Source organism: Lutjanus erythropterus, chromosome 22, assembly GCF_056507025.1.
Source record: "Lutjanus erythropterus isolate fLutEry1 chromosome 22, fLutEry1.hap2, whole genome shotgun sequence".
In the NCBI taxonomy this organism is placed as follows: Eukaryota; Metazoa; Chordata; class Actinopteri; order Lutjaniformes; family Lutjanidae; genus Lutjanus; species Lutjanus erythropterus.
In genome coordinates, this window is record NC_139338.1 from 2,817,061 (window position 1) to 3,082,267 (window position 265,207).

Here is a 265,207-nt window from a genome sequence, read left to right on the forward strand (position 1 = left end):
GCATCCATGTGGAAGTTCTCCATCTGCTCCAATTACTCACCATAAGCTTTTGGAACTGCTTGGAAAAGAATCATCTATACTCTGAAAACTTCACAATGTGTGCAGACTCGCTGCTGAAACTACAGTCACAGCTCTCAGGGGGACTTGTTGTCCTTTAGGAAGGAAAAAATACTCCATTAGCACAAAGACTCGCTGCTGATCCAGGTGTTAGGTGCAGGTATATGTCAGTACCTCCTTCCTGCTTGGCCACATATCCATTATCATGTGTTAATGTGCTGTAAAGTCACCTTTGTAAAGTTTCTTTTTAAAAGCACCTGCAGACGCTGGTTTCTGCTGCACTTAAAGACTGATTTTCCATTTCTCTAACATTAAAACTCCCACACCTTTCCAGCTGGCAGGAATAAAAAGTGAATGAGAGGCATTAATATAAGGTAGTGGTATTAATAATAAGATAGTGAATTAAGCTAAAAGATGAAGTATGAGTTATGGAAAGTATTGAAAGTCAAGGGCAGGAACACCACCAGGCTAAGTTTCAATTCCAACAATTTTTCTCCCACATGAAACAGGCAGTCAGGAATCAGAGTCAAATACTTTATTGATCCCCGGGGGTAAGTTGTTGATGTTACAGAAGCTCCCATTCAAGAATACAAAATATATATAAGCATGGAGAATTATGAGAATAGAAAATAAGAAGTATGAAAAGAACATATACATCCTGCTACACTATATAAAAGAGTCACTATACAATAACAATAATGCAATAATATATACAATAAGAAATGTGTAAAGGTCCCTATGCCTTGTCAACAATATGTAACAGCAATATATAAATCTCAAACTGCAATATATGAAAAATAAACAATGAATAGACATATGAGAAAGTGTGCATCATCATATATACAATCAATCATATATACATCATACGTACATGTGTACAATCATATATAACTGTGTAATAACAATGCTGTGCGTGTTGCACAGTTATTACACAAGTTATTGTAAATTAAATGAATTAATTGCAATTTTCTAAAATATCTCTTTAGTTTCCAATTTAAACTCTATAGCTACTTAGATACATTGCCCATTCAGGGTAAAAAGGGTTCATGTTTTGCAGAAAAAGGTTTTAAAAATCCAAAAAAAGAAAAAAAAAAAAAAAGAAATGAAGGTTATTCACATGTTTTGAAACAAATCTAATATTAGAGTATACACAGAGTTCATTAACATTTATAAGCAAATGACTTTTTGCTGTTTTTATACGACCATCTTCCTTGTGCTGCTTTACAATATCCAGTTGGCAACAGAAGCTTACAAACAGGAAAAAAGTTGCAAGCATTTTGAGCAGTGACCATGCAAACCCATTCATACACTGGTGAACTGATCAATAATACACCTTTAAGAGTAAAATAAAGAGTAATCAATATTCCCTCATGTTTATATTAGTGATTAGTTATAGAATATAGGCCTCAAAACATTAGTAGATTTTTGAGTGATTATCTCTGTTTTATATCTCATCTGGACAGTGTCTCCTCCAGGGCACAGACACTCAGTGACTGATTATCAAAGTAGTGAAAATGTAATTCACTGTTTCTCAACAAGAAGATATGAAATCACTCTTAATCTATTTTCCATAAGAAAATCCCCCTAAAATATAAGAAATTTGAAAAATAGAATTTACCTCACATATTACATTACATACAAATTATGAGCATATTTTTGAATATTGGCATGAAGTCACATGACCTGAGTATTTGACCCATCCCCCTTCAGTGTTTCACCCACTCAGTGCTCCCCCTCCCACAGCCTGTCAAATGACTGAATCCCCCAGGATACAGAAATCATTTAAGGGCTAAATTCATTTGGTTATTATTAGGACTGTCAATACCACTGCTGGTACAATACACATGTCTGATACTGACTCCAATCCCACAACCTGTATATCTGCTGATATCAATCTAATACCTTCCTTTCCCCTCTAAGCTGTTACTAACACATTTGTATGGATGCATTTTGCTTAACCTGCCATCTAAAAAATATCATGCTCAAACTGTGAAACAAATATTCTACTCCCATCAAGGAAGAAACACACAGCCCACAACATGACTCATTTATGCAACACTGCTGCTTCTTTTTATTGAAACATTTTCACATAAACTTCTTTTGCCAGCATTTTTAATTGGTCAGCACCATTCAAACATTCAAAATAAACTTTAAATGAATGCATAAATGTCACTCGGCTGTTCTGCTTCTTTCTTCCTTGAGCTTAAAATAACTCAGAGAGCTGACATGATGACAGGTCTCACTGACGTTCTAGCTACTGTTCATGTGACACATGCTGCTCATCTGTGCTGGATCACTGCATCTCTGGTTATTACAAAGATCATCTGTACATGGGATTAGAAAAGAGCAGAGGAGCAGAATCACTTGTTGACAAGTGTGGAGATACATGTGTGCACAGCCAGGCTGCTGCTTGCTCAAGAACTGACATATGGCGTCACCTGTGTGTCCCCAGTATAAGCCTTGGAAGAAGAAACGTGCTGTAGTTTAGTTGTGTCCCGTCCCATGGATTTCAAGCAACACTGGAAAGACGACCTAAATGCAGACAAACACACAGAGCAAGGCAGGTAGGATGAAAACAAATTTACTTGAAGCAAATTTACTGATGAACAGTTTAACAGGCTGGCAACATGAAGGCAGTTCACATAGTCAAACAAATCCAGAGGGCACGGCTGGTGAGCAGGTCAGGAACATGTTGGGGATGATAAGGAAAACCAAGAAAAGATCAAGTGGGAAAACCAAGGTATAAGCTTGATCGACAATCTGGCCGCAACATTAAAGTCACCTGTCTAATATTGTATTGTGTAGATTCTTATTCCAAATAAACAGCTCTGACCCATCAAGGCATGGACTCCACAGATCTCTGAAGGTGTGCTGTGGTATCTGGCACCAAGAGTCCTGTAAGTTGCGAGGTGGGACCTCCATGGACTGGATTTTCAGCACATTCCACAGATGCTCGATCAGATTGATATCTGGAGAATTTGGAGGCTAAGTCACCACCTTTTCAGTTCCAGGTCACTTTCCGTCCATTGCTCCATGATCCAGCTCTGACACTCATGTGCTAACTGCCTTTGCATTAACTCTATAACCAGTTTGTACTACAGTAGCTCTTCTATGGGATCAGACCAGACGGGCTAGCCTTTGTTCCCCATGTGCATCAATGAGCACTGGGCACCCATGACTCTTCACCAGTTCACTGGTGTCCTTCCTTGGACTGCTTTTGGATGGTTCTAACCACTGCAAACCAGGAACACCCAATAAGTGCATGAATGCAACCTGCTGTTTTGGAGATGCTCTCAGTCAGTCAACTAGCCATCACATTTCTTCCCTTTGTGAAAGGGCAGTGGTGGCCTAAAGGTGGAGAAACCATCTTGGGACCAGAAGGTCACCGATTAGCTGGACAAATCTGGATGGGAAAAGGGACAACACACCACTGAGGTGCCCTTGAGCAAGACCCCTAACCAAAACTGCTCCAGTGGAGCTGCTCAGCAGCTGTAAATTAGACTGTGGTTGTACTGGGCAGTTTCCAGGCGTGAATGTGTAACTGTGAATGTGATCAGGGTGTTCCTGCAAAAGAGAGCATCACTCTAAATGAACTGTCCCTGAATAAATAAAGGTTAAAAAAAAAAGTCAATCCTTACAGTGCCCAGTTTTCCTGCTTCCAACACATTAACTTGAATGCTAATTCAGCCTGCTGCCTAATATATCCCAAACCTTGATAGGTACCATTGTTACGTGATGATCAGTGCTATTCACTTTACTAGCCAGTGGTTTTAATGTTGTGGCTGATCAGTGTTAACCTGACACACCAGATGCTTTGTTACACAGAACCATCTTTTAAGCTGTGTGTAGAAACTGTTTGGAAAAGTGCAGGCGCTTTCAAGAAAACCCCTGGCAGGTGATTGGATGAACCATCTGTAATATCTAACACAGGCTAACTTCAACCAATCAGACCAGCTTACTGAACCGAAGCTGGCTGGAGGAAGAGCAAAAACATCTTTTCTATTGATAAAAGCTTTCTGTGCCGTTCTTTGCTCTTCTTTCAATGAAGAAATACTCTCCAGTTCTGATAGAACTGATGTTATCACAGCATTTACACTAACATCTTCATGAGGTGCCATTGTTTGTTCAACACAAATTGTTTGCATAGACACTTTGTGATATTAGCGCAACTAAAACCACGCCCACAGCTGGGACCTGAACGCATAACTTGGAGCCTGGCAAGATGGATTCTTGCATGATCTTGTGATCTTGTCATGCCAGCTGCCTTGCAAGGTAAGATCAGTGTATTTACTGCAGAAACGCTGAGGGAAAGTGAAACCAGGTGAACAGTTGAGGACGTCTGGTAAATTAATGGATAGATGATGTAGCACTGAGGCAAACTTGGTGATAACACCAGTAAGGGCACCTTGAGTTGAATTATTTTTTTCAAGATCAAAAATGGATTTTTATGCTCATGTTACAGAGTTTTCATACCAAATTATTATTGACAGGTTCAGGTCTAAAACTCTTCACAGCACTGAAGGTAAGTTATATAAATATAGAGGGGTTTTAAGTCTAAAGGACTTTTTCAGGTTCTGATGGACTAACCCAGTCCAACTCAAGCTGTAAATGAAGGACTTATCAATCTGAGCATAAAGTATCATAAAAAAACAAGCAGGGTCAACAGAGACAGACACATACTGCAGAGTGTGAGGCCTGAGTCCCAGCAGCTGTGTACGCCGTCTCACTGAGGGTAGCAGGGTGAGGTCACAATGCTTCACTGAGATCTGCACAATTACAGGCAGCTGTGGGGGCATCTTCTAATGAGGCAGCCTTTCCTCTCAGGCACATCATCAGACAGCCTAAGTGGGGGCCAGATTAGAGACACAGGAGAGGGAAGCAGACCGAGGAGCTGCCCTCATACAACTACAGAGGAAAAAATAGACATGATTATGTGTGGTCGAGGACTTTGTTTGACCTTTGTAACCACTGACAGCCTGTCCATTAATGAAGAGAGCAATAATAACCCAAAAGATTAGTTTCCAGTTTATGGACCGTGTCTGTCTCACTCTGAAGAGAGCAGAGTCACTGTAAAGGTGCTGCTGTACTTTTATTGCACTTGTCCAGATGTCCTCCTCCCCAGTGTCTTGCTCTTACCAGGGGATTCCACAGTGTTCCAAGGATACATCAGATGTGTCCAAGGGTGCATTCCCCTGGAGACTGGGGGGACACCCTTGGACATATCCCATGACTCCTGGGAACTTTAACAGCTTCATTTAGGTTTCCTCACTAAAATCCCACTGCAGAGCGTCCTCTAACTGTCCAGCAATGAAAGGAAGAATGGAGACACTAAAGGCTGAAAAAATAACTGAAAACTGCAGTGTTTTGGTGTTTAAGAAGTCTACAAATCCTGATATCTTTGCATGCTGAACTGCCAACTATGTCAAATATGCCACGCTCTACTTCACCACACCACAGGCTAGGAATTGTACCTACTGTGGTAGTGGGCCAACCACACATTGCATTAAATTAAAAACGCTTGCAGTGACTGGCTGCAAACGAAACCATACATAGTTTTTCTACATCTGGGTACAAAACAGATCAAATACAGATACTTGGTACTGGGTTGTTTCTGTCAATATCTTAAAGGTATCTCAAGAAACACACCCCCACCAACACAACATTGCTTTAACATATGGATGATTTCAGTCTGAATGCCTCTAATCTTCCAAATGGTAGGTCAGAAAACAAGAGAAAATAATTGCTTAGTGTTTTTGCTCTTGTAGTTTAGCTTCGCATAGCCAGACCTCTCTCCACAGCACTTACCACAGCATAGTCAGCACAGCACACCATAGTCCCCCAACACTATATAAGCCACACGAACTGGCACATGAATAACACTGCTTACCCCCACCCTCACCCTCCATTACGGTAAGTAATGGAGCGACTCTCAGCGACTCTCAGTCTGAATCAGCCCAACAGTCCACTTCAGCTCACCTCAGTTCCAACAACCCGACACAGAAGAAAAAATTACCATCCTGTCACTGTCCTCAGGCTCTGGTGGCTCACACATGTCTGGACATCTCCAATAAAGCTGCTAGACGTCTATGTTTCAGGTTGTTCTCAGAAGGAGACCAGAGAAAACTGCTATTTTTTTAATGATTTTAAGCTGTAATGACATCTTTATGACAAGTCTAAAATGTACCACTTTAGTTCAAATCAAGGACAATTCATGACACACTTCATAATGGTTTCATGACAGCCAACTTCAAAAATACACATAACATTATAATTGCACACATTAACCCATAAAGCTAAGTATTTTTTATTTATGTTTGATAATTAGGCCTGTTGTTGCATGAAAAATGACATAACTGGCAAATTGACACTTAATGACAACAGGCATACACAAAGACTCCTTCATGTTCATAACAGTTGCAATGTCATGGTTCTGATTGTGTCATGTCAGACATATGCACACCCCTTCAAATTGTGTTACCAGTATTAGTTAGGGTATGAAATTTTGACACAGCAGCAGTGTGTATAGTATAGTATAGTATAGTATAGTAGTATTAAGTATTAGCAGTTTAAAAAGATGGAAAGTGTGGTTTAGTTTGGAGTACACCGCTAACTGTATCTCTTTCTTTCATACCAGTCTGTAGAAGGATGGAAGGAAGGAAGGAAGGAAGGTTATTCCTGTACAAGCTGTGGGCACCAAGGAAAAGAATAGCTGGGCAACTTAATAAAATAAGAACATTTTGCATTAAAGCCAATTACTTCAGAATATGAAATATCTACTCAGTATATTAAGGTGTTTAGGGACATTGTATAGCCTAAAATATGGGCCAATTATTGCTCGTAGCTCCAAACTCTACATATTTTTTCAGCTGCTGAGGCTGCGATGGAAGTGCTGTGCACACAAGAACACAAATCGAGCCCTGGGGCATCTCTCTGTCCCCTGAAACCCACTGTCAAGGAGCCCTGTCTAGACCTGTGATTCAGTGGTCCTTCAGTGTGAAGATCTTCCCTTACAGGCAAAGACATTTACTCTAACATAGAATCTCTCTGTCCTGTATACCGTCATCTCTCTGTTCTTTGCTTTACCCTGCACTTTCTGTTATTAATGCATCTCTAACACACACCTTTCTTAGTCCGTCTCATGTGCCAACTCGTTCGCCTCCTCCCTCCACCCCTCCTGCATCAGCTATTCCATCCACAGTACTTGGGTTGCTGCTCTGGCCCTCAGGCATTGCTTCTCCTGCATGATTTATTGTCCTCCTCGGCTGCTCTCAATGCTCAGGTCCTCGTTCCTCCACTTCTTTCCCCTCCCAGCTCTCCTGACGAGGGGAATGAGTACACTTCCACTGCTGGGACATCATTGTACTGTTTGCTGAAATGGTAAAGCAGCCCGCTGTTTACTCCACTGACATGAAGGATACAAACAATATCCCATATGAGCTTTAGTGTTTGTTTTGTAATTAACTTGTCATTTCAACTCAGATTTCTTTGTTTTTACTTGCTGGTAAAATAACTTCTAATGATGAAACATTCACAGCAGAGACAACCTAATACTTCCCATAAATTTAGAGAATCCCAGAGCAACACTGAGACTTTATATCTAAAGTTAGACTTTGAGACTGCACGAAAGCAAGAGAAAATAGCATAATGTGCCCAGGGAAGGAAGACAAATTAATTAGAGAAGCACCAACCCAGCTCAATAGCTTGGCTTGCCAGCATGTTTTAATCACTAACAGTATAATTAGGAAGGGGCACAGTGAGGCATGTGAGGGTTCTCCAGTAATAAGGGATGAGAGCAACTCCAAATTTCAATTACAGAAAACACTCTGAAGATACGCCCTTGGATAAGGTCTTTGATGCTTCAGAGAAGCATATACTGTTCCTCCAACAGTGGCTGATAAAAAGGGTTCTCTTTACAATATCATTTTTCCCAGATGATGGATCAATAATACATAGCCATGCACGGTTGCCCTGTGCCTGACAGGGTTGTTACATGACATCAACTGTCCAGTATCAGTATCAGCAATAACAACACTTGCTGAGATCTGGGAATGCAACTTTGCTGAAGAGCTGTCCAGAGAGGCCCAAACCACAAGCAGTTAGATAATCAGGTTGGACAAAAACAGGCTGGTCAAACATATCTGGAAGACAAAAAACAATCCATCCATTACAGTTTACAGGCCCATGTCCTGACTCAGCTTGGATCTACTGTACTTGTGCAGTTTTCCTAATGTGAAGAAAATCTTGTGAGCTTGATGGTTGAAGACGTTTCAGGAGACCTTGAGGTGTTCAGCATTTATTGAAGCCAATTCCAAAGATGTCCTCTTGTCAAGGAGTATTTAACCTCGGTGTTGTAAACTATGGTTTTCCAATGTTGCATGCAACATCTTCTACTCCAAGTCTGTGTCAGACTGTTTGGTCTAAGATCAGGTAAAAACATATTCTCCTACAGCCTTGCCCTCTGGAAGATGTAGACAGCATTATCAGGGCAGCTGCTCTGGCTGGCCAAGAGATGAAGAGGAGGCAGAGATAGCTAAAATATGCTTTAAGGGCTTGTAACTGACCCCAAAAGTGACCTGGTCATATTACCTTTAGGCTAAAGGAGGATAATTCCTTAACACCTGGAAAATGGGGGGTTATTGTCAATGTTTGTAGTGTACTCATCTTACTTATGACAGAAATGCACTCATGAACATTGGAAAAGAAAGCACAGACATTGGATTAAGTGCAGTGGACCTTGAGACAATCGCTGCCTACAGCAACTTCCAACCAACCAGCAAGACCAGCTGGACCAAATGCCAGCATGAGTGCCCCAGGAACAGCGGGAAGAGCTAAGCTAACCCAGCTTGGACCCAAAGCTATTCGACTACCCAGCCTACTTCTGACTGATGTTCGTTCACAGGGAAAATAAAATGCATGAAATAAGACTCAGGGTAACTCAGCAACAGGAAATCAGACACTGGTGTGTCCGGGCTCCATCACAGCATCCCAGATCAAGTCACTGTGTCTTCAACACAGATAGAACACAAGACTTTGGTAAGAAGAGAAGAGACAGGCTCTATGTTCACATCAATAATGACTGGTGCACAAATACAGTCAGTGGATGAAAAATGTTCACCAGATGTTGAGTTTTTATTGTTGAGTTATCAACCACATCATCTGCCAGAGAATCCATCAGTGTGTTTCTTGCTGCTGTTTACATTCCTCAAGTTCAAAAAATGAACTACAGGAAGTGAATGAGGTCTTCAGGCACATGAAAAAACAACCACATGGTATTTTTATTTTAACTGGTGATCTTCAAACAGATTAACAGATTCCACCAGCATGTCCACATCCCAACCAAGGGGACAAATACACTGGACCATGTCTACACAAGTAGTACAGGTGGCTACAGAGCCCTTCCTCATCCCCATTTTGATCTATCACACCACATTTCCGTGCTTTTCCTGTCCTCTTACTCGTAGCTGATTAAAAGGGTAAAACAATCAGACAAAATAGTTGAATTGTGGACAGATGAAGTTGGAGCATCTCTACAGGACTGTTTTGAGTATACAGAGAGAACTCAGTTATGAAGTTTGTGGATGACACCACCATCATTTGCCAGATTTAAAGCAACAATGAGACTGCACAGAGAACAAGCTTCTGCTCAACATCAGCTAAACCAAGGAGCTGAGTGTTCATGCACACACACTCCTGTCTACATCAGTGGAGCTGAAGTGGTTTTAGGTTCCTGGGAATCAACATTGCACATCATGGAAATCACACATATCCACCAAGAGAGCTCAGAAACAGCTGTTCAAGATGCTTAAGAAGGCCAAGTGTTTATTCATAGTTCAAGTTCAAGTTAAAAGGGGAACTATTATGCTTTTCCTTTTTGTCACAATGTCGGATACTCGTGTTAAACGATTCCAAAGCGTCAAATATTGTAGTGTACTGTTTTGGAGGCTCTGCACGCTGTGTTTTACTGTCTTATTGTCTACTGTCTAATGGTGTAGTAACATTGATGTTAATGTGTGCCAGACTTACTTATATGGTCATACCCCGGCATGTGCTCTAGGCCTGCCCACTCTGCTTTTGAAGTTATATCGCTGCTCTGAGGGGTGTACTACAAAGCGAGATTAATGGGTTAGCGAGCTATGTTGAGTCTAAACCCAGGATTTTCAGTGTCACGAAGGTGGCTCTCTTTTAACCCGGTAACTATGGTAACTTATACTAAACTCATAACCTGGTCGCGAGCAGGTTATGTTCAGAGTTTCAAATTAAATCGTCTGTAAAACGTGCTGTTCTTTAACTAATTATTGTCCTTAGCTTTTAAACTGAGGGAGGACGTTAACATTGAAAAATTACTGAGCTGTATGTTTGTAATATCACAGAACTAATCCATATTAATGTAAAACGTAACAGCAGCACAAACTGTCTGCATCGCGCTGTCATGATGGTAACCTCAGTTTGGCGATGCAGAGTCATTTTTCCTGTTTGCTCCAGATCATATTAACACTTTAAATTGACATCATATATAATCCACACAGTAAAATAATGATGAAACAACTACAGACACTTTGAATACTTTTTACTGTTATCTGTTTTGTTTTGGTGATTTTGCAGCTCAGATTACTGATCAGAAAATTCATCATCATTTATCACAGCCAATCTTAAATCAATTACACTCATTTTACGTTGAGTTGGTCAAAAACTTCAGTGATGTCCACGTCTCTGTCATCATAGGACAGTGTCAGACAGACTTCATCATGTTTAAATCTGCTGTATGGAGTTTTATTGTTTAATGTGCAGTTTTCATGTTAGAATAAACGGCAGCATTAAGACCACATTTAGTCCATCAGTCATTTTCTGATGGCATTCTTCTTCGCCCCTTTTATATGAGTGCGCACAGAGTCTGAAGACGAAAGCCTGGATTAACAAAGTGAGTTGATAACCACCATCATGATACCCGTTATCTCTGATTGCAGTTTTAGGCTTTGTCGATCCAGATCATGCAGAGAAAGCCTGGCTGTGTTGAGCTTCCTTCGTAGCACAGCCCCCTGCTGTCTACAACAATTTCACAGTGTTAGCACGTTGAGCAATGGCTCCCAGAAAATGATTGTTCGGGTGTGAGGGAAAGTTAACTTTGTTTAGCTCTCCTAAAGAGGCGAGCACCAGGCAGAAGTGGATAGAGTTGCTTTTTCCCGGCCAGCAAAGGAAAAATACCTCCGTGTTTGTCTGTCTATGGTACGTCACAGGGGACTGTTTTGTCAACACGGGCCAATACGAAGGTGAATTAGCTGGTAGCCGAGCTCGGCAGCGCTCGGCAGCCCTTCGGAAGTCCTTGGGAATGTGACCAATCACAGCAGAGTGGGCTCGGCGGGAGGCGTACATGGAGGAGGGTCGGGGGGTTGAGTAAATTACACAGACCGTTTTCACGGGATGCAGAAAATAGATGGAAGAGATGCAGCGAGAGGCACAGCGTCCTGACGATCTACAAAGCTTTCTGTGCGGGCGATCATGTGTAGCTGCTCTATAGGAGCCCAAAATCAAATACAAAGGCCCGAAAATAAGTATAATAGGTCCCCTTTAAGATTGTTCAAGTTCATATTAATTTCTACAGAGGCACAATAATCATCACAAACTGGCATGGAGTGTGTATGGCAAATTACAACACCCACCCCAGCCATAGCCTGTTCACGCTGCAGCAGTCTGGAAAGTGATACAGAAGTATCCACTGCAACACCATGAGATTTCAGCAGCTTCTTTCCTCCTCAACACTGTGTTGTAGAATGATAAATAAATGTACACTGTTATCAGAATATAGACTCCACGTCTTCATATATTGTTGTCATCCATCTTGTCAATACATTTTAGCCATATTTAATTCATGGGTGTAGTAGAGGGTAAGTAAAGTCAGCTATTTGAAATGAGGCTGAGAGTTTACTCACCTATTGTCAAATCAACTGTGTTGAAATTTTCCAGTATAATGTTTTGTTGGTCAATGTAAAAATGTGTCTATTGTCAGGTAAAAGTCATTTAAAGCTCTTATGTCTAATGTTAGTTGCAGTTGCAGCCATTAAAAAACATACACCAGGATTCCACTATTTAATGGCAGTTTGGCCAGTAGTTGTCCAGATATCTTGTCATGAACCAAAGTGTTGGATTGACAAAAAAATTGCCTGAGAAACTACTGACCAAGATCACCAACCTGAGACTAAGAGGACTGCAGCCCTGATCAGTGTTAAGTAGGCTGATCCTGAGAAACTCAGTGAAACCAAAGAGGGGGAAATCACCACAAATTTCCCCGGCCGAACTTCAGCACGATGCAGCAAAGACAGCTTGGAAATATTTGGCATGAGAAGTCCTCTGTTGGCATTGTGCTGCATTCAACAAAGCAGTCTGGCAGAATGCAGGATTAATAACAATCCGGGGAAGTGGGTGGCGGGTCACAAAGGATTTCAGCGCTCAGCACTTACTATAAATGTTCTCCTTTTGTCTTAGGGAGACTAATCTCTTCATGGCACCGTTTGTTCTTTCTCTTGCCAGCATTCAACCTAGTCACTCTGATAACAGGACAGAGCTTTAGCCACAGGCTTGAACCAACATGTTCAGCTCGCTGGTTCATGACAGTACAATACCCACATTCACTGTAAAAACATACACAATATGAAATAAACAAGCCTCCAGGTCATTAGGTTAGAAAGTCATTAGTCACACCTTTATCAGTCTATTAGTAACAGAAGTGTTTACTCTCCTTTTCTGTACACGACTATAGAAAATATAGTAATAATAAGAGTGAGGGAGAGAGCCATAAAACAGATCATTGTATTTGTTTTTAATTGCGCACTTGTACCTCACAGAGGGCTTGAATTATTAATTTTCTTTCCCAAAGAACAATGTGGTCAAAATTAAATGCTTCTAGTCTAGAGTGTAATGCTGTCCAATTGTACTTTCCCCATATTCATGCTTAGGAGTTACATAATAATTGCAGAGGCTATGCCCAGCATAGCTGCATTGTAATTTTGTGTTGCTTATGTCTTTAATCTTGTACTGAAGTAGTAGTCCTCTGCATCAGAGTGTATGCAAAGGCCAGGGATTTATAAAAACTGAATGAGATGTGGCTGATGAGTCTCCCTGTGTTTCCAGTGGACTCCTGGTTAAACTCACCTGCAGCTTACTCTCTTTTTCTTCAGCTGACTTCCATCCTGCATTGTCTTCTTTTAATTTACATTTTCCATCACCTCTACAAGCACATACCCTGACATGTCCATGCACTACTTGCACTGCTAATTTCCACATACTGTTGTTTATTTTAGTGGGAAAAAAAATCATGTTTATGAGGTATAGTTTTCTGTGGACTCATGTCATGTCACTCTCAGAGCCACTTTATGACAAATGGGGGTTCATCCAGGACAGAGGATGAGTTTTGAAGTTTGGATGACATAGTGTTAATATGAGCTTTCACACATATTTACTGCTCAGACTATCAGCACAGTTAACTCTCACTTTTCCTCTGATGGTCTGAATAACTTGTTGAAGCACAGTTCTGCTACTGTGCTGTGCTGCTCTGTTTGTGTTCTGTCAGGGTCTCTTTGCACCACAACATTATCACATCTGATTTTTTTTTTTTCACTGCATGAGAAAAAAAGCAGTCATGACATTTAATGGTAGATCTGATACTGAAATCAGATCATCACTACATTACACTGTATCTTGTTTTTGGGATGTGTAAGCGCTTTAGTACATGCATTCTGTATGATGGTGTCACCTGGCTTAGAACGTTACTACTTCATTATCATAAACACCTGAAAGTGAGGGGACAAAAAGTCTCGTTGTCCCCCCATTCCAGCGACAGTGGTCCAAGATTCTAACTATGGTGATATCAAGCCTTAGAGGTTATGAGGCCCAGTTTGGCTGATGGAACATAAAGGAAACAACAAGAGCATCCAAATTCATGATAACACATTTTCTAAACATTTAGCCATTATCTTGATCATCAAGGTGAAATTTTGACATGACAAGCCTCCTTCATGTTTGTCATCTGTGGGAGATTTGACACCAAGGCCTTCAAACACCATGCATGTAGTTTATTTGAGTCGTAATGTCCACTAAACAGCACATCCTGGGCTTTCTGGTGATGTAACACAAAGACATTTTTGGCTGTAAGGGTGAGTGATGCAGTTTATAAAGATATACTGTTCTAGTGTTCATAAGGATGTTGTGTTTTATTAATGAGAGTCTTAATTATATTATATTATTTTAAAACTATATGTTAATTTTAAGTGTTTCAAAATACTCATTTTATTTCATCCATGTCCTTTGTGGGGGACAGCAGGACTTGTTTCTTCTCAGTCCCATTTTCCATACTTCAGGAAACAGTGAGGCAGAAGAGATTTTGATCTGTGTGGCCACATGATCAGACAATTTCTGATGTCAAGTTGCACAAAGAGGTGCATCATCCCGCATTTCTTTAATCTGGACACTACAAAGAGCTGGATCCAGTACAGGTCAGACCACCAGGCCTCTGGGAGAGCTGCAAACAAGAAGTGTATTTCATTTGCCATTTGACAAATGGTGCAGGAGAGAAGGACACAGTGAGAATGGTTGTGAAATGTCTAAAGTGCTACATGTGTCTCAGAGACCAAGAACTGCTTCCCAATTTAACTTTCATGACATCTATAGTCACGATTTACCCAATAACCAGCTTTCATTGAATTAAAGTAATTTTTCTTTAAAAATGTCAAAATGACAAATGATACAATTTATTTTAGATTAATTTCCAGTATTCTTGCAATGAGAAAGAATCAAATAGAAATGCAGTGCAACTGACAATTTGTCATTACCAAATCAATGTCTTGCAATGTGCTTTTTGTGGAAAACAAGGGACATGTTATAAAATGAATAACATATTTGAGAAAAAAAGTCTTTGAAATATGTTTCTAACATCCCAATTACATAAATTCTTTTTGCTTGGTATGCTAATAGTATGAACATAAACAAGCTAAGAGCTGTTAGTGTTTGTTTGGCAGTGAGGTAGTCATTGTAATGACTTAGCGCCGCCCAAGACTAAGCCAGACTATTCTCCAGCACTGAGCACTGTGGAAAGAGGTCTGGCAATGCAAGACTAGTTTGGGTAGAAAAGAAGGCTCCTGAGGGATTGTAACTCAGTATGCTCTCTAGGAAGCAGCCCTTGGTTTGCTGTATCTGCACTTAAACTACAGTCAATATTTTATTGCATTTAACTCTTTGACTGAGTGTTTTTTTTTTTTCTCTGAATTTTCTAAAGTTGTTTTGGGACATTAAGAAAAGTGTGTTCTGGAGGACCTGAAGACTTTTGGCCCATCAGAAGGTTTTTTTTCCCAACAAAAATACCTGAGCCACACCTTGTATATTTGTCATCAGTGCAATATTTCGCCAGTGTTAACTGTAACTATGACTTGTTTGTTTTTTTTTGTCTGAGGGTGAGATGAGATTTATATTTATCTCTTAAGTTAATGTAGTTATGTGATGGAAATATTTCTGACTAATTGTTTATTCTCCCATGCTGCTGTGCAGCATCACTGGCCTTAGTGCAGTATTTTTCTAACAGTCTAGCATGAACACTTGTGGGCCAGCGTAACTCAGCAGAGGTTCAGAGATCTAATAATGAGGGAACACAGAATTGATCCTTCGCTAATCCCTGCCCTCCTTAGTTACTGTTGCCACACCTGTCAAGCTTTTCATTCTCACCCTATTCAATATGCAGTTTACAGTGATAACAGTGACATATTCAACATCCAAACTGGGAGTCATTTCTGAAGCACTCAGTCTTTGATTCCACAGATAAATAAACCAAAGCAGCTCCTCATTTCTAGCTGACTACATGAACTTTATCACCTAAAATGATGACTAGCTTGCTAATGTAAGCTAATGCTAATGTTTGAGCTCCTTGAGTGAGAGGAGAAGTCCGTCTCCAGCAGACTTTTAATCTTTCCATCTGACACATGTTAAAACAAGAACCCAGTGAGTGTCTTAAATATGTGAAGTTACTTAACAGTTGTGCACAAGATATAGCATTAATGCTAAAATATTAAAGCTAAAGTTAGCTTACATCTTAGCAAACATTGGTTGGATTGGTTGAAATACAGTCTTGAAGTCAGGACAAGGAAGCAGAGGCATTAGATTGGTGCAGTGGACCTTGAGACAGTCATCCAGCTACACCAACCAGACCATGATCACCCAGAAAGAGAGCTGGGATAAGAGCTAAGCTAACCAAGGTTAGATCTGAGAGCGAGCCAGAGAGAAAGTTTGGCTGGAAGTGACAAATGTGGCCTGACCCAACCCAAACCCGTTGGGTCCCGTCAGGTTCAGGCACAGATCTCAAGCTCTAATGCAAACTGTTTCAACATATAGAGACATGGAAAGCCTGAGAGGCCTGTGGCGCATTAGTAACGGTTGCCACTGTATGATTTGACAGTTGCTGTTTGCAGGAAAGGCTTAGCAAAAGTTTAATTCCAGCCAGCACACTGACCAGTGGAGCTGCTGAGTGGAATAAGATCTGTGGAGCATTGTGACAACCGCAACTCAACATTTGTTGTTGTTAGGAAGCTGGTCATCCACTCATACCTCTCACATACATACATTCCTGGTGTACATCAGAAACACAGGACAAAAATAAACCCAGAGACACATTTATTAATTGGCTGTATCACTGAGAGCAAACCACCAAGCTTATTTCTATTTATGTTCTCAGTCTGAATCATGTATAAAGAAAAATATGGATATTACATTTGCAGCAGATATACATTTTCTCTTCAAGAGCTGTATGTGATTTACGGTGATAATGGCTGGTTTCTGAAGGCATGGGAAAATGCAGGCATAAATAAAAGAAACAATATGCCCACAAGGGGTGAGAGGCCTGAACACAAATAAAATGTAGCTCGTGGAACAATGTGCATTTGTTAAATTGGCTCAGATGACTTATAATGAGAAATATCATAATAATTCACCCGAATAAAAACACACTGCAAAAGTGGCATTTAAATGAGACAGTGAGTGGCAGCAGCTGAGTAATTAACCACTTTAACATCCCCTGTGACAATCAATGAACCTTTCAGGGTCTCCATCACTCAGTATTTGCATGTAATGCAGTGTTTGGCATATTGAGAAGAGATAGGAGGGATAATGATGCCTAAAGCTGCCTCAGGGCAAGGGTGGAAAGAGTACTGGAATATTTTACTAAAGCAAAAATATTGTTGCATTTAAGAAATTTCACTTCAGTAAAACTACTTCTGGTACACATGAACAGCATTGTGAAACTACAACTCTGTAATAAAACACAGGTAATTATACACTGGAAGGGCACCAGAGGGCATTTTTTCATGTTTGTCCACTAGAAGGATATCTTAGAGGGCACTTTGACATTTTGTTCACCAAAAGGGCAGCTGAGAGGGCACTTTTTCATGTTTTGCCTACTAGAAGAGCACCTCAGAGGGCACTTCATGACATTTTGTCCACTAGAAGGGCAGCTTAGAGAGCACTTGATCATGTTTTATCGACCATAGAAGCATCCCAGAGGGAAGTTGTGTAGTGTTTTTTTTCTAAAACACATGTAGGAGAATGGGCTGGGGACACTTAAACAGAATAAATAAACACCTTCAGCTAAAAAATAAAGTGTATTAATTGAACAGAGAATTAAATTAATATGTAATTTCTGCCTCTGGAGGTCTCTCACATGAAAACAATGCAAAATATTTTGTTTGATGATGTTGTGAAGTAGCGTGGGAACATAGAAGTTGTTGTCTTCATTGTTTAACATGACAAGGTATTTTATTAGAGTTTTATTTACATTCTATTTAGTTCACCAGCGTCCTTCCTCACAAAGAGGAGGCAAAGTAAGAGGAAGCTGTTAAAGCAATAGAACTGTATTTGACAAAAGATTATAAACACAAGGTCTGTTTAACAGCGGGAAAAGATTAAATCTTACTTTTATTGTGTACCAGCAGAGATCTTAAGTGTTGAATGATTTGTGGTGAGTGCACAAAGCATGACATCTTTCTAGTGAAGAGGACGGCAGAGATAGGGAGGTTAAAACAGGTTAAAAAAGAAAAAAGTAGATGATGAAAATCCCCTCTGAACTTGGGACCAATACGGGCAGAATCTTGCAATACCAGATAATCAGAGATCTCACAACCCACAGACTGTCTAAATCCAAGGTAGCTGCTTGAATGGTGGAGTAGAGAAGCTAAAAAACTTCCACCCCCTTACATTTTTCAAGGACAAGCCTTACTGGAAACAATACGCTCTCTCTCTATTCTCCTCTGTTGTACAAACGTTTAGAGACAAACTTAAATCTTTTAGAACTCCACGGGGACGACCAAACTTACCACAACTTACTCAACACTTACCACAAACTGTTCAGCATCTTCAGATCTCTGCTGGTCAGCCTAAAGGCAGCACCTACCTGACAGGAAGTCCAGAGTAGTCAATGACATCATCATGACATCACATGTGACAGCTATGGAGAACATCACATTAGTGAAACAGCAGGGACACTGGATAAGAGACTAAATCAACACCAGATCAGACAAGAACAATGTATTCCCAGAATCCAAAAAGGTCAAGATCGCTGAGCAGGAATCAGTCTTTGAACAGAGGCAGTAGTTGCAATCTCCTCACATAAATGACTATGTTTTAATAAGACCAACATGTCCTAAAAACCTACAAAAAACATAATAGGTCAATTGCCTATGAATCCCAGCTAGTACCAGCAACACAAGGACCTTACGTATGTGGCGTAACTCAAATGATGTTTACCACATGGTTAACATAGTGAAATGGCAGCAGTTGGATTAGGTTTAGGCATTTACAACTTTAAATATCTCAAAGTTGACTTTTGGTCTCACATAGGACACAAACCGTGGTCTCCTGAGTGAAAGCCCTGTGTATGTTTTGACCCCTCCATCCACCCCACCTCCTCACTGCACAAACTGTTTATACTGACTCTCAGTTATACTTACTGCGGCCTCTAGAGGTTTTGCCTGAAAATAAATGTAAATTTGGGTCATAAAAAGTTACTAAGCTGATAAGCTGCTTGTACAGGCAACCTGTAGGCGTTTTTTTTTTCTGGTGAGGATGGACTGTGTGTGACCTAAGTTCATGTCCTGTTAAAAACTCAACAATCTCTATTATGACAAAGCAAACTGCATTTGCTGGCAGAAGCCACAGAATGAATCTGAAATCTCCAGACAACCCAAATAAGTGCCCCTGGTGATAACAGTTGTCACACTGCTTTTTCCAGGGTCAAGAATGAACCTTCAAGTTCAATCCAATTCACTGAACACCTCTGACAGAATCTCACAAGAACTCAACAGTACAAGCTTCAGACTGTTTATTCATGGGATGTGTTTGATGTAATATTATTGTGTGGAGTTCTTGCATTTTGTCCATCCCCTATATATGTCTTTGTTAACTGGGTCACACAAACATAATATCCTATAATGTTATTTTGAGTCTGTAAGTGTCTTCCGACTGTGTGGCTTCTTTTTATAGCTGCTTCCACACACTCAGCAAAGAGTAACTGCAAATTGGATTTCTCTTTCGGGGGAAGTCACAAACTTACTTTGATGTTGCCTCATTGAGTTACCCTGCATGAGTGCAATCTAGCAACCCAGTGAGGAAGGGAAGAAAGTATACACCAAAGGTGTGTGGCAAGACATCAAAAGCCTCATTTCAGCCATACAGGAGAAATTTTTCCAGGTGACTGTCTCTTAGGTCACACTGAAATGTCTACTCAGTGGATGCAGATTGGGGAGTTTTGGTTATAAAATCATTTCAGAGAGCGGGATGCTTTGGAAGCAGAAATAATCTTATTGGCATGGTGACTTTGGGGTTTGCACTATAACCGCACAGCCAGATGATTCTGGTCATGAATCAGAGTGCTGCTCCTTTCAGGAAAGATTCACCAGGTCCCTTTTCCAATTATATGATTTAATCAACAAGAATTTGGATCAAGATCTCTGTATGTTAGTTAAATGCACTAGTTGTTAGTCTGTGGGGTTCTGTCTCTTTAGTCTTTCCTAATGGCTCTCTCAACACACCTTGTCTCATATCCCTTGAGACTTTAATTTTGTTTCACCTCATTCACACATTTAAATTCCATTGTCATTGTCAACATGCTAATATGCTGACATGCTAACATGATATTTAGAAGGTATAATGTTTATTATCTTAGTTTAGCATGTTAGCATGCTAATATTCGCTAAATAGCCCTAAAAACAAAGTACAGCTGAGGCTAATGGTAATGTCATTTGTTCCAAAGGCAGTCAGTCATAACTGGGGAATTGGACAGTAACATTTTTACCTCATGATGGCACTAGATGAAAAGTAAAGATCAGAATCTTGAGATTCATTATCATTTGATAATTTTTGGACAATGAATGTCTGTACCAGATTTTGTGCCAATCTATTATGTTGACTCATGTCATAGAGTGGTAACTCTCCGGTGTGCTCCATGTGACCTAACTTCCAAAAAATATGCACTGTAGTCTACAATGAGAGACAAATAACTGTTTGACCCCCTTTGAGTTGTGCCATGGGTTACACATGTGATGTTCATCAATTTAAAAGATCATTTTACAACTCAAAAAGTGTTTTTTTTGCCATCCCAACTGCCATGTTGTGAGTATGGCAAAAAATGACACAAATAATTATGGCCACAGAGAGGGTAAGGTTTCAAGTCTAGTACTGTTCTATTAGGAAAGAGGTGTCAGTTTCAATTGCATAGCTGATGTATCCATAATGACACAATACTTAATAAGGAGACTTTATTAGAGAAATCAACATGACAAATATTGAGAGTTGAGGCAGAGCAGAAGGTGGAAGAGTAGAATAAACACCTTTTCACTTTGCACAATCACTGAGTGAGACTGTGATTAAAGCCAGTTTCTTAGTGATAGCAGAAAGAAGTTGGCTGACGATTTACCAAGGGAGACTTTTGCTTAAAGCTTAATGCTTGTGATGTGTAGTGTTCCCACAAAAACCAGAAGTAAAGTGGCCATTTGGATAAGCTAGCCACAGATTTACAACAGCAGCTTAATGAAAAGGAAAAAAGGCTTTTCTTTTTTTTTTTTTGTAAAACAACAGATGCAGACCCAAAACCACAACAAAATCTTCATAGATTAGGATAAAAGAAGTCTTTACTCAAGAGTCAAATGGCAGGCAGTCAGGAAACCAGATAAGAAAACAAAGAAAGGCAAATGTAACAAGGCGGTCTGAGGTACAGGCAGAAGATCATGCAGGCGGCAACAAGCAAGCAGATGAAGCGGTTGGATCGCTTAGTGAGGGACACATAAGATGATCTGACAGCACCAGATGGAAATGTGCTGGTATACAGTATATAAATGAATAAACTTTTACTACCTGTAGGAGGTTCCAAATCAAAATGGTTAGGAACCAGTGGCTTACTGGCAACCTCACGGCAACAGTAAGACTCCAGGGAGACACTGCTCCTGGCCAAGAAATAGCCCAGAACATAACACTACACAAAAACGCAAACTGTTGGTATTGATTCAAGTGACATGACTTGGACTTGAGTCAGACCTGGGAAAAAAAAAAGAACAACAAAGAGGAGTTCATTAAGCCATTTAAAAAGTGTGAGTTCACACATTTACCTTAATTTCCTGAATCAACTAACATTAACACTATTCATTCTCAGCAAGTCAGCAGTTTATTACCCAGATCCACTTTGTTTAAACCAATCTGACAGCATCCAATCAAGATGCAGGCGAGAACCATACAGAAAAAAAACACTTACAAGTTACTGAGCTCCACTTGGAAGAAATTACACCAAAAATCATTTTGTGTGATTGAAAGATTGTGTGTGTATTGTTGATTGTCTCCACTTCCCTTTTATCCAAACATCATGCTTCCCTTTCTAGTATCTACAAGTGTATTTCTGTCATACAAGTATAAGGAAAAAAAGACAAAAAATAAGAGATTAAAAGAGTATGCCTGAAGGAGTTACCAGCCACAGCGGCTACATGCACCAACATTGCCATGGTCTAAGAGTGGTACCAACCAACCAAGCACCTCACATGATTTTAACGTTGTGTTTTGGGATAAATCAGGTCAGCCCTTTTATATAGCTCAAAAACAGATGCTGAAATTTGAGCTGTGTTTAGCCCGTTCTATTTGGTTCAAATGTAGCCCAAAAATAGATGTTGAAATGCGATTGTCTTTTCAATGATGGCTTTTCACCTTTCACAGACTCAGACATATTTTTTATCTTTCACTTTCAACCAAAATCAAAATCCGAATCAACCAAGTCAAAACATTTCTCAGATGACTGGCAAAGCTGTCTTTTCAACCAGGTTTTGCTGGGTGGGAAACTTCTCATCTAACAAATGAGTTCATCAACAAAATGTCGACTGATTCCTTGAAGATACACTTTCTTTTGGCCAGAAAAAGTAGGCTGGAATTTCTCTCTCTCTCTCTCTCTCTCTGTCTCTCTAATTGTCTCTAAAATTGCCTCTGTCTATTGAGGCTTAATTCAGCCAGTCAGATTATTTGTGCCACCAGCTGCTGTCCCTCCCACACATGTTTGTAGGATGAAACCTTCAGCCTGAGTGCGGTGTGTTTATTTGCCTCTGCTCTCTGTGGTCCAACCTGCAAATATTAAGCACACAGCTCATAAAACACTGCCTCTATAGGGGACCTTCACATAATAAAACAATTTAGAGAAAGTAGTTTCATGGAGGTGACTGTTGCTGAGGTGTCGTGCACTGTGAGTATGGCGACCTTCAGTGTTTGTGCTGTAACTCCACTGCAGGGATGGGGAGGATGCCCTGCAGCATGATTAAGAATTCCCTGTCGGCCGCTGGCTGCTGCATTAGTATGGATGCTGAGTAGGTGAAAGTCCTCTCTTGATGCTGTGACCCTCGACTGCTGTCAGGTACACGAGACGCCTTCATCCAGACAGGCACTAACTGCAAACACTTAAGGACGATAACAGACGGGAAGCTCAAAAGTAATGAGACCGCAGAGTCCAAAAGTGCTTCCTCATTGTCTAGACACCTTCCAGGCCTCTGCGCCCACCCCTCACACACACTCTCTTTCAACCGCACTATCACTTCATCGGCGAGTTCATTTCCATTCTGAGCGCTCCGTGCTGGTGGGTCAAAGCCCTGATTGTGTGGAGAGCTGATGAAGGCAGAGACTCTTGCTTCCCAGTGCCTTTATTATGGAGGAGGAGGAGGAGGCTTCCCTCGGGCTCCCTCCTCTTACATCACAGCCTTCCTGGCTGCAGTGGCGAGCACATAAACGTATTCATAGCAGCCACAGCAACCCCTTGGATGGCGTGAAATGAGCCTGTGAGGGGATGATGCAGGTAAAGATCTGGTGGAGCTGGGGGATGATGGGAGTAGGCGAGCTTTGTTTTGCCCCAGCCAATTCCATTTGACCAGTGGCAAAATATGAGAAAAGTGTTTGCAAAAGCTTTCTTAAATCATGTTCAGTTTCCATCACAGGAGAGCAGAGGAGAATGAACATGAAAAATTTAAAGCAAATCAATACCCATTCAAAACTCCAAATGAGACTTATATACGTAACTAAGGTTCTATGAATTCTGAATGAGCACCAGAGACGGGTTTGTACTCTTAATTGCTTTGCAGAGATTTGGAGAAAACATGGGTCATAGCTGTGGTGGAATGTAACTCATGAGGTGAGCCGCAGCATTCCTACAGCCGTTATCTCACACCTCACCAACACAACCATCACACATCACAACAACAAATCACACAGATCAAACTCCCAATCCACTGTTTACATCATCTCCATCTGGCTGCACAAACAGACTTTAAAATGAAAGAGGGCCTGATTTGGCAGGAGATTTGTTCCCTCTGCCACAGCAAACTTAAATATAATACCCTGCTGAAAACACTGTCAACATATATAAATGTATTTTTATGTGTACATGGGTATGCAAGTATATGTTAGGATATATGAGAGTGGCATGAATGTCACTCATTTTTGAGAACTGGGAGTTTGAAACTCTTCAATTATGCTGGAAAATATATTTTAAAAGATCAAACTCTTGTCTATTATACTTTGTAACAGGCCAACCTCCTAGTGATTACATTTTTAACTAAATGTCAGATTTTCTATCTGGCAGAGTGAGCAGCCATTTAATTTTTTTTAAGTGTCTCAGAGTTCTCTTGCTAATCAAAACACATTTTTAAACCATACTCCTTATTTATCCTTGATTTAGAAGGGCTACAGAGTCGACATGTTATTGTTGAGACACATCTGATAACAATATTATTTAATAAATTTGCCTAAAAATAGAACGTTTAGCAGTGCTTGAGCAGTATTCCTGACTTTTTTTAAACCAGGAAGTGAGACAGGGGTTCTTAGGGTATAGCTAACCCTTTCTATGCCTGATTAAATAATGTTTTTGTAAAAATCTGACAGAGTTGGCAGAAAACTGGGACACAACTTTAAAGAGCCAACAGTTACATAAAAATTTATTTTAAACAACTGTCTGACATCTATAATAAGGAGGGCCTCAGAGCATTCAACGATTTGCAAAAATCATTTGATTGAAGGTTTTTAACACATTTTTAAATATTTGAAATTCTGAATTCTTGTCAATGACAAGGATGTTTTCTCACAGAGCAAGTTTAGAAATAAAAAAAAGCAAACCAAAATATTTAATTAATTTAATATATTTCACATATCCAAATCCTTAAAACACTAAAAAAGGAATTAAGAGTGTTGGTATGAATAATTTTTAAAGTTGTTTTGGTAAGACATGATTTGTCCTATCATCATCTTCCCCAATAGTAACTGTCCTCTCTATATTTATGAAAAACTGACAGAAAAATGTCAGCAAGCATTGATAAGATGGACCCAGCTATGCAGGAATAATCTCAATAATTATCTACATATCTGATTAGTATTTGAAGGGGTGTGCATAAGACCGACATGACACCATCATAACCATATTATGACACCTGTCACGAACATGAAGAAGTCAATGTTTATAACTGCTGTCATTAGGTGTCATTGGATCATTCTCATTTTTAATGCAAAGATGATATTGCTTGAGATGTCTGTTATGAAACTTGACATTATCAAATGTAAAGACACTATTTAGCTTTATGTGTAAAATATGATAATGATTGTGTCATGTCAATCTTATGCATATCTCTTCAAATAAAGTGTCTCTTTAACTGCTTCAAGTAACAGCTTAGCAGCTTCTGTGGTGGTGAAAATGACATTGGAGGGACAAATACATCACTTGCTACTGACTGGAACAAAGTAATGGTCCATCTCAACAACAAATCAGCTAACACAGACCTGTTACAAACTAAACGTTGTACCTGACTTTCATTCCCAAACCTCCACAGTTGTCAGGTCAGGCTGTTATTGGTCTGATATAGTATAGTGTGAATTTGGTAGTCATCTGTGCAGCTGTCCACATGTAAGTGCAAAACAACTACTGAAGGTCAATCTATCACCTCTTTACGAACGCAAACAAAACTTACACATGATAACTACGGTTGTCTGATTTTCACAATTTATTTCAGCATCTGTCCAGGAACTGCTGACCTTGTGTGACACAGTTTGAATGATGCAAAAGACACTTTGGCCGGAGCGTTCGACTGCAACACATCTGTATTAATATGATCAGAACTGTCCTGTCCAGATTTCATTCTGGACACAATCTAAATATGTGAAAAACAGATTTGGGCTTGCAGCCAGTCTTAACTAAACCTTAACTATAGAGTGGGCACATCAGGAAATGCTTTTAAGTATCATTTCACAACAGTCATATTGTTTTGGACCGATAATTGCCATATTTTATTGTTTAGATTCAATGACTTCAGAGATTGCCATACTTGGAGCGACCCAGTAGTTCACTTGGTAGTGTGTGTTCCATGTACAGAGGCTGACAGCTGGTTCACACTAGCAGTGGAGCAGTGAGTGACAGCACTATCGCTGAACTGTTGCAGGTCACACACACTGTGGTCTCGACACAGGCTGCTGAAAGTTCTGTCTTTCTACATAGAGTTTGCAGAAGAGTTTGATGAGAAGAAAATAGCTGGGTTTTTTTTTAACACAATCAGTGATTTCTCCCCCATTCAGGGAGGGATGAATGGATAGTGAGAAAAGACAAAGGAGAGAAAAAGAAAAAAAACACTTGCACCAGTTTTTTTATGTCTATGATGCTGCACAGATGTAGACCATGAAACTACAGTGAGAGGTGTCCTGTTGATGATATAATGTCCATATGACCGTCACCAGATCATTTTTAATGTGTATTTTTGCAGAGAACTGCACTCATGATGCAGAAAAAATCGGCAAGCGTTCAAATTTCTAGATGAAGCGTGGCGAGAGCAGCACCCGACACGCGTGGATTGTGATGTTCAAGTGGGATGTGTGGATGCTCAAACTGGTTAATATGGGCGCCAGAATGAAAACCAGCAGGTAACACCATGTACATGCCTATGACCTATCAAATAAAGGCCAAAAAGCCCCCAAAACATTCATAAAGGAAAAAAGAAATCTATTGCCATAAGGTCGAGATTAAAGACTACTACACATATGTGGTTGCTACATGTGTTGTTACAATGTACAGTGAAAGCCCTGTTACTGGTTCCATGTGGCAGCGCTGATGACCTCCCTAAACCAAAGAGAAACCTACGTCAGATCATGTGGGGAAACATTTTGAGAAGGGTTTGGGAAAATAGCATTTTGATGCTAAAACATGTGAACTTCGACATTTGAATGTCCAGATTTTATTGCGTAAGGGACACTACTGGGAAACTACAAAGTGACATAAAAGCCTCAAAATAAATAAATAAATGAGCAAAATAATGGACTGCCCTTTAACAAGTGCCATCACACAAAAAGCTACATGGCTCAACAGGAGCACAGGAAATCTCCTAATAGGCTCTTGTTGCCCCTCTGGAGTTCAATGAACAAACCCAACCTTTTACTCTTTGCTCTCATCCTGAAGCTGCTGCTGCTGCACGGACTGAAGATAACAGCTCTCATTTGGAGACGTGGACACCTGGGATGCTGGATCATCAGGGCTCAGGGATGCATACACTCTGTCTGATCACATCCTCCGTGGACCCTGTGAAGGTTGCAGACGTGACTGGATTCAGAAAGCTCCAGTTTGTGCTGAGACATTGTTTGTGTGCTTGTATGGCATCACTATGCGTGGACATTTCTGTCGGGGGAAAATATCAGCCATGGGTCAGGGATGGAGAATTGTTTTGCTTGCTTTTATGAGTTCATGTGAATGTCACTGAATGTTAGTGTTGTGGCATGAATGACAATCCATCTCCTCCTGCCCTCCGATGTTTTCTTCACTCCGGCCCACGCTGTTGACAAATGGAGATGATCAGAGAGAGTGCGCCAGATGATGCAAGGCGTCAGATATTCCAGTGTAGATGTGACACTGGAATAATGTGAAAGCTATCAGAGTAATGGTGAGTAATGAGGTGAGACGCATGCTTGACCCCTCTTCATCTGTCTCTATTTGTCTGGTCCACATCCAAAGCAAGATGTGAGCAGTGCATGAGTGTTACTGAAGTGTTCAGTTCACACTGACTACGACTGGCCATTTCTGTTGTCAGAATCAACTGTTATGTCTGCATCAGAGAGGATAGAGTGTCTTCTCCAGGATGCAGACAGTAGAAATGTACTCAGCAAGGCTCTATGAGGCTCCACGGACTTGAGTCACATGACTTGGACTCAGGTCAGCCTTGAGTCACAAATTTGACCTGACAAAATCAAGGAAAGAATTGCAACTCGACTTGGCCTCATGACTTCACTTCTGACTTCTGCCTTTTGACTTGAAATAATAGCTTTTTTTATATATCACCTTTTTTACAGAGAGTTTTACAGAGTATTTTGACAGGCGAACCAAGGCAGGGATTCAGAAAACAATATAAAAACAACAGCTAAATAGTAAGCCCAAACATGAACCAGATCAAATGAAGTCAAAAATAAATAATAAGAAAAAAAAAGATGCTAAACACCAGGGTGCATAATACAATAAATCATGCATATATGACAATATAAATAAAAACTATAAAATAAAGGAATAGCAATACAAATAAGGGAACAACTAAAAAATAAATGTAAAACAATAGAAGCAATAAAAAGTAATAAAGACCATAAAAAGACTACATCCAATAAAAGCAAGTCTGTAAAAGTGAGTTTTAAGAAGTGATTTAAAAGATGTTACTGCAAGTCTTATCTCTTCAGGCAGGTCCTTCCAAAGTTGAGGAGCCTTGATGGAAAAAGCACTGTCACCTTTAGATTTAAGCCTCGACTTTGGAAGAGCCAGGAGGGCCCCACCCGAGGATCTAAGGCTGAGGACTGGCTCATAAGGAGTCAGTATAATACTTGTTACCTTTCCCCAAGACCAAAGAAAATGAAAAAGTTATGTCATTTAAAAAGTGTGAATCCATAAATCAATGCATTTCACTTAATTTCCTGAATCAACTAACATTAACACTATTCATTCTCAGCAAGTCCACATGTTTGAACCAACCCAACAACATCCAATCAAGTTGCAGGAGGAGAATCATGAACAAATGTTACATTACTGCGCTCAAGCTGGAAACAATGATACCAGAAATACTTAGTTTTGTGTACAAAAATTTCAAGGTGGTCAACAAAAAATGAATTGCAGTATGCAAAATGTGTGGGTTGAAAATTACAGACAGAACCAAAAGACATCCAACTTTGCTGATGTTTGACATTTGAAGTTGCACAAAGAACAGTAAATCGAGGCCTGTTGTTAAAATGGCATTACATTCAGTGAAGAGTGCATTATTTCTTGTTAAGGACTTATAAGTTTGGGACTTGGAACTTGAATTGGGACTTGACTTAGGAGCTGTGGACATCACGGACACTCATTAGTTCTATTTACACCACTTTCTGGCGTCCACCTTGAGAACATGATCTACATGTGCAGTAGATCCGAGAGTCCAACAAGTCCACAGACAGGTCCATACAGTTACAGAGAATCCATTTATAGAAACTGTTGAGGAAGAGGGCAGGCACTTTCAAAAAAACACTTGGCAGGTAATTGGATAAACCATGGGCTAACATCAACCAATTAGATCAACTCACCAAACTGAAGCCGAAGCAAACTGGAAGAGGAGCGAAAACATCTTTTCCACTCTTAAAAGCCTTAAGTGTTGTCTTTTGCTCTTCTTTCAATGAAGAAATCCTCTCCAGTTCTGATATAACTGATGCTATCACAGTTTCTACGCTAACCTCTTCAGGATCCACCATTGTTTGTTTGAGATGAATCACTTGCATGGACGCTTTTCACTGTCAGCGCACCTAAAACCACACCCGTAGCTGCCAGTAGTCCCTCCTAGGATGCTAACTGGCTCACGCCACCTCTGTTGCAGACACAAACAGATAGCTTGGAGCCCGGCAAGATGGATCCTCATGATCTTGTGATCTCATGAATCCAGCTGCCTTGTGAGGCAATACACATACACCCTCTGTGACAAAATTTACTCCACATGGACTGTAGCAGACCCTTGTGCACTCTCGTGGACGCAGAAGGTTCAATACTGGCTTATATTCTTGACTTGCAAAACAATGGCTTGGCCCCACCTCTGACTGAAACTCAAAGTGACACTGAGAACTTTGATCATTATACAGAGCAGATACTTTTGATTTAAACAACAGCGATTATGCTTCACTAAGCTGATGAACAGATGGGAAAAAAAGGATTGGAATGTAATGAAACACCAGGTATCCTGTGGTGGTTTGATGCATTTGATAAAATGGAGGCATATCTGAGAGACTGGCAGACTCTGAAATTATGAGTTATGTAATCAAAAACAGAGAACATCTGCTCTACATTATTTGTTGTCACTTTAAGTGTTGATTGATTTATAAAATCTGGACTACATGATCTTATTTCAATCAGCATGAATTAGCATGAAGGAACTGTCCATTTATAGCAGTTGATTATACAGTTAGATTAGGTAGGAAAAGATCTGCTATCTGGGGAGGCAGCAGCAAGGATTCTGCTGGAGAGCTAATCCTCCCTTTACTCATCATGAAGGTACCATACCAACAGAGTATGGGTACGGTCACACATGGAAATGACAGAGGCAGCAGGCAGAACAACGGTGTATGTGCTATCACGATGGACAACCCTGACTGAATTTGTTCCCAGTTCAACCCTGCTTCAAATAGTTGTGATGTAAAGAGTATATGATTGAAAACACACAAAAACACACTGCACATATTTATACGCAGTAAGAACATTTCTTTTTAAAATTAAAATGAAATGTGTTTAAAAATGTTGTATAAATGAGAGCTTGAAACAAGAAAAAGTAAGGTAGGTCACAGGAGTAAAATGATGAAAAATTGTAAAACAAAAAAACAATAAAGAAGGAAAGAAAAGAAAAACTTGAACCAATTTTTTTTGCATTGAAAACAGGTTTGAATAATATAACTGCACTGGCTGCCTACAACAGCTCCTATTTTGATTTTCAGAGGGTAACAGTTCATGTAACCTCTTTTTATCCGGTCTTTCACAGGGGCTTAAATGAATCTCCCAGTCAGAACGGTCAGAAATGATCTGCTGTGTGTGTAAATCGCTAACAACCATCGCAGCACAGATAGGTGTATCTCCACATGGCTCATAGAATAATTGATGGAATGACAAACTTCTGTCCAAAAATAGGTGTCAGTCCACTGAAAATCATAATCTCCATGCTTCACCCTCTATTTTACATCCTGAGTTTTTTAGATGTATTATGTTAGTTTTTAATGTTTCTAATACGTCCTACATCCAGATGTAGCCCCTCCCATTTTTCACAGCTTTCACATCTGCTTTACTTGTCATGTCCTCCCTGATCCTCATTTGAACCAGCAGGTCTTCTTGCCCGCCACCTTGCAGGCCCTCCCAAGTCTCTTAATTCTGCTCAGAAGAGTGAGGATCGAGGAGTGAAGAGGGATCTCTCACCTCTTTTTGACCAACAAGAACCTAGTATTAGTTCAGTGCTGGTGCTAGGACCAGTTCACAGTTGGTTAAACTAGCAACCCCTTTTCCACAGGCTAAATCATTACGAAAAAACTGCACACAAGTCTAGTTTCCTAGGAGGACTAGCTTCAAGCACCTCACACTCCGACACAGTAGGTGGTGGTAATGCACCGAAATGCTGGCTGCCACTTGTGATAAAAAGGAATAAAAAGAAGCACAACTACTTTGTAACTACGTCTAACTACTACTGCTGCCTACTGAAAGAATGATTACGTCTGCCATCACCAACAGATTGATCATCATGGTCATGACTGACTACCATGATCTCATCCGGTGTTACGCTATATTTGGTAACCCATTAGATTATGTGACCTGCAAAAATGTACTCAGATCTGCTGTGATTGACTGATATATTAAAATGCTGTTTATGCATTAACACATCAGTATTAATGATGTATTAAATGTATTTAATATATCGGATTCTTCACTTAAGTGAAGAATCTGAGTACTAAAACTGCGGGTCACAGGATCTGGTTGGTAATCAAGTATGATGTAACACCAGCCTGCAGCCCCTCACATCTCCAAACCACATCGCAACGAACTTTCCCTGACAGATGTTACTCTTTCACCTGAAAAAACATTAAAACCTGATAAAGTGATGTTTTAACAGCTTTTAGCCCAGCTTAAAACCTCCACCACAGTGATGCTCATGATGAGCCCGTCCCCAGACCCTGAAGTAGTGGTTCTTACTCGTTTGACCCAGCAAAGAGTTGGTGCCACTCTGGAAGCGGTTTTAAGAGTTGGTTCATTGGTGGTTGAAACACAAAAGACGGGTTCAAAATTAGGCTCTGGCTCTAAACCAGCCCTGGAACCACCTTGGTTTGAAGGGATGTCTGGTATCTAACCAGACAATGCTGCATCTGATCAGATGGATCTGATATATCATAACACAAAGACAAATGCCAGGTGGAACTATACTGTATCACTCCAAAGTTCAAAATTTCGTTTCCTGATTCACTATCCAGTTGAAAATCCGTGTTCATCGCAGGTCTGTGATGCTCAGATTGTGATTAGGCTCCGTTCTGAAATTTGAGATGTAATATGGATTCAGTCAGAACTGATTTGCTCATCACTAAAAATGATCACAAACGACCTTCTTCATTTATTAGAAATTTTCTTTTCACGATCTGTTATTTCCCCCCTTTTGGTAAGTCTTTCTATGTGTGAGAAACATTTTTACATAATTTATTGTCATTTCATTCAATCACAGGTGGGTCTGATCGTTCCTGAGTGTCGGGTTTGATACAAGTTATATCACATCATTTCAGTTTTCCCTGAAACTGACAGCTGACCCAGCTGTGATCAGCTGCCACCATCATCACAAATGGACATTGCTTCACATGACACTTAAGAGGAAATTACCTTGCATGTTTCTTAAAACGTATTTCTTCATGTCCTCTGTCCTCACATGATTTGTTGCATGGATCCTTGGTGGGAGTGAAAAGACACAAGTGAGGGAAATGTAGATGTAATTTAAGAGACTTGGGATGAACCCATGAAAAGCCTCATCAGATTCTCATTTCTGGTTTGGTTTTCCAAACTGTGGGTGATCACTTTGGGGTCCAAGCTTTGCAGCATGTATTGTTCAGCCCTCCAGTTGCTCAAGTTTTTATCTTTTAGAATCCTGTCTTGTACTTGTACTGGTGCTTATTTAATTATGTAATATCTTGTTTCTTGATAAAGTACAGACCTGAGCAGGATGAATCAAGTTGTCAAGGTTATATTTATTTATTATAAAGCAAGATATCTACAATGACATTTTGACTTGTGGAAATTAGTTTTTTGATATCTAAAATTCAATTCAGACTAGCTATAAAAGGAACAATAGATATCTCAAATATAATTGTAACTCCAAGAAATAAATGTTCACTAGTTACAGTTGACCCTAACCCTAATCCGAATCCTAACCCTATGTTTTGCCCCTTTTTTCTGTGCTCCAATAACAGTTGAGCAAGCTTGTTACCTGATGGAAACTCAATTAACTTCCTCCTCTCCTGTTCCCTATAGAAGATAGATAAGCTAGATGCTATAAGTTTGGCTGTGTTGAAAAGAACACCACCCTATCTTATGCTGATCTAAAGCGCAAGTGGCAAACATGAGGTGCAATGGATTTAATTTATTCAACATGTTATTCCCAGTGTGATATTTTGCCCTGCCCCACCCTTTGCGCCACCAGCGCAAAGCAGGATACACCTATCAGATGTGCCCAAGTGCCCTCATTAATTCACAGGCAAATTTAGGCTGAACATGCAATAAACCAATCAGAAAGTCAGCTCTCATCACCTTTAAGAGGCAGGTGCACCAGCAGCGCAAGCGGAGGCAGCATGAGTGTGTATTTACCAGGAGGAAACAAAGAGAGAAGATTTTCAAAGTGAAGAGACAGATCTCCTGTTTTGAGGAGTGAAAACGCGAGAGCAAGCAATATATGGAGACAGCAGGACGTCTCCAAAACAGCTTCATATTGAAAAGTTTACATTAATGCCTGAAAAAAACAATACAATAAATGAACTGCAAATATCATGTAGATATGTAACTGAAGCACCTTGAAATTGTGTTGTATTTTAGAATTGATTATCATCATCATCATTATTATGCAGGTCTAGATGGTGCAGTAGAGAGGGGAGGCGAACAGATCCAGTCTAGCCGCGAAGGTTCCCGGTTCTGTTGGCCCACCTGAGCCAGGTGAAGGAGCAGATGCGCAGCTGTCCGTGCTCCTCCTCCTTCTCCTCTCCCACCTAATCCTCATCTCCTTCTCCCATCCTCACTCCTCAGAGAGAGTTTCTGAAGTTTGAAGTGCGCAAAATTACGCACAGATATATCCAACCAGCTCTGATAGATGCACACAGACCTTTTTCTCTCAGGTTGGGCCGGACTCATGCGGTCAAATATAGTGTCTTGTATATTTTATATGTTATAGATCATAATTCTTTAAACATTGTTTATCTGGATCATAACAAACATGCAGACACAAACACTACAGCTGCTCCAGCTGTCATGCTGACTCCTCTGATAAAAACGACCTGACAGCTGTGATCCCGTCCCATGTGCACTTTGCAGGTCTGTTAAGATTTATTAGGCTTTATAATTATATGTTTTTCCCTTATTAGTGAGCTTATCTTTAAAGACACATGTACACACAACTGTTTAACATTAATGAAAAGTGTTCTGTGATTGTGGAGACGTGTGTGCGCCTCAGTCAAGTGCAAGACTGCTTAAATATTTACACTTTATTGCTGATAGAAAATATGTTCAAATGATACTTAACTAATCCACCGGGTGTAAGATAGGGCCCCACATTTTGAAGATCATTAAAAGATGTTGATGGGGTACCTATGAAAGACTACAGTGTAGTTGCATCTTAATTTAGCTAAAGTTAACAAAATACCAGCTACATCAATTGTTACTAGTTTGATAGTGTTTTTCTAACACTTGCTATCAGATGTAACAAGCTAACTAACAGTGGATGTATTTAGATAAGTTGGCAAGTTAATGAGCATTTTGCTAACTTCAACAATCAGATGTTTTTATCAAAATGTTTTGCTACAATTAGCTAACACTATGTGTGGCTTTTACAGGCTTTTTGCAGTAACATCTTTTAACCATTTTCAAAATTTGCTTAGCCAAAACAGAAAAAGGAGAAATTGACTACTGGCAGCTGTAGGAAAGATTTTAGGTATGCAGCGTCTCGTCTCGGACAAATAATGGCGGTTCCTGAAGAGGTTAGCACAGATACTGTGATAGCATCAGTTCTATCAGACTGGAGAGTATTTCTTCATTGAAAGAAGAACAAAGAATGACACTGAAGGCATTTATCGACAGAAAAGCTCTGCTTCAGGCCAGCGCCAGCTTCTGTTCCATGAGTTGATCTGATTGGTTGAAGTTAGCACACGTTAGATGTGACAGACGATTCATCCAATCACCTGCCAACTGTTCTTCGAAAGCGCCCGCTCTTTTCCAAACAGTGTCTGTGGACGCTTCCCAGATGGTTTGGTGGAACAAACCATTACATGTGTCAGGTTACTGCTGGATACAAGCTTGATCAAATGTTATTGTAGCACAGAGCAAAATGGAGGCTGGACTCAAGAGGGGTCACCTGCATTTGAGATATGTGAAATGCAATTCTAGGCACCTGAAATTACATTATTACTAGTTACATTTTCAAGCTGACAAACTGATAATTAAATTTTGACTAGTCAGAATTTAATTTAAGTATCGAGAATTTTATTTATGTGTAAGAACAACTGTAGATATCTGCGATGAACATTGCCACCAGTAAGAATTAAATGGTTATCTCGAATTAGAATTGCTGCTGGTCAAAATTGCATTATGGATATGCTGGCTTGGAACTCAGACTTGTGAAAAAGCAATTGTTGATACATTTTCTATTATTGCCACTGATTAAATGTTAATGAGGCTTGCGATAGCACCACTGTGTGTGGCTTTAACACTGCATTAACAGTGATGCAGATGAAAGTGTGTGAGTGGGCCGTAGAGCCATTTCCATTATGTACCTCTTCCCAGCATCTTCAATGAAACCTTAATGCAGTTTGTGCTACCTGACTATCCGTCAACAGACAGCAGAGATGATAGCAGCGTTCTACTGTATATTTATAGCTCACCAAGGCAAGGTGACATTGGAAGATTGTTATTGCAGCAGCAGTGAGTCTGTTTCATTGGAGTAGATAATAATTCACCGTTCCCCTACAGGGACAGCATTTAAAACAAATCACTACCCCCAAATGTAATATCCCAAAATAAAGCACGCCTCCCCGCGCCGACTGTATATCATGTATCTGATTCCTGGGCCATGCATCAAATATAACATCAACCAAAGATCTGTTTGTGGTGGTGTGATTGAGATATCATCTCATATGAGGTTTTGAAGCCTTCTCTCTTCTGCTGCAGGTCTAGCAAATACAAAACAAGCACATACAGCAGCACGGATGTAGAAATTCACAGCTGACATGGAAACGCTGCAACGATTTTAAAAGGAACACATCAGTCAGTTGTCAGTTGCTTCATTATATGGTTCCTCTCAGGCATGAACACACAGTACTGATGGAACCTCTGGAGACACAGCTGAATACATAAATTCACATACAAGATATGGAATAAATAGTGAATGATGGGAAAACAGCAGCTGAGAATAAGGTAAACAAGAGGCACAGTTTTATAAAGATGTGTAATTTTTGCTGTTTCTGTCTGTCATTCTTTATAATTCAGAAAGCAGCAGCAGTTCCCCTGGAGGATCCATCCCACAATGAGTCCTAGTTTGTATTCCACAGAGGGAAATGTGCTGGTTACAGAGATATAAAGGGCCATAGGAGGCTTTATGAGTACCATGTCCACAGCAGGGGGCCATTACTCAAGCCATGTCAGTGCTGATCTCAGCTCAAACACTGCTGTCCGCTCTGAACCAGGAGCCAAATAAAGGAAATACAGTTTATCAAGTCTGCTAAAGAGCTGAGTGAAGGACTGAGGATGGGAATTCATCTTTTTACCATACACAGGAGATTAAAATGGGGACAGCTGCTGTACAGAGTAAAGGTCATATACATGTGAATGCACTTGAATGTGGGTACACTTTTTCTGGTTCAGTTTTTATACTAAAAATAGCGCATTCATGCAGGTTGTTTAAGTTGTATAACAAGGTTCAGGAACAAAGAGCATGCCTCATACATTTTCCTAAGCACACCTCATCAGTTTCTTTCCACTTTGACTCTGTTTATCCCCTCTTTTCCCTTCTCTTTTTCAAATACAGGAACCACAGGGGGCCCTAAACATAAGAGCTCTCAAAGAAACTGTACCCCCGCCCAGAGCCTCAACTCCTCTTATTCCCACCTGACACCATGATACGTGTCCGTCCATCCATGACCTTCATCCCTACATCCCTTCATTCCCTGTCCCCTTTCCTCCCTTCCCATTCATCACTCATCCTACATCCCTTTACCCTCATCTCTACATCCCTCAAACTTCAACCCATTCCCTAGAAATATGTTAACTATGTGCATCATAGTAGTATATAAAGCAACAGAATATGTAGAAAGATATAAAAATAAGATGACAGACTAACCACTGCAAGGACTCTGATCCCAGGTGTGAAAATGTATTGCATTAAAATGAAGCAATCAGTGACATATTTTAATCAGAAAAGGTTTGATGGTATTTAATATCTTCTCTATTGCAGCATATTGCCTTTTATATTTAAAATTCTAATTTTATTTTATTAGAATATTTCATTCCATTCAATTTCATTTCTTTATTATACAGGAAAAGAAAAAAGTAACATAATAAAATCAGCTACAATTAATCAGGCCTGACTCAGTTAAAACTGGTCTCCAGTAGGTTCCTGTTCTGCAGCACATGAAAGACAAAATCACATCACGAAACAGTGACAGGTAACAAAAATATAAAAACAAACAGCAACACAGACATGCAGAGAGGCGGGGACTTAAATGAAGTGTTAATTCAGTGGTTGCAAGTGTGTCCTCCCATCAGATAGTGTTAGAGGTTACTGTTCTAATATAATATGGGGTCTCATTCCAGAGTTTGGTCTATGTGTGAAAAAAATGATCTCTGACCATAGCTATTATAGTAGTACTGTGCTGGGAAAAGAGCTTGGGATACTGATCTAGTAATATAAATATTAGTAGCTTCAAATGCTCAGAAACATCCCAAAACCACTGAAATGATTTGATTTTAAAAGTTACTTGGGACATCACAAGCATACTATAATATAATAACAATAATTTATATCATTATCAGACTAATATAAACTGATCATATTTGTCATTATACTAATTTTAAAGCTAAAGTGATCAGATAAAATAGAAGTTGTTGCCTTGTGCTTTGGTATGACCCAGTATTTTTGGTATGCTCTGCAAAGGAAGAATACAAGAACTTGCAAATAAGGTCAAAGGTCAAAGGTCAAATCAGAGGTCAGAATTAATATGTACAAATAATAACTTCATATAATGCTATCAAACTGCCACATATCAAATGATCTGCCTCCACTATTTTGGCTCAACAACAAGAAAACTTTAAAGTCAGAAGAGAAGAGAAGAGAAGACAGAAGAGAAGTTAGTGCCTGTTTCCTTTGTAAGGCAGTACACTTCACCAGCCTAGTATTTTATATTTTATTTTATTCTACTTTATATTCAACCCATCCTTCCACCAAAAAGACAGAATAGGTCATTCACCAGTGGCCTCACGGTGGCTGTGGGTCCAGAAGGGGGATCCTTTGAGCTGGGTGCCACTTGAACATAAGTTGGGAGATCACCTCTGGCTGGGTCGCCCAGCCAAGGGTGTCTGATGATCAAAGACCCGAATCACCCTGTGAACCCAAGTTAATCAATGACGATGTGTCCAAGTAGCACCAGAAGGTGTATTCTAGAACTGAAAGAAATATCTCGGTAGCTCTTTTGCTGCTGCATGTTCCACTTTAACAGTCTCTGTGTCTCTATGTTGTTTGTCCTGGACTCTCTGTGAGGTTAGGCAAAGCACAGCACTATAACCACTACATCCTGTCTGCCTGGTACACAAACGGCTGAACTACCTTTAGCTCTGGATTTAGTCAAGTTCATAAACTATATGATTCACACATCTTATAGCCCGACCTGGCTGTTCACATTTCACCAAGCATTACATTTACTAGTGAGATCATAGTCTGTTTTTTAATGTTGTGTTAGAGTCTGGGGAACCATGAAACATTTTTCTTTGGTCGTGTCTCGAGGGGAACCCTGGATTTGCGAAACTCTCATGAGATTTATGTTTGTTGTCCCTTCATTGTGACGTCAAACAAACGTGAAAATGATCACTCTCACGAGATTTCCTAGGGTTTCCTTCAAGACTCGACCATCAGTCTCTCCCTCATCTGCTTCTGTCTCTTCCACACATCTGTGGTCTCTTCTGCCTGCATCGTCAGATACAGCTGTTATCTCATTGGTTGCGCTTTGAAAGGTCAGCAGCAAACAAGGTCAAAGTTCAAATAATTTGAACTCAGCAGCAGATCTGAGCAGTGCTGCTTAGTTGGGCCCCACCTCTCTCTCCATAGGAAAACAATGGGACAAAATGATTTTACCACAAATCGTGTGTTGGGTCACGTGCCTTTCTGTCATGTAACTTACATCAAAGTAATGTAACATAACATAATGCAATGTAACATAACACAACTTAACCAAAAACTTAATATAAGTCAATGTTGACTTTTGGTTTCACAAGGAACTCAAACCCCGGTTTCCTGGGTGTTTGGGCATTTTCTTGCTCTTCATACTATGTCACCTGAGGGCGTCCTTTGCTCCTGTCATAATTACTATGTACACTAGAGGTCACCATCTAACAATAAACATAAATATGGGTCATAATGAGATGCTTGTATAAGAGGTCACTTGACCTTGGAGCCTGTTTTTTGGTGAAGACTGGATACAAATACAGGTACTTTTCATCACCTAACTAAACGGTGTAAAACCTGGACGAGCCCCCCTCTAGTGAGGACATGCTGTGTATTCTATTCCCAGATTTAACGTCTGTAGTATTTTATGTCTCAAGCCTTGGATTCTTTTCTTTTTTTTACATGTATAATTTTCTTTTGTTTGAGCATTGTTGAAGGGAGGCTAAGACCAAGAATGTCATTGTCAGTGACTGCTTCATTTATTGTTGTGCATATATGACAAATACAAAACTTGAACTTGACAGGGAAGAAGAATGCAGGGAATATAGAAGATGACATCTCCGGTTCTGCTGCATCAATTCTGAAAAAATCCACTGTGAGACAGACAATGTCATAGGAGTACAAAGCTAAATTGCACTCTTTTGCCATGTGGTTGTTATGGTATTAGGAATTTTAAGTCTGAGCTTGTTGCATTAATCTTACATCATGCTGTCTGATCTGCAACTTTGGCCAAATATTCATTTCTGATGTGGGCAGACATCTAAAGTCAAACCCCTGCTCACAGTTCAGTTGTGGAATTTGACTTGATTTCTTCAGGCTTTGCTACAGCTCTACTTGAACAGATGGGTTAGTTTTAGGCCAGACCCTCCAGAAATTTGCAGTCCTCCAAAATATATGCAAATTTAACCAATCTCTAAATAATTCACAAGGACTTGCAATTTGTCCAGTCTTTGCACTTTTTTCACAGAAAATGATCAGATTGGTAGAATACTGGTAAACTTGCACAATCCACTGTCACATTCTCCACAAACTAATGCAATTCTGAGCAGCTTTACTCTTCAACCTCCTCAAAGCCTTGCCGACTGAACTTTTTTAAGATCTCTGACCACTTCTGGGACCTACTGTCCCCATTAGCTGTAAGATTGCTGTGATTAAACCCCAACATAAGTAACCACACTTTGATTCTAGGTCTCTAATTATCAGCCAGTCTCTAAATTTCTATACTTTTCAAAAACGTTAGAAGTAGTTGTATCTCAACTTTCAACCCATTTTAGTGATCTCTTTGAGCTTTTTCAATCTGTTTTCAGGGCCTGTTCCTCCACTGAACCTGCACTTGTGGTGGTGAAAGATCTGATCTGCTTAAGGATTCAGATTCCACTTCAGACCTTCTGTTACTGGATAGATGCACATTAAACACACTGCTTTGGTGTGAACAACTGGATGTCAAATCATTTCCTGCTCCTGAATTCTGATAAAACTGAGGTGCTGGTCACTGGCCCTGCTCGACACAGACGCCAGTTTGATCAAATAACAGTAACCCTCGACAACTGTGTGATCTCTGAACGTCTGACAGCCAAGACTCTCTGTGTTACGTTTGATCCTACCGTCTCTTTTGATCAGCACATTAAAGAAGTCACCAAGGCCGCCTTTTTCTTTTAACCAATGCAACACGGCTAAAATTAGGTCTTTTGTGTCCTTGGCTGATGCAGAGACACTAATTTTATGCCTGTCTCCTGGCTGTCGGTGCCTCAGTCCAGATGTTTGGATCTGGATCTTCATCCTCCAGATTCAGCCTCCTCTCATCCCTTGCTTCTTTGTGTGTATGTTGTCTCCTGTCTCTTACTTGTGTGAATGGCATCGCTGAGCTTTGTCTCCTGTAAGTCTGTGTAGTCTGTCCTCTCTCAGGTCTCTGTGGTCAGGAGGAGGTTGTGTGACTCAGGTCTTTTTGAAGGCGCTTGGAAGTTTCTTGAAATTGTCCAGATCCATATTTGTTCACTATCTATCAATAATCTTATCAGTAACACTTTACATTAACATGCTTATTATGTTTTAGTTAATAGGTAATAAGGCCCTCATAAGATGCATATTATGTTTTATATGTATATATGTGTGTTAATTATAGCATAATAAATGTGTTGATTGTGAGATAAGGCATTTATAAGCACTACCACTACTCTACCAGGTGAGCTATTGAGAGACTTTATGAATTTCATAAGGCTTTTATTAAACATTCTTAAGCAGTCTATGACCTGTTAACAAGATGCTTATAAATGTGGCCCAATTACCATTAACTAATGCTTTTTTCAAGCACTTTAATATGCAGTGCTACCATCTTATCTTACCAGAATCAGAGTATCTTATCTTTAGCACATTAGGTTTCATACAGACATTTTCCACAAAAGCCCAAATGCACAGCAACTATTTGTCTTACACAATCGTAATCAATTCTTGCTTTGATTTGCTGTCCCGGCAAGCCCACAGCATGTATTTGCCCCACCTTGCCAAAAATAATGACTGCCCTTGCCAGTGTTAGAAGAGAATAATTAAGCAGAGGTATGTATCGCACAGCAAATGCCAGAAATTGAATGAGGTAAAATGTGGTAACTAAATTTATCATGAGATGGGATGCGTCATGATCTGTCTGACTCAGACAATTATTGATAGACTGTTCAGCTTGTAGGTTTGCTTTGCAATAATTAATCAGAGCAGCACATTGCAATGTCAGAAAAAAGAAAATGAGTTTCTGAAGTTTGGAAACAGTAGACACAAACAGATCAATTGACCATGTGTGAAGATGAACTCAACATACAGCCAAATGACCAACAAGTCCATAAATTACACAACAGAATGCATTATGGTCATCGCCCTCAAGAATGACACATGGAAGCGTGTTTATGATCTGATGTCCATATGGGACATTAGTCAGCTGTTGATTTGGTCTGGGAAAAGGTCATGGTTTTAACTTTTTTCTTAGAAGCTGACAACAGTTGATTTGTATTTTTTTGTATTTTTTAGCTCTTTTAAGCCCTTGTAAAGGAACAAAAGTTTTTCTTCTAAACATTATACGTCAGAACATAGTTGTTGAAAACATGTGAAAAGACTGAGAACTATATAGTTCTGAATTGGAACAACTGCTCTTTTTTTATCTGATATTGAGGCCTATATACTTTAGTGTGATAAATTCAAAACACATTTATTGTTGCTTCATAGTATCTTTAAATATACTAAATGGTATCCCACAAGGGTCGATTCAGGGGCCTATTTCATTTAAAATTTCTATCAGTAATTTATGTTTTAATGTTAACTCAACATTTCAACCATAGAATGGAGCACTGGTATATATTTCTTTATAAGCCCATATTACACAAACTCCCTCCTTATTTACCTTCTCTTCTGACTAACAAAGCTGTAACACAGACAAACTACATGCATACTTGCACTGTTTATAGTGAAAATTCTTTTAAAGTTTTTGTACCTTTAGCTTAGTATAAACTACAGAGTCACCTTAAAAGTAGATTATTTCTTCCTTGCAAAGCAGCTGGATTGCAAAAACACAGGAGCATCCATCTTGTGAGGGTTCAAGATATCCATTTTTCTCTGGATCAAAAATGGTGTAGCCAATCAGCATCCAAGAAACGACTACTGACAGCTATGGGCATGGTCTTAGATGTGACGACAGAGAGAAGTGTCCATGGAAACAAGTCGTCTTAATCAAACAATGGTGGCTCCTGCAGATGTTAGTGTAGATACTGTGTTAGCATCAGTTATATCAGAACTGGAGAGTATTTCTTCATTGAAACAAGCGAAAAGAACAACACTGAAGGCTTTTCTTCGTTTCAGACATGATAGACATATGGTTCATCCAGTCACCTGCTAAGTGTGTTAAGTGCCTGCCCTTTTCCAAGCAGTTTTATAAGGGCGAGTTCCCAGATGGTTATGTGTAACAAACCATCTAGCGTGTCAGGTTAGATATAAATATGAAGTGAACAGCAGCCTCCAATGTTCAAGTCCAGTGTTTTGTTGATCCATCCATCCATCCATCCAACCATCCATCCATCCTCCCTTTATCATGCACTACCACTAACAACACTACCCTACATTAACTCTGAGTGATTGATTTTTTTCATGGTTACAAAATGGGCTGCTAACTCAGGGGTCTGTATTTAGATGTGTGTTTCCAGTGCCAGTCTGTGATTGGTTTGTAATGATTATCTACATCGTCTCAGGAGGGAGCAAATGAGCCCACCATGACAGTGATTGGCGGTACTTGTCTCGTGCTGCACTGCTCATCTCTCTGAACTCATTCTTAATTTAGCTGCACGATTTGTATGTGAAATGCTAATGTTAACTGAGATTCGTGTGAAATGCTTTGGAATTCTTTAAAAGGTCAGCAAAAAATCAGTGTGAGACCCCCCCAAACAAATATGAATTGCACATTAGTTTGTGTCTCCTGAGGTCTCATTAAGACTAATTGATTTATTGCAGAATAGTTTGCACACTGGCAACAGCAGTGTACCAATCTCAAATAGTATCTGTGCAGAAAGAACAAGAGCTTTTCATGCAGTATTTCTCACTCTCAGGCCAGTCAGTCTTTTATTAATACAGACACAGAGATCAGAGGACAGAGCAAAGCTAACATAACAGTGGGCCCGGGCAGAATTAGCCTCTGTTGTCCTGTGGGGATGCTAGGCTCACCCCCTGGATCGTAGCTCTCTCCGGCTGTGTGCAACTGAGCACACTCAGTGGGAGAGAAACCAGCGCCTGTTTACATCAGCGAAACCCTTCCCTCTCTTTGCTTCCCGCTCTACAGGGAGTTTTCATTTGGGCTGTTTGATTTAATATCATATGAGAAACAGAGGAGTGTGCATGTGTGTGTGAGCAGGAGCATGTTATACACTTGGTTGTAATTACTCCCCGAGGGAGCCCTTCTCCCCCAGAGATATTTGCCTCAGTAGAAAAACAGAGACAACCATGAATTTCATCTAAATTACACTCAATGCCAATAATCTTAACCATATTTAATGTACCAATATCTGTGTCTGATGTGAGTGTTTTAAATAAAGAAGTGGTGAAGTAAAGTGTGTGTTTGATCCTCAACCACAGCCCTGTTCCTCAAAAGTCTCTCTTCTGACACACTGTCTTCACTGTAGGTGGTAATATGTAAAGGCTAAATAGATGTCTGATTGTGTTGGTGCAATGCTGCAACCTTCCATTCAAATAACAGCAAAGATGGTGTCGTATCTAGAGTTGTCATGACAACAGCTCCGTCTTAGTTATTTTTGCATGTTTTCTGCCATTCATCATATCTGCCTGCTCTAACAACTCCTGTCATTTCCTCTCCATCCATCAGCTGTTATCCCAGGCTCTATCCACAATTCGCCACTAACCCAGATCTTTGTCTGTTGTCCATGACATCACCAGTATTTATAACTTAATACATTATCTGCCATTGTATTTCATGATATACATTAAATTAATATGCAATATACTTTGTCTTAATTCCATCAGTGTGTTTCAGCACTGATCATAAAGGCCAGTTCAGTGGGTGCTCAGCAGCTTGGGCACCCACAGGCAATTGTAAGCATCCCCAGAAAAGTCATACTGTAACCATAACAGTTTAATAGTCCACAGCACAGAATAGGCAGTAGGCCAGGGACCTTTGTTGCATTTCATTCCCCATATCTCTGGCTCCCATACCCTGTCATTTCGCTGCTGTCAGCTGTCCAATAGAATGCACAAAACATAAAAAAAAACTAGAGGAGATCTCTCAGAGTGCAGACCTTTACCAGGAAATAGTTGGTGAAGTACCTACTGCAATGACAAACAACTGACAGATGAAACCAACCATGTACAGTACAGTATAGTATAGTAAAATATAGTATTTTATAGTATAGGATAGCATAGCATAGCCTAACCTAGCCTAGCCTGGCATAGTATTATATAGTATGGAATTGTATAGCTTAGGCTAACCCAGCATAGTATCATATAGTATAATATTTCATAGTAAAGCTTATCATACTATAGTATAGTATTGTATAACCTAGCATAGCATAGCATAGCATAGCATAGCATATTATAGCCTTGTATAGTAAGTTAGATATATGCAAATTTTTTAATGAAGGGTCTAAGATTCATATAATAGTGTAATGGTATTGTAACCAAGCATTCACCTAACTCTATAAACTGAATAAGGAAACAATTAACAGTACAAGTCCAAACTCAAACTGGTTTCTTGAACATGACAATAAAATCACTGTACTCCAATGACCTCCACAGTTACCAGATCTCAATCCAATACAGCACCTTTAGGATGTGGTGGAACGGGAGATCCATATCATGGATGTGCAGCCGTCAAATCTGCAGCAACTGTGTGATGCTATCATGTCAATATGGACCAAAATCTCTGAGGAATGTTTCCAGCACCTTGGTGAATCTATGCCACGAAGAATTAAGGCAGTTATGATGGCAAAAGAGGGTCCAACCCTGTACTAGCAAGGTGTACCTAATGAAGCCACCGGTGAGTGTAGGTCAGAGCTGCATGTCCCAGTGGAAGTCGTGTCGGTTCAAGGTTCATGTTTTGGCATGCTGATTATATCACCCCCAGTGACTGAATTTAATTCAGACAAGTAACCACTATCATGTTCAGTTTCTCACATTTATAACAAACCCAATTTCATTAAAATCGTTTCCGTATTAAGTGAGTTACAGTTGATTTTATAGTAAAGTCTGCATCTCTCATTTGTTTACTAGTGAACCTTGAATGTTCCAATATGTGGGTCGCACAGACACATAGCAGAGATGACAGCAAACAAAAAAGAGCTTTATTTATCTTGTATGGTGCCTGCCTTTAGTGGATCATAATATATCATAGAATATAGAATTAATCTGCAGATGCTCCAATATAACATGAAACCAAACTTTTCTATGAATGATTGATGACTTGTGGTCCTGACTGGCTGGTTTACAGGAGTGAAAGGTCAGCAGCTGCTATAAAACAGAGCAACCAATAAAAATGTTTTTTCAAAAACTCAGAGAGTAGCTCATACACTCACTCACAGACACACCCACGACCTTATCGTTATAATTATGGTGATGATCATGTGATGATCATTAGCAGGGTTGGGTCAGAATACTTTGAAATGTAGTCAGTTACTTAATTCAAATTACTTTGCAATTTTTTGGCGATTACTCACTTGATTCTATGGATTACAAAAAAGGAGATGTGAGTAGTCATGGACTACTTTTGATGTAGTTAAAAATCAAACATATAATAAAATATTGCACCTTATGCTAAAAAATGGACCCTGCTAATTTTGAGTTCTATAAAGTCTCTTTTTTCTCTTTTAACATATCAAAACATTTACAATGAAAATAAAATGCATTGGTTGGAGCATTGGTTAACATGGAAAAGTATCATTTTAAAATGAACATATTTTAAAGATACCCAGGTAAAAACAGTAGTATGCTTTAGTGTATTTGAAACATAGTTTGAGAAAAGTTATTACAAGTATACCTTTTTGTGTAGTACTTATATACATATAAGTGTACTTAAATAGTGTAATACTTAATCTGAAATACTTATTTAAAGTGAGATTTCAATGTACTTTATTATAAGTGTATTGTATATTGTGCATTAGTGTTCTTTTAAAGGGTATACTAAATTGCAAGTAGTTATAGTGGTAAGTTTATTTTTGAAAAGTACAATTTCAAGTCATTTGTAATATAATATTAGTATGCTTTATTTAAGTGTACGTTAATTTCACTTAAGGAGTATATAAGTATGCTTGCAAAAATTGTGCTTCATTGAGTTCATTTAAAGCTGTACTTCAGTGTACTTTGAAAAAGTAGCATCAGCAAGATAAACTTGAATTTCATTAGACTCCATACACAGCTATATAATTTACTTACTTTTATTATTTAGTATACTTTAAATTGTTCCACTTTAGCATATAAAAGTTCACTAAATGTACTTAAAATTGTGCTTTTTTACAATTTTGCAACTAAATATACTTCGTATAAAATGAGCTGTTCCAAAATATCAAACTCAAACTTATAATAAACTTGTAATAGCACATTTTGTGGGGCTGATTAAAGTTTTATTTATTTATTTATTTATTTTATTTTTACCTGTTTGCGTAATCAGGGTTACATGTAATCCGTTACTCCCCAACCCTGTTAATGAATAAAAAAGACACACAAATCATGTGTCACATCAGTATTTCACTGTTAAAAAATGACAGTTCATAGTAGTGTTCATGTAAACCTTACCATACTATAAACTACCACAAACAGATGCTAATATGCCTCACAACATGAACAGGTTATCCCAAAGTCCTGTTGCATCTTGCCAAACAACTTCATCAGAGTCCAACATCAAGGCACTAACAGAACATTGAGTTTGGACTCTGCAGCTTCCATTGTAAATAGATGGAACTTGATGAATAGTTGTGCTGAAAAAGAGCAAGCCAACTCTGGATATGAATGTCTTCCATATCCAGCAGACTAGATGGCTTCTCAGTGTCATGCCAATAATTTCAGTGGTGATGGTCTTTCATCACGGGAGGGTCAGCGCTGTCTGCTGCTGTCACTGACAGTTTTAAGGTTGGTTGCTCTGCTGCTGTTCAGGCGTTTCCTGCAGACTTGTGCCTCAGTGACACTCTTCTGTCACGAGCTGCCACTCTGAGTTAAAGCCCCGTGACTGATGCAACGGCTTCCTCTCCCCTCACAACTCTCTGTGGCGTGGCGTTCTGTTAGCCCACTTAACAAACCCACACCTCTTTAGTAGGCTTGTCTTGCAGAATGGGTTCAAAGTCACTGCATGCTGAGTGCTGAGGAGTGATGGGACACGCTGAGGAGACTGAAGTGCACAATATCATCAGCAAATCTGTCCCTGTTGGCCCGAGTGGATCAGAAAGAGAGTCTGTGGAGAGAGCACTAAAAGCAGGACTCAGTCACTGCAGTGCTGCACGAATGTGGCGTGATATCACTATCAGTGTGAAAGGATGTGCAACTGCACCAGCCTCTGGGACCCCGGAGAGGGCAACTAAGGCTAAGTGACATCAAACACCTCTAGTCAAAAAGTCTGTTTCTACTCAAGAACAGTGTAATTAAATTACATAAAAAACAGACATGTTCCAGTACACAGATAGGTTCCACAGGCAGATTAAAAAAAACAAAACAAAACGTTAAAATCAAAGCAACAGAGGCTGAGGTATCTTGGCTGTCCACAATGCAACCTATACTCCCACCTAACTATTCCCTGAGTTTGAAATACAGGGGTTTTGTTTAAAATTAGTAGTCTCAAAACCCAAGCAGAGATAACCCTGATGACATCACTATGACATCACCAGGACTTGGAAAGTTCCTATAGAGCCACAAAAGTGCTTTGAAGCCAGTTTGACATTGTGGTAATTACAGCTCATGTGAAGCACAGCAGTCCAAAATATTTTTTTTCCCATATGCTTTCGTTGTGATAGCAGCAGATTACAATTGTTTTTGATTATTACAAGCCCCACAAAATGACTTGTTTCACTTTTGAAGTTTGATCCCTCTGGTTCAGTACATTTGAAATGTCCATAAGAGCTAAATTGAAGCATTTCCTAGGAAAGAGCAGAGTCCTGCATCTGACACTGTATCCTGTTCCACTTTATGCATCCATGGAAGAAACAATACAACTGTATTCATAGGTTGAGTAGGAATAACCATGATGAGCAGGGTTCAACTTAAATTACGGCCCAATGGTCACAAAAAGTCACATTGTGGCCACCAAATATTCTCTGTAAGTGGCCCTCTGTGGCTATCAAGTTTTACCAACACAAGCTTACACTTGCACAAACATACTGATTCCTTCACACCTTTAAGTTAAACATTGTGTGAACTGTGAACAGTACTCAGTACATGTTGGGCTACTGAAGTCTGGGTTTACTAAGCCTGCTCAAACTGCTAAGATGATCCTTACTGTGGTGCCAGTGTTTAAAAATATTAGTGCCTCTCCTTGACAAGTAATTTCATGACTTCAATTCAGCCTAGTCTCACTGCCAACTCACCCCCCTTGGCGACTCATACGGGCACGTAGAGGACTTCCTACTGCATCAGATACTAAGCCAAAGGATACGTTCTGCCTCTGGATCAGATGCTAAAAGGTGGTGACATTTCATTGGTATTTGGCAAATTGGGACGAGAACAAGTTGGTAAAATTGGTGGGGACCCCCAAAAAAGTGTCACAGAGGCAGTTTATTCAAACATAGCTAACAATGCGATATATGACTTCAGAACACTATTACAGGGACCACTACAGAAAATTGTCGGATGCCATTTACCATTGCACCATACATTTAGATCCTCACATCAGCACACACAGGATCTTTACCACTGTGAGATGGATGAAAAGGTCATCTCTGACATGTAGAATGCTTCAACATACCTGCTGTAGCAGAATGATGTATGTTGCACCTCTGTTTGGTGTAAGTGGGCGTGCACTGTCTTGTTTTCCTAAGTACTTGGCTCTTAGTAGCCAATCACTGTAGGCGGGCACTTTATAAAGGCAGGCAGTTGTCATCTCAGTGCCCTCTGACTGTCTGATGCTGAAGGCACAGCCTATTTTAAGCAGCTGTCGCAGGAATGTTAGCAGTGGCTGCATTGTTTGTTTTTGAAATTAGCCGTCAGATTTGCAGCTGTTACATTAGTCCTTTTGCCTTTTGTAGATTTCCCTGTTGTGGATCCTCCTTGTTTGGAAGTGAGCCAGGTTGTGTATTTTAGGGTTAATTTTGGAATTTCAACCTCAGCTCCTATAATAAGTCAATGTGCAATCAAAATAGTCCCCATATTACACCCAGAAGACATTTTTGTCCCATTGATTACCAGCAAAACTGTAGTTTTTGATCCATTTATGCCATTAGAGCATAAAAATGGGCTATTGGAATGTAGAAACTTTGAGTAATAGGAGGAATGAAAAATAAAATGGACATCATACACAGACTATAAATCAGGTGATATTCTGTGCTTCAATTTAATACTGCACAAAAAATAAAAATGCATCAGAATCAGTGTCGTTGCCAATCATTTATATATCCCAGACTGTGATAATGCCCTCCCAAAAACTCCACTTTGCATTTATTGTATTGAAAATATTTCAGTTTTTGTGTGTTTTACTTTAGAAAGAATGAGTTGTATCATCTCAAAACTGGCATTTAAAGGGTTACAATTCTGAAAGTGAATGAATATTTTGTAATTGTAATCAAAACTGACATTGGTTAAAATATTTAACAAAAAAGTGGAAAATAATATTAATAAATATTATTCTTATATTATGTATATTTTTGTTCTTGGGGGTAAATTTTGATTTACTTATTATGGTGCATACAAGCATGAAAGAAAGTGAATGTTTTGTGTGGTTCATTTTTATTTTGTTTAGTTGCATCATGTGCCTGCATTATTTCTTGTAATTAGTATATTGTTTATTTGCATTTGGTTACTTTTGTTGAATTCTAAGTTGCACATTCATTTCCATTTCTTTGACTTAGTATTTCCTTTTCTTCTGGTACTCATTTTGTTGCGACTACACAGTTCTGTTTTTTTCTTTTAAATATTTTTGGCAGTTCACATTTGGTTATTTGTGTTTAACTTGTAATAATGTGGCTTCCAACCACCCATAAGTAGTTCGATGTTGTTTTGAAGATGATCTTGTTCTCAGTTAGTAGATTGTTTTTGTTTAGAGTAACCCCGCTAATTGCTAATGAATGATGTCTTAATGAGTTTCACCAATTTCTGAATAAAATAAGAATAATCTTCTCTTTTTTAATAGAACCACATATCTTGTTTCCTAGTATAGTGAACCTCAAAGCCTTCTCTAGTATTGGTACTTTCACCCAAGGAATTTAATATAATTCCCAAGCTGGTGTTGTCAGGCTTTTTTTTTATAAGGTAACACGGCCATCTAATACCACCACCTGTTTGGCTCACTATGTTTTGATGTATACGGCCTTAATATCTAAGTTAATGAGATATTTCGCAGCTGTAGTGAAATTCAGAGCTGATAACCAAGGCCAGATCACAGGAGAGGTTAGCTCCAAACGTCCCATCTTCTTTGTCATGGAACATTTCAGACGTCTGGTTCTGACAGCTGGTTGGAATCAGAATCTCAGCTGTATTCCAGCAGCATCTCTCAGCCCATTGTCACAGCTCTGACTGCAGGCCCAGCATGTCATTAAAGCCTTCACTACACTCATTGTGTTCCCTGCTAATGGGCACTAATAGAATTAGCTTTCACCAATGCATCTCATTAGGTGCTGTGAGGCCCTGTTCTTTACAGATTACAGCGGCAGGGACTGAGTTACTACATGAACACTCTTAAGGCTTCTCACATCAACACCACTGAATTACATTCCTCTGTGTATATGACACAGGCCTGTTATAACTGAAGCAAGTATCGTATGTGACGACAACACTGATCTGCTGGTGGTGAGTGATAGATGAAACCCCTCTGATACGTCAAACGATGTATAACAAAGTAATGAAACAGTGTTTAACGTGTATTAGCCCCTTGTGATCCTGACCGTGGGGGGGCTGGTGGACTAATGAGGCTGAAGCCCTGTGAAGTCCTGCAGTAAATCAGCAGGAGCACCTCTGCCTTTAATGCTGACTCAGAGCCAGGCATTCCACTGACTACACTCCTTTGCCTCTGCCTCCTCCTCTATATCTTATACATCTTTTTACCAGCAGCATTGGTCAGTTCATCCACGCAACACTTTGGTCCAAAACAAGAAAGCACAATAACTACTGAAAACTGCCACAGATCTGGTTTGGACTCTAATGAATTTTACTCCAACTACAGTATTAGGACAAAGTAAGTACATTTACTCAAGTTTTCTACTTAAAGAGGGTATAATGTGTGTATATGGAGATACTCTTAGAAATAAAGGTGCTAACTAGAACCATCAACGTGAGCTTTTTGGATCCTTGTTTAACTTGGAACCCTTTCAGACAGTTCAACCTAGAGCCCAGTATAAAGGGTTATACGTAGAAGCATCTTTTTAAAAGGTCCATCCAGAACCACCTGAGAGAGGTTCCAATGGAGAACACTTCAATGGTGCAATTGCTTCACCCAGAGCCTCCTGTGGTGGTTCTCTTCAGATTCTTTTCACCTTCTGAGGGTGTTAACAACAGTCCACCCACAGATTTTCTATCATTAGTCTTTTTATAGTCCAAGAGTTTTTTAGAACCCACTCATGGTGTTCTGCCGAGAATCTGTTTTTATTCCAAGGGTTTTCTTTATTTAGGACCCAAACCGAGGGATTCTACTGAAAAACCCTTTATATTCCAAGGGTCTTATTTAGAACCCAACCAAGGGGTTCTGGTGATAATCATTTTATATTGTGGTACAAAGAACCCTTAAAATAAGAGTTCTTTGTATGAAGAGAATTCTTAGTAAGACCCTTAGTCTTATGAAAAAAAAAGGGGGGGGGGTTCTTCAGAAGCAAATCTTTCTGAGTAGAACCTCAGCCCTTGAGGAAGACCCATTTTATTTTTAAGAGTGTAGTGATTATGACTGAAGAAGTATAAATAGCAAAAAAGTCTGAATGGGGATGTTCAAACACAGGACCTTCTCACAGAAAATGAAGGTTTATGTCTTGAGTGAAATACAAGTTTTAAGTTACTCAGTTTCAATACATTAGTGACTTCCGTCACATCTCTTCCATACATGGCCTACGTAACAAACTTGTTCTAACCCAAACCACAACCTTTTTCCAAAATTTAACCAAGTAGTTTTCTAAAACCTAACCATCCAAGAAATCAGGATTTGTGTCCAGCATGAAAAAAGTAAACAATGACTTATTTAAAGTTTTAAGTTACTTAAAGACCCTCTCATGTGAAAATTGTTGTGTTTTTATCATTATTAACATATCTATGTGGTGTTTTTTATGTCTTACAAGAAATATCAAGAGAGAAATAAGCAGCTTAATAAACTTTTTTTTGAAACTGCAGTCTCAAAACAAACAGATTCAGTCAGGTTGGGTACCTGATTCACATGATCAGGTTGTTATCAGGCTTCTGCAGAGGCTTGATGATGAGCTGATCATTTGAATCAGGTGTGCTGGAGCAGGGAAACATCTAAAACATGCAGGGCAGGGGTCCCTGAGGACCAGGGTTGGGAAACACTGTTTGAAACATGGTTGGAGAAGGACTTTAAGTTTCATTATAGATATGACTTCTGTCACTTCGATCATGTGACATTTGTTACATAATTATTTTATAACATAAAACCACAATTTTGTCCTAACCCAATTAAGCAATTTAGCTTTCATAAACCTAACCAAACTGCTGCTGCAATGTCACATGACTTATGCCAAGTGAAATTACAGACTTTAGGTCCAGTTTGCCTGTTGCTGGTTTTCTCCAGCAGCTCTATATGCCATTTTGGGAATTAACAAAACTATTCTGTCGTTTAGGTATGAGGATACTTTTTTTGGTTCCCTCTCAAAGCTCCCACAGTGTAATTTTGGCCACAGCAGGAGGCTGTTTTTCCGAGAAAGAGTTTTAAAAAGCAAATGTGCACTACCTGCAAACAGAATACAGTGGAGCATGTAGCAGCTAAGGAGATTTTCATCAGTTCTAGACTACAGCTTCTTGTGCTACTTGGACATATCTTCAGTGATGACCCTGTTGTCACAGGGTATTTTAGGTCTTTGATCATCAGACATTCTGACCCTCGCAAACTAACTGGGGCTGGTCAGCCACAGATTAGTGTCCAAGTAGCACCCTGCTCTAAGGAACCCCCACCCCCCCCCTTCTGGATCCACAGCCACCATAAGGCCTTTCCAGCAACCTTCAAAAAGTTCTTGGTGACTCTTCTGCTCTGTGGTCTTTTTACTCTCAGGACCTGGAGAGTTCACTTTAATGAATAACCAGCAGAACCCCAGCACTGAACATTGACTGGCTCACAGCAGGCTCTCCAGCCATTGGTCCTGCACTCCAGTACTGAAACCAAATCTGCATTTTTAAGAAGAGCAGAACATTTCAGAGCAACGGATCAAAAAGTTTGAATATTGGACACAAAAAATGAATTGCTCCATAAAAGCTGCAGCTCTTTGCTGACAAGTTCACTATATAAAAGGTGGACAAAGAAATGACTTTGAACAAGTTCAACTTAAATTTTGAAGTACTTGTATTTTACTTGAATAATTCAATTTCATGCCACTTTCATTCCATAATATTTATCTGACTGTTAGTAAATATACTTTGCCCAGTCAAGTTATTAATACAAAATATAACACATTATGCTGTGTTATTATAGATTATAGATATATATTATAGCGTTACAATACATTCTACTGTTACCAGCTGCAACATTTAAATAATACTCAGACATTAATGCATCCATAGTCAAAATCCAATGATAATCCAACCATGTCAATGATAGATGCTGTTGGCTGTTACACCTTTTAATGGGCCAACCTCCTAGTGATTACATTTTTTATTAAATCTGATGGAGTGGACGTCTTACAGAGTTGAAAAAATGTAAAGATTTTTATTTCACAGCATAGTACGAGTGAGGCAAGGGGGCCATTTTATTTTTTTTTAAAGTGTCTCAGAGTTCTCTTCATGCTAATCAAAATACACATTTAACATGCAATTCTTATTTAGCTTTGATTTAGAAGGACTACATAGTTGACATGTTATGGTTGAGACACATCTGATGGCAATATTATTTAATGAATTTGTCTAAAAATAGAAAGTTGACCAGTGTTTGAGCAGTATTCCTGCCTTTTTTAAACCAGAAAGTGAGACAGGGGTCCTTAGGATATAGATAACCCTTTTTATGCCTGATTTAATCATGTTCTTGTAAGACTCTGAGGGAGTTGACGGAAATCTGAGACACAACTTTAAAGGGCCAACATTTTTCATTATAGATATAAGATTTTGAAGGCTATGAACACACTTTTAAACAGTTTGAAGTTGTGAATTCTTGTCTGGGACAAGGCTGTTTTCTGGCACAGAGCAAGTTTAGAAATAAAGCAAATAAAATTACAAATATTTTATGTATATTTAATTCCTTAAAATCTAAATCAATAAATAATAATTGTTTAAGTTTTTTTAGTAGTACATGATTTGTCTCAATTCTCAAGAATAGGTGAAATAACTATATATATATATTAGATTTGCATTTTCTGACACATGCTTGCTTGAAGCTGGTGTTAGCATTAGATTCCAAGAACAGGATAAAGAGAAGACAGACAGTCTACAACCAGACAGAGCAGCTCATAATGTGGCAGAACAGCCGTAAACTTTGTAGCTCTTCATGCTAATGTTAGCCAGCAGCAGACTGCTGTTCACAAAGGGACACTTATAATCTCACCTCCTGTTCTGGATGAAGAATAAACAACCTGTGTTGATGTGTCTCCTCAAACATTTTCTCATTCAGATTCGTTTAACTTCTGCATCTGTTTTTCTCATGGCAAAGTTTTACTGCAGCAAACTGTTGCACTGCATTTGTCTCCAGTTCACGTGAAATCGCGTCCTGCCAAATCCCGTGATATTCCATGATCTCGCAAGATCATGTTCACCCGATTCATAATCTTAATATAAAACTATAATAAGGCCTGGTTGTAACCTGGAGGACTTTGGAGAAAATTTACATAGTATTTAATGAATATTTAATAGTCAGTGTCTTATTATGAACATCTAATTAAATTTTTATAAGAAAAGTTGCAAAAATATGTCAATTACAGTTCTTAGAAAGACTGAAAAATGGAATAGGCCAAAATCGGTATCGGCAGGCAAATTGAAATTGGTGCATCTCTAATATGTATGTGTGTATACATATATATATATATATATCATATATAAACACCATCCCAACCTGCACACCCCAATTAGCTGTAGCTATGTTAGCAAACAAACTGTACCAGAAGACATTTAATGTAACTTGTGCTGGCTCAGCTCTGTTATATTCAAATGTCCCACTAAGCCATGACAGTGTGACAGTGAGCCAGCACAAGCAGCTAAATGGTATTCAGCTCTCATTTAATTCACTGGTTACCCCTGTGCTGTCCTGTTCTACTATCAAATGTTAACAAAGGCTGTTGACTCTTGTGGCTACAGTGTCTGTTCCACAACAAACTCTTGCCTCAAATCTTGCATTTCATCCATGTTTTCTATTTCCCTTTGTAAAGACACATCCATTTCAATCAAGTGCAAATTAGATCACTTATTTTGCAGTTGCTGTCCATGAAGCAATCAGCGGACACTCAAGGAAGCGTGGAAATGTGATTGGTTGTCACTTGCCATTCACTGAGTTCATGTTGGCCATAATTTTTCATCAAAGTGTGAAAACGAATATTGATTTACCACCAGAAAATGACAGTTAGTGCCATCTTTTTCTCAGGATGAACAGCATGATTAGCTTCTCATCCAAAACTAACCTTTGATGTGTCTTTCAAAGCTCCAATAGAATCATATTTCAATGTATCCAACGGGCTCATGACTTGGGCAGAGTGGAGCTGAGCAGGGTGAAGCAGGGCTGGATCTCTGTCTCCAGTCTTAGAGAGTCCTGAGCCCCTGCCAGCCAGCGGTGCAGCTCAGAGAGCGGCTCCCTGCTGGGGGCTTTGAAAGTGAGCACTGCAGCTTTAAAGTAGCCTGCCACCACTGATCCCACTGCTGCCACTTTGAGGTCGTCACCACACAGCCCAAAGACACTCTCACACTGTACAGCCCTCAAGAAATGTTGATTTCACCTGCTGAGAAGAGACTTAGATTTAACCTCATCACATTGGTGTAAAAGCGGAGCGATGTAGAAACATGATGTAATGCAAAGAGAACCAGAACACAGAATGTGGTTCAAATGTAACGGATTAAAGCTCAGTGTGGAGTGAAAAAAACCTGCTGGGTACACGCTCCAGCTCACAGGGATTTTGTTTGCATTCAGATTTTATTTTTTAAAAAATATAATGTGTTGTTTGAAAGTGGTGAACTAACCCTTCAAGGCACAGACAACATCAAGAAGGGACAAAGGGCAGGCAATGTTTGACTGTCAGGCTCATCTGAGTTGTTGTACACAGTATTTAAAACAGATTCTTTTAGCCAGAGACAGTTGGTGTGTTCTCAGAGGGTCTCACACTAATAAACTGGCATCCAACACTAAAATCTAAACTCAAAGTTTTTGTAGACTCAAAAATAAATTATGTATAAATATACTAAAAAGTTTACTTGGCTGCTATGCACCCTTCTGTGTGCAACATCCTTATTTCAAACACAGATACAGGGGTCTCTAAACAGTGCTGGAATATCATGAATTGGGTCTGACTGGAAAGCTGAGACTCTTGTGGATACCCTAGTGTGCAAAATATGGTGAGGAGAAAATGCAAATAGGTTAATTTAGCACATACACTGTGATTCACCAAGCCTGAAAATAATTTGTGGTGACTGCGACTGCGTCTGTGTTTAATGTGTTTGAACGTAAGGTGCTAATCGTCCCAGCGGTGCACACAGATGGCTGCTGTTATTGTGGCAAGGAGGAGACAATCTGATTTAAAGTTATTTCTCATGAGCTGTTTAAATGCATTTATTTTTATTTTCACTTTAACAATCCTTTATGTTTAAAGACACCATAATTAAACATAAAATTACTGCAGCCTATTTGCAGCCAAATTAACGAACATTCGCAGCTACTATACCTTATGGAAAATTAACACCAACTTTTATTGTGTCTTCCTATTTCCTTCTTCTCGCCAAAATCATATTATTATTTGGCGTTTTTTGGCAGGTTAGGCATCTCTACCCCCGGCACGCTGGTCAGGTCACCTCAGGTCCTTCTCCATTCCTTCTGCTCTGCTGTGGGACCGCTTGGACTGAGAGTCCTCACCACTGTCTGTACCTTGTCTTCAGTCCCTCTTGTCAAGACATTTATGACCACTGTAAGACCAGATACAGGCTGACCAGCTGCCTGGTGTGTGCAACAATGGCCCGCCTGAGTGCTCAGGTCACAGAGGACACAGCTCACAGCTCCTGCACAATGGATTTATTATTATTATTATTATTATTATTATTATTATTATTATTATAATTATTATTATATCTATTTATTGAAGATAGTTGAGTAAGTTTTATTATAAGTCATTTTCTCTTTAGTTCTTCACCCAATATCTTGTCATCCTCTCTTAATTTAATCTGCTGTTCTTGACTTTTTGTTGCTGTAGCTCAACAGTATGTTTATTTGCCTCCCTCACTCATGCCTCCATGGAATGGAATTTCATTGTGCGATTGCAGTCATTCTGGATTCTGTCCAAACTCCCCAGCCAACCAAACTTGCAATATGTTAGAATGCACATGCCCACTGTGTCTTAATGTGGTATTTTGGAGGGATTTTAGACCATTTTCATCAACTCTCCAGTGGTCAAACACCGTTTTTGCACCAGATCTGTGTAATAAATGGTATCAACCCAGAAACTGTTACAACAAGTTATGAGACATGATAGAGTATCATGAGAATGGCCATCATACACTTCAATCAAAGTGTTCACTCTAAACATTCAACAATCGAGTACGTGCCTAGAAAAACGCACTATTTTCATTACTGATTTATGACTAGTGGACGGCCCCACAAAGCAATTATATTTAGGGCGCCCAAATGACCCGCAGCACTCCTGATGGTATCAAATATACATGTACACAGACTGTAATGAATGCCCCCATCAGTCTGCAATTAATTAGATTAGATAATTAATGAGCTACCTTGTAGTCTGTTAAGAAACAGCATTGTGTGTGTGTGTGTGTGCTGAATTACCCAAACTCACCTTGCTGTTATGCAGTATTGTTGGAGGCTGTCAGGCTCTCAGCAGTGAATAATGGTGTGCAGTGGAGGACAGAAGGGCAAACAAAGGATCAAGCTCACTTCTGTCCCACTGCAGCTGCCAACAAAATCACTTGGATCACTTACTAGTAAATTGATGCTTAAGCTACAAGTGCTGTGTTTGGGTCAGGAGAGGCTCTTACTCACCACTGCGCTCTGTGTGATCAGGTTCGATGGTTTGTCTGGTCCACCCATAGACTTAATCACAGGCATATTCTTGCACTGTAAAAGATAACACAGGGATCAACAAATCTTTTCTCAATAATTTAACCTGAGTATATTTATTTATTCAAGTTAAAGCTACTACAAGTAACTGTCATATTTTCTTGATTTTTGGAGTCTTCTGCAGACAGAAGCAGTAGTGCTTCCAACACAATAAAATACAACCTCAAAAATAAAATCTAAATAAAACACTCCTCCTGCTTCTTTTTAACTGGTTAACATACTACTCCTTGCAGCAGCTTTAAAGCTGTGGTAGGCAACATTTTTTGGCATCGATGAACAATAATGCTATAGTAACCTTCCAGCATATTGTAAATTAAGTGGTCTGAGACAGAACTAGACTTTTACACGTCCTCTTGGCTCTTTTTTCAGCCTTTAGGAAATCTGGCCTGTGACAGTAGACTTAAACCAATCACAGGTCATGTAGAGACCAGGCGATCCTACTGGCTCATCTACTAGTACAGCTGTGCATGCACATTCCTTTGATGAAACCTTGAATCAATGGAGAAAACTCCTGCAGGGAAGGTCACTATAAAATGGAATTACCCGCAGGTGATGTCTGCTGGTCTGTGCTCACTAACTATAGGCTTGGTAAACTGTTGTCATATGAAGTGTGTGCTGCTCTTCTGGTTGGAGGAGCTTAGAACGGAGAAATCAAAATCTACCTCACGTCCTGGAGACAAGATTCAACAATCAACTGTTTTTAGTCTTCCTACCCACTGCGGCTTTAATTAAATTTAAAACGTCTAGTCTTTATTTTTGGAATATTTCAGAGTTTATAATCGCAAGCTTCTCTAACTTAGAGAACTTCTAAGTCTTTTGACTTGAAATGATGAATTGACTGAATGAGTTCAATCAACTCATTAAATTAAGTTTTTAAAGGAACATGATCAGCTTATTATCAGACTTCTCAGCACGCATTGTTCACTGCTCACTGTTCACAATAATTCCCTACCCCCTCACAGGGAGCACTTTCACATATTGTCTCTGTGCTTATGCTGGAACAAAGTGTCTCCAAGGGGAGCAGCTGCAGTTGGAAGCTCTTACTTACTCTTCAAGTTAACCCTTTAATGCAAATGGTCACTACAGTGGAGAGCTAATAAAAAGACATTTTCTAGTAAATGCATAAGTTTTGATGATATAGTTGTACATTAGCTACCACAGTGGATGCTACTGCGTCATTTCATACACTGCCACCCACTGGCCAGTCCTTGTAAGTGCAACAAAATTTTCTCAAATCCTAGATGGCCAACAGAGTGTCAGGAATGTCAAGCAGCTCAGGAATATCTTGCCAATCCTTCTATAGCAGGAGACCCTTGCAGGTAAAGAAATATTTTGACATGACGTAACAACTAATGACTCATATAGATGTAAAAATTTCCAAGTATTGATATTTTCTTGGGAGGAAATTACAATTTATCATTTGTCAACTAAATTAGACATCATGTGGGGCGCCCCTGTAGCTCAGTTGGTGGAGTGTGGACCCCATGTGCTGAGGCTATTGGTCCTCTGCAGCAGCTGGCAGTTCGACTCTCGCCTGCAGCCCATTTGCTGCATGTCATCCCCTTCTCTCTCTATCCCCTTTCCTATCATGTCTTCAGCTGTCATATGAATAAAGGCAAAAACCCCCCAAAATAATCTTTAAATTAGACATCATGCATCACTGGCCACATTTCAACCACAATTCATACTATTACTGCCACTTTGTTATTTTTGAATTAAATATTTCATCTACACTAAATTTTTCAGCTGCAAATCAGTTGATTTATTTTATTAGAATGTAATTAGTACTTTGTAACAAAAACAATACTTTTTGCATTATAAGTTACACTATGTAAGTGACAGTTAGTGTCTTTATATTTTGTAAAGCTCAAGTGCAGTGTGTGATGGACAGGCCTACAGGATAGTAGAGCAACTACCATCTGACTCAAGTGAGGATGATGCTAGTGGCTGTGACGATGAATGGCTATCAGAAAAAGGATTAGCAAAGTCAAGAGCAAGGTATTAAACTGTACTTGAATATGTTATAATATGTGAAAACACTAGTTTAACTGCATTACAGATATGTGTTATATATTATTTTATTTCATCATTTTATTCATTGGTTTATTAAATACATATTTATTTAGTTAAAAAACACAAATGCACGCTGTCCATCTGAGTGGACATGTGAAAAACAGCTTGAAAATTTTGTGTAAAAAAAAAAAAAGAGTTAAATTGTTCTTTTTCATGCCTAAAGTGGAATAAAAGCACTTCAGAAAAAAATCCTGACTCAAGTTGTTACTATTTATGCAAGAAAGGATTAAGAAAATATAAAAAATTGAATTTGCTTGCAATGTTCATCAGTGTGACAGAAGAGTTGTTTTCTCAAGTATAACTGAATGAATATCAAGTTTATTTGCCTAGAAAAGTTTTTGAATTATTACAAAATCACATAAAGTTGCCTTTTCAAATTCAGTCACCTTTTTACGTTAAAACAAATGTATTTGTGTTAAATGTTAAATTTGTACTGTTATACAGGTTGCTTTCTTCTACATCTGACAAAAAAGAATGGGAAGTTACTGTCTTTGCTCCAATGATTTATTTCTACAAACTGTCACCAATATCCACACTGAAGTGGGAAAAGGGGCCTTCAGGTATGCTACTCCTTCAGCTTGGAATCAGTTGCAAAATCATCTAAATCTTCTCACTGCAGTTTTAAAATGGTTGAAAGCAGGCATATCTGGCTGTAGAGGGTTTGAATATTCAAGAATGTTCTGATATCTTGCTTATAATTAGGGATTAAATTGTGCCAGATCCTGCCAGGATCCAAACACACATCCCTGATTGGGATTGGCGCCTATTTAATTGGATCTGGTACCTCTGTCACCATCAAAACCTTTAACAAAGGTAAGGTTTTCTGGTGATTATTGTAAATGGTAAATATGGATATTTGATAAACGGTGAAAATAAATGGTATAATATAAGTATGACTAAATTGGTGCTGTTGTTGTACTGGAGCACACATATGATGTGCAGATGCATCCAAACGCATGCATTGAAATTTGTTTCAGATAATTTCAACACTATTCCACCAACCACTGCAAATTTACACACATTTGTCAAATACAACCAACCACATGATCAGATGTTAGACTGACTTTATGAGTAGTTTCATCATGTTGAACTTGAGAATATTGCGCAGCAGTCAGAGAGTGCCCCCCATTGTGCGCAATCCACTGACAGAAGGGAAACAAGTGGAGTGAAGGGGCAGTCACTGAGATGCAAACCATAAACAGACGTTTCTCTGCACCTCCCTCTGCTGATTTTGAGTGCTTATTGTGGATGCTCTGATTAATGAACGTAAATAAGTGATTCTTTTATTGTGATGACAGTTTAGCTACGTTTTAACAGCCAGCACCAATAGGTGAAGTTGTCCAATGTGTTCCACTGCAATCCTGATTTACAAGTTAAGCACTGCTTATAATTCTATAATTTGTTCTTTGTTTAATTTTAGATTGTTTTATGTTGGCCTTATGTCTGCAACCATGTTGTCTGTGCTGTTGTCTTGGACAGGACTTTTATTCTCAATCAGTCTTTTACTCCTGATGGAGTGTCAGTGATTAGTTTACATTCTGCAAATAGAAGAGGCCACTCAGCAGAGTGCAGATATCTGCCAGATGACAGATGTCATCATGAGGTTCATTTTTTGGTCAAATAATCAGTATTGGTGCATAACAAACATGCTTATTCTACATAAACTATAAATACTACTCAAATGAGTTCTTATTTTCTTTGGTATTTTTGTCACATGCAGATATACAATTATATTTGCTGGGTAATATTTATGCTGATGTTGTCCAATGTCAAGTCTCTGTTTGATTGTGTGGTGACTTTGCCTGCCAGAGCGCTATCCATGGTTCTGATACCTTTGACCTCTTTACTTTCCCAATACAGCAGCCTAACTCATTTGACTGTAAAATGCAACACGTTGTTGGTAAGATTTATGCCTAATTGTCTGTGTGTGTGTGTGTGTGTGTTTGTGTTTGTGTGTGTGTGTGTGTGTGTGTGTCTGTATGCTTCATGAATAACCATCATGCACTACAGCCCATCATAATAACGTGCACAGGGAGCTGTTATAAGCACCATACACCACTTGTCAAAATCCACTTTTAATAGGCCCACTTTTAATATTTTAACATGCATGCACAGTACATATTCTTATAAATAAACATGCATTTAATAAACCTAGGGCCCTTTTCCACCAAATAAGCTGTGGTTCTTGGACCAGTTCTGTTCAAGGACATTGAAACCTTGGTGCTATCTAGTGCACCAGAACACATTTCCACCAGTTTTGAGTGGAATCGTTGTAATCAAGGATGTTATCAACAGAGGTCAAGGAAAACCTACTACTTTTTGGTTCCAGCTGTGAGCCAACTTTTCAGGTCCTGAACCAGTTCATTTTTGGTGGGAATGCACAGAACAGTTCAATATTAGAAGCTGTGTAACGGATGTCATGACTTTCTCCCTCCAAAAGCTAACATTAGCTGCTGAAGCTATGATGCCTGTGTGTTTCGTCCAAGAATGTAGTCACATAATCAACAGCTTGTTTGCTGTTTCCCAAAAGGAGCAGGAGTTGCTGGATAAAACACTTCAGGTACAATAACATTACAGTATAACTGCAATTTTGGTGTTGATGATGTATATTGTGCGAAAGGTGATCACTCAGGGTTTACTACAACTACAACAAACATACCACAAATTGTGACTTTCATGACATATACAACTGTCTTTTAAAATGACAAACATCATACATGTAATTTGTGACAAAATTCAAACAGGAACAAAAAGTATTTGTCTCTTGTGATAGACTACTGTTCATATTTTTTTCTCAGCAGAGTATGGTGTAAGTGTCTTCCCTCAAGGCATATTGGGTATGCACATGTAGTAAATCTGTTTAGTCTCTCCATAGACGTATTATACAAACCTAGACAGGCATTGCCACTCAGCCTTGCATTTTCTCCCATAAGCCACCATTATAAAAGAGATGTGTACAACTGTTGACAGGACTCCTCAAACTGCAAACAAGATAAGTTATGACTCATTCTATGATGAATTTTTGATCCATGGAGGTTTTATAGTTGTCCAACTTTCTTCAAGCTGAAAAAAGTTATTTAAATATCTGTGATATCATCACAGTGTAAAGCCAATGGGCTAATGGGACCTCACAGAGGGGGGAAAGGGAGGAAACACTACCGCACATATTCAATTACATTCCATTTCTGCCATATTCTGACAATAAATCCCCACAAATCTGACAAATTGGACCTTTAAAGGCCTAGCAAAGGGTCGCTTAATTGTCTGTATCTAAGTGCTTGTATTGCAATTATTTGAAATTATTTTGGCTGCAATTGCAGTTGTGATCTGATTAGTGGGAATGATCATTTTTGCATTACAATTTTCATTTTCACTGATATTTAAATAGTGATGATGTGATGATTTGTTGGGATCTGTACCAAACATCTTCCATTTGGAGACCAAGATTTTTGGGCCAGGGCATCTCTGCAGCACTACAGTACTTCATCATTAATTAAGGTTTTTTCTCACACATTTTTCCTTTTTCAAAAATTTCTATTTGGTTCTGGCTCTGCAATTTGGATATTACACTCAGCCATATTGCACTTTTGATAATAATGCAATTATTTGTGCAGCCCTATATATATGTGTATATACATGCATATATATGCATACACACACATATAGATACATATTCTACATGCTATGCGAAACATCTTGTTTATGTTTTTATTTTGTACTTTTATTCTTGTTTTTCTCTTTTTTTATTCTTGTTTTATTTTTATTCTTTTCATCTTGTTTTGATGCTAGTTCACAATATCACTGTATGTGTTTCAATTTATCTTATCTTATTTTACCTGAGTTTGGGAATACACGGACCCAAAGCCTACCTGTACCCCAAGAGCAGGCCAGTAGGTTAATGTCGCCCAGTTTCAGACTGCCGAGGTCCTCCGTGGTCCAGTCCAGACTCCAGTCCGTCCTGATCCACTCCTTCTTCCTCTCCATCCCCTCTGTGAAAGCAGCGCTGTGATTGGCCGCTGGCTGCTTGTCAGGAAGAAAGAGCTGCTGTGTTGAGGCCGAAAACTCAGACACCAGCAGGACCTGGACGACAGTGGAGTACCTCTGTGGAAGGGATATATACTGTACCGGACAGTCCACCGGGAGGTGTTTTTAACGAGCCGGGCTGACGCGGAGCACCGAGCGGCTCTCCGGGCGGCTGCTGTCGAGGCCGCCGCGGCTCTGTGTCTCCTCTTCGCCGCCTGACTGACTGACTGTGTGTCGCTGCTGCCCGCTGCTCACAGTAATCCAGAGCCTGCTGTTAATGAGCCTGACGCAGCCACAAACCTGCCTGACATTTAAGTGTTTATCAGAAACACAGCGGCCGAGCTGTGGCTGCTGGTGGCGGGGCTAACAGCTGAGGCTGCCGGTCCGGACCGGTTCAAGACTCCGCGGCGGAGCAGCGGCTCATTTTGCGCCAGAACTGTTGTGACTGCCCGATAGAGAGCTGATTATCTTTAAAGCAGCACGTTTGGCTTTATAACTGAGGATTTACTTGGTTTAAACACCCTAAAAGCAGCAGTTTGAAGCCTCCGCATCAGGTGAGTGAATCCGCAGTTCTTCATGTCTGACAGGCACGCGACCTTACCTCACCAGCCTCGTTCTGGCTGCCTCTAACCGCGATATTTTTGGCACCACTTGTGTGGGTTTCACTTGTTAACATAACCTTAAAAAGTCCTTGTGCTTACATTTCCATAAAGGCCTGTATATGTGTGAGGATAGGTAGTAACGCAGCACATTCCGGTTCTGTCTGTGTCACCCAAACGTACAGAAACCAGGGCAGAAACAGTCCTCTAATTCCCCCCCAAACAACACTAAATACTGGAGGAGGGGGGAGTAGGATTAACGGCACGGCTCTGAGTTTCCCAGCTGTCGCATTCCGTCTCCCCGTGTTGAAGAAATATTGTAAGACGGCGCTAAAATTTCTTTCTTGTAGTCTTTTATCAGTATGCTAATTCTGTCCCTCTGTAGTCTTGGCTCGCGAGTGTTGTTTGTGAGCACGCGGATGCATCAACAGCCATACGTAACACGAGCGCGAGCTGAACGGGCAACAGTTGCACTCAGTGGAACAGCGGGATGATAGGATACTACGAACATATGACATGAAGATAATACTATTAAGAAAACACATGTTTCATTTACTGCTCCTATAGCAAGTCATTAAGAGCAATTACATCATTTACATTAAACTATAAACAATAATACATTTAATTCATTAACTATAAAACTGTTGTTGTAAGTTATGCTTTATCTTTAACAGTTTTCTTTCTAACCACAATCTACTTTTTGCCTCAACAAAGCAGCTTCACCTGTAGCCAGTTTAGTTTATAGAGAATTCTCATTTTTTTTAATTATCGCCTATTTTTAAGAGTTGCGACAAATCATGTCATAGCCAAAAAGAAACAAATAACATAAATAAATAAAGTAAAAATATTACCAAAACACTAATTCTTTTTTTGTGACAATTTAATCTTAAAGGATTTATATATATGAAATGTATGTATTTTACGAATTACTTTGGTTTGCTTTAATTGTTTTAATTTATAAACTTGCTCTGTGCCAGAAAACAGTCCTGTTCTGGACAAGAATTAACAACTTCAGACAATTTAAAAATGTGTTAAAAGTTTTAAAAATCTAAAACTAACAATACCTACTGATAACATGGGTGTAGAAATATGCTATTATAATCATCATTGTTTTAAAAGTAATGAAAAGTTTGTGTCCTGGAGCTCTGTTAACAAAAACATGATTTAATCAGGCATAAAAAAGGTTAGCTATACCCTAAGGACCCCTGTCTCACTTCCTGGTTTAAAAACGCAGGAATACTTTTAAAGCACTGGCAAACTTTCTATTTTTTAAGAAATTCATGAAATAATATTTCCATCAGATGCGTCTCAACCATAACATGTCAACTCTGTAGTCCTTCTAAATCAAAGCTAAATAAGAATTATGGTTTAAAAATGTGTATTTTGATTTGCATTAGACACTTTAAGAAATAAAATGGCTGCTCACTCCAGCTATGCTGTGAAATGAAAATGTAACATTTTGTTGACTCTGTATGAGTTATAAAAATGTAATCACTAGAATGTTGGATTCTAGGATTAGTAGCTTTTTGTTTGGTCTTTTAAAATATATTTCCCAGCATAATTGAAGCCCCTCAATATGTTTTTGTTCCAATTCTCAAGATGATGATTCTTTTTTTCAGCTTTGTGACATAAAATATTTAAGTAAGAGCTGCAACGATTAATCGATCAATCCATTAGTTGTAAACTACTAAATTGATTGCCAAGTGTCATTTGATCAGCTCAAGTCAAAAACTGAGCTGATTTCAGCTTCTAAAATTTGAAAATTTTCTGGTTTCTTTCCTCTTCTCTGACAGTAAACAGAATGTCTTTGAGTTGTTGACAGAATAAGACATCTGAGGACGTCATCCTGGGCTTTGATCAACATTTTTCACCATTTTCAGACATTTTATAGACCAAACAACTAATCCATTAACCGAGAAAATAATTGATAGATTAATTGACAATGAGAATACTTGTTAGTTGTTGCCCTTTTTTATACAGTCCAGTGGGTTTTAAAGTAGATGATGTGACATAATAATGACAGGATATTTCTTAGATTATAAAAAAAAAATTCAAACATTTGGGGACATGTGGTTTTCACTGGACATCATCTGTTTGTCTTGATTGGCTTTCATTAAGTTATAATGGCTGCTTCCACCTGATGATGGATCCAGCTGAGGCACAAAAAACACTCGAGCATTACAAATGACACCACAGGGCAGCAACTAATGATGATTTCATTAGTGATTATTTATTCAATTAAGACTTTAATCTCAAAATAATATGCCTCTTTATAATCCCAGAATAGGGTTGCTGCCAGTGCTTATTGTTATTAGCCTATTGATTGTATTTGTTAATGAATTTATTAGAAAATTTGCTCTGTAAAATGTCAGCAAAAAGTGAAAATACCACCACAGATCCTCAGAGCCTTCAGGCAGGGGTGTCAAACTCAGTTTTGTTCATGGGCCACATAAAACCCAGTTTGATCTCAAGTGAGCGGTCAAACAAATGACAACACCTCCAAGTGTTTTTTCCTTACTTAAGCGCAAAGAAGTCCACTCTGAAAACACTCACAATTCATGAAGCATCCGTTTACGAAAGAGATGATGTACAGCCTGAGACGTCTTAAGAGAAATACACATGACTTAAATGTCTTCAGTGCCTCAATTTGTCAGTTTTTCCACATTCAGCCAGTTTACAGTCATTACATGTGCATTACAATATACATATCACAGTGGATCTGTACATTTGGAACTGAACAACAATGTAATATTTTCTTCTTTATGATACAAACAACGTATTACGATCTAGAAATATGTTTATTTTTATTATCATTCCTTCCAACTAAAGTGGAAGCTAATGCGGAAGAAATTGAAGTTATCTCTAGTTTACAAATACTTTTTCAGAGCCTTTATAGCAGGGTTCCACGAAAAATTTATTACGATTCAAGTCTGACACAGATTATTTTGTACTGAAGCTGCTGATTTTAGCATTGGTTTGCACAGTTCAATGTATTTAAATATGATCAATATAGGTATTCATTGTTTTTTCAGACTGTGTTGTGGTCTGGAATTAATGACTGCACTGCAAGTTGTTAGACTTTATAAAGTCATCCTCTCCTAGCCTACAGTGATGTCTGCAGATTGATCGTTTTGTTCGACCATTTAATATGTTTAGTTTACAACAATGTCAAATAGAAAATCAGCAAATGTGAAAAGATGAATTTGAGAACATTTTTTTCCTCCAAACAGACATGAACCTAGACACTGGGCTCCCTGCACACCCCAGAGGTAAACTGTCACATTCTGTCAGTCCCGTTTTTCATGACTTTGTCAATCAATTTGTTCCTCTTGACTTCATATCATGGGTTTCTGTTCCTGTTTTAATTAGTGTTTTTTTAAAAAAAATACCAGCGTGTTGGGGTCCTGGGGCCCACCAAACTGTCTCTGCAGTTTTAATAGATGGAACTATTTATTGATTGAGTTTGTGCAAGGGCCGTCAGTCATTTTGAAGGAGACACTTTTCCCCTCAATAAACTGTTTTTTTTTAATTCAGATGACATTAGTTACATAACTAACAATGTTTTGAGAAGAAATAACTTAATTTTTTGCTATGATGGTTGTTTCTGACAGTGGTTTATCCTTTGTGTCCCTGGGGACCCTAGTCAGTAGTCCTTGCACTGTCTTGTAAACATGTTGGTAGGATGAAGGTTACAATAGTTGACATAACAGATCAAAAAAACAAACAAACAAACAAAAACAAAACCAATAACAAACCACCACATTTAGAGATGCCTGATTTTCACTGGACAGCATTTGTTTGTCCTGATTGGCTTTCACTGCTCCCACCTGATGCTCCTGAGCTAGGGAATGACTGGACATCCAACTGAGGCACAAGACACACTCCAGCATTACAGACTACACCACAGGGCAGCAACTAATGATGATTTCATCAGTGTGTATTCATTTAATTAAGCCTTTAGTTTCAAAATGTCAAAGCTAATTAGACTTGTATATAATATATTGACAGCAAGATCCCAGAGTAGGGCTGCAACCAGTGAGTATTGGCACTATTGATATTATTTTGTCAATTAATTGTTTAATTTTAAAATGTCAGAAAATAATTAAAATATCATCACATTTTCTATGAGCCTAAGGTAATTTCTGATTGTTTTGTGTGACAATTTCAATTGAAAAGAGATTCAATTTACAACAAGTTAATGACAAGACACCAGCAAGTTGGTGAAGCTGGAACCTTAATGTTTTCCCTTGAAAAAGACTTGAATGATTAATTTTCTAACTTTGGGATTTATTGACTTATTGTTCTCCATCAGCCTATTTTACCCACATCAGTTTAACTACAATATATAAAATATAGAAAGCAGCAAATTATCATAATTTGTAAACGGTAAAATATTTGGTGTTTCTGACCAATATAATATTTTCCTGTATTTGAAGTAGGGCTGCAACTAACAATTATTTTCATTAGTCTCTCTTTCATCAATCATTTTCTCAGTTAATTGATTTATTGTTTGGTTAATTAAATGTCAGAAAATGGTGAAAAATGTTGATCACCAAGAAATTCACTTTGCTGTCAGTGAGGAGTAAAGAAACCAGAAAATATGCATTATTACTATTAATATTTTAGAAAGTGCAATGAGAGAATTTGGATATTTTATCTTAAAAATTACTCAAAACAATCATCATTAATAATCACTGATTATTAATATAGTTGTCAATTACTTTAATCATTGAATTGATAAATCGACTAATCACTGCAGCTCCACTTTAAAAAAATAAAAAACAACTATGAAATGTCAAGTTTTTAGGAACAAAGACATACAGCTTTGATCACATTATAAATCCATAGATGTGTCCATTTGATTCTGATCTGGACTATTTTTGAAGTGCTGCTGCAGGGTCAAATTTTTGTCCACTGTTTGGGTGAACCTAACCTGACACACAGACGGGTTGTTACACAGAATCACCTGGGAAGTTGTCGAAACCAGTTTTTGACCTTTTACTTAAGTAAGTTTTATCTTGGCTGTAAAAGTCTCTTATAATAAGCTTACTTGTTTTGGAAGCACCTCACCTCAGAGAATTAGGCTTTTAGTTTTAGACACTTAGATCTAATGAGTCAATAACCTTTAAACAATCGATATCTCCATCAGTCCCTGGACACATAGCGTATCAGTGTTACGTGTGTTTGTCTTCATTAATGAGCGTGTGGAGGACGACTCTTGGGGATGTATAGCGGAACAGCAAACAAGCCTGTTCTGTCCACTGCTTCATTGATTTCCCCGTTTGAGCCCAGGAGCATTTAACAGCCACATTTCAGGTGATGCACTCATCACAGTGTAATCACTGGAGATATTCTGGAAGTTAATGCCCCCCCCCCCCCCTGGGTGAACCTAACCTGACACCCCCCCCCCACAATTGGAGATCAGGCCACACTCTGGAACTGCTGCCTTATGAGCAATGAAGACAACACAACACTTTGACCTCTACAGACAGTCAGGTAAAACTCACCAGTCACATGCTGGACATGTAAGATGATCTGGCTTTTTGCTGCTCTGTTTCAGTCTCATCTCTTCACTAAACTGGGGAGAAAACCTTAAAAAAAAGACCTCATCAATAATAGTCATCCCAGACTGTGTATGTTGTCCTTCATGCTGTCTGCTGATCCAGTGCAACTACACTGACGAAAAGATGATAAACAAGTCATTTACTGGAGTTAATTGGAACCGTGTGATAGCAAGTCCCTCACTGGATTTATAGCACCTAATAGATTCCCATCAGGGCCCTCGAGTCATTTCATTTAAAACTAGAGGCACACTGAGTACCACCATGTCATGTTACTGCCTCTGCATTCTGATCATCCAAGCATTTAACTTTTGATTGGTCACTTTAAAGTGATTTTACACTAACTGGATAACACTGAATTTGGACATAACTTCAGTTTAATTTGCACTGATGCTATTCACATTAGCACTGTACATTTAGCATTATTTACAGTTTATCCACACTCAGATCAGTGCTATATGATGTGGAGACAGATTTGACCTCAACAGCTGATTCTCACTTTTTGGTTCGTCCAGTCTGATTTTAAGATGTTTTCTTATTTATTTATCCCACAGCAGGGAAAATAGCTTGGTTACAACAGCCAAATAGAAAGAAGCATCAATGAAAAAAACAATGAAATATAAACAAAAGGAAATATAAAAAATAGGATCAGTATAAACAGGGGAATTTTAAGACATAAAAAAATGTAACACATACAAAAATATTAAATAGGAAATATAGAAAATACACAATATCTATATTCAATATTAACAAGAAAGAGAGTCAGCAGGTTTAATTTACTATTTCACACAGGAAATATTGGTATTCACAGTTGAAATTATATTGCTCCTGAGGTGAATGCTGATATTGCACAGTTGAAATGAAATTGCATCTGAATGCAGTGTAGAATACACTATTTACTGACGTATTTTAGTTTAAGTGTTTGCAAAATTGTAGATCTGTCTTGAATTGGTGCTATGAAGCTTCAGTGAGAGTTACCCACAAATATTCAAAGCTTAAGCACTGTTGGAGCCATAATAATATTTTTTGTTTGTTTTGTTTAAATAATACTAGGGATGTGCGCGATTAGTTGACTATATGATGAAATGTTACCGACCTCGGTAGTCGGCTGCAGAAATACTAGTTGTTTAAACTGTTTATCAGTATTTCATTCATGCACAATTCCAGTTATCTGTTGCCTCTAAGATATTATGCAGCCGCCAGCCACTAGTTGGGGCTGCGGCCCCATCAGACAGCAGCCCCTCTCGCTGTACGCTGTAAGCGCGTATGCCCCTATGTTCCAGGCAATCTTGGGTTTTTATATCAGCAAAGTCAGACAGATGACAGCCCATAAAACCAGTGCGCTTTGGCAGTGTTTTAATCTAGAAAATGGAAATAATGTTGAATGTAGACTGTGTCAGAATAAACTGGTATATAACCAGTCGACTGAACAACATGTGATCACATTCAGAACAGACACAGACATTAACCTGCAAGCAGAGCAGCTGCTGCTGCTAGCACTGCTAACGTTAGCCACACTGTTTGTCAGGCTGGCAGCTAACGTCAGCTCCAGGTCAGTTACCCACAGACACTGTCATTCTCTTTGGTATGAAAAGTTGAAGCATTTAGTGAGTTGTTGTCATGTTTGTTACAATTCTAGACTGTGTTTAACGGCTGCAAATGGCTCTTAATACACACATTTTTTTTTTTTTGGATAGTGTTTAACATTAAAATTAATATATTCTGCTCAATTTTAATTGCTTTCTGAGTGTTTTGTTAGTGTTAGATTTAACAGGGAAATTAGTTGCCAGGAACATCCCTAAATAGTACACAGGTGGCTATATGTATACATACACAGTTTTTGTGTCTGAACACTGGGAGGAATATTTGGACTGGAAACGCAGGTAATATAGGTAAGCTCCAGGTGCACAGCAGGTGTGTGACAAGGTAAGCAGACAGTTTTTTGATCGTGGCAGTGTGGAAACGTGTTGAAACTGAAATTTACATTTATTTTGTTTAGGTAGATGTGACAGTTTATTGTGATATAGACCAGATGTTAGAATATATCTAAGGCTGGACTTCAATAACATTTTACATCATTGCTGCATTGAATATACTTTGTTTCCTCTTCCAAAACTTGCAAGTAATTAAAGAAAGAAATGACTAAGACTCAGTTTGGATTGTTGGAACTCTTATCCAGTGGTCCTGCTATTAGAATCACCCTTTGGTCTCTGGAGTGGTGGGTTAACTGTTTTGTTGGACTGCAACTGATTATTATGAACATGATCAATTTCTCTGCTGATAATTTTCTTGATAATCCTAAATTAGACTATAAAAACCTAAGGTGATGTCACCAAAAGTCTCATCATGTCTAACCAACAGCCTGAAACCAAAAGATGTTACATTTACAGTATAAAAGTAGAGGGCAACAAATGATCACATTTCCGAAGCTGGAAGCTGCAACCAGAGAATGGATGACATTTTTGCTGAACAATTAATGACTGACAATTAATTTTCTGTCCTTGATTAATTGACAAGGTAATCTCTACTGTTTTTCCCATGTGGTGTTTGGAAAAATCATTTAAAAATCTAAATTGGAGGTTTTAAACAAATTCTGTCATTTTTTCACTAAAGCACTGGTGAGTGTCTTTGTATTGTACAATATGAACACTACCTGCTTTCAATTACTTTTTTAATGAGTAATTCTTTCATTAGCTATAAAAATTAATTGTCAAGTAACAACTAAGAGACTTCAAATTATTCATAATCTAGCGATACAGTAAGCAAGACATGTTCAAAAACTGTCACTAATTAGTCACGTCATTTGTTAACATACTGACAAGGTTTTAATTTGGGGAAACAGCATGAATGTTCTGGCTCAAAGTTGTACATTTGACTTCCTGGAACACACAGCCTCCCTGTTTATTTCAAAGCCAGCAGTGAAGCTGAAATAAAGCCACAACCAGTAACACAATATGACAGCAGCAGTTCTGGGGGCCATTGGAAGTGCATCAAGCAGAGTGCAGTGAATTCAGGTACAATAAGGACCTGTGCTCACACTCACAGCACCGCTTGGATCATGATTGGAGGGAGCATCACAGAGACATGGCTCACTTATTATTGTCATAAATGATATCTGCACTCTCAATTCAGAGAACACGCTTTCACTGAGATGTTTCCTGTTCACCTATAGCTTTGAGTCTTTGATCCTGGGATTGTCTGTCCTATAGCTTCTATCACAGCATTAAAAAAGTATAAAATGTGTCGGAAATGTAAATTCTGTTCACCGTGTTTTTTCCTAGGGCACAAAACTGAGCAAAAAGAATTTATGAATCTAAGGTTCATTCTGAGATGCATTGAGTGCTATGTCATCATGAAGATATCAGATATTATTCATGGTTTTAATTGTCGGCCACAATGGTCCAGACTAAGTCAATAAAACTAGTTGATGTATGTCAGCTAATTAGTACAGTTTTTCTTCTAAACACATGCATTGCAGAAAATATTGGCTGAAAATGTGTGAAAAGACTGAGAGTTATGTAGCGTTCAGGATTTTTTTGGTGGACCTGAAACATGGCCCCATGAATGAATAACCCCAACGCCCCATCCCCCACCCTTCCTAATGGTCGGTTACAAACATACCTTCAGTGACTCTCTCAGTCCAAATCAGCCCAGCAGTTCACTTCAGCTCACTTCAGTTCCAACAACCTGACACAGAAGAAAAAAATACCATTCTGTCACCGTCCTCTGGCCTCGTGGCTCAAACATGTCTGGACATGTTTCTGTGGTGTGACAAACTGAGACCACACATTTATTGTTGCTTTACATGAACTCTGAATGGAAGTACAGAAATATGGTAGAATTCAATACCCTAGATAAACAAATGGAACAATATATAATTAATTTCTTCCCATGATACAGTGTGAAACTGCTGTATTGTTGCAACTGTAAAGCGTGGATGTTAGTCAGAAGAAAGCCAATAAAATGGTGAATGTGTGTGACTGTTGTGCAGATGTACAGAGGCAGCAGGGTGACTGTTCAGTGCCCTGAAGAGATGCTGCTGGAATAACCTCTGACATTCTCACTGAATGGAATAGACTGTTTTCTTTCCATCCTCACTGTGCAGTGGGCGCTCATGTAGGAGAAATTCAGAGGCTGGTTACACAGCTGCTCACCACCAACATTTGTCTGTTTCATGCAACAGCAAGTTGGGAGGCTGATCTTAGAGCTCTCTATGATAATGTGCACTTACGTGAGATACGTGAAGGTTTCCATATTTAAACAGTAATTTTAAATGAAAATATCCCTTCTTCCTGTTTTCTCCTTTATCTAAAGGTAATGTTTCCCTTCAGTTTCTGTGTGGTGTGTCAGTTCTGTCACTGAGTGAGAAATGTGCTGTATAAGCCTGCTCTCCTCCAGCTGTCACTAACCACTGCTGCTGCTAAATTACAGGATCATTTTCCTCTTTAAATGTGACACACCCATGAATGAGATGTACAGAGAAATGAGACCGCTCAAAATCAGACCAAACAAGAACCAGCCACGGTCATGTGGACCAACATATTGTAGGTCTTCATTTTACAAAACAATGCGGATGACTATTCTGCAGTTAGTGTGTCTTTTTTTTGTCACAACTCTTTTTGCAGAATATTTCTACCTCTAACTTTGCTTTCAAGCACACACATTCACATTAAAATACAAAATCTAGGAAATATCACGTAATATGCGCAGACAATATGGCAATAAAGCCAAGGCACTCTGTCTTCTGACGAAATAATATGTAAATTTATCCTTCAAGCAAAGGCAAGGCAAACATATATTGACTCAAATCTTCATATATGCCAGCTGTGGGTGTCATTGTAGTACTAAACCAATGGAGGGAATTACAATAACAGCATGAGTACCACATACATAACATGCCACAGAAATGAAGCATTACAGTAAATAACATTTAGTAGAAACAGTGGTGGACTCATGTCATGATGCATGTAGGGCATTTATCTTTCAAATAAAAAAAAAAGACCCAACAAATGCAAATAAACAACATAATGCAATGAAATAAATAGACTGTGCATGCTCCAAATTATATGAAACCAACTTAACATACTATAAATGTAACTGATGAATAATTGTACACAAAAACTAAAAATATACCTACAAAGTAAGCTTGCAGTAAAGCAACGTTTGTCGTAAGTGGTCTTACACCAAAAAAAATTTGATTTTCTGAGAATCAAAGGAAGAATTAATACATCTGACACTGGAGTCTATTGTGATATGAAATTGGCATGTGCAGTGGATGAATAGGCATATTCAATATTGCCTGGTAAAAGAATATTAAGCGGGTGTGGAAGTAACTAATTACAAATACTCAAGTTACTGTAATTAAGTAATTTTTGGGGTATGTATGACAATGTATTTTTACTTGTACTCAAGCATTCATTTCACCATGTAATCTACTTAGTTACTTTCAAAATCATAATTGAGTACTGAGTACAAATTGAATTAATATCCAAACTAAGGCTGGGCAATATGGCAAAAAATATTAGCATGATAATTTTCCCTGTATTGATCGATAACAATATTTATCACAATATATAATTTGATAATGCTGCCAGATTGAAAAGTATCCTTATAATGTCTGACACTTGAAGAAACCAAATGATTAATTAGCTGAACTTAGAATATAGCTTATTAACATAAAATCAGATAATATAATGTAAAGGACTATGCAAACATTTTGTCATAACACTAAACATGCAAACATGATTTGGCTCCATTTTTGGGAAGTGATACCTCTGGCTTTGTTTTTTAAACAACTAATTAAAACAATCTAAAATATATTCAGCTAATGTAAATAAAAGTAAAAGCTGTGACCTTGAATCCCATCCCATTCCTAGGGCAGCAAACATTTCAGTCTCAAATGTTTGTAGTGGTCCAACTCAAGACAAAAAGGTAAACAAATGGACCACAGTTAAGGCCCTGGGACATTCAAATACTCAGCTGTCCAATAAAATAAAAAAAATAAAAAGTAAATATGTACAGTGGACTGGATTTACATCTCAAGTGTCGGAGGTAGAAATTTGAATAAAAGCTAAAGTGCAAAATGTAAACATTCACACTCTTCTTTTTGATCGCTTCTCATATGGGATTATGGCAACAAAAAAGGACATTCTTGATTGCTGTTTTGGTACAGCCCTGCTAGCACTGCCCACAGCAGCAGAAGTACTAGACCGCTGAGCAACATTTGTTGTTGGACTTCTGCAGTTCTGGCCCAGATTTTTATGCTCTCGGTGTAGTCGCTGGGATGCCACCTTTTCAAATGATGGAAAAGGTTTGTCGATGACGTATTTTGTAGACCGTCTTTGCCTGTGCGTCGTCACCTTTAAAGTAGCCAAACCACTTCCAAATTATAGACTTTGAGTAACATTTTTTTTAATCCACAATTTTGTTGTTTCTGGGGATAACACAAGTTCTACTTCACCTTCACCAACGCTTTGCTCCTCACTTTTCCTCTCTTTTTGTTTTGTCCACACTGCTTTCAGTTTCTCTTTTCTTCGGCACAAACTTTGCAGTGAAGCTGTGTACTAGGACGCACATCCCCAACACTGCAGACTGACTCACTGCTGCCCATTAAGTTCTGCTGCATGACACACTGTTTGGATCTATCTAGGTAAAAATGGCTACAGTTTATTATCGTCATCAACATGCATTTTATTGCGATCCTGCTTCAAAGATCGTTTTATCACCCAGACCTATTCCAAAGCCAATAAGATGATCTGATCACAAGTCAGCCAGTAAAAAACAGGACATATGAATGAGAAACTGAACACTCCTGCAGCACAGGTTTGGAGTAAGGATGTTAATGATTATTCATTAATTGATTAATCAGCATTGAGACTTTAGCCAGTTAAAAATGTATCTGTGAACATTTCATTTAAAACAGAATCCTCTTTGATTTAATGTCTGCTATTGATGATATATTAAACATCAATGTTAAACTAAGACTCTGAGTAGTTTCTGAGATGATTACTTTGTACTTTTACTTAAGCATTTTAACACCTGTAGTTTTATTTGTAAAATAACAGTACTTGTACTTGAGTACAGATTTTCAGTACTCTTTCCACCACTGATATTAAGTATACTAATGTAACAGTAAAATGTTTAAGTATAAAGGCACTGAAAGCATTGTTTAATCATAGTCTACTAAACAATCATACCGAACCATCAATGTAGCATACATGATATTTAAATAAGCAAATGTTGAAGTTTTCACAGTAGCTTATAATTATTCGGGATAGTATGAGCACATAGACAGCCAAAGGATATTAGAGAAACAGCAGAAAGTCCACCTCATCATTCAGTCCTGGGGGATTAGTGGCTTTAAGTGTGAAAATCCAAAATGTTCCCTGTTGAAGGAGTATTTTTAGTCTCTCAGCACCTCTTATGTGGCTAAATGAAGTATGGCTTGAAGGGCAGCAGCTTTTAAAGACAAGAGGCTTCCGTGTCCCGCTTGGTTGTAATGAACAGCCATAGGATAATTTGGATATTTTTTGTGCAATTAACAGTTTTGTGCTCCCCAAGTCTGTCTCTGTCTGTCTTTCATTGTGAAATGCATGTTGAGGTGTTATCACTTTGACACTGTAGAGTTTCCACTGAGCTAAAGTGTTTGCTTTGCTGTCGATGCTGAGGGACAGCAAGCAGCTGTTAAGTTCAGCTTCCACAGCTTGCTTCAGCAGCATGGAAGATGTGATGGGAGTGGAGCCGGTGTTTGTTTTGAGTAAACTGGCCAAAATTCACTTGGCATTCTTGGCTCTATGCTTTGGGCTTTGGTGTTGTCAGACAGTGTCCCTCCCTAAAATCAGAGAGACAATTAAGAATGCACAGAAGAGTATAGATAATGCACCCATCTGATAAGAGTATCTGGCATCTTGGATCTCAGCAGTGCTCATCTTAGAGGTGAGACGAAGTACCAAGTAAGTCTCAAGTCTTTGCGCTCAAGTCCCAAGTCCTAAACTTTGAGTTTTGAGTCCTTAACAAGTCTCATCCTAATAGGCTCATCACCAAATGTAATTCCATTTTAACAACAGAACCTCAACTTACTGTTTTTTGTGTTACTTCAAATAGTAAACAAAGTTGGAAGTTGATGTGTTGACCACCTTGTAGTTTTTGTACATGAACAAAATGATCTTTGGTATCTGAAGTCCAAGTTGAGTTGCAAGTCTTTCAAGACTAAAATCATAAAATTTGTGACTCGACTCTATCCTTCTGGGTCATATCATTCAAATTTATACCTTAATTACCTTTCATAGTGTTTCTTTAATTTCTACGACCTTAGTCTTGATGTCTTGGACCTATTCACTGCTGATGCAGCTGACCTTGAACTTGTGGTCCATGAAGCATGCCGTGACCAGAAGGTTTTGTGTTGCTGGGTCATCAACCCAGGATTTTCACTGCAGTAGTTTGTATCATCTTCCTTTTCTGCAAGAACTGATGTCTTCAAGAGATGACAGACTGGTTTCATATAGGAAACACTCAGGGAAAGAGATCAGTACCTGGTGTATGCCAGGTTTACAGACTGACATTGCCAGGAGAGAACCAGATGACATGTTTTTCAGTCTGCAGAGAGAACATCAGATATGGCCCACCGCCGTGCCAAGACGCTCTCTATCATCTTTCGCCTTGAGCCCCACTTGGTTAGGCATTCTATGATGAGTGAGTGCTCTGGGAGGTTGTGCTCCTGTTGTGCTTCTTTCAGTGCCATCTTCTGCTCCCAGCTGAGGGAGAAATGTCCCACCATTTTTTTTTGCCAGCAGCACTGGCAATGGGGCTGTCATCTTTAACAGCATTTTCAGGAAAAATAAATCCTACCACTTATCATTCCATCCTATCTGCAAAATATAGCTATTTTGAAATAACTACAAAATTCAGAGACTTCATAATTAACTACAGTTATTACAAACTTTGCAATACAAATTAATGATTCAGGGACTACATGTGAGTTAACTACTGTAATTACAAAGTAATGATTCAGACAGACTGCCATAATGTGATGTTCAGCAGTAATAGATGCTAATACATTTAAGCACTGGATCCTCAGGCTATAAAGCCCCTAAATTTGGTGGTCAAAGTACATTTTGTAGTAACCTGACATGCCATATGGTTTCTTAAACAGAACCATCTGAGAAGGGTAACATTTTTGGTGGCCCAAACTTTAACTTCTACAGAAAAGGCACACAGCTGAACCCAGCCCTCATTAGTAGGGCTGAACTATTTTGATAAAAAATGTTTTCTGCAGATTAATTCCATAACTGACATGTTTTGATCCACTAAACATTTTATCCCTGTCTATTGGCTTTTGTTCGCCTCCACCTAGTTAAAACTCCACAGCCTGTGACAGCCTATATGTTAACCCTGGTTTCATCAGTAATAATCACACATTAGTGCATCCTGGTCGGAGTTTAGAAATGAAATCCTGGAGCAGTGATGAGCACCTGTCCTGTGTGGGTGCTGACAGCTTGGTCAGACACAGTTACCGGCAGTAGAGAAGGTTGTACCTGCATCTGGTAAATTAGTATTTAAACAGATTTCATCAGCGTTCGGCAGAGAGCAGAAACGACATGTAAAGAAAGTAAAGAAACAGGACACCTTTCTTGCTGCTCTGCTCTCCTTTCCCATCAGCCTGATCTGTTTCCATCACATATTTTAAGTTAGCTGGTGCTGAGACAAGAGTAAGCTTGCATGTCTTTGTGGCCTGTTTCCTGTTTTTCTCTGTGTGCAATAACACAGCTAGAAAATGGGATGATGATTCAACTGACAACATGCTGTTTGAATCAGGGGGCTCCTTCACAGCTCTAATTGGTATCATTACTTTTTACCTCAGAGCTGATCTCCAGCAGTGCCAGTCCTCCCTCTTGCACACCAAATGCCAAAACCCATGCGAGCATTGTGCCTCTTCCCTGTCATCTCACTCCTGTCACGTCTTTGTTACTTCAAAATCTTAATGTTTACTTGTAAACATGTAACAGTCTTCTGCCTGGGTAAGAATAATTAAAGTGTCATTTACTGACCAACATCACTTGTTAAATTGTGTGTATACAGTATATTGATCCATGGAGGGTTTTATATATGTAAAATTTTCCTTAAAGCCCTGGAATCTCTGAAGCTAGAAAACTTTTTTTTTCTGAATATGCACCAGATGAGCAAGTCTTATTGGACTGAACAGGCGTCATCTTTGCATCTGGTGTCCCGTTCTTAATAATACATCCATGGGGCAATTACATGGAGTCCTAGTCCTGGGATGTGTGCAGACATAAAAGTGACATTCTGTTGTTCACCACTACTGGTGCTAAATTTGTCAAAACTAAAGCTTATTTGGCTAAACCAGAGCTGATCACTGTCACAGTGCTTGTGATTCCACCAGCAGCACCTTGATGGATACTGCATCAGTCTACACACAGCAGATCCAGCAGAAGTCAGGAAACAGAAAAAGCACAAAGAATCCAGTCAATTTTCAAAATAAAAGACCCTTTGCAGACTCATTAAAAGACTCATAAAGACTATTTAACTATGTAGCCTACTTATCCATGGTAGAAGCACAAAAAGCAAGGAAAGAGGACCAAATCAGCAATATCTTGAGCAAGTCAGCATAATCAGGCAGGCATAACGCTCTGCTGTGGAAACACTTCTGAAACATTGCTGGTGGGACCTGCACTCATGTGGAGGATGGATGAAAACCATGGTGCAGAAGTGCTGTACCCAGTGGAATCAACCTGTAACATTCCAGTTATTGAGCATCATTGATGAACATCTTTTCTTGTAAAATGTCTGGTGTAATGGGTAACACTGGTGGTGGGAAAATTATCTCTAAGAAATGTTGCAGGTTTTTGTGTGATCTCTCCGCTAAATGTCAGTGACATTTCAGAAGACTAATGGAAATAAAAACAGTGAAATAGCCTTTGGCTGAAGTTGACTCCCAGGTGACTCATTGTTGTCTGCTGAATTTAACTGGTAATGACAGACATTTTAATTGCAATGAGTGGTGATGAATGTGATTAAAACAGTGTAGTTTGAATGCAAATGTATGAAGTGATGCCCGTTAGGCACTCAGACACATCTGGAGCAGAGAATTAGCAAGCCAAATGTTGGATAACAAACAAATTAGCTCATTTTGAAGTTGGACAGAAGGCTAACGGACGGCTGCTCTGTAGTCAGACAGAGCCTCTGTAAATATGGAGCCAGGTCATCTGCGGGGAAGCTTCAGTCCAGTTAACATGGCTAACCCTGAACATGGGCCAAGGTGCATGTCCAGTGGTGCTTCGCCTGGGCTTATTTTCTGACATGCTTGTTGGAGTTGCTTGACTGGGGGCAGGGTGTGAACCATGTTGACGGGCAGCTCAATTCTGTCTCTTTTTAAAAAAGATGCATATGAAATTAAGCATTGATTTTTTTTTTTTTGTGATTTCATAAGTGTATAAGTTCCGGTGCCTAGTCTTTACATTAGTGTTTATGAAACATTAAAAGTGCCTTGAAATTTTTCATCAATTTATGTAGACATGGTTACAGGGTTCTTTATGTGTGCCAGACACTGATCACTGGTGTACATGCACATGAATCACAGCTCAGCACAAATTGATAGTTTAAGTTGTTACAGAGCATGGTTTCATCCAAATGCAATATATATAGCTTTATAAATACACTAATAACATGAACAATATGAGGTTCAGACCTTTTTTCTTCTTTTTCAAGCTGGCAAAAGCCAGAGAGCAGCATTACACACTGCCAAAACAAGACTATACAACTGCAGCAGAGGCAGTGGAGGGTGACAGAACAGGGGATGTGAATGTGCCCCAAACACTGCAACACGATCAACACCGGAATGTACAAAGCATAGTAGTAGTCAAAGCATAGTATCATAAACTGACTCTACATGTAAAAATCATAATATGTGTATTTAGTTTACTATTTAAGGATATATCCTGAATTGGCATTGGACTTTCGCATTGAATACAATCATCCAAAATGTAGTGCAAGTTATTTAAACCTAACAAGACATATATCCCTGTCCATCAGCATTATGTACATTGCTCATTACCTGCTGATATTAAAGTCACAGGTTAAAATAAGTCTTTAAAAAAGAGTCCTGTCATTGGCCATGGTGTCGCAGCTTCTTCTATCTGTTTTCAAAGTCTCTGAGAAACGAGAACAACCTCCGAGCTGCAACCTACACACTGAGAATGACAAATTAGCACCCGGGACACTAATGGTACAAACTTAAACAAGCTAGTACTTGTTAGCTTTTCTTTTGCAGTGATGTAGTCATTTTAACACCAGTGCTCACCTCCTGAGGTGCAAATGTTCCACCAAAACAAGTCGCCCTTCAACACTATTTTGCAGCAGCACTGTTGTAAGGATTCGTAACTTAAAACTTTTTTGCAGAGATAGATTTCACTTTAAATTACATCTTTATCAGTTGACTGATACAGCAAATGAACAAAGAAAATTAATTATGTAGTATTTTAGAGTAGGGGGATATTGTGTTAATGCTGCTGTGTCACAATAACCATGTTGCAACCATGGTGAAGACTGAAAGACAGAAAGAACTGTCACAGAAACTGAAAAACTGAGATAATCTCATTGTACCAAAAGGGCAATGGATATAAAAATATTTCTATGACCTTAAACATTCCTACAGACGCCAATGATAGCATCGGTCAGAGTTTAAAACATATGGCGCAGCAGCAAACCTGCCTGGCTGTTGGAGTAAAGTTTCATCAAGAGGCCTTAGCCATCTCATCAGGACAACAAAGAAAAAAACTGTGTTGGTGCAAAACACTTACAGGATGACCTGATGAAGGCTGGGACAAATGACTCAGTGTCAACTCTAAGAAGAATGCTTCACAAGCAAGGACTTTATGGCCAGACTCCACGACACATGCCACATTGCCCAAGAAGCATAAGAAGGGCCGACTGGAATATTGGCAAATAGCCTATTCCATTATTTAGTGTGACATATTTCAGTGTTACAGGACTTAAAGAAAGGCCGGCATATTATAACATCAAACAAATGAGATGGACTCATCATACAGGGTGAATTGTGTGACAGTCACTTGCTTTTTTTCCCATCAGACTCAAGCAATAAAACCTGGTCTGTAATCCAGTTTGGATGCTAAATCCTCTCTATGGACACAGGTGATGTTTGCTACAGGATGAAATGTAAAAAAGAATAATTGGATTTTTTTTTCTGAGCTTTACAGACTCAAAATTCAATCAACCATGCATTTGCACACCTTTTGTGAAGGTTGATTAAATCCCACTATTTACCTGATACATTGCAAACTAACAAACTAATGGATTATCCAAACACTGTATGTCCACAGTACTTTGCTACATTGCATTGCAGTGAGTGTTGGAATACTTTTATGCTGGTATTTTTCCTTGATAGCTTCAGAGTACTAATGCAGTAATTAGCTCAGAGTCTGCCACTAAAATGTCACTACATCATAATATTTCTTCATCAGGACTGTTGATTTATTGAGTAAACAAAGAATGTTTCAGTGGCTTACTCCCTGATTGGAGATGTAATTGGTTCTTCATTATTTTCCATTGATTGACTTTGATTCATTCTAATTCTCTAAACATTCCAGTTTGAGCGTGCTGTGTTGCCACCGGGCTGCTTTTCATTTTCTCTGTGTAGTTGTAATCAGTAGATATTAGATAGAGGCCAGAGCATCGCTGTGGCACCAAGCAGGGACTGTGGAAATAGTCTAAACTCCAAAAATGAGTTCCTGCTCCTCAGACACAGTATCAGCTCCTTGAATCAGTGATAATGTTGGTCATTACCTTTGTGTACCTGGCAGAGATCATGGATGCAGATGCACTCCAGTGAGAAGTTATTATTCATATATCAAAGTCTGATGTAGCATGTGACTTTTGAAATATTTCCTTTCTGTCACCTACAGATCCTCTGCTTCGTTGGCATAAAGGTTTTCACTCCAGGGGCATGTGCTATTGATTTGTGCAGAGGAGGCGACATATTGACCCGGTGGGATGTCCAAAGAAAACCACTACACCTATCAGACACCCAGCTGTAGGCCTCCAGAGCTTTCTGCCTGTTTCTGATGGGCTTGTTCCACTATTTAAGTTTTCCATTCTGCTCCTGTACAACTGACACAGCAGCATGTTTTTACTTTCTGTTCAGCTCACAGTGTTGGTCAGTACAGATACAGTTTCCTGTTAAAGGACTAAAACCTTTTCAGTCCTGGCAGGGTGACATGCAGCTCTCTGAAAGGTGATTAACTGAAGACACAGGGCCACACAGCATCCCTGATTTTATGAGAATTATGCTTGGGCCAAATTTCAATACCTGATAGTGCATGTGGGTCAGAAAATAATAGAGAGTACAGAGAAAAAGAGAGAGAGAAAGGTGTTAGAGCGAGCGGTAGCTAGTTCTGGTCACAGTGGGTGGCTCTCCAGTGCACTCTGCTTCAAATATGTGCCAAGTCTATTTTTGATGGGTGCTGCGTCAATCTGCACAGAGCAGATCGAGTGGGCAGGAAGTCAGACACAGAAAAAGAGGAGAAAAGCCGCTCAATTTTCAAAATAAAAACCCTATGCAGAAACGCTGCTGGTGAGGCATCTTGCTGTGTGGTGGATGAATCACAACTGCAGTGCAGTGGAATGAGACAACCCAAAAGTGCTGGACAGTATATTCAGCCTTGGCTATATAGACCAAGATACAAATGCATAAAACTCTGCGTACATTCACAACTAGAACTTTGTGTCCACACAATAAATGGATGTGAAAACACCCTGAAATATCTGTTTGCATATCTTGTGTGTGCTCCACTACCTCAGGCCTTTCAGCGAGAAGAAAAGCAAAACTTTATGATTGCGTCATATTGGTGAAGTTCTCCAACAACAATGAAAATGTTGTCAACAGTTCAATGTTATTTATAGTGGCTGTTATCGTTGGGCATCATCAGTGGCTGACAGTTGTTGACCACTGGGCCCTCTCATAACATCATCAGGAGTTGTTGGCAAAGTTTTGTTTTTGATGTGGGAGACAAAATAAAAAGAAGCTGTTGCTGCTGTCAGTGGTCTGCATCCATACATGGTTTGTCATATGCAACACCCAGAGGGAGGAACAAAAGAGACAGTGTAAACTTTTAGAAATAAGGGTGCTAACTAGAACCAAAAAAGGGTTTTCAGCTTGTCCCCATAGGAGAACTCTTTTTGGTTCCTGGTAGAACCTTTTGTAGAGATTCTAACCCCCTGTGAGAGGTTCTAAAGGAAACCTTTCTATGGTACAATGGTTCCACAGCCTCTAGCCGCTGTATCCAGAACCTTTCCACCTTCTAAGAGTGCTAACAAGAATGCACCCAGGGGTCTGCTGAAAACCTTTTTATATTCCAAGGGTTTTATCTAGAATATACCCAGGGGGTTCTACTGACAACCCTTCTTATTCCAAGGGGTTCATCTAGAATCTACCCAGGTGGTTCTACCTAGAACCATTTTTTTATTCTAGGGTCTCATCTAACACCTTGGAACTCTATTGATAACCCATTTACATTCCAAGAGTTTCTATCTAGAAATCACCCAGGCGGGTCTATCAAGAACCCTTTTATATTATGGTACAAAGAACCCTTGACAAGAGTTTTTCAAGGATTTCAACAGTCCTTGAAGAACTTTCCTCTTAATGGAACCCGTAGTCTTACAAGTCAACCCTTAACAAATCCTTTCTTCAAGAAAGGGTTCTTCAGAACCAAATGGTTCTGGGTAGAACCTAAGCCCTCCAGGAGGAACACTTTTGGAGCCCTTATGTCTAAGAGTGTAGAGACTGTGTTGCTTCAGCCTGGAGAGCTAATGGTAAGTGATGACTGGATGAAATAAAGCAAAAACAGGGCTTTGTTCAGTCACGTCAGGTCAGGTTTGGGTCTTAGTTTTAAACCCACTCAGAGCTGTAAGGCAGGTGTTTAGGAACAGAGACTGAAGTCTGACTCAAGTACAAATCTCAGGGCTGCAGCTCTGATGGCCTTCTGTCTGCTAGAAGAGTTGTTTTTTCTGCATCCAGGATGAAGAAGCCTTTGCAGATAAAAAAAGAAATAATAACCCCTGTTTTCCAGAGGTTGTGTCGTGCTGTGAACACCACAAACAAAAACCACTCACCTCCACTGTACTGAGGTGTTGACAGAAGTCTCAGAGGCAGAGATCTTAAAAGTTAAAATACTAAATAAACCCACAGTGCTTGGCTGGGTATGATGAACAGCAGCCCTGCTGTAAATCTTGCACAGCTCATGATGGTTTATTTATTCTGGAGACTCTCAGAGGTGTTGATTCAGCTTGGCTGTTTTGAGGCTGAGGTAGGTACATTATGTTGTTGGACAATGATTGGATTGCTTATTATACTTTTATTTTGTCCATTCCCATTTACAAAGAGTGGGCGATGCAACAGTGGAAAAGGAAAATAACAGCAGAGTAATTATCATTAATATTTGAATTGGACAAAGGTTGTTTGGACTTTATATTTGTTTTTAATGTTTGTACAGAACCATGAAGCTCCAGTATATCTCTAGGGAACAGAGGAACCAACAGGAGGTATTTGCCTTAATAAAATAGTTTGTCTTTAGTGGGGGAGGCAGGGGAGAGGTTTTACAAACACACAGGAACCACCCATCTGTTTGCTTTTGTTGCTGTGGAACGTATAGCTTGATATTATCTGGCACAGGAGATCAGAGACACTAGTACAGCTTAGTTTTTTTTCCAGTTTCCCCATGAATCCAAAAACATTTTAGTTGACAAGGCTATTTGTTGTGCAAACATCATATAGTAAAAGCAGAGCAGAGGAATATTTCAGTGCCATTGCTCCAATGTAGGATCTTCTAACATGTGCCAAATGACTGAGGCTGCTCGGTTTGACTTAAACCGATTATCGGTTTTCAAAATAATTGGCAATTTATTTAATAATTGATTAATTGTTGCAGTTCTAGTTGGGTAGTAAATTCAGTACTGATACCCAATGGTACCTTCTCTGTCTGTTTCTCATAGTTAGAATCTGTGGCCCCGACCATGGCTCTGAAATATCCGCAGTCTAAAGAGGCCTTCATGTGACAAAAATTCTCTGCTTGTGTCTCTTCCAAACATCAGTGATCTCATCTGCCAGTGTCGTCACATACAGCTGTTATCTCATTGGTTGTGCTTTGAAAGGTCAGCAGCAAATGAGGTCAAAGGTCAAATAATTTGAACATTGAGCGCAGCAGACAGCGGCAGATCTGAGCGGTGCACCATGCCGAGGGTAGTGGTGCCACTTAGGCAGGCACCACTGCTCTCTCCATAGGAAAACAATGGGACAGCCAGCCAAAGCATTTTAACCACTGTTCATGTTTTGGGGCTTTAACTGTGCTGTGTGTTGATAAACCTATGGAGCTGTCTGTGGTGCTGAAGTAGCAGGTTGATTTGTATTTCCAAGTTTTTGTCTCATTCCCATCCTTCTGTCAGTCTCATAATCTATTCTGTAAAATTACAGAACCAGAAGAGTAATTTATGAGTCAGTTCACTCATCATTTGTGAACAAGAAGAGTATAATTCTTATAATTTATTTCTATGCTGAGGTGTAGAAGTATGTTGTCCATTAAACGACACGTCCCAGAAAGCATTTGTTCTTAATTTGTTTATTTTTTGTCATATCGTTGTATATCTGGCAGTATACTCTTGATAGTGTTAAGTAGCTGTTTCCAGCAGTGTCCAGTAGTCTAGAGTGGCTGTAGTTAGTAATGTTGCAGCAGCTCAGCAAAATGGCCAAGAAAAGAATTCTTGTTGCAGAGGGATGGTCATTTAATGAGAAATGCGAAAGCTTAATGGAGATTTGTACATTTATTTTTTTGCAAAAGGACTCTCCCACACTGTCTAACTTTGAATATGTCATTTATTTGCGATGTTTCGGTACTAGACCTTCATCAGGCAAAGGTTTAGTACTGAAACATTGCAAATAAATGATAAATTGCAGAAATCTTATGAAAGATTTAAATGATTACACAGACAATTCAGGTTTGATCTCCTGTGCCATTGCTAATTAGAAGCTGAATCCTGTGTTTAAGTGTCACCTTCCACTCTGACAGTCCTCAGCTTCCATGGGGAAGACACTGATGACACCATTTCTGTTTTTAGTGCCGTGCCCTACTTTTCTCCCCATGGCATGTGTTTTGAGGTGTGTTGGTGTGGGGGTTGGGTTGCAGTACAAGGACACCAAAATCATCAGTGAGTCACGCTCTGTGTGAGGTTATTAAAGTCATTTTCACAAAGTAACAAGCGAAGACTGGTTCAATGAAACTTTTCTGTAAAAGTAGGAACTCAACAAACCCACCAACAGTCTAAAAGTGCTTTCTCGTCCTCATGGTGTTATTTGGCTGTTGACAACAGCAAAGGACTTGCAGCCAGAGTGAGATGAAAAAAATCAGCATGAAGATGAATGTTTCAGTAGGATGTGTTGTGTTTTTTCCTCTGCTTGGCCTAAAGCTCGGAGTCGGACGTGATTAATTGCTTCATCTGGGCCACTAAAGGTCTGTGTCCCTCTCAACTAAACAGTAGTTCATCTTCCAGCTGGAGTGAAAATGTATCATGCTGCTTTATATGAAAAGAAGCTAAAATGCCAAGTGTGGCTAGAAGACGTCTGCCAGAGTGATAACCGACAACTCAACTCAGAGAATTGCCTGTCAGCACTGAGTGAGGTTTAACTGCTAACATTTAAGGTGGATGTGGAGGATACACAGAGTTCAGAGTGGACACAAACCATTTCTCTTTGAGTGCACTCGAAGAGAACAGATTGCGGGTCTCCATGGTGACAGAAGCTCCATATATCCCAAATTGAACCTTGAAAGGTGGAGGTGTGGTGGAGGAGTTATTTAGAGGGTAACTTGTTTATCCAAACTTATATTATTTTTTGTGGATTTGTCTATAATTTCTGTCAGACATGGCGACACTAAAGGTGTTTCTCACAATGTCAGGTGATTCATTTAAACATCTTTTGTGCAACATTTATGGGGATATATTGGCAGAATATGTAAAAAATTGAATATAATATTCATATGTTTTCACTGTATAATCACCAGATAAGAATTATATTTTTTGTTACCTTAGAATGAGCCTTTACATCTTTTAGACAGAGCAGGTCCTCTTCCATGGAGGCCAGTGTGTTGCACTGCCGTGTCTCTACAGTAATCCAGACAGGACAAACCAAAACCTGGCTCTGGAGTAGTTCCTGGTAGGACTAGACAAATGCTTTTATCATCTGATTTTGCCTATTTAATGGTCTGCCTTTTGAAGAAAGAGTGAGAGCCACTGCTCAGCAACAGACCCCAATTCAGCTGCACAGAACACACCCACTGAGCCGAAGAACGAGAGGCAGGAAAACAACCTGTGACTGGAATATTTTCTCATCGATGATGGAGAATTATAGATTTATTCTGACCAAACCAGAGCTGGTGATTGTTGGAACAGTGGAAAGACTAACAAAGGTGTTTTTGTTGAGTTTTATTTTGTTTCTCTGTTCAGTTTGAATGAAGTGTCATTTAAAATTAAGCTAACAAGGCAATTAACCTTAGTTCAATTAAAGAGAAAAATTTGAGAGGTTCAGACTGTATGGTTGTATTTTTCTGTTTAATAAGGAAAACAGATGTATGAATATTTCCTTCCTTGACAGTTTGTTGGGTTTGTGTCTTTACTGGACATAGTAGACATACATTGCCTACTTAAAGTTACAAATTCGCCACTCACAAACATCTTTTGAGGATTTTTTCCCCCAAGAACTAGATATTGTCTAATACTGTTGTCCATCTTGTGTATGATTTGGGGTGGAACTAACAATAATTTATGTCATTCAATTAATTCACTAATTGTTGAATCTTTAAAACATCAGAAGAAGGTAAAAAAAAATGGCTTTCCCAATTTCCCAGAACCTGATTTGTTTTTAATTTTTCATTTTTCTGTATGGCTTTTTATGCCTTTTTAATGATAAGACAGCTGAAGATATGACAGGTAACAGCGTGGGGGAATGACATGCAGCAAAGGGTCATAAGCAGGAGTTGAATCCACGGCCGCTGCAGAGGACACGCAGCCTCAGCACATGAGCCACCAGGCCACCCCCAGAGTCCGAGTTAACCTCTTCATGTCTTATTTTGTCTGACCAACAGTCCAAAGCTCAAACAGAGTGAGATTACTGTATCACTGTATATCAAACAGAAAGACAGTAACATCTCACATCAGAGAAGCTGGAACCAGCGAACTTCTACTTTTTTTTTTTACCTTAAAAATGAGTCAGACCCATTAATCGAGTATCAAAACAGTTGCAGATTAATTTTCTATCTACTGACCTGTGCTGTTGACTAATAGTTGCAGTTCTAGTATTGATGATGTAACTAGAAAGGTTTTAGTTCTCCAGCTGTCACTTAACATTGTCTTAACAGAAAATCAACTTTAGTTCTACCCTGGAATTTGTGACGCCTATATTAACTAGCCCCACTATACAGCTCCACTGAGGCTCTATTTGGGTCGATGTATTTTGAATTGGGTCTAATTATACTCGAGTTGGACTGTCCTTGAGTCCATGTTGAAAATTGACAGTTAAGCCCAAAATCAAAAATACATATTTATCCCCTGGCCTGTTGTGCTATTTATCTGTCTTGATTTTTTCGGTGTGGGTTGCAGAGTTTTGCAGATATCAGTCATAGAGATGTCTGCCTTCTCTCCATGGGGCTAAATGCCACTTGGTTTGTGTTGCTCAAAGCACAGCAAAAAATACTTTTGAAAAATTCAAAGTCAGTGTCTCTTTCCAAAAATCATGGCCTGGTTACACCAGATAATCCACAGACCTTGTTGTGAACAGTTGTCTGAACTACTTTCTTTCTGCAGTAGAATATACAAGAACTACTTTTGTTCTACTAGAAATAAAGTAGTTCATACATGAAACTGCTCACAAAATAAGTAGCCTGACCGGGTCCAAAGCTGTTGAAATTCTGTCAGAATATAAGGGGGGCAGTCAAATTTGCTAGAGCAAATGAAACATGAGCTTGAATTTGTCTGGTTCCCAGGCTAGTGGTGTAGCTGGTTTCCCAGATATCAATGACATTAAGGTGGTAGGCATCAATTTAATTGCTACCTATCATCATAATTTTAATTAACGGGGGGAGGGCCAAAACTATGGAAATAAGTACTAGCAATCCTGAATTATCTTTTAATTGTGCATGATTTTGTTGGAAGATATCACCGCCTGTGGTAAACCGTGGCATGGTGGGTTGAGCGGAAATCCGAGATTTGGCTTCCTCCTAAATGATCCCACTAATCATCATGACTCAAGGTGTCTTTTTGTACTGGGTTTAAGGTAATGTAAAATCTTATTACTGCATCAGAAAGGGTTCCCAGGTGGACCTCTTCAGCACAGTAAGCTGATTTACATGAGAAGCAGCCGGTGCCCAATGCGCTCTACACCTCGCTGCTGAGGATTTGTGTGAATTTTCACCTCTAAATGGCTTCATGCGCTTCTAAAGCCCCAATGACATACATACTGTAGAGCCTCCTTTGCATTGCAGTGCACATATCCCTCCCTACTATCACAGAATACTAATAAGTGTACAGCTAAGGTAACATAATGAAGTGGAAGGCGACTCCCCCTGCACAATCAATATATTTCTCTGCTCTCTGTGGGTAAGACAGGAGCCGTTTAGTCTACAGTACACTCTGTACTTCTGTCAGGATGATGTGGATCGTTTTGACCTGTGGCCATTCTTGATTATCATGTCGAGAGACTCTCCTTTATGCTGCCTACTTCTGTCCCACTGCTTGGCTGTAAACAGCAACTTGGTCATGCTTCCTAAACTATTAAGCCCTGAACACTGAAAGTTGTGTTCCCTCTCCTCTTCTCAGCTGTTTAAATGTCTGGATCAGGCCGATGGTAGAGTTGCGCATTTTGCCTCTGGTGTCACCACTTCACAGTAACAAATTCCAGCATTGACTATCATCTTCAATATGAAGCATCTTCATTAAGTGTCATATGAAAATAAGAGAAACAACAGGATCCCCTGGAATTTAGACACTGCTGGTGGTGGAATGAAGCCAGCAGGTTGTTAATGGAAACTTTCAGTTGATTCTCCCTGGATATCATGGAGGACATGGTGGTGGTGATTGAAAATGTGAATTAGTTTGGAACCTCTCAGTTAAATTTTGATTTCCAAGAGCCATCATCAACACACACAGGCCAAATGGAGACAATTATATAGACCTACAACCAATCAAAGCAACAAAACGTAGTGGTGCTTTGTTAGCGCCGGCCTGTTCGCAACCTTCCTCATATTACAGCTAAATGGTAGACTGAAATACGTTTCTGAAAAGATTTTAGGCAGGAAATAGGCAATGGAGTGACAGAATATTTATCCACATTTGATCAGTACTATATAGTGTGACAGTTTGATCTGAGTTTTTTGAGTCTGAGGTGTTGTGCTGTTGTTGCTGCTGACTGGATGCAACTGGATAGACTTCCAACCAATCAAAGCAGTGAAATATGTAACATGTGATGTCATGGAGACGTGAGGGTGAGTTTTACAGTTGTAGGTCTTGCAGACAGAATGACAGAGTTGCAATGCATGCAGAACGATTGGTCAGGTAGAATTGTCAGAATTGTAAATCTTGCAATTTTGACAGCACAAAAAAGTGGAAGGGACAAACAAAATTTTAATATCAGACATTGCGAAAAGATTTTAACTAAGGTTAATTTGAGGTTTAAGGTTAAACAATAGGGCTGCACAAGATGTGAAAATTTTCCAACTGATCAACCCAACAAACGTCAGCTGCTGATGTATTTGCGCAGGTGTGTGTCTGTGTCCACTGCCTCTTTGTGCCATTACTGGTCTCTTTGGAGGCCTACCATTAAAAAGGCAAATATCTTCATCCCAGCATTCATCCTGTCGTCTAACCCAATTAGGCAATCAGGGTTCAGGTTGAAATATTTAATTCTTAAGTTTAGGGAACAATTGAAACCACCATTGTTAGTAGGAGATGGTAAAAGAACAGTGGTCTCCCATAGTCTGGCGCTTTGTGAACCTATCCACCTCAAACTTGTCCTTGTGAGATTTACCTTTGCTCATAAAGAACAGGATTCATAACTCACATAGGTGTTACAGGCTGTTTGTCGGTTAAATGTACACAGAGATCAAATTAGGCCATCAAACAAACTAGGGTTGACACCTTGTGGTCAGCTGATCGATTGATCGGTTGTTATGCTCTCGTCAGTCCAAATTCTAATTAGTTGGACAGTCACTAATCTAAGTTTAATAAGGAAAGAACTGCTTCTTAATCCATTATTGTCTTGGCAGGGGGGACATATGGACAGATGTATTTTATTTTTGAGTGAAAGGCTGTTCAAAGGCCCCAAACTAATTGACACCATGTCAAAATACCAGCACAAATCTCTACATTGGCCCTCAGCCTCAGGAGACAGAAGAGTTGAGAGGATATAAAGTCTATTTTTGTTGAAAACGTCTGTGGATTTGACTCTGCCTGATTGCTTTCTTAACGAGCGCCTGCCAGTAACATTTTAAGCTCAATGATGGATAAATAACAGTTGTTTGTGACCTGACTTCAAACTGGAACACTGTAAGTTTTAACATGTTTTATGTTGTTTTAGTCCTTACTTGTTGAAATTGGCACCAGCATGTTGCTAATATGGCTACACAGGTTTCCCACCGAGGAAATTTCATGCTTGCAGACCATTAAATTAGCAAAATAAAATAACAAAACTCTTCTTTCACGTTTGTCCACTTGCCCAACTCTATTAGGCAGCTAAAAGTGCTTTCAGTAAAAATACCTACATGGTTATGCTTAAACAACAATTGAAAGCAACATTGCAAACAGGTTCTTGCGAGGTTTGAAGGCTACTTCCATCTTTGCTCCTGTGAAGGTCAAGATAATCTTTATAATCCCCAAGGGGCAATTTGTTGCAAAATCAGCTGAAGACAACCATCACACCAATCAACAGATAATAATTCACACACAAAAACTACAAACTGAAATGCAACTATATAATGCTACTGAAAAGACCAATAGCAGCAGGGACCAGTGAGTTTGTAAATCCATTTGTCCTGCATCTTTGCAGATTATATCTGCAACCAGATGGAAGCTACTTGAACTCACTGAACAAAGGGTGAACAAAGGATCAACAAGGATTGACTGGGCCTTCTTGGTGGCTCAGGCTTTGTACACATGGGAAGACAAGACAAGACAGGAATCATAAGGTACATCCGTGCTGGTTTGTTTGTCAGCTGAATGTACACATAGATCAAATTAGGCCACTGAACAAACAACAGATTCTCTCATTGTACTTGGGAGGACAGCCCCAGGTAATCCACACTCCAACACTCTCAACAGTTTTTATGGGGACTCTGTGCTGTAGTAAGTAGTCCCAGTGAAAACTGTACAACAAGTGCTGTGAACCCTGCAAAGAAGATTCCAATTACCTCCATGTTTTGCGGTGGGGACAGAAACCTCAGAGACAGATATCTGAAAACCTGGCCACAAAAAAAACAAACAAAACTATCTGCATGGAGTATAAGAGGAGAAAAATGTGCTTTGTAAAGAGTGAATGGACCATGTAACATGTTCAACCTTCACCTTCACAGGTTCATAAATGATGTATGAATGAAAGTGGCAGTAATAGCGGTCTGTGGGTTGTTGAAGTTATGGCAGTCTGAAGATTGTTGAAGCAGACAGCTGGTAGTTTGCATACCACACTCTAGTTTTATATTTGAACTGACCCAAAATTGGATTGAATTGTTCGTGTTAGATACCCTCGGCCTTTACAAGTCTTTCTTTGAAATGATTTTTATTTCATCTGCAGACTCTTATTTCATAACAGATCTGTCAGAGCCATTTATATGTCTGACCTCTCTAAATCTACCATTTTTGAGCATTTCCCAGCCCCACTGCAGTGCCTTTCCTCCCAGAGAACAATTCAATCAGACTCTCTCAGCATGTTTCCCCATTGCCTTTTTCAACCAATAAACTGCTGCTCCCGTAATCATCGCTCATCACTTTTAGTGTCAACACACAGCAATTTACTATTGAGCTGTGGATATAAAATTCCATTTTCTATTAACTTACTGTTGAGCCACGAGGGAAGGCTCACCATTGACATCTCTAGCAATGACTATAAATTTGAAGCCAGGCTATGGATATCACATTACTTTTTGTACGGGGCAAGATTAGAAAATATTGGATGTGATTCATAGCTCATCTCCCTCGCACGTTATAAATGGTTGTGAGTTTTAGGGAGGATTGGGGCTTTTATGGTACAAGTTAGGTTTGACCAAGGAATAAAATGAAGGAGTGATTTAGGCCCCATGTTGATGGCTTATTCAATTGTTAGAGTTTGTGGACTGTTTGTCTGGAAGACTTTGACTAGTGGCGGCTGCAGTGGCTGAGGGAGTTGCTCGGTTATTTTGAGGGATGGCTGGAGGAAGAATTCTATAGACTATTTCTGGTTGAAGACAGAAGCAAACAAGCCACCATTACTGCGCTGGCTTTCTCGCTTTTAAATCCATCTAACAGAAGATGCATTTTAATCCTGCTTGCAGATCTCTTAGTCAGTCCCTCCAGGAAGTTGCGATGTTGTAATCGCAACAACTAACGGAAATTTAACCGCTACCCATAAATTCTGTGAAAGCTTGCAATTTTGTCCAATTAAAGCAACTTTTGTGAATATTTGCATCATCATCATATCATCACCGCTTCCTGCAAGTTCCATCAGCAGTCCCCATACAATGATCCGACTCAATGTTCACATCGTTCAAAAGATTTTGTTTCATTGTGGAAAACCCCCTAAGTGCTCTTCTTCATTTACAAATAAAGCATATGTTAGAATTTATATAATCCTGACATTTTTTGTAAGATTACTTAGAAATCTCATAACAAAGTGCAGTTTTATTCTTCCTGTAATAAGCTGCCTTGTTTTTAATGATTTATACCAAAACAAAACCAGATATTTTGTTTTGCAATTTTCACCTGCTCCCACAATTTCATTTAAAAAAAATGCCTGAAAACGCCATAAAATGCATCGCAGTTTTTTAGAAAAGGTGCTGTGAAATCAGGAATTTTTCTCACCACAACAGTCACAAAAATACTGCAAAATCCTGGAGGAACGGCTCAGTGGCAGTTGGTGATATCTAATAACAATGTGAGAAATTATGTTGTGAGATATTTTTTTTTTCCCCTAAAGCCTGTGTCATTACCAATTTCATACTTAAAGGTACAAAAACTAATTGTGTAGATTCTGGGAAAAAATCAAGGTTAGGGTTCAAATAAGTGTCTTTCTGAAGGAAGTTCACATATGTAACATAACATATGTAAGTTACAGGCATATCTACGTTACATAACCTTTTAACTTATATTTTACTTTATTTACTTCCATAACATCTTAAAAAGTTGTTGGTCATACTTTAGTTTACAGCACACTAATAAGATGTAACAAGCTTTACTTCATATTAAATTATCAACAAACACTAGAAGTAATGTTCTTTATTAGACCCTTCACTAGTTCCTTATCAGGCTTTATTAGAGAAGCGTATTATATCTTGTTAGACCTTAATGTGTGCCTGCTTACCCTCTGATAAAGTCTGAACAGTGGTAAACTTTAGTTTACAGTACAGTTCTGTGGTAATTAGTCCCTAATTTCCCCCAATGAAGTTAAAAAAGGGTCTAATTAAGGTTATAAAACTGTCTAATAAAGAACATATTTCTGTTTTTTGTCTAATTTCATAGTATGACTTGTTCCGTTTATTAGTGTACTGTAAAATAAAGTGTAACAAGCAGTCAACATTGACTTGAAAGTCCTGGGTCTGTTAAGAGTCATCCATCCATCAAACCTTCTCTATACACTCTTTATCCTAGGTCACCTCACTTTAATGGTACATCAGAACTTAATTCTTGAAGGGCACCTCCAGAAATGATGCCGTATTTTGTCATATTTTGCAGTATTTTGCTGTATTTTGCGTTGGGGTGAGAACAGGCTGTATCTGCATTCCAACCTTTGGTGACATTTGGACCAATGCATTGCTGACGTAACACCAAAATACTGTCACAGCGTGGCTTTATGTCAGATTAGCATCTAATTTGGAATGGAAAATCTGCAGCAGTTATGTGATGCGCATAGTTAATTTTGTGTCATTTGGAGAGGGCACTGACCAAGTGGGAGTGAGAACAGGCTGGTTATAAAGCTGTGACAGCTGATGGTACCATGTCACATCTTAGCAATGAAACTGATCATTGATAACAGGGCAGAAATATGCCTCAGTCTGCTGCTGCTCTGCAGTCTGAGCTCTGCAACCCCCTTTTTGCTACATAATGCATCTCTGCATGACTGGATCTGCTTACTCGGTGGTCTGACACCTCACTTGAATATGGTAATAAATGTCTTCAGTGTAGCATTTGCAATGTAAATCACAGTTTCCAGTGGAGAGCTAATATCACACAGGGGTCACAGGCTAAGAAGCCTCTGAAATGAGTCATAGTCCGCCTATCAAAGCAGTGGTTGTCGTACTTGAGAGACTTGTTTAATCTGCTTTAGCCTCATTTAACCCCATCTCACTCTATGCGCTCTTCACATTGCCCAGACCGCAATAGAAAAAAACCTGGAGATTGAATAAGTGCCGGGAAGAGTGCTGGAAATACTTTTCCATTTTTGAAATCCGCTCCGTCTACTGCATTTTACTGGGTGACACTATGATAATTGGCATCCTGGCTTGTGAATGTGCCAGCCTCCACAGTGCCAGCCAGAGGTATTACGTTTCATCCCTGGGCAGTCTCTGGTGAAGATTAAAAATCGACTGAGGTCAACCGGGTAATTGGACAAATGTGGTTGTAACGGAAAGAGGATTTCGACTAATATCATATAATGAGACTTCTATACTCTCTGCCCTGCATCACGCTAGAAATTGACAAATTAGTTTAGGTCATCAAAGTCAGATTAGTATGTGACTGCCTGATTTATGCAACATTTATTAACGTGAATCTCTTTAAACTTGGTTGGCAGATTAAAAAAGGTTCAGCTGCTTCGTGCTTGCAGTTGTGGTTTTGTGAGTGGCTGATTTAAATTCTATATAAATTATTTAATGTACTTAGTTTTAGTTATTTCACTGGTCATGTTTAACCTTAACCAGTTTTGTGTAATCAGAGTCAAAGCACCAGTGGTTATGGGACTATATTATTTTTGCTCAATTTTATTTTTATTTACATATTTTTATTTGCACCCCTTTTAAAAAAATCTATTGTAAGCCATTAAGGAGTACTATAACCCTAACCTCATGACACAAACCTTTGGCTCATGTCTTGCTAAGCTCTATCAACAGATATTTGCATACGAATGCATAATATGCAGGCAGGAGCACAAAGTGTTTTCTGTATCTGAAATATTCTGGTTTCCATTTGTAGTCTGAGTAATATTGACTAGTCATGTTTGAATGTGCTTTGGTTGCACGCAGGTAAACAATTAGTGTGGAGAGCAAAACATGCTGAACACATCTGCTAAAATGCAATCTCAGAACCAATTTGCTTTAGTGTGACGATGATTTAACTTTTTATTTATTTATTTATTTTAATTCATCTGTATTCTTATGCAGAGATCTGTTTGTACTGATTAGCAAACCAGCTCATGTCATGTCTCACATCTCAAGTTGCTGATCAGACTGTCAATGGTGAGCTGGGCATGGAAAAGAAGTCTTGGTCTGGGTATCTACTGGCGACCTTGGTAGCCCATTGGCCATTGCCCCCAGAGGCTTAATTGTCATGAGACGATAGCCGGGTCTGAAACTGATATCCTGTCAACCCCTTGCTAATTCAAATATGTTCTGATCATGTGTTTTTTTTCATACTTGTAGAGCTGCATCTCCTGATGTAGGCCAGATTTTATGTCAGACTGGTCTCTGATTTTTCAACTGAGAGGCAGCAAATTGGTGTCAAAACACTGATTTGTATTTCTCTACTGGCGTACAGTGTCAATATGATACAGATGACACCAGATATATAGGTTTTCAAACCCTTGGTGTACTTCAGGTCTACGATACCCGATTTGGTGCAAGTCCACCAAAAGTTGGTATTTCTGTTCTTATTTCAGAACATCATTGTTAGAATTTGGCCTGTATTGGCATACCCAATTGGTGTCTCACAACATTTTAGCTAAGTCCAAATAAGAAAATATGGCTACTACTCACCAGAGGTGGGATTTTGCAAATCACAATTAAGTCTCAAGTCTTTACACTTAAGTCCCAAGTCAAGAAAAGAGAAATTCTGCATGAAGTCTCAAGTCCTAAAGTTTTGAGACCTAAGCAAGTCATAATGCTCTCTTCACCAACTGTAATAACATTTAACAACTTAACACTGGAAGTTGTTGCCTCTGCATCTGTAATTTTCCACCAGCAAGTTACACATATTGCAATTCATTTTTTGTTGACCATCTCATTGTTTTTATACGTGAACGAAATCATCTTTAATATTGTTTTTCCAACTAAAGCACAGTAATACACCGTTAGTTCTTCGTGGTTCTACAGCTTGATTGGATGACATCATCAAACAAAGTGAATCTGGGGATTAGTGTTGACTTGCTGAGAATAAACAGTGTTAATAATAGTTCCTTCGGGAAATGAAGGGAAATGCATTGATTCGTGGATTCACACCTTTTAAATAGACTTTTTTTGGTTGTGGGCTTGGGGTAAGGTATCCTATCCTATCAGATACTAATCTGACAAAAGGCCATACTATGACACAATTTTGGTATTACCTCATGAATGCATTGTTACAAATGTCACTAAAGCTGGTATGCAGATCCAGTGACCAGGCTCAGAAAGAGAACAAGATGCAGTGCAGAGGGTGTCACATTCTGCTCGATCATACAAACAAACTCATGTTAAAACACCTGTTTAAGCCCTGTTTAGGAATGCTCTTGGCCTCTCTATTTTGCTCTTTCAACCCACCTTTGATTCTGAGTTGCACTGGGTGTATGGACCCTTGTATACCTCCCTGCATATCTAGTTTTTAATGCTTTCAATTGTCTGTTTAAAGCCTAGAATGAATAATAATTAACAGTCCCACAGTCTACAATCTTGAGTGAATTATTCAAAATGTGTCCTTTGGCTCTGGAGTTTCAAATGCATTCTCCTTTGGCAACAGCAGACACCATGTGCTCGGCTGTAATCGTGTCCATACAGCGTGTGAAATGTCTGCTCCATCTCTAACCTACTTTTTCCCTCTCTTCTCTTTCTTCCAGTGCCATGAATCAGCCTGGACAACAGCTGCTACCCACATAGAGGTCACTTTACCTCTCTTTCCATTTGCTTCGGTCCAGAGGATGCTTGGAATGTGTCGCGGGCGCAGGAAGTTCCTGGCGGCCTCCCTCGCCCTGCTCTTCATCCCAGCACTCACCTGGCTATACCTGTCAGTCGGGAGCTTTCAAGGTAAGAATGGTTCTCTGATGTCCAGTGAAGACACATCAGGTCTCTTGTTTTGTTAACACACTATATAGATTATCTGTGTTTTTATGTGTTGGATCATTTTTACAACCCTGATATCACACAGATTGTGTGCCAGGTGTGTGCACGCTTGTATAGAAATTGGATCCTGACTGACCGGTGGGGTGATTGGTTTCTTGGCTTGAGACACCCCCCAAGTGATTGGTTCCTTTCACATAATGCCATCCATGTGGTCCAGGATGTCCCTTGGACAGATGTAAGAGTGAGCTGGCATTTACGTGAACCTGAAGTAATTGCTGTGTGGTTTCTTTATATCATCTCTTTGCTTCATTGTGTTTGCCTCCCTCACCTCTGAGCCCCTCAAAACTGACAATAAGCAGCCCAGACATCTGGGCTGGGAGGACATTTTGAGATTTTAGGAAGTGTAGTTTTAATTTGATGTTATATCACGATGTTATTTTCTATCACTGACAAAATTAACTTTGATTCAACTGAAAAAAATGAGGCAATGATTGAAAGAAACACAATTCTGGCACCTAAAAAATAAAAAATACTGAATTGTTAAAGTCAAGGTGAACCATTTTAGCAACATGTCCTAAAAAGTAAAGAACAGAAAAGGTTGATTGCCAATGACTCCCAAATGACATGTCCGCTGTAAAGGGCTGAACGATGAAGAAAAATAATGATACTGCAATTATTTTGACAGATTAGTGCAAATGCAATATGAGTCTCGATTCAAGTTGATGTTGACTTTTGGTTTCACATGGAACATGAACCTCAGTCTCCTGGGTGCAAGTCCTGTGTTTGTTTGCCTCATCCATCCACCTCCTGCCAATGCGGACTCCGGTCGTAATTACTATGGCAACTAGATATCGCTGTCTTAGCAATAAGCTGCGGCACAGTCAACGGCCATTTTTCTGGTGAGGTCAATGACAACTCTCAACTGCAAAGTCTCACTTTCAAACGCAGTAGAACACAATGTACAATAACACTAGAAATGACGCACAAACACATAAAATGAGACTTATTGCCAAGAGCATGCTTGAAGGCTTCCCTGTGCCCCAACCTCAAGACGATATTAAAATGCAGGCACTGATGGCATTGTTTAATTTGAAAATCTCTTGTTACGCATTTAAAACTTATAATCACATTTTCAGCACTATTCCGTCGTGTTATAGATATTATATTATATATTACAGATATCAGCTTTTTAGCATGTAAAAAACAAAACATTTATCTCTTTTTGGAGTAGGCCTACATCAGCGATTGTCAGGTAGCAAGTGATGGGCCACATTCAGCCTGCAGAATGGCCACTCATGAAAGTATTGCAATATTTATACATTTGTAGTATTATCCACTGGGCGTCTGTGGTGACATAAAAAAATGCTGCATTAAATTACTACTAATGCAAACAGACATTTCCTGCTACTGCAGCTTCACATTTAACTGTTGAAATATAAGCTGCCTTTTATTATGAAGTGGTCAAAGGAAATGCAATGTGTTTGTCAGTGACTGACCTTGATTGTTCATCACAAACCTGTCTGCAAAATAAGACAACCGTTGTTTTGGCTATGTGATGGGAGTGGATCAGTTTGAAATATTGCAGGGAGTTATGGAACAAGAGAGAGCAGCCACAGCGAGCTGTTACATGATAGGAACAAGAGTGAGCAGCTATAGTGAGTTGTTAATCTGCAAATACATCCACCTGGGTCACATGTAGGGCAGCGTGTCAGTACTCAATACCTTTACAGTATAGATTGACATTATTGTAAAACGTCTTTGAATATCCTGAAAAGCGCTATATAAGTATAATGAATATTTATTATTATTGTTATTATTATTATTATTACCCCATTACAGGGAGTACTGTCAAATGATACCTGCATTCAATCCTTTTGGTGACTAGAACTAGGAAAAAAAAGACTATTTCTATGATTTTGCTCACAGCCAATCACTGCAAGCAGTCTTTAAAAAGAAGAACCTTCAAAACAAAAGGTTTGAATGAAGCACTCCATTTGTATTAGTATTACCTAAAGGGTACTGGTGTTGGTACTGGTATGTTGGTAAATTCCTAAACAGTACCCAGCCCTAGTCACATGTATCTAAAAGGACCCTACTTGACATCAGGACATTGACTTCTGTCTTATATGTCCTTGTCTTTAACAAACTACTAATAGGATGTTGATACTAATAAGAATCTTTTCATATTTGTCCCTCAGCAATAATGTAATCAATTTAAGAAATGGCACATTGATCAAGGATAAATAAATAATTTATTTGTTGGAATTACATAATGTACAATGTATAAACAACAGGGTGATTGTTCGTCTTCACTGTTCACCATGCCTCTAAATACCAGACATTCAGAGCTGTCCCAGAAACAAATCTGCTGTGGACAAAGTCACCCTTCCCTCGTCTTTTTCTTCTGGAGGTGGTATATTAATGAATTACTGAGGCCTGTCCAAAGTTGATTACTTCCTCCAGACAATATAGTCCAGGAGTTCTTGGAGCAATTTTAATGACTTTGACTCGCAGGATTGAAATGCCGCAGTTGTGCCATTATTAATTATGATTAAATTGACAATTTTGACTCGGGGTCACAGTCGCTGGAGACTGTGTATGTGAATACGCTCCCATAATGCAATAGTCACCAAGGTCTGCAAAGTAATTATTAGATTTGGCAGTAAATTCCTGGCTGTGGGGAGTAGTTTCTGGGAGTGTGATAAGTTGTGAAAGGACCTGGCTGCAGGGAGCATCAGCTGTAGGTGAGGCCTGAATGTGTGAGACAGGAGCAATGTGCTTCCACTGGCTCTGACTCTGCCTTTCACACTCCTGTCTCTGTCCCCCTCTCTCTCTCTCTCTCTCTCTTTCCATGTCTGACCTCTTTTTGTTGCTCTGTCTCCATCCTGACTGTTGTTTTTGCCTCTTCCTCCTCTCCTCTCTCCTCTGTGTTTATCTGTCTGACAGTGAGAGAGAGAGATGGCGAGTCTCTGGGGTCTTAAGTGCTTTGTCTGGATGAGCTGCCACATAGAGCAAACCTGCAGAGACAATAAGGTCTTATCGATAGAAAAATGCACTACAGGGCTGAAATATGTGGGCACCCTTACGACATATTTTTGTGCACTTTGGTCTGGGGCTGTTTTTCATGGCAAGGGATGTGTATTGAATAGGGGTGGTATTCTCCTGGCACCTCATGATTCAATTCGATTCAGAGGGCTATGATGCAATTATAACATGATTGTCTATGCGTCTTGATGCACACCCTTTTAAGTCAGGGTGTGCCAGTCAGGTTGTGTCCATCTGCAGTTGCTCATGCTCAGCAGTCCTCACCAAAACTTAAGAAGTAGCCCAGCATAGAACATAAACATGATGCACGTTTAACATTTCACCATCCAATCAGCTGAGCCATAAGGAACATACAGCCTGCATTACAAAATTGTTACAGGTGATCATAATGTAGAGATGTGGGTTTTACATTTCCAGTTATTGACTTTTCTGCATTGATTTATAATCTTCCAAGAGAGAATTGTGATGCATCAAAGAATCAATCATGTCCTCCACCCCAGTGTCGAGACTGAACATTTATTTGCTCCTAGATTTGGGCAATATGTTAAAATTTTCTAACCAGCAACCATCAGCCCAAAAACTGCTGATTATTGGTATTTGTGCAGATGTGTGTGTTTTGCTACACATGCTATGTATGTTTTTAATTTCCTTGAAAATACTTTACAACCATAGACCTTCTGAATCCAAGTGCCTCTGTTATTGAACTAAGACAAGTTTAATTGCTGTGTTAATGCATTGTAAAACACATTTCATTCCAACTCCACAGAAAAACAAATGAAAAATCATTTTGGTTAGACTTTCCACTGTTTCAACAATCACCATCTTCATCTCAGTGGGTGTATACAGTGCCACTAAATGAGAGTCACTTACTGAGCAGCGGCTCGCACTCATACTTGTGAAGCAGACCATTAGATAAGCAAAATAAAATGGCAAAAATCATCCCAAAAAAAGCACCCCCCAAAAAACAAGTGGTGATGGAATAACACAAACAAAACATTTCCTCCTGCTGCAGCGTTGCATTAAAATCAGCTGACACAACATGAGTTTTTCAACAGGGATTACCCGCTTTCCCATGGCAACTACAAGGCCATGTCACAAATTTAAAATGAATAAATACATACATAAATAAATAAAGAATTAAACTTAGCACTACTGTGCTACTAAACAAGACAGTGGTTGTTTTCGCCATTTGTTGGTGGTGGATCTATTTGTAATGTTGCAGGGAGAAATGGAACAACAAGGAGCAGCCACAGTGAGCTGTTTCACCATAGACATACAATCTATATAATCACTTTTGCCTGGTGGCTTGGAGGGAGATGTTACACTTTTTGGTGGCCCTCTCATAAATGTTCACCCCCTGAGGCTGCCATCTAATAATGAGATATGAAATGTTATATACACATTAAAATAACAGCCTATATTTTTACACCCCTTGTTGGAAATATCGGACATCCCTATGCGTAATTGGCTTGAAATGTAAGTTTAATTGGGAGATTCTGCTCAAGGTTTTAGGTTGACAAAGCCGAGATGTTTCCTCTAAAGAGGCCTCAGCATTCTTTTTGTTGAACTACAAGTACACACAGTCCCCTCGTGGTTATACAGAGTGATGTTTCATTTCCCTCACAAAAATCTTTGGCTCAGTACAGACACCGCCTTGGAGAGAGCACATTACCCAGACACCAGCCAAAAGTTTCATTTTAGCATTACGCTTTTAATGTTAATTAGCAGTAATGGATATAATCTGCTGCTGTTGATGTACAGTATGTCATTTAAACCAGAGAAAGCCTCAGTAAATGAGAAGCCTGCCTTCGTTACTTAAATAATTTGTACATTGCTCTTTGCTAATAAAAAGGAGGGATGATTGAAGGTTCAATAAATTAGCATTGGAAACAAATGTTGGTATTTTAAATAAATCTTGGAACTGCAAACTGGATCCAAAATTAAACCATCTGTCAGAACCCAGTCCTATTTGTTGCTTCATGTATTGAAATCTGTCAAGCACCAAAAATCTGGCATCAAATGCTGGTTAGATTTGTAATTTGCTACTCTTTATTCAGGCAGAAATCTTGTACTGCTTGTGTTAAGGGAACATTTATATTTTAGAACTTTAACGTGGCTAAGTGAACAAAGGCTTTTGCAGGAAAACTGAGATAGGAAAAGTAAGGTTAAAGGCTAAAGGCTAAAGGCTAAGTGAAGCTGCCATCACTGCCCAAATCCAAGAGTCATACCAGCACTAGTATTAAAAGATTTCTGATGATACCCAGCTCTACAGTACTGTGGCCTCAGCCCTGAAGTTCCAATGAAGGGCAAATCTTAATGCTACACCATACAAAGATATTTTAGCCATTCAGTTTGGGGAAAGTCCTTTCTTACTCACTAATGCTCTTGTGTCTAAATGGGAGCAAATCCCTGCAGCAAGGTTCAAAAATCTAGTGGAAAGCCTGAAACTAGAAGAGTGGAGATTGTAAAAGCAGCATATTAGTGCTCATGGTTTTTGAATCACATGCTCAACTATCACATACTGTACATTTGTCATGTGTAATGTTCATTTGTCCACATAGTTGTGGCCATGTAATTTATTTAAATTCTGCAACAGAATTAAGAGTAGGGCTGCACAATGAATCAAAACGTTATTGAAATCATAATATGGCTTTCTGCAATTTTCAAATCGCAGGAGGTGCAATATTTGTTACAGCCAAAATGTGTCAAAAAACTTTTAAACTAATGAATATTGTGAGGCAGAGATGTCCTGTCCTACAAATCAGATCATCAAAATAAGAACAATGATGTAAAATCTGATATTGTAAATCATATTGCAATTGCAACATCAGTCAAAATAATCCCAATTAGATATTTTTTTTCAAATTTGTTCAGGCCTAATTAAGACTTTGCCCAGTTGGAGACTGCACAGTTAGCATCCTCCCTAGTGTGTAGATCTTAAGAACATTATTATGCAACTATTTAAGCAAGTATAATCTTCCACAAGAAGCACATAATACTTACACTCATATGCCAACAGCTATGCATCTTCTGCTAGCTGTAACAAGAAGCTAGCTCTGTGTTCTTGGCAGTCATGGCAGAAGTGAAGAGGCCAAAGAGGATGTTGATGGAGAAACCAAGAAAAGAATGTAAATCTTGAGAGAGTTAATCTCTGAGATTGTCCTCAAAATCTCAGACTGGCGTTCAGTCTCACAGTTAACAGGAAACAATGTAGATTGTTCATCCCTACCAAAATGATTCATGAAAGATTGTGATGTACACTGTAACTTTACTGGTGTCATCACTCTGTCACAGAGTCTTGTAGTTTTTCTGGATGCCAAAAGTCACCAAACCTCACTTCCATCTCAGGCTTGCATGCAAATAATAAATTCATCTGTCACCAAACTGTCAGGTCAATTTCATGCTTCAGGTAAGATGTGAAGGTCTGCAACCTGGCAAACTTATCTCTGCTAACTTGTAATAAACATCAAATTATGTTATGACTGAAAAACTATTACACATATTTTAATGTAGTAGTTTCGGTCTGAGGATACTTTCACTCCTGCTATGTTGAACTCAGTTAAATTAAACTATTGTGTTTACTGACTTGTTTCGTTGTCAGTAAAAAGGTTTGGATACACGTCAAATATTCATAGAGAGTTAATATAAAAAAAACCAAAAAACTAGATGTGAATCACAGTAAGAATGTTAAGTGCTGCTGAGGATGTGACTCTGAGCCAGAAAGGGCAAACATGAGGTCTCGGTGTTCAGGTCTAACTGAATATGAATATAGTATATATGAATATTTGTTTGGAAAACACAAAAAAACACTTAAGTGTTTAAAATATTCAGTAGTGAGGATTGGTTTTTAAGCCTCGGTGGGTACTGTGTGGAGTCAAATAGTGCAGAATAAAAGTGAGAAAACTGAATACACGACTCCACAAGCTGCAGAAAACTGAAAGTGACACAGAAATGTAGATGGCATTCCAAGATTTTTCAAGTAGACTTCATTATGCAGCCATCAAATGTTGGTGAGGAGTTCAGGGTGAATAGTTGGGTGTACACAGTGAGTGTCTAACTTCGATACCAGAGACTGGGGCTCTCATTCTCCTACCTACAGTCAATGTCTCATTCTTTTTCTTTTGTTTTGCTGAAACATTGACTATGTCAAAGGTGAGGGACCAGGTAGTTTTGTAATAGTAGCTTCCTAAACATAACCAAACATCAACCAAAGCTGAAGTATTGAAAACAGTAATTTCACTAAAACTCTTTACCTGAATGTAAAGAGTTCTACAATCTTTTTCTGGAGTTTTTGGACTGACAGTATTTGGGAGACTTCCATACTTTGGTCTCATGATGACAACTGAAGGATGACAGCTGAGAAAACACCATCCACTAAGGAGGTACGAGCTACAAAAAAATCTGTAAAGAGGACCTCAAATTAAGTTGTCTTGTAAAGGTCATAAGTGAGAAGTGTGCAAGTCCATGATTTATGTAGTCTGCTTGTCTTTTAGGCCATGTGATAACTGACAAAAGTTAAAAAACAAATATTCTGACCTGAACCAAGAGGTATTGCCCTGCAAGACAGCTGGATTTGTGAGACTGCTCAAAAATCCATCTTGCTGGGCATCAAGTTATCCACTTGTGTCTGTACCAAAAGTGGTGCAGTCAATCAGCATCCTAGGAGGGACGACTGGCAGCTCCAGGCGTGGTTTTAGGTGAGACAACAGAGAGAAGCGTCCGTAATCATCAATGAAATAAGCTTAGTTGCAGCCCTAGTGTCAGTACTGTGAAAAATTAGTTTTGAAAGCATTTTCAGTATTGATATTTATTGATATATAATATTTTCAACAACAATTCTGTGATGACATCGTCAGTGAAATGTAAACTGTTCAGTCTGCTGTCAGTTATAATGTACCCATCATCATTCAAATACATCTTGTCTCTCAACAAAAGTAGAAGTAGTGTGAACCAGTTAGTGACAGTGAACAGGTTAGATATTTTTATCATCTGGCATTTAAAAAAAGACATACACCACTATTAGAGTAGTGTTTATGAATGCAGGTTATTGACTTTGCCCCCCTCCTGCAGGCTGTTAGATCTCCAGAAAACATAATGTTTTCTAATGCTGTACGCTCAGACAAGTGACAAAATGTTTTTCATCTTCTCCCTCTTATTTCATAAATATATAAGCTATGTTGTGAAAGCCAATTTTGTTCAGCTCAGGGCTAAAAAACAATGTTAAGTCTTGATTCACTTTCTCATGAGACAAAGGTTATCCATGCTTCCATCTCATCATGTCTGGATTAGTGTTGGGCTTGACGCAGTTAGATGATTTTCTCCGTGGACCTCCCAGAACACTGCCAAACACTGCTGTTGCCAACTTTTTAATGGCTGTCCTTAGGTTGCAAAGAACAAATGCTTTGACACTGACTTTTGGCATGCCACTCAAATTTTAATACTGTGTGGTCTTTAGACACCGCCATGCCTCTTAATGACCACTCTGGGGCAGACAGTGTAACAAGGAATGCATTAGTGACTGAATAATCCAGTGAATGAATAAATGAGTATTAGCTTGAATTACTCTGGAGCATCTTAGAAAACAAATCACAGTTGGCCCCAGAAAACCAGATTAGTGAATCCCATATTTCATTCAAATTGGCAGTAATGGGCTCTGAAAAATGCTGGACTTATTTTAAATTTCTCAATAAAATTAAGCGACTCTTTGATTTTTCCCAAAGCCCAGTATGCAAATATTGTCTCTTCCCCATTAATTACATCGCCTGTTCATTACTTCATTACTTTGACCTTCCTGCCGAAATCCATTTAAGTTCCCTCCAAGCGGGCTCTCGTAAATGGACAACAGTCTTTCATATTCATAAGAAAAGAGATGGCCACTCCAGGGATTCCATTTATGGAAAGCAGTCCTCTGGTAGCTCAGAAGTGGAAATTAATGTTCCTTTGTCCTCAGCATGACTTGGTCCTTTACCCAGACCACACAGAGCTGCCTGGACTACAGAGAACTACATCCTGAAACAATCAGACAAATTCATGTCTGAGATGTTTGTATTGTTCCTGGAGCCACTTACTTGGCTCATTTACGCCGCAGTCTTCTCTGAAAGGCTCCGTGGGGGAAACTCACACCAACACAGAAGCTTTGCTGCCCTGGAGTAACCTTTATAACCCATGTCCACAAGACAAGGGTCCACATACACGCTGTAATTTCATGTAAGCCTCTGCAGCCCTGTCTCCTGGAAATTACCTTTACATAGGCTAACAACTAATTTGCAGCAGCAAATATGTTCTGAGGGAACTGCACTGCTGACCAGATTACATTTCCTGTTAACATAATGAGGAAATGTTGTTCATTAATGTACCACGCAAGCTGCAAAAATGTTGAAACTTAACATATCAGTAAAATGTTCAATGACAGCATATCTGTTTTTTGACAAATAGGCAATGTTGTAATTCACTATTCAGTCATACTTAGGAATGGGAATTGATAAGATTTTATAGATACCAATGCCATTATAAAGTTTTGCTAATCAGTCTGCTTCTTTATGGATTTCCTTTTTGATTTCTGACCAGTTTTAGTCGAGCTGGCTGTAGCAACAGTCTGTTATCATAAACGAATATTCATTTTCATTTAAGTTTTCTTAGTCAAAGAAAAATATGCTAAGTGTACCTGCATGGCACTAATTTTATTATGACAGGATATTTACCCACTGTAACAGACCGGCTGCCTGGTTGGGAAGCAGTGTCACTCGTGTACAGTGTGTCACATACTTGACATTCCTGGAATTTAAGCCTGTGTTGCATAGAAAGATGTTTTAGCATATTGCTGATGTTTCTATTAGAGATGGGACTGATCCCGTCCACTATCAATATCAGAGACTGACACTGACTTAAAGTGATAGTTCACCCAAAAATGAAATTTCAATCAATATCTACTCCCCCCTGTGCTGATGTGAGGATGAGCGAAGATCTCCAGTTCACAAAACACTCCTGGAGCTTCAGGGGGAAACAGACAAGAGTCCCAAAGAGTCCATACCAGCAGTTTGGAGACATTTTGTGTTTTTTTGTGCTCTTTTTTTTTTTTTTACATTTTAAAACTGGTCACCATTCACTTCAATTGTACTGGATTTGGCTGCAACACTGTTTAAAGAGTTGTTTTACAGACATTTTAACTAGCACTATTTCAATCTTTTTTCGTGAAATGAAATCACACTTTACTGTTTCTTCCTCTTTGGCATAACTTCCTATTGCTAGTTTGATGTCCATGTTTTGCAATATGCAATGGTAAGAAAAAATATGACAGCATGGATAAAAGGAAGGACAGAAGGGTGAAAGGAACTGATAAGCTTGGAGGCATATAATTCTGATAGATTGGACAATTTGGAACCAGCTCTCAACAGTCCTGGTTCTCGATTCCCACCCTGAGTTGCAGTGACCAGAACATGATCTAAAAAGTCAGCAATGACTTGAGATCAAGATTTCTTTATTTACATTTAAACAAAATCATGATCTTTCCCTAACCTTAACCAGAGTTCTTTTGTAGCCTAAACCCATGCAACACCACAGTCTTTCCCAAACCTTAACTGAAGCGCGTTTTTTTTTTTTTTTTTTTGCCTAAACCTGAGCAAAATCATGATCGTTCCCTAACCTTAACCAAAGTGTTTTTGTTGCAGGAATCACACAAACCCTGGACAGTCAACAAGACAGCAGCTGATTAATATACAAATGTGGTTTGTATGAGATTGGGTTGATGTCTGGATGTTTCATGGGTTGGACTTTTTGTCTGTGAACAGTTGCAGAATTGACATGTATATGATTTGGCAGCTGTTGGTGCCGATGTCACAGGGGAATGAGAAGCTCAGACTGTGTGGTGGGGTCTGTGTTGTCAGTCACAGCTGTTGGCAAAGACTCCAACATGAGCCTGGAATTAGTTTCTTGGTTATGATACGAACTGTTGAGTAAGAAGCAGCTAGTATAGATTAAATAAGAAAGACAGGATGATATGTTATTCCTTCATAGTGCCACATGAAGAATATTTGTTAAAGACAGTAACAACAGTATAGATTTCACATTACTTTAAGTTTTCTTGTTTCTATTTCAGTCACTTTTTAATTCCATCAGACCTTGTACTTGTCCCAGTTCTCCCATAATTTAATCACCATCTTTGAAGGTGTAGCACACTCCACAACACTGTAATTTGAGTCATACAGAACATGACAGTTTCAGGTCCCTGAGTCTGTTGATGCAGAGCTAAATCAAGTTACAGAGACGACATACAGCTCTCCGCCTGCCCATGATGATTCAGCTTTGCTTCCAATACAAACGTTAGCTGTAGATGATTTTTTTCAATGGTAGGAGACAGGTAGAGCAAAAAATGTTGATTATTACAAAACGTCTCTGCCACACACATTTGTTTCTTAAAAAACATGAGAGCTGCTGCACTTCAGCTGTAAAGCCCCGACCCTCAGTCTGAGTCAGACTGGGTTCAGGCAGGGTCTGGTTTACTGACACAGGTCCCATAAGACCAGGGGTTTTTGCAAGTCTGAGACCTTGGGCCTCTCCTCAGACAAAACTCGAGAAAACACTTTCTTAGTTTCACTCATTCCTGGATGTGGCTGGCATCATGATTTTCTTTTCCCATAGACATGACAATTGTGCCAAGATAGCTCTAACACTGCTGTTTTAAGAAGCTTCAGACAATACCAAATACACAAATGATGTCTGTCCAAAGGCATTTAGTCGTTTTTTACTGTGGGAAAAACTCTGAACTATCTCTGAAAGCAAATCACACACATTTAGACTAATTTGTGTGATCTACTTTTTATAAGTAATGCAATATCTAATCTTATATTTTTTCATTTTTATTTACTTAGCCTCCCCTGGAACTGTTCGGAGCTCCCCCAGGAAAACACCTCCTCCTACTCTGAAAACCTCTGCTCAAGGCACTTTTCCACCAAATTAGCTCTGCTCCTTGAACTGCTTCCAGTCAAGATCCTCGGAGCCTTGGTTCCATCTAGCAAACCAGCCTGTGTTTCCACTGGTTTTGAGTGGAACCATTGTAACTAGGAATGCTCATCAACAGAGTTTGATGCAGAGTGCATGTTGGTGGGAAAGGCCTATGAACAGATCTGAGCATAACTCAGTAACAGGGTACAGGGTACTGGGTATAAAAATCTCAAAATTAGCTCTTGAAGTATTCAAAAAAAAACAACTCTAAACTTTACAGCTGCACTTTGGACATAGTTATTGTGGTGCATTATGCTGCTGCCGGTGTTGGTGTCCTCCCTCTGTTAGGGTCTGTTTGGGTTGGTTGCATTTTAGATCAGGTCTAATTATCCTATCTATTTTAAAATTAATTTATGTGCATCAGATTTATGTAGGTTTGGGATCGGATCCAAAGTGTGGAGGACTTTCAAAGGCCTCACAAGAGTACATCAAACTTTGTGGCTTGCACACAGGTAAACTGGACTGAAAAGTTTTGGCCATCCATTAGCTATACCACTTATCCTTTAGAGGGTTGTTGGAGGGGTTTGGCAAGAGGCGGGGTTTAATCTGGACAGGACATCAGACTGACACATACAGGAAGAGAACAATTCATGTTCACATTCACTACTGGTGAGTTAGAGTCACCAATTAACCTGCATGTTTTTGAACCGTGGAACCAAAACCAGAGAACCTGAGGTATTCTGCAGCCACAGACTGGAAAATGTTTCAGAATAATTTAAAAATCCATGATTTGATTTCTTTCAATGTTTTTTTTCTTTTAATTTGCATTTTTTTTTAAGATTATTCAACATACATATCAAAAACAAATAAGAAAGGTTAAAGAAGGAAAAATAAATGAATAAATAAATAAAACAAAGACAAACATGAAAACAACAGCAACATCAGAAAATGAGAGATAATAATATAATAATAATAAATATAAGAATAAAATGTTAAAAAAAATAGCTAATTTACATATACATTATTTCATAGGATATAATTCAACAAAGCAATAGATTTAAGTTTAAGTCGGAGGATTCATTATATAACAACTGGGTACCACAGGTACACACAAATATACACACATGATACCCACATACCTGTTTGTACCTGCATGCACACATGAATGTTTGTGTACCCAAAATGGACATGTAGTTACAGACACACATTCATGTGAGTGATACAGATCAACAATAAAACACATCTATATCATCCATCTCATTTCTTTAGCCGTCATCTGGCTGAAAGTCACTTGGAACACCGTCTGTTTCATATCTCAGCCATTCTTTCTTCTAAGATATGCACCTGATCTCTAAGTCTCATGGTCATTGTTCCATTTTATATATCTCATTCACAAGATCTTTCCATTTGACTGTGGTTATGTTATCTTCTAACCAGTTCCTTGTAATTTCTTTAATCATTGCTACACTAATTATTAAAAACAAGTTAGAATCTTTCTTGTTGATCTCTTCTGGTATTTTTCCAAGTAAGAAATACCAAAGATATTTGACAGTTCTCTAATGGAATTTTCCTAGAACCCATTTATCGCTTTACATGACAAAAATATGTGACTGTTTTTTGCTGTCTGCTCACCACATTCTCTCCAACATCTCAAGGTTTAGTTTTCTTATACTTTCTTTTAATACTTTTAATCTATTTTGAAAGGCCAGAAGAGAGAATCACTGGCGTGTCGGTGCTTAAACCAATATTTTTGGATCGCTTGTCCTGCACTTTGTGAAAGAGCACCTGGAAAAAGTCCCAGAGAAAACGCTGTAATATGTAGGAATCCTAAACTACAAGTTAAATTCACCTTAGTTTATGAATAGCAGTATCACAATAGGCCTGTTTAATTGCACATCCTTCACAGTTGATGACTGCTGCCACAACCTGTGGACATCAGCAGATAGACGCTCATATACCTTTTGTCCTCCAGACTGGTCTTCAACAAGTGAAACACATGATCAGTTTCGTCCTAAATATGTTTTGGTTGTTTGGTCGAACACCCTAAAGTCTTAACTCTAACCTCGTTTTAAGTCCAGTGGGATGAATTTGATCCAGTTGTTCCCGGAGAAATAAAAAATTTAGACGGACAAGATAATCTCAGCAGGATATATAGAATCTGTGGAGAAAGAAGAGCAGTCTAGACTCACTATGCTTACTCAGGAGGTGACCAGCCGAACTGACTGAAAGCTCCCGCTCATAATTTATTTACATTCTTCTCATGAATATGTGGATGAGTTTATGCACAAAGCAAAACAAAACTTTGCCTTTTTCCCAATAATTGGGACATTTGTGCTTCTAGAAACTTTGTTATGTCACTGTGGGAAAGCTGCCAGTAAACTGTAAAGCAGATTTACACCACAATGATGCCCCAGATCACAGCAGGAGAGAATTCAGAACTGCAGAAGAGTCACAGAAAACTGTGCTTTCGAAAATTTGGTAGTGCATAACATGCTCAGTTACATCAGTCAAATAGTGCAGGTTATTTTTTTCTTCTTTCTCAAAATCTTTTACAGGTTATGATTTGACAACATCTTGTTAAACCTCACAGGTTCTCACTAAATTATATCCTCTATACTGCTCATTACTCTCCACAGTCGTGGAGAGTTTTGAGGTAATCTCTTTGTAATCAAACCAGAGCCTTCCCAAATGTGCTCTTCTAATTGGGTAAACCTGCCAGCTCTGTGGAGCATTTAATGCCAAACTCAGTGGCTTCTCCTAATTTTTGTCTTAGTGGTCTTGTCTTTTTACTACTATTGGTGCTATGTGCTCCCATCTTGTCTGTATCATGTACCTAACATGTGCATGAGGGTGTTCAGGTTGACCTGGGTATGTCAGCCATACTATCTCCTGGTGAACATTTATATAAAGATATATTTAATAGTCCATTCTTCCAGGCTTGATTTATTCCATTTCAATGCCAAATTCCCCTTCTTTCCTGCCTTGCCAAAATTTTAGAACCCTAACACAATGAAGTACGTGTACTTAAAAACACAGACAGTCTGGGTTTGGGCCTGTGCACAACATCATTTGAATATTTTGTCAGGTTTGACTGATATTATTTATTACCAGCTTAGATAAAAATTTACTTTGCACCAGTTTCTTTGTTGATCCATTTTAATTTAGACTAGTTGACTAGTCTAACAGTAAGAAAATACTGAGCAGTTAAAATTGAGCTCAGTTTATGAGGTGATGATGGTAAACGCTGTCCAAAAAAACACTCTGAGTCATTTGCAGCAGTTAATCACAGTCTATAGTTGCCAAATTGTATTTTAAATGCTGATGAAATCTGTGTCACTTTGCGCCGTGTAACATGAGCATTACACCATTAACAAAACAACAAAACATGACAACAGCTCACTAAATGCTTCACCTTTTCAGACTGAAAAAGATCACGGTTTCTGCGGGCAAACAACATTGTTTAACCGGAGCTGACGTTAGCTGCCAGACTGCTACACAGTGTGGCTTACATTAGCAGTGCTAGCAGCAGCAGCTGCTCTCCTTGCAGGTTAATGTCTGTGTCTGTGCTGAAGGTGGTCACATGTTTCTCTAGTCATGTGGTTATATACCAGTTTATTCTGACACAGCCTACATTATTATTTATTTCCATTTTCTAGTTTAAAACACTGCCACACTGTGCTGGTTTAAGCTGTCTTCTGTCCGACTTTGCTCATCAAAACATCTACGTTTCACTTGGGGCTTCGCAGCATACACTCTGGGCGAGAGAGGCTGCCATCTGATGGGGCCGCAGCCCCGACTAGTGGTTTGCAGCTGCACAACAGCTTAGAGGCAACAGTTGACTGGCATTGTACATGAATAAAGTATTGATAAATAGTGTAACTAACAAGGATTGCTAGTACCGACTAGTTAAATTATTTCCCACACTATTTCTGCTTTAGTAGAATTTCACCCTGAAAATACAGGCTAAAACAGGCTAGCCAAAATGCAGGGGTGGAAGTAACTAATTACAAATGATTGCTGTAATTAAGTAGTTTTTTGGGGTAGTTTTATGAGTAGATTTTCAAGTCTGTACTTTCACTTGTACATGAGTATTCATTTCACCATGTAATCTATTTAGTTACTTTCAAAATCGTGGTTGAGTACAGAGTACAATTCATATCCAAACCTTTCATCTGCATTTTTGTAGCCAGTCAGGTGATCTGATCACAAACAAGCCAATGAAAACAAAGACATGCAACTGAAAAACAAAACAAAATGCTGCTTCAGCACACATTTTGGAGTAAGGATGTTAATGATTAATCATTAATCGATTAATTACTATTAAGAATTTAAGCAATTAGAAATGTATTCACTGATATTTAATCAATAGTCATGGAAGTAACTGCACCTCATTTGATATTGTTTTGTCTAATGGAGACATTTGTTGAATAAAGTCTTATCTTATAAATTATTAACGATTAATCATTTGTTAGCGTTTCCAACTATTGGTTCAGGAAAAAGCACAAAATTTGTGACTGTGACATCAAGAGATAAAAGTAACTAATACTCTGAGTAGTTTTTGAGACAAATACTTTGTACTTTTACTGAAGTGTATTTCTAATGCCAGTCCTTTTATTTGTAACTGAGTAATATTTTAGTCCTATCAATGAATCTAAAGCAATTTACCTGCCTGTAAAGTCTTTTCATCTTAACAAACCTAAAAGAAAAAAAATACAGGCTGAGCATCCACACAATGCAGTGACAGGAGAGGAAAGTACAAACTGATTGATTGAATACATGATAGATTATGTCATGATAAATGAGTAATGTTGGAGTATTCAGACATGTAAGCAGCTGTCATACCATCCATCTACTCTTCCAACAACATTCAAGGTCACTGACCCAGACAGCTCAGTTTTTATTAGTATGCTGCTGGGAGTCCCTGCATGATAGCATCCGGATCATACCATCACTGTCAATGCCAGGATTAGGCAGCTGACACAGTCCATCTGTCCTGTACACACATGGTGTTGGGTACACACACACACCCTGCTGTGCATCAATAAGGCTGCCATAAGGCTTATCAACCCCCACATGGGGGGTATAGGTTAGTATTGCAAGGTACTCCAGTCTTGTCAATAAAAACATGCTGTGACAATTATCTTTATTAAAGATAAAGTCATTTAGTAATTTAGTCTGACCGCTCAAGAGACAACCAGGTTGAAAAGACACCTTCAAACTTTTAAAGAGAAAATAAAGGTGAATGTTAAAATTGTTATAGAAAACGTCTAAAAACCCAGATCCTTCTTCAATGTTGCTCCATTTGTAAGCTCAGTGCTTTGTAGACTATGATTTGATCACATAGTATTCCTACAGAAACCCGTGGAGGGAAATCCAAACATTATTCACCTGTTCTCCAGCACCAGCAGATTTTTATCTTCAAAGTGTTTTTGTGATCTCACAGATGCCCAGAAGGATAAAATGTTTGCTCAGGGCAAAACCAACGTTTCGATCAAATATTTCCACAGACTGAGTCTTCCACTGCCCTGGCCTGCCTGACTTAACGTTGGGTAAGTCTTGAGTCTGCTGTATGGCAGTGGGGGTCCTGGGCCTGGGATTTGAATTAAGACTAAAGGCATCAGTGTGCTTTGGGTAACATGTTTGTCAGATCACCAAAATGCATCTTGGACTCATCGCACAGATCTTTCTGCATCCGACAATTTTTGCAACTTCCGAAAATCACAGTTTGAGCTTACAGTGATTGTCAACTGACTTAAGAAACTGTCTCACAATCTCTTTTTTAGCACTATAAATTCCTTTCAGGTGCTCTGTTATTCTGAAGGGACTATTCAGATTTTGTGCTTGAAAACATGTTGGAAATTCCAGCTGAGCTGCTTTGGGAGGTTGCGCCAACCAGTTCAGTTCCGTCTTTATTGTCCTGCCTGAATTTTGGCTTGCCGTGGAACCAGACACTTTCTCTATACCAGCACTATCTACAGGTTGTTAGAAGCAAAAACGGTATCTCATTTTGTGAGCCTAGGCCTCTTTTTTTCATTTTTGTCTTAGTATCGTTTTAAAATTCTGGTATTGTCACAACTCTGCCTGGTATACATTGCTAGTGCACCTAGCCTAACTGTTGCAACTACTGATGTGACAACAGCATACCATCATGCTCACCAGTTATCAAACGTTCTCAGCTGCTTTCAGTCATTGTTTCTTTTGTTGTCAAGACAGTAAGAACCTGACAGGTCGTACAGCTGCATGTGTCCCTTAATGAATGTAATCAGCCGCTTACTTTGGTTGACCTTTCAACTGGATGTTGTGATGTCAAAAAGAGTGAAGCAAGTCCTGTGCAGCTGATTGGTTAGTTCTTGTCACATGACCTGCCGTGTGCTTGCTACATTAGAAAATGTTCTGTGCACCATGGATGCACCCATACAGATGAAACAGAGCAGTACCAGCAGTAGTCATGGGGGCAGTGTAGCAGTGTAGACAATAGTTCAAATGAGACACAACCACAGAACATGCAGAAGATGTTTTAAAAATCTTTAAGTATTGAAAATTACATTCATTGTCAATTAGTTAGATGTGGATGGTCTGTCTGTATGGACAATGCTGCCTCCATTTTGTCCCATTCTCCAGAGGTTCCTTATTACATCCTCCTCCAGTGTGGCCATATTTTCTGTTGGCAGAAACATTGGACTCTTCCTCTTTGTCTTTGGGGTAACCTTTGACTGAGTGGTGCCCTCTAATGGATGTATTGTTCGAAACAGGCCATTCAGCCATACACACTTCTGCCTGTTGTTGTTGTTGAACAATATGTACATTAGGTCCTTCAAGTTTCCTTCTTTGGAATTGGTATTTTTCCCTTTATTTTTCAGCATTTACAGTCTGTTTTTTGGATAAAACTCCTTTTTAAAACTCTTTTGTGATCGTGGACCTCGACATTCCTGACTTACCATGAAAAAAGTTAAAAACCTGTAACGATATTCATTTTTTAAAAATACTGATTCTCTTCTTTTCATCTCCTGTGTCCTTTTTGTCCTGAAGAATGTTTTAATTTCCCACTGGTAACCTCCTTTTGCTCCGGTCTAGCGTTAAGGTTAGGACATGCAAGGGTTGATAATGAATGGTATTTCTTAAAGCTATTTACTTCATCCACTTTAATCCAAGCAGTTAAGACAAAATGGCGGTGGTCTGTTGTTCTTGTGCTGAGGTGTTTCAAGCTGTCTGCCAGGTGAACAGATGCCATCACACATGATGGATGTGTTGTCACCGCCCAGCAGATATCTGCCTGAGAGCACAGGGGAGACGATGGAGCTTTACAGCTGATGACAATTAAATCTGACATACATGAATGCACCGGGAGCACGGCATCCAAACAGTCATGAATCACTCAGCCAGCGCCACAAGTGTCTGTGTTAGCTGGATAGAAGGTCAGCTGATCATCTGTTAGAGGACAGGAACATGAGTGCATTTAGTCACAGCCTCATGTACTGGTCCTGTACAAGTGTTTCTTCCTCCTCTACATTTATCTAACAGCTGCTGAAGCTAGATACTTTACTGAATCTATTAGGAGTACATTGTAGAGCAATAAGGAAATCTCAGAATGCCTGTTTCTTCCTCACCCAGGGAAAAAACAAGCAAGAAAAAACAAACCATCACTCCAGGTGCAGCTTCTCTTTTTCTGCTGTTTTGTGTCATCTGTATTCCTCTGGGTGACATAGGCATAGGAAGCAATATGTGTAAAGCTATGTAACATCTGAAGAAGGTATAATTGAGGACAGAATTGCATCCCGTCTGCATCATTGAATCCCAGTGATGACTTTTTAAATCTTTTACGTTGCATTAAAACCAGATGTTCTCAAGTAACTCCAAAATCCAGAGTTCAAATAATGACCAAGTCTCAATGAACATGGCCAGCACAAATGGGGGAAAAAAAACTAGCTTGAAACCATTGAGAAGCTTTGAGGAAATAGATTTAAATGGACAGTTCAGCTCAAAAACAAAAGTACGTTTATCCATCTAGATAGTTTTGGTGTGAGTTGCAGAATTTTGGGGATATCAGCCATTGAGGTGTCTGCAGTATAATGCCACTGCTTGTGGAGCTCAAAGCACCAAAAGCATACATTTGAAAACTCAGCAGCAATGTCTCTTTCCAGAAATCATTGCCTGGTTACTCAAGATAATCCAATTTCATTATTCACTATTTTCTACCAAACTACACCTGCCAAACGCATCACCGAGCAGAAGAACCTGTGCATCTACTCGTGGATGAGAGGCTCATGCTCGTTACAGCACAGGATGTAAAATTAAAGTGGTAGATTTGGCATCACTGAACAACAATTCCACAATAAGGTTTTAGCAAATTGTAAGTCAAGCAGTCTGAGAGAAAACCAGATTTCTGCACCTCCTTTTTGGCTCTGTTTTCTGGCTTTTGTAAGTCTGGCCTGTGATCGGAGACTTTGACCAATCATGTTCCATCTCAGAGACAGGGTGGTCCTACTGGCTGTTCAACCAGTGTATCTGCACATCCCTTCAGTAGAAAGCCTGAATCAATGGCGGAAACTCCTGCAGGAAAAGCCACTATTCCAGCATCGGCAAGTAAATGCTCAGCCCCGGAGTTTGTCAGCTCACCTGGTTACTTTTGACTTTACCTTCAGTTGCATTGGTTTGCATGTATTGCAGGGCTTTTGCCAAGTATTGTGCGGAAAGGACTCACAGAGCCAACAGACAGCTGCTAAGAGCTGGGGAGCTTTGGGGAGAGAGCCAAAGACCGAAGCCACTGGAGGAAGGATTACCATGGTGTTACTGATTTTGCCCTGATGCCGACTCCTTTACTGTCAGGAGCAGAGCTCAGAGTTTATGTTCCAAACTTTTGATAGCAGATTTATCTTTAATAAGTATTGTATTTATCTTCTTATCGGTGTGTACATGAAGTGCATGCATCTGCAGGTGCTGGTCTGACAGGAGGGGCTTAAGGATGGAAAGCGTCCTGGGGGGAATCTCTGTATTGCGATCGGTGTATTGATCTGTTCACAAGCACAACAAACCTCCAACAGTTCTCAGAATTTTTCGGCAAAATCTTCATGTGCGTCATATGGTAACCCCGTAATGACGATCACCATGTGGGGATCGAACTTGTTGGGGGAGCTTGAGTTGCTTGATTGTTGTTTATCTGCCAGCTGGTCCGGGTGTGATTTTAGTGCGCTGATTTCTAAGTCAATATTTTCTTGTATTTCTTTAACACACTTCTTGAGCTCTCCTTTCAAAGTCTTTTCCAGTGATCCATACAATCCGTCCACCTCGTTGTTCAGCTGTTTTTCAATATCGTCCATCTTCATTTGAATCACTTTCATCTCCTTCAGCAATACATTTGTTTCTTTATCTATCTCTATCTTTGTCCTGCGCTCAGTTGCATGTTTGAATGGATTACTCAGCACTTGAGACTTTTCTTTGAGAATATTTTCCACAGATGTTAAAATACATACAAATCTAGCACTTTTTTTTTTTTTTTTTTTTACAATAAAGTCTCAATAAATCACAAGTTTGTCAGAGACACGTCTACACCTGGCATCTGGTGACTATTACCAGCTTTTTACCTCACAATAATAATAATGTCCAAATCTCTAATAATGGAATGGTCAGAAGTGTTATGGAGGGCACTCCTATTTTTGGTCACCTTTTTTAAAGTGCCATGTGATGAATTGTGGGCTAATATTTTGTTGGCAATGTCCAAAACGTAATGTTTTACAGTATACAATGTATGCTGCGTACAGGTTGCAACAGAAAGAAAGGTAGGAGAAGAACAACATCAACAACTTTTTTGATATAAAATATAAAGGTCATTATCATTACCAATGATCACAGCACCGACTCCTTTTAAAAGGCTGGTAGTCTGAAGTCTGATAGCAGTTTAATTTATTAATTTTTCATTTTTTGTATTTATATTATGGCCTTGTGGGCCACATGAACCCTTTCAGTGGGCTGAATCTGGACCTCAGGCCACATTTTGCCCAGGTCTGATCTGGATAGGTAAATAGAACTACAGGTAAGAGGAAAAATATGTATTTTTGAACTGTCCGTTTAAATAAATGCCGGTCACTGTGAGTACAAATCCATCAAAAGATTTGAACGTGTCTGCACATGGAATAGATGAAGCACACACAATTTGCATTTTCCTACACCAAATTTTATTCATTTCTGAATTAAAAACATGTAAGCAGAGCACAGTCACTGTTCAAATAAATAAGCTTCTGCTGGCTTTCTCTTCCATGTAAATTACAGTGCATTGTACTCAGTTAATGTACTGTTATTTCTCCTCCACTGCTGGGAAAATTTGATTCGTGTGTCTTACCGAGGCTTTTGTTTGCATGTAGATGATGAGTTTCATGAGTAATACCTAGAAGCCAAATGAATTGGCTTGGCCGCATAAAGGACCAGGTGCATCTGCTGCCCTGAAAACGCCATATGCAATCTCTGAGCAGCACAAACAAACGGTCATTGAGTCCAGTTCAGTGGGATTAGGCCCAGCAAATCCACTCTGCAAATTAATTACAGCTTGGACGAAATGGAGTCCAGAAGGTGCTTTGGTTGTGCAGCAGAGGGCTTTGCATGGTTGAAAGAATCCATGTATAGATGGACAGCCTTCATATCCTATGGCCACAAGGGGCCGTAAATCTGAAGGGAAACAAAAGTGTGTCACTTCATTAAAACACTTGGTCAGAGAACAAAAAAAGCCAAGACCAATGAGGAGGTGTATTACATTATTTTAATTCATTTCATGTAGTATTTAGAGTTCTTATCACATAAAAACCCTGAGAAAAATTATGTTTATGTGTGCTGGAGTTTATTGGTCACTGATTCTTGAGCATTAAGATTTTTACTCTTCAATCATGCTGAAAAATATATTTAAACCTTTTTTAAACCTTGCAATGTGCCAACCTAGTGATTTTTTTTTTTTATTAAATGCAGATGTCAGTTTAACATTTCACGGCATAGTCATAATGAGCAGCCATTTTATTTTTTAAAGTGTTGCAGAGTTCTCTTAATGTTAATCAAAATTCACATTTTTAAACCATAATTCTTATTTAGCTAAATCTAAAGTTTACCAGTGCTTGAGTTTACCATGCCTGATTAAATTATGGTTTTGTAAAAAATAAATATTTCATTAAAAATCAGTTTTAATTCGAAGATGAAATTTAAACCAAAATAGTTAGACTATAGAGTGTTATGGTACTGGATATACTGGTGTTTCCCCTGGAGGCCTGTTCAGTACAGGCATGTTTATTTGACAGCCTGTGTCACAAGGGGACCAAGACCCTCCCAGTTGGGTTAAAGCAATTGGCTGTTGACAGACATGACAGATGGTATCATACTGGGAAGCCATCTATTTCCCAACACAGATCAATACATGTAATTTGAGCCATAAGTGACATACTGCCATGCTATAATATGCGGAGTTCTCCATGGCTGTCAGTTAGATTCTGATTATAGAACCCATTGTATTCTCTAATGATGTTCAGCCAAGGCCTCCCCCTTTGGGAGTTGAGGTTTCTAAGGTGTACTGCAGAGACGGAGCTTCATTTTCTCTCTGCAGATTCATCTCTCTGCCTCTCTGTAGGGTTCAGCTGCCTGTTCATATGTGAAGCAGCCGGAGAGGAGCAGAGGAAATTGCTCCTGACTTGGATTAGATACACGGACTGCGGGCTGCCCTGCTGTTAGTACTGACAGTATTGATTGAAAGATATCTGTGTACTCTTGAGATGCATCAACACTTTGATGTAACTCGTGAATGTAAACTCCCACATGCTCATTGAGATTCTCAGTGTGTTTCTCTCTTAAAGAGAAATACACTATAAACCACTTGCTTATGTCATTAAAAACAGCCAATTACTGGGAAGGAATTTTGGCGGCAGGACGATCTCAGTCTACTGGGGCTTGACTTCAGAACCAAAGAGTGGTGGTGCCTCTGGTGCTCCCATGTTCTAAAAAATGATGCAGAAGTACTCTCTTGGATGTCCTTAAAGTAGATAAAACATGATAAAATGCCTTCAAAGCTGCACTTCTAGTGGACAGAATGTGTCCAAGTCCCCTCTAAAATGCCCTTCTAGAGGAAAAATCATGACAAAATATCCTCTGGGGTGCCTTTCTAGTGGACAAAATATGACAAAATGCCCTCTAGGATGCCCTTCTAGTAGATAAAATGTGGTAAAGAGCCCTGCAAAGTGTCTTTTCAGTAGACAAAATGCAGTAAGGTGCTTTCTAAGGTGCCTTTCTAGTGGAAAAAAAACATAATAAAATGCCCTATGAGATGCCCTTCTAGTGGACAAAACATGACAAAATGCTCTCTGGGTATCCTTCTAGTGGACAAACTGTAGCGAAATGCTCTCTAAAGTGCCCTTCTAGATGTCAAAACATGATAAAATGCCCTCTATGATGCCCCTCTAGTGGACAAAGTGCAGTAAAAAGCCCTACAAAGTCTTTTCAGCAGACAAAATGCAGTAAAGTGCCCTCTAAGGTTCCCTTCTAGTGGACAAAATGCGGTAAAATATATAGTGTGTTTTATCATGTATGTATTTTTGTCATTTTACCTTTATTTAACCAGGCAAGTCATTAAGAACAAATTCATGTTTGCGGTGACAGACAAAATATGGTCAAATGCCCTCTAAAGTACCTCTAAGTTCCACAAAATGTGATGAATTTAGGCCGGCCTTTAAATATTTAAGTAGTACACTGTGTGTTAGTAGTTGTCAAACAATAAAACATTTTCACTGTGCTGGTGCCCCACCACTGCATATTTAACAGTGGTAAACTTCATCAGTGGTCAGTATCAAGTCTTGTCAATCATCATTAAAATCAGTTTCTCCCTGTCCTCCCCCCACAGTGAAGCCCCTCCCCTTGTCTCCATTGGAAGCCCAGTCATCAACACCGGTGGGCGGAGCCGGCGAGCGTCAGGCCTTAGAGCTGCGGGTGCGGGCGGTGGAGGAGGAGAACCGGGCACTGCGCCGGGAGCTCAGCCGGCCACCCAGGAGCCCGTCTGCACGCCTCCCCAACGGTGGTCACCGTGGCAACCAAAGCCGAACCCATTCAGAGGAGGGCACCGGCGACAATGAGGGCCAGAAAGCTGCTGCAGTGGGGAACAGCTCAGACTGTGTGCAGCAGCCAGCGGTGGATAAGTGTGAGGTGAGATGTGTTTAATCATAGTTTTTTAAGAAAAAGCCTGTTTACTTATAACTACAAAATGTTCCACCACTCAAAACTCCTCCTATTCACTAATGCAACTAGACCTTCAAGATGTTTTCCAGGAACTAGAGAACCATTAGCACATTGTGAGAACATATTATAAGCTGGCTTTAGCCTCCTCTGAGCCTCATCCTCAGCAGTGATGCTGATGGTTTGCTGTTGGGATGAGGCTCGCTGTCAGAAGGCTGGATAATGTGAGAGCTTTAACTCAGCCATGCTGTGATCCCCACACTGATGGAAGCTCACAGCACCGCAGCACAGCGCCTTTTAACTCAGTGGGAGAGTCTGGATGACTGGAAGAGCCTGTACTTATAGGTAGTTAGTTATGTTGGTTCAGATCCAGGATACTGGTCCAGAACTAGGAAATGTGTTCATGGATTTACATCATAGCACTTAAGTCCATATTTACATTAACATCATGTACAGACAGTTTTATAACATAGGCCTGGCTTTTAGACACATTAGTTTTAAATAGTATTTTCATGGGATATTCTGACAAAAAGAGAACTAAAGATGCTGTCTAATCCTCTAACCCTAACTCCAGGTTGTCAAAACAGATTTTAAACTAACTTCATCATAGTGCAGACTGTTGGGTAAAATGTGTCTCCAATTGGTGATTGGTGACACACATCAGCATCTGACTGTGAGTGTTTGGGTTGTTTGTCTCAAATTGTCCAAAAAATTGTCTTGGTTTTCTTTTTTTTACTGACATTCCAATATTCTACTTTGATAAATTACCTCAAAATTAATGTAAAATGTGATCAGTCAATCCATCACCAGCTGAGCTGAATCAGACTGTTGTTATCAGTGTAGTTACTAAATAACTGTTTAAAGAGTCTCTGTCATTAACTTTAGTTTTTTAGCAATTTGTGCTACAGTAGCTCCTCTGTGGGATTGAACTGGCTAGCTTTCACTCCCCACACTCATCAGTGAGCTTTGGACATCAATATCAATGCTAAAAATCATCGAGAACCCAGATATAAGCACTAAAAATAGATATGATTCCAGATATCAATGCTAAAAATTGTCAGGAACCCACAGAAACACACTAAAAATGATTAAGAAACCAGATGTTAAGGCTGAAGAATGCAAGAACCCAGATATCAATGCTAAAAACCATCAAGAACCCCAACCTCAAGAACCTCCTGGCTAAGAACCCAGATAATCACACTAAAATGGTTTAGAACCCAGATATAAGTGCTAAGAATAGATACGATTCCAGACATCAAGGCTAAAAATCAGCAAATACCCAGATATCAATGCTAAAGATGGTTAAGAAACCAGATGTCAGCACTAAAAATGTTGAAAAAGACAGATATTAATATTAAAAATGATTCACTGGTTGTCCTTCCTTGGAACATTTATGGTAAGTACTAACTATTGCATACCAGGAACACCCCACAAGACCTGCTGCGTTGGAGATGCTCTGATATAATTTGGCTCTTGTCAAAATCACTCCTCACGCTGTCCATTTTTTCTGCTTCTATAACATGTCAATTTGAAGAACTGGCTGTTCACTCGCTGCCTAATATATCCCACCTCTTGACAGGTTGCATTGTAAAGAGATGATCAATGTTATTCACTTCACCTGTCAGTGGTTTCAATTCTGTGGCTGATCAGTGTATATAGAAAGCTAGGAATAAAAGTATGACATGTGACACTTGTTTTGTAAGTGGGTTGGAAAATGAATGCAGCAGTCCAAACAGTGCGTAGTAGCCATAGACTGTTTGTAATCCTGTTCAATATACAATCAGCAATGGTTGAAGTGAGTTGTTTCCCCTCCTCCCCAGACACAGCAGAGACAGGCAGGCTGCAGGAGCTCTGCAGGAGCTCTGCAGGAGCTCTGCAGGAGCTCTGCAGGACCTCTGCAGGAGCTCTGCAGGAGCTCAGGATGTATATATTGACAATAACAAGCGAGGATGAATCCTCCTCTGTAAGTTGATCAGCTGTTTATAACTGTTAATTGTCTGTCAATATAAAGTTAGTCCTGTTATCCTGAAAGCCAAAGCTCACTGCTCTGAAAATACACAGTGGCTGCCCTTCTCACCACCTGCCAAACTCCACTAACATTTTGCTCAATTTAACAGTTATAAATGTCTGCACCTTCTACAAGATAATGATTTCTTACAAGTCATAAAGCAGTTATTTACCCATCTGGCAAAGATTCTGCATTAATTTCAACTGATTCATATGAAACAGGCAAACAATAGTTATTCAAGTCTGGAATGGGACTTTCTAAGAGGGACACCGCAGCCGCATCGTTCGTGTCATCTTTCCTTGATCTCTGATGACACATCGTGGTCACTTTATCATTAATTACAATATAAAGGTATTACAGATTTTTCCTTTAACTGAATTACAGATTAAAAAAGGAAATATCCAGTCAGGGCAGAACCTCACTTAACTGACAAGAAAAAGAGTCACCAGTGTCAGATAAGATAAGAGTAAAAGTTCTTTTTATTTTAACATGTTTGAATTCCCTGACAAATAGTAGCTTACAGCTGTTTTCTCTCTGATTTACATTCACCAGATATTTTAGAAAGAACTTTGTTGTCATTTAGTGAAAAAGGGTGGGATGGAGGCTCCTGACAGCATCCTGTATTATAGGAGATGAATAGGAAAGAGGAAAACAAGCGACCTGGTGAATTACTTTATATCAAACACTGACTAAAAATAATAAGTTGGAAAAGAAGACTTCCTAATATATTTCCATATTCCTGTAGCTCAGACTGAGATACTCCGAACATAACAGGAGCTTCAGAGCTGGTTTTCCTCCAACACACAGGCACACACCTTGTGCTTTCTCACTGGCAGGTGTGTGATTTGTGTGTAGCGCTCTGAGAAAAGATATGCCCTCAGATGGTTTCTTATCAGCACCTTCTACTTTCCTCCCACACCAGCCGTCACTCACACACAGTTCTTGGCTGCAGCCGTGCAGACGCTGCTCCGAAGAAAACCAACTGCGGGGAAGACTGAGCTACTTCAGGGTCTCTAGAGGAGGAATCAAGAGAGGGCCGTCTGACTGTAGCACCCCTCCAGCAGTGGTTGAACATGACCCCTTCTCATTTGGAGGGTTAGCCCGGCCCCCCTGGCCCCTGCAGGGAGATTACTGCGGAAGGTCTGAGAGGGGAGAAGAAAATGCACATGGAGTTTTGACATGTCAAGCTGGCATCGGGGAGAGACATTTGGAGCTAAAATTGGAGCTATAACCCAAGGCTTTGAGGGAGAAGTTCAGCTTAATGTTCACAGACTGTTAAAAATCAGATAAAGGAAAAGAGCTTCCTTTATCATCTCAACTAATAATCAGACATGCTGAAATCTTTTACTTGTAAGGGAGACAGACTTTTTTTTTTTACTAACTCCAAAAGACCATGCTACAACATGACACGTCAAAGAAATGAGTCATACTGACAAACAATTATGCAATTTCTCTAATGCAATTAATGCAATTACCAATCAAGGTAGAAATAGAAATGTCAAGTTGGAGGAACCAAAAAATCAAATTATAGCACTGAAGATTATAGGTTTGGGTACAGACATGGGGGACATAATGTGGTTGTCCAAAATAAGGGATGCCCAATTCTTTGGGGCAACTAAAATGACATGTTGGGCTAGTGAATCTAGTGATTCACTTGCTAGAACTGTAATCATGCATGAAAAGTTAAGCCCATCAAGGCCCAGTGCTGACAAAATTCTGTCAAACCCAAACCTGTCTCTCATTAGCATATTTTCTCCTGAACCCAGTTACAGCCTCCCTCTATGTACCAAGCAGTGGGAGTTTTCAGTGACAGGGACAATACATGAGGAGACTTTGATTTGGCAATGACAAAACTGAAAAAAAAAGTAATACTAGTACTACTAATAATAACAATAATAATAGTACAGCCCAAACTTGACACAAGGCCTTGAAATATATAAGAAATACGGCCCGACCCAACCCAAACCCGCTGGGACAATGCAGAAAAACATGCATTAAGGCCAAATGTGCAAGCAGTTTATTTCTAATCATTTTTCCTTTGATTGTTATATGCTGACCTCTAATGGGTTTAGTAAGTATGACAGGAGAAATAATAATAAGCAAGAAAGTCTGTGTTATGATTATTTTCTAAACATACCCAAATAGTTTTATTGCCTAGATCTACCTAAGTAGTTTTTATGGCTAAACCTAACCAAATTCTAACTGTTTTACAATGTAAACTATTTGTGTAATGTCACATGATGTTATGTGACATAGTTAAGTTCAGGTAGGTCTGTCACTACTGGTACTCTCCACTGGTACTATATGTTGTCTTCTGAGTCATTGGCAGTCTACCTATTCTGTCAATTATCATCAGTTTTTCGGAACTGATGATGAAAATAGCTCAGTAGTGAGCCATCTCACTTCCATTCACCTCTATGTAGACGTATGTAGTGCCGATCAGCTAAAAATGGCGGCAGGTAAAGACAAAGTTTAAGAGCTAATACACAAAGTAGCATTTCAGTTATCCTGGAAACAGGAGGTTAGTTGGGTGGCAAAATTTCAACTATATGTTGTGCAGTTTACTGAGAGTAAAACAATTAAAACATCATCACAAGACACATCAAACACACACTAAATGTGAAAACATTGTGCACTGTTTTGGTATGGATTTCCAGATTGAACATGTTTCTTCAAAGCAGTGCGTAACAATGTGCAACAGGCTTTGAGATACATTTTCTTTTACTTTAAACATCACTGGGTGCCAGAACAAGACCTGATAGTGTCTTCCCTACATGGCAGCTAAAAGGGTTGCCGATAATGCCTCTTTCAGGGCCTTAATGGTGCTTGCATGAAACATGAACACTGAAGCAATTCAGGTAATTGTAAAATTGAAGCATCGATGTAAAGACAGAGTTCACCTCCAGAGTTTTGCATGTTGTGTCCTGTCTGTCCTTTAACAGTCCTCAAGTACCAGAAATGTTGTTCATCATCACTTTGCTAGTGAAAAGAATTTTCTGTCCACATGTCTATATGTATTTACAAAGGTCCATATAGACCACCACTGTCTACAGCACTGCATTCACCTTTGTCTCTTCTCTTTCTCAAGAGCTACATTGTTACAACCTTTTTCAGTGCCTGTATGTTTATTGTCTGAAATTTTGACTCTTTTTCCATTTTGGGCTAACTTTTGACTCTGGCCAGCACATTCTCCTGGATGTACTGCTTAACATCCATGCCAATGTAAAGGACACATGGAAGTATATGAGACAGTTACATCGACTGAATGAGGCAGATCTATTTTTGTATGTAAAAGAGGCATAGATGAGCCTTAAGATGAGGGAACAACAGTGTCTAGATTCTCGTTGTTTGTCCGGCCTGAGTCTCATTTCGTCTGTTTTATTTTCATGACCAGACATCAGCCAGGAGCAGCCAAGCTGGGTGAGCATGGTTCTTGTCCCCACTCTCCTCCTGGGGTGTTTTTCGGCTGATCTGGCTGGGTGGTTGAAAGATGCTGTGTGCATTGTTGATCTTTCAAGGTCCACCGCTCTTTAATCCAAACTCCACGCTACCTTTTCCAATGCCTTTGAGTGTGTTTCTGTCAGGGGTAATACATGTTTCAGTAGTTATTAGTTACTATGTTGTTGTTCTATAACTGCTAATGAATAAAGCAGGGAATTTTTTGTGGAAGTAGATTTCTGACCCGCCTGCCCAACAAGGATCCTGTCTGAGGGGCCACAGTGTCAAACCACTGCTCTAATAAACCAGTTGCTCTGAACAATAAAGAGAGTGAACAGGAAAAGTACAAAGGTGTTGTACTAACTGTCCTTTGTAAAGGTTAACCTCTCCAGCTGACACATATAACAATGAAAGAATATCCTGAGGGGAGACTTGTTTCTGCAGTTTCTCATTTAATAAACAGTAAGATGAGCAGAAATGGATTGTGGACTATTGATATTTGGCATCATAATAAAGTACAGATCAGAATTCGCCCTATGATGTGAGTCATGATTTGTTATAAACTCTGTTCTCTTTGCTGAAAGTAAAACAGCACTTTGTGTTTTCTATCTCATTTTTATTCTTTTTTGTTATGTATGCTCAGCAAATTCAAATCAGTCAATATTTTCCTCCCCTGTGATGTGCAGAATGGATTTCTCTCTTTTTTTCCAATCTATTTTCTTTATAATCCTTCACTCTAATCCCTCTCTCCTCTTGATCTCCACAGACCATCCACGTGGCCATCGTGTGTGCAGGTTACAACGCCAGTCGAGACGTGGTGACACTGGTTAAATCTGTCCTGTTCCACAGGTACAACAATGATCCTTTTTTTACTTCTTACACCAACCTGGTCTCCTAGAAATTACACTTGTATACAACTCATTTACAACAGGATGCAGTGGTGTAGAATAACTCACTGCTCAAGTACTCAAGTACTTAACTTGTACTTTACTTGAGTATTTCCATTTTATGCTACTTCATGCTTCTACACTACAAAATTAAATATTGTACTTTTTACGCCATGTTTTTTGTCAGTTTTAGCTACTAATTAATTTTCAGATGAAGATTTTAAATTATTTTTCATGCAAAAACATTTAATGGCTCCAGGTTCACAAATGTAAGGTTTGGACCGCTGGTTGGACAAAACAAACATTGTCACTTTGGGTCACTGTTCTGACATTCCTAATTTTCAGAATTTTTACCAACCAATCATTCAGTTAGTTAATGGAGAAAATAATCAGCAGATTAATCTATCATTAAAATTATATTTAGTTGCAGTTTTATACAAAATAGTTCAAAATGAGCCCCATAAAGCTGCAACAAATAATCCATTAGTTGTCGAATATTGAATTCTATACTAAATTGTCAACTTTTATGATAATCAGATAATTGTTTTGAGTCAGTTTTTGCGGACAAGTTGTGGACAAAACAAAATGATTATGATTATAATGGTACATTTTTACACCTTTTACATATTACACATTTATTACACATTACACATTTTACATATATAAATCTTTACATAAATACATTTTCACCTAAAAAAGGAATTTGAGTGTTTGTATTAATAAGTGGTAAAGTTTTTGTTTTGTTTTGTTTTGTTTTGTGGTAGGACATGATTTGTCCCAGTTCTAGAGAAGTGGTAATTTACAAATGTGATATAAATACTTTTACTTAAACAAGTAACTGAATACTTCCTCCACCACTGACAATGATACATGTTGTAGGGAACATAAAATGTCAACTGGATTATGTGTTACTAAGTGGTTAAAAATACTGAATTTATCACATAATCCATTTCATTTGTTTTTCACCGAAATATCCAATTATATGTTGCTGGAGGTGGAGGGTGTATGAGGAAAATGTACAGAGCATAATATAACAGGCAGGGACCTTTGTTTTATTCCCATCACCTTCAGGGCCAAACTGGCATCTTTTAAATATTTTATAATCCATTTTCATAAGAAGATGTTTCATCATTGGATGGGTTTTATATAAAATTTTGCTTTTACCACCAGCTACATGCTTGGGATGCATCATGACTCTATCTTAACCTCAAACAAAGGTTAACCTTCACTTTGTCTCTGGGGGTTCATCGCAGTCATCCAGGTTGTTCTATAAATTATACAACAATGTTGACTGAGTATTGGCAGAACTTGTAATTTTGCAACAATCACATCAGTTAAATTAAAGATGCCTCTTTAATGGATGTTCTGAACCCTTTTCTGATGGAAGAGTGGCGTACCTGGCAGTATTGTCACCACTTTAACAAAAACACTTCTCATCAAAGGGGTGCCAGCAAGAGAAAACCTGTGATAAAACAGATTCAGGTTAGACCTGAATGATTTAAAAGACAAGCCAGCGCTCCCATAGGTTGATGTATGAGCACTTATCTGTTAAATAGCGTGAAACATCACTTGATGTTCGCTGTGTGCCATTAGTCTTATGTAAACATGAGTAATGAATGGTTTATTTTGTGCTGGAGGTAGGGGACACATTAGTAATCAGTCAGTGTGCATTCAGCATCACAGCTTCTAACAGCACTACTTCTTAATTAGCTCTGGAGTTGCAGGTGAATTAATCATAAGTGCGATGATAATTTCATTTTATATCACTAAGAAACTTTAGCAGCTTTAACTCCTGCTGGCAGACATGTCTTCAGACTGTCTCATTTAGTCTCTTTTTTATGACCAGAGAGACTCAAGCAGCACATTATCCAGCCAGAATTAAACAATTAGAGGAGACACGTAAGATTCCTGTCAGGTTAAAAATATTCTACCTGATAGCACCACAGGGGTTTTAGAAGAGAATCACTGAGTCTGTTGTTTTTATTTAGAAACATGCTAATTTTGCTCATGCTTGAAAAGTGTGAGTGGTTTCAAAGAAGAATCCAATCCAGTCAGGTCTTGATTATAAGTAAAGACAGGTGAAAAATTTGCATCAAAAATCCCGCCCCTTTTCCTCACAATTCTCAATCAGTCAAACAATTGATTGGTTGAAGAACAGGTAGAGTTTCAATTGACCAAGATTTTCTTTGGTTGGCTACAGCCCTACAAAAGCTGAGGTTATCCTCTCAGGTGTTATCATCTGATATTCCTCCTAAATGGACATGATCTCAGATGGTATATCCACATACCAGCTCAGAAATCATATGAAAAGATGTCAGTAGTCTCTGTCCTTAATCTATTGTAATGTAGCATCAGCAAATCCCTCACTGAGTAGGCCTGTGGAAGATTTAAAATACATAAATTAAAACAAATCAAACAAAGACAGAGGGAAATTAAATCCACATTATGAATCACAATGTACAGAGGAAACCTCTTAATGTGATCACAGTCATAGTGATTAAATGCTCATATGGATCATAAAGCTTGGAACAGAATCATTCCTATACAAACACTAATTTGCTAATAGGAATATAAGTAGTCCACTTACAATGTTCATTTTGGGTGATTTCATACATACTATCATATGGAACAGATTTTTATAGCTACAGTATTTTTTTTTACTTTACTCCTATACAAACATAGTCTAATTAAAGCTCATGACAAACTGCCAAGAAACAAGCCAACAAGATGCAACTTAGTGTTCCTCAGATTATCTTGTGTAGTCTACTCAAACAAGGAGAAACAGTCTGCTGGTGATGGAGACAGAAAAAGCACCTGTGGTTGAAGCCCTGCCACATAATGCCTTCTTTAACTGTCCCTGTATGAGGGGAAATTAGTAAAGATGTCTGTCAATTGGTCAATTAGATATTCAGTTAGACCTAATGTGATCAGTTTGACCACTATAAGATGTTTCCATTGTATAAGTAGAAACAATAAGTGGTGTCCCTGTGGCATGCAAACCCACAGGAAACCATTTTAAGGATTCAAGGACATTTATTTTCATTATACAACAAGATTACAGTTGTAGTTACTTCACATACACCCAGGAAATTATTCAACTGTGACTGTTTGAGCACAAAGCATCATCAGTGTAAAAATGGAGTCCTCCCCTGACTCTTGTGTGTTGCATCCTGTTAGCTCAGAGTATGATCTGTCCTTCAGGTGCATCCTGATCCAGGATGTCATAGAACAGGTCTCTGTGTGTGCACAACAGTCTCTGGTTTCCCGTCATTTGGCCTGCTTGAGTCCCATTTCTTCTATTTCATTTTCCTGCCTGAACATTATCCAGGAGCAGCCTTAGGTCCCAGGTGTAGCATGGCTCTTATCTGCTCACCTCCTCTCCTCGTGGGGTGGTCACCTGTGGTGGTGCATCCAGCTGATCTGACTGCATGTTTGAAAGATGTCGAATGCATTTGTTGATAATCCCAGGGTCCACTGCTCTTAAATTCAACCCTACATCTTCATTTAACAAATACCTAAAAGTGCATTTCTGTCATAGGTGATGTGTGTGTCAGCAATAAAGCAAAAATCATCTTCCTACATGCACAGCTGCTGCTGCTACTTGTATTGCAAGTAATAAATTGTATTGTAAAAGGCTGCCTTTCACAGCCATCAGCTTGATCAGCAGATCAACAAACATGAGGTTACAGAAAATAAGATAAATCACAGGTTATAAGAGTTCATGTTCAGGTGCCTCCTTGTAAAATAATGATATAAAAATCAGGTCCAACATAGTTCAGATAGAGTTGCCAGACTTTGTAGAACCGATCTGCTTTGGTATGTAGAACACTTGTAAGATATTCCAAAGGGAGCAGCTCAAATATAACTTTACACCAGCTGCTAACAGAAGGGCTCTTATCACCAGTCCACTGTGATAATAATATATTTTTTCCTAGAAGCAAAAGTAAGAATGTTATATAAGCTTCTGCTGGCTACAGTAGTTATATTTCTACTTGTGCAGCCTGAAGTCAAACACATTGGGTCAATTTCTAAATGTCTGTTAAATCTTTTTTCCATTTCACACAATATTTCAGACCAGTATTTCAGTAATTTATGACATGACCATAGGCAGTGGTCATTTGAGACACGGAGAGAAAGTGAGGTGTTCAAAGAATCCCTTCGTCAAGGGGGTATAGGTTTGATTACAAATACACAAATACCAGTCATTGACAGTTCCTTCTCTCATGCACCTCTAATCCTCTGTGTATTATTTGGAGACATACCACTCATTACATCATTCACAAACTAAGAGACACCTTCCCTGGTTGTTGAAACAGCATTATCTAAGCTGCAGAAATCGCAGGAGGATCATACTTTTAGTTATATAATTCCCTGTTGGTAAGAAAAAATGTTGTTTTTGGAGCTGGTATCTGATAAGCCAGGATCTCACATTCATGGCAAAAATTCAGGATTGTTAGTTGTGGGGGTAAATGAAGAAGTTAATTTGATCCTCCCCTCCAGATGGCAGGCTGATCACCATGCTTTTAAAGCACTGATCGTTATCAGAGATTAAAATATTGATATAATAAGCATTAATGTGCCCTGTGATGAACTGATGACTTGTCCAGGGTGAACCCCACCTCTCGCCCAATGCTAATTGCTAATAACCAAGGAAGTAGCTCTGTCCCTATGGACTTGGCCTGGGTTGCCAGTTCAAGTCCAGCAGTCACCACTGTCGAGGTGACCTCGAGCAAGGCACTGAACCCCAACAAATGCCTGGGGCACCTGTTTCTGGGCAGCATCCATCACTCTACCACCTCTCCCTCAAAACTGCATGTGTGAATACAAGCCTATTTGTAAAATAATTAGCAATGGAATGGGACAGATAAAGGATGCTCTTCTACTCTGCTAACCAGATTCTGGATGAATGAAAGTAGCTTTCAGAACTCAACCCTGAAAGTACAAACACAAGACAGGAAAGAAACTATACTTCAAACCACAGAAATTCAGTTAGAAGCTATAACACACAGACATTTTACCTATTTTCAGTGGCTTTACTCATGTTAAAAAGATCCTGCATGTACATGCTAATTGTAGTGTAAAAATGGACACTAACACCAATATCAAATGGGCCACCATTTGTTTTTATGTTCATTCATATGCAGATATTTGTGGTGTATTGAAGTCTTCAGATGCAGCCACAGACACTTAGATCATACTATTTTGCATCAGAATTGCTGCACTTACCACTTCCCAGTTAAGCCTTTTCTGTAATTCTGAAAATAAGTTTTTAAAAGATTAATGTGTTAAGTGGATGATAATGTTTGAGGAGATGCAGGACGGACACTAGACCTCAACATCACTTGTTCTCAGATTAGGCTCACAAAATAGTTCTCAAAGCATAAAGCAGTCTAAATAATGAAGTATGACGCCCACCTAAAGAATAAATCATAGAGCAGGGTTGAGTTTACAGATTTCCCCATTAATTCATTAGATGACAGCTGATGTTTTGGACAGAAATGGCCTTTTCCATTGAGGACAGGTCACCGGCAGCAGAGCTAATATGCTAACCCCTGCAGCCTCTGTTTAATCAGAGGGGATGTTTAAATGTTGACTCGTTGTTTTGCCGTTGAGTGACAAATATGTGAGAGGACAGACGCCTGAGAGGTCAGACTGTTGGACTGACATCCGATAGTGTAGGGCACTCTGCTGAATGACTGAAAGGATGGGACGTGGGACATTGATTGTCAAGCACCACCTGACCCTGCCATAAACTGACCTGCAGCTTTCATCAGGAAGTCTCTCCTGCTTTATTTCTTCCATATATTGTCAAGATTTTGTGATGAAATATTGAAGATGCTATAAATCCCATGAAACCAGATTTAATTGAATATGCCATCGTTACTGTACTGTACTGTCAGTTAATTTTCAGCAGCGGCATGTTGTTTATCCCTTGCTGTAAATCAAATATTTGCCAGCAGTTCATCTCTTGGCTCAGTGATGGAGAGCCCTGTAGAATGGCTCTCACCGTGCGACTGATGCTGTCCCAGCTGAAAGATGGCCTTTTTCTGCTGCATTCAGTCAGACAGTGGGGCTTCTCATCATTCTGATCTGTCCAGCAGCAGCTCCATATGTCCTGCCGGGATCATCTGAGACCAGAAAAACAACAGCATCAGTCATCTGCTTAAAAGCTTGAAATGACCTATGTGGATGTACTCTTGACAAGTGACCTCTTGTGGCTGTACCAGTGATAACTGTCCCCTTTCTGAGCTGAAGTGGAGTTAGTAGACCAAGAAACCTCTTTATGGGTGGATGGTTGGGCATACAAAGCATCTGACTTCAACACTGGGAACATGGTTCTTGTCTCCTCTCAACAGTGAGGAGACAAGAGGGTTTCTTTTAATCATGACCACAATCTTTCTCTAAACAAGACAAGAAGTAATAGCTGAAGAATCATTTGGATCATTTTTGTAAGAACTGACTGACAGCATTTTGCCATTAAATGTGATGAACTGTTTGGTTTGTCATCCTGCAGACAGGAGCACCATATCAGCCAATTCTTGTGGCTCTTTTTGGAAGCAAATGACAACCTGTTTTTTTAGCATGTGGACATAGGATGGATAATCCACAATTAGCCATGAGACTGGCACACTATTATTCAGAGGGGACCAGCTTCACCAAAAAATGACTCAATATGATTTTTTGTAACCTATTAGCAGTTATATGTTACATAAAAGTGTTATACTTCATCTGAAACCTGGGAAGCTGAACATTAATTTGAGATGCAGCTCAGCACTGTGTGCCAGGTTAATCTTGTCATAAATCCGTGCTAAACAGGGTTTCTTTAGGGACATATTTACATTTTAAAGGTTTAGAGTAGGGTTGGGCAATGTCTGCTATGTTGACATATGGCAATGTCCACAGTGAAACATTGCAATGGACAATGGCCTACGAAGCGCAAAGAAGAAAATTGCCTTGCACGATTTAAAGAAACACACTAATAGCAGTCTGCAGAAAATAAACACTGCTGAGACCAATGTAATGTATAGGGACATAGAGACATGGTACAATGACCAACAGCAATGCCATTTTAGTAACTCTCCCACATGTCAAAAACATACAGCAACTCTGAGGGGGGACACTGCCCCAAATACAGAGGACTTGTAAATCACAATGTTACGTTGGTAGAGGGCTCAGTGGCCAATAACTGTCCATCATTGCAGTGGATAATGGCATCATCTATTGGCCAACCCTAGTTGAGAGTGTTAAAGGGCTTTGAACATTATGATGGAAGTATATGATGCCCATTCCCATGCTATCATCTCAGAAGTTATCCCAGCAGTTTTGGGGTTGGATACCATTTATTACACAGATTTGGTGCATAATTTACCAATCTTTGACCATAAACATTAGCACACCAAGATCTTGAGGAATACCGCAGAAAAATTCATGCTGTGACTTTGGGATCAAAAACTATTTTCCATAAGGTTGGCAGGTGTCCATGTACAAATAAACTCTTTCTATCACATAACATACACTATACCAAGAGACTGAAGAAAAGAGGAACAATACATTAGAAAAATATAAAACAAATTAATAAAAAATAATATATAATCCAAAAGTTCTTTCTCCTGTTCTCTTACAGACTTCATCAAGTTACATTTAACCACATTATAGTCCATTAAATATATCTAGAACAGTTCATCATCAAGTTACCGCTACACCAACCATACCCCTACACTTTTAATTACTAGTTAACCCCACCCTAACCCTCCCCTGGGTCTCCCAAATTCCATTATACATTTATGATCATTTGTGGTATTTCATTTCCACACAATGCATAATAAACAGAAAAACAGAATAAATAAATAAATGGATTGCATTTATATTATATCATATTTCTCGCTGCAGCATTTTGGAGATTTCTGTAAGAATTCTATTTTTGGATGATTAGATGGCGAATACATATCTGTTTAAGGGATTGGTCAGCGACCCACTAATTGTCAATATACGTTGGACAGCCATCCATCCCCTGAATGCCCCAGGTCTCTAGTTTTATCAGAGCAATCACTATTGGTCAGTTTGGTCTCACTACAATGAAATAGTTACTATTGGGACCAACATCATTGCACATGAATACAGCTGGGCTCACTGAATCCACAAGAGCTTCAGCTTTCCAGTCAGATCCAATTCATGAAATTCCTGTACTGTTTATGGACCCCAGTATGCAGGAATATTCGAAAATTAATTATATGAAAATAACACATTTCTGCTGCATGGTTTTACCCAAAACTATAAAGTGGACATGTCTGTAAAGAGGAGACTCTTGGGTACCATAGAACCCATTTTCATTCAGTTGTCTTGAGTTAGAGGTCGAGAAACTCTCTTGAAAATGGCCCTGCCAGTTTTTCCTTCACCAAAATTCAGCCTAAATTTGGAGCATTATTTAGCCAACTTCCCGACAAGCTGGCATGGCATGATTGTTACCAATAAATTAGGGTGTTCCAGGTTTCATATGATATCATCTACCCTTAAAACTGAGCTTACTACAGCCCCTAAAAGATAGTAATGTGTGTCCCTGCAGGGTTAAACCAGATCTAGATGTTTTTTGTACTTTCTGTATGGAAGCCCATGAATGAAATTAATTGTTATGCAGTATGTTTAACAAAGCACAATACTTTGGACTGGACATTGCAACCTTTTGCCAACCATGGAGGAGGTTGGTTTTGGTTTTGAAGGAAAAAAGATGGAGCCATGCACCTCTGAAGTGGTTTGGTGCAGAAATGCAAAAGCATGTAATTAAAACCCTTAACTGTTGTGAAGCAGGGATGGATTACTGAATGGACCTAGTGGGCACAGGTCCAGGGGCCTCAGTATGACTGTAAACGATCCTAGTTAGAAAGTCAATTAAAGGACTACAAAGAGACTCAAATAGAAAAACAAGCACACACACACACACAGTGCCCAGTTAATGTTACATGTCTGAGACAAGTTGAACTTGAGGATCTGTCTTCAGGTCAGGATGTGACAGAGGTTGACATATTACATTATGTAACTACACAATCTCAATTGAGAGATTGTTATGAAACAACCAATACTGTGCCTTTGGGTACTGGAATAAGTATTAGGAGAGAAAACGTTGGATGGATGCATCCAAACTCTACACACTGTGGAAGTAACTTCCTCTTTCCATGAAGGTAAAGCTTAGGTTCAGGACAGACCTTCACTGCTCTCTGCAGATGTGAGCCCAATGAATCAGTATCTGTGTCTCCTCTGAACGTCTTTAGCGGAACAAGATATTAATATTGCATTATGAAGATTAGATGATGAGATTAGCGCGGGCACAGCTCTGATAATCAGGATGTACTTGACATATTTGCTTCCTTATCGGTATAATCCCAAGCATCCAGTCAAAGGCTTGTTGCTGTTTGTCCAGAGGATGTGAAGACCGTTTCTATTTGCTCTGCCGCTGCTGACAGCTTGTATGGAAGCAGAGTTCCGATACATTTTGACAGCTTCCAGCCCCTAGTACTTATTGAGCAAGTGCAGCTGACACATTCATTCCCAAAGTCATTCAGCGCAAGACACCCCAGGGTGCTCACATCCTCAGCTCAGTGTCACTATCTCTTGACCTGATTTGGAAGTCCTGAATACCTATTTTGCACACGCACACACACACCCCTCTTGTATGTGTGTGAGCTGATGTAAGATACAGATTATACAGGCTTCTCTGGATGAAACTTCGGTCATACTGTCTGATGAATCATCTTCTCTATGGTGTGTCTGCTTTACCATCCTCAGGGCTGACTGCATGCACACATCCACAAACTACAGGATGTCTTTGAACCTGACTAAACAATCTCTACTCAAGGTCCAATTACTTGTTTGATCTGGAACTATCAATCATATCTGACTTAAATTCACATTTACCAGGAGTGCTCAGTTGGTAGAGCGTTAGTCCCATGTACTGAGGCTGTTGGTCCACTGCAGTGGTCACTGGTTCAAATCCCACTTGTGACCCATTTGCTGCATGTCATTCCCCCTCTCTCTGCCCCCTTTCCTGTCATGTCTTCAGCTGTCCCTATCCAATTAAAGGCAAAAGCCCAAAAAATCTTAAAAAAATAAAAAATAAAAAGTGCTGATCAGTGTTGACTGATGTGGCATCAGTAAAAAATAGACTCAGCTCTTATTTGCAGCTGTGCCTGGTAGAATTCAGTTATTAGATAGTCTCATTTTCTGTTTGGGGCGGTTTTAAACATTCATTCATTGGATGCTGCTTTTGCTATTCACTTTCGCAGACTTTGTCCCTTGGTGACCACCGTAGCATCTGTCTGGATGGCATTGAGGAGCTAGCTTCTTAGCCAATGTTAACTTGCAAACACTCTAGTTTTTGGTGGATTTGCTTTCTTTTTAATGTTAACCCATTACCAATAAATGCCTTAAAAATCTTGTTTGGGAAAGACTTAAATATTAATTTATTGGATGCTTTAACCATGGTCTAAAATTCACTCCAGGTGTAAACTGCCTGTGGGTTTTCTTTCTTTCTCTAGTGCTTCTGTTTACCTGTTAATCTCCAGTGTTTCAGAGCATCCCTTAGCTACAGTATGTACTTAAAATTGACTAAACAATCTCTACTCAAGGTGCAATTACTCACTTGATTTAGAGCTTTCAATCACATCATACAATCTGAGCAGATGGAACTGTAGGATCCATAAAAAGTCTCAAATTGTCTTAATTTCTGGTTTGGAAGGTCTTATACATAAATTTATTGGATGCTGTAAACATGGCCTAAAAACCACTCCAATTACAAAATGCCAGCACATTTAATCTTTGACAAAATCACCAGGAGTTGAAATCAAATGCATCTGTTATCTTGTTGCAGTCTCTTTTTTTAGATATTTGTGTTCACAAACTTGATCCTCTGATGACCACCGTAGCGTCTGTCCAGATGGAGGAGCTTGCTAGTTCATCTGCAGGCATTTCAGTTTCTGTAGGTTGATTTTCTTTCTAATTTTAATCATTTCTCCAGTGCTTCTGTTTAGCCATTAATCTCTAGTATTTCAGAGCAAGTCTCATTCATGTCATTGCATCTATTAACTTGACCTGGTGATTAAATACTCGCCCAACTCCACCAATATTTGGACGAGAGATGAGCTGTAAAAAGTGGAGTAATCAGTTAAATGAGACAGGATGAAATTTACCCACGACAAATATGTTTTTTTTTTGTTTCAATTTAATATATGTATTTAGACAAATGTTCCTTGTCTCAACCAGGTTGCCTTACATATCATTTAGAAGTGACAATATATGCATTTACTCAGAAGGGTATACCTATACTTTCACATTTGATGTCCAGTTTTATTGCAAAATTGGCCTTAAATTGAATGAAAAAGTCTGATGTTTAACTTGCTGATACACAGACAGCCTGTTTGTTTGGTCCTAAAGTTCCTGTGAAAATATGAGTACATGATCAAGGGTGGATTTTTCATACCACAGTTGGAGAGGACATAAACAAAATGAACCTGGTTAATTCTTCTCATCGCTACAAAGTCTGTTGCAACTATACCGCCCTACCTTGTTCTCATTCGGTGTTGTCTGCCTGGTCTTTTGTTGCAGTTGCCAGGTTTCAGAGGGACAGAGACAGTGTAAGCATAGTAAAAGCTGTCAGTGCACGGTATGATGTGAGACAGACAGATCCTCTGTGCTGTTGCCAGAGAAATGCTGACTGAGATTACAGCATGCATAGGAATAAATTACAAATTAATAGATTTGTGTATATTTCTCATTTTCCCCTGGTGTTCTGAATAACTGACTAGATTCCTAGCTACTTAATTCATATATTAAATATTTTGGCAGTGAAAAGAGACCCATGGCTGTAGGTCAGTAGGCGACCAAACTACTGCAGGGCATTTGATGGGGGAAGTATGCAGTCTTTCAACACATGAAAACATGTTGTACTGATATTGGATATTGGGAGTAGGTCTGCACACTTGCATATGATAAATCCACTGATAAAAAAACGTTGTGTCTTAAGTCAAAGCAACAACAAAGGCAAGAAATGGGAATCGATTGAAATGGGTCCACATGGCCATCATACTTAAGAAAGGTTTTACAAGTAAAGGCTGGGCCTTACACAACAATTATTATCACTATGGTCAATAAGATGCCTGAGTTTTTAGAACTGATAGAAGATATTATAACCAGACCCCAACAACTAGAAGCTGAAGTTCTCAATTGTTAAATCTTGTCTGAACACAAGCAGTTATGTAATTTTCCCTGATAAAATTCAGACTGAAGTTTGCAAAATTATTATTTAGATCATGAGCTATCTGCTTAAACAAGAAGTAAACAAAACTATATATCTGACCAAGCATTTAATGCCAGCTGTTGGTGCATGACACTTGTTGATGCTCAGTGTTATGGACACACACATTGTTTTGTAATAAAAGCTCTAGTTGAAGTCAGTTTACTTGTCATGAAGAGTGCTGTGAAACAGGTGGTATTATGTCATCTGAGGCCATGGATCTGTATCATGATGTTGGACAGATGCGGTTGGTAGACATAAGGTGCAATAAAGTTGCATAAAGGGAAATTAAAATCCTGTGTTTGGAGCTTAACCCACATTTCAGACTACAAATCAGGATATGTCAGCTGTTGCTGCCCGGGTGTTCACCTTTTCACCAATTCTTTTTTTTTATTTTTTTTTTAATCACAGTACAGTTCTAAGTAACTGCTCTACTCTTGCAAATGAAAAGGCTGACGCTCTTCTATATTTTTGTTTTTGGAAAAAAAAATGTCTTGTACTCCCTGACTTCCCAACCCTGCTGTGGCTCTTTACTCCCACTGGTTCATTTTTTATATACCTATGTATGTGTATATATAAATATATATATATATATATATATATATATATATGTATGTATAGTGTTTGAAATGTGACCTTTCAAGTCTGGACTGGTGACACTGCTGTCAGTCTTCAAATGAGCCCACGTCCATATTAAATAAACAGTTGTGATTGGTCCGAAGACATCCTGGACAGGTGGAAATCTGTCTGAATAGAAGGGTGGGGGCATGTGTATCTGCCAGAGCAAATGAAACATGAGCTCGTAGATTCGTCTGGATCCCAGGCTAACTGGTTCCTACTTAAGATGTAAATGTTTAAAAAACACTACACACATATATATAGCTTCATTTAAAACACACACAAAAAAATCCCAAAACAAAAACAAAACTGATGTCCTTGAACAGCTGGCCAATGAAGTTTTTATCAAACATCATTCAAACAAAAGGAAATAGTGCTTTTGTAGGGGACTATTTTCAGCAGTGGAGGGAATGAGTCAAAATAAACTTGATGGTAATGAAGGAAACTGTCAGCCAGTGTAACAGTGCGGCTCACTGATGTGTTTTAATTGTTTTTGGACAACAAAGCAGCGCCGTGGCACCGAGGAAGAAGATACATCAGGCTGTGATTCACACGTAATAATTAGTGAGATGCATTCATTCTGGATTTGGGTCTGAAAGTAGGATAATAAATTATAGAACAACCAACCAACTCAGTCTCTTTCCTTGGGTCCTGTCTACACCGTTCTATCTAATATAGATGAAAAAGAAAAAAGTAAAATGCCAAAGTTTGTATTTTGACAAAACTTTAAGACATGATTCAAGTTTCAACCCTGTCTTAGCAAAAAATAATGAATAAAAAAAAAGCAGAAATCCTGATGTACCATATGTAAACATTTATAATTGGCTAGTCATTTAATATGCCATCTGTTAAATCACAGATATAGTTCATGTTCAATAATATTTAATGATGCAAAATGAAACACTGGATGGATAAAGCATAATTTTGATGATTTTATGGGAATTTCTGGTTTGATAGAGGTACTTCATTCGTTTAAATGTAATATAACACATGAGTTAACATCAGTGTGGTGTCACATTAGGCAAAAAGGACAATTTCTGTCTCTACTCCCTGTGCAGTTTGATGTTGTTTTCCCATTTAATCCAGACATTGTCCAACTATACTCTGCATACACTGCCTGGCCTGTGTAAAGTCTTCTCCTGCACATCCCATAGATTCTCAGTGGGGTTCAGGTCTGGACTCTGTGGTGGACAATCCATGTGTGAAAATGATGTCTCATGCTCCCTGAAACATTTGTTCACTATTTGGGCCCCATGAATTCTGACATTGTCATCTTGGAAGATGTCCGTGTCATCAGAGAAGAAAAAAATCCATTGATGTAAAAACCTGCTCATTCAGTATATTCAGGTAGTGAGCTGATCTCATAACGTTGCTGAACCTCGACCTGAGCAACTGAAACAACCCCACGCACTAGGCATGATGGGAGCATCTGCCCCTCTTCTTACCCTGATGCTTCCATCACTCTGGAACAGGATAAATCTGGACTCATCAGACCACATGACCTTTTTCCATTGTTTCACAGTCCAATCTTTATGCTCCCTCACAAACTGAAGCCTTTTTTTTCTGATCAGCTTCACTGATAAGTGGTTTTCTTAAGTCTACTCAGCTGTTTAGTCCCAATCCCTTGACTTCTCTTCACATTGTGTGTTTGGAAATGTTCTTACTTTGACTATTAAACATAGCTGTGAGTTCTACTGTTGATTTTTTATGATTTGATTTCACCAAACATTTTAGTGATCTCTGACCACCATCATTCAAGATTTTTTTCTGACCTCATTTCTTCCTGGAAGATGATGGTTCATCACTATCCTTCCAGGTTTTAATAATGTGTTGGACAGTTCTTAACCCAGTTTTAGTAGTTTCATCACCTTAGTTGTTTTCTTTGCTTGATGCAGGTCAATAATTTGACTCTTCTGAAACAGAGTAACATCTTTTCCACGACCTCAGGATATGTCTTCTAACATGGTTATTTAAGAAATGAGAAGCTGATCACTGCATCAGTTAGGCTTCAATAACTTGTTACCAGCTGAAACATATTAATCACTGGAGTCATTATCCAATGGAAAGATCTTACCTGTTTGCTTAGTTAAATCCATGTGGAGACTTTTTTATGGTCAGGCAGTGTATTTCTCTGTTTAAAAAAGGCAGATTGGCCACTTTAGCATAGTTGTTGTTAGGAGTGGAATTAACTAATTACAAATACTCAACTTACTGTAATTAAGTAGTTTTTTGGGGGTACTTTCATGAGTAGATTTTCAAGTCTGTACTTTTAAAACAAAAAACAAAACAAAAAAGTACTGCAGCACATGTTTGGAGTAAGGTTTTGAATCATTCATTAATCATTAATCATTAATTGATTAATCACAGTTAAAAATGTAACAAATTAAAATTGTATTCATGGATATTTAATCAATCTTCATGGTTGTAATTGCACCTCATTTTACATTGTTTTGTGTGGTGGAGCCACTGTTAAGTATATTTTTAACATCAGTACTTTTGCTTGTAATTGAGTAATATTTTAGCAATGTAACAGTACTTGTACTTGAGCACAGATTGTCAGTACTCTTTACACCACTGGTTGTAGTTAAGAACTCAGCATTTCTGTTTATAACAATATATAAATATATATTTTAGTGTCATGATGCACATTTTAGCCATAATTCTTGTCTTATTTCTTATTTTCTTCTTATTTTGTTTTCTTATTTTCTATATCATTTTCTATTTTTCTGTAGTGTATGTACAAGGCATGATGATTGATAAATCCGGCATTAGTTTGATTAATCAATATTTAATTGATCTACTATCATATAAATATGTTAAATATGTAGCTCTTTTTATGTTTCATAGGCTACACTCTTAGAAATAACGGTTCCAGGAGGGTTTTTCTCTCTTCTTGCTATATTTTCTCTGTATATTTTGTAGTAAATTGTTCATATTTTACACACCTGTTTTCTATTTTCTTATAACTGCTCTATTCTTTATATTTTTCTGTTCTTTAATGGTAGCATGGTTTGTGTTTGTGTGTTTGTGTGTCTGTGTGTGCGTCCACAGGCGGAACCCTCTACATTTCCATTTCATCACAGACTCCATCGCTCAGCAGATCCTGTCCTCTCTGTTCCATACCTGGATGGTTCCTGCCGTCAGGGTCGACTTCTATGACGCAGATGAGCTGAAGGTGAAGAACACAACTCCTCCTCACCTCACTAACTCCCAGCTTGCCCTAGAAATACTTCAAACTGCACTCACTATCCTGCTATATGGTGCTTAATGATGTGACTGCCCCCCTCTTTTATTCTATGGAAACGCTCTGAGCTCTGTGAAGCATCTTTAAGATGCTGTTTTATAAACAGTACGTTTTTAGAATTCACTTAAATTTCACAGCAAATGATCCGACCCTGCTCTGCTGTTTCAGTCGGAGGTGTCGTGGATCCCCAACAAACATTACTCTGGAATCTACGGCCTGATGAAGCTGGTGCTCACTAAGACGCTGCCACCCGACCTGCAGAGAGTCATCGTCCTGGACACAGACATCACGTTCGCCACAGACATCGCTGAACTCTGGGCTGTCTTCCACAAGTTTAAAGGTAACACAGTTCCCATTGTTAAACTCTGCAACTTCACTCTATGTACATGAATATTTTAGGCCATGACCTGTGTGGCTTTGTTATTATTTAAGGTGTAGTTGTATGATGTACTTTCCACAGTTAGTGTAATACCTGCAGCAGATGGTGGTCGACACCCCCAGTTTGGAGAGGCAGCAGGAGTAATGATGCAGGAAGCTATGCGATGTACTACTGTGAACAGGGTCAGCAGCAAACATATTTCAGACACCTAATAAATGGGTATCAGTCTAAATGTACTATAGAATAGAATAGAATAGAATATTTTCACCAAGCCAAAGATCACACTCTCCAAGCCAGCCAAACTCCATAGACAAAATCAGTAATTTTACCTTGCAGATCACAGGAGTTGCTGTTCCACTGTTGCCCTGATCTGTTAATTTGTTTGTGTCATTGTGTGACTTCAGTGTTTTAAAAGTTTTGTGAAGATTCACTAAAGTCACACAATAACAAAAACTAACAGAATGAGGCAGCTGCAGACCAGCAACTCTTGTGTCTGCTAGTTAAATACCAGATTTTTCCTGTGGAGTTTGGTTTGCTTGGAGAGAACAATATTTGGCTTATTTAACAGTGGTTCCCTGTCATAAAAGTCTGTCTGGCAGCAAGGTAAAGTGGGGAAAATACTCTAAATATAGCATAGACTTAAACTGATATAGATTTTCTACAGCAGTATATCGCTTAGCTTCCTACACCAGTAGTCCTGCTGCCTCTCCATACTGCAGACATGTTGACCTCCATCTACTGTAGATAATACACTGGCTATGAACCTCATATAAACCCGCTTCAAATAATCTGAACTATCCCTTTAAGCAAATTAGAATTTTTACTTGCCCATAAAACCTTAGGTTGAACTTGTGGAAAGCATCTGTAGATCTTTGCAGCAGACTTAACCCCACGTCATTTGTCATATTTTTGTATATTGTATTTTATAGACCAATGAAGGACTCTACTCATGGGAAATAAGAACAAGAGAATGTTAGTGTTATTCTGAGTTACAGCCCTGTAGGTTTGACAGATTTCCTCCATCATTGCCTGGTGACAGCAGCACAGACTCAGAGTGAAGGTCTGTCACAGCAGATTTCTGTCCAGAGGCGGGCCTGTCGATCTTTTCTAATCTTTTCTCTCCCCACACGTTCTCCAACAATGGCTGAGTCATCACTCATGTGGAGAAAATCACTACCATGACTCATCATGGGCGATTGTTCTCGTTGAATCAATACAAGGTTGAGATCAGCTGGGTAGAAGCTGTGTGTCACACAGGTGGTGTTCCTGTCAGGGGCCTGGAGGAGTACTTCTCCATCTTTTCATCAACTACACATGTGTGCTGCAAATAAAACTTTATAATACATCCTGCAGGTGATAATTGTTGCTGTCCAAGTTTGCATTAAATTGTAGTTTATCCTTAGATCAAGATTCAATTTTGAACATTGTTTTAAATAGCCCAAATGTTCCATGTTGATTAGTAAACTTAAAGAGAATAGTTTGACATTTTGGGTAATATGCTTACCAAAAATTAAAGCACTAACAGCTAGAAGGGCACTCACAGAGCACAGACCTCCACTGAGGCCAAATGCCCTGACTCACAATGTTAACAAAAATGAAAAATAATTAGAATTTCTCCGTGTTTCAGATTTAATGTGTTCTTTCTTGGCCTCTGCTGACAAACAGACAAACAAACAGCACTAAAAAAACATAACCTCCTTGCCAGAGGTACAAGGTAACAGCATTAAAGTACAATGTTTAAAATGTTTACTTCTTTAAAAATGAGAACACTGTTCTTGAACGGTGACCTCGGTGGGCTTTATGTGTGTGATAAAAGGCTGATTAGTTTCTTTTTTTAAATGAAATCAGTACCTTCTATGAATGTTAAAGCTTTATGATCATTCCACAGAGGAGATATGAAGTGCTAAAAAGTTTTTTGTGATCTTTTTTTTTTATTATTATTTATGTATTAGGAACCAGCAACACAAATTGCAACATACTCATCCATTGTTAATCACAACAGCACAATCTTACAGGACCATACATGCATTAAAAAACGCCCAATGTGTGCAGCACAGCAAACAAAACTGAGAAACAAATGAAAGGGAACAGACGGAAAAAGAGGGAAAGAGAAGAAAAACAGGGACAGAGACCACCCATTCCAGCTGAAACTCAAGCTACAATATTTTTTAGGGCATCTCTAGTGTTTCCTCATTTGCCCCCTGTACTCCAGCCATCGAAAGCCCTAGGTACATGATATCTAGATATGCTTAAAGCCACATGCAAAGGGAGAGGACGTGGGGAGGCTTCCAGCAGGTAGTTACCAACTTATTTTGCTGCTGTAAGCCCGGCTAATAACGCTTGCTTTTTGACCAGTGTCACGTCTGTCTTAGTTAGATCATTCGAAGTGATTGTAGTGAGCAAGTGAGGAACGTTAATTTCAAAGAAGAGAGAGAGATTAGAGGTATCCACTGGAGGGCATCCCCAGAACATTAGAAAATAAGAACATGAGGCCTTCACTGGCCACAAAGAGCAGGAAGGGTCACTAATCATTTTCATTGAGCAGAGCTTCCTCACGGTCAAATATGTTCTGTGAATAAACTTAGAATGTATTTGCTGGTGATCAGGGTTTCTGGAAGATAAGACCAGACTCTGTCCCAGTCAGAGGCTGGGTCCAAATCAGGAACAACAGTTCTCCACATATAATGCAATGCCAGGAGTCTATATGCTTGCTGTAACATAAATCAATAGAGTTTGGAAACCAGACCACTTATGCCTGAAGTGCTAAAAAGTTATGTGACATGTGCAATTGTTAATTGTTGAGTTGCAGCAATTAGTCAAATAATCTATTAGTTGCTAACTATTAGTTGAATTAATTGGAAATTAAGACAAATTGTTCAAACACTCTGATTTCAGCTTCTCAAATGTTAATATTTTCTGGTTTCTCTACTCCTCTCTGACAGTAAACTGAATGTCTTTGAGTTGTGGACAAAACAAATGTTTGAGGACGCCATCTTGGACTTTTAAAACGGTAACATTTTTCACCGCGTTCCGATATCACAATTGATTCATTGAGACAATAATATGATAATAATTATGAGTTGTTTAGCATTATGAGAAAGATGTGAAGGCCTCTCCAAAGCATTCGGTTGGGCAGTTCTTCTTCTAGGAGGGCACCTTGACACATTGATCAAGCTGCTGAGGAGGAGACACAAATGTGGCATAAGGTTCTAATAATGGCTGAATCTGTAATAATGGAATAATCACAAATGTTCTATACAGTACACACTGGCTTGTAGATGTCTATGAGCTGAGTAACACAGTAATGCACTTCTACTGTTGGTTACCTTTTTTTTTTACCGTGTTCCATGCATGATGAATACAGGTTGCAATGATTGCAGCACCAATAGAAGAACATTGATGTACAGCAATGGTTCCCAAACTTTTTGTGGCATGTCCCCTATTGGAAGCTGACAAATGTCCCTCATTTGGGAACCACCGCTGTACAGAATGGAGTGAATAAAGTTACATAAATGATACAGTTCATTATCATTACCAGTCAACACGACACTGATCCCATTCAGAATAAAGGCCCAATAACAGCTTACAGTTGGCAAAATGATATTGATTGTTTTTAATTCCAAGTTCTCATGAACTTGTGGGGCACATAGACCCATTCAGTGGGCCTGTTCTGCCCCCAGGCTGTATTTTGCCCAGCTCTAAAGGTTTCCAGTGAACAAGGTTGTTAGATGTGTCATTTCATGTTTTTTGTAGTCTCGACAGGATGAATGAACCTGATACAAAAGGGGATGACAGCACAGTCACTGGGACAGTCCCTCCTCAAAAGCTTTAATGGAGGCTGGTGTCAAAGTTTTTGTGTGAAAATCCTGACTACTTTCACACATCTGCACACCAGGCTGATACATATATATTACACAACTGTTACACAACTATTGACACTTTTCATGAACAGCCAGGTGCAACACTATGAATGCCTTCCAGGAGAGACTGTCTGAATATGTGCGATATGATGTCTCACTCCTCTTTATTACTGCTGGCTTTTCGTTAACAGCTACAAACACTTTTACCTTCCAACATGGTCAAACAGCAACACACTGTATGTGTGTTCGAGCATAAACGGATTCTGATTGAAAAAGGGGTTTAGACAATCAGACAAACCCTTCTTTTGAGCACAGTAAGATCTTAACGCTATGTGAGAGGACAGGCAGGAAGTGCAGAGATAGGACAAAAAGTCCTGTGAAGACATCCCTGGAAGGTGGGGAACAGAGGAGAACGTAAAGATCGAAAAGGCACGTAGGCAGGAAGAGGGAAGGAGGTGGTGGTGAGTCACTTCAAAGATTTATGGGTAGTGCTGTCCTATAGTGCAGTGCAGCTAGCAGGGGTTTGGATCAATCTTAATTAGCAGTTGACTCCAATGCAGCACCTCTGCCACCCGCTCCCTCTGCTGTCCAGTCTGGCTGAACTGTTTAGCCCCATTATGTTTAAAGCATTCCAACAGTCCTCTAAGACACACTCCATAAACGTTACTCTCAGACTTAAGTTTCTTTAAATTACCAGCTGATACGCACTCTTATAAAGATGATTAAGAGCTGATACAGCGCCATGATTCAGTCAGCAGCTCTTATTTTATCTGCTCATTAACTTTATTAATCTCATGCAAGCCACCAGCATAGGAAGCATAATAAGATTTTAATTTATTCAAAGAAATCATGTATCAATGATTTTACATGCAGTAACTACATACTACTCTACCCCAGGCAACCAAAATACAGTATATCCTGTGTGTAGGATTTAGTGGCATCTACTGGTGAGACTGCCGATTGCAGCTAGCTGATTACTGCTTGACTTGCTTTCACCTTCCAAGTGTGTAGGAAAACTACAGTTCCCACAAAGAGAAAAGGCTCTCTCTCGAGTCAGTGTTTGGTTTGTCCACTCTGGGTTACTGTAGAAACATTGAGGTGCAACATGGCAGACTCTGTGGAGGAGGAGAAGCATCCTCTGTAGATATAACAGACTCATTCTAAGGTAACCAAAACACAACAATTCTTATTTATAGGTGATTATACACTAATGAAAACATACTTATGAATATCATATTCCTGCCAGAAAATCCCCCTAAATTTGACACAATGGACCTTACTGATCACTAGGACTGTCTTTTATTCTGAAATTAAAGGTGGTATTTAAATAATGGCCTGGTCTCAAATAATAGGGCCAGCGCTACCATATAAATGTCAGTTCCTAATGAAATCCAGGTACTATAATCATTGTGATTGGCCGCAGCAACATGACATCAGGTTGCATTTCTCCAAAAGCTGATTGTCTTTGAGGTTTTCACTTCAGGGCTGCTGTGTTTTTTATTGCCACAAATGCTCTACCTCCACTCAAATGAATGGGAGGTCTGATTTGGTCTGAAAAGACTTTATAGAGACTGATATCTTAGTTAGATCTAGGTGTATTTTTGTTAAACCCTTTAAGTATAGCTGAAAAATATTAAAAAATAAATAAGCACACCCACCTAAAACTGCAGCAGAATTGGAACACATTGTCACAGTTGTATCTGCAGTGGATGCTGCCACCATTTATACTCAAAAATCTGGATGCAACATTTTTCATGAGTCGTAGTAAAAGATCCCAGAATTCAGAAGACACTCTGAAATGCGTCATTGACCTTGAAAAACACACTTATTAGGCACTAAATTGTGCCTATTTCACAAAGGGCTATAGAGGCTAAATTTTTTCCCAGGAAGGCAAAGCCATAGTACCTGTTGCCTTGTTTGATTGGATTGTTTAGGTTACGGCATGAGGAGTTATTGAGTAGTGTTAGACAAGGAAGGGTGAGCCAATCAGAGGCAGAGTTGGACAGGTCATGACTTTGCCCTCCTGGGCAAAAATGTGGTATCTGTGGATCAATGTGAAATAACCTCAGTTCAGTGCTCAAGATCAAACATCACATTTTAAAGTATGAGCAGACCAAGACATAGCTGTGTCATAATCCTGCTGTTTAATCAGCATCTCTCCATGCCCCACCTGTCAGGTGGATGGATTATCTTGGCAAATAAGAAGCACTCATTTATAAACAAAATTTTAGAGAAATAAACTTTTTGTATGCACTGAAGAAGTCTGAGATCTTTTACTTCAACTCAGGAAAAATTGGAGCAAAAAAAAAAAAAAAGTGTTGTGTTCATGTTTTTGATGAGTGCATTTTCACATCATTACAAAGCAACAGAATCCATGTGGCTTCACTGGAGTACTCTGAACTAAACATTTTTGTACCTTAGTTGGACCTCGTCTCTGCCATGTCAGTTCAGACACTTCACTATTACTGCCATCAGCTCCCTGCTACTGAGAAAGTATTTATAGCGCTGTAATGCAAACAGCAATACTGTGTGTTTTTTTGAGATGCATTGGGATTCCCTGTTAGTCAAATATTGGATTCTTCTCCAGTCTGCAGTCAGCAGCATGTCTTGATCTCTGCTGCTCAGGTAATAGTGCTGCTGTTGCAGCCTCCTGCTGGGAGCTTCTCTCGCTCCTCCTTGCTCAATTTGTCTTTCATGTACCAATGCTACTTCCTCGACTCTTCATCATCCTTTGTCTCCATCGTCCCACTCTCAAACTTTCTGTTTGGATTATATTCAAACTCTGTGAGCTTTTAAGCAGACTTTTTTTTTTCTGATCTTGAGTATATTTGGGGTTGGAAGTACCTATTTAAGCCTTGAGTTGCTGCTAAAATTCAGTGTGACCTAGGTTTTCTTCATGCATAACAGTGCTCATTTTATTCAGAACATATAGTAGGGATTTCCTCTTATGTATTGCAAGCCTGGTGGTCTACTGGAGCTAAGTTGACCCCCCACTGGTTCTAAGCATCAGGCAATTTTACTTTGAAGGGAGATATTTTTGAATATTTTCAATTCTCCAGTCAGCATTTAGCACTGACTTAATGCAGGGCCCTATGAAATATGTGTTATGGCCTTTTTTATTTCTCAGTTCCACAATTCTGACTATAATAAGTATGTTATCACAGAAACCGTAGGGCCATATCCAGTGCAATGATATTCTTTTAGCAACTGATTCTGGCCAATCAACTATTTTAATCCTTTTTGATCTTACTGCTGCTTTTGATACTGTGGATAATTTCATTAATTGAGTGCCTGAAAAGATCAGTTGGCTTCTTTGGTACTGTTGTACGTTGATTTTTATTCATATTGACAAAACAGGACTTTAAATGTTGTTGTCTTCTGCAGAATTTTTGTTTTATGGAGAACCTCAGGGGTCAATCCCAATATTTTTCTTCATTTCCGTGCTACCACTAGGACACATAATCTGTTAGCATTGGTCTCATTTTTTATGCAGATGACACACAGCTTTATTTCTCTTTCCACCCCAGCTATAGCAATGAATTAACCACCCTCAGTGTATCTGAAAACTGTTTCTCAAATAATTTCCTCCTGCCAAATACAGATAAATCCAAAGTCATTATTATGGGACCAGTCTCACAGTCACATCGCAGCACAGCTTCTCCACCAGTGTCACTTCTAGCTGCAGAATTCCTGCCATTATTTTTGATAGTAAGTAATGTTACAATAATGTTAAAAATAATGTTAAAACACTTGTCCAGTCTTACTTCATTCATTAACACAGAACCTCTGAGATCCTTTCTGTCTCCTGAAAACCTGGTAATTGTCATTCATGCTTTCATTACACCTGCTTCATTTCCCGCCCCTCGCTCTGTTCACTCCTTGCTGTGTATGTCTTTATCAGTTTAATGGTTTCATTCATTTTTATATCTTGGTGTATACTTTCCTCTTACTTGCGGTTTCTTTATCGGATTCTGTTTTTCTTCTGTTTTTTTGAAGGATTTTGTAAACGTTTTGAAAGGTGCTATAGAAATGAAATTTATTATTAGCATTTTTAGTGTTAATGCTGCCATCGGTCTCTCACTGGCCCGAGCTGGTATCAGGCTTCTGTCAAGAAAGACATGTGGCCACTGGCCCCTGTTAAAAGATACTTGCCACAGTTTTGCTAACACCTTTGCTGGAGGAAACTCTGTATAGAAGTCCCAGACGTCTCATTTCACTTGGTTTAATAACTTTATTGATGTAATTTCCATAAAGTAAATTGGCAGAACACAATATCTTGAGCAGAAAAGTTTATTCTTGACCTTGGAAATACATAAAAGTGAAGAAAAGGAAACAAAAACCACTAGCTTTTTCTGGAGCCTTGGATTTCTTGTTCACAGTCTTTATCATTGGGAAGTAGTTGAATGGTTTGTGGTAAGTGCTGACTGTGTGACTTGAAGACTCTGTTCAGATGCTCTGACAGTCCAGCAACATAAGGGAATCCCACTGGGATGATTCTGCTGGTCCCTGTTGATGTAGCAGTCTGTTGTGGCCTTAAGATGTGCTGGGATTCTCATTATCCCTCTGCAGTAAGAGTAGTAATTGTTACAATTCCACAGAGCTGAAAACAGAGCTGTAAAGGTCTGTTCAGACAGAAAGCGAAGCAAATTTTTGCATCACGTCATGCATGCAAATTTGACTGCTGGACCATTTGCACAATCTGTGTTGATTCACCCCAAACAGCAAAGGAGGCACCGACTGTGTGTGTGGACTGTGCCTGTGTGTGTGTTTGTGTTTAGCTCAGCCTCTGACTGGTCTCAGAACTAATTTCCCTCCAGTCACACTCCTTTTTCCTCTCGCCTTTGTACATTTATGAAGTAGATTCATAAAGAACACACAGTCAGACCTTTAATAACCTGCTTAGTCTGCGGTCACGACTGTGAGGAGAAGGTCCAATGAGCCAAAGCTGGCCTGCTTTGACTGCACTGATTGTTTCTGAGGCTGGAGATACAGACCTGGATGACATGCTAACATCTTATATTGTGTTTTTTTTGTTTTTTGTTTTTTTTGAGGACACGTGTGCGGACTAAAACTTTATGCACATACAACAAAATCAAACAGCCAATCTCTTCAGGGCAAAACAGAAGACCTTCAGAATCCTGTCTGACTGTTGTTCATTGTTGCTTTTTATATATACTCATATATATATTATTTTTTCACCTACTTGTATTTACATAATACATTTGTAGTTAAATGTCGATGGTCATCCTTTCAAGGTTTGTTGTCCTTGCTCTTGGCTCTATGTTTATTTCTGTGTTAGTAGTTCTACATTAAGAGCAGAAGAAGAAAACCTGAGGCAGATTCCTTGTATGTTTCCACATACGTGGCCAGTAAAGCTGATTATGATTCTGATGAGCTCTGAAACAACCGTGGACCTCAGGGGTATCAGCACATGCAGTTTTTTACATCCTGTCAAGGTTTTCCATGGATGCTTTTGAGCCAAAGGTGACAAAAGCTGGAGAACGTGCGCACACAGTTTGGTTGTACACATTTAGAGCGCCCTGCATGTAATAATAGATCACAAGCTTTATTATGATACAATATTATACAGATTCTTATGATATTTGCTGATACATCAAAGTCTACGCTACGATACACGATATTTTAACTCTACATGAATAATACTGGGTAGTTGATCCAGATTGATGTATCATTACACCCCTATCACGTCAGTGGAAAAAAAAAATCACAATTTCACTTTTTGCTTGTCAGCAGACAAAGAAACTGGAGAGAAAAAGGACAAAAGGGCCCAGAGAAATAAAATCATGAATTTCATATTCAGTGTATATCAAAGTATAAGAAAAAAAGCACTGAAATCTAACATAAAGATCTGTGTCCTATTTGTCCAGTGTAGTAATACAATTCAGTATTGACTTGGAGTCACTGGGTCACATGTCATGGAAGCTATGGTTGCTAAACTAATTATTTTCTTATCAAATATTTGTCAAAATGAACTGAAAATTAATTGCACATTAGTGATTAAATAGTTGTGTTACATGAGACCAACCTTGTATGATTCAACTTTAACTTCAATCTGAATTTTTACTAAAATTGGCAAGTCAGCATGAAGGTGTTGAAAATAACACTGGACTTTTTGGGTATTCAAGCATTAATTCATTGACGGTCTCTCAGTGAAGTGACACAAGTTTGTGCAGCACTTGTTGCTTCTGATCAGGTAGAGACAGGACGGACAGGAGGCGTCTCTACAGTAATGGTTCAGGGTTTATTACTGTAAGATCACTGTCTCACACTTTTAAATACATTTCATCAGTGGACAGAGCACATTCAGCAGGTTACAAGCACAGCAGTTTGAACAACTTTTGATCTTTTGATCAGGGAAAATATCCACGCTGACACGTTTTCTAAATGATCTGTCAGGTCCTGCTGCTCGAAGAGCGTCCACTGAGGTTCAGTGTCCAGTCCTATGCAGGCTGCGTTACCTTGATTTTGCACAAATTAGGAATGCATCATTTCCCTGTTGCCTCCACACACACAAGACATGTGCACGCTTGGTGTTAGAGCTAATTTAGTATATGTATAATATTTGACATATGCATTGTGGTCCCCTGCTGTTTATGCTTCTTGGTAGATGTCCACAGGATACTGAAGGCTTACTAAAAGGAAGTGAGGCGAGATGGGATTGAAATCCTGAGTGAGGACATCTACACTGATTCTCACACACCACAGCATCTACTGCAAAGCTTCTAGCTGTTTTCCAGTACTTTAGAAGGACAGTCATTCCTGTTTGCTGTTGGAAGCACTAATTTGTTTGTGTAAACTGGCACATGTGTCTGGACTCCCCCACTGTCTCCATGCTGGTCGGCATCTTGAGAAATGGGTAAGACAGGAAGCACTTGCTATGAGGACTCCAAAGCAGTTGCTGATAAAAGGCTCAATAGTTTTGGTGTGGAAAAAACCCTTTAAGCCTACGTTTTTTGTTATTTTCAGTAAAGGTGGCATCCAAAAATACAAAGGCAGCCTGTCTGTGAGTTAGACAGGCAGGGAAAACCTGACTACATGGGATGTTTGCAGGACGCAAAGGCATTTGTAGAAAGAGTTATCGTAGGAAACTGAACTTGGTAGGGTTCTTGAAGACGTTTCACCTCTCATCCAAGAACTAAACAGTACTGAAGAAGCCTCTTGGATGAGAGGTGAAATGTCCTCGAGAATCCTACATAGTCCAGTTGCCTACGACAACCTGCACTATGAATGCCATGACCTGGATGACCGAGAATCTTCACAGACATGATGCAGAGGCATCTTCACCTGCAGCAGAGATCAAAAAGTTCCCATCATGCTTTTCCACTCTGTTAATGCACTTGTGGGCGGTGTAGTCCACACTGTTAGAGATTTATCTTGTTGTCCACAAAGATGCTCAAGGACATGAGCAGCTGACAAAATTTAGATCACACAGACCTTTGTGGCTACACAGATGTTGAAAGTATAATTTTCCTGTTACCTTTTTGCCTCTTTCATTCTCTAACTAACTAATGTACATGAATTGAGCCTAATGGGGCATTCCAAGGTCCTCTTATCATAAATTATTTATTTCTCACAACCTTAGATAGTTGTGTCCCTGAACCGCCAGAGTTCTCTCAGTTATTACCACATCAAATACCCTCAGGTTGGTTCAGTCGTGGGTCATTGCCGCCCCACCAGCTGTTATTGACCATCAGAGTGAAGGAGTGTCTGGAATCTAAAAGCCAGCTGAAGTACTGTATCAGTGTGATAAGATGCTTATTCTTTACCAACACACACACTTATTATTTTGACAATATATTGTCCTTATCTATGTGTATACAATGAGAAAAAATGTCTTGAGAACAAACACTTAAACAGCACTTATTCATATCAGTCCATCAGTGCAACAACAGTCGTGCCATACTCACCACTCTACTGCTCTGAGATTACTGTTGTCAGTCACTAATAAATTACATTTGCTATTCCATTATATTTGGCTATTTTTTTGAGTGTGGTGGAGTTGTTGGCAGTAAAACTCAACCATTCCTGTAAGCGTTTAAAATTAAAAGTCTACCGGGAAGAGGAGTTTTCATATCAGAAAATAGGGAGGCTTGTTATTATAATAAAATATGCTTTTAGAGCTGGAAACACATTCGTTTCTAACACAAGTCTGTTTCCAATGAAGACCCGAATCTCTCTGCAGTAGATAAATGCCAATATTTAAGAATTTACAGTGTGTAAAATTGGGCTACATTGTACTTCTTGAAGTATTCGACTCTGATATTCATTTATTTTGTCACTTTGTTGTGACAAAAAAGCTCAGAAAAATAGGCCAGTAAGGTCTGGGCTTAGAGCCACAACACCCTAAAAACCTTAATAAAAAACCACTGTTATCACTTGTATATTTTCAGAGTTCAAAACCATCAAAAAGAAGAATCAGGCAAAGTCTGGAAAAATCACTGGAGGAGCAACAAAGTTCTGCCACACAAAGTTTATTGATCTCTCTAGGTAGAAAAATCAACAAGCTTGAGTCAAACCCAGGTTTAGACTAAAGAAAGAGGTGCAAAACACCTTGTTATATACTGTTTAGGAGGCTCTAAGAGCCTCCTCCCACTTTGAACATTTTGGCTCACGATCAAACATAATTGTGTATTAAATTTTACCTTATGGGATCATAATGTCATTCATTTTCTAGCAAATTGCTGCTTCCCTTAGGTTCGCATGCATTAATCTTATATTTTTTAAAAAATAGTTAAATGACAATACAGGTTAATGCATTACATGAAAAGAACAGCTGGTCTGGCTTTTACTGACTTTTAATCCGTGTGGTAAACACAAGGTGTGGGAAAGTACCTACATGGTCCTTTGCCTCATCATCCTTCTGGATGGGCATCATGATCTACCTTAGAATGGAATGTTGCCTTTGGATGGAGTGAGTCTGGTGCTTGAAAATTATATCACTACAGTGGATAGAGTGAACTTGATGATAGAAAATTATACCACTACAACTTTCAGATCGTTTTCTTGAGGTTTCCTGGATGTGTCGTGTCATCTTGACTAAGGATGATAACAGTTAATTGATGACGAGGAAATTTAATTGATCTTCTTGCATTGATTATTTTTATGACCGTGCTACACATATTTTTGGATGTACGTGTACATGTCTCTAATGTGTAAGCTGTGAGGTTTGTCCAAAACCCAACAGCTCTTCATTTACTGTCATAAATGACCAAAAAAAGCAGTAAATCCTCACATTTAAGAAGCTGATGCCAGCAAATATTTGAAAGTTTTGCTCGAAAAAGACTGAAAAGATTTATCCATTAAAATAGGTGGCAACTAATGTTCTTTTGATCGATTAATCAGCTAATCGAATCAGCTCTAATGTGATCAATGTTTGTTGCGGTTACATGTTTCAGACTGAATCAATTCCATTCACTGTTGAAAACCATTTGTTGGTGTTGAAAGTTTTGAAAAACAGTAAGTAAGACTTTGCTGTTCTCAAGGGCAAGATGATGATCCATGATCATAACTTAACTTTCAGCTAGTATGAGTTCAAGTTCATCATTCAGTTAAAAAAAAGACCCTTTTCTAACCACTACCCTCCTTAGTTACTGTTGCTAAGCCTGCCAAGCCTTCCATCCTCGCACTGCATTTATGCAGTTTACAGTGATAATGACAGATTTAACATTGACATTGGGAGTAATTGTCAAAACACGAGGTCTTTAAATCCTTAGACACATAAGCAAAAGCTATTCAGATTTCTAGCTGACAGCAGTGGATTTTGTTGACTAAAATAATGACTCATAAGTGTAGCTAGCTGATGTAAGCTAATGCTAACTCCTTGAGTTGGCTGAGAAGTCTCCCTGATGTTTTAATTTTTCCATCTGACATGTTTTAAAACAAAAACACTGTAAAAATGTTTATGATTTAACATTAATGCTAAAACTAGCTTACATGTCTCCAAACATTAGTCGGATGATGAAATACAGCAGGTATATCTACATGATAGATGACAGAAATTCACTCATTAACGTGGGAAAAGGAAGCGCAGGGACTTGATTAGTACAGTGGACCTTGAGACGGGTCACCCAGCCAGACCACGATCACCACAGGGAGAGAGCTGGGATAAGAGCTAAGCTAACCTGGCTTAGACCTGAGACAACGAGCCAGAGAGAGATGTATCGTTGTCTCCTCCTCAAACCTGCACATGGTTGGAGGTAAAGTTACTGCAGCTAGTAAGCTAGACACCACCGTCCAGACTCATGAAATGAACATCTCTCTTCTCAGAGCCTCCTGCAAACCTTCAACATGTAGAGAAATGAAAAGCTTGACAGCTCTAGTTACAGGTGCTAAGCTATGATTGGACAGTTGCTTTTTGGGGGTGGGGCTTAGTGAAGGGTCAACTGTTAGTTAAGACTGATTGAGGACCAAAAACACATTTGGTATAAGCAAAATTTTTATGTTTTTTATAATAATGATTAACTGATTATTTGATTGTTAATTTTACCTGTGATCTATTAAGGAAAGTCAATAAAATTTGCAACTCTAATCTTGACTTTGGCAAGTAGAAATATGGTTTGGACTAACAAACATGCTCACAGTAAAGTGTAGGATGTATCTTATGAACAATGTTTTTTGCAGTACTTTTAAACTTCTTGTTTTGTGTGTTGGTTTTCACTGCACATTTATCTGACATGCATGTATTGGTTGGCACCAGTCGTAGGATATTGAATGTGGTCCTGCAGAACATGTTTGTCCAATCTAGTATAATCGTTGGCAGAGTGGGGCCCATATTTCACAGCTGCTTTGGTCACATTGTCCATTAATTGCTATGTCTATTGTATGGATTATTTTTCCTGCATGCCTCGAAGCCTTTTCTTTCAGCCTCTCTCTGGTGTTTTACATATGACCCTGGCAGCACTCAGGAAGGTGAAACGTTGAATGTGTGCCACTTTTCCTCCCTAAACTCTTTTTGTATGTTCTTTCTGATGGGCTCCGCAGCCTCTGAAAGACGGAGACCTACGCCATTTATCCATCCATTGTCAGAAATCACTGGTGCCTGCCTGGAATTTATTAGAGTTAACCCTCCAATTCTAATCAGCACACATTCTGGGGTTAGGTGTGGAGCCCCGGGGAAATTAGAGCTTGACTCAGGACCTCATATTTCATTTTAGCCTCATTCCCACACTTTGCCCTCCAGGGAGTACAATCCTCGACCCTTGCCACTTTGACAAATTTGAAGCCTGTGAGGGTGTGTACCAAACAGAAGGGGGCAGGCAGGTTGAGGCCAGGTGTTTAATGGAGAGGTAGGGGGAGATTGAACAGTGTGTTGTATTGCATTTGAACTCATTCATTCTTAAACATCTCTCAGGGGTTGTGTGTAGAGGCCAGGCCCATTTCTCTTCACCAGGCATTTGCTACAGAACTATGTACAGACATGCAGTACATTACATATGTCTTGGATGTGTTCACTGTGCACTTTTCAATTACCTACCTTATAAAAGTTAGATATGTACTGCTTCCAAAATACTCTAAAAACTGTATGAGGGAAAGGAACAGGTACATGCTACCTTTAGTCTGTTCAGTCGAATCTGAACTCACAGAGATGATATACAACATTTGTAGACACAGTGTGACTTATGTTTTCTGAGGATAATTTTATCCTCTGTACATCCACAGATACATTAAAAACAGGATCTGCTAATATCTAATTCAGCATACGTTAATGATGTCCAATTTTTCATAATCTTCACAAATATTAACACAACTCAAGTTGTAGCCAGAAGCAGAAACTCAGTAACTCCAACATAGCAATGTTATACTTAATGTTACCATTCCCCAACTTATGGGAACTCTATAAGAAGAGGTCTGATCTGGGGTTACCATGAAGTTCTTGATGGTACTGGAGAGGTCATGGGTGAGAATGAAGAGCAGCTCAGTCTTTTCCAGGCTGAACTTCAGATGATGTGCAGACATCCACTGAGAGATGCCATTCAGAAACACAAAGGCCTTTTTCACCAACATGGAACCACTCCCATTCCCAGTCATGTTCCACTTAACGCAACTAATTTTGAACTTTTGTTAGCATTTTCAACAAAAAATAAATTGGTTCAGAACCAGAAACTAGCCAGTATTCCTTGGGAAACAATGTATGTGTATGTGTCATGAGGGAACATGTGCATGCCAGTACCTGTAGCAACTAACTGCCACAACTTGCATCATAATTTTTACTCCTTGTTGAAGTCATTACTAAAACTTTCTGAGGATAATGATGTCCAGTTTAGACACAAATATCGACAAAACAGGGCTCAAGTTGTAGCCAACAGCTTAGCAACGTTATAATTACTGTTACCATTCCCCAATTTATGGAAGCTTTTATTCCCCAAAGAGAAGTAAGACAAAGAATAATAATAGGAGTTACAAAATGCATAAATAATGTAATGTAATCAATTATCTTGCACTATCGTGTGCCATCATTGCATTCCTCAAACAGGCACTCACATCTACTCATTAATATATTCCCTCCTTTCCCTAAACTGTTCTTTCATCCATTAGTTATTTTAACCCAAACCATTATTCCTAACTGTGAAGAAGTAGTTTTGTTCTTATTCTTAACCATGTTTTAATAGCAGTGGCAGATGAGGAAATGATCACATTGATAATTTTGAAGGCACGGCTTCTACTGATGGGGATGTCAGATCCAAGAGTGCTAATATCGCTTGTTTTTAAAGGCAGTGAGAAACTGTGTACAGCGTTTTGATGTTTAGTTATGATGACTTATTGGTTGGAAATACTACTTGGTTATGTTGGTTTGTGCTGCCCAGTTAGCATTATGCTTTTCTTTCCCAGCATGCATGCTGCAAAATGTATCCCAAATATTCTCTCTTGATTGAGAACTTTTTTTTTAAAATCTGTATTTGAGGGGTAGTTTTGCTTGGTAAGACTCTGCTTTTTTCTGGTACGCTAAGTCACAAAGTCACACCTGGAACCTGCCCAGTACAACCAGTCTGTACAGGGCTGTACAGTCTTCTGTGTTGGCCACTGACCAGCTCCACTTGAGCAGTTGGGGGGGCCTCACTGTTCTTCAAATAAAGTAGGTCACACAGCTTTCTATTTGATCACATCTAAAAGCAGAAGTATTTTCCTGTCATAGCCTCTTTGCTGCATCCCACTGCATCTGCAGTCTTTCTCCAAGAATCCTGTCTTCAGTGCATGTTTTTAGTCTTGACTTGGTGAAACACACCTGCATCTCTACTTGCAGGCGTATTGCACATAGTAAATACAAAAGAAACATATTTAGGCATTAAGGGCTTTGTGCAAGGCAGCTGTAATTATTATACAACACTGAATTTTTTAAGCTGAAGCTTTTATCCAAAGTGATTCACAACAAGTGCATTCAACCACGTGGATACCTACAAATTGCAAGAATCACTTAAGTACATCAACTTCATCAAATATGCTGAACTGCTTGAAGTGCTACTTTTTAAATGAAAAAGCTATTTTTTTGTTGTTGTTGTTGTTTCTATTATGGGCCACGGTGCTGTGTGAACAGATTAGTTTTCAGTCTGTGATGATAAATGTGAAGATCTTCTGTATTTATATCATTGTGGAGCTTGTTCCCTTATTGTGGAGCCAGGACAGCAAACAGTCGGGATTTTGTTGTGGGCCCCTCCCCATGATGAGGGAATGACAAGCCAATTGACAGTAACAGAGTATAGTGGATGGGCTGGTGTGGATTGGCTGACCACGTCTAGGATGGCCTGAGCCATTTCTGGCACTGTAGACTAATATCAGTGTCTTGAATAGTAGTGGAGCAGCCACAGGTAGCCAGTGCAGGGTGCAGAAGTGTGGTTTAGTGTGGGGGAACGTGGGTAGGCTGAAGACCAGCTGGGTTGCTGCAATTCTGGATGAGCTGCAGAGGTCAGATGGCACCAGCCAGGAGCTGTAATCTTGTTGCAAGATGACAAAAGCCTGAATAAAAACTACAACAACCCCTGGGTGAGGAATAGATGTGTCTGCTTGATGTCATGGAGAATTAATACACAGGAGTGGGTTGTGACAGCGATGTTGACAGCTAGTTGTCCAGTGTTACACCCAGATTCCTTGCAGTCCAATTTGGGGACACTACAGAGTTCTCAATGGTAAGGGAGGGGGCAAGGACAGGACATGCCTTCATGACCTTCAGACGGCGTGCAGACATCCACGAAGAGCCGTCATTCAAACATACAGAGATTGATGCTGCCACCTGGGTTTAAGACCAGGTAAAAGACAGCATTATTGAGTGTCATCTGCAGAGCTGTGGTACGGAAAGACATGCAAGTGAATAACAGAGCCAAGTCACATATAAAGAGAGAAGAAGGGGACCCAGAACAGAACTGTGAGAGACTCCATACAGGTCTTTCTCACCAGCATGGAACCACTCCTGTTCTTAATCACATTCTGCTCCAAGAATCTAATTTTGAACAGTTCTAAATATTTCCACCAAAAATAAAATAGTTCAGAAACTGAAAAGTTGTTTCCCAGCTGGAACCAAAAAAATACCAGATTTTCTGTGGGAACCAAAGTGGGTTCACAGACTGAAAACTAATCTGTTCTATAAATTGTTGTGATATGTGCAACACCCTCTGTTGATTAAGTTCTTGATTACAGTGGTTCCACTTAAAACTGGGGGAAATGTGGGCTGGTTCACGAGATGGCACAAAGGTTCCCAGGGTCTTAAATGGAACCAATTGAAGAACCAGAGCTAATTTTCTAGAGGATCTGGTGGTTCAGTCTGTCCAACACTGCTGAAAGGTCCACCAGATGTTCTAGTAGTGTTCAGTTCCTTTCTGAGGCAAGGAGGGCAGTATCAGTTGAGTGGCCTGCCTTCGACCTGACTGGTGGAGGTCAAGAAGATTGTTCTGAGATTCTGAGATATGCAGAGTTGAGTGAGGACTGCACGCTTGAGTGTCTTAAAGAAGAGGAGAGACAAATCTGTAATTCTCTCCATCACAAGGGTTGAGTGTGGGTTTCTTTAAAAGAGGGTTCACTCCAGCTGCTTTTAGAGTGTTAGGAAAACAACCAGTTGTCAAAGAGGTATTGATTAATGATAGGCCAAGCACTGCTCTTTAACTTTCCCCAGCCAAAGTCCCAAACTGAGGTCAGCTGAGACAGCTGAGCTATCTCAGTGACAAATGAGCAGACTCCTTCCACTTGTAAAGACTGAGATGTGGTTGAAAGTTGCTTGCCTGCTTCAAGAGGGAATAAGAAGAGCCTGCACACAGCAAGATCAGTCCCTCACAATCACCTGCATGTGACTTCCACTTCATGAAGAAACAAGAAAAACAGTAAAAATCTACATTTATTTACTTGCATTGTCTAAATAAATTCTATGCATAGTAAACACTGCTGTCGATGCAGTGTGTCTGAGAGGTCCAAGTGCACAGAAGGCTTTTATTTCAGAAGGAAGGAAGTGTTTGAACCAGACGAGACTCATGAATAGGATGTCTCATGCATACACATGCAAGTCCCTCTGTGTTTTTGTCGCTCTCTTTACATTTACTTGGACACACTAATGCATACATTTAACTAACACGCACATGCTTGGTTTCATTTCCCACAAACACCCTGTTTCATATTCATACACCTTCACACAGTTTCACAGGCAGATCACACTCTGTCAGAACAAAGACATACATTACATACAACTTTTCCATTCCATTTTAATTCGCCGCATTCTGTTCATCAGTGTTATATAAATCACAGGCGAGGAGTGCTACTACACCTGCTGTCTTCATGAATTTGTCAAGGGTGACCTATTTTTCGCCCGCACCCGACGCCACAGCATCTGACAAGCCTTTTACCACCCAGAGCACCATGCAAACACGAAGCACTTCAAGATGTGCTGAGTGGGTTTGTAGGCCAACGTAAGTGGGGCATTAAAGAGCAGATTTGCATGTGCTTCTTCAAGCTGGGTGAGACAGAGTCAATAAATTTACAGTGGTTGGTGGTGCTGATGAGGTGCTGCCACTGAAGAAACAACAGATAGAGACTAAGCAGGCAAACAGACAGGTGGACAGGTTTGGATTGGTTCTGCAGTGCAGTTTTTTAAATCTCTCTTAGTTTTAGCAATAAACGCTGGGAGATTGTCCTCAGTCTCTATTGAGCAAAGTGTTTAGAGACTGACTTGTGAGTCTAGTTTAGTCTGGAGTTGCATTGGTTGGAGCCAGCATGTTATTTCACCTCCAGTCCATGTAAAAGCACTAGTGGAATCCCATGGTGGTAAAGTGTCATTTGGAGCGCCCATAAATGAGAAGGCGCACAGAACCCTGCTGTCTCGTAAAGTAAATACAGAATCAGAATTATTGGTCAGGTATCTATACACATACAAGAGATTTTACTCTGGTTTTAGTCCATATCTGGATGTTTCCAGGTTATATTTCAGACAGCTGTCAGCTTATTGATGGTGCTTTAAAAGATCACCGATAAGCAGCGCACTCGTTGAAATGACTTCGACTTTTCATTTTGATGCAGCTCTCACACTATCAAAATCAGAATCAGACATACTTTACTGATCCCTGGGGGGATCATTCCATCAGCAGTTTCCTCCTGGGGATCAATAAAGTATTTCTGATTCTGATACTGTAAGAGCAGCATCGAAATGTAAAATGTGTGCACATTTTTCAAAGGAAAACAACTGTTCAAACTGGTACAAACCAATTCTTCATCTAATCATGTAAACAGAGCTACAGTGAGAAGAAAGTCAGATTCTTATCTGAAATGTGGAGCTGCATCAGCATGTTGTGGATAATTAAATTGAACCTCAGCTTGAAATCAAGCCGTTGTTCTGGGCAGTGACAGTTCAGTCCTTCCTGCTGCTGCCTGTCATCTCTGAGGCTCACTGAAATGAAAGGCTGCCATCCACTTCTGTTCCTCCAATCTTTTGCTGCGATCACACAGTTAAATATTACCCTTTAAGAGCTGGTGACACTTTGACAATTGCGTCAAAGAAACAGCATATCTTACAGCTTCTACTTTCATTGTTTTATCTTTGTTATCTACCGTTTACCCCCAATAATCTGCACTGATGTGAGAGACAAGAGAAACTGAGGCAGGGAGAGGAGAGTTAACGGCAGGCAAAGGGAAACAGAACCTTATCAGTGAGCAGTGACTTGGTTTGATATCATTTTGATTGACATAAGCAATAATTGCCCATCACTGGTGTGATGAAGTCTTTCCACAGAGCTGGTGAGCTGGAACGAGCCCCGTGCACTGACACTGGGAGTCACCCATCCAGCATGGTACACCCTCAGGCCCAGCGCTCCTGCACACACCAGCTTTTCCCTCACACTCGTCTTTCCCTGGTGGCAAAACTCATTGGAGAGTGGTCACTTATATAGATATAGTACTGTACCTCGCCATCTGCTAAATAAGCTGTCAGTGCCGCCACACAGTTTGAGCTGAGGAGTTACTCCACACAACACTCCTGTTCAAGGAGAAGTCATATATACTGCAACCACAGCGTATCATTCATTTAACCAGGTTCTGTCTTACACGATCAGCAGTTTCAGGACTTCAGTAACACTTGTAGTATAAAAAACAACTTCACACAATCTAACATTTTGAGAATGAAAGTGAAGAGATGAAAAAACAAATTATCTAACCTTCAATTGCAGAGAGACTTGAAGCCTAATTCATCGTGGTCGACTTTTATCTTTAGATCGGTTGAAATTAATGAATTAGCTCTTAACATTTGACTTGCCTGAAATGCAATTTAACAAGAGAACTTAATTTGTCGAAACCACCAGTGTCCCGAGAGTTGCATTGGGTCAGGATTTTACAATTTGTCAGTTTGAGTAACAAAGATATAAACAGCATAAAGACGAGAAACATACGCAAAAATATTAAAACCAGTTGACTGAGCTGACTGATTGATGTCAGTTCTTCAGACTGCCTTAATACAGTATTAAAATTAAATTAAAATATAACTTAAAATCAAAACGTGCTGCTGCCTGATGGTGTGTAGACACTGCAGCTACTGTGGCACACTGGAAATGGAGCAGTACACAGTGTGAGCCTGAGTCGTAGCTCAGGGCTAAAAACAAGTTTTGAACTAAAACAGAATGTCACAAATTTACAGATATCAGGCATGAGAGGAGAATATCAAGTCAAAAGACTTGAAATTGAGAGGTGAATATGAGGTAGAATGAGGTAGAACTGGAGAAATCTCTGGTTCTCCCTTTCTTAGAAGCTCTCTTATTTACATTTTTGTTCACTAATCACCATTGATATATTTTTTGAACATATATTTTTCAGATTATTTTACACACTTTACACACTACAGTCTTTATACATTTACAGATTAACACACACATTTTTATATAAGTACATCTATAGACTGACATACAGTTCTACAACTCTCCACATTTTGCTCCAATTTTTATCCCATGAGCAATGACAAATTTTGTCCCTTCAGCTGGAGGACCTGTTTGCAAGAACCAGCCAAATCTAATGGGAACATTGCCTTGTGAGCACATTCATGCTCCACAGATTATGATCCCCTTCCATGGCAGACTTTCCATAAGCTTTCCTTCTGTGCTACCTAACGGACAAGTCTGAGGTTTCTAAATATTTACTTGGCCTGCAAATAACTCATAATCCAGTGAAATGTGCTGATCAAATTCATGCTCCCTAGAGGTTTAACCCTTTTGACTTCAACAGTTTCATTACTTTTTTTCCCCTACAGTTTCTTAACCTTTAGCTCTATTAATAATAATAATAATAATAATAATAATAATAATAACTTTATTTATATAGCACCTTTAAAAACAGAGTTTACAAAGTGCTTTGACAGACAAAGTAAAAGAGCACAAGAGCAGGATACCATGGAAAAATAACAACAGAGGGCCAAACAGGAGTTAACTAAGGCTGAAGCAAAAGAAGACACAAGCAAAGACACTAAAACATAGAAAAAGCAATGACACAGTAAAAGAAATAAAAACAGTAAAACTAGAAAAACATGACACTAAGAATAAGTTAAAATGAAGAGGGCAGAGATTACAGAGACATAACATGATGTTGTCAAGTCAATATAAACAATAAAGGGATGGAACAAGACAACATTCGACATCACATAAAAGCAAGTCTATAAAAATGGGTTTTAAGAAGTGATTTAAAAGATGTTACTGAATCTGCAAGCCTTATCTCCTCGGGCAGGTCGTTCCAAAGTCGAGGGGCCCTGATGGAGAAAGCGCGGTCACCTTTAGATTTAAGCCTCGACTTTGGAACAGCTAGGCGTTCCCTGCCCGAGGATCTAAGGCTGCGTACTGGCTTGTAGGGAGTTAACATTTCGGCTATGTAGCTAGGGGCCAGACCCAGGCGGGCTTTAAAAGTGATCAGTAAAATCTTAAAATCAATTCTAAAACATACAGGAAGCCAATGGAGGGAAGCCAGGATTGGGGTGATGTGATGTCGTCTGTTAAAACCAGTAAGAAGCCTAGCTGCTGCGTTCTGAACCAGTTGGAGGCGGGAGAGTGACTTTTGGTGAATACCATACAGGAGTGAATTGCAGTAATCGAGTCTGGAGAATAGGAGTGAATGATTATTTCCAGGTCAGAGTGTGGGAGCAGTGGTTTGATTCTTGAAATGATACGTAGCTGGAGAAAACAGGACTGGACAACTTTATTGATGTGTGTTTGGAAACTGAGATCTGAATCAAAAATTACTCCAAGATTTCTGGCAGAGGAAGTGAGATTTGTGGATAGGGGACCGAGGCTATTTGTGATGGGAATGATGGAATTTAGTGGACTGAACAATATGACTTCTGATTTAGAGTTGTTAAGTTGAAGAAAGTTCTGGGCCATCCAACAGTTTATGTCATTGAGGCAGTCTGTCACAGCAGCTAGGCTTCTTGGGTCATCTGGTCTCAGGGGCAGGTATATCTGTGTGTCGTCTGCATAACAATGGAAAGATCCATTGTGGCGCCGAATGATCTGGCCGATTGTTTGAAAGGCTCTGAGAAAAGCAGAACTTATAGCTTGATTGTCCCAAACTTTCATAGTTTGGATGTAATGGACACTACAGCCTCTGCAGCATTGAGTCATTTTATTTTATTTTCAGAAATGACACTGGACTCAACAGTAATGGTGGCCAGGTTGCCACTGGCTACCATTTTGAGAAATTGGCAACCAATTCTTGACATTTGGTTGCCATGAGTGGCAAACTGCAAAACATGTACCCCATGCATATTTAATATTTGTTGCATTAGTGATATTTTAACATTAAATATTTAAATACAGCTGTCAAAGTCGGACCAGGAACCAGACAGTGCTGCACACACGACTCCACAAAACAATGGCAAAGCAAATATTGTTTAACTTTGACTTGATTAGTTTGACTAATCCATCAACATCACATATGAATGTGCAAATTGATTCAACTGACAAAGAATCAATTTATGAACTAAATATGAACAACATACATTGATAAGTGACACAAGTTCAAGGTAGCTCATATTATATAGTATCCTAAAGATTGTGTTTTTCCTCTGAAAACATTATACATGTTAGAAAATAGCTGGTGAAAATGTGAGAAGACTGCGATCTATGTGGTGACGAGCTGGAGATATGGTCCACCAACACTATATAATCCCCACAAATTGACACATGAACAACACCACCTCCTCCCACCCTTCTCAGTCCAAATCAGCCCAGCAGTTCATTTCAGCTCACTTCAGTTCCAACAACCTGACACAGAAGGAAAGAAAATCTATTCCGTCACTGTCCTCTGGCTCTGGTTTGACACTGAGGCAATGGACATTTATTGTTAAGTGACACAATCTATGATCAGTTGATAGAAAAGGTAACTAAAAATGTTCAAAAATCAGTTTTGGTAATCAAGAGCAAAAGACAAGTCTCTGTCCAGTCTTCAGGTAATATTGCGAGTGTTTAGTGAGACAGAGAATTGTAAGCACATGTGGCGGCTCCCTTTCCTTGACTCTGCTCAGACAGACAAGGTAGATTCACCATGAGCCAACCTCTGGGCTGTTCACTGAAAATGGAGGTCAGAGCCTGTTGACACCAGAAAGACTGAGGTACTGTTAAGTAACAGCTGTGTAGAACTGCATTTGTCAAATATCTCAGCTTCCATTGCTTTTACAAAACCCACATTTTGTCTGACTCCCAGTCACCGGTGCATTTTTAAACGTTAAAAAACACGTGCAGCAAAGAGTGTAGAGAAGGACAAGCGGAAGCACATGTGAAACTGTGTGACTGTGTAGGTGAATGATGATAGAAAGCTTTGCAGATGAGAGTTAGCTCTGTAGATGGTCTCCAGGGTATCAGCAGGGCCTTAAAAAGTGTTGAATTATTAAAATTGTATCCCGCAGCTCCTTGCCCATGAAACTTAATCCTTCGATTTTGCGGATATTAAAAGGTAGTCATACACTCTTTAGATTTTATCCAAGTTTGCTCCCTAAATTATCCAAATCTGCTGGGAGAATTTCCAGAATGTGATATCTGATGTTGTTCTTGATTGGAAATGAAACCCAATTCCAACCTGTCCTGTGCCTGCAGTTGGTATGCAAAATGCAGGCACCCTAATAACAGAAGTGGGTCGCCATGACAACACCCTGCATTACATTATGACATCATGCCCGCCCTCAGTCCCCCACCTTCTGCAATCAACAGAGCCGATGGCAGATGATGGTTTGGCAGGGGAAGCAGCTACCTGTCCTTGAATTAAGAACACTTAAGTGTATTGCAGTTTTCTAAGTGCATGAGGCATCATTTCTCTCTTTTTCAGCAGTTCAAACCTCCCGGGACACAAATGCTTTTTAGCTGATCACTTGGCGCTCAAGGACACAGAAACACAGACGGTGACTCGACTCATCATGCTAACTCTGAGCAACTCGACTCTTATTTAACCTGTTGGTTCTTCCAAGAAGAAAGATGTGGCCATTTGTTTCTTCACAAAACTTAATAGGACACTTGACTGGAATGGAGCTATCGATAAAGTTATTAGTAACACCTGCTTTTCCTAAAATAACAAGTCAAAATGTCTGCTGGGGAAAAGACTTATCTATTATTAGGAAACAAGAACATTATTCATGATAGAATGTGATTTATTGAAATTCCACAACGCCAGGGTTGGATCCTGCTGTGCAAGAGGACACTTTGCTTCAAGTCCAACTTGAATTAACCTGCTGTGCATCAGTCAGTCAGAATGGTTTTAGTTCTCTATGTAGATGGAGAATTTCTTCTAGCGCTGGTTAACAGTGACAGCAACAGTCAGACAGCAACCTGAGACACAACAACAGCCAGATCAACTGTATTCAAATGAACTGCTGACATCAGTTTGCAGATGAATTAACTAGTTCAGGTTAGTCTATGGATAGTTGTTCTATTTTATACCTGTCTCTCTTTCTCTCTCCCCCATGTTCCAGTCTACGTCAACAAAGGGACAGTTCACCCAAAAATGAAAATTCAGTCATTATCTACTCACCCTCATGCCAGTTGAAGGTCTGGTTTAGTTTTTTAGTCCACAAAACACTGCTGGAGTTTCATAGCAAAACAGTGTTGCAGAATCTCCCAAACAATGGAAGTGAATAGTGACCAGTTTTCAAATATAAAAAAAAACAACAGGATAAAAACATGAAATGCCTCCATACTGCTCGTCTGGTGTAATCTAAAGCCCCAAAATACCAAGCTGACCAAAAATGTTATTTATATCATGTTTTTAGTAATAAACACATTGACATTAGAGGTTAAAAAATATTTTCATTGGATTGGGTCAAGGGTTTTGAAGAACTGTCCCATATCAATGTTCTTTTCTGGTTGGCATACCCTTACTTTTGCACTATTCTGTGTAAATGATCAACCAGTTGGGTCAAACATTTACATCAAACCATGGAAACATGGAAAAAGTTTTTTGAAAACAAACTTTGAGGCTAAGTTGTGTTGAGAACGTTTTCCTGATGTAACCTACTATTAGTCCAAGGATGAGATCATCTCTGTAGCCTTTTTTCTTACGAAAATGAAACATAGCAAAAACATAAACGAATGCATGGATTGATGGATCATCACATTAATAACTCTTGGCTGTGTTACAAATTATCCTTGATCTTTTTCTGGGGATGTCTTTCCTTTGTGGCAGCCAAACTTACACAACTAACAGAAACTTATGTAGGTTAATGATGTAAAGAAACGTGTTTGCTTGGCAAAAATAACCCATAATCCAAAGCTTTCGGCAGGGTTGTAAAAAAATCTTGAAACACTTAAATATCGTGCCGTTATGTTTTGTGATACTGTATCGATTCTCAAAAAAACTGTATTGTGGTATTGTGATATATGCAAGGATTTGTGTCAGAGGTTCATTTTAAGCCCTTGATGTTTGATAGCAGTTTTTTAAATCTATATTCACTGTTCTGATTGTATAAAAAATGTTTTACTCAAATTGTATGCATATGGTGATGTGTTCTTTATACTATGACACTTTTCCTAAAATTAGGTTAAAAAAATAGCAGTATATCAACCTGCTTACAGTATTGCAGTGTATTGAATCATAACCCCTGTATCATGATCATATTGTATTTTCAAATGACATATTTTATGTTATGAATACATATTCGTCTAGTCTTCAAATGTAGTACAATGGACACTTTTTCAAAGGTCATTTTCAGGAAAGTGTCTTCTTATAGTTGTCTCAATATGGTAGATACAGTATTATCACAGATGTAAAATAACATAGAACTTCTCAAATTAATATTCACTCCAATGCATTACATTAAACAAAAACTCTTCATATGTTAAACAAACTTTGACTTAGTTTTTAATTAAGTTTATTTGGAATCATGACTTTGGACCAGCATCATATTATCACAGTAGAATTCTGCCTATGGTCCAGCCCTCATATAGACAAAGGCAGCAGCCCAGAACAACCTCCACATGCACAAGTTGTTACATAATCACTTTACAAGATTTCTCAGCAGTCATTTGTTGAATGTTGTATCTCCTGATAAAGTTGTCGATCAGTGCTCCATGTGAGGTGCGGTGCAGTAGGAGGATAAAATACTGGAGTGAAGAGTGTATGTTGGGCCTGCTGACCTTGGCATTCATCTTTACTTGTATCAGCACCACTGACTCAGCAGTAAAAACTCCCACTGATCTCCTGGTACCTCTCCACAGCTAATTTAAGAACCGCTCACTCCCTCAGCCTCCTGCATGCTGGGAAATAGATTGTGGATGGCCTGAGGTTTGCTGTGTGAGGACTTTGCTATGTAGGACGTGCATACATACTATTTTGTCCAACTCTGTAATACATTCTAACCACACTGTAATTGCTAAATAGCCGGTATCGGCTTTAATCCTTCAGGGGCTCGCAGGCCAGATAGTCAGTCGGTAAATTACAAGATCAATAGCAACTAAACAGTGTAATGTGAATTAATCTGTATTGAAGATGAAAAAGGCTGATGCAGTGTCTCTGGCTGACAGCTTTGTTTGAATAGAGAACAGTGTCAAGAGTCGCCTTGTTTGATGGAACATTTTCTGTGAGATATTATTCTAAACCAGAGCCGTTCCATCTTTTCCTCCTTTTTTTTGAAACTGAGTAAAGCTGTATTGATTTTGGTTCCTTTTTCTTGCCTGTCATGGCTCTTTGACTTGGAAAGTCAGTATTTGTTTTTGAGAAAGCCGATGGTTGAGGCTTCACGGTCAGTTGCTCATCAGTTTTTCTCATTGTGGATGTTTGGATTTACTCAAAGATTTTTGTAAGAAGGATAGGCTGTTTGCTAGTCTGGAACATAAACAATGACATTGATATTGATGGGGATGGAGAACTGTTTAATAGTTTATTTTGGTGTAAAACTTTGTAAGATGACCTTGAAAAAGTTTCAAAAATATAAACATAGGTTTTATGAAATTATTGTGATAGTGAAGGGTGTTGCTTATAGTAACAAAGCCACACAGAATTATCACTAACTCTGCAGTTCCCTTTGGTTTGAAGGTTTTTAGCTTCTTTTTGGACATTTTGTCAATTTTTGGCCCAGAAATTCCACTCTCATAAACATAATTTTCAGCAGCAGCGGAAGGTTGTTTTTAGTTAAAAAGCTCAGATAAATCCACTGAATTCTACGTGCCCAGCACCAAACAACAGACCGACATAGTTAGATACTAGCTGGAGAACATAGTGGAGCATTTATCAGCTGAAGAGATGGATATTTCCCTCAGGAGTTGGTGGAGACCAAAAACAGAGGCAAAAGGAGAATGGTGGACTTACATTCATCAGGCCATAAATATATGATGATGTTGCTATTTGTCTGATGGATGTGTAGCAAATAGCTAGCAACTTTATACAGTGTTCAAACTTATTATGTGTTTTCAGCTTCTTATGCTGCACCAAAGTGATTGCAAATATCAATGAATGCAGTTCTAAGGTATAAAGTTATAAACATCTTTATCTTATTGCTTGATAGACAATCATGCCATTGCATTTGTGGGTAGTGAGCATTAATGTTAATTCTGCTAATGACCCCAAAAATCTGTGGTGTAGTCTTATTGTTGTAGTCAATCATGAACTGGTTTTATTTTGGTAAGTAACATCGCTTAATTCCTATCTCTATTGAGAGCTGCACATTGCAGTACTGATCAGGCAGCAAGAGGAAACGGTCGTGTTCAAAGACAAAGTTTATGAGCTGAGGTGCAAGTGAGAATTTCAATCATCCTGGAAACAAGAGATAAATTGGGTAGCATCAGAGGATGTAGTCAAAACTCAAGCTATTCATTGCACAAGAGAGCAAGGAGGATAAAACAGGGTCATTTTCAGAAGCATGTCAAGTTTCAGAAAAACGTACTGGAGTTCCATAACTAGAGCCAACAGAATCTTGTTTGCAATGGCAGCTAATAGTGCTGCCAAAAACCCTTCCACCGGGGCTTTGCCAATGCATGAACATGGAGCAAGTCAGGTTATTGTAAAACTGATTACCACAGCGTATCATGTTTCAAAACCTGCGCAGCCATTTACAGTGTTCTCCAGAATGCTTCTCCAGAAAAATGGGACTGACCTGGGCACACAGTACCACACCTACATGGTCTCTTAAGGGCATCATTTGATAACTGCCAATAAATAAAACACTTTGCATAGGGCAAGTAAAAACTGACAGGCAGGTGGGTCAGAAATCTGGATTCTTCCTCTGTGTGAATCACTCAGAGGAAGTTGTTGTTCTTGAGGAGGACTCGAGCATAGTGCTGCCCAAAAGTATCCCCAAACTCACCAGGCACCTCTCAAACTAGGCAGCTTCAGAAAAGGAGAGAGTCCTGCCACTCTCTACAAGTTTGATTCCAGACCCGGTGCTGTGCACAAAGCTGAGACCAAGTATATCTAGTTGGTACCACTCCACCTCCCCCACAAGGTTGCATTCCTTACCTGCCGGAGAGGTGATGTTCTAGGTCCCTAGAACTGGTCTGCAATGATGGCGGTCAGCACGTCTTTGCCTGCTACACAGCTGACATTGCACCCAGTCCTGATGCCTGTGGTGGATGCAGTGCAAGCATTCCACATAGTTCTTTCAAGCTGTTCTTGACTGTGAGTGTCTTGGGCCCAGCTTCTCTCTGAGGTCTGCCTCTAGGAGGTAGCTGCGGATTTTGGGAAGTAGAGCAGTAAAGAAGTTGCCTGTGATTCTGACTACATTTCGCTGGTGTTAAATGTGTTTGCTATTCAGGGGCATTCAGCATGATTAAAATGTCATTAACTATAATTAATCACACAGGTTTATCACTTAATTGCAATCAAAATAGTTTAACCTTAATAAGAGTATGGAGTTGAATATACAAGAAGGGATTTGCTTCCCACCGCTGCCGACAATGAGATTAAACTAACAGGCATTTTTTTGATGAACCTGCACCAAAGTAGCGCCACCTGTGAAGTGTGTCCCAGTAAAAGCAGCAGTGTTGTCTTTTTGAGCTCTAATCGTCCCACTTAGTCGTCACCTTGGTGGCAGATCTGTATTCTTTGTTTTGCAGCCTTTCTAAAGTGGCTGCCTGCTCTCTGCTGCCTGCTCCAATAAGCACTCATTAATCTTCCTTACAGCCTTCATTAAAGCTGCCACAGCTACACCCATGCCCGCTCTCTGTGCTCCTATCTCCTCCCTAATGCCTATCTCCTCGACCTTTATCTCTGCCCAGCTCGCCTTTCATAATCTCTCGCCCTGAAGCGCACATACCTCCCTTCCCCTCTCCGACTTCTTCATCTCCTGGATCTCTCCTCTTTATTTCATTCCGCCTCCTTTTCTGTCCTCTTTATACCTTTTGTCTAGTGGCTCAAAAACTTTAAATTCATATGAGCCAAGCATTGAATTCAATTTGCACCTCCTCTCATGACGGCAGTGTGCCATTTGTGAGGTGGCAGTTAAAGTTCTTTCCCGGTTTGTTGTGGACTCAGACATAAAAGCCCACTTTATGAAGGGATTATGTTTCTGCTGGCTTTCTGTTGAACCAGTTGACCCTCAAGTGTCTGCTGCTGATCCCCTCCAACCTCCATTTCTGTCTGCACATAATCCAAACCATACGGAAGCCAAGAACAACCAGTTAGCCACAGATCATGACTCAATTATCTCCTTATCTCATCATAAAACCAATGCCCAAGAAGTTTTTTTCTTATTGAGCTTACAATTAGTCTTAAAGCTGCTATCCCAAAATTTAATTACCATAAATTCCCCAGTAGTGACCTTTATTTACCTCAACTCCAGAGAGAACCAGACCTTTACCCCTAATTTCATTGTATTAGTAGTCAATTTGATTCAGAAGTCTCCCTGTTTTATGGTCTGCTCTTTGGTCGTTTTAGTTTGCTGTTGCTGCAAACTCAACACTTTTCTGTGTTTACCTGTTGACTTGAAAAATTCAATTTAATTTGCAGACTATTATGGCACTAACTCCATCAGTACATCAGGCTCATAACTGGCCAGTAGGGGCTGCGAGCCATCAAGAACTCCTTGGCTATGTTCCCTTCAGTACTGGAGTTTCAGTGCTCCAGGAATAGTCTTTAAGCCTACCCAGATAATTCCATAAATAATCAATGCCCAAATATGGTCAGACCCAACACATCTACAGCATATAAAATTAGTCCATTGGTCTTCAAATCCAAAACAAGAGAACGATGAATGTACAAGGTCTGAGACCACAGCTTAGCACCCTTTCCTCCCATTCCTTAGGGTCAGTAATATAGGGTGACCAGTGACCTAAAGGCTTTAGTTTGATTCAGCATATGCAAACATAAGATACCTAAATTTGGAAAATCTCCTAACATTAGGGACCTGCCTTTATTTATATATGCTTGCTACACCCACAGCTATTTGTGACTTTATGAGTTATTATATATTAATATTTCTATTTGACAGTTGATGGTATATCAGTTGTTTTTACCCATGTGGTAACATTCTTTTACTATTATTTCACCATGAGGAACATAATACAAAAAGTTTTATGTAGTCTTATTTCTTTTCTCTTCTAGGGATGACCTTTTTTTTTATAAGACTGGCTCAGCTCTTTGATAAAACCAACTTGGATAAATCTAATAGGTGCTTTTGTATGCTGACCTGAGAGAATTCGATTTAGTCTGCTGTTGTGTATTCTCATTATCATTGCATTGAGCATGTGTAATCAACTTTGACATTTCTCCTTGTGGGGAAGAGAGGAAGGGTAGTCAGAGGACAGACAGAGAACATACAGTTAGTCTGTGTATATATAGACAGATTATTATATACAATTGATTTGTCATCTTAGCACAGGACACATCTGGACTGGCAACATCTCCCTTATTCATGTCTATTGGCTTGTAATGTCCCTGATTATAGGATTAGATGGCATATGGTAAGGAGTATGTTCATATTTCACCACTCTCTGACCTGCAATTTAAGATTTTTTTCTAATTTCTCCAAATCCACAGCCTTTTCTGGGTGTTGAATGTGTCTGAAAGTGTGTGAAAGTATGTAGATGAAATTTATTTATAGAAAAAGAAAATCACCAGTCAATGTAAGAGCAGACTGGCAAAATCAATGTTAGTGTGTATAGCAACGTAAATAAATTACAGTGTTTCATCATAAAATAATTCCTGTGATGCCTTGAACATCACATACTAAAGATATGCAACAAAAAAAATAAATAAAATGTTTTCTTAAAAAAAAAACAGCACCACATTACTTCAGCCAAACCCCCAGGACACAATACAGAAGTACAAAACAATAAATCCAAGGCAGTGGGTGATGAAATAACCTCTACAGTTAATTAGAGTTAAATAAATGAAAGCTGCAGAGAAAATATAGAGAATGTGAAAAAGCAGTAATGGTGTTTGTGTTTGCTGTGTTCAGGTCAGCAGGTTCTGGGTCTGGTGGAGAACCAGAGCGACTGGTACCTGGGGAACCTGTGGAAGAACCATCGACCCTGGCCGGCTCTGGGCCGAGGCTTCAACACTGGTGAGTACAGGATGTCATGTTAGCATGTTAGCATGGTGAGGCTACATTTAAAACTGAAGAATGTATGATGGAAATCAGGGATCTTCAGTGTTTTCCAGTTCATCAGCCCCTTAGCTGACACACAGACAGGACAGGGACCTTCTCTCTCATTTCCACTTACCTGTAGCTGCTAAGTCAACAGCACAGCTAATGTTGTACTTTCACCATTGGGATCTGAGGTGGAGGGTGCATCAGATTCTCTCGCTCATGATGTTACAAAATTATCCACTGTGGCTCAAAATGTGTTCATTGTTATTATACTTGGGACAATAATACAGTTAATTGGCTAATATGTTTCAATAATGCATAGCTAAATAGTTTTCCGTTATGGATAGGTGCCACACAGTGATTTAGTAGGTTAACTAGCTCACATGATCACATGAGGATTCATGGAAAACCTCCTGTCAGTGCTGTGAAAATTAAATGTTTTGTTTTTTTGTTTTTTTGGGGGTTCAAAAAATGAACAATAACTTCCCCTGCAGTAAGTCTGAGGACCTCCTAGGGGTCCAGAAACTCCCTGTCACTATGGGTCACTCATATTATAACATGACGCTGTGAAGTAGCATGGGATCATGGGAGTTGTCACCTTTAAACAAGCAACATAGCTGATGAAAATCCATCCAGAAATCACGAGGTCATTAAAGTTGACACATCAAACGTACCCCAAGTTTTACTGGAAGGTACAGCAAATAGCACCTACTGTGGCCAGCATTGCTAGCAGGAAATGCAGTGTTACCTTGAATAAATTATGGAATTTTTTGCATTTGAACATTATTGAAAACATTTGTGATAATGTAAGTACACAATCCAACATAGGTCTAGAGTCTTAAGACATTTTAATGTGGAAATGTTACATATTGTTGCTTTAAAGAATCTCATGTTAAATAACACTTGATTTCTGAGGGTGCTGTTTGTGGACATTATCAAAGCTTATTCAGTCGTCTCACAGCTCCAGGAATCTCATAAAACCTCCATTGTCTTCTAGATGCCGGTGCATTGCATTTGGCTTGGTCGCGGCTGCTGGGGTCATTTTGTTGCCATCCTAGCTGTTGTGCCAGTGTCCACCATACTGTACCAAGGCAGGAATTATACCACTGCCAAAACGTCAGTGCCATGGATGCCCCAGAGTGTTGCCATAATGCTCTTCTAAAATTAACTCTCCACACAGCCAGTCTGACCTGCCTGGTTTTAAACTGTGAATATACTCTTGAAAAAGTAGCAGATTTCCTCATTTCAATCTACACGTGACGCAGCAAATAAACAAAACTGTCATCACACTGGACATCAACAGTAGAGACAGATTTCTCCCAGACCAGATATTAACAGCTAACCTGCTAGCTAACATTAGTTAACAAATAACAGTACAGTTTCTATGATTTCTAACATTTTCTCTTCGTACTTAAAACTCCACAGAGAATGCAGTGAAAACTCATTTTGTCATGTAACAGATCATTAATATCTCTTGATAACGGGAGGATAGTTTTAATTGGTATAAAACAACTAGCAAAAGTGATTGAATAAAAATAATTTCGTGGGCTGGATTATATTGTGTTTGAGAGCCCCATTTTAAGGTTTGCCAACCTATTGCCATATATGGCTAGCTACACAGCATACACAGAGTTCCTATTTTGCTGTGGCGTCTGACAGGTTGCTGCTTTTTCATGGCGATGCCATGGAAAGCGGCTCACATAACATGAAGTGCAAAGAGAACGAGACAAAATTGCAAGTAAATATCATAAACAAAAGGAAGCAGTAAATTCACAAAATCCATATTGAAATGTCAAAATATCAAATAAACTTTTTCTTACCATCGGCACATGTATACGTCTCAACAGCACTAAATGTGAACAGCAAACTGGGCAGTTGTTTGGGTAATGACAGAAAAAACAAAATCATTTATTGTTTCCCTATGAATTTTATACACTTTAAGTGAACCCAGAGCACTCAGTTACAATACAATTACACTACTATATACATCTCAAAGAAAAGTGAGTCTGGCACTTGTGGCATTGCAGTAGGTGCTTCATCGTCTGTTGCCTTGGGGAGATCTGCACTCTGCTGAGTGACTGCTACCTCTTCAAGTTTATTTTTATTTTCCAATCCAAATGTATATCTAAAACACGTTTAAAAATAGTAACAGTTGTTCAAGTTGAAAATAGCAGAAACCATAAAACACAAAAAAATAGCAAACAATAAAAACACAAAGAGCAGTTTCAAAGATAAAAGGACAATCACATAATGAAATAGAAGAGACCATAAAGAAAAAGGAAGATGATTCTATTGAGCTCTCTCTGTGCTTACTTACTCGGTGTTGTTATTTAAACCATTCGAGGTAATTTCCATTTGCCATCTGTAATAGGAAAGACATGAGAATGCTGTCCAAGAATTTTTAATTTTCTTCGGAGAACCTCAGTCTCCACTATTTCAAAATAGAGAGTGAGTAAACAGTCAGGCAGTTTCCTTCTTTGCAATAATATAGTGCATTTTCACAGGCATCGATGAAAAATGCAAGCATTCAGCCGGCTCGTTAAAAGTACTATGGCAAAATATTTTGAAAAAGGTGTGTGGTATAATTTCACAGAGCCTCAGAGCAGCCGCTGATAGTGGAATTGATTGGATTCCATTACAGCTTGTTATTATTTCCCCATGCCTATATTTTTTTCCTCTATCAACTGGAGCAGGTCTTTTCCTTCAGGAGACTTATAGCTCTGTACGTGTGCTGTTTGGAGCAGGAGGATAATCGTTCTGTTGACTATAACCCAAAGCAAACAGCGTGGGCCACTGCGGCAGCCGCGGTGTAAAACTCACCTGGACACGTCTGCGTCGTAAAAGTTCAGCGTTCTGCTCTTAAACCTCCTGTCAGTGTGACTGAGCGGCAGATCTCACAAACAGAAAAGCATGTGTTGAATTTGTACTGAACAGCATTTTGACAGAAAGCTGCGGCTGGTCGGCTTTGTGGCGGTGGCCGTGGCAACAGATGGAGCACAGCGGGGTGTGAAAGATGGTTTGTTTGTTCCCATCCTGAGAAAATATTCATGATATCGCTCCCTGTGAAAATTGGCTGCTTGATTTTATTTGTAGCAGCCAGGAAGATTTCTTCTATTAGCCAGGGAACTGAGACGAACAAGTTTTTGTTTTTGATTTTTCTTGTGTGTTGGTGGAGAAAGTTAGCAGAGAAAAGAAGCTCGTGAGCTTCTAAGAGTGATTTGTGTTTCTGGGAGGATTTTAACATGTTTTCTCCATCCAGCGCCGGTCTGTCTTTATAAGCTTAAAGTCTACAGCTTTATCTCAGAAAACACAAGGCTGTGATTCAGGAGCTCATGATGGGACTTTATCACCTTTACCAGGCAGCCAGATACTAATCTCTCCGTTTCTAAAGCTACCATATCTCTGTCTGTCTGTCTGTGTGTGTGTGTGTGTGTGTGTATGTGTGTGTGTGTGTGTGTGTGTGTGTGTGTGTGTGTGTGTGTGTATGTGCGCGCACTTTACAGGGGTGATTTTGCTTCTCCTGGATCGTCTACGGAAGCTGAGATGGGAGCAGATGTGGAGGTTGACTGCAGAGAGGGAACTAATGAGCATGCTGTCCACCTCCCTAGCAGACCAGGTAACACACACACACACACACACACACACACACACACACACACACACACACACACACATCCTCACACCTCAGACATGCAAACTTTCCACCAATTGGCAAAATTTCACATTTCACATGGACAAATCACAAAAGCACCTGTCCTTTTGTTCTCTGTCACTGCTACATGAAATTGTGCTGTGAAAGTATTCTACATTAAAGGGTTCTGTGTGCTTTAAACAAACTCATTTACCGTAAAGGGTCATATATGCTTCTAACAAGCTACTTTACCATAAAGAACTCTTTATGCTTTAAACAATAAATGATTCTGTATCCTTTTAACAAGCTACTTTACAATAAAGGGTTCTTTAATGCTTTAAACAAACTAATTCACAATAAAGGGTTATGTCTGCTTAAAAAAAAAAGTACATAAGTGTAGGTAGTCAGAGGTAGGTGTGTCATCTCTAATTGTAAGATCAGCAGTTTGCTCCCTGGCTCCTTGGGTCTGCATGTTGAAGTGTCCTTTATCAAGAGACTGGACCCCAAATTGCCCCAGTGGCTGCACCATCAGTTAGTGAATGTGTGAAGTGACGTAGTTGTAAAAGTGCTTTGATTGGTCAATAGACTAAAAAAGCACTATATGATGCAGTCCATTTATAAAGGGTTCTATATGCTTCAAACAAACCACATTGTGCAATGTGTCGTCTGATCAAGTCTACAGGTAAAAGTGTTTCTGCCAACTCTGAACGGCCACATTCAGGCTGAAAATCCTGCCATCATGGCCTCACCCAACCTCCCTGATCTCTCCTCAAGAATTCTGTGTCTTTTGTGTCTTTGTAGTGTTGGCCCAATGAATCATATAAATGGGGATAACAGCCCATACTTTCAGAGTCTCTCCTCAAAGGCATTCATAGTGTTGAACTCGCTTGTACACATGAAAACTGACAGTGGTGGCTGTGTGAAGAATGAAAAAAGAGACCAATTTAAACCTGCATTCCTTCTCAGCTCCACACTCCTGACCAATCACTGAATAAAAGTGAGCGTGCTTGTCAGCTTTGGTACGTCAAGGCTGACAGAAGCAGCCCCCAACCGGAAAGCTGTGGGATTCTTAAAGGCGTATGACGTGCATCAAAACAGTCACACCTTTACTTTTTCAAGATGTGTCAACTTCTCTCTGATAGAAGTTGTGTGTGCTATCAACCCTGTCACAGGACAACACACACAACAAGAGCACGTCAAGAACAGCATTTGACAATTCTGCAAACTGTTGATTACATTCATTTTCAATGTTCTTTGTGCTGAAAGCTAATTTTTTTTTTACAATTCTTACTTTCAACGCCACCTTTACATGGCAGTTACAGTATAGTTAAATTTAGGGCAAGATCATTGTTATGGCAAATAAATCATGGTTAAGATATGTTTAGGGTTAGGCAACTAAAGGCCTTTTCACAGCTGCCTTGTTTGATCCTCCAAAGCCAAAATTCCTCGTGTGAAACCTCCCCGACCCCTCCATCTGGACCAAACAGCCGAGCCTTGTACCAGTTATAAGAGGTGGTCTCAGTTCGGATCAAACTGAACCATGGTTGGGTTTTTTTCTAGTGTGAAAACATTGTTTGGATGGTTTGAATTTTCATGCACAAAGTCTGGCAGTCTATTGTCAGAGCTGGAAAACAGAAAAACAATGCAACAAAATGACATGAACCACATTCCACAAGCGGAGAGAGGGAGACATTGAGTTTAATTGACATCTGGTCCAACAACTTTAAAGAGTGAGATGGAAAAAAGCTCACTCACAAATATTCCAACACAACAATTTACAATTATTATTAGGAATTGAAATTGAATGGACAACACGTCAACGTCAGACACACACCCACCTACAAACCAATCAATTGGTTTGGAGATGCACCTCACTGCATAATTGCAGTGTGAACCAAAAATAACCAGATGGTCTGGACTTTGAGGTGTAAAAAGGTCCTTAAACACGTATTTAAGGTTGAGGAATGGTCATGGTTACACTTAAGCTGCCAGTAAGCTTCTTTCAGAACTTGTTGGATAGCTCCAGAAACTTCCTCTTCCCACACCTCTCCCACACTGGAATCAGGGAGGGCAGTGTCCAACCATTTCAGTAACTTTCTGAAGCCTACAATCTGACATTCACACCCACTTCACACAGTGACTGTCCAGCTGTGCACGGCTGAGAAAGTAAGCTGGATTTGAACTTCTCCCTCAAGCCCTCTCTTTTCATTCTTTACACAACTTCTCTTTTTGTGTGTATGAGCAGCATGTCTTCCTGGAGAGACTGGCTGAATTTCCACACCATTAAACCCATATTTAAACAATTATCTTGTTTTGCCCGTGTCTATGGTGATGGGCTTTTGGCCTCATCTTTAAGTGTGGTCATTCAGAGCAGCTATAAACACTTTATGTCCAACCTCTTATAATGTGGCCCTTAAAAAGTGAATGTTAATTGTAGGTCTTTGACGGGACACACTTCACACCCATCTGACCTCCACACCTTTACTCTTCACTACAAAAATTCAGTTCAGGTCAATTTTATTTGTATAGCACCAAATCATATCAGGTTATCTCAGGGCTCTTTTCAAATAGAGTATGTTTAGACCATACTCTGTATGAACCCAACTGTTCCCACCAAGAGCAAGCACTGGGGTGACTGTGGTGAGGAAAAACTTCCTCGTAAAAGACAGAAACCTCAAGCAGATCCAGTCTCTTTATTAAAGGTGGGGGCCATCTGCTGAAACAATGAACACAAGTCTTCCTGCATTTACACTAAACGTTTTCAGTGGACATAAATGGTGATCTACAGCAGTGGTTCTTAACCTATGGGTCGGGACCCCCAAGGTGGTTGCAGGGGTTGTCAGATGGTTGTGGACAATAGAATAAAATAACACATTTCGGCAGGCAGCAGGGATTGAGAATAAGGCAGCTCTCTGCAACCCTTGGAGACAAACACATCACAAACACCAGCTTGATAATTCTGAAGTTGCAACTCGGAGAGATGAGAGAGAGAACCACTGATCTTCATCACCATCTAATATGAATGTGATTCCCAGGATACTGGTCTATGTGCTGTAGATGTCAGTTGATGTGACATAGGATGCAGGTGGGACACACATGGCAGCAGCAACAAGAGCCATGTTCTCATCCAAATGTATCACAAATTTTAACCAGATTTGAGTAAACATGCAAAAGGTAGTGCGAATAAATGCTTGTTTCCATTATGCATTTATTAGAAGTTGGTTCATTGAGATAAACAGTAGGTGGCACCAGTTCTTTAATCAGAAAACCATTATACCATTGCAGAGACAATGCAACAAGATGACTTGATTAAAAGAGCATCAGTCGAACCTGAAACAGTGAAAAACACAACAGAAACTTCATATTTGTTTCATGTGATGTGAGGAAGGTTCCATCAGATCATCATGGATGTATCATAGAACCATCAGAGCGGAAACAGCTGATCAGTCATGTGAGTTAAATGTTGAGTAAATCAGGACTTATTTAAAAGAAATGTTTTTTTCTATGTTCCACTAGGAGCACTGACTCTTGTTAAAAAAGATAAAAAAAAAAAAAAAGAAAAAAGAAAAAACCTCAAGTGAGTGTATTTTTTTTTTTTTTTCAAAATTGAGTTTTTTCAACATTTACCATTTCTATCTAATGTGATACTTCAATATGCACATAAAAATCACTTGAAATCCTGATTCAGACCAGAAGTAGGAAGTAATTGAACTAAAATATTCAGTATACAGTATGTCTGCTGCTGGTGAACATGTGTCGTGCGGTGCCACCTAAATGTTCTTTTGATCTTTTCCCCACAACTTTAATTTAAAAGACATTAAAAATTATCTACATGTATATATTGCCATTATTTTTTTTTAATCTCAGAAAGCTGTGCAATGGTTTGGTTTCAGTTCTTCATCACACTTGAGCTTACATGTGTCCTGAAGGTCATAAATCTGTGTTATCTTACACCACACAGTGTTCTTTATCTACCATAAGGGCAGACACCGAGACCTTGGTGAAGGGTTTCTCCATTATCTCAGAGCTATTCAGAGCTCATCTAGATGAGAGGTGCGTTTATGAGATTTTAATTAAACCTTCATTAAGTGAAGTCCCGCAAGGTATGCAGTTTGGAAAATGAACGGGGCTTTGGAAATCGTTTGAGCATTCCATCTGCCTTCTGCTGTATGAGCTCCAATCGACTGTCAGCCCTCTTTATCGCAGCATTCATTATGTGGCTATAGAGTTTTTATGTGTCCCATTAGGAAACCGGAGTCTGTCACCGAGACTCTTGTCTTGTGAACCCACAGTGATCTCAAAGTCAAAAAAGTCTCAGACCAAAGTAGATTTCCTCAAAGCAGTTTGAAGGATTCATCTTTCTCAGTGTGATCACACATACTGTACATCAAGAATTAATCTGAACATCTGGAGGAATACAGAACACTAACAAGACAGAAGAGGCGGGGCTGCTATACTGGCGCCATGGCAGCAACATCTTGAGTGGGTTACAGCAATTTTTCCACCTCTTTTGCTTGTGGTGATGAAACTATTCATGTATCCAAAGGAAGTTTATTTATGTCTTAAATCTCACAGCACAATTTTATATGTGCAGCCAAGTTTTGCTCACAAAGATAGCAAAGGCTGATGATTTTAACATCCTGAAAGCTACTTACAGAGAGAATTAAAGGGAAAAATGAATGTTGTGGTCTTAAAAAGTATTAGTGATGCACGAATGGGCTCTGAGTTCATCTGAGTCTGTATAAATCATCCACCTGCCACCCACCAGAATGTATCATTTTCTCTGATTTAGAGACCTGCACCCACATCTCTCCCACTCCCTGTAGGCCCTATTACCTTTAAAATTATGTTGTGCAGTGCAACCTTTGCAGGTGATTTCTTTTTTTGTGTTGTATTGATGTCTCAGTGTTTATTTGATAATTAGAGAGGCAGCGTTCAGTTTAGTTCCAGTTTAATTTCAGTGATGTCACTACAGCAAATGTGGGATATTCGAGCTGCAAACCTCTAAAGTGTAGTTAGAAACTTGACAGAACAGAGGGAACTCTCCCGAGGAAACAGAGATAAATAATCAATGAAGTTGTTACTGCTGTGCTTAATGCTTATATGCACACAGCATCTCTCTTTCTAGGGACACACACACATAATTCCCATCTGCAACCCATCCACTATTAATCAGAATATTAATTTTTATGAACTGACCCACCTGATCTGTAGATTAACCACAGTGCCAGGGTTATAAATGCAGTCCACACATCACTAAAAGATATAAAATTAAGGCCTTTCAAGTCATTAACGTCAAGCAGAAATGAAAAATGCCTTTTTTCATTTTTATATTAAAATCATATTTTTTTCTTAATTTAAAACAAAATATGAGAGACCTTACATAAGCTATAACTAACCAATTTCAACCAATCATATAGTGACATCCACCTGTCAATCAATCTTCAACTGTCAACAGAGCAGAGCACCAACAGTATGGTACATCATTGTCGTACATTGTGTCTTCTAGGTTGTTCACCACCTTAGATATTGTTCTGCTTCACCAAATTACTGTGGTTACCATGGTTACAGGCCTGCTGGCTATAGGCACCATGGGGAAAGTGTTATCTGTGACAGCAGATTATACTCAAGACATTTTACATCCGACTGCTTCAGCAGCTAGCAGGTAGCTAACAGTAGCTGTGTGGAGCATGAGATGGGCTGGGGGCTGGGCCTCACTCTTGAATGTTACTGCACAAAAGCACTTAATAACTTCTACTAAAACATTATATAATGAGTTCATTCTCTGATTTGGGTGGAACTGGACCATATTTTATGGAGAAAATGCCTCCTAGTTTTTAATGTAAGAGTTTCTGCCAACTGCAACAGAACCAGGCTTCCAGCGAACACAGCTGGAGCAGGACTGAACTGAAAAATTCAGTACAGAGGCAATTACCCAGTTTACTCATGCCCGATAGATAGCTATTCCTGTTAGCTCTGTGAGCTGCAAAGGGGACGTTGTGGGGTGTTGTGTTAACACTTAACCGCTGCTATTGGCTCCAGCAACAGGCCCCTGCCTAGTTTTCTTTTTCTTCCTACTGGATAAAACTTAAATATACAGAAACAAATAGCACTCTGATTTTTGTTTTATGATGATTCAACATGTATTAAAGTTGGAATTTTTTTTGAATAATGCATCATCATTACATCTGTAAAAAAAACACCAGCACCTAAGTTATGTGGTGTAGGACCACTAATCAAGCTGTAATATTATGTATATTATAAATCTGTGTCATGTAACTTGCATGCATTATGTCACATGAGTTACATAAAGTACATTAATACTTATTTTAACCTAAACCATGCTCTTTTCTAAATTCAAGCAAGTTGTTTTTGTGCCTTTATTTTGAAAGTATATCCAGATGTTGCATATTTATTATGGAGTCTTGCATGTGCAAAATCAGTGCTAGTGGGGTATCTACAGCACCATCATTTGAGATGAAGGGCCACTGATCAATCAGCTATATTTGATGAGTTGGGAGTGAGAACATGTTAGATTCAGCTGTTCCACCATCATTAGAAATGGTTGTCTGTTCCTTTAGATGACAGTTCAGAGGAAGGACCTCACATGTTTCCTACATTCCTCTCTCCTTGAATCTTTTCCTGCATCACTCCTTACATCTTTAGTTAGTTATGAAATATGTACAAGGAAAAGACACAAATGAGGGAAATGAGGATCCACTTAATGGAATCAGAATGTACCCAAAATATCCACTATTGTTTTTGTGGCATCTCCAAGGTGTGTTCCAACAGTGGAGTCAGTTTTTATTCTCCAGTACCCTCCTACACATTTCATCATCTACAAACTAAAAGACTCATGATATGCATCAACATCCGCTGTAGTCTGCAAAAATCTGCTTGTGACATTCAGGTAAATGGACTTACATTTTCTAGTTGCTCAGTGACTCAAGGCACAAACTACATGTCTCATTCAGCCATTCACACACACAATCACAAACACATTTACAATCCGATGGAACAGCGATCAGGGACAATTTGGGGTTCAGTATTTTGCCCAAGGACACTTCAACATATAAACTGGAGTAGCAGGGAAATGAACCGCCGCTCCTCTGATTAGTCGATGACACGCCACTCTGCATTCATGTGTACATTTGCTGATTAAACACAAGTTCAATAAGGTAAGACATGGTGATAAAGTAGGAGACATACTGTGTGGTAATTTGAAAAAGGTTATTTTTAAGAAATATTTTGTTTTTGACACACATGATAAACTACTCTTTAGTTTAGAGTCTGTGCAATGAGCAGGGTGTGTGTGGTCAATAAAGAGGGAGCAGGGTCACATTAGACTGTGTCCTGCAGGCCTGTTGATGATGAAACATAAGGCAAAGCATAATACTTAATGTGTGTGTGTGTGTGTGTGTGTGTGTGTCTGCAGGACATCTTCAACGCTGTGATCAAACAGAACCCGTTCCTGGTCCACCAGCTGCCCTGCTTCTGGAACGTCCAGCTGTCTGACCACACCCGCTCTGAGAAGTGCTACAAAGACGTGTCAGACCTCAAGGTGAGGCCCTGCTGTCCCCGCTGCGCTCACACACCGCTCACACACACTTCACAGTCACTTCAGACATGCAGGATGTGACCTGCATTAATCAAGAGTCTCAAGTTGCCACACACTCACAGTGACAGACCTGTGCTTCTACTTCAGATACAGTGAAAGTGTTACAGAGTGTATTAACCTTAAAAAGCATGAAGTCTTTCCCAGGCTTCAGGATGTGCAGAGCTGTCCAAACCTGTCAGTAGTTTCCACTACACTGAAATTAACATTCTAACTAGACCCATACAGGGTTCTTTAGCTTGTTCCCTTAAACTTTTTTGGTTCCTGGTAGAACCTTTTGTAGGAGGTTTAAGCACCTAAAATAAATTGGTTTAGAACACAAAAAGTCGAAACCAAAAAATAGCAAGTTTTCCCTGGGAACCAAAGTGGGCATGTCATATTCTATAGGTTGTTGTAGATTGTGTAGAGTCCTCCACTGCAATGTGTCCACTCAAAACTGCAGGCTGGAACACTGTAGCACCAAGGTTCCAAGAATCTTGAACAGAACTGGTTGGATAATCAGAGCTAATTTGGTGGAAACTAGCCCTCAGAGGGTTCTACCTAGAACACACTGTAAAGGGTTATACCTAGAAGCATCTGTGAAAGGTTCAAACCCAGAACCCCCAGTGACAGGTTCAACAGAGAATCCTTCTATGGTGAAATGGTTCCACCTGGACCTCTCAATGGGGGTTCTATTCAGAACCTTTTGACCTTCTAAGGGCACTGACGCTAACTATCAAAAACCATTTTATATTCCTGAGATCTAAAATCCACCCCACCCAAGGGGTTCTACCGAGAACCCTCTTATATTCCAAGGGTATCATGTAGAACCCACCCAGGGGGATCTCAAAATACAAGGCTTTCACCTATAACCTTTTACTGAGGGTTTTCCTAGAACCCTACATCAAGGGTTATACCTACAACCATCTTGGAAAGGTTCCATCCAGAATCCCCTATGAGAGGTTCTATAGTGAACGCTCTTATGGTTAAGTGGTTTCACCTGGAACTCTCGCTGGGGTTTGTATCCATAATCTTTCCATTTTCTAAGGGTGCTTACAAGAACCTTCACACAGGTTCTACCAAAAACCTGTTTATGTTCTACTGAGAATCCTTGTCTATCCACCCCGTCCAGGATTTCTACCAAGAACCCTTTTATATTTCAAGACTTTCATCTGCAAACCCATACATAGTATTCTACTGAGAACCCTTGTCTATTCCAAAGGTTGTTGACCCAGAGTGTTCAACCAAGAACCCAAGGGATTCCTGTAGAACCCACGCAGGTGGATCTAAAAACATTTTTTATAATGGTTTCTCCTATAACTGTCTTCTGAGGCAAATGGTTCAGGAAGAACCGTTTTGGAGCCCTTATTTCTAGAAGTGTAGGTGGACAGTGATCCAACATGTTTACATACAGCCTGTGTGTAGAACCTCACAGGTACTGTAAATCAGGCTTTGTGCTCATTCATCTGATAACACAGTCTTCAAACTCCAGCTGTTTTTCCAGAAAATGCACCTTCTGAAGCAGAGATGAGGCTCCCTGTCAGGCAGCCATCTGTACACACTTGGTTTGGTCTTTTCACACCTCAAAGCTCCAACACCAATAATGTTCAATAATGCCCGTAGGTGTTTTTTTAATAGCTCTGTCAGTGTCTCATTTAATATCAGTGTTCCAAGCATAAATTAGGATGCCTTTCAAATGAGTGGATGTGAAAATATTAACAGCGAAGTGGTTCTGGATGGATGATCCTTGACGTTGTCATCAAATGAGCAGTGAGAGCAATCCAACCGCCCAATGATGGAGCAAATTATTGTTGCAAATACATTCACATGTAATGCAGAAAAATCTTACCTTAGAGGTCAGTAAACACAACATACAGCACTAGATTTGTCTTTTTTTTTTCTTTTAGAAAGACAGATCAGCAGTTATTTTTGTTTAGTTTGTTTTAGCTTTTTTCAGGCTGGACCTGTTGTTCAGTGGCCAAACACAAACATGATGCTATTTTTTGTCTTTGATTTTGTTTTCTGGTATTAAAATAACTAAATCAGACTATAAACCTTGAATCCAGGGGTTTAGCACTATAGAAACTACAAGATGTTTAATTTTTCAAGTGTATTTTTTTTGGTGCTTTGAGCAACACACGCTGAGTGTCATTTAGTTTCATTATATTAGAGAGAAGGTGCACCTCCCTGCAGCTGATATCTCCAACACTCTGCAACTCACACCAAAAAAATCTAGATGGATGAACAGCACTATAGGCCAGGGTGGAAATATGTATTTTGATTTTGGGGTGAGCTGTCCCTTTAAGGTGCAAGCACTGTCAGAATAATCGCTGACAGAGAGTGATGTGGTAGTTGTGGTGTCAGCACTGAAAGAAGCCAAAGAGGACATTTGACTGAAAATGTAATGAATGCTCACTGGGCCTCATGCAAGAACCACTTTCTTCAGACATTCTGAGTTTGAAAAGTAAACTTAATAATTATCTCCACATTATCCTGTTTGACTGCAGTTTAAATTATGATTGTAAATTTATACTTAAGACTCTCATCATTAATTTAATGATCTGTTATTACCTGCTGTCAGGTGTATTGGCTGTATATCTGCACATGCAGGTTTATGAAATTGCTGTCCGTGGGACATCCTCATTTATTCTGTCCATCATCTCTGTGATGTAGAGTTTCCCTTGACCCCCTCCTCCTGTTGCACTCATCAATTGCCTTACTTTGGTGATGTGTTTTCTTCTTCTTTTTTTTTTTTGGAAGCCATTTTATCAAGATGTTTCTTCTTTATTTCCGTGACAGTCCAGCCCTCAGGTAACACAGCATTAACAGCACTTGGTTTTCCCATTGCTTTATCAGGTCCCATAAATTCCACTGCTGACACTGTTAAAATGACAGATTTTCCTTTATGGATCTCTGAAAGCAGGACGTCAATCTCTGAACTCGTAAAGTTCTTTTTACTCTTTGTTGCCATTTTCATGAATATTCACTTCCTGACATATGGGGCAATATTCACTGAATCTGACGCTCGTACGAGCCCATTGTATGACAAAAATAAGAGAAATTTAAGAAACAAATATGAAAGTTTTCTTGCATGAGGCCCATTGACTTGGACCACTGTGCCTGGAGAATAAAAGTATAAAAGTATTAGAAGATTAAATATTAGAATATATAATACTGTTCATTAAGAGTTGTATGTTTTGAAGTTTGAAAATGCTTTGTATGTTTAGTATGTAGACGTACCTGAAATACAAAAACATGTCCAGAAAAATATTAATGTAGACAGTGGCGTACTGTGGGCTTTCAGTCAGTAATGAACTGAACACTGAACCTTTTCTACGTTGGTATGTAATGCTAGAAGGTAATCTGTGTGTTATTATAAGAAATAGTAAGATTGAAATATTGTCCAGATATTGTTTTCAGTGTTTGAATTATTTCCTGTGAAGCATCAGTAGAGACTTGATGTAGTTTATGATTTGATGGAATGCAGCTGCATTGGAAAATAATAATCTGAGTACAATGATAACAACAATACCCTGTTCTCTTGTCTGTGGTTCTTGTGTCCAGGTGATCCACTGGAACTCTCCGAAGAAGCTGCGAGTGAAGAACAAGCACGTGGAGTTTTTTCGGAATCTCTACCTGACCTTCCTGGAGTACGATGGCAACCTGCTGCGGAGAGAGCTGTTTGGATGTCCCAGCGAGGCCGACCACAACAGCGAGAACGTAGGTGGAACCGCCTCTTTATTTCTGGTTGTTGTTTCTATTTAGCGCTGAAGATGTGATATGACGACTGTAGCAGGTCAGAAAACCTTTTTAGCTCCTGGCTCCCTCCACCTTCTTCTGGGCTGGAACATGTTCAGTCTCTGCAGAAATACCACAGAAACTCTTTTTTATATATGTTAGTTTGGGGAATTTCAAAAAGTTTGAGGTTAGATACATATTTCTGTATCATACATGTGTTGTTAAAGTTGTTTTATTACAACTCTGCACATTAATGATGCAGTGGTCCAGGGTGTGACTGAAAGTACTAAACCTTCAACTCCTCTAAAGATGTATTTAGACCTTTAGTTCCAGGAACTACATGGTACCTTCTGCATTTGTCTGCTTAGACAAATCAGTCTGCTGACATATGGAAAAGTGACGGCTGTTTCTACAGCATCACACTATAACAGTGCTGTAATATTGTGGAAAGTGGTTCCCGCTGGATTTTGTCCTGAGCATAAACATTGAGCCTGGACTTTGTTGTCGGTCCATCAGCTGTCTGCTTTCTTCTGTAACTCCATGTTAAACAAAAAAAAATAAACAAAAAACAAACGGTTTGCAGTTGCAGATTTTTAAGACTGGTGGCTTAAATAAAGTGCTGCAAACATTCGACCAATCAGAAAGAGTCAGTGCCACATGCCCAAGTTCCTGTCCTTTTGGAGAGTGGTACGCCCCCCAAAATGATGTCCCAGAACCTAATTTAGACCCTGGTTCCTGCAGTGGAAACATGCTGAGTTCCTCAAAAAGTTCTTAGGGAAAGTTCCTGTGGTGGAAATAGGATATAAGGAACTAATACAGATTGCTTAATAGGCATGGAGTGTTGGAAAACACCACAGTCCAGCCACAGGTGTGCATCTTGGACAGAATCAGCTCCTTTGACAGAAGTCGTGTCTGTTTTTTCTGTTTCCAGATGTATTTATCATGCCCATTTTGAGAATTAACAATATTAACATAATTTTTCTTGAAAGCAATTGTATTACCTTGTATCACAGTAGAATTCACAGAGCAAAATGTTAAATTGTGATCTTGTATCATATTATGGCAGAGTAAGGTTTATGCCCTTAAGGAAACATGGCACTTTATATAAAATTCTGAATCTGGTAAATCTCTGTATACAATACATGCTTTACACAAGTCTGACAGCTGGAAACTAAACCAGCCAGCAAATTATGGGAAATGTCACCAGCCTCATGAATCTCTCCAGCCTCTATAACTGTTTAAACAGAGCCTCATAGATATAAAATGAAGCATGAATCTGCAACTGCACTGCGTATATCTACTAACCTCATTTATCAACATAGAGATGTGTGTGTAAATATGTGTGTGTGTGTGGATGTTTGTCCAGTCAGATGTAGAAAGTGTCCCTGTTTTCTGAGGAGAGAACTGTTTACCATTTCTTGACATTTGTCCTAAGCAGATATGTGTCCAATCAGCCTTCATTTGCTGTTTGGTGGAATATTGTACCAGCGTCTCTTTATGACAGAGTTGATAAGGAACTACAGTGTACAGAACAGCTGTAATGATGAACTGTGATGTCGACTCCACACTGAGGCACAGCCTACACTCTAACAAAATCCTGACCAGAGTCTGTGTGATGGGGCCTCCTCTGTCAGCTGGAGTTTGATGTTTCATTTGCATGTTGGTGGGAGGAACATGTTGAAGGGAGGAGTTAATGAGGTAAACTCCAGACCCTGCTGCTCCACTCTGTCCGTCAAACCCTGCCTGTAAGACAGAGGAAAAACACACACCTTAAACATTCGACGGGATGCCTGATCTTATCCAGCCATGACCTCAGAGTTTGTCATCTATATGGAAATTCAAAAACAACAGAAAAATGTCTTTGTCATCCTATTTCCTTTTGTTGTCAAACAACAGAGCAGTGCTTCTTTGCCATTATCTGAGAAATGTGCTTGAATCTAGAGACTATTTTTGACAAAACCAGTCTGTTACTCTGCTCAGTCTCAGCAGGCAATGCTCTGTTGAGTCACCTTTGACTCTCTCTGTGATTGTCTATTTCAGGTTCCGCTATATAATGTATCTATACAATACAGCTGCTGCCATTGTCATATCTTTGTGTATTTTGTTTGATAACTGCTCAAATTACAGAGAGAGAAAATTGGCAGACTACATGAGGATTTACAATCCACCAGTGTTTCTGTAAACATTTTCCCCATCTGCACTACACACTGGTATTTTCATATGTATTTACCCAGGAGAGCTCAGTGGTTGAGAGCAGTTGCTTATGGCCGTTCCATTCTGCCAGTGTTTGTAGTGTTTGTGGAGCGTTCATCTGTCTCATGTAACAGATACAATTCTATTTCTGCTAACTAGTGCAGTGCGTGTTCAGGGGTGGACTTTTAGAGTGCGTGCCTGTTCAGAATGCATGCCTGTTGGGAACAGGCTGATTGCTTGGCTCCGGGTATTGCTGCTTGCAGTGTTGTAAGGGGTCATGCCCGTGTAGGCATGTGGCTGTTTGGAGCGGGTCAATTGCTTGGCCCCCGGAGGTGCTGCTTGCTGCGTTGTCAAAAACCGTGATGTGGCTGCTTCCAGCGTTCTGGAGAACCGCTCATCTGACCGGCTTCACATTTGACTGCGCTCCCTTGGGTCCTCTGCAATTCATCCGCCAAGTGTGATTTCAATGTGATGAAGGGTTCTTCAGGCATGTGAAGGACAGTCAGCCTTTATAGTTAGATGATGCTACTACAGTACCATCTATTGACCAAATGGCACCAAATTAGGCATCATATCTACACACGTCCACCAAATATGTTTGTAATAGTGCAAAGCTCTCAGGAGATCTGATATTTTTGTAATATCACGTAAGCCCTGCCACAAACTTTGAGCAAACTTTGAGGGCCAGCTGTAGCAAAACTGCATCAAACATCCAAAATCCAAAAAAGTAACTTTTTCCAGCTCGGTCCAGTGATGTTCTGTGCCAGTTTTTTTTTTTTTTACATTTGCTCAAAATGTGGGGAGGGTGTAGTGAAAAAAAAACAGATTTGGACAAAATTCAAAATGGCAGAAAATCTGTCTTGATGCAGATGGACGTGGCTTATATGGATAGATTCATCTGGACCCACAGAATCCAGGCAGAAAAAGTAGTTTCTGAGACTTTAGTTCAAAAGTTACAGGCCAAAATGCAAACTTTGTTGCTATAGCACCACCATATGGCAGATTTGCATTAGATTCATTACTGCACTACTGTACCTTGAGTCCCCAGCAATGCTCCTTCATAGTTGGATCTATCAATAGGATGTGTATGTAACACACATATGTAGATTTCTTACTTGCTAATGTTGCAGCACATGAACTATATTTACAATGATCATGTAAGGTCCCCAGTTTTTCTCTGAGCTTTCCAGGTTCCCTGCAGGCATGTAAAGAAACGCTGGGCCAGGATAGTAATGAATAAGTTGCAAGACTGAAGGGAGATGTATTGCTGTGTGTTTAGGGGATACCATGTAGCTGATGTTGCCTCCTCAAAATCATAGCTACATGTTGGGACTACAGTGATTACAGTCATTTATATGAACTGAAAACATGGCTGCACCTGATTTAGCGTGATCCGTGGTCCTGCACATAACAAGCAGATGTAATAAATACAATAATCTACACTGCTTTCCACCTGGATTTAAGTGATCAACCAGCCAGTGGACCAGCATTGCCATGCCTCAAGCCATTAGCACTGCTGTGACTAAAAATAATTTAGTTTCTTCCTGTGTATTCTGAATTGAGCCTGCTTGAAAACCTTTTTTGTCCATTGAATTTCACAATTAATGTCTTGCAAACTTGCAAACTTGCAAACACCAGCCAGCTTCCTGAAAGAAATCTTCCACCGTGTATAGCGTCATTTCACCATTTTCTTCTTCTGCTGTTGAGTTTTATGACAGTTGGCATCGATAAGTGTTGCATTATCACCATGTGCTGGACTGTCACTTGCACCATTTATTCTTGTCCTGCTGTAGCATGTGTGAAAAGGTGCAACATGGAAACATTCCTGAATGTAGCTGCATGTATGAATAGTGAAAATCACCAGTGATGCCTGACAGGCTCCCAGTGATTTACCAGGAACTATGTGTGGAAGAGGCTTATGACAGCAGGCTTCCAGTGTGTCCATTCTGATTAGGTGGAAACTCTTTGATTTTTTGAAATGCTGTATGACTTGGTTCATTTGAACCTTACCGAGGTCTTGACAAACCCCTGTAGATGTCCAGCATAACATATGGACTGTCTGTTGTTTTATCTTTCAGGCAGTTGATGCTTCACACCTCCTCAGCTTCTAAGCTGCTGAAGGTCACTATGGTCAGGAGTCTTTGACAGGACCAGCCACTTTGTGGCTGCAGAATTATTTAAGTGTCAGCTCTGTGGTCAGTTAATCACATTATAATTTTCCATCATGGTGTGCCAGAGCCTTTTTTTGCCAACACTCAATTCTAATGTGTCCTTAACTCAGGAAATAGTTTGCTCACTCAATTTTTCAGAGTTTGAGCAGCGATTTAAATCCCATTAAAGTGATGATTAGACTAATGAAGTCACTGAGGGATTGGCTCCAGAAGCACATTGCAGACTGGCCTCCATCAGGGCCACAGGGCCACTGCAGCCCAGTCACTCACTGCAGCTCCACTAATCACACTGTTTGAAGCACAGCAACGCCGCACACCCTGACAGCCCTTCAGCCATGTCTTTCTGCTGCTCCCCAAAGCTAAATGATGTGGTTGAGCTTCAGCGATTCCAGTGTGTGGAGCTCAGCTCATCTCATCTTGAAGTGAAATCAAGATACATAGACCTGACGACAGAAGGCTGACATCCATTCATAGTTGGGCTGATGTGTTCTATTAACACATCAGTTGTACAGTATGCGCACACTGTGCAGAAGGCTCAGCCAATCCTGTATCACTGTTAGTGTGTGACATCTCATCAGGAAGTTGACAAGAATTAATCAGGGAGAATTAATTGGAAAACTGAATTTTATTTGCATTAAATTGTAACAGCTTGGTGCCAAATTGACTTATTAGAGACCTGGGACTGTGGAATGTAGTGGCACACTGGGACACAGAAAAGCACTCAAAAGCCGTGTTGCTCCAGCATAACCACTTCTACAAGTTGGTAGGACTGAAAATTAATTGAAATTATATTGAAATTGAAATATGGTTTACTGCGGTTTTCAAATCACAGGATGTGCAATATTTGTTAAAGGCTCCTGGCCAACTGGAGCTCAGTAAGGTAACATTACCTCTTTACAGTTCTCTCATGCAACTTGTTTGGATGGTGTCGGATTGATTCAAACAAAGTGGATCAAATTAAGTGAAACTTGCTGATAAAAAGAATCGCGTCAGTGTTTGTTGATTCAGGAGGTGAAGGGAAATTGAATTGATTTGTGGATTCAGACTTTTTAAAGACTATGTAATTTTCGGACCTGGGGGAAGGTATCAATATTTTTGAGTCAAAAGGTCGAGTGAAGTCACAAGGCATCAGGTTTAAAGTCCAAGTCTTTTTTGATCTTTTCATGTCAAGTCTAAAGTCATCACATTTGTGACTCAGGTTTGACTCAAAGTCAAGTCATGTGACTTGAGTCAACACCTCCTTTTAACTGACAAAGATCCCTAGTGGCAATATGTGTCATGTCTGAAAAGATGGATGGATTGATGCTTAAGTCTATGGTCTGTTTGCAGTTTCCTACCAAAAGTCAGGTTCCCTAACCTTAACAAAGTACGTAAGTAGCTTTTAATCCAAAGCACATTTATGTCCTTATCCTTATTATTTTCAAGAAGTTAGTTAAATGTCTTTAAATGTAAATTAATGTCCATTCTGTGACACACACAGACCTTTCTTGCTCTGTGGTAATGTAAAGACTGAAGGCTTAAAACACTGAAAATGTGAACAAATAATGGATTAATGAATCCAACATCACATAGAGAAATATAATAATTGCCCTCCCTGAGAAGGCTGTGGTTCAGTAGGTCACCCATTAAACACAGGGTCTTTGCTTTAATGCCGGTCCACATGTCAGAGTGTCCCTGATCCTGATGGTTAGGCCTTAGTGCCTTGCATGGACATGTTGCCATCAGTGTGTGAGACTGTACGGGAATGGGTGAATGAGAGGCAAACTATAAAGTGCCTTAGATAAAAGCAGTGTAAAAAGTCAGTTTGGTATGTGAAGTGATTTACGAGCTGTTTGTTTTAGCCCTATTTTAATCAGCAGAAAGTCACTGGAGCCCCACAGACTCTGATGCAGCAACCAGAGTCTGCAGCACCAACTTCAAGGCTACTATTTTGGTCCATGAAATGTCTTACAGTTGGTGTCCCTGTCCTTTCTGCCTACAGCTCCAGAAGACTCTGTCGGAGCTGGACGAAGACGATCCCTGCTATGAGTTTCGACGAGAGCGATTCACCGTCCACCGAACACACCTGTACTTCCTCCACTATGAGTATGAACCCAGCTCTGACAACACTGATGTCACTCTGGTGGCCCAGCTGTCCATGGACAGGTACTGTTCCTCTCTTACTGTAAAACTTAGTCCGTTATAAAACTACCATCCATGTAAATGGGCAACTTTCTGAAGAACTCTAGTTCTGAAGCTGTTACTTGGGTGTGGTTGGGTATAGAAGTGGTATTCAGGTGCTCAGCACATTCTGTAGTGTAGTAAAGTGGAAAAAGTTATTTTATACTAACCCTAAAGGTAAAGGTTCCACAAACACCAGCATTTTTGTTTTTTGCTGTGGACTTTTGGACTTGTCAGATTGATACAGGTGTTAGACCTCGTCCAGACCACAGTCCAGACGAAACAGCTGAACCTTGGTGCAACAAAAAAAGATCTGGTCTCAGTCCAGAACAAATTGAACCATGAGTCAGTTTAATTCTAATGTATATAGTTTTTTTGATGGTTCAGACTTTCAGACCAATTAACAGGAAGTTTTTGCAGGCTATCAAATGTTTAACTGACATTTGGTCCAATAACTTTATAAAGAGCAAGAGGGAAAAACTCAGAAATCCAGTCACTTTTTAGTTATTTTCCAAGATGATGAGAGAGAGGAACTGAATTGAACGGTCAACACGCCAATGTCCAACACACCCATCTAGAAATAGAGGCATGTCATCTGTACTTCTTTAGTGTGCATAATTCTGATATGCCACCAAAACTAACCAGATCAAATGTACACAAGAACCTTTAATCCGGCCCTTGACTTTTATTCTACATTTGAACACAAATATCAAAATATTGTCATTACTTTAGTTTTAATGAATTTGAGGGGAATTATTGATAATAATTATAATATTTTTGTTTTGCATAATTGCTGCACCATCTTCCAACATCAAGACTGATTTCAACCTAAATGGACAGAACAGTAACACCAGGACGATTCATTGGTGTATGCATCAGTGCATATCACACACGACAGACGTAACATGACAAAAATGACATAAGACTAAATTGATTTAACAAGACCAAAACAATTTGAAATGTAATAAGATATAACAAGATGAAAGAGACATAACAAGACAAAAAAAATAACGTAAAGTACATGACAAGATAAAAAAAACAACAGTAAAAAGACAAAAAAACATTGTAAAAGACATAACAAGACAATAAACATGATGAAAAAAACATAGAAGACATAACATGAAAAGACATAAGATGAAAAACAAGTTAAAAGATGTAACGAGACAAAAAAAGACGTAACAAGACAAAAGTAACATAGCATATAAGACAAAAAAAGCTAATATGATGAAAAACATGCAACAGCACTAAGAACTACATAAAAGACATAACAACTTTAAAAATGAGGTAACAAGACTAAAAACAAGGTAATGTGAGGAAAAGACACAACTAAAACCGAAATAAAAAACTTAACAAAAAAGATGTGACAAGATAAAGGCAACAGAGAAGATGTATCAAGACAAAAAAAAGATGTAATTCAAAAAATGACATATAAAACATAAGATGAAAAAATAACATGATGAAAAAGACTTAACAGCACTAAAAGATGTAAGAAGACAGAAAAGACGTGATGGGATGTGTGTAAGAGTATATATGAACGATTTACATTTATGTTTCCACATACTGCCACACCTTCGTTTGAGAAGGAAGTGTTATTACAATTGTACCGATGTTACAATTATGTAACAACCAGACAAACAAACGGCACCAAAAACACAACCTCTTTGGTGGAGGTAATTATCCGGGAGACTCCTGTGTTTCTATGTCGAGGAAATCATTGAAAGAAAGCTCTGAAATGAATTTACAATGAGGAGAGGAGTACTTCCAATACTGGTGGCTTCATAGCTACTCTGTCATTTGTGACACAAATACTTGAGCAGCTTTGAAGGCAGTGAAGTAGGTGAAGCACTCTCCCTAAATAGCTTCAAGGAGAAATTGTGAAAGTGCGTGCCGTTATCCCCGACTGTAAGACTCATCATGTTTGTGTTACTGGGGATCCTGTGGAGCGCAGAGAGGAGGAGGTGCAGCTGAATTAGGACCAATTTTCTCTTCATGGTGCTGCTGTGACAACCATGTTGAACATTTTCCACTTTTTCCATGTACTGTCACACGTGAAGGTCCCGCAGAGAATCCTGCCTCAGTGTACATGTGCAACTAATCAGGTTTATATTTGATGTGACAGGGGCCATTAGAAGGCATGAAGCAGAATGGTTTTCGCTGTTCTACTAACACCATGCTGGGAGACAATGGGGCATATTGACAGATCTGCAGTATCTGATGAGCTCGAAAACATTCAGCTTTTAGTGGATTTCAAACACCCCACTGTCAGATTTAATAAAGAGCATTATGTTAGTTCTGGAGATCCAGACAAAATCCAGGGATTTTACCATCAGACATCATCAATCAGCCATTTATATGCTAATGTTGCTGTTTGTTTCATCGTTAACAGTGAGGAAGGAGATTATAAAGCAAACCCAACATCCACTTTCTCCTAAATATGAAAGGTCTATATTCTGCTACCTCTTTCTCTGTTTCTTCTCTCATAATGTTACTCAAGGTTATCCCTGCACACATTTGAATTGAACTGAATTAATGTCTTGATTAAAGTCCTCCAACGTCCTCACTGCTTCGGACAAGTCCCAGGCAGGGAGGACATTAAAACGTCATTTATCTTGGAAACTGCTTATTTTATGTATTTCTTTCCTGTACATTTTGGATCCATCATATTACCAGAGCTGCAGTGCTCGGTCACTCACAAAGTCGCACAACAAAGTTCGTCTGCATGTCTGTGAGAAGCAAAAAGTTCAGTAACATAGTGACTATCTTCTCTCTTGCCTAACCCTAACCCTGTAAGTATGAAAAAGTTGAGAAAAGGTCAAAGCTGGCATCTCTCTCCTCTACAACCCATCATCCACACTGGCAGCTCTGAGACACACTAGGAGTTTTTGCGGAAATTAGGTTCAGACTGTGTGGGTCATTTGGAAAGTTGTGATTGGATTGTTGGATAATTGTGGGCGTTAACTGTGGAAAACAGGTGGGTGGTGATTCAGATGCTGGTCACTGCACGTTTTGAAAAAGTTTTACCAACAATTAATGTTTTGTTGAGATAATTTACTTCTCTTCTTTAGATAAACTTCAGTCTCGGTCAGTGGTCAACATTTTAAAATTTTCAGTTAAAATCATTTAATTGCCAGGCACCCAAATTTTGTTGTTGTTGTTTTTGAGTTTATTAAGTTTATCCAAAGGAGAAAAATAAATTATGTCAACAAAAGATTAGTAGATTGTAAAACTTTTTTGAAAGAGTTGTCTAAATTTTTTTTTTCTTTTACAGTTTGTTTGCTAATCAGACACTAAGATGACACAGTAAACTCAGGAGAACACATCTATATCTGCCACTGGCTGTAAACCACACTGAACTAGATGGTTGTACTCACTTGAGTTAAAAGTACCAATAAAACAGTATAAAAATAGTCCATGACACATTAAAGTCCTGGAATCAAAATCCTATTTAAGGAGGAATATTATCAGAAGAAATGCATGGAAAAAGTAATTATACTTGTCCTTCATAAAAATGACCTCTGTGACTGATATGATTCTATCTGAAATGATTAGATTGTTCATACTGATTTATCGATGTGTACGCAGCATTTTATTGTTAGAGACGCTCAAAGTAGGGTTAGTTTTTAGTAATTTATATGCAGTTAGCTTGTTAAGTCCAGTGGTGCCCGAATAAATTGGGTTGGTTTTCAGACGATTAATGGGCAGGAAACAAGTTCAGATCTTTTTTATCTTTGCTTTTTTCAGACAGAAACAGCTGTCTGATTTCCATTTGCTCCGCTGTAATGAAAATGACATGTTTGGGCTGTCTGACCTGACAGGGTAAGCAGCAGATGTTTGTGAACAAACTGTCTGTTTCAACTCATTTCACCACTGAACTAGTAACCACAATATCCCCACACTCCCTGAGAAAACTGCACAGTGAGGAGAAATTTTATGAACTTTGAGAAACGGCTACATGCCTTCTTGTAAATTCAGCATTAAATTCAATACAATAAGTTCTCTTTTTCTTAGGCTCCAAATAAATGTTTTATTTGTCCTTTTTTATTTTTTAAATGTATTATTTATTGCAAGACAGCATATCAACATCCCAAACATTAGCAGAACAACACAAAGCAACACAAGAGACGATAATAATAGTAGATACAGCACAATAAGACCAGAGCCAGATATTGTTTATCGTGTGTGTGTGTGTGTGCGCACGTGCACAGGAGGAGAGAGAGACAAAACATATTATTAATTAATTACAAAATTAATGGGGGATAGATGGCACAGACGTAAGAATATGTGTTATAAGGGTAATAACATTATGTGAAGTTTATTTTAAACAAAGGATAAAGATGGTTATGTGCACATTTACATTCAGGAACATTACCACTGGCCTTAGAGCTTTAATGCCTCTTCAGAGGAGGACAGATTCTGTTTGTTGTGTGAACTTGGTTGGGGTTACGGTTATGAGGACTGAAGAGATGTACTTTTCACTAAAATGTCCTCTGTCTATGCTGATTTTTTTTTTTTTTTTTTTTTTTTTTGGCTGGATGAGTATGAGAAACTTGAGTTGTGCCTTAGAAAGGGAACCTTTTTTGTGGCAGGTTTTATTTTTCATGCCTGGAAGAGAAGGCAGGATATTCTGTTTAAGACTGGGCTATTAAATGGATTGTAATTTTGTCATGAAATGAAAATGTTTGTGCACTAAAACTGTATTTGGTGTCTTATTAACCCATGAGGATTGGGCACTTTTTGTGCATGACAAGAAAATAAAAGAAAATCAATCAATCAATCAATAATAATAAATGAAACCTGTGCTACTATATTTAATTAAAGAAAATAAATAATAAAGAAAAAAGAGGGTGGGCAAGAAGAAAAGGACATTATTGCTAGTCGGTGGAATCTGCCTGCCAACATTTAGTAGTTCAATATTAAAGGGATAGTTCACCAAAAAATGAAAATTCAGTCATTATCTACTCACCCTCATGCCGAATGAGGAAAACAGTGTCACAGAATCTCCCAAACAATGGAGGTGAATGGTGACCAGTTTTCAAATGGAGAAAACGACACCCCAGAAAATTAAGAACATTAAATGTCTCCATACTGCTCGTCTGGTGTAATCACCTCCGAATGTGGTCTGAGCTATCAGATCTCAATGCATCTTGGATGTGTTCACACCTGAACTCAGAGCAGTTCACTTGTGATGTAATCACCTTTGGGGCTTTTCCACTGGCACTTTTGGCTGCGCCGAGTCAAAGCCCAACCCACCTCCAAGCAGGCTGCGGTAATGTCTTGCCAACTGCGGCCAACCCCCCTCACCTCCTTTTCTCGTGTGTGCAGGAGAGCAGAGAGAAAAACGTTTTTAAAAGTCTCTTGATGTTCAGCTCTCAGTACTTCTGCAGCTTCAAACTGAACCTCTGCTTTGAGATGTAGTTTCTCTCCCGTGTCGCTGTTTGCACTTTCAGGTATCTGCATTTTACAGTTTCATAATTACTTTCAGCTGTGTCGGAGTTGTGATTAAGTTACTGCAGATGAACCCCTGAATGAAAACATTTCCTGTTTGTAGTACTTCATACTAAAAGCATTTAAATAATGAAATACCAGGGGACTTTTATTGTGAAAAACTTGAAGAAACGGTGTGTTTATCCCAGAGACGTGTATGAACGGTTTATCCATCACTTTACAGCCGCTCGATTTGAGCATCTTGAGCTCATGTTCAACTAAAAGACACACCTTCAAGCAGGTAGTCCCGTTCTAATGGAACTGCAAACCCCCGCCGTGCTGGGCTGACAGGCCGAGTCAAACCAAGTCAAGTCAGAGCAGTTCTGTATATGACAAGGGTCACTAGGACACATGTTAAGCAGGTGTAAACAGGGCCTTTGAGGATGCTGAAGGGGACCAAGAAGACTGAGAGCCAGGCTGATAGTTTAGTAAGCTTAGAATCTCAGCAGTAAATTAAAAAAAGAAATAAACATTTAAAAACTTCCAGCAGATACCAGTGCAGTAAAACCAACACAGATTGTTCTCTCAAATAATTTTTCTCATTATAGTAATTTAGCTGTAAATCCCGGCTTCACTGTCTATGTTTTCTTATCCTGTTGTGTTACCAGTGTTTCATTCTGAGTTGTTGCCTCAATCCAGCACCCCACTCGAGGATGATTTAACTCCCACATTATTTAAGGTAATTTACAAAAAAAAAAAAAAGGGTATTGCGTGCTGGAGTGAGATGGGTATCTCACTGGTCCCCTTGGAATTATAAGGTTCTATCTGCATTCTGAGTAGTTTTGAGATATTGAACTTCAAGGTTTTATCATTGCAAATAGCAAAATGAGCAAGTCTAGAGCAAGTCTCTTTCATACATGAAAATGACAGACACCCTAAATGTATTCTACATGTACACTGTATCAAATTTGCAAATGGGCTTTTTAGGAACAGGTCAACTGCAGACAGAACCTTCTAATCCTCAGAAGTAATTTTCTGCTTGGAATTAAAAGATTCTATCTGCAAAGCATACACCCCACAACACACACACACACACACACACACACACACACACACAAACAGTTTACTCTTAAATTAGTGGTGTAACTGTGTGTCTACATATGACCAAAAAAAATGCTTTCTATGACATTTTAAGAGATTTTGTTTTTAAAACAGAAATGTTGAATCTGATGCACCAACTATGGGGCGAAAGAGAAAGTAAAAAAAGATGAATGAGTGGAATCAGTATTTGTGTTGTGATCAAGACCATATCAATTTAAATTTAGACTATTTAATGAATTTTAAGACTTTTTTTTAGCTCAGCTGTTGTAGCTGAGTTGTAATCTAAGGTATTGTCATGAAGGCCAAGAATAAATGTCAGGGAACTTCAGTCTTTTTTATGGTTTAAGATTTTGCTGAGGAGCTTATTTTAATTATTGTCTACCATGCTAGCCATCTAGCACTCAAACTTAATCCATGTGAACATCAATCAGCCGCTGACAGATAAATGGTTAAATTCAACATCCACTCAGTAGTGTCTGAACTCTATCATCACTTTCATGTTTGACCAGTATTTGGCCGGTGGCTGCTGCTGATTTCTCACCCTGCTGGCAGCTAACATTAAGAGACAGAGTCTATAACCTTTATTTCACTCACAGACAAACACCTAAAATTATCCTTTAACACAGCGCTTTCATCTTAACTCTTTGCCAGCCAGCGCCAGCATTTTTTTTTTTTTACAAAACTCTCACAGAATATTCAGTTCTATGAATATGTTAACATGGAATATGTCAAAAGAAGAACAGATCTTCTAGTTTCAGGCACAAGAAAATTTGTTTCAGCTTCATTTATTCTTTTTATAAGCTCTTGAATGTTGGTTGGTTGCATAAAAAAAATCCACTTTTCAGACAAAAACTAGTGACATCACAGTCACCAGTGTGGCTAACATGTGTGCGGTGGTGCTGCAGTGTGACGCCCAGGGACTGCAGCACCAGCAGCCTCTGACTTACTAACATAAGCTATAGACTAACATTAGGAAGCTAGCATTAGAGGGCTAGCATGGCAGCTAACAATGAAAATGAACTCCTCAGTAAGAACCTTATAACACTAATTTAAATCAGAATGCACTTGCCTGACATTTGTACTTCTGTCCTTCAATAGTATAAACATTGTGCTGAGTGACATTTCTCATGTCTTCTCTGGTTTCTTTCATACTTGTTACTGAACAGTGCAGCAACATGACAAAGAGACAGACTGATTGGTCCCCTTGTGGGGATTTAAAGTGCTGGTTGGCTCACACAGTTAGAACCTTATAACACCAAGTTAGAGTTTAACTTTGCATATAAGAACCTTTACATATAAGTTTAAAAAAATGTCAATAAATGGTCACAGAATAAGAATATGTGAATAAGTCAATTTGGTTCGAACCTTTTGATTCCGAGTGGAAGGAATTGTGACACTGGTTCCTCCAAATCGTGTTCCTGCCATCAAACTAAAGGCTTCATTATGTTTGAAATAAACCAGTTTGGCTTGTGTTCCCTTTAGGATGGTTGCTTTCCATAAAAGAAACCCCAGAGCTTTCTTAATGGTCCTCAAAGGTAAAATTTCTACACAAGATTATTCTGTATTTTACATGATCTACTACATTGTCATAGAATTTCCCAGAGAAATAAGCCTGTCGGTTTAAATGATCCCATGATACATTAAATCAGTCAGTGATATGTTATGGTGGAGTGTGTGTAATAAACATAGCTGCCTCTAGGGGTGTTTAGCTGGCTTTAGACTAGACTAGTTTCCTGTTTTAATTAGGCCCGTGGTGGCTCTGTAGAGGGAAAAAGTGGCATATTTCTGATCCAAAACAGTGTCAGAAACTCTGCAAATAAGAAAATCTCACCTTCACATGGAATACCATGAATACCAATGACTAATAGACTGTAGTGGGAACCCTGCAGAGGAACTGGGAGGAGGAGGAGACTTGGTTTAACAAATCAAAGCATAGAAGCTTCAGAGTTCAAAATGGTGAAAATCTCTTCTGCTCTCCAGCATCAACACTTTACAGCAGATGTTTCTTGCAGAGTGACACTGAGCAGAGACCGACCTCTCCACTGCTGACTGTTTTTAAAGCTCCACTCTTCAAAGCAAAGCCAAGTCTCCAGCTAACGCGCTCCGTCTCAAGCTTTCCCCAGTGTAACAAATATAAAACAAATCTCAGTGCTCCATTTGCATATCAAGTCCAAGGTTGAGTAACTCTTTGTTTCATATCATCACAAAAAGCAATTAAAGCTGTGAGCAACAATGGCTCATTTGAATGGTTATGTTGCATCACATGTCTCAGTTTCTAAAGTCACAAAGAAACAGCTGTAAACAGCTGCAGGGCTGGCAGATTCTGTCAGATGAATAAACAGCAGCCACCACAACACATCTTAGATCAAGGACACTCTTAACCCTGATGTATGTTGCCATTTTTGTCACTTACAAAAGCTTTCATGTAATGTGGCAACGCTACATTACGCAGGATGTGCATTCAAAAGCTTAATTAATATTTAACTGTACATGTAGCCCGGGAATCAGATGAATCTGCCCTCCTTCCATTCAGACACAATTCCACCAGCCTTGGATCCAGTTGGGCCAATCACAGGCATTTATTTAATATGGGGTGGGTCCCATACGATGATTGATTGATCTGTTGTAGGTCTATCTAGTTACATCCAGTAAGCAGGCCTGTCCAGCGCAACATTTACCTTGCAAGGCAGCTGGATTCATGAGAGCACACAAGGATGCATCCTGCCAGGCCTCAAGATATCTGTTTGTGTTCCTACCAAAAGTCATGCAGCCAGTTAGCATCCTAGGAGGGACTACTGGTGGCTACGATCGTGGTGCAGGTGTGATGACAGCGAGAAATGTCCATGGAAGGGTTGATCTGATAGGTTGAAATTAGCCCATGTTAGACATGACAGGCAGATGGTTCAGGTGTTTTATTGAAAATGTGTGCCCTTTTCCAAACAGTTTCTAAGGACGACTTCCTAGATGGTTCTGTGCAACAAACCATCATCAAACCACCATGGTGTGACAGGTTAGCACAACAGCTCAGGCTCCTGAAAGTCAGATCAATCTATATGAAACTCTGTTACTGCACTGCCTGTTTCTCACATATTTTTTTTCATATTTTAGTGTACTGTTTATTTTTAAAACAAGAAAGATCACAAGACAGCTGCCATTTTGTGCCCTGCTTGGAAATGAACCAAGCACTGCTTCATCACACATTCCCTTGGTCTGATTGGTTGTAGGTCTATGTAATTGCGCCCAGAGGCATGTTGGTCTGCACATGTTGAAAAGTTAGAAAAGATGAGAGAATGAGCAGGAACGACTGCAACAGCCTGCATGCAAGGTTGGTGCATGTGCATCCTCTCAGCACGACATTCACGAATTACAACAGGTTTGCACATGAGCAAATAACTCAGTTCATTTTGTCACAGACACTGGTGTTACAATCAACCTATCTTGCAGTGTTGTGAAAAATAATTCCTGTATCCGCTCCATGATTTAGATCCAGTGCAAAATGTAACTCTTTCCCTGCCAGCGTTTTTTAATAAAGTTGCCAGCCAGTGCAAGCGGTTTTTGTTTTTTTCACAAAATTTTATTAATGTGGAATATATCAAAAGAAAGAACAGATCTTCTAGTTTCAGGCTCAAAGCTTCATTCATTCTTTTTTTTCTGTAACTTCAATATTGGTTGGTTACATAAAAAAAAAAAACAATTTTCAGACAAAAAGAAAGAAAAGAAAGAGAAAATAGCGTTTTTGTGACAGAAGCATTTTTTAGCAGAATTTCGACTTGCATCCAGGGGGCTGTGGTGTGAGGAGCCTCGCTGTGTCCTGGCTGCTGTGGCAGTCCAGGGACTGCAGCTCAAGCAGCCGCGCTCTGTGCCCAGACTCTGTGCATCGATGGTGGTAACGTCTGACTCGGCTGTGGTGTGACACTCAGGGGTGACGGTGTGAGCAGCCTTGTTCTGTGCCCGTTCTCTTCAGTGGTTCTCTTCTTCTTCGAGTGACAATGTTTTGTCAGATGATGCATCACAGTGTCCCCTACCGCCTAGCAGTGAAAATAGCAATTTACAAGATATCTCGTCAATGGCATCAATGGCGGGTAAAGAATTAATGGGTTCTTCTTCCTTCCCCACCAAGTTTCCACCAAGTTTAATGAAATTTAAGCTGGTAGATTTTCCAAACAAGCAAATCAAACTGAAAACGTAATCTCCTCGGTGGACAATAATATGAGATAAAGACTTTTTTATGTACTTTTTAATGAATAGATGAGTTTTCAGTCTGCGACAGAAGACGTTATCTTGATTACACACGCTGTTACGTTTTGAAGTGATTGTCTTGCTCTAAAAAGAGTCATTTTCACCTCAGGGTCTTTGTTTCAGCGTACAGTGTATAGTACTACATTTTTGTGATGTCCCCGTGTCCCGCCCTCTGCAGGCTCCAGATGTTGGAGGCCATCTGTAAGCACTGGGAGGGCCCCATCAGCCTGGCCCTGTACCTGTCCGACGCCGAGGCCCAGCAGTTCCTGCGCTACGCTCAAGGCTCCGAGGTGCTGATGAGCCGCGGGAACGTCGGATACCACATCGTCTACAAGGAGGGACAGTTCTACCCCGTCAACCTGCTGCGGAACGTGGCCATGCGGCAGGTCAACACGCCCTACATGTTCCTGTCAGACATCGACTTCCTGCCCATGTACGGCCTCTATGAGTACCTCAGGTAAGTGAAAGAAAACACTAGATTTTAGAAAGAAATGTATCATTTTTATTATATTTTTATGAGCTGTTGAACATTCACGCTGCAGAATATACAGTGTGTGATTTCATCTATCATCTCATCTGTGTGTGTAGGAAGTCGGTGGTGCAGCTGGACATGGCCAACACAAAAAAAGCTCTGGTGGTTCCAGCTTTTGAGACTCTGCGGTATCGTCTGTCCTACCCAAAGTCCAAAGCTGAGCTGCTGTCCCAGCTGGACATGGGGACACTCTTCACCTTCAGGTGACCCACCTCTCTGCTCTTCATTCAACAAAAACACAACAGCAGCTCTTTTCATTCTCCTGTCTGTGGTACAAGCTGTGTAGATCAGTAATATCGATTCATCTATTCTTTCACTCATTACCTGAGATCTGTAGTTAATCCTCAGGAGCTCACTTAAAAAGACTCACTTGAACTTGTAATGCTGAGCGGGCATTACAGAAAACACCCGAGTCAGATAAAACTGACAAAAGGTATTAATAAGCAATTTAAAAGATGGACAGCTACAGCGGGATACATAGTTAAATTATCATGAAAAGTAAGCAAACATTTAAACAGTTTCATACAGACATGTTAGCTTGAAACTGATGTTTTGCAGAGAATGTATAGTGACCTCTTTTTTGGTAGGGGAGAGTAGAGTAAGATGAGACAATTTTTTCTTATTTTACTATGTCCTCTAGACAAGGAAAAATGAGATAGAGACATAATGAAAGCATTTTCCTTTATCTTAGGATGTTCCTTGTTAACTGAAATTATAACAATTTATCTATGACAAAAGGCCCTGAAAATATAAGATTGAACAAACAGTGCTCTTGTGGCTCAACTTGCCCCATGTTGAGGGTAGGATGATCTGAGTCAGTGGGTAAGTTGAGCCATCTGACCATCTGACTTTTCAAGTTTAAACTTAAAAAGTATAATTAAAGCATAATTTAAAAAAAATAATCTAAAGTAACCGAATCACACATTTTTCCTTTCCAAATAGTCATTTTTTTGTTCTTAAATCAAAGTCAAACAACATAAAACCAACCAAATAAAGATTAAAGCAACATGCACGCTGTCCCCAGTTTCAGAGTGCATTTCACTTATAACCTGCTGTCATAACTATGAACAGCTTTACACAAGTTTTTTGTTATGATTACATCAGTTATGTTAAAAAAAAAAACTAGTGAGTTGATGCCTTTGTTGAGACAGCCACTAACTGCAGCCTCCAACTTCCTCTTTTATCTCTTCCTCTCTGCCGTGATTTGCACCGAGGTCAAGTCCGGTTCCATTACCATCTCACCCAGCTCTGGTTCTGATGCCCATTCCAGCGTCAGTCAAACAATGTTAATAAAATTATGAAGAAATGAAGGAAAAAGGATGTTGAGCCCCAGTTGGCTTTTCTCTTGTATGTTGTGTCGAATCAGTCCCTCCAGGAAGTTGATCACAACAGTTAACATAAATTCAGCAAATGCCCATGAATTCTTTCTTTCCATGAATTTAAGAAATAATTGTAGTCATTGCTGTCCCTCCACTCTAAAATCAAACATGGACGTATCAGTGAGCCAACTCAGTGTCTTTATTACGTATTATTTTATTGTGTTTTTATTCTTTTTTTTGGTCACGAGTACTGAAGAGGTTTATCATAGTTATTGAAATTCATCAGTGCTCTGTGCACTTATATTTTGAAAAGAATTTTGTACTCCTAAAAGGTTTTGCTTCTTTTTAGAATACCCCAAAAGTGAACATATTTTGTTAGAAATTTTGTAGTTTTGAACCTTTTTGGACAGAACACTTACACATAGTGTGGTTTCATTCTCCCTCTGGAATTAAGGAAGGAAACGATTAAAATAATAAAAAAAAAATCTCAACTTTCTTTTGCAATTTTTACTTCCCCCAATGCTTTTGCAAAAAAGACCTAAAAACACTGACACATGCATCACATTTGTTTTTAGAAAAGCTGCCATGAAATCAGGCATTTTAGGCTACAACAATCCCCCCAAAAGCCTGCAGGATCCTGGAGGGACTGTCCAACATACAATAAACCAAACTAGTCGTGTAATATTACATTGAAATACCATATTATGTTTCAGAGACTAAACTTTGGTGCTTTATAGTGGAAGTTGAACCACTGGCTCAAGTTACCCCACAGCATTTGGCTAACGTGGCTCAAAAAAAAAAAAAAAAAAGCTAAGCACACTTTCCACTTCTCGCATGTGCTTCTTACCATCACAGCCTGATAGAAATGCTTGGTGCTTCCTGAATTTATGCTCACATGCACAGTATTCTAGAAACAGGGGGTGGACCAACTTACTCACTGGTTAATTTTATCCCACTCTCCCCTACACCTGTACATCTAATGTGATCCAGTAAAACAGCTCAACCACAAAGTCTGCATGTAGTTTCGGGTTTGTAGTTAACACTGGACTGTATTATAGTGAAATGTATTTGATATTCTGCCCCCTCATGTTTGTAAATGGAAACACTGGAAATGCTCTCAGTATAATGTGGTGCAGTTCAGACCCCGTTCAGACTACAAGCTCAGTAATAGACACAGTTAAATTAAATCCTCTGACAGGCCACTGAGTGTATAAGAAACTCATTAAAACAAAGCAATATTTTAAACTGTGTGTAAGAAACTATCCTGTAATTCTGACTGAACTGCCATTATATTACACTTTAGTCAAAATCAGCAATTTTCATGTGGATGTCCAGTCACTGCTGATGGGAAATTGAAGCTATAAATACATCACTGCGAGCTGTATTTGCCAAGAAAGCTGAGTTCTCCTGCTCGCGGAGCAGTACTGCAATGACTACATGTACCAGGATGCACTGCCTATGTTTCGGCGCCCATACCAGCATTGCCGTGCATCACAACACGAGCCTATAGCTTTTACTTTACTGGCCAAAACACAGAGTTATGTGACAGAATCACTCATCTAGCAGCCCTACACCGTGCTGCTGGCGGATCCATGGAGCTGTCCGTGGTGCTGAAGTAGTAGAGGTGACTTTATCTCCTGCACTTCTGTCAGTTCCGTCTTGGATCTTTAATATTCTCTAAGCTATATTGTTCATATAGCAGGTTGTTTAAAAGAGGAATCAACCCTCCTGTTAAAAATTAAAAAAAAAAAGATCTGCTGCCTTCGGGGCTCTGGGTGAGTCAGACTGTCTGCAGACTGCAGTCAGTCTGTGAAGGAGAACAACTTAAGCACTTCAGGGTCATCATTACCATCATCAGCAGGGACCAGACAGTGTTTGTTATATCGATGGGCTTTATGAGGCATTTTAATGTCCAGGACTTTCTGTCTAACAGTGTTTATGTTCTCTAAACAGGCTGTTCCGTCCGCTATTACACATATCAGTTATCAATGAACTCTTGTTAAAAGTTTTGCAAACTTAGTTGTGAGTAAGTGCAGCTGTCCTGTGGCCTGAAGCTGGTGGCGCCTTTATTCCGCCTCACCGTTCTGTAGGGGATGAGAACAGCCAAGCCAGGTATTTTGCTCCTGTGTCTTGTCTCCGCCCCTTTTTGGGTGAAAACTACAACTCTAATTCAATTGGTGGTCAATACAAATTATCTTCACCAGATTAAACACATGAAATAAGAAAACCAAACTGCTGTTTAACTGTTAGGCACCTGAAGAAAGCCTTTAATTACAACTGATCAACACACTACCTATATTTCATTTATTATTTCAGAAACAGAATAATTCTATGTGAACTCGCAGTGCAAATTGATGATCCATCACATACACAAAATAACCTGTGAACCTGCATATCTTTCATATATTTTACATGTTTGTCCCACTAGTGTTGAGGTACTCTGTCAGCTATGATTCCCTGCCACTGACAGGATATAAGATCTATTCAAGTGTTAATGTGAGGAGTCAACAAATATGGTGTTAACACCTGGTCATTTTCAATTGTAAACTAAGTTTGAGATTACCATAAAACTATAATTGAATATTTACACTTAAAAAAAGAAGAAAATAATAATAAAAAAAAAACCCATGGGATTCATGTGTACCACTGGTGGTACATGAGCTCCCTCTAGTGGCACATGAAGGAATGTCAGTATTTATTTATTTATTTTTTTTTATGAAATAAGTTAATTTAAAAACATATAATACTATCCAAATACTACAACATTTCAAGTTAAATACATAAAATATCAGATCACTGAAATGTTACATAGTCCTGATCACGTATGTACCGTGCATACATCATCCATTCAGTAGTTACAAGCTTAAGTGTGATGGCAAGATAGTAAGTTGAGATAAAATAATGCCTCACAATACTTTGAGCAGCCATGTTAAAATAAAGTGGACCACAGTGAACCCAGCAAAAGTGCCACTGGCTACTTACTAAGTTGAGTAAAGTATTCACTAAACTTGTGAGCACCAAAGAGCACAAAACAGTAAGGATGTACTCAACATTTTCTGAGTTTGTACACGATGTAAGAAGCACTGGTTTAAACTATTTTAAAAACTTTATTTGTAACGATCTCTCACAGCCAGCCTGCAGTACCTTCACGGCCCACCAGGGGGCTGTGGCCCACACTGGGAATCTCTGCTTTAATGTGATTTTTACTCTACTTCATATGTAGTAGGATGAGTCATTAATCATTATAAGTATATAACAATGGTTACAGTATGTTGTGTTGTTTCTTTGTCACACTGTGGACTGGAGGCAGGAACATGTCGGTGAGATCTTTCTGGTCTGGTTGCAGCAGAGGGGTGTTTATTTTCCTCCTTTGTGCAACCCACACAGGCGGTCACACCTCCTTCAGTCACACTCTCTTTGCTTCACCCACCTGAATCTGCAGTCAGTAAAAACCTCTTATGTCGGAGATAGAACTGTTACGACGGCACAGACACAAAAGGAGACGACACAACTTTTTCCCATCAGAAATGATTTGGTCTGCAGCGTGAGGTAAACAAACAGTCTCTAAATAGAGTCTAGACTTTCAGAGTTCCCGTGATACAGACAGAGATTTGTAATCAAAGTGCCACCTAATATTTTAGAAGTGATAAATCTCACACAGGCTGGATGCAGGAGTTCACAGTCCCTCCAACAACAGTTTGATAAAAAGCTTTTCTCTCCTCCGCTGCAGGTACCATGTGTGGACTAAAGGCCATGCACCGACTAACTTTGCCAAATGGCGGACAGCCACCACCCCATACAGGGTGCAGTGGGAAGCTGACTTTGAGCCCTACGTCATGGTGAGGAGGGACAGTCCTGAGTACGACCGCCGCTTTGTGGGTTTCGGCTGGAACAAGGTGGCTCACATCATGGAGCTGGACGCACAGGTAACCTTATTTTTAAGTGACCATGCTGACTTTTTCTCTAGACTTAACTTCATGCTGTCCCTATGGGAACAATAAAGTATATCGTATCGTATTGTATCGTAAAATGATCTCAAAATACCAAATTAAATTGTTGTAAAAGTTACACATATGTAGCAGTTCTCTTTTCTGTTGTTCTTTAAAAGTTAGTTTTGTGTAATAAACTTTATTGGTGTTGTACAGCTGTATAAAAGTCACCATGCATCTCATTTTGATTAGGCTTTATTATGAATGCTTTATTAAGTTGCCTTAGGTCAGGTTTAAATGAAGTACTCAATATTAGTCTTTGTACTGACCTATTCAATGAAATGCCATCGTCTAATGAAAAAGCAGTTAATAGAAACAGCTTCACTGTGTTTGCTAAGAGTCTTGGTTCCTTATTTTTGCTGGTTCCACAATAAAGGTATCTGAAAATTAGTTGTCATCTTATCATTAAAATTGTTCCAAATAATATTTACTATATTAACAAAGGATGCCATTTCAGTTCCCCTCAGTTCTACAGAGCTTTTAAGCTTCTTTCAGGTCTCTGCTCTCAATTATCATGTTTCTATCAATGTGTCTCTGTGCACATTCTGAAGTATCACATTAGAAAAGTTTGATAGAAATGGCAATATTGCAAAAAAGTTTTACGCTCTCTTAAGTCTTTTTTTTTTTGTTTTTTTGTTTTTGGCTTTTTACTAAAAAAGAGTTAATTTGCTTTATGGGAGATGGAAACATTTTTTCTGAATTTCTGAAGAGCAAACATTTAATTCACATGACTGATCGCCTGTTTCTGAGAGGAGGAGGAGGAGGAAGACAAAGACAACAAAGACAATGGAGAAGAAGTATGGCAAAAAAGTATAAGAAGACAAAGAGGTATAAAACAGCAAAGTCATACAAGACACCAAAAGAAGAGCAGCATGAAGATGAAGAACACCAAGATAATGAAGACCACAAGGATGACGAAGTCCAAGACAAGAAAGAAGGACAAGATGCCAAGAAGAACCACACAAAGAAAGAACAACACGAAGACAAGAAGATCAATACAACAAAGGAGAAGTACAAAACACCAAAGAAGAACAGCATGAGGACAACAAAGAAAAAGAACATGAAGAAGATGAAGACAAAAAAGGAGAATGTGAAGATGATGAAGAAGAAGACAAGAAGAAGAACATGAAGAAGTACAAGACGACAGAGTACAAGACAACAAAGAAAAAGAAGAGCACGGTAAAGAACACAAAGACGATAAAGAAGAACATGAAAACGACAAAAGATGAAGAAGAACAAGATGAAAAAGAAGAAGAGAAAGACAACACAGAAGAAGAGCACAAAAATGAAGAAGACAAGAAGAACATGAAGACAAAAAGCAGATGATGGAAAAGTCAGACTGACAGCATCATGTTTAAACCTGCTCTATGAAGTTTTATTGTTTAATGTGCAGTTGTCATGTTAGAAATAAATGGCAGCATTAAGATCACATCCAGTACATCAGTCATTTTCTGACAGAAGTCTTCTTCTCCTGCCTTATTTGCAGCAACAGTGTTGCTTTTTGCTGTGATATATTTCTTATATTTTCCACAGTTCTTCATTATAATGATTTGTCTGTCTAGACTGAAATCAGCAGCTCATAATTGTTTCACTTTGTGTGGAAGAAGAGTCAGATGACGCACTGGTTTAACAAAACAAGTTCCTACCCACCGTCATGATACCCCTTATCTCTGACTGGGGTTTTAGGATTTGTCATCAGCTCATGCAAATAAAACCTGGTTGTGTTGAGCTTCATTGGTTGTACAGCCCTCAGGCCTGTCCTGAATACCATTTTTTGGTTCTCAAAGCTTCAGGGAGAATTACCCTTGAGTATTCCCAGCTTCATTTGGGGGAACCATCCTCATGAGGGTGGTTTTCTGCCTGCAGACACATTCTGTGGGTTTGAATCACGTGTGTGTCTGTGTTTTAGGTGTGCAGGTTTTGAGAGTAATGAAAAGCTCCATTCTTCACTCTTTATCAGTCTGATGCCTCTTTTTCAGCACAGTTAATGCACCCTCTCTTCCTCTTCCTTCCTCTTGATTCATTCAAATACAGATTTGGACATTAGTCACCATGGCAATGGTAGTTCTGAAGCATTAGGGTCAGCCTAAATATCTGCTGGATGTCATTAAAATCTGTCTGATGTTGAGTTACAGGTCCTCAGCCGTCCTGACACTTCCTCCTGTCCTCATCTCTCTGCAGGAATACGAGTTTGTGGTTCTGCCCAACGCCTACATGATCCACATGCCTCATGCGCCCAGCTTCGACATCACCAAGTTCCGCTCCAACAAGCAGTACCGGGTCTGCCTCAAGACCCTGAAGGAGGAGTTCCAGCAGAACATGTCGCGACGCTATGGCTTCGCAGCCCTAAAGTACATGACGGCTGAGAACAACAGCTAGCCACCACTGCAGACCCTCACACCCCCAGCCCTGAACTACTGACACACACTGTGGGCTGGGGAGGAGGGGGCACAGGAAATGGACAACCCTGTGTGGGACACTTTGAGACTGGAGTCCCTCAAGACATTGTTAGAACATTTGACCCTCAGTGTGATACTGCAAGGGTCTTGATGTCCATCCTTTGTCCTCTGCTGTGGACAGAGGAGATGATCCAGGAGGACGTCTCTTCTGCTGGAATGTTAAAGTTGTGAAAGACGGCTGAGTGAGCCTCGGTCCTGGTCCTGTGTGGACCCTGAGCTGTGACAGACAGCAGGCAGAGGACAGAGACAGTCAATGCCTCGCCATATTTGTAAGAGCAGTGACAGAGTTGTGGGCTGTGTGTAACTTTATGGTGAGTGTGTGTGTGCAGGTAGATGAGAAGTGTGATTGTGTGTGTGTGTGTGTGTGTGAGAGTGTGTGTTTGTGTGAGTGTGTGTGTGTGTGTGTGTGTGTGTGTGTGTGTGTGTGTGTGTGTGTGTGTTCCTTCAGGACAGCGCTTAGCAGACAGCTTAAGGAGAGCTGAAGATGTGAAACATTGTGGGCTTACGTTGTGTTTGCACGCCTTCCAAGTGCCAACAAAGAGCAGCGGCGGCGGTCTGACTGACAGCACACCCCGACTCAAATGCAAATCGTCAGCAGGCGGCGAGATAAGACAAAGCGGTAAACATGTCCACACAGATTTTGGAAATCTCATTGTGACGAGTGACACGCAGTCAGATAGCGAGGCGAGCAGGCAGCCAGCCGACCATCTGCTGCTGCTGCTGCTTAATTTGTTTGATCGCTGATAACAGATCAGAATAAATCCTCCTCCTCATATGACAAGGCGAGTTAAGTGCAAGGATGGCTGGAGGTCGTCCGTGCGGTTGATATTCAGGGTATCTCCACATCAGCCTGAGTGTGCTGCTGCTACAGAATGTTTCCAGAGTTTTGTTACGATGACAGAGTGTGACAGCAGCTGGGCTTTTTTTTTCTGTTTGTTTTAAACTGATGCCACCTGCTGAAGTCCTGTCAGTGTGTGACGCTGCCACCATCCCACCTCACTGAGGCCAAGCACCAATCACTGAGCTTACTGTTTACTTTCCCTCCAACAATCGGGATTATTTATCAGTATGTTTACAGTCCTGATGGGTGGAGCCGCCTCCACACTCACTCCGTCAGGAGGGTTTAATCTCTGTGAAAAGCAACCAGGAGAGTCACAGACTCCTTCTTTCTCTCACTCTTTGTTTCTCACTCTGGCTTCTAGTTTTGACAGCATTACAGTGGCGTCCAATAACACTGCAGCAGTGTTTGTTCTCCTGTTTGTGTTGTCACACACCATCAGGCTGGGTGTGCTGCTCCTGATGATCTGTAGGGTTGGTCTGGTACCGAAACCAGTATCAGAAATGCCTCTGATACAGCCTAACATACTGGATCGGGTTTGCACCACTCCAATATCACATCAGTTAGGCAGCTGCTATATGCACCTCAGGTGAAATAGTCAATGTGGCTATTTAGATCCAGGTGCAAATAGCCTAGCATGGTAGAGACAAGCACCCAGGTGTCCATTGCCAAGAATGCTATTTGTACCTGGGTTGGAATAGCCAGTGTGGCTATTTACACCCAGGGTGAAATTGTCAGTGCATTTACACTGGGTTCTATATAGCCTAGCATGACAATCACCCAGGTGTCTGTAGCCAGCAATGCTGTTCACACCTGGACTATTTGCACCCACATGGCAGATACAAACAAAAATCTCTTCATAAACAAGCAGTTCTGTTGACTAAACCTCCCGAACTATGACTGAAATCTGAAAAATAATACAAAGAAATTGTAAATAAATCAGCTAGGTCTACAAGCAGAGTTAACACTGACTTCTGATTTCACCCAAGACTCAAATTCAATCCCACTCCCCACCAGAGAGTCCTGTCTTTAACCCTTTCATCCACAGCAACCCACACTGAGAATTTGTTGATCTTTATAGTTGAAAGGAAATCAGGTGTGAACAGCTGAATGGCTGCTGTGTGCCTGTTCTCACCTGGGTGCAAATACACACTATGTGTATTAGCATCCTGTAGACCAGTTTTTGAACATCTGACCCAGGTCATGATAGTAATTACAGCACATCCATGCAGAGTTAGTCGTATACAGCTGTCACACTGGTATTTAATGTGTATCAGTAAAATGTTGGTATCAGAACATCTCTAATATTCTGCCCACTGTGCTCAGCTGGTACTGCTGCTGCAGCAGCTGTGACAGACAGCTGCCGGATGAATATCTACCCAGTTATCAACTCCAGACAGGACACTCTGAATGACAGTCACTATACACTCACAGCACATGATAATATAGATCAGAAACACGCTGTTGAGTTTCTACATCAGGAGAAGATATCAAGTTACTGTGGGAATATTTTTTTCAATATGATTTTGATGTTAGGAATTACATTGAAGAATGTAAAGTATGTTAATCTCACAATGACCTGTCAGGGGAAATATTATACAGGGCTTTAAATGATAAAGTAAAAATCCAGATATGATTGCAAGCTGTCCTGGGGCCTCATTACAGAAAGAAATCCTAACTGCTTGTCCGATCTTAAAGGACCAGTGTGCAGGATTAAGTAACATCAAGGAACATCTCATTTCACCCTCTGCTTCCAAAGATGGAGGAGAATCTACAGCGACTGTGAAACATGAAATGGAGACAGTGTCTGTTTGTCTGTTCATTTGAAAGTGACATTTAATGTCCTCCTCAGAGTTCAGTCCAGGACCTCAGATCCAGTAGATCCAGTTTGTGTGGGGGCTCATCGTCTCATTAAAAGTTTGTTAATCTGTGACGAGGTTCATGATATCAGGAGCTGTGATTTCAGTCTGTGTTGTTCTGCCTGTTCATACTGGTGTCAAACTAGAAGCCCCTCTCTCTCTCTGTCTCTCAGTCATGACAGCAGTCTCTCACTCTGTACAGGGCTCAGTGCAGACATGCAGGTGTGTGTATGTAAGAATACACTGTGTGTCTGATTGTACATGTGTGTTCATTATGTGTGTGTGTGTGTGTGTGTGCGCGCTGTTTGACTCTGTTGTGATTGTGTGTGTGTGTGTGCGTGTGTGTGTGTGTGTGTGTGTAGCTTTGCAGGCTGGAGGAGCTGCAGTGTGGAAGTAGGACAGTGCTGACTGATGCTGCTACCTGAATAAAAGCAAAGAGTCAAACACTCTGTTCCTCTGTTTCATCATTTCTGCCTCCATGAATATCAAGTTAGCCTTGTGAACCCAAGTAAACACTGTTCCACCTCACACACACACACACACACACACACACACACACACACACACACACACACATGCACACACACACAGCACTTCAGTACACTTTAAGGAATTCCCAAGAGTCTAAAGTAAAGTAAGATCAAACAGAGGACTAGTGAGACAGTAAAAACAGCTGTAAAATGTTTCTGTGTCTGGAGAGTCAAGTCTGAGAAACCAACCCTGATGATGATGTCATGATGATGTAGCTGTTATCTAGCTCGGTTGTTTTCGTGTCGATGTGATCATCTGAATCAGGTGTGCTGGACTGGGAAACACTGAGCTAGCTAACTTTCGCTCTGCAGTGACACATATTTCACAAATACCCTGTTAGAACAAACCTGCACATGTGGGCACTTACTATATTTACTTAGTCTGACTCACTGGATGCACACAGTGGGTTTAAGGCTGTCGTTGGTCACTTGTTTTAAGCAGCATCGAAGCGTCCGCCATCTGCGTCTTCAAAGTCCCTAGGACACAAGACAAACCTCTGAGCTGCAATCTACATGCTGAAAACTGAAATAGCACAAATGTAAACAAGCTAGTGATTAACTTTTCTTTTGCAGCGATGTCATTTTAATGCCAGAGCTCGCCTCCCGACATGCACATGTTCCACCAAAATAAGTTCCCCCTCAACACCATTTTGCAGCAGCACCGTCGATGCGTCGCCAGGACTGTCCAAGATGTTTATGACTGGTTTAAAGAAATGCAAACAAGGCAGGGCGTTTTTTTCCCCTACAGCAGAATGTATTCATGTGAGTGCTGGAGAGAGGTCTGACTATGTGAGACGATTGTTTAATCAGATAATATTAAGATGTTACAATCAGTGGTAGAGTCAGGTTTTTCTGAGGGGCAGGGGCCAAAAAAATAAGGGCACCAGCTGTGTTTGGTGGGGTACCAGTGCACAGAAAGCCGTGATGCACTTTATCACATTTTGTCTGATAGAAGGGCACAGGGCACTACCTGAGGGGCAACCAAAAGGACATTTTTGCTGTTTTTTTTTTCAAAAAGTTGTTCATGAGGTGGAGCAATAGCCCAACTGTACCATCTATTGGATTTTAAGATGTATGGCATTTATTTCTTCAAGGCCAAATATCCAAATCACAGTGTTAATGAAACTGAAAAATAATTTGTGCACCCTCCCCATGATTTGTATCCACACTTAAATCACACAGGTTCTTCCTCTGCCCTTCCACCAAGTTTCAAATCGGTCCAGGAGTTTTCTGTAATCCCGCTGACAAACAAATAAGAGGCACCTAAAACATAACCTCCTTTGCAGAGGTTATGAATTAACATAATTGTAAATGATCAAAGTGAGGCCGGTGGTCATGGGGGCGTCATGGAGGTCACTACAAATGATTTTTTGTGCTTCTTTTGGATTCGTCTTTATGTAGTACTTTATTGTCTCTGACAGTAGGATTAGACAGTATTATGTCCAGCCTGTAGTCCTGCTGTTGGGACATCTGAAGCTGAGGGGACAATAGGCTGACCTGACACTAAATGAAATGAGAGCGGAGCACCCAGTTTATCAGCTCCCTGGAGTCTGACTGTCCCCGGTAGAGCCATCCCTTAACCTCCCTTTAATGAAGGTCCCACGACACCATTTCTCTTATCGGATAGGCTATTAAAAGTTTTAGTGGAGCCGCTCATTAATTCAATTTAAAATTTAATGTGTGAATTTCAGCTGACTTCTAGATAATAAATTCAGGGGAATGGAGGAGGGTAGCCTTGCAGTGATGTACTGAGGCCAAAGATACCAGAGAGGAAGAGTTTAAGGCTGCACCTACAGATTTTGTTTAGAACAAAGCAAACTGACAACAAAAGTAGAACTTTAAAAGAAAACTTACGTATTGGTCAGAGGGAAGCTGTCTGTACTGTAGCTGACCGAACCATCAAGAATGTGTTCTTGCTCTTTGGCAAAATGGAATTAAGGGTGTCAGTTAAAATGGTGAGGAGAAACTTAAAGGAACAGTTATATTTCAGGAAATGTGCCAACCCAGAGGAAAAGACAAGTTCAAAATAAGATCTCATCTTTGTCTAGCCTGTGTCTTGACATAAATAAGCTAGGTTTTGACTTTGATGGTTTTCTCATACTTCTGAGATTCGGCTCTTGAAAAATAACTTTTGTCTCATCTCAGCCTGAGACTAATTTGAGCCCAGTTGAACATTATAAAATGTTTTGGGTTTTTTTTTCTCACTGCACTGATCTTAAATTTGTCTTTAATAATCAGCTCTTGAGATAACAGTGAGAACTAAAGGGAAACTCTATCATCTTAAATAAGATCTTAAATTTGTCTCAGTGGTCAAATTAAAGTCTTATTGGTCCATGTTCATCAAGGAGAAAATTCAGCAAAAGTTCCTCCTCTCAGGGGGGCATTAGGAGAAACTTCAGTAAGCTCAAAATAAGAATCTTATTTAGACAAAGAAAAGCCGATTGTGAGAAACAAAATTTTCCTCTGGGTATTCACTTTCTTATGTGAGAAGATTGATATCATGCTCATGTTTGTGTTTGAATAGTTGCATTTGAACTGAGAAGTCAGAATTTGCGAGTTCTTAGTTGCAAATTTTAACTGGAACGCCCCTTGAAGTTGGAAAGTTGGAGAAACCTCACCAAGCCCAACCTCAAAATCCAAGATGGCTGCTCCTGACATCAACACTACATGAAAACTACAGTAAAAAAAAAATACAGTGTTTTCCTACGTCTATCTGTTGTGTCTTCTGTGTTATGCCTTGTTTTTCCTAACCGACATGCCAGATGGCTTGTTATACAGAACCACCAGGGAAGCTGGCCTTAGAAACTGTTTGGAAAGGGGCAGGCACTTTCAAAAATCACTTGGCAGGTGGTTGGATGAACCATCTGTCTATTACATCTAATGGGGGCTGACTTCATCCAATCAGATCACAAACGATATGACATACTTGGAGAGTTACCTTGTGAGGCAGCTGGATTTGTGAGATCACATGAGAATCTTTCAGTTATATGTAACAAACCATCTAGCGTGTCAGGTTACGACCAGCTGAGCCAGTCACTAAATCAAACTCTTGCTGAAGCTGGTTGGGAGAAGAGCAAAAACATTTTTTCCATGAAGAAAAGCTGTCAGTGTCATTCTTTGCTCTTCTTTCTATGAAGAATTACTCTCCAGTTCTGATATCACTGATGCTATCACAGTATTTACACTGACCTCTTCAGGAGCTGGCATTATTTGTTCGGGACGAGTTGCTTCCATGGACACTTCGTGTTGTCGTCACATCTAAAAGGACACTCTGACACTTCTTTGTTCCAACTGCAGTGTGTTCCTGATAGTTGTGCTATAATGCCTAAACCTGGCGTGATTTGCGGGTCAACTCTCCAGTCATGGCAACATGCTCCTCTGACAGTGATTTGTGGCAGGCGCAGTAAATCTGCCCCTCAGTATTTTGTCCTAGAACCTCAGAGGAGTTTTTATTTCAGGTGGCAAAGAAAAACTGGCTGAATTTCATTGTTGCATTTATTTTTTTTTTACTGTGATATCAAATTTGGTATTGAGAATCGTGGAAATTCATTGTAACTGGTATTGACTGCTAAATATTTGGTATTCTGACTTCACAATTAGTTATCACAACTTTGTTTAAAATCACAATAATATTGTGTCATGGGGGCTGTGATTCCTACCCATATTAAAACCAGGTGTAAATAAGTCAGCAAAAAGATGAAATATTATTTGATAGATGCAATTTTCACACCATTAGTAATATTTTCCCCTTCTCCTATCAAACAGTATAAATGGGGTAAATTAAGAGGGAAGAGAAGGAACCTGAGGGACTGGACATGTGTGATGTGGTGGTCTCTCTGGTGGCTGCAGGACTCTCAGCAGGCGACAGACTCTCTGCAGCCTTAGGCCAGCTGTGCTCTGAAGGACGACTGCGCTGGACACACACACACACACACAGAGAGAGAGAGAGAGCTGTGGAGAGCCAACTGTGGCTTTAAGACAGCAGATGATCAGCAGCAGAACAGTCTGAGGAGGGACCAAACCTCACCACTGCCTCGTTCATTCACAACTTCACTTCATTCAAAACAAAACACTTAATTCTGAATTCTGTCATTTAAACAAAGTGCTACCAGAGAGCTTTCCTGCTTTCTTAGATCAACAGACGCTTATTCATATCATCATGTACAAGTGTTACTCATATGTGCTAATTAGTTGATTGATATTGTGCTTTATATGCTGCAATTAATGCTTTTTCAGTCCTGAAAGAGAAAACAACAGCCTGTCTTTATGTTCACTAGAGGTTGTTTGGTCTCATGTTGAATCATGGTTCCATACTGACACCTAGTGGTCATCTTTTGTACCTCTGCACATGCTGAATAATCCTGACATAACCTCTGCCACTCCTTCCCTCCAGAACAAGAAAGCAGATAGCAGCTTTTTCTGGTCATAAATGTGTAATAAACATTGTGTTTTCTTTAAGCACCTTCGCATTTTTTTAAAGTTTACAGTGTATAAACACTCAGAACATTATGATGGAAGTATATGATGGTCATTCCCATGATGCTCTATCATATCTCATAAGTTGCTGCAGCATATTTTGGTTCGATACAATTTCTTACACAGATTTGATGCAAAATTTTTATCATTTTTACCACTGGATACTTGATGAAAGTTCCTCCAAAATACCACATTAAAACACCAAGACACACAAAATTGTACTGTGATCTGGGATGAAAAACTTTTGACATTTGGAGATTTCTGTAAGAATTTTCTTTTTTTTTTTTTTTTAAATCAGATGTTCAGTACTTCTATTCTGGAAATTGCTCAGAGACCCAACCTTCAGTAGGAGAGCCATCCATCCTCTGAACACTCCAGGTCTCTAGTTTGTGGTTGTGAAGCTGTTATTATCCTAGAGGTCACTTTAAGTCATTTTGATGAAATGGTTTCAATGAAATTGTTACTGTGAGGACTAACATCATTCTATCTTCACTCGCAGTATCATCACTCCAAAACTGAGCCTGCTACAGCCTCTGAAAGACACTAACGGTGGACATAGACGTGGATGTGGACGTCCTTACTGGGTTGAAGAGGATTAAAAAAATCAGATTGAAAAGTATTCTAACATGGTCATTTGGTATAATCATTTAAATGTTAGAAATAAAGCAAAAAAGCAGAGTAATAAATAAGGCAAATTGATTTAATTAATTAATTCAATTAATAAAAAGCCCCAGATCAGCAGCAAAAAAGAAAGAAATGTGAATTTAAGGGGCAGTCCACCAATTTTACACATAAAGTTCAGTTTATTGGTCCCAGGGAGACCTAATCAGCATGTGATTATAGTAATAATCAGCATCTTCTGCTGATCTGGAGAGGTTGATATTGAACCAGTGTTGGGTCAGTACAGCACCAGTACAGTACTGGGTTAATTTTTTCCCAGTATCAACAGGTAGAAACTACCCAACAAAAGAGTTGTTTTCATCCAGTAACGTAGAGTAATCTAAAAATAACACCAACACAGGGTAAGGCCACCACACTGGGTACTGGGTAAAGTTAAACCAATATTGCATTGGTGCTATACTGACCCAGTGGGTCAGTTTTTATTACAAACTAGTTCTGATGTATTGTTGGTACCAGTTTAAAAATATAGACAAAAATCCCAAACTCTTTGCAAAACAGCAAAGACATGCTATAGATGTTGTCTACTCAAAACACTTCATCATGTCTAAAAGGAAAATGCTGCATTGAGAAACTTATTGCTTAAAGAGGTAGTTTATTCCCATAGTGCTGTTTATCCACTGAGATAGTTTTGGTGTGAGTTGCAGAGTTTTGAGATATCAGCCGTAGAGATGTGTGCCTTCAAAGCACCAAACAAAAGCAACAAAACCTCAACATTGTTCTCCAGGAATCATGACCCAGTTGCTCAGAATAATCCACACAACTTGTTGTCAGCAGTTTTATGTAGGAACTATTTTCTACAGCTGCAACTGTATCACCACGCAGAAGGAAGTGTGCATTTACTCAAGGATCAGAGGCTCATGACAGTGCAGGGTGTAAACATCAATGCACGCCCTCCTCAGCTGACAAAGATGCATGTTTCCTTCTGCACTAACTGAACTGCTTCAAGTGTGAAGTATTTAGAATGTTAGATTTTGTGAGTTTCTCCAAAAATGTAGATTTCTATAAACCACCTTGTTGCTTGTAATGCAAATAAATGAATAAATAAATAAATAATAAATGAATAAAATAAAATAAAATAAAATAAATACCACAATGCTGTTCTATGCATCTTAAAGAGAAAACTAAGAGTATACAAAAAAAACAAAAAAACACACAATTTAAAACTTTGCAAATCTCTGCTGGTTGCATCTGACAGTTGTGGTGACATTGCAGTAGGTGCTTCACCATCTGTTGCATGCCAAAGTTCTGCACCTTATTGAGTGACCTCTAGTAATAAGTAAGAGATACAGATGCCACAGGAGGTTCTAGGTCATAATTACATGATAAGGGAGCTATAATTACAAAAAGACATGCCTTTAGTGATGCAGTGTGCTTCATAGTCTGGGAAGAATATGGCAGAGATCTGTTTTAAAGAAGGTTGGGAAAAAAAAAGCATTTGAAGTGAAATGGAACAGAAGGAAGTTTCCTCTGGCGCAAGAAAGAACTGGTGAAGCAGAGCAGTGAACCAGTGGCTCTGCAGCTGAGGGTTCAGCACCAGCGAGCGCCACAGCCGCCCTCCCCGCCCCTCACTTGACGAATGTTTACAGATGGTCAGGACAGAGGTAGGTAGGGCAACGGCGGCATGACGCTGGGTGCCATCTCCCAGAGGGCCGAGCACAGTCTCCTCACGTAGAGGCATAATGGAGATTGTCTGGAGCGGATCGATTGAGGCAATCAATCACGGTGTGCAGGCCTTCCCTCCATGGACGGCACCGCTAACAGCAACATGCACACAGTTTATTACCAAAGCCAAACTATTCCTCCTACATCTCCTCCCCTGAGACTACAGCAGCACCGGCTCCTGCTGAAGCTCTGATCTGTGATAACTGAGGCCAGGCCTGAGTTTAATCACACAACTGGTAGATTTAGAACAATAAAAAGAAGAAGGATTCTGCAGAAATTCATGAGAACATGTTGGACCTGTATTCACTATCTGACAAACTGCTTTGACATTATTACCACAGGCTGCTGTTCACGGTTACTGCTGTGGTTTTAAGAGCTAAGTGGTTGTCCTGTGTTAAGTTTCCAAGAGAGGAAACATTCGATCATTCTATTACGGAAACAATCCCTAAACTCGTGGCTGTGTCCTGCCCTGTCTCAAAAAAAAAAAAAAAAAAAAAAAAAAAGAGTCATCTTGGATACACACCCAAAATCAATAATATTTGGGTATATATCATTCCAAAGCTTGTAATAGATTCCCCAATCCACCAGAGCAGGGGTGTCAAACTCAGCTTCATCCCAGGCTGCATCAGCATTAATACTGCCACATTTCCATTGTATGGTACAGCTCTACTCAACTCAACCCTTCTTTGTTCAGGTAGTTTGTTTACCATTACAGTATATTATTTGGAGAGTACCCCTACACACTGACAGGATCATCATAGCCTGGTTCATGGTACAACACACTATACACTATACAATATAAATGCATCTTTCTACGTATCATATTATATAATTGCCTCAGCATAACTAACCAGGAAAAATAATGGTAGACAATTACAGTACTGTACATGTTCTTTTTTAAATGAACTGACTAAAATGATTTTCCTGATGGTTAGATTGGGGTACTGCAGTCCATGGTGAACTTTGCATCAGCTTCATGAACAATGTGACAGGAATCATCAGTTAAAGGTGTGAGGAATTAATTGTGACATGCTTCAAGATGTTTGTGTTGTCTTTGTCATCACTGCGATCTCATCTTCCAAAAAGTTCACATCTCTCTTTTGGTCCATGGCTATACACTGAAAAAAACAGGAGAAAGACTCATAATTTCAAAGCAACCATCTTTTTAAGTTTTGAAATAAGCTCAAAAATAGTTTGCCAACCTGCAATCTTTCATTGATTATTGATTACTTTTTTCCTTTAGGTAAAATTGAATTCTTGAGTTTTAGAAACTTAAATAATCCTGTATTTGAAAAATTATTTACCCAATTTATCGTTATTTTGGTGCTTAAAAATTAAATTGTTGTAATTGAAAATATTAGATTAACCATTTTTTACTTTCACTTCAATGAGTTTACTCAGCATTTTCAAAATAGACCCACAAAAACACAAAGATACATCTTGTTTTTTTTTTTGTTTTGTTTTTTTTTAAAAAAAGGATCAGTAAATTATGTCAACAAAACATTATAAGCTGGAAGAACGTTTTCTAAGTTTATATGAAAACTTTGAGTTTGATACAAAAATCTTTATTTGAATGAAAACAGTTGCCTCTCTTTCTTTTCTTTTTTTTTTTTTTTTTTTTTTTACAACAAGCACACTGTCAGAAACGATCTGAAGACAAAGGTCATGTACAAATCTAAGAACATTTTTAGAAATGAGGCCCCTGGTTGTACAGGGTTGTGTCTAGAAGGGAACCCTTCATTTGTGAAACTCATGAGATTTGTACTGATGTTTCTTCATTGTGTGTTTTGTATGAACTAATTATGTTTTCTACTGTAACACTGCTGTAGTTAAGATAGTTATGTTAGTTCAAACACTTGCAAGATCTTTTGCGGGTCTAAGGTTCCCTTCTAGACATGACTATTGTAAAAGATTCTGTCCCCACTTGTGGTGGAATTTTGTTTAAAAGAAAGAAAGACGTTGCATTGCTCTTTAAATTCATATTTCTGTCTTAGTTGCTTCAGGTGTGTATCTTTTCTTAAAGTTAATCTAATTAACTAATTAAATTAGCTGTATTTACTCATGTTTGCTGTACACCACATGGTCATGTTAAAACATTTTTCCATCAGATTCCTAAACACCATTTCCAGTGTTAAATGTCAAACTGCAAAATCCTTAAAATGATGCTACAGAAAAGGTCAGAGAAACCACAAACAGCAAATGTCATAGCAGGTAATTTTTGTTTTGGTTCTGGACCAAAGTGTTGCTGACAGATCTAGAGGTATATGGGAGTGCATGGTAAGATGGTGGATTAGAGACTTTAAAGGGACAGTACCTCTGGCCTGCAGCGCTGTTTATTCATCTAGACTTTTTTGGTGTGAGTTGCAGAGTTTTGAGATTTCAGTCACAGAGATGTCTGCCTTCTCTTCAGTATAATGGGGCTAAATCACACTGCGCTTGTGGTGCTCAAAGCATCAAAAAATACATTTGAAAAATTCAAAACCATCATGGCCTGGTACTCAAGATAATTCGCAGACCTTGTGGTGAGCAGTTTCATATAGGAACTACTTTCTTTCTGCATTAGAATCCACCAGAACTACTTTCTTTTCTACTAGAAAGAAAGAATTTATTCAATGAAGCTGCTCACAACAAGGTGGATTAAGTTGAGTTAACTGGTTTTAATTCCTGGAAAGAGACACTTATTTTGAATTTCTCTAACTTGTCTTTGCACCACAAGCACCACAAGCCAAATGTCATCTATTTATTATATACTAGAGAGAAGGCAGACATCTCTGTAGCTGATAGCTCCAAAACTCTGCAACTCACACCAAACAAACTCTAGATGGATAAATAGCACTACAGGTCAGAGGAAAAATGTGTAGTTTAGATTTTAGGGTGAAGTGTCCTTTTAAAGAGTGGCAGAACTATATGTACTGATTTAATCATAAATGTACATCAGTATTTGCTTGGAAAACCAATCCTATGTCCTGTGGGGAGGGTGGGATCTCTGATTCTACAGGAAGCATCATCTCCTGCTGCATTCACTTGTACTCAGACATCAGAGTTCTGCTCTACTGATCAGCCATAAGTTATATATATATATATATATATATTTTTTTTTTTTTTTTTGGTGGAAGCTGTGGTGGCAAGGCAATTTTTTAGGGATTGCAGATCCACCCGTGCTGGCAGACGTCACTGTCCACAAAATCAGGTTAACTCATGCAAATATCACTGCAGAGCTTTTTTCTGGGAAATCATTTCATTCATGGCATGAATTATTTATTCATCACTACTTTCATAATTACACAGTCCTATTACCAAGGCAACAGACCCTTCAACAATCAGACGACACACAGAGCTGCATACTGAAACTGACTTCAGTCTCCAGCTTCTGTTTTTTTTCTGTGTTAAACATTCAAACAGGCCAAGAGTCAAATAGAGAAGAGGTTGTGGTGCTGAAGCTGCTGCTCTTATTACATTTCCTTTTAATTAGGCTTCACAGCACGCACGCACACACACACACACACTGCAGAATTCAGCTTTGACTGTATCTAAACACACACACACACACAGAGAACACACCCTGCACCTCAGGGAGAATCAATACTGGAGGTAAACAACATCTAACAAATGTAGTTTCTTTATCTCTCATCAGGTTTCCTCACATGCTGCTGAACTGATACCTCATTAAACATTTCCCACAAAGACTTTAGAAAGTTTTGAGATGTTGCAAATATGATTGGCTCTCACAGGAGATGTTAACACAACACTGCTCATGTGTACATTTAAACAGATTTCGCCTCCCATAATCATTCCTCCTGTTCAACTCAGATTTTTGACATCATTAAGGAAAGGATCCCTGCAGAGATAGACATTCTTTTAAAGAGTAAGATATGTTTTGTTTAACCAGAAACAGCTGTTTAAAATAAAAAGTTATAAAACTCACCAGACGCCTTTTGAAAAACTATAATTTTAATGGTCATCTTTCTTCAAACTCAAGAAAACAAAACTAATCAAAACCATCATCTTTCCAGCAATCACCAGCTCTGGTTTGGTTGAAATAAACCTTTATTTCACAGAGTTATGTGTGAAAATATTCTGGCTCTACATATCATCTCTCCCCACTGCTTCTTAGGGGAGGAGTGAAAGAGAGGTCAGACACCGGACCTGATGAATTGGAGCATAAAAACTTGATTTTCAAAAGAAAATACATACATCTATACACACTACAGTGACCTCTGGAGCTGTTTTCATGGGAGAATTTTCCATCCATGTCTAAAAACGTGAAACCGGAGGTGATGTAGATCGAGGCAGATCATTGGTCAAATACTGACAGGAGTATTGATACTTACCCAGAGAAGAAACTAATACACAAGTATCAGCTTCTATCAGTCCTGTCTCACATTGCACAGCACCACAGTGGCGAGAAAGAGAGGGTGAGGGATGAAGAGAGGTAAGAGAGGTAGAGAGAGAGAGGAGAGAGGGAGAAGAAACTTTTTGTTTGCTAGGTGCTTGTGTGGTCAGTGTCAGACCACTGTTTTAGTTATGGAGGCAGCAGTGAAGCCCCACCTCTTCACCTGCAGGAAATGCATCCAGACAAAGGCCAGCGCCTGCTCTTCTGTTGTCAGGAAAACCGTGGACTCGATGTCCTTACAGGCAGGAGTTTGTGCACCTCTAGCTATACAGTGATTCAGCATGGTCACAGGAAGTGACATGCACTGTAAAACTAGCTAAAAAAAATACCAACTCACTGAAAGACAACTGCTCAGACTCAATATGTCCTACTTCTGCACGATGGTCAGAGGCAGACTCAGGCACAGCCACTTCCTCTTCATACATAATTTGATGCAACATTTGAAAAAAAAGGCATTTTTAAGAGCCTTGCTCAAACAGACCACCTTTTCTTCTGAATTTTTGTCCTCATGCCAAAAAACTCTAATAAAAAAGTTTGAAAACTGTCATTTTACACAGTTACATATACATTTCATTAAGAAATTTAACCTGCAGGTTACACTTATTTATTTCAACCAAACCAAAGCCGGTGATTGTGGAAACTGTGGAAAGATGAAGAGATGAATAGTTTTGGTGAGTTTTATTTGGCTTCTTTTGCATTTGAAAGAGGAGGGCAATGTAAAAATGACTGGTTGTTTCCAAGGGGAAACAAAAAGGATCTTGCTCTTTAAAACAAAAAGCTGTATCTCTGTAGGGATCCTTTCCAGACACTTTTTACCACTGAGCCTGTCAGTGATAAAACAAGCCTCTTTGTGGACGCACTTTGACTGTGCTCAGTTGCCAGGAGACGCTGTAGCTCACTGTCACTTCTGCTGGCTGCAGCAGTGTTGCTCAATACTGAACCAATTTTAAAAATTGTTCCCCTCCCTCCAGCCTGCAATATGATGTCAAAAATATAATGGAATCCAGCCCACAAATTTCATTTATTTCCTTATATTTTCTAGTTATTTCATACCAATTTAAAGTAACCCTTCAGTTTTATACAGATGAAATAATACAGATGCCATTCCCTCAACAGCCTTTCAAGAACAGACTGGGTTTCCTGTGGAAAACTTGGCCACAGTGATTTTTCCAGTTGCTTCAATCCATCCAACCATGTTAAGTGCTTGTCCCCAACAGTGTCCTCCTTGGTACATCGCTCCTTTGATGTGCTGCACCAATGCATCATTAGTTGGGGGGATTTGCTCCATTTCCATTTTCTTCTTCCTCTCTGAACAACTCAAGACAAGCATGATCGATGTTGAGTGTGATCACGGTGTGATCCGTAGAAGAGGACTGTGAAGTACTCCCCAATGGAAATGACCTCCTCTGGAGTGCTTCTTAGAGCCTATGACAGTGTCATGAAGACCTCTGTTGCCATGTCATGTCACTCCACGAGGTGTTTTTTCCATGGCTCCATTTCTGAAACTCTTCTGGGCCCCAAACTGTACCAGTGTACTGGGGTAGGGCTGATAATAAATGATAAAAATGAAATTCATTTATACAACTCTTTTCAAAACAAAGTTACAAAGTGCTTTACATGGAAGACCCAATATTAAACCATTTCCAGAGTTGGATGAGTAAAATCAGGCAGATAAAACAAGATGGAGCAAAAATGGAATAAAAGCAGAATATAAGGGATAAATACTTATAATAAAACAAAGAATAAACAAATATGTTGACAATAGGGATGTACCAATACCGATCCCAGCATCAGGAATCGGTCCGATACTGTCCGATACTGTCCGATACTGTCCTCACGTACTCATACTCATACTCATAAAACTACCCAGATACTCCACACCTGATACCACGTCATGAAAAGTAGCCACTCAATACAAGTAAACATCTAAAGAACCGCCATGATGCAGAGTTCAAGGCATTTGCTGATGCTTCCCCTATTTCTTTGGTCATGATGTCATCATCAGCAAGGAACTCGCTGTCCTCAACATCAGCCACTAATGACCGCAGCGAGTTTGGAAACTGTCCATAAAATTCCATGTAAGTCCATGTAAAACTGAAATAAATGCACAGAGTGCAGCTGTAGACCACAGCCAGCCGCTGTCTAATCAGTCCTGGCAGGTGTAAACTAGTTGATGCCTCAGCAAATTCATCCAAAGATGAAGAAAAAAACACTGCAGCCACCAGTCTGTAACCCACTTTTGCTGCTTCGCTGCTACAACTTCTCTTTGTGTAGTCAATCTTCACCAAAACGGCCTGACAGCACTTAATTTAAAATAATTCCTTCTTAGGTGTTTTTAAGCGGACATGTACGGTACCATCATCCATTGTGATGGTCATCGACCACTGAGCCATGGAGCTGTTGCCTAAGTTCTGTTTTTGACATGTTGATGCTGCTGATCACTGCACATCGAAAGTCTCCATGTCATGTTTTTATTTTCTTGTTAAACACAACTAAGTTACAGACATGGTGTAGAGATGAAGACCCTTCTTGGACCCAGCAATGACCTGCAGGTCATGGTCACATATTTACTGACATTCCCAGCCACTTTCAGTTCATTTCAGCCATTCACAGAGCTGACAGAAGCTAGTGAACAACAAAAATATTCAATAATTTCATTGACATCTTTATTCATTACAGAGTTTCTTCAAGGCCGTCTCTTGAGAAGTGAGCAGTAATAACCTGCTGCTTATCTTGCAGAGAGGGCTGCCCAGTATCAGAGTCCACAGACAATAAGCAACAAGGTTGAAGAGAAACACTGCATCACTAATCACACACCGACACACACACACACACACACACACACACACACACACACACACACACAACCAGACTCTGTAAAACTGACTGTTAACCATCCAAGTATGATGAAATAATAATTCAGACAGAGAGCTGGAAGAGTGTCCCAGCAGGATCTGACTGGGTTTGACTGATTATTGTGAACTGCCAGCTCTTCACACATTTTGATATTGCAGAAGTTTAAAGTTGTTGTTTCATCAGAAGGCTCAGAAACAGAAGCAGAGCTATCATGGTAGACTGTGTGTCTGACCTGACTCAGGTGGAGAAGAAAGCTGCTCCATTGGAACGAGACAGAGTTACTAATTCTGTCTTGTGCCTCAAGTTTTTGTCTGAATTTTGTCAGTGTCTTTTAATGTCTAAAAATGAACTGTTCCCTTTTCCTAAATCTAACAGCCAGTGAAAGTTGTTGTATGTGGCCAGCAGCCAGGTGGTCCCCTGGGCTGATTATTCAATGTGTCTTCCTATGTGTATCTTAATAAACTAGCTGCATTAACCTTCCTCTCTTATGTTAATGGGTCGGTTTTGACCCGTGTCTTGAATCAGCCATAAAATACCCTAAAAACAATTATTTATCATCCAATTTGTTTCTTACCTCTTGGTTACCTTGTTAGGCTTCCTTATCCATGAAAAGTTTGGTTTTAATATTTTTGTTGTGGCCCCCTGGGCCTTTCTTTCGACAGCATACCCCTCGTTTTCAATATAAAAAAACTGTCAAATGAACCTCAAGAGAATTATATAAATAAATAAAAGGTTGTTATGTTACCTGACTGTTACTGAGGGGTATTAGAACACATCTCTTAAATGTTCAAAAAAATATATTTTAATTATAATATTATTAACTATGGTAACATCTACGGTGTTACGGGTCAATTTTGACCCATATATATTTACTTCAAGAAAAAAACAAAAACAAAAAACAAATCTTTTTCTTTTCAAAAATAGAACTTAATACAAATACAAAATGAAAAGCAGAACTAGTGTCCATCCATCCATTTTCTGTAATCGCTTATTCCCAAAGGGTCATGGGGGGCTGGAGTCTATCCCAAGTGACACTGGGCATGAGGCAGGGTTCACCCTGGAAAAGTCGCCCATTCATCACAGGACTGACACATAGAGACAGACATCCACTCACACCTACGAGTCACCAATTAACCTAGCATGCATGTCTTTGGACTGTGGGAGGAAGCCGGAGAACCCGGAGAGAACCAACGCAGACACGGGGAGAACATGCAAACTCTGCACAGAAAGGCCCTGCCCCAGCCATTCATTCAAACTCAGGACCTTCTTGCTGTGAGGCAGCAGTGCTAACCACTGCACCACCGTGCTGCCCCGCAGAGCTAGTAATAATACAAAATGTAGATTTGCAAGGTCAAACAAACAACAACCAATCAAGCAAATCAAACCAACAGAAATCAAGTACTAGGTCCATAACTGTGTGCAAGAACATGCATGTGCACTTGTGTATTTTTAGCTGCATGTGTGGCAAAAAGTGACATAAGTGTGTTCTTTGCAGAGCTATTTTTTTTGCAGAAGAGGCACAATTCATTTGTACTAAGTCCATAAAAAGCCTCTCTGTGCAACAACATGCATGTGTATGTGTGTGTGTTTAGATGCATGTGTGGTAAAAAGTGACACTTTAAGTGTGTTCTTTGCAGAGATATTTTTTGCAGGTGAAGCACAATGTGTTTGTCTTTCTGTCCTTACAGTAAATCTTCTTATTGTTGCATGCTGTAAACTGGAGATGTGTACTCTGCAAGTCACCAACTCTAAACTGAATTGGCCTTACGTACCTGGACATGTCCGTCTTTGGTCAAACAGGCAAAGAGAGAAGCCCTTAACTGAAGCTCAAGTGGTTGGAGGAACAGCTGGCTGTGAGCTGCTGGCTGATAGTGTGTTTATGATTTCAGTTTTGGCACTTATTATTGTTTTATAATCTTATATTATAACTGGGTCAAAACTGACCCTAACAACACAAAGGTCATAATTTTCACCAGAGTATTTTGTAATTTAGTTAAATTAATTTTTATTTTATTTTATTTTATTTTGTTTAAATAGAAGTTCCTGACAAAGTCAAAAAGTCTTGATGCAATAAACAAATTTATGTAGTACTTTTATGTATTTAAAATCTAAAAACAGGTCGGTGCCAACCCTAACACTAGAGGAAGAATAAATCCACAAGAAAACAGCTATATTGTTACTAATATTTCAATATGAATATTCATTTTAGTGAAACGACCTACAATTACTTTATATTTTGTACTTTATTTTACTGTAAAATTACAGTGGAAATTGAGACTGTGTGTTATGTGTTTTTTATATATGCAGCCTGCTTTCATTACAGTCTATTGGATGTTGCAATTAATGTTGCAAGTGAGCACTTGCTAATGATTGCCTTTCTAATTGATTTCAACTAAAACCATTCCTGGCCTATGATAATCTATATGTTATACTGACCTATTTGGATTATACTGACCCAGTTGTTTTTGCTGACCATAAAAATGAAAAGGTACCAAACCAACTGAAATGTTCAAATAGCAATGAACAATATTTGTTTTTCTTTCTAAAATAAAAATGATTGTGATGCATGAATGTTCATAAGTAGCTGACATGTTACAAATAAATTCTCATGATATTAAGATGCATGCATATAAAATATGGAATTTTGTAGAATTTTATAGAATTTTCTTGTCAGTTATTTTATGTGTCAGGCTTTACAGGGTTAAAGACTTAAAAAAAAACACTAATTTGTGAGTAACTGCAGAAAGCTGTAGTAATGCATGAACTGGTGGAGACCTGCACTCTTTAAGGTAATGATGACACAGATGACAGTCACACACAGACATGATGACTATTATCATGAGCCTGGAAACTGTTCTGTCGCACTGGAATGATCCAGAATATCTCAGTCTGTGTGTTTACTTTATTTTATTCATGTCTGTCCCTTCATTGGTGCTGCTGGCGTATGAAAACACCCCTGATGACTGCCATACTAGAGCTGATTTTCCCAACCACAGCCTGCATATACACCAATATACCCAGCAACCCCCCTTTAGGCTAAACTACCATTGGCTGGCCACCTGCTATCCTAACAGATGCATCTCTCTCATTTTCAGGATGTACCTACAGTTTGTGAGCAGTTATTAAGCTGCCACTCTAAACTTTAGTACGTCTGCCTTGTTCAGAGCCACTGGATTCAGATTGTCATGAAACTGTTGCAGCGTTTATCTCCCCCTCAGGATGAACAGTTTTGGTGGTCCTGAGGATTCCATAGCACCATCATCATGTCTTATTTTAATGAGTTAGATTTGGTTTATGACCAAATGCCTACAAACATTCCCATCAGCCTCAGCAGCATTCAGCCTCAACTGAGTTTAATTTAATTTAATTAGCAAATGTTATAGTGTGCAGTACTAAAATGTAGAAAAACCGGAGAAGGGTTGGGAGAATTTGTGATTTTTAATAACCTGAAGAACAAAAGTTCAGTATATCTGTCAATATATGTAAAAAAGTTGAGATGAACTGAGTCATATTTCAGTTTCATTTGATTTCCTGTTCAGGTAAAGCCTGAATAACTGTGGTCTCCATGAATATTCATTATCATTTATTATCTTTCTGTCCTCATCTGCCCCCAACAAACCCATTGGAAAGAATTAATACTCTTCTCAAAAGTTAGTTATGGCCAGAAAAAAGGACTTTGGGTAATATGGGTAATAAAATGTGAGAAAAAAATATGGCAAATGTTTGCTAGCTCCACCTCTGTGTGGTTGGAGTAAAGCATACCTGCTTACTGTGAGTACTGATCCTTATGAACTTCCGCCCTCTAGTGGTCAAACCCTCAAACAGTCAGAACTACTGAAACTTAGGGCCATCTTATTTTTTGAGTTTATGAATTCTTTTTGTGGTCTAAGCTTGTCAAATTTTGCAGACAAAAATCTCTCGTCCTCTTGGCTGAACTTCTCTGACTCTTGGGTATCTTACCTGGTTAAGATAACACAACATACAATATAACATATCAGAAACACATCACATCAGCAGATCAACAAACTATACATCATTTATATGAAGCACTCCTTCTCAGAACTAGCAAGGAATTCAAGGACAGAGAGAGATACATTCTTACTAAGTTACTCAAACCTCATAGAAAAAAAAACATTATTCACAAACATTCACACTCACAAACTATATCACCACTTTGACACATACATCAAATTTAAAGGGGAAAAAAGGTTGCAAGTAAATAAAGCCACATGTGCAGCATAAAGAAACACAGGAAGTGTTTCATGTTGAGACAGTCTCTCCTCATGTTGGGTTTAATTGCTGTCTTTGTGTGTTTCCTGTCTTTTTGATTGCTCATTAGTTTCACCTGGCCTTCATTAGCCTCCCCTCCCCAGAGTAATCAGTGTGTGTTTTTCTCATGTCATTGCCAGTTCGTCCTTGACAGCCTTTTTTTTTTTTTTGTATTTTCCCAGTGTTTTGGACTGCTCCAAACATCTGCCTGCTCCTTGGTTTGTTTGCCTTCCTTGGACTGCTCTTCTCTGGTATTAACCTGTGCCTGCCTGACCATCCCTTAAAGCCTTTCTATACATAATGTAATTGTACTGCACTAGAATCATTTTGCTCAATAGAGACTAAGGACAGTCTCCCAGCTATGGCTGACAAAACTGGGTGGAAACAATTAGAGAAGTATTAAATATTGTGGAACCAATCTGAAGTCTTTGGGGAGGCCCTTCATATTAGAGCGATGACATGCAGAAGCCCTGTGTTTACTGCTGAGGAGAATGGAGGGAGAGCATCAAGATGTGTCCTTGAAAGAAAGATACATTTTTAGCAGCTGTAGTCACTGCCGTTCTAGCAGCTACCTTGCATTCACCCAGATGACTGGAATCTTCATTTGTCTGGTAACGCAAGACTACAGACCTTTTTTGGGCTGATGTCATGATTACATCACAGGGTTAGTTGGAGACAAAATGGAGGAAAATCCAGAGCCAAACAAAGTAATAGTTTTATGATATACCAGCTGACACAGAGAGAAAAGAGAAACAAGGAAAATAACAATGGTTAAACATAAGACGAAAGCTTGAAGATCTGTGCATGCTGTGACAAAATAAACAAAATGAACTCACAGAAAGTCAAGGAAGGACATATTCTCACCTGTTTTCATTATTAAACAGAAAAATACAATCGATCACCCTCTAAGTTCAGTTACTGAACTCATTAACATTGATATATTTGTCCAGTTACCCAACTGTATGACGTTTCTAGAAAGTTGGCCTACCGTTGAGGGAACCTGTGCGGGTTGATCAGTCTACTTCCACTGGTTAACTTGAACTTTTTCAAATGGACAGTGAGTGACCAGATATTCAGACAAAAACCTCAGATTTTCTTTAGCCATTGTTAAAAAACAAGCCAACAAAACTTGCTAGTTAGTTAGCCACCTACACCCCACCCACAAAAAACATCAACAAAAAAGGGCTCAATAATGCACCAGCTCTGCCTGAGTCTGAATTTCGGTTGTATTCTTCGTGTTCTTGGTGTCCCTGCTTGCACAACTGTTATAATTAGAAGAAATGTTACAGGGCCCTTTAAAGTGTCTGTAGACTTTTAGCCTTGTTTCCTTGTCTAATTTAGTGGTAGGTTTGAGGGTCTCTGTCCCTTTCAGTAGATATTAGGACTTGAAGAGAACCATGTTTTGAGGAGCTTATCTCAGCCATCCTTCAGGCATCCTGATTACTGCCTGCTCCTCCCACCTCAGCTCCACCCAGGCTTCCTTATCTTTGACAAAAACTGCAGCTTCTTCCTCTCAGATTGAAGCAAACTAAGTGGCCCAATACTGACAGCACGGTGGTGAATAAAATGCTAGAATATGTTTTTGACATGCATACCTTTAGTTAATCCTTCATCACTTGCTTCTTCTGTCTTGCTGGGAGTTGTAGGGCACAGAACATAGTTTGATTAACTGTGTAAGTACTTATATTTAGAATCTAAAGGTCAATACCATTTTGCAGTAAGAACCAAAACCTCCAAACACAATGAGGCTACACACCATGTCTATTTACAAACCCAATTCTGGAAAAGTTGGGACATTATGTAAAACATCAATAAAAACAAAATGATATTATTTGCAAATCCTTTTCAATCTGTAATCAATTGAATACAATCCAATGACAAGATATTTAATGCTCAAACTGATTAACTTAATTATTTTTTGTAACTATACACTCATTCTGAATTTGATGCCTGCAACATGTTCCAAAAAAGTTTGGACAGGAGCATGTTTAGCTTTCTTTTCTGTTGTCATATTTTGTGCTTCATAATGAACCACACATTTTCAATGGGAGACAGGTCTGGACTGCAGGCAGGTCAATCTAGTACTACGAAGACACACTGTTGGAACACGTCCACAATGTGTCTTGACATTGTCTTGCTGAAATAAACAGGGATCATCTGGATGTCAATCTAAAACCTGTATGTACCTTTAAGCATTAATGGGGCCTTCACAGATGTGACACTTACCCATGATGCCGTGGGCACTAACACATCCCCATACCATCACAGCTGCAGTCTTTTGAAGTTAGTGCTGGTAACAATCTGAATGGTCCTTTTCCTCTTTAGACGTCCATGATTAGTGAAAACTATGTGAAATGTGAACTCGTCAAACCACAGCACACTTTTCCACTTTGTGTCAGTCCATCTCAGATGAGTTCAGGTCCAGAGAAGTCTGCAGTGTTTCTGGATGTTGTTGATATATGTCTTTCTCTTTGCATGGTAGAGTCTTAACTTGCATTTGTAGATGCAGAGACAAACTGTGTTTACTGACAACGGTTTTCCAAAGTGTTCCTCAGCTCATGTAGTATCCTTTATACAATGATGTGTATTTTTAATGCAGTTTTTAATGCAGTGCTGCCTGAGGGGTCAAAGGTCACAGACATTCAGTGTTGGTTTTGAGCCTTGCCCCTTAGCTGCAGAAATTTCTCTGGATTCTCTCAATCTTTTAATGATATTATGGAGTGTAAATATTGTTAAATCTTGGATTATTTGCCCATGCAGTTTTTCACAAAGTGGTGAAACTCATCCCATTCGTGCTTGTCAGTGCCTTAGCCTCTCGAGGTGATACTATCATGACCCTATCACCTGTTACCGGTTAAACTTTTCACCTGTGGAATGTACCAAACAGGTGTTTCTGAGTGTTCCATAACTTTCCCAGTCTTATGTTGCCCGCTGTCCCAAATTTATTGAAACATGTTGCAGGCATCAAATTCACAATGACTGTATATTTACAAAAAACAATAAAGGTTATCATTTTGAACATTAGATACCTTTTTCTGTGTACTGTAATCAATTCAATATAGATCAGAAAGGATTTGCAAATCATTGCATACTGTTTTTAGTTGCATTTTACACGACCCCTCACCAGCATGGCTAACTAATTCCCCAAAACCATAAACTAGTCTTTCAAAAAAGAAACCAAAACACCCACATGGCTCCAACACTATCCATTCAAAATCTGTCGATGGATAAAACAGGTAGAAAAGAAAAAACAAACTTGAGCATCAGTAGTTTATTTCTGATTTGAAAGGCAGGCTCTTAGGGGAGGATTTCTGAAACAAACATATTGCAACAACATACCCTTTTCACAGCAGCCACATTGATATGAAACAGTGTAATCGCAGGTGTTACCAATGGTACTAATTAAGGTCCTGTTACATTTGGTGTAGCAGAGCCTTTCCAGTGAGCCAACATGCATAACAGCAGCACCCTGACAGAACTTTAATTAGTATCATTTGTCTACTATTTCATGTCAAAATGGCTGCTGTGAAAAAGGTCTATATTGGTCATTAATTCTCAGAGTAAATCACAGTATCACCCTGACAGCACGGTCTTATGAAATCATTCAAATAAAGTTAATCAAATTTCTTTGTGTCTTCAGTATTCAGGCTCAGATACAAAGTGGTACTATGCAGGTAAACTTGCAGGATGTGACACCTTCATATTTCAGTACTGCACAGTGTGGTGAAGTCATGAAGCGAGTGAACGCCCTTGTTGTGCAGAAATCCACTCATGATCAGCTTTATTCATTGATGAACCATCTAGTCCTTTTCAATTGATATCCAAGATTTTTATCCCCAGACTGCAGCTCACATCCTGTTGGGTCCTGTTGGCTTCAGCTTTTGGCAGTTGAGTGAGTGAATCAGCATTTGTGGATTGATAACAAAAGTCACTGTGGGAGAGCACAGAGGAGCCTGACTGTTATCACGCTGTCTGAAGTTACATCCAAGCTCTGCCAACTAAACAAACACGACATGTTGAATATTGATGTACTGCTAGCTTTTTGCAGCTTTTGATATGATGCTAACAGTCAGTCACACACAACACGTTTTTGGAATGCATTGCTTCAGTTTGTGCTTATAATCCTACAGGGGATTTGTCTTATTTTGTTATGAAGAGGCGGACTTTATGTGTAGGAATAATACATGTAAAATGAAAAAAAAACATGAAGAGATGCAATGCAATGATTTACACAGGAGTTAAAAAGAAACAGCAAAGTTTATATGACGCAGAATGAGGGACAAGACTACAGGGAAATGAGTGGTGGCTATATCCTCGCTGAAGCCAGCTAATGATCTGACCATTGATAATTCAGTGGTGGTAACTAATAGGCCAGGAGTGGGAAATTAGAGGCTGACAGCTGATTCAACTAAGAAACCCATGCACCCAACTGAGTATCCTATGGGATCAACTACTGGCTGGCTGGTAATTAGCTTCTGATGCTGGTTATTAGCATGCTGAGGTTAACTAGATTAGCTACTTTAGAATAGATTAGCTACTAATCTGCCGAGAAAATATGAAATAAGTAACCTGCTAGTTACCAGCCTTGGAAGCAGGAGATTGAGACTGAAGTTTGTGACTTGGACTCAAATCGCACTATGGACTTTGGAAGATTTTACTTGAACTTGAGAATTGAAACTCGTGAACCAATATGTTTGTGGCACATTAACCTTAAGGAAGTGATGAGCTGAATGTCTTTTACTCCTTTATTATCATGCATAACCTTATGGATCTGGTGCTCATGGCCACAGATGACTTTAAGCTGCAACAACAACACATTGGCTGTAATAACCTCACACAAGATCAAAAAAACAGACTTGCTAAATGTCTGCAGTGATAAAGGATCTAAATGCTGTCAGGCACCTGAAAACACACCCAGACACATGAGTCACTTTGTAAGTTAATGTGAAAGTTAATGTTGGCGCAATATGGACAGTTGGCAGATATGTTTCGCTCAGCATCAGCTATTTAATGTTAGCATGCTTGCTTGATAAGATTGCCATTTGCTGAACATTTTGCTTGTTTGCAACACAGAGTGCTGTTTGGCTATGACTGCAAAATAATTTCACCTTTGCCAGCATTGCTGCAGGAATGACAGTGGCTTCTTGGACTTATCCTGCTCTTCCATTAGCTTTCATCTGCGGGTTGTTTTAGTTTTTATTTAATTCATTCTGTACTTAGTGTTTTGTGGTTGCTATCAGGCAGTTCCGTTGTGCACTCTCCCTCCTGCCTGTCAGCGTATGGAAAGCTGTGTTTTTTCTTTCTCTAATCGATACTGACAGCTGATCCAGCTGGTTGTTAGCACTGGCGTACTAGTTACAGCCAGTCATGGAAGCTAATGACAAGCAAAGCCAGTAGCTGATCCATTTGATTGCTATTCCTGGCTTGATTGAATAAATAGATGCCCTCTCATTTGCCACTACCAGCCTCTCAGTTACCAGTGCCAAATCCTCGTTGGCCAGATCAATAGCTGGCTTCAGCAAGAATGTAATCTCTGCCATCTTCTTATTAGTCTTAATTTTGTCCCTTTCCCTATGCCGTATGTTTGAAACATCAAAAGTTACCGTCTATACAGCTGCACATGCTTTATGAAATACACACAAGGGTTAACATACTGCTTTGGTGCCATACTGATGTGATACATAGAAATACACATTTTAGGACTCTACAACCAAATGTTTATGCTAACACACAATGACCACTATGAGTGACACAAAAAGAAGATTTGATTAATTTGATTTTGATGATTCAGAACCCTCAAACTGAATGCATGAATACATGGATACATAGGTACTGCAGTTCTGGAACTGGCTGTGTCAGTGGGTTCATGTGGCTCTGCTGGCAGTAGCAAGTGTCGCAGTAGCACTTCTGCTTCTCTGAAGAAATGTAAGTGTGAGCCAGGCGATCCCTGTAGAGTAGGGGCAATGTGGGACGATTTTCAGGTGGCCGAGTTCCTCTCAACCGAATGTTTGGTGAGTCTTCTGAATCAACGGTGTCAGGGGGGTCAGGTGTTGTGTTCCACAGAGATGGAGGACCCGAAGGGGACTGGGGAAGCCAGACAGGAGGCACTCATGGTGGGCTTCTGCTGAGTGATCCAAGAGGGTTGACACACTGCTGCTGAGAGCAAGAGGTAAAGATCCTGGTTGAGCTACAATGTAAAACACAGTGTCTAGTGGTTTCATACAGACCGTAATGCCTTGCCACCTGCAAAGTAGCATATTATAACAGATTCTTTTGTCTTTTGTAAGCAAGAAACTTCTTTGAAGTAAAAGTCCACACTCTCTACAGTTTTATAACAATATACAGTAGTCATATTGATACACTATTCATGTCATGTGCTGAGAATGGCATTGAAAGTTACACCAACTTTTTACCCATCTTTGTCTAATGTTACCTTGCATATTTAAGTAGACATTTCCTTTTAAGATTCCGAATAAGTGAAATGACCCAGAAGTTTTTAAGTAGCCACAATGATAAGAGCTGGTCCATCTCTGTAAATGATAGGACTGCTAAGTGCTTCAGTGCTTCCTTTCTTGTCTCCTTTATCTTGGTATTTAGACCATCCTTTACTGAGGGAAAGGAGATAATGCTGTCCCACCAGTTCTTGATGAAGCAACATTTTAAGTCCCTGTGAAGTCAAAATCGATGTTTACAGATGTTTACATATATGTATTGCACTATACATCTATGCACCAGTACCTTGGCAAGAAAAGTTGTTTTGTAGACATTCTCGGGTATTTTAAATAGTGTTTTAGAGTTTGTCTTTTCCTGGAGAGAGATTAAAGACTGTTAAAGAATCATTCTGCACTCTGTATGCTGAATTTATGTCCAGTGAAACGCATCTGGCTTATATTGCAATGGAGCATGGAGAGAGTGTTTCTGGTGGCCTCACTGTACAAAGGCACAACTTTATAACTTCATTCACCAATTTGGGTAAAAAAACACAGGAAAATCACATTTTCTGAAAAAACATTTTGTTTTTTCCCTCTGATGTCCCCCAGCTCCTTAGCTTCAACTGGCTGATTTAATTACAGAGTTTCGTGATGGATAGATAGCTTTAGCTTACTTGTTGCTAAAATTGCTAATCATGACTATTAACTGTGGTTAGCTGGCCACAAAACTGGGTTCAGCAGGCTCCCATTACATATGGCCAGTCACTGGGCTCACTGGGAATATACACTGATCAGGCATAACATTATGACCACCTGCCTAATATTGTGTTGGTCCCCCTTTTGCTGTCAAAACAGCCCTGACCCATCCCTGAAGGTGTGCTGTGGTATTTGGCACCAAGATGTTAGCAGCAGATCCTTTAAGTCCTGTAAGTTGTGAGGTGGGGCCTCCATGGATCAGACTTGTTTGTCCAGCACATCCCACAGATGCTCGATTGGATTGAGATCTGGGGAATTTGGAGGCCAAGTCAACACCTCAAACTCGTTGTTGTGCTCCTCAAACCATTCCTGAACCATTTTTGCTTTGTGGCACGGCACATTATCCTGCTGAAAGAGGCCACAGCCATTAGGGAATACTGTTTCCATGAAAGGGTGTACATGGTCTGCAACAATGCTTAGGTAGGTGGTACGTGTCAAAATTACATCCACATGGATGGCAGGACCCAAGGTTTCCCAGGAGAACATTGCTCAAAGCATCACACTGCCTCTGCTGGCTTGCCTTCTTCCCATAGACCCTGACTGGTCTGCAGCTATGCAGCCCCATACACAACAAACTGTGATGCACTGTGTATTCACCTTTCTATCAGAACCAGCATTAACTTCTTCAGCAATTTGAGCAACAGTAGCTCATCTGTCAGATCTGACCACATGGACCAGCCTTCACTCCCCATGTGCATCAGTGAGCCTTGCCTGTCCATGACCCTGTTGCCGGTTCACCACTGTTCCTTCCTTGGACCACTTTTGATAGATACTGACCACTGCAGACCAGGAACACCCCACAAGAGCTGTAGTTTTGGGGGGATGCTCCCATAGCTCAGTTGATAGACCATGTACTGAGGCTGTTGGTCCTCTGCAGCAGTCACTGGTTCAATTCCCACCTGTGATCCATTTGCTGCATGTCATTCCCCCTCTCTCTACCCCCTTTCCTGTCATATCGTCAGCTCTCCCTATCCACAATAAAGGCAAGAACCCCAAAAATAATCTTTAAACCACAAAAAAAAAAGAAAAAAAAAAAGAGCTGCAGTTTTGGAGATTCTTTGACCCAGTCGTCTAGCCATCACAATTTGGCCCTTGTCAAACTTGCTCAAGTCCTTACACTTCCATTTTTCCTGCTTCTAACACATCAACTTTGAGGACAAAATGTTCACTTGCTGCCTAATATATCCCTCCCACTAACAGATACCATGATGAAGAGATAATCAGTGTTATTCACTTCACCTGTCAGTGCTCATAATGTTATGCCTGATCGGTGTAGTATGAAAGTCATTTATGGACGTTCCTGATGGAAAGATAGCTTTATCTGTTGCTAAAGTAGGTTAGATTACTGCTGACTTCCGTTAGCTCATTACACTGCTACTTTAGGTGCAAATCAATGTCTGCAACAAGTACCTCCCCAGCTGCCTGTTTTTGTTTGTTTGGTTTAACTGTTCGACGGCAGCCGACAAGGCTACACACATGCTAGCAGCTCTGTGAGGCTGTACTTACACACAGCAGAGCTTTGATTGAAGATGCTAATGCTAAAAAGGTATAATGTTTACCATGTTCACCATCTTAGTTTAGTGTGATAACATGGTAATATCTGCTAATTTGCAAAAAGAACTGATGGGTATTTGCAGATAGGCTTTTGGGTCATGAACCAAAGAATTGGACTAATTGAAATTAATTTGATGAAGGCACTGGATTAAATGTTTGAGGATCATCAAAGTGATTTCAGTTCATACTGAGAGGAATATAAATGTCTGGCTAATATGACTGTAATGCTGCGTTTACCTGTGAAGGGAGCTGAGGAGGGTCAAACCCTCAGCTGTGTGGAGGAAACGAGGAACGGCACTGAGGCAGAAGGCTACTGACGATCTGCAAGAGACTGACACTGTTAGACAGACACACAGCACAGATAGACATTGTAAATATTTGACATTTAAACCTAAAAAAGTCAGAAAAAATCAAGAACTCAACACTTACCTACTCATCAGTAAAGTTAAGCTTGGGTTGGATTTTTTATATTTTGATGGAAAATTCTTCCTCTCTTTTTTGAGTTTTGTTGTGTTGAAGGAGAACATTGTCTAGGTATACTGTATGACCTTATAACTACCACATACCACCAATACCAATAAGAAAATACGACACACAAAGTAGTAATTCATTGATATTTACAGTATATATTAACATAACACTGTACAGTTAAAGCTTTAAAATACTTGGTATGTACACGTGCATTGAAAGTGGTCAGAAAGCAAACAGGCATCGGACACATTTAGTGGTATGACAGTTAACAGTCTGGATGTTTGCACAGCAGGGCATTAGCTCAGAGGTGCTGCTTACAGTATGCTGGGACACAACTCCCAGTGAGAAAGGTTTGCTCACAGTCATACAAAACTGTGATTTGATAATGTTGATAGTGTGATATGGTCAGTATTTCAAGGTGAAAGAAGATTGGAGTTTAATCTATACAGACATTTCATAAAGATGACTTGATTGTAAATTCTAAGGGTTGGGTGTACAAAGCCACTTTCTCTGGCTATGAGCAAGGTCAGACTATAGACCAAGAAAGATGCAAGGCAAAAAGTGAAGAAAACTACAGTACATGCAATGTTAGCCCTGCAGAGAAACACAAATTCATATATTTTCCTTAGGTAGGTGGGGCTCCTCATTGTTGGTCCATTAATGTCATCATGGATGTATTTAACCATTTCCAATCTAAGCAGTGATAGATGCCAATATTTTTAAGCACTGGTTCCATGGGCATTCCAGGCCCCTTAATTTGGTAGCCAAAGCACATTTTTGGTCAGCCAAATGTAAACTTAGGTTAAATTGGCCTTTGTATATTGTTTTTACATAACTTAACGCAGCCTTCCTCAACTCTGACACTGGGTGGCACTGATTCAGATTAAAAATGAGCTAGACTTCTTGACTAGTTGAGGAAATGGCATCAAAAACTGCAGTACATTACATCCTTAGATATGTCAGATTCTAGCCACTTAAACTCCTGCTACATTTTTGTTGCCCTTTTTTTTCACAATACACCTTTTTTTTATGTAGTTCTTCTCTAAAGATCACATTAGTAGTTTGAGTAGGCTTGATGAACCACCCTGAATCTTTTTAGGTAGCTAGCCAGTGAGAACTACTGTTCACTGTTTTTCTAGACTGTTGAACTAAAAGGCGCAAATGAATCAGGACATTTGTGTAACTGTAATTTTGTGTTGGCAAAGGCTTGCAGTATCGGGACAAAAACATGTAATATTTGGTAGCCACAGAGTAACTTTCTGTTGACATGGGCCATCATATCATGGGTAATGTCAAACCCTGCTAAACATGGCAACTGGTTCCAAAGCTAAAGTGGAGCTCATTTTTGAATAACAATTATATTTGGGGGTACTCAAACCCCATCAAATAAAGATTTCACAAACCAGTCGACTAGTCAACTATCAAAACCCAGAGTCATTACTGTGCATAGTTGCAGACTAATCGTTTATCTGCGGTTTTAGCAGGAGTCAAGGTATTTAGAGAAGGAAATCCTGTGTTGGTCCTGCCTACATTAGCTGGTCGTATTTGAGACCGTAACAATATAACATAACAATAACTCATTGTTATTGAATGAAAAAAACATATCTCCCGTGACTAGCTGACAACTTTTTGGGAATAGTTGATGACTGAAATGCAGTAGTCATGCTTGCCTTACCAGTGGGACTACGGTTCCTGTTCCTCACCAATGCTGGTGAGGTGTGAAGAGACCTTAAAGAGATGTCCACACCAAGCATGATACCTACAACAATAACTGTAAATATATAATTTTAAAAATCATTCTAACTCAAGTGGATGGTGGAATCCACACCACAATTATAAAACTGTGGTTGTCCACCATAGTTATCATTATGGTTATTATTAGCAGTTTGGATGGCCTTGAAGTCCTGATTTCCCCTCACTGTTTCACTAACTCCTGTAACTCAGTACAATCTTTTGCAAACTATATATCATCATAACTGTCTTTCCCTTATCCACAATACCAACCCAGACTTTCTCCTCCTGCCGTCTTTCCAATTTTTAATGCCTTGGTCTTGTAATTGGAAATCTTTAAGTCACTGGGGTTTGCACACATTACAATAACTTTCACCAGGAGCAATAATGGATGTACTGGGGAGAACTAGATACAGTGTTGGAGATGGGCCTACATTGATTCCTATGAAGGCTGCTAATCTGCTCATGAAGACACTTCCACCAGCTGAATCAGCCAATTTCCTTTCCCTCTATTCCTACAGCCTTATGTGGACCAAGAATTGAGTAGCCTGAGGTCAGCCTGCACAGGTCTTGGTGATGTGGTAAATGGCCACCTGAAGTGTCACAAATAAGACTTATTTTCATTCCATTGTATTTACAAGATTTCACAATATGGCATCTTTTGAGGAATGACAGCTTCAGTTTCTTCCATTGACAGACCAACCTCAAGAAGACCCAAATACATAAGGTATTTGGTTCCCTGTGTTTTCACTACAATCTTGATGTACAAAGGTTTCTTGGTTATCTAGTTAGTTTAGCTGCCTTTAAAAAAAATCTAGTTTAGAGCTCTTTCAAGTTATTTAACCGCCACTGTTATGAACTAAGGAGGAGTAATATGCCATGTGTTTTAGTTAGACCTTCATCTATACCACCACTGACTTTCACTCTGAAAAAATGCTATTATTTGGGTCTTCTTCACCAAACAAACTCAATCAATAAGGTAATTTCTGAGAAGACCAGCTCTGTTGCTTTATGAAATGTCTGTATTGGAAAACCCCTTATCTTTGATTATAATAAAGCCAGTTTCTTCAACAACACCCAGTAAATGGGCTGTTTGCTTTAAAGCAATAATGGAAGATTTTTAGGAATACAATCATAAAAAAGCTGTGAAATAAAGACTTCCACAATACAGTATTGCAGGAAGAGTATGTCAATACCAGACTGAACATGAGACAATGCTGGTAAAACTTTATTTGAAGGGGTGTGCAGGAGACTGACATTACACCATCATAACCATGACACGACACCTTTCCTGAATGTCAAGGAGTCTTTATGAATGTTTGGGACTGTGGTCAGTTATGTCATTTCTAATTCAAAGTTCACATTGTTTGAGATGCCTTTGTTATGACATCTTGACATTAAGCTGGACAACAATGCACTTGTCATGACAACTGTCGTTACAGCTAAATAGTTCCTTTAGGTTTGAAAATTAAGCCTGCTATGACATGTTTCTTAAAAGTTATGTGATCTTGGTTAATGTCATGTTGTCATAACAAGGATATCGACAGTGATAACAAAGACATTGTTGTCTTGGCTAATGTGAAGTTATATATAAAAAAAGACATATTAGTCTTGGTCAGTATCAAGCTGTCATAAAGACACTGCTGTCCTAGTTAATGTCAAGCTGTCTTAACAAAGACATTGACCAGTTATGTTGTCTTACTGGTCAATGTCAAGATGTCATAAAGAAATTGTTGTTTTGGTTAATGTCAAGTTGTCATTAAGACACTGTTGTCTTTTTTTGATGTCAAGTTGTCTTAACAAAGACACTGACATACTATGCTGTCTTGACTAATGGCACTTGTCAAGACATTGTTTTGGCTAATGTGAACTTGTCATAACAGAGACATAGTTGACTTGTGAAGTTATCATGACAATGGCATTGCTGCCTTAGTGAATGTCAAGTTGTCATACAGATATAATGTCAAGTTATGTTGTCTTTTTTTAATTTCAGGTTGTCTTAACAAATACATTAACAGGTTATGTTGTCTTGGCTGATGCACAGTTGTCATTACAAAAGCACTGACCTGTTATGTTGTCTTATTAGTTCATGTCAAGTTGTCATAAAGACATTGCTGCCTTGGTCAATGCCAAGTTGTCATTAAGACATTGTTGTCTTTTTAATGTCAAGTTGTCTTAACAAAAACATTGACAGATCATGTTGTCCCGACTAATGTCAAGTTGTCATTACAAAGACATTAACAGGTTATGTTGTCTCATTGGTTAATGTCAAGTTGTCATAAGAACATTGTCATTTTGGTTAATGTCAAGTTGTCAGAAAGACATTGTTGTCTCTTTTCATGTCAAGTTGTCTTAACAAAGACACTGACAGATCATGTTGTCTTTTTTCATGTCAGGTTGTCATTACAAAGACACTTGTCTTGGCTAATGTCAAGTTGTCATTACAAATACATCATTACATTATGTTGTCTTGTCCAATGCCATGTTGTTTTAATGAATATATTAACCTGTTATATTGTGTTGGCTAATGTCATAGCTGTTGTCATGACAAAGACTGACCAAATGACATTTAATGACATTCATAAATGTGTAAGACTCCTTAATATTCATAACAGGTGTCATGATATGGTTATGATGGTGTTATGTCTTATGCACACCCCTTCAATTAAAATACACTGTAATATTTCTCCCCAGCCCTACTTTACCTTTATTCAAACAGTGGAGAAAGTTTTGCCAAATCATTCACTCAACAGATGGCTGCTAATACTAGTACAACAACCAAACTGCAGCCAGCCTAGTAGAAGTTTTGATCAACTTTAACATCTGTCTGTTGCATGAAATGTTTTCCTCTGGGACCCATCTGAGAGAAAGCTCACTCTGAAACAGCATATACATGAAACCCTACAACCATTTTTCCAGCAGGTGTACCATGGGGCAGAAAACTACATTTGACAGACTTCAGGTTGTCTCTTATACGTGAAATTTTCTCCTAGTCAAATTTAGCAGACGTTGTTATCTTGGCGGAGGGTGATATGTGTGTTTGTGAGTTGTATGTCTGTTTGGACAGAGTGAGGGTATCACAGAGAGGAGTTCACAATGGTTTCCTTATTTTCCCTCAGCCAAAATACAGGTTACATCCACACAAAGTGAAATTATTTCCCTCTATTTAACTCACCTCAAATTTTCTTCAACTTCTTGGATGATAATTTGAGATCTAAATAAATGTAAAATACATAGCTACATCCTGCAGTGCTGCTGACTGAGACAAGGGACCCTAAGATATATACCAAATGCATTTCAGCTGGACCAAAAAATATCTCAAAGTAGCATCATATACATCAGATCTTCTTTTAACTAAAGCATTGATGGTTTTGGACCAATTCCACATAGCTGAGGGTTTGCATTTTTAGTGGTCATTAAGGGGCCAGGATTTAGCCCATTAACACTGATAAACATTACTATGGAGAAATTACAAGGTCTCACTGTGGTGTTCTCCTGGAACATGATAATTTCAGGCACTCAGCAGCTCATAACATTTTTAACATGAATAATATTTTTAAAAATGTACAGTAAATTCACCACATGGCACTCTTAATTTCTTATAAGTCGGTAAAAAATATATTTTATAGGAGTACAAAGTCACAAAAACAAAAAAATGACTTCCTCCAGCCGAGACCTCTTACACATATAATATAAAGTGACAACTAGTCTTGCAAAGTCATACCACACATCTCCACATTTTGTTTTAGCACTGTACCAGCGCTAGAGAAAAGTTGGGCTAAACTCATTGTCATGCTGGTATTGTCTGTATTTCTTTTGACCAATTACAATTGCCTTGGGCAGCGTAAAGCCCTGGATACAGCAATGGTGCCCCTGCAAAATAGTGATGTGGGGACTTGACATGTGGGAAGGCGAGCGGCATTAAAGAAAAGGCAAAAGAAAAGGTAACAGCTGCTATCTTGGTTATGTTTGTACAATTGGCAACCAGGTTATAGTAACTTAGAATAGAACATGTAGATAAAAGGAGGGGAGAAAAATGGCAACTGAAATAGTCGTCCATGTTGCAAGTCTTAAACTGCTATTATATTTTCAGCATCTGTGAGTGTGCTGGGGTCAGTTAAAGCTAGAATGAAAATATCATCAGCGGGTGTAAGCACAGGCTCTGTGCAGACATTTGTGTACCTCTAATTTCTTGACACAAGTGGATTTACCCACCCCCTCAAAAGTATTACTGTCCCAATCCCATGAGAGAGTAAAAGAAAATTCCTGTCCCATCTCAATCCCACAAGAGTGATTCCCTTCCCATTCTATTCCAGCCAATCCAGAGCACGACTTTACACAAAACTGTCCTATTGTTATTATGACACCCACTCCCATTGTCTTTTTTCCCGCCCCATCCCAGTCCTGTGATGAATAATAAAATTAACTCCCATCCTACAGGAATCCCATAGGAATCCTATATCGTGTGGGTTTCCCAAAAAAATGTCAGCCACTAATGACCATGCAGATTTGTCTATGCAGCCAATACACCGATCTTGTAGATGCCAATCTACTCCATGTGTGGAATGTGTCCTTTAAGTAGACTCCATAAAGTAGTATATAAATAGAATTATTACCCATCCATGGGGTCCGCAGATGTCCTAGATCACGTCCATGTGGGAGTATATCCCAACGTTTATACCAACAGCCTACTTTCTCTGAATCAGTCAAGAGGACAGCCATTATATTCAGTGGAATTGCTGTAATATAGCTCCACGCCACTAGTGGCAGCACTGAGCACGCTGCTGGCAAGCTCTTCAGTGAGCAAAATTCAATACATCTTGTGCCATATTTCAGTTTACCCAGTTTATAATGACTGTAAACGAGACTTGTCGTGGTCAGGGGAAGTTTTATAACCTGCCTGGCATTGTTTCACATCTTCCCGTACTAATTTTATGAGCTGCTCAGTAACTGAAAATTCCCAAGTTTGAGAGACAGAGCCGCAAAACCATGTAGTAGTACAGTCCTAGACCAGGAGACCATACAGCATTCTTTAGAAAAAGGTCAGCAAGAACATATGTGATTTTGTAAATAGATGTGGTCCTGGAAGGGAAGTATTGTACGTTTCCTACTAACTATCTGATTCAAATTACACACTGTGGTCTGGCTTTAAAGGAATTGATCAGCTGTAGTGCTCACTGTGAGTGCAGTTAAGATCAGGGAGAGACATAATGTGAATGAACATCCAGTCCAACACAAAACAATTTGTTTTACTTACTTATTACTTTTCTTTCTGTCTTACTTCCACCATTAAGAAATAATTGATCAAGTGGTAGCACACTGAAAATGTAAAGACTCTTCCTCGAATGCCATTTGATCCTTACAAATCAGATTGCAGACAAAGAGCTTCAAAAAATAAAGGCAAGATGTGGGCCCATCAGGGCAAACCAGGGCCAGAAATTTAGAAAATAAAGGTACTGTCAAATGAGTTTTTTGCCCCATGTTGCATATTAAAAAGTTGCGTGTTGTAGTCAAGAGGGTGCAGCCATTTACAGTGACAAAAGTCAGTAGTTAACAGACAACAATGACAGTCTAAATTATAGATAAGGACAGAAAGAAGAAAAGTGGTGATTGAAGGTTCCAATGATGCAAAGGGGAAAAAGAAAGGTGTACATTTGAGCAAAGTTGAAGGGGACATTGGCAAGAATATGCCAAGTTTGTACTGGACAGCACCCAGACAAAAAAGATCTACTGACAGTAACAAGTATTGTCTGACCTTGCTGAGTCATTTTCCACCCACTGAAAGCAATCCAAGCCAAAAACAAATACACATAAAATCAGCATTTTAGCTTGAGGTGCAGGTGTGGAAATCAAAAATAAAGGAAGCACATTAAAACAAGGTTTTGTTTTCATTTGTTATTAGGCTACACTGTGTAGGTACTGTATAATAGGCTTTGTAAGGCACACACAGACACAGGGAATACGGTATCATGTGTGCTGAACTGGTACGATCTCAGATATGATCTTAGCCAACAGTTTTTAAGGTACATGTAAAAACATTTAAAGAAATGAATTTGCTGTCAGCTCAGGTCAAATGAGAAGATCAATATCAGCTGTGGATTCAGTACAGAGGTGGATGTACTGGTGACTTGCTTGCTAACTAACCACATATCTTGGAAGGTGTATTTTAAGTTGTATGCACTTATTGTGTATCATTTAGACAGGCAGCAGGGTAGGAAAACGTCTCATCAACCATCTCAGACCTCTAGTTATAATTTCAAGTCAAAGATATTAGGAATCAGAACAACTAGGCTCTAATATCTCCATCGTGTCATCAAACTAGTGGCAAAATGACAACTACCATCACTGGCAATTCCAAAAACATTCAGCTAATAGATTTTAGAATTGTCAACTCTTTGGATCTATTTTCACTATAAAAGTGGAACAAAATAAAAGCAGCTAACATCGTGGTCTAACTAAATGTGAGCATCCAACTACCAGGTTGCATCGCGGAACATTGGACGCTCTCTATCTATGATCAGCTGTGCACTTGAGATCAGACTGGTGAATGTGGGTAAGTACTTACCATCTTCCTACGTACATACTTTTTATATAGAAAACTCATGGTTTTATGAGCAATGGCCAATTATCTTGATAATCCAGGTCTGGATCTGGATGGGTTAAGTTCAGATTTGAATCCAACATTCCTCAGTTTTGCTAAGTTCAAATTTTTAGGGGTTTGGGCAAGAATTTTTGGACATGTGAAGACCTCTAGTTCCAGCTTTCAAATAATTGTTGGGTCTGGTTCAGTTCCTCGTAGTAGGTTTTTTTCTTAGTTTTAGTAGCAAGTGGTTTACCTCTGCTTCCAGTCTTTGTGCTAAGCTAGGCTGCACAAACCCCAGATCCATCTCTGTACTGGACACACAGATGAACTTGATATCAATCTTCTTGTGTGACTTTGGGTAAGATGTAAAACAGGTATATGTTTTTTTTAGAATTCCTTTCACTTGACTAGAACGTAACTCTAACCTTAAAGTCTAATTAGGGACATCTGTTCTCTCAATCAAAACATCATCATGTTAATAGTCAATCTGGTTTGGTTTTTGACTCATTCCAGGTTGAATGAGGTGTGTCACGTTCCCTGAGTTTGGTGCAGTGCTGTGAACAAGCCTTCACATGACCTGAATACATTCATTCTGTGTTAGTGGACAAACCTCTGCAGATGGCCTCAGAGGCACAAGAGGGTGCTACATTGTGATTTTACCAGTGTAACTCTGAAGTCAGCCATAATGGTGATGAGTCAGAATGGTCTTGAATCCCTTCTGCTCCCATCAGTGTGTAGATGTCAAAAGTCATGTGGTTACACTTTTTTGAATCCCATTTATGGAGTAAGTTAATTTCAGCATAGGGTTACTATAGGCTGGGTATTGGTACTCAATACCTTTAAGGCATCGATTGAAATAACCCAGTACTTAGTATCAACACTTTTCCAGTCAAACAATACCCGCCTTCAATCTTTCTGTATTCATATGGATATAATAATTTTTTAGCCCTAATGGTTACTCACAAAAGGTTTGAGGAAAAATATACTTTGAATGATCTTTAAACAGATAGAGATTTAACCACCCAAAACTATCAGTATCCCTCTGTAGTAGTCATCTTATGTAATTTACCAGTAACATTGGGAGACAGAAGTCTGGTTTAGGGTTCAAAAATGAGCAAAAACTGACAATTAGACCACATTGCCCAAGGATTCATATCTTATCTTGCAGGGAAACACGACTTATTTTTAACCTGGTCAAGGTGGTGCAGTACCAAAAGAGGCCATTTACAAATTATTGTGAGATTCATACCCTCCTTCAAAGAGGTCATATTTCAAATCCCAACCAGTGTAAGTGGTTCGAGGAACTGGACATGTCGAGGATTTAATAGTTGTAGGAAATCAGGTGATACAATGTCAGACTATTGAGACACATCCCAGAGCTTATTCCAGGTCATATTGCTTCTTCATACAATGACTACACTATGGGATTCAGCTGATCCTACACTGGTCATATGCCAGGTTTGAGTGCTCCCCACCTCCCTTCCTCCTTCTCATGAGTTCTTCCCTGTCCTGATCTTCTATACAGCCTGCACCTCCAACAGAACAAGTTTTCATATGGAAGGGGAAGGAAGTCTGCAGTATAAGAGCATCCAAACGTGAACATGCATAGCTGTGTACATGGCTATATAAGAACAAACCACTGGGTGGTGCTAGAGATTGACAAAAAACTGCTAAAGGCTGAGTTGATGATAGCAACATCCCTGGACAAAAAATTAAGAATACTCATTGATGTGCACTAATGGATTCCTTTAAGAAACTGTGACACAAAATATACAGTGCCTGCCAATGACAAGTCATCTCTCTTTGCCCACAGCTGTCTTATCATATAAGTCAAGTATGTGTGTGTGGGAGAGATTATAGAGTGAAATCAGCTGAAACACTAAAGGAGTCAGTATGTTTCAAACAAAGCTCTTGTTGGAAGGCCAAGCAGCCTCTCAAACACACTCTGCTCACATCCCATCAATGTTGGAATTTGGGGGGCTGTGTCCACAATTTTGTAACTTTTCTAAACTGACAAGCATGTCGACCTGGCATGGCCACAGTAATTGGTCAGGTGTACACAGGTCTAAAAGACTGCAACCTCATTTTTAATATTCCTCAAA

General features: G+C 39.4%; 1 protein-coding gene across 1 annotated transcript; it reads left to right on the forward strand.

The window, feature by feature from the left end:
• Positions 1 to 65,327: 65,327 nt before the first annotated feature.
• On the forward strand, positions 65,328 to 227,161 carry large1 (LARGE xylosyl- and glucuronyltransferase 1). The gene is made up of 15 exons (XM_084710864.1): positions 65,328 to 65,999; positions 101,880 to 102,066; positions 126,953 to 127,251; positions 133,494 to 133,576; positions 149,567 to 149,690; positions 149,928 to 150,099; positions 183,334 to 183,438; positions 186,969 to 187,081; positions 194,532 to 194,657; positions 198,255 to 198,410; positions 204,774 to 204,937; positions 215,895 to 216,173; positions 216,305 to 216,451; positions 221,298 to 221,493; positions 223,738 to 227,161. The coding sequence occupies exons 2-15, from the start codon at positions 101,961 to 101,963 to the stop codon at positions 223,933 to 223,935; spliced, it is 2,268 nt and encodes a 755-aa protein (XP_084566990.1). The 5' UTR covers positions 65,328 to 65,999; positions 101,880 to 101,960; the 3' UTR covers positions 223,936 to 227,161.
• Positions 227,162 to 265,207: the final 38,046 nt, after the last annotated feature.

What these genes read in the sequence shown, in the direction of transcription:
- large1 (XM_084710864.1), top strand. Translation starts at nt 101,961, where the DNA reads ATGCTTGGAATGTGTCGCGGGCGCAGGAAGTTCCTGGCGGCCTCCCTC. An exon ending in GTCAGTCGGGAGCTTTCAAG is followed by an intron (nt 102,067 to 126,952) that starts GTAAGAATGGTT and finishes CTCCCCCCACAG; the next exon opens with TGAAGCCCCTCCCCTTGTCT. An exon ending in ATGACGCAGATGAGCTGAAG is followed by an intron (nt 149,691 to 149,927) that starts GTGAAGAACACA and finishes CTGCTGTTTCAG; the next exon opens with TCGGAGGTGTCGTGGATCCC.